The sequence below is a fragment of the Balaenoptera physalus genome, assembly GCF_965194825.1.
Source record: "Balaenoptera physalus genome assembly, chromosome: 13".
In the NCBI taxonomy this organism is placed as follows: domain Eukaryota; kingdom Metazoa; phylum Chordata; class Mammalia; order Artiodactyla; family Balaenopteridae; genus Balaenoptera; species Balaenoptera physalus.
In genome coordinates this window covers 7,517,354-7,754,092 of record NC_138892.1, presented here as the reverse complement: position 1 = coordinate 7,754,092, position 236,739 = coordinate 7,517,354, and the positions used below count along the sequence as shown (strand labels likewise).

The following is a 236,739-nucleotide window of genomic DNA, read 5'->3' as shown; positions in this document are numbered from 1 at the left end:
ACCTGGACTCCTCTGGGCCTGAGGGAGATCCAAGTCACATGGGCCCAGCTTCCTCCTCCTTAAAAGAGAGCATATTAGATCAGGGATTTTCAATCAGGGACACTTGTATCTGCTAGAGACACTTTTTTTTTTTTTTGGCCGCGTGACATGCGGGATCTTAGTTCCCTAACCAAGGATTGAACCCGCGCCCCCTGTTGTGGAAGCCCAGAGTCTTAACCACTGGACCACCAGGGAAGTCCCTGGAGGCACCTTTTCAAATCTCTTGGATTGTGCGTGGTTACAGTGATGGAGGGGGTCCTGATGGGAGGGGCTGCACACGTTTAAGAGTAAGCTCTTGCCAGACAACTTCAAACTACAGTATGCAGCGACCCCAGGAACAGAGGTCCAAGGCCTGTGAATTCTCTCAGGACAAGGGAATCATTTGGGCCGGCTACTCAGTAGGGGCTCAAATACTTGATAAATGACCAGATGAGTAACAGGAGCAGCCGACTTGATGGAGCACCTTCTGCGCGCCAGGCATGATGGACGCAGCAAGTCTGTCTCCATAGCAACCTGTACATTTGACGTCCACATCTTGGCCCACAGAGGTTCAGTGAAGGTTCCAAGGACCCTCAGAAAGGAGACCAAAAAAGATCAAGAACCACTGGGAACTGGATGATCGGCAAGGTCCCTTCAGCGCTGACATTCCAGGGTTCTCAGCAACCCTGGCTTCACTATGAAAAACCAGAGGGGCATGGCAAGGCCCAGCTCCCAGAAGAAAATGCAGACCCATCCTCAGGCTGAAGAGATTGTAAACCTGCATCAGGACCTCCCTTAAACTTCGAAAATGAAAGAAAAAGATAAGCAGTACTTCAGTGAACCTAGTGGACTAAATTCTTAAATTCTCATAAATTCCCCTAAATTCTCTTCTAGTTCTCTTTCAGCTCAGGTTGGTAAGCACTAACTGAGCACTTGCCCCATCTCAGATCCTAGGGATACAAGATTACAGACAAAACGTGGCCTTCCTTGAATCCAGTCTGCCAGGGGAGATGGCTCTGCATGGAAGAGTGTAGGATGATGTGACAGGTACAGTGGTGGGAGATGCCAGGTGCCACGGAAGGCAGCTCATCCAAGCTGGGGAGCTGGGGAGGGCTTCCTGGAGGAGGTGAACCTGGATTTGAGCCTTAAAAAGATTGCTGGATCATTGTAATTGACGTGTACTTACTGTTCTGCACCTTTCCTTTTCTCTCAAGTGTATTTCACACGTGCATCTCCACGCCCCGATGTATCCTAGATATTTACGGTCGATGGCTTCATTCATCAAGGTGCCAGGTTGGCTTGAGCAGCCCGCAGTTATTGAATGTAGGCCCGTTTCTGGTCTTTGGTCCTGTGATTAGGGGCTGCCATGAGCCCCACCACTCCTGTGGCGCCGCAGCTCCTCCTCCCTGCCTCTGAGGAAGCTGCTTCTGACAGGTGGGGTGACAGGCAGAGGTGGAGATGGGGGCAGCTCTGCATCTCTCTAGAGAAAGCCCCAGAGGCCTCTGCCGGAAACTGCATCCGCATATAGCCCCCACCAGGGGAGCCATCTACAGCAGACATTAGACCTCTGAGGCAGGAAACCCAAGGAGTATAGGCAATCCCAACATGCCTGCCATGCGGGCCCCTCCGGATGTCTCCAGGCTTGTTTGTGGCCGCCCCTCTCCCTATCTCTGCCCTCCCCAGCTGCTTGACCCAGCATCCTGCTGATGTGGCCCCTGTGTGAGCCATAGGTGATGCTGCCAGCTGGACACCCCAGCTGCAGAGTGGGGGGTGCCACGTGGACTGACTTTCAGTGGCATGAAAATTCCCTAAGGCGAGGGACTTGCCTGGCCAGGTCTGTTTTTTAGCTTTGAATTCCTTACAAGGTCTAGGCTGGTGCCAGGTATGCAGTGAGCAATCAGTCACAGTCTTAGAGCCTTCGTACATTCATACATTGGAAGGGGTCTGACAGGAACAAATCTCTGAGAATGAAATGTCATGCGGCAGGTGGGTGTATTTGAGACATGTTGGGGACCTCCTGTTGCCTCTGAAATCATGCTCTGTGGGCACCTACCCACTCCACCTTTGGGGTAAGCCAGTCTTGAACACAAAAGTGTCTTGGGGCCAAGGAAGGGTTAATGCACCGGCCCAGCCTCAGCCCCAGCCTGCGAGCCACAGGTCAACTTAAGACAGCCTGCGCGCCAGGTCCTCTGCACCTTTCGCCGTCCCCCACTGCCAGCGCCCCCGGTTTCACAGAGGCAAAGGGCACTGGAAGGATAAATAAGAAATTAAATCTGTTATGAGGAAGGGGAACGGGGAGGAGGGACACGGATAGAAATGACATTTCTAAAGTATACCTTTATCAGGGACTTCCCTGGTGGTGCAGTGGTTAGGAATCCGCCTGCCAATGCAGGGGACAGGGGTTCGAGCCCTGGTCTGGGAAGATCCCACATGCCGCGGAGCAGCTAAGCCCGTGTGCCACAACTACTGAGCCTGCGTGCTAGAGCCTGCGCGCTAGGGCCCGCGAACCACAGCTACTGAGCCCTCGTGCCGCAACTACTGAAGCCCCCGTGCCTAGAGCCTGTGCTCCGCAACAAGAGAAGCCACCACAATGAGAAGCCCGCGCACCGCAACGAAGAGTAGCCCCCACTCGCTGCAACTAGAGAAAGCCTGCAAGCAGCAACAGAAAAAAAACCCAATGCAGCCAAAAATAAATAAAAAGTATACCTTTATCAAAAGTTTTGAGCTTTGAGCCATATACTGTTTTTTGTATTCAAAACTTGAAATTAATTTTTAATTAATTTGGGAAAAGAACGTGGTTTGGGGAGGACTATTAGGGTGGAAAAGAGGGTAATTGGAGGATAAGCTGGGGCTGTTGGGAAGAGGAGAGGCTAGAAGGCGTCCTGTAGTATTTGCTGTTTGTGCAAAATGGAATTTTAGAAAGCAGGGAAAGACTACATAGAAATCAGCTGTGGTGCAGGGAACCAAATGCTTACTGCATCCAACCTGGAGCGTCAGAGACAGAACCAGAGCTGAAAGGAACCTTGGAGGTCACAACATTCAGTGGTTTTGGAACTGAGACCCAGAAGAGCAGCGCAGCTTGTTCTAGATGCCACATCAGTGCGTGGAGAGGTGGAGCCAATGCCCCCTCCCCCACCCCACCCCCAGCCCCAGCCGGCCAAGGCAGGTGTTGGTCTTTGTGGAGGGCGACATACAGAACTTTGGCTTCAACCACACGTTCAAGGAAGTGGCCTGCGGACCTCAGAGGCCAGTGTCCTGGTGAGAGGGCCAGGGAGGGGACTACAGCAAACAGCCAATTGCCGCCAAGTTCCCCAGGCTGGGACACAGGCTGGGAAGCAGGACATCGTCCAGGACGAGCCTGAGCCTGGTTGACAGAGCTGCCCCCCTTCAGTGGTGCCTGCTCTGCCTGCCCTCCAGCACCTGTCCGCTAGGCACCTGCCTCTTCTCCCCGTCCCCGAAGACCAAAGGAACCCCGGCTGCAGGTTTGTCACTCCCCTTAGAAGAGCAGGCTTCAGGCTCTGCAGATGGTGTAAAGCCCCAATTATGCATGCCACATGCACACCGTATGCCTGGGAGGGCACGTGTGCATGCATAGCATATGGACCAGCATCAAAACATGCCAACAACCCCTCGAGACTCACAAGCCCACAGGTAGGTGCGTGACGCCCACTCACGCGCCTGTGCGTGCCAACACAGTACAGCCTCGTGCTGAGCTGCCTGCTGCCGGGGTCTCGGGGCCCAGCCCGGGCTGGTTTCCTCGGCAGGCCCTGCTCTCCGCGGGGCCCAGCCTCCAGGGCTGCTCTGCCCAGTGGGCCGGAGTGTGTAGTGCATGCTCACTGTGGGCGGGGAGCCAGCTCACTGTTCTCACCTGGCAGGCCCGGTTCTGGCTCCCAGCCTGGGGGAGAACTTCCCTTTGCAAAGTTAGATAACACTGGGCTCTCTGTCAGAGGATTGGTGCTGTGTCTCCACGTGCTGAGGCTGGCGCAGGGCCAGGCCCGCCCTGCCAGGCAGCAGGAAGGGAAGGCCTGGCTGCAGCCGGAGCTGGCAGGTGGCCGAGCCGGGGGTGGACGGGCGGGCTGGGGCCTGTGCTGCCCATTGGCTGCCTCGGGCTCCTGCCCCGCCTGCCTCCAGAGCCTGTGGCTCCCCAGCCAGCTCCTGCCTCTCCAGCTGCTTCTAAACTCCCCCAGCAAGCAGCCCCTGCCGGGCCATGTCGAGCTGCGACAGGATTGGAGTGGCCCCTGCCATGGACATGCCTGAGGTCCTCAAGTCCCTGCTGGAGCACTCTTTGCCTTGGCCAGAGAAGAGGACAGGTAGGAGAGGAGGTGGTCTGTGATGGCTGGCTGCCCAGGTGCCCAGGGGGTGGAGGCCGCCGTAGGCACATTGGCTGGACAGGCATCTCCAAGCAAGGGAGGGTTCCCAGCAGCGGTCTGCCCTTGGCCTCTTCCTGGGCGAGGAAGGGCTGGGGTACAGAGAGGGACACGGTAGGGAGTGGCACTGTCACGCAGGGACTGCCCCCAGGGCCTGCTAGCTTTGGGAAGCCGTGGCCAGCGTGTGGCCACTGACAGGTGCCGTGCTCCCGCGGGACAAGGACAGGACCAGAGGGCCCTGCTGAGAGTACGCACTGGATGCTGACTGCTTATTAAGTTCCCTCCCTCTGCATGTTGGGGCGGCAGGGCACTGGCAGAGACTGTAGATTCGGGCAGCCTCCCGTGTCTGGAGAAGAGGCTTTCCTTTGGGCGCCTGCTTCGGCTCCCGCTCGCTGGAGGGCTGAACCCGTGGATGGGATGGAAGCTGTTATGTAACAGGACCACAGGCTGGAAGCCCCTGTTCCTAGGATACCACAGGCAAACACGGGGCGAGGGAGCCGGCGGAGGAGGGTGTGGACCGAGGGGCAGAGCTGGCAGCCAGCACCAGGTGTCTCCCGAGTCCTGCCTGAGAGACCCAGGACCACGCAAACTTTGGGCGCCAGCCTGCTCTGCGTGCTCCCTCTTGCCAGATATTTCTCCAGATCTCTTCTGTTCTAAGACGTCAGGTCCTCATGGCTCAAACTCCACAGGCGCCTTGAAAGGAGCCCAGCTGCCCTCGGCTGCCAGAGTCTGACTTAGGAGTCCCAGGTGTCCCCTCTAGGGACCTTTCTCAGGCCTCTCCCTCACCTGCTGTGCTGGCACCTGATACATCTCATCACCAGGCAGCCCTGGCTGTCCCCACAGGACTTCCTTCCCCGGGACCCTTAGCCCACTCCCAAACTGGAGGCCAAGGACACACACCACAGCCCCTGCCCTGACACACCTCGGGGAGCCAGGCTCAGGAAAGGAGGGTGGCAAGCTCCCTTCATGGAGACACTGCCCGAGGGAAGAAGGCGGATCCCAGAGCTAGGGGCAGGGTCCCCCGTGGGCTCTCTCATCTAGCTCCAGGCCCGCCTCAGGCCTCACCTGTGGGCAGTCTGTGCCCTCCTGGCACTCAGGACCCCAGCTGCTCACCAGGAGAAGCCCATCACCTCGAAACTCTCAACTCAGCCTGGCCGAGGAGCCACAGCTGACTTTTTCTTGCCATCTCTGACACCCCGTGTGGTTAGGTGAGGCTGGAAGTCCTTCCAAAAGCTGGAGGAATAGGGCTCCCTTCTTGGTCCGGGCATCCGAGGAAGGTAGGGTGGCCCAGGTGGCCCAGTGCGGGCACAGGGAGCAGCTGGGCTGCCGGCGGGTCTGCAGGGTCAGCTCCCGGCTGGGCAGGGAAGGGGTCTTGGGGGCAACTCAGGGCGCTGCTCCTCGGACCTGAAGAACAAGGTCTATGAAGAGCAGCGGCAGCTGCTGGTCGCCGGCTCCCAGCTGGTCCCCAGAGCCCCGCGACAACTGCAAAGTCCCCACTGCACACCGTGGACGGCAAAGTCGGGGCCCAGCACTGAGGGCACTCGCCCAGGGTCTCAGGGAGAGCTCTGCCGAGAACTGGCAACCTCACAGAGGATGGTTGGTTTGGTACAGCTGGGTTGGTCCACGGGGGATGGACCAGAGTCTCAGGCCACCTCCTAGCACTTCTCTACGTGGTATCTCCCTGAGAGTCAGAAGCATGAGACCCGGACAGACTGACAGATGCCAATGGGTGGATGAAATAAGGGGACAAGGGTCGAAGAGTCAAGGGGGTCAGTGTAACCCACAAAGACCTCGCTCTTATTACTGCCCCTAACCTGCCATTGCCACTTTCCAAAGCTCCCAGACTCTCCAAATCTTTCATAAAAATAAAAGTATCCGCCTGAAGGCAATATACCTTGGCGAAGAGAGTACACACACCATCAGAACTAGGATTTCCAGTGGGCACGTAGCAAGCATAGTTGACCCTTGAACAGCACAGGGGTCAGGGGCCCAACCCCCCTCACAGTTGAAAATCTGCGTATAACTTTATAGTCACCCCGTGGGTACATGTTTCCACATCCTTGGATTCAACCAACCACAGATCAGATAGTACTGTACGTAGTTAGTGAACAAATCCACGTGTAAGTGGACCCGCGCGGTTCAAACCCGTGTCGTTCAAGGGCTTCTCCCCCGCGTGCATCCCTCACTCTGGCTTCGGACCCCCGGGAGGAGGGCAACAGAGGCGCTGGTTGCCCCCCAGGATTGCTCACCTGGTGCTTTGGTGTGAGCGGCGCAGGTTTCCCCGTGGTGGGGGACGGAGACCTCTTTACAAAGTCCCCACTCTCCCCAGCCCGGTGACTGTGCTTCAGCTCACACGGGGGTCACATGCAGAGCACACCTTGGGTCCAGCGGGAGGGGACATCAGAGGAGAGCCGTGCGGAGGGTGAGAATGTGCCCTCACAAGACTCTGCTCTCCTGCAGCCTCTCCATTTTCTAACTCAAGGACGCTCCCTGAGCCCCGACCTTGGGGCCTCTCCCTCTTGCTGCCCTGGGCCTCCCACCCCAGCCTGTGTAGACTCCCCGCTTTCCTGGTTAAGCAGACGTCCTCCAACAGTGCTGACCAGGCTCGAGACTCCTCGGCTTCAGGCTACAACCACCACCCAGTGGCCCCTCGCTCTGGGCCACCCGTTCAACCAACTTTCTTGTGGGCAGAGAAATCTACGTCCAGCCAGAGAGTGGGTCGGTGCCCCAAGCTCTGACTCAGTTTCCCCTCTGCCTCTGGGCCCTGATCCCTAAGGACTGTTCTTCCTGTTTCCGCACCTGCCTTTTCTCCCAAGGATCCTCTTCCAAGAGGCCATTCTGTTCCAGATTGCTCACTCTCACACTTCCTTCTCCAGATTCTGGGAAGACCCGGCTTCTCTAAACCACACTGTTAGCTCTTTACACCCTATCCTTCCCTCATTCCTTGGCTGTGCTCAGAGGCCGCCCCTCATCTTTCTGCCAACTTTGGTCACTCAGGCCTCCTTTCAGGGAACCATGTAGCGTGAAAGCATACCAGAGGTTGAACAAGGCCATCACTTTGAGCTGGGCAGGCAGGTTCCCCGTGTCAGGAGCTCCTAACCAGAATCGCTGTGGGCCACCCAGCAGGGTATCCTCGACATGCCTCTCTCCATCCCCAATCTGTGAAAAGAATACTTGCTTCACAGGCTTATGGCCAGGATTAAATGAGCTATCCCATGTGAAAGCGTTTGCAAACTGTAAAGTGCCACACTGTTTTCTCTGTGAAAGGCAAACAGCAGCTGGGCCTGGCATTATGCTCCTTCCACGGACATCACATTTGCAATCCGACCTTCACTCCCTCATTTCCACCCTCCTTTCCATGGATAGTCTCCTTGAAAGAAGGGGACGTTGCAAGTTTGTGGGAGCATACTCAGGGCTGTCTCCTTGGAAACACGTGCTGAGGCTCCTGGGGGCATGGTGCCAACAGCCCTGCACCAAACAGGACAGCCCAGCTGAGCTGGCCAGAGAAAGGGCTGAGTGATCACAGGCCAGATCTCAGTGGGACTCGCTGGGGCAGAGGCAGGGGTCTGGGTAGCCTCCTCTTGGGGGATTGAGGTGAACAGGCGAGAGAGTGGACTCAGTGCAGCCTGGGCTGTCCTGGGCTTGGCGTCAGTAAGGTCCATGTGGTCGCCTCCACTCCCAGTCTTGGGGAACCAGAGCAAACCCGAGAAATCATGAAGTTTGCTTCCAGGGAAGAAGTGGGGGAAGGGACCTTCTTTGTACTGGATGTGTTAGTTCTAATCCTCACTACCACCTCCTACATGGCAAGGAAACAACGCTCAGAGGAACTGGCTACCGTCGGGCCCAGTATGCAGGCCAGCCTCTTCTTCACCCCGGCGTCAGGGACGCATCCTTCTTCTCTACCTTTCCCCCGACCCCGTCCCATCCCCATCACCAATCAGGGAAACGTGAGAAACTCATTCTCACTGAGTGCCAAAAACTGACAGCAGTGGCCAGCAGTCCAGATGGCTTTTACATCTTAATGGGCCTGTCCCAAGGCTAGGTTGCTACAGGAATGAAGCCTGGTTCCAATGGCCCCTGTTTCCCAGCTGTGTCCTGGGAACCGTGCTCAGCGCTTTTACATCCCCATCTGTGAAATGGCTTTGCAAGGGAGTTGTGATGAGCCATTCTACAGATGAGGAGGCTTCCCATCCATTCAGCGATGGGAAGGCCACACAGTTGTCCAGGGGCTCCAACCCAGCTTGGCCGGCTTCCAGGCTCCTCCCTACCCACAGGATTCCCCGGGGTCTCTGGAACCAGGTCTCAGGGCAGTACCTCTCCAGTCATCCAAACATTCATCATGTTGAGTCCTTGCTACACTTGTGGCACAGGGGCAAGTGAGACAAACACCGCCCCTGTTCGCCTGCTGTTTGCATTCCAGCGGGGAGACAGAGAGTCAGCAATCGGGAAGGTCAGGGCCAGCCTCTCTGAGGGGGTGACATTTGAGCCAAGGCCTGGAGGGTGAGGAAGAGCCAGGTACGTCAAGAACTTTCAGGCTGAGGGAACAGCACCTGCAAAGGCCCTGTCCTGGGGCAAGAAAGACACATGTGTCTGAGGAATGAAAGGCCACTGTGGCTTCAGGAGGTGTTTTATGAAGTGGGAAGGAAGGAAGAGGTGAGGTTGGAGAGACCCGCAAGGGGGAGAACCTGCAGGGCCTTGAAGGTCATAAAGAAGAGTGAGGCCATCACCTCCCTGCCTGCAAGGTCCGCCCCCCCCCCCCACACACACACTATTCTTGGGGAAGTGGTAGCTTAGGAGGAACAGGGTGTTTCCAGGACAATCCAACATGAAATTGTGGTAAGTGATAAACTCAGTTGAGCACTTGCTATGCTCCAAGTGCTAGTCTCAGCAGTGCACCTGAATTGACTCCTTTACTTCTCAGGCTCAGAGGTTAAGTAACTTGCCCAAGGTCACACAGGAAGTAGTCAAAGCAGGAATCAGACCTAGATGTTCCAGCTCCAGAGCCCACACCCTACCACTGCACCAACACGGCCTCCACTGGAGAGCCCTTGGCTGTCAGGAAGTGGCTGTTGAGACGTGGCAGAGCCTGGAGGTGAGGGCTTCCCTCTGGAAATGGCACTCTTGGGGCATTCCCTTCTACAATCCGAACCTGGGCAGTGGACAAAATGCAAGCCGAACAGGAAACTAGTACTCCTGAGAGTATTGAAGAGATGGGCAAGAGTTAGCGAAGGGCCTCCACCCGCCACTTCTCCCCCAGGACACACTGCGACCGAGGTACAAACCACAGCCCAGAACCACGCGGCCACAGGTATGTGGGCTCAAAAGGAGGCAGCTGTTGGCAAGGCCAGAGTCAGGGGACTTGCCATAAAGATGGCTCATGTTTGTTATTCCAGGTTTGATTGTGAATCAAACACAATGACTGTTATTTAATGTTAATAACGTTCCAGATGTATATGATTTGGCTCTGAAAGGTTTTGTTAACCCTCCTACCAGCACCAACAACAAAGCGAGCCAACAAATACTTACTGAGTTACTACCCTGAACAAAGCTTTGTGCTCTCCTGCATTTGGTATCACAAAGCACACAGATAACTGGGCTTTGTTAGAGCTCAATGGAAGCCTTCTCACCGTCCTGCTCTTACAGACGCCAGGCTCATGTCACATTGTGCAGTAAGTCAGAAGACGGAGTCGTACTGTCCTGTTAGATGCTGACTTATGTGGCCAAAGAGATCATTATGGGGTATCTGGTCAAAGGCTCCCATGCTGGAGTTTTAGCTCCTCTGAACTTCAAATTTAAATAATCCAAATTGGTATAGCGGCTTAATGAAAGGCACCTGTTCTGCATATGCTCAACTGAATTAAATTTTTAACTTGGGTTGGTTAGCAAGTTTCTGGAACACTAAAGAGTAGAATTTAAAGCCAGTCCAGCTCTGGAAAATGGACATTTCACATCCCTCCTCTGCAGTAGCTTAGACTGTAGAACCCACCCACAGCCTTGTCCCCTCACCCAAAATAATCCTACTCCTCACCCGACACAACCTGAATGAAGGGGAAGGGTGGAGGCCCACGCACTCCATGCCATACACTCTTCAGGCTGGCACTTGACATGGCTTCCCACACATAATCCTCATAACCACTCTATGAGGTAAGCACATCCATTTCTGTTTCCAAGAGAAAAATAACTGAGACTTAGGCAGCAGAAGTCCCTTGCTCAAGGACAAGTGGCTGGACAGCGCTGTGGAGAGACTCTACCCAGGTCTGCATCCCATCCCCACAAAGTCACTGCTGCCCCAGGACCACACTTCCCTCAGGAAGTTGCTGCATTGAAACCCTATTACTATAAAATACTAAGGTATCACTTCATAGCTTTAAAGTCTTAACCATGTAATAACATGTTCTTTTTATAGAGTTTCTTTCTTTGTTGGGCTCACAAACACTATGGAAATTAGCTAATTACTTCTCACACCATTTATTCCTCCACTAAGAGAAGGGGCAAGGCTGCGCTGTTATTCCCACTTTACTGACAGGAGGCAGAGGTAGAGACAGGATGCTGTGGCTCTTCTCCGACCAGCCGGAGAATGAAGACAAGAACATAATGGCTCCCGCCTCCAGGATGGTGCTGTTGAGTGCTGCCGGTCGGCGGTGTAGCTCACCTCCCAGCTTGCAAGTAAGCACGAGAGAGAACATGTTTATAATGTTCCTGCCGCGGTGTTTGTGACACACCATTTACCCTGCGGTTGTCCAGGGGAAAAAAACCCTCTTTGGGGAGTGTCGGTGCATGAACAGAGGACCAAATCAAAACTAAGTTTTAAGGCCCTAAGCTGCTTACTGAGCTTCTCACCAGTGCCACTCGCCTGTTAAATCAGTTGCTCCAGGATGGGTGATAAGCAGAGTAGCATTATCCCTTTTGGACAACTGCAGCTTTAAAAAAAAATCTAAATCTTTACTCCCTCTTACTACATACCACCTTTGTCATAAAACGAATGTTATAACCTTCCACTGTTATGTTACTACAAATCCTCCTCTAGTACCTTGAGAATTTTTTTCTCTTCAATAATGTCACATTAGCCATGAAAATATACATTTAACTCTAATCCAGCAAGCTGCTCTGCGGCCAAACTAGCCATTTTTTAAAAAAACTTCATACATTGTTTTAATCAATTTCCTCAGACGGTCCTTTGAAATTTGTTTCTAAAAACCTCTAGGTCAGTTTATCCTAAAGATATATTAGTTTAGCCACATACAGAATACCACTAACAACAACTCTGCAACACAACAGATGTTCTGTACACAATTTAGCACTTTCACTAAATAGTGACATGGGCACCATACCTGCCTCTAGGATAATGGATACACCAAGCAATGGATTTGTACCCATCAGTGGTAGTAAAGCTATGAAAACTACTGTTTGTGGCAGGGTTGCAATTGTACATTTTATACGAACTGGCTTAGGAAGCCTCACAAGGTCAATCCTGCCCTATCGCCATCTGACATATAAGGAAAGGTGGCCTGGAGACATGAAGCAATTGGCTGGAGGTATCAGAGTCAGAAAGTGACTGAAGTCTAATTAGTGTGGCCATAAGAACTTGAATTTTGGAGTCAAGCTCCATCCCGGGGCCTCGACCACCACCCAGATTTTCTTCAAACCTCTTGATTTCCAAGCTTGCTCAGGGGCCCAGCCTCTTCTTCCCCCTCAACTCCCAGTTCTAATTGTATCAGCCTGCCAACGTTCATCTAGCTGGGCGTCGCGGTCACGCACCTACCCTATGAACCAGGGACTAGGCCCTGCCATTCCCCCAGCCCCGCTCGTGGAAGGCGGGGGTCACTGGCCGATACAGGACAAATAAGCCGAAGTCCCTGCCCTCTCAGGGAGGGAGAGTCTAGTTTTGTTTGGCTTCAAGGCAGGGTACGATCTGTGCCGTAAAGAGGTACGAAGTTCTGGGTGCCACTTAGGAGCAGCTTCCTAGAAGGCCTCCACACTTGTGTACCCCCTCACGTTTCGTATTTTTAGGCGTTTCCTGAGGAACTCCCAGGGAATATTTGTAAATATTTTGAGAAGAGGTAGTTGTCCCACAAAATGTGCAACTGGTACCCTGTGTAAAGGAATTTTGTTTTATTTTTTTCCCTAGGAAAAAGAAGGGAAGGTCCTAGAGAGGAACAGAATTTCAGAGCTGTTTAGGGCTTTAGAGATTATCTAGCCCAACCCCTAAATTTTATGGACGAAGAAACAGGCTCAAGTGAAGGAACTGGACTTTCCCAAGGTCACAAGCTAGTAAGTGCGAGGACGGAAGCGTGTACTCTGGCTCTGGCTCTGGCTCAGGGCCGGGCTCTCTGTCTCTCCACCCGCGGCCTCAAGAATGCTCCCTCCACGCTAGTGTTTATCTGGCCGCCACGCCTGCACCAGAAACCCGGGATCAGTGAGGAACCTGACACCCCCTTCAGCGGCGGCCAAGCCTGCTCCGGCCGTCCCTACAGGAACAGGTCGCCGTCCCCGGCCCTGCCCTCAGCCAACCTCTAGATCGCGGGGGAGGTAGGGCGAGGGCTAGCCTCTGCGTCCCTGTCCCACGACCCTGGGCAGAGTCCCCGGAATAGAAAGCCCCGCTGCGCCCCGCCCCGCCGCAGCCCCGCACGTGCTGCGCCTCGTGCACCGCCCCGGGCCCCGCCCCCGCCCTCCATTGGCTGTTCCGCGCCTTCCTTCTTCCCCCTCCCCACGCGACTGGACTCGGCTGCATCTCCACGTGACCCGCAAGGGGGGGGTGGAAATCCCGGCCGCGCGGCCCCGGGGTTGTGGGGGGACTCTCTGAGAGGCTTCCTCCGCCGGCATGGCTGCTCCCAGCCCCGCCTCCCTTCAGCGCGTCCAGAAGGTGGTGAGATTGGGATGCGAGGGAAGGGACAGCGGTTACCGTGGTCCGAAAGAAGGGCAGGGGTTACGAAGAAGGAGGCGAAGGTGAAACCGCTGGTAGAGGGGAAGGGGCTGTCGCCGAAAAGGGCCTACGGCCCAGACGCCAGCAGGCACCAATCAGGTGACAGAGAGGCGGACGGGGCGGGGCCTTCGGCCCTGCTCCTCACCTGGCCCCGCACGTGTCTCGTTTACCCGGGCGGCCTAACCAATTACGGCCCGGAAGGCTGAGCCTGCCCCTCTCGCGGGGCGGGCCAATCTAAGGCTGCCATCCGGGGAAGCTGGCCTGGCCTTATGAATAATTAATATGACAGAGCCTGTCCCCAGGCGGGGTAGGGATGGAGGGAGGCGGGGGTGCTGCTGGGCGCCTGCGCAGTAGCTGCCCGTGTCGGCAGCTGCGGCGGGTCGCACGGCTCCGTCCCATCTCGGGGGGCGGGCGGGGGAGGCGAGGCGCGCGAGCAGAGCGCGGGGCACGATGTCCGACGCGGGCGGCGGAAAGAAGCCGCCTGTAGAGCCGCAGGCGGGGCCGGGCCCGGGGCCGGGGCGCGCAGCCGGGGAAAGGGGCCTGCCGGGCTCCTTCCCTCTGGTCCTGAAGAAGCTGATGGAGAACCCCCCGCGCGAGGCGCGCCTAGGTGAGGGGAGGGGGGTCCGCGCGCGCCTGGGGGCGGGGTTTCTGCAGGGGCGGGGCCTTGTGAGGGCGGGGCCTCGGAGGTCGGAGGTTGGGGTGAAGTGGTCCAGCGGAGGGGGATGGGGCCAGGGATGATGAGGGGCCCGGAGGGCGAGGCAAAGGGGGTGGGAAGAGAAGGTCGGGGACGAGTTGAGAGAGGTTGGGTCAGGTGGGGGTTGGCGGGGAAGGGTCAGGACGGAGATGGTAGAGTGGGGGTCGCAGTGAGGAGGTTCATCGGGGCGGCCGGGAGCGCGCGCGCGACGTGTAAGGTTTACTGAGGAGGCTGATGGGGGTCGCAGCAGCCCCTTAAACGAGGCTCCAGGGCGCCTTCTCTGGGGACGCCTGCATCAGAATCACTTGGGATGCTTGTTTAAAATGCCGATTTCTGGGCCCCACCCTTTACCCACCGACTCTGCGGCTCCTGGGACAGGAATCTGCATTTTAAGGAGCGCCCCACCCCACCTCCGTGATTCCAAAGTCCACTAAAGTTTGAGATGCCCTGATAGCGAATTGTCTTCGTATATGGCCGTCCCCCCTCCTGAGAGGAGGACCTGTCTTCATCCCTGCGTGTGAGTATCCCCAGGTACTAGGTACTCACTGGAGATTTTCTGGAAATGAGTTTCAGGGCTGCTGCTGAGGTGGGGGAGGGGTGTCAGGAGAAGGAATGGGAGGCGCCTTCTGAGGGGGAGGTTGGGATGAGACAGGTAGAGGGATGAGCGTTAGAACGAGGCCACTGAGGCCCTTCACCTGGTTGTTTGGGGCTGACCCTAGTCTTTGGGGCCACAGTGGCAGGGCTGGGCTTTGTCTTGTTTCCTAGGCCACAAGGGTCCCTGGGGCTTATGTGGAAAGCAGGTTTGGCCTTGTTTTTTGGCCTGGGAACATGAGGTTCAGGGAGCAGCAGGAGTGCCACCTACAGTGGAGTTTTAGGTGCAGTGAGGTATGATTTCAATCTGAGAGATTTGAATTTCCAAGAACCACTGGTGTAGTTCAGGGATTTGGGAAGGAATGGGCCTTTTGGGAATTACCTGTCTGGGGGGATTAATTTTATTTTTTAAAATGCCATTTCTCTTCCTTTCCTGGGTGTGTTCTCAGGCTCCCATCCCTATGGGTTGGGTTACCAATGGCTTCCGCACATCAGGTGAGGCCAGGCTCTCTTCTCCTGCTTCAGGACCTCGTATGCACAGACCCTTTTGTTTGTTTTTAAGGCAATGCTTTGTTCCAAATCTGGGGCTGAGTTAAGCTGCCTCAGGACAGGTGTGCACATCTGTCAGGTTCTGTCAGATTACCGAATCATAACCATCCATCACAATAATTCTACCTTACATTTGCAGAATGCTCACAAAGCACTTTGGCATAATCTTTATTTGGTCTTCCACAGCCATCCAGTAGGGTATTACCCCACTTCTCAGATGAAGAAAGCTGAGACTCAGGGAGGTGAGGATGCTTCCTCAGGGTCACGTAGCTAGCCCTTACGTGCTCTTTAGTGTATCGCTGGCAACCACTGATGATGTCAGTCCCTCTGACCTGAGTGAGGGGCCTAGTCCTGTATCATCTCTTACAATTAAACCTCCATCTTATAAAAACACTGATTAAAAATATGCTTAATTGCTTAGGCCAGACAAAACCTGGAACTTAGTGTTACTCGTCCTTTTAGTAGGACTGTTTTTCTGTCTCCTCCCTTCTCCTGCTTCCTTTGATCCCCATGACCCCGCCCAACATGGATCTCAGTCATTTCTGAACAGAATGTAGAGTCAGTATCCCAAGGAAGGAGACCAGGGAGGCCATCTGGCCCACCCAGCCCACCAAAGCTTGGCTTTCTTACTTCCCGTTTGGTTTTAAACCAAAGCCTGGTACAGAAGGCAGTTGCTAGAATTCGAGTTAATTTGTATTAGAAGCCATGACCAAATTCTGTTTGTCAAAACCTCCACCTTCTTAACTCACTGGGTGTGTCCATTTTTATTGGACCAACAGGCTGCTTTTTGGCTGTCTGTGGTCTAGGAGTCCGTGCATGACTGGTTCACTTCCAACATAATCATATTTGATTTCTCTTTTTCATTTCAGAACCCAGAATACAAAGTTGTCTCCCTCAATTTGAAAACCCATTATGAACTTGTCATGATTTTATCTCCCACTTCCCTGATTAGCCTCCCTGTCACTTTGATTTCCTTCCAACCTTGTCACATTTTTCTATTGTCTTTTTTTCTTAATTTACCCTTTCTTGGATATCCAATCCACGTGTATAACTTTTGGGCTGAAACAATTAGGTGGGATCCCGTCCCCACTGATTGAGTAGTTTTGCTTTGAATGGGAGCAAGCTTTCTTCTACAGCTCCGCCCCTCTCTTCCCTCCCAGAAAACCTGCCTTAAGTCTTCTCTGCTTATTCAGGGATAGAAGTCTCTTGAAATGGTTGCTCTGAAAAAGGTCCTGAAAAGACAGCTCCAGGCCCTCTCTTTTTAAGAAACCCGAAGGGAGTCTGTTTACAAACCCAGCCTTCTTCATTCATTATACACATCTTCCTATGGCTCACTGCCTGCCTGCTCCTGTATTGGTCCCTGAGATCTAGAAATGAATCAGACACAATCCCTGCCCTGAACAAGCTCAGGGTAATAATGGATGCCTGCTATGTGCCAGGAGCTCTACAAGATGCTTTCAGATGTTACCTCTGATCTTCACCAAAGAGGCAGCTTTATCCTTATTTACAGTGGAGGACACTGAGGCTGGGAGAGGTTGAGTAACGTGGCTAAAGTCACACATCACTGCAGTGGGTGGCAGAGGTGGGATTCAAGCCCCGGGCTGGGTTGCTGTGGAGACGCGCAGCTGGAGGGGACAGGACAGGAGAACACAGAAGTTCTTGGCCTGAGGAATCAGCCCTTTCCTAAGATATCAGGAAGGGTCAGAAACTCCATTTCCTCCCTGTAGCCTCTCTCCGGCAGATGCTAATCCCACAGCCCATTCTGAATTAACCCTGGGGATACATCAGGCCTCAGAGCTTATGGAGAGCATCCTAGGAAACCCAGGCATGGATGAGGGTCTGCTGCCACCTCTAAAGGAGACCAGTGCTCCTGGTTCAAGCACCAGGTTATAACTGGAGAATAGAGTGGGCTCTTGAAATCGATGGATGGATCAGGACTCCAAGAGAGGTGGGTCCACCCTGTGAGGCTCACTGCTCGCCTCCTGGGATTGAGTTACCCTCTTGAGTGATGTCTCATCACAGATTTTGTGTCTGCAGATAAGGAAAAGGGGAAGGAAAAGCTGGAGGAAGACGAGGCTGCAGCAGCCAGCACCATGGCCGTCTCTGCCTCCCTCATGCCACCCATCTGGGACAAGACCATCCCATATGATGGAGAGTCTTTCCACCTGGAGTACATGGACCTGGATGAGTTCCTGTTGGAGAATGGCATCCCTGCCAGCCCCACTCACCTGGCCCAGAACCTGCTGCTGCCTGTGGCTGAGCTGGAAGGGAAGGAGTCGGCCAGCTCCTCCACAGCGTCCCCGCCATCCTCCTCCACCGCTGTCTTTCAGCCCTCGGAAACCGTGTCTAGCACAGGTTGGTGATGGGCCTTTGGGCAGGGCCACCTGCCACATCCGAGGAAATCTGCTTCCCACTGAGGGCTGCTTGTGTCCACGTACCTAGTGAGCCCCTCCTCTCAGGGGAGGTCCCAGTGGGCCTACAGGGGCAGAAACTCTCTGCTCCTCACCCTTCAGCACAGTCCCCCGAGGCTGGACATGAAAACAGCAGCCCCCTCGGCAGCAGCCGGAGCCTTTCTGTTGGTTGTTTGCCACAGGTGGTCAGCCCGGTGGAGCGAGCCCTGCCAGCCAGAGGCTTCGCGGGATAGAAAGCCATTCTGCCTTTCCTCAGAGCTGCTCTTTACCCGCACGCGCACCTTGCCACAGATGATTAGGAAGCTCAGGCGACAGTAATAATAACAACAACAACAGCTAACATTTGTAATGTTTAGCACTTACTCTGTGCCAGGCATTAACACATAGTCCTCACAAAAACCTCCTTATGAGATTGATACTATTATCCTTATGTTATAGGTGAGGAGACTGAGAAGTTAAGTAACTTGCTCAAGGTAACACAGCTGGTAGGAAGTGGAGGCAACACTGAACCCAGGATGTTTGGCTGTTTAGCCAGGTACTGCTCAGGCACTGGCATGAAGAAGGCATTTCTGCTGCCAGGACAGATGCCGTCTTTGGGATTCCTCCCTCATCCTCTCGTCCTTTTTCTGTTTTACCTCTGGAGATCAATTGGTTGGTTTTCATGCCCCTGGGTCACGAACCCACCAGAGGAGGCATGGCCCCTGTTTCAGGGGCTCTGCAAAGCTTTCTGCAGGCTCAGTTTGAGGCATATAGGCTGATGTCTCCCAGGAAAGATCCCAGGAACTGGTGTGGAACCCAGGGAACCTGCACCCAAGGAATTGTCATGCTCAATTTTTTTTTCTTTTTATTTTGGAAAAACGTCAAATACAAAAGTAAAGGGCTGCTATAATGAACCTCCAGTAACCATCACTCAGCTTCTATAATAATTAACTCGTAATCTACCTTGTTTTCTATAACCTCTTCCATTCCCTTAACCTGATTATTTTCATTCAAATCCTAGGTATTATATCATTTCATCGATGAATATTTCAATATATATATAAACTCTAAGAGCTCTTTTAAAAAACAGAACAAAAATACCAATTTAACATCTGAAATTGACAATAAATCCATCAGCATTCAAATTTCCAAAATGTCTCATAAATGTTATTGCTTTACAGTTCATTTGAATCAGGAGCCAAACAAGACCCACATGTTTCAGTTAGTTATGTTTCTTAAATCTCTTGTAATCTATGGGATCCTCTCTCCTTTTTATTTCTTTGCAATTTATTTGAAGAAGCTGAATTGTTTGTCCTGTAAAGTATTGCACATGCTAGATTTTTCTGACTATATCCCTGTACTGCCTTTTAACATGTTCCTCTGCCCCTCATTTCTTTCCTGTAAACTGTTCAGCTTGAGAGGCTTCAGCTGATTCCAGGCCAAATTTTTGTTTGAAGGCAGGGCATTTTTTAAAAAATTTATTTATTTTATTATTTTTTTTAATTTTTGGCTGCATTGGGTCTTTGCACATGGGCTTTCTCTAGTTGGCAGAGAGCAGGGGCTTCTCTTGTTGCGGAGCACGGGCTCTAGGTGCACAGGCTTCAGTAGTTGCAGCACGCAAGCGCAGTAGTTGTGGCTTGCGGGCTCTCGAGCACAGGCTCAGTAGTTGTGGCGCAAGGGCTTAGTTGCTTCGCGGTATATGCGATCTTCCCAGACCAGGGATCGAACCTGTGTCCCCTGCATTGGCAGGTGCATTCTTAACCACTGCGCCACCAGGGAGGTCCCTAAAGGCAGCTCATTTTTGTGCTGGTCAGGTTGTCCTGCAAGGCCGGTTCCATGTGTGGGTAGGGGACAGAGCTGGAAATGAGCCCTCTTCTTACACCTTAGACTACCTAGGTGGCATTTGCCTTTGATTTTGTTTTTAAGTAAACCTTCTTGATGAAGTATGGCATCCAGAAGCGCCAGTATCATAAGTATACCACTCAGTGAATCTTCACAGAGTGAACCCACCTGTGTAACTACCACCCAGATCAGGATAGAGAACACTGTTGGAATCCCCAAAGTGGCTTGGGACCCCTCTCGATCCTTACTCCCCAGAGGTAATCACTATCCTTATTTCCATCACCAAAGATTCATTTTGCTTATAGTCGAATGTTCTACAAATGGAACTGTATATTATGTTCTCTTCTTTTTTTAAACAATCATAAGTTAATTACATTTATACTCTCACATTTATAGCTTCCTATAACTAGCCTTATAGTAACATATAAATCATGTGGGCATCAGTAACTAACAAAATAGATTTACAGAACATACTTATGGAAAATTCCTGTGACAGAGAGGAAAGCCACAATACAGATGAAGTAAGAGTTGTACACATGGTAGAAATGAAAGAGTTAGTTTTTCAGTTCCTTCTGTAGAAAAGACATAAGTAGTATGTATTCTTTTGTGTCTAGCTTCTTTCCTCAACTCCGTTTGTGAAAATCATCCGTGTTGTTGCCTGTAGCAGAACTTTGTTCATTTTCATTGGTGAATGGTATTCCATTGTTGTATTGTATGACTACACCACAGTTTATCCACTCTTCAGCTGATGGGCACATGAGGTGTTTCTAGTTTGGGATTGTGCATAGCACTGTCATGAACATTTGCGTGTGAGTCTTTGGTAAATACCTGTATGCATTTCTGTTGGGCATTTACCAAGGAATAGAGCAGCTGGGTCATCAGACATGTACCCGATCAGCATTTGTAGATGTTGCCAAATAGTGTACAAAATGGCTGTAGCCATTTATACTTCCACCAGCAGGACAGGGGAGGTCTAGTTGCCAGCCTTGGGCGCCTTGACTGTTTGTTGTTTATTCCTATAGTTCCCGCATTGGTCCCTGGTCATTCACTCCTCTGACACTCAGCCTTGTTTGTAATTAACCCCTTTGATAGGATACAGTTAGTTTATATGCATGATCCAGTTAAAACCTAAGTCTGATCGTGTCACACCTCTGCTCAGAACCCTCCAATGACTTCTTTCAACTCAGGGTGAAAGTCAAAATCAGTGGCCCTATTGACATTTGGACCAGATAATTTTTTTGTTGGGGTTGGGGAGGGACCGTCCTGTGCACTATGGGATGTTTAGCAGCATCCTTGGCTTCTACCCACTAGATGCCAGTAGAACATACCCCCCCATCCTAACATGGCCACATATCCCATGCAGAACAAAATCGTCCCCTATTGAGAACCACTGCTTTATTGGGATTAAAGGCCCCATGTTTTCTGTCCCAGGCCTTTCCGGTTACTCCTGCCTCTCATTCACTCACTGCAGCCACATTGGTCTCCTTTGCTCTTCCTTGACTATCCCAGTGCTTGCCTGTGCACAGACCATGCACCTGGTGTTCACTCTTTCTGAAATGTTCTCCTCCCAAATATCCACGTGGCATCTAACAGTTTTATATAGATATTTGTAATTTATCTTGTGTAATGTTGGCCTTCCCCACTAGAATAACATTCCATGAAGGCAAGGATTTTTACTTGTTTTGTTCACTGCTTTGTCTTTGGCAGGACAGTTCCTGGCATATAGTAGGTGTTCAGTAAGTGTCTGTAGACTGAATAATTATTTCGTATACTCCTATCAGTAGCATTGAACAAGTAGGCCAAAGGTGTAGATTTTTTAAGTAAATTATCTGTAATAACACATAACCTTTGAACAGGTTGTTTTGTGTGTTTGTTTTGGCCGCTCTGCACAGCTTGTGGGATCTTAGTTCCCCGACCAGGGATCGAACCCACGCCCCATGCAGTGGAAGCGCGGAGTCCCAACCACTGGACCGCCAGGGGATTCTCCCTAACACATAACCTTTGAATTCTGAAAGTTCCTTAAATCCAATGTCCACTATAAAGCCACAGCCAGGTAGGGCGGAGAACAAGGATTCAGAGTCAGCCAGACCCAGACTTAAATTTTAGTTCAGTCATTTACCATCCATGTGATCCTGGGAAAACCATGTCATTTCTTTGAGCCTTAGTTTCCTCATCTGTAAAATAAGGTTAACACCCATCTCCCTTTCAGAGTTGTTACAAGACTAAATGAGCACAGCCACTGATTCGTCTGAGTGGATTCAGAAATGGAAGCCATTTCGTTACTCAGTTTGTGTCCCTAACCCTTTACAGTTCCTGGTGAGATTCAGCTGTTTCTCATTACTTGAGAACTTGAAACCACAGGAAGTTAAGGGGGTATGATGATTTAATGTTTTGCTTAACATTTCTGGGGGGAAAATAACAATCGGAAAATTTTGTCTTTTTCGAGGGCCTCTGTTTCCTTTTGAGCATTTTGTTCCTAAAGGGAAGAATTCTTTCCATGTTTGTGTTGTTGAATTGAATCACATATGCCAATCTGGCTTGGGGGCTGGTGCTGTTGTAGTTTTTCTTCCCTCCAAGCGGCAATGGCTTGTGCAACCTTGAGATTCAAGCAGGTGTCTGGGTGTGTGACGTGAGTCTTGGCTGTCCAGTGAGTCTAGACTGTTTCAGGACCACCTGCCTCTGTGTCTTTCAGAATCCTCCCTGGAAAAGGAGAGGGAGACACCCAGTCCCATCGACCCCAACTGCGTGGAGGTGGATGTGAACTTCAATCCCGACCCTGCCGACCTGGTCCTCTCCAGTGTGCCGGGCGGGGAGCTGTTCAACCCTCGGAAGCACAAGTTTGCAGAGGAGGACCTGAAGCCCCAGCCCATGATCAAAAAGGCCAAGAAGGTCTTTGTCCCCGATGAACAGAAGGTAACCTGGTATATCCACTATAGTGAAGGTACAGTGTTGGTTCAGGAGCCAAGGGGCTGTGCTTCTTCACATTCGATTTCATCTAGAGGACCCTCCCTCCTTGTGGACGTGTTTAGAAAGGCATGAGTTCAGAGCTTAGAGCCACATCCTGCAGCAGTTGAGAGAAAGAAAGGGAGTTGGGTGGCATTTGGCCCCAGCATGACTCCCTGCAGCAATTGAGAGAAAGAAAGGGAGTTGGGTGGCATTTGGCCCCAGCATGACTCCCTGCAGCTTCTCTCTTTCCTTTCTGGCAGCCAGCTGTGCTGATGCTCTCACTTCCCTGGCTTCAACCCAGCCTTCGGGCAAGAGCTCACTAGGCCACAGAAACTGGGGTTGAACAAGCCCTCACTTTGAAGGACAGAGGATAGTTGTATATTGCCATCCCAGGGATTAGCAAGCAGCCTTCAAGCTGGTGGTTTTGTAGGAACTGGGAGGGGGGAGAGAGAGGAGGATTTTGCAGTTTTTCTGTTCCCTCTGATGAAAAACTCGTAAGAAGGACTTTTCTTATAAGCTTTGGAGTCAGGCAGACCTCAGGTTCCTCACCTGTAAGATAGGAATAACCATATCTGCCTCTTGAGATGTTTCTGAGGCTTAATAATAATAACAATAAATATGGTAAACCTTTATGTGGTCCTTACTGTAAGCCAAGCACCTTGTACATATTAACTCATTTTATCCTCAAGCAACTCTATGAGGTAATTACTGTAATTATCCCCTGTTGTAAAGATGAGGGGCACGAGACATTGAGAGTTTAAGGAACTCGCACGGTTCCACTGCTAGAAAGTGGCAGAACCAAGATGTGAACTCAGGGGACTGCACTCAGAGTGCCCACCCTTAGCCACAGCCAGAGTGCCTAAGTGAGGCGAGAGTATAGGCAGTGCTTTATGTTGGAGCAGCACAGAGCAGGCCACCAGTAGGTGGAGCGCCCTTCCTTCTGCCACGGATCCCACCAAAGGCTTGCATTCTCATCCCGCCTCCCTGGGGAAGTGCGGGGCCCCTCGGTGTCCCGGGCACATGCAGCTCCTTCCCCGGGGTCCCAGCTCTCATTCTGGCTGGACCACATGGGTTATAAGAGGAATCAGGTGTGTGAAGTGCTGGCAGGAGGGGAAGGTTGGGTTCCCTCATGGGAAAGAGGAGAGACCCACAGAGGACCCTTCCCGACAGGACGAAAAGTACTGGACGAGACGCAAGAAGAACAACGTGGCGGCCAAGCGGTCCCGGGACGCCCGGCGCCTGAAGGAGAACCAGATCACCATCAGGGCGGCCTTCCTGGAGAAGGAGAACACAGCCCTGCGGACGGAGGTGGCGGAGCTGCGCAAGGAGGTGGGCAAGTGCAAGACCATCGTGTCCAAGTACGAGACCAAGTACGGGCCCTTGTAACCTGTGCCCCCGCCCGGGCACGCTGCCTCACCTCAGACCTCTGCCTGGGACCCCTGAAACCCACCCCTGCGTGGAGACTTATGACTCGTCGTGGGCGCATGGCGGTGCACCTGCCCCAGGAGCCTTCACGTTCAAGCTTCATTATCACATGGCCAGCACGGCGACTTCCCTGGGGGCCAGCCTCCTCCCTGGCGGGATGCGAGAGAATCTACGAGGTGGTGAATCAGCCTTAGTCTCTGTTCTTGGCTGTCTCAGTTGGACCGGAAGGGGACCTCTGGAGCATGGGCTCTTCTTTTCCAGGGTACCCAGGCTTCCCTGACTCTCCCTGCTTCTCCAGCCTGGGCCGTCCAGGCCTGTCTCTGCAGAATGAGTCATGATGGCTGTCGCCCTTACATCTTCTCAGGTAGCAGGGCGCATTTCCAGGCAGGGAGGGTCTGTTGTCCTCCCCAGAAAGTCTTAGAGAAAAACATCCGTTCCCATCTTCCTCAAAGGTAAAAAGACATGCCAGCTCCTCTGTAGTGTCCACGTGGGTGCCAGGCTGCAGCAGCTGGGTGTCTGCATAGCCTGGGACGGGCTTTGCGTCTGGGCCTGCAACAGAAGTGCACCCAACCATTCGTGGCTCCCTCACCCCTTTTCTCTGTGGCTCCGAGGCCTGGAAGGAGGAGGCCCTGGGGAGGGGTTCCCTCTGCGTTCCATCTGCCGTTGGGGAGAGACTCCCAGGGTGGTGGTCTCTGAGCTTTGGTCGCCGTGCATATCTCCTCTTCTCCAGGTCACTTGTGGAGGCCGCCTGAGTCAAATTTGTCCCACCAGACTGGGCTTCTGGGCCTGCTGTTTCTTGTCATCCAGTGACCAAGCTCAGATCTTGGATTTAAAAGAAAGAGCCTCCTCGTCTAGGAAGCTTAACTTCCTGGAGCTGGGATGCACCTTCTGCGTGGTGTTCAGAAAACCGGTCTCCACAGCCCCTCACGCTGTAGGCGGGGAGCTGGGGCATGTTTCTCGTGAAGCTCCCGCTCGTTCTTGCTCTGCTTTCCCATGCGGGCCAGGCCCGAGTCCGCTGTCTCTGAAAAGCAGAAGAGGGCTTCCGAGTTCTGGCTTCAGGATCCACCCCGTGCGAGCGGCCTGGAGGGCGTCACCAGGCAGGACACCTGGTCACCTGGTCGCAGCACAACTCTTTTGGAACAGCGGGCTCTGGGGACATTTACATAGGCTAGAGTCCCCTCGATCTGGGTCCCAGGAGACAGCCACCCATGCAAGCCTGGCTGTGGTGTGGTGCGGAGGGGCCCACCTTCCAGCTGCTCCTTTCTCTTGTGTCCAGCTGGACTCGTCCTTTGGCTCTGCCCGAAAGATTAATTAAGGAGATCCATGGAAGCGTCTGCTCGCTGCGGTCAGCTGGGGCACCCAGAGATGGGTGTATTTATTTGCTCAGGGCAGGCAGCCTGTGGTAAGGAGGGGTCAGAGGTGACGGGCACACTTTGTCACATTCACCACTGGCTTTATTTAAAGTGGTGGCTCGGAGTCCTGGGCCTTGACCCCTAAAGACTTTCCATAACAGATGTTAAGAGCAGGGGAAGCCATCCACTGGCCGTGGACCACACCCCAGGGGAACGCCATGGCCCTCCAGGGACCTGCACACCCGTCTCTCCAGGGGACTTGACAAGGGTCCCTGAGGCCAAGGGATGTCAGCGCCCTCCCTGCAGGCCCCTGACTTTTACTTTGTGGTTTTATGAAAACCATGTTCACACTTTTCACTCTATTGTAACCACAACAGGGCAGTTGCATCCGGCATGTCAGTGTCCTGCCCTGGGCAGCTCGCCCGCCCGGGCACTCTCCCTCTGGTCTGGCCACCCACCAAGAGGGCACTTCTCATTTTGTTATTGGTAGAAGAGCCACCAGCTTAGAAGCTCTTCATTTTCTTTGGCCAGAAGTGTATGGTTTGTGTTTCTTTCAGTTTTTTCCCCTAAGGGATGGACATTTAGTCTCCGGGTGGCGTCCACTTTCCGACCCCAGCGGGTGAGATGACGGCCTGATGTCTCTTCTCTTTGTCCCGCCTTCTGCCTGTGTAGTGCCCTCTCCTTCTACCCCTCCCCCCCCCACCCCCGCCAGCCAGTGGGTGTCTGGTTCTCTCCTTACTTGGGAAGAGTGTGGTGCTGGCTTCTTTTAGAAGGGCCCCTTTGAGCCAGGAGCCTGGCAGGGACAGGGAGGAGATGTCCGTGGAGGTTGACATTTTGGGGAAAAGAGTGCTCAGGTAAGCATGTCTTCTTCCCAGGCTTAAGGATCAAGTCCTTGCAGGAGGAGAGGGTGGTGCCTACTCAGTTTCCATTGTGGAGTTGGGAGTCCCCTTGACTCCCCGCTGGACCCTCTCTGTCTTGGGGCTGACAGCCAAAGACTGAGGCGCCTATGCTCAGATCTTTGACATCCTCTAAAAAGCACTGGAGACTAGAGACACCAATGTAAATGGCTTTCTGTGGGCTTGCAGTGGGCTGGGAAGCGCCATCCCTACCTAAACACCCTGTCTTCAGCCTCATTGCAACCTCAGAACAGACAAATCATGAATGAATCAGCTAGAATGTTGCAAGAATATGCATAAAATAAATGTATATCTAGATAGAGAAATATATATATTTAGAGAGAGAGAGAGCTTTCACAATGGCCAGCAGCCTTGTGGAGGACCTGGGTCACTCTTACCCTTGGCCAAAGGAAAGGGTTTGCCTGTCTGGGTCCTGAGGTTGCGGAAGGCACATAGTAGTGAACCTTGACTGGGTAAGCATCACCCTGATGAGGGGACCTGCTGTGGCCCTGGCAGGCAGCTCCTGCTTGAGGTGGGGTGGCAGGCATGGGGGCTGGCAGAAAAGGGCCCCTTCATGCTGTGCAGCTCTCCATCCAGGGCCCTGGGAGCAAAGGGCTGAAAGCCCCTGGTTTTCATGGCAAAGCCCCACCCCAGAGCTCCTTTAACATCTGTTAATTAAGTGCAATAAATTTTTCTAGAAAATGGCAAAGATGACTTCCAGGTGGATATTGCTGTTTTACAGTGTTGGGGATGCCAGAACACCACTTGGTTTTATTTTTCTAAGTGCATGTGACGTGACAGAGTGTGTGGGGCTCTGCGTCCTCCCCTGGGAGCTGGCATTCCAGCAGGCCTCTCTCCTTTACCTTTGCTGGGGAAGGAGGCAAGGCGCAAACCCTTCTTCCCAGCCGGTGAGGGCAGAGGCAGAGCGTAGCCCACTGGCCTTATGTGCGTGTGTGCGTGCGAGTGTGCCGCTGCCGGTGGGCCGGAGTGATGTGGCGGGAGGGAAGCGGGGAATGTATCCTTTTCAAACGAAATTAAATATTTTGAGATGAGAATTGTGGGGCTGTCTTTTCTGTCCTCCTCCCCACTTCAAGGCCAAGTCACCTAACCCCGCTGTGCCTCAGTTTCCTCATCTGTCAGCTAGAAGTAATTTCTGCCCCCTAACCTCACAGTTTACTCAGGAAGGACAAGTATCGGGCCCCAAGCAGTTAGAACAAATAAAAGTGCTGCACAGCTGGTAGAAATACAGGGAACTGCTCATGAAAAGTGTCCCGAAACAGGGAACCCTCAGTGGTAACGTGGAAAAGGGGCTGGTGGTGGGATTCTAGAGGTTTTCCTTTTGCCAAATTTTGTCTACAGCCATGAGACCATCACAATTAAGACAAGGTTACGGGGCTTTCCTGGTGGCACAGTGGTTAAGAATCCGCCTGCCAATGCAGGGGACACGGGTTCGAGCCCTGGTCCAGGAAGATCCCACGTGCCGCAGAGCAGCTAAGCCTGTGCACCACAACTACTGAGCCTGTGCTCTGGAGCCCGCGAGCCACAACTACTGAGCCCACGTGCCGCAACTACTGAAGCCCACGTGCCTAGAGGCCATGCTCTGCAACAAGAGAAGCCACTGCAGTGAGAAGCCCGTGCACCACAATGAAGAATAGCCCCTGCTCGCCAAAACTAGAGAGAGCCTGCACGCAGCAACGAAGACCCCACGCAGCCAAAACTAAATAAATAAAATAAATTTATATATATATAAAAAAAGACAAGTTTATGGACTTCCCTGGCAGTCCAGTGGTTAAGACTCCATGCTCCCGCTGCAGGGGGTGTGTGTTCGATCCCTGGGATCCCTGGTCAGGGAAGTTTAGACAAGGTTATACACAAGGGTGCAGCTATTTGCTCAGCATTGGCATCCCCAAGACCCCTACTCAGGACAGGCCCAGGCTCCTGGGGTGGGCACAGAATAGGGTGTCCCACCCTTGGCAGAGCCTGCTGCAAATTCCACCGCCTTGCCGCGTCTCCACCCACTCTTCACGCTGCTTCCGCTCGCTCTGTGTGTGCATGCGCGGAGCTGGTGCTGCCTGCTTCCTCAGTGAGGCCCGGAGCTGCCTGTGGACAACCGTGGCTGTTCTCTTCTGCTTCCCGTGCTGCATGTTGTTAATGCTCAGGGTTCCTGTGGTTTGAGGGACCAGGAACTATTTTGTTTCTAAGGGGAAAAACATGCATTTGGAGTTTGGAGATGGGCTGGCAAGGTGGACTTTTTATTTTTTATTTTTCTTTGGCTGTGTTTGGTCTTCGTTGCTACGCTCAGGCTTTCTCTAGTTGCAGATTCTTATTGCTGTGGCTTTTCTTGTGAAGCACGGGCTCTAGGCACGCGGGCTTCAGTAGTTTCAGCACGGGCTCAGTAGTTGTGGCTCGCGGGCTCTAGAGTGCAGGTCAGTAGTTGTGGCACATGGGCTTAGTTGCTTCACGGCATGTGGGATCTTCCCAGACCAGGGCTCAAACCCGTGTCCCCTGCATTGGCAGGTGGATTCTTAACCACTGCGCCACCAGGGAAGTCCCAAGGTGGACTTTTTAAAATGGCCATTTTACAATAAACATTGAAGCTCAGAAAAGCAAAGTGATATGCCCCAAACCAAAGCAGCAGGGCTAAAATTCAAACCCAGGGTGGGTTTCAACTTTTCAAATTCAAATTCCTAGACGGTTCTTGACCTTGGGCTCAGGGCAGTGTCACACACTCCATCTTTTCACCAACTGCACCCTTGGATCTTTCCATTCCTGACAGCTTACAGAGCCTTCCAGCTCAGCCTCCCCCTCATCCCTGCTCCCAGCATCGTGGGCACCTACCACATTCCTAGGCCTGGGTTGGGTGCTTTGAGGCACTATCTTGTTTGAACTTCACAGGGGGATGTTGTTACCCCCTTGTACAGATGGAGAAACCAAAGGTTAGAGAAACTTCATTCAGCAAATATTTATTAAATGTCTATTTTGTGTCAGCCCTGCCTCCAGACTTCACAATCTGCTTGGAAAGACAAACGTTACACGGATAAAAATAGGAGAATGACGGATTGTGGTAAGTGATGTGGCTGAGAAGATTGGGGATCTGGGAGAGAACGTTTATGTTGGAGGGGTCAGGGAAGACCTCTCTGTGGGTGGCATTTAAGCTGAGACCAGAGGATGAATGGATGTGACTTGCCCCCAAGGCTCCCACACAAGTTGGGCACAGAGTCAAGTCATCAGGCAGCTGTTTTTTGTTTTTTTTTTTTAAAGATTTGTTTATTTATTTATGGCTGCGTCGGGTCTTAGTTGAAGCACGCAGGATCTTCGTTGAGGCATGCGGGCTCTTCGTTGTGGTGTGCGGGCTCCTCTCTAGTTGTGGCGCGTGGGTTTTCTCTTCTCTAGTTGTGGCACACGGGTTCCAGAGCGCACGGGCTCTGTAGTTTGCGGCATGTGGGCTCTAGTTGAGGCGCTCGAGCTCAGTAGTTGTGGCACGTGGGCTTAGTTGCCCTGCAGCATGTGGGATCTCAGTTCCCCACCCAGAGATCAAACCCATGTCCCCTGCATTGTAAGGCGGATTCTTTACCACTGGACCACCAGGGAAGTCCCCTCAGGCAGCTTCTGACCTCCATCCATACACCTCAGTTTCCCAGGCAGACGTGGCCAGACCAGCTGGCCAGAAATGAATGGGCACAGGAAAGCAGTTACGAGAGGACACAGGGTGCATGGAACCCTGATACCCCAGCCTCCTGTTACTGAGGTTGGGAATAAGATGCCAAGAAGCCTGGGGAGGCAGATGTAACTCAAACAGAACCTTTGTCCCAGGGGTCAAATCTTTAGGCAAAGGCCTTGTGCAGGCCCTGCCCCACCCCTGAGCCACCTTGTGGTCTCCAGGGGCTGCTACATGGTTAGCTGACCCTAGCCCTGGGCACAGTTGATTGGTCAAAGAGTGAACATGTGACCCAACTGGGCCTATGAGGCCCTTCTCTGAGATTTGTGAACTTGAGGTTTCTCTCTGGAGATGAACTGTTGTAACCCACTGTGTTTTCTGCTCTGCATACAAATGCTCTCACTCACAGCAGAGATTTGTGCGGCCACGGGAAGCACAGGGGCTGTGGGCTTGGACTATGTCAAAGCTGGGAGATCTCTGCCGAGCATGTAGCAGGTAAGAGCGCAGGCTTGGAATTAGTCCTGGGATCAGATCTGCCTCCATCACCAATTTGGGGTGTGATCTTGGGCGAGTCACTTCCCCTGTCTGGGTTTCTGGTTTTTTATCTGTAGAATGGGCACCAGCCTCACAGGCACCTGGCACAGGGTGGGTGCTCCCCACATGGCAGCTGCTGTTGTGGCAATGCTGCAGAGGGTAGTGAGCTGCACAGAGATGAGCCCTCGAGGCCTGGCAGCTGCCAGCCATGGCAAGGGGTACGGGGGTGTCCACCGGATGGTGTGGGATGCAGCCAGGGTTGGAGCAGCTCTGTGGCCCCAGGCAAGTGGCTCCACCTCCCTGAGCTATTTCCCTCTCTGTACAGCAAGGACGTGCTACACAGATAACGTGCGAGTGCCTGCCACAGTGCAGCTCCTCTGACACAGTGCTCCCTCCCACCCGCCTCCCTGGAGGACAAATCTCCAAAGCTGGACACATGCCCCCTTCCCTGACTGTACCCAGCTACCACACAGCCCCATACACCCCCCGCAGCTGTGCCACACTGGCCCAGCTGGCAGCTCCTGACGTCAGCACCTAATCCGGGAAAGCTGCCAGCCAGACATAGGGCTGAGCAGCAGAGGAAATCAGAGACAGGTTTGAAGGTGGGTGCCCCCAGCCCCCAGCCAGCGCTCCCTGCGCTCTCATCAGCTTCTCACTTCAGCAAACCCTCCCAACCAAGCAGGCTGATGCCTGGACCCCGTGGAGCGGGAGCCTTTTATTGTGAGCAGGAGCAGGGGCTGCACGGCGCTCAGGCTCTGTCAGCTCCCAGGCTGCAGGTGTCCCCAAGCTGGGCAGGGGGCATCCACTCCCACCTAGATTCCAGGCTGACTCCAAGTCCCTGTAGGGCAGGGGGTTGGGGATCGTGGGGAGCGGAAGGGGCTGGAAGTCAGCAGGGCCAGGTCACTCAGGGCTGTAGAGCATGGCTGTTTTCCTGGGGTATGAGTCCAGAACTGCTTTGACCCAGGTCTGTGGCAAGGCTGGGCCATGCCCCCGACCCCAGGCCTCTGAGAAGCTGCTAGACCGAGCTCAAATCGCCCTAAGAGCCTACCCTAGAGGCTTGCCAAGGCTGCAAGGGTGTGACTAGAGCAAGTGGAGGTGCCAAAAGCTGGGGCCGGAGTCCTGAGCCAGGAGCCAGTGCCCAACCCACCAGACTTGCTGGGCTTCTCCTTGCTCTGGGCCTCAATTTCCCCATCTGCCCAAGAGCCCTGGACTTGTGGATCTCAGTACTGAGGTTCAGACTCAGGAACACCTCAGGCATGGGCAAGCCCAGCCTTCCCTTCAGTCTCTTCTCTGCCTCACAAACTCCTAGTCATCCCTCTAGGCCCCGGTCAGCTGTCACCTCCACAAGGAAGGCTTCACCAACACTCTTGGGAACCAGCTGCTCCTCCTGCATGGTCCCACACCTTCTTCTACCTTCTAGACCCTGGCTGCCTCCAGGGTCTACAGGCCCCCCAGCCAGGCCCCCTCCCTCCCTCACACTAGAGGTGAAGATCCAATGAGTTAAAACTTGTGAAATGCTTAGAATAGTGCCTGACATGGAGCAAGCAGCCGTAGATGCCAGCTATTACTCTTATCACCACCTGTATTTTACAGGTGAGGAAGCTGAGGCTCAGAAAAAAGGAATGACTTTTTTTTTTTTTTTTTTTTTTGCCACACTGCACAGCATGTGGGATCCTAGTTCCCCAACCAGGGATCGAACCCGAGCCCCCTGCATTGGAAGCATGGAGTCTTAACCACTGGACCACCAGGGGAGTCCCAGGAATGACTTGTTCTAATCCCACATCTTGTCAGTGGTTGAGCCAGGATTTGGACCCAGGCAGCCCAACTCCAGCGCCCTTCCTCTCAACCTTCCTGCCTGTTACTAGGGATGAAGTGTCCTGTCCTCAGTAACCCAGTCCCTTCCCAAGGGCACCCATCCCATCCCCACTTGCCTGGGAAAGGACATTGCCCCTGAGATTCTCTCTCCCGTGTCATCAGTCCCTCCCTCTCCACAAGATCATTCCATCAGCCCAAAACATGTTCTAAAATCTTCCATCCTAAAAATGAAATAACCTGAGCCCCCATTGCCCTCCGGCTACCACCATTCTTCTGCTCCCTTTACCGTGAGACTCCACAGGAGTGAGGCCTACATTCACAGCCCCCCTCAGACTTCCACCCTCCACTGAAGCCACCTTCTCAAGGTCACACTGATGACCACCTTGGTGTTGCCACATCAACCTGGGTCGATCTCAAGCTCATCTTTCTCTGCTTCTGAGCAGCGTTTGGCCCAGTTGCTCACTCCTGCCTTCTTGAAACCCTCTCTCCCCGGCTCCAGATTCACCTCCCTCCATGGCTGCTCCTCCTGTCTCCCCGAACTCTAAATGTCAGAGGACCCAGGGTCAGCAGGTGCCCTGCTCCCCGGGTCATTCGCTCTGTTCAAGGCCTGGAGCGCCATCCGTGCCCCGGCAACTCCCACAGGCGTCTACAGCCCCATCCTCTCCCCTGGGCTCCAGACTCGTGCCTCCACCTGCTCCCTTGCCAGCTCCACCTTGACCCGCCCAAAGGCTCCTGGTCTCCCCACAGCTGCTCCTCCTCAGTTTTCCCTTCAAAGTGAAGGGCCCCACCATTCCTCAGGTGCTCAGAAGAAAGCCTTGGGATCATCCTTGATCACCTGCTTTATCTCACAGCCCCATCCAATCCGTCCACAATTCCTGTCAGTTCTAGAGTCCAGCCATTTCCTCCCACCCCCAAGGCCACCCCGTGGTGTCCGAGCCACCATATGTCCTGCCTGGGTTATGGCAGCCTCCTCCTGATTTCCTGTTCTCACCCTGCAGTCTGTCCTCCTCACAGCTGCCTCAATTTCCCTCAATTTCCCTCATATCCCGTGGCTCCCAACACACTCAGAAACAAATCCAAACTTGTCACCGCAGCCTAAAAAGCCCTTTGAGACCTGGCTGTCTACCTGGTCCACTTCCCCTCCCTCTCCACCCCTGGCACTTTGACCCTTTTGCTCCACCTGGGTCACGCCCAACTCCTTCCCATCTCAGAGCCTTTGCACTTGCCGTTCCATCTGCCTGGAGTGCTGTCCCCCAGATCTTCTCAGCCCAGCCCCATTCTCAGTGCCTGGCCTGCCTGGTGCTTGGCACTGCCTGCCAAACCCACAAGGACAGGATGACAGGACCGGGGCTGGTGTGGCAGGAGCGCCACTGTCACCACCAGGTGGCGCTGCAGACACATCCCTGGGCGGTGACCTCTGGTCCAGCCTCCAGATTTGTCTTCTCAGCAAAGCCTCGCGGGGCCTCCCGTGCCAGTCGGTGCTGTGAGGCACCAGCTGCCTCGGCCCCTCCCCGCCTGCCCTCCAGCGGCTGCTGGCAGACACTGTCTAGAGGTATCCAAGGAGCCTGGAAGAAGGGAAGGCTGGCTGCCTCCCAGGGCCTGTACTTCTAGGCTCTTTCTGGGGAGGGAGTAGACGTGTAAGCCTGAGAGGGACGTGTGGGGAGAACGGGGGCTCAGCCAGAGCAAGGTGTCTGGAATGAGGAGTTCTGGGGAGGCCTTGGACTCAGAGTCTGTCCATCATGCCTGGGTTTGCATCCCACCTCCTTCTGTCCTCTGTACGTCAGCCCTTGCCCAGCCTCCCCGAGCAGCGGTGAGGAGTCAAGGCTCAAGTCATTTTCAAATGGATTTTTCCAACAGAACCTCGTTTTTCAGCCACAGTCTTCTCCAGAAGGCCAGCATATGACACTGATAAAAGGGGTGTTGATCAACATAAGTTTCCAAGCTCAGGGTGCTGACAGGTCCTTAGTCTAAAGTCACTTGAGAGGGTAAGTTTGTGACAACCGTGATGGACACACCCTACCCAGGGTGTTGGTGAGGGCCGTGGTCCCACTGGGAGCTGCCCCAGCACTCCGTTTATTTCTGCAGCTGGTCTGAGCTGCACGGCATCAAGAAAGCCTTGAGGCCCGCAGGCAAAAAGCTGTTTTTAAAAATAAATTCAAGAGTGGGTATATGTATACGTATGACTGATTCACTTTGCTGTACAGCAAGAAACTAACACAATCTTGTAAAGCAACTATACTCCAATAAAAATTAATTTTAAAAAATGAATTCAAATCAAGACTTGGTGACAACCCCAAGGCCCAGTCACGGATTCCAGGTGTCTACAGTGCCTGTCTGATGACCCCCAGCCCTGGCTGTGGGACCCTGGCAAGTCCTTTGCCCTCTCTGGACTTCAGGAGGCACAGGAGACCACGGTCTACCTACAGGGGCCCATCTGTTTACCTTGGCAGGTCTGGCTTTGGTGATCAGAGACATTTGGCCAATGGCCTGGCTCCGCATGGCCCTCAGAAGCCTGGTGGATGCAGTCAGGTAAGCAGAGCATGTGTGAAGACAACCTTCAAGGAGGGGCCTGGGGGCGTGGGCTGTGGGAGACAGGGTAGGCAGGGTTGGGTGGGGTGGGGAGGGGGCAAGGAGCTGACCAAGCCCTGAGAGTTTAAAACTAAACCCTGCCTGGGGCTTCCCTGCTGGCACAGTGGTTAAGAATCCGCCTGCCAATGCAGGGGACACGAGTTCGAGCCCTGGTCCCGGAAAATCCCACGTGCCACGGAGCAACTAAGCCTGTGCGCCACAACTACTGAGCCCGCGTGCCACACTACTGAAGCCCGCTCTCCTAAAGCCCGTGCTCCGCAACAAGAGAAGCCACTGCAATGAGAAGCCCGCACACCACAACGAAGAGTAGTGCCCACTCGCCGCAACTAGAGAAAGCCCGCACACAGCAGTGAAGACCCAACGCAGCCAAAAATAAAATAAATAATAAAATACGAATAAATAAATAAACCCTGCCTGAGTGCTGTCAGCTACAGCCAGCCATGGCTCCCAGGGCCTGGTGACATCATCAGGGCACAGGATGTCCCTGGCAGTGACTGGAGGTGGCAGAGGGGACATGGTAGGACAGAGGGGGTCCTCATCTGCACTTCCTGCATCTGGGAGTTGTTTGTGTTTGGGGAGAGCCAGCCTGGGTTGTCACCATCCAGATGGGCTGCTAGGGGTCCCTCCTCCCCCAACACTTGGGAGCATTTCATTTTGCATCTGAGAAAAATGAGGCCCAGAGAGACTGTGACTTGCCTGAGGCCCCTACTTTGAGAGATCTGACAGCTCCAGAACTGGAAGCCAGCAGTGCTGGCTCTCAAGTAGTGATTCTTGAAGTCTGGTGGGCATGGGGAGGGGGACCATTTGGGGAGAAGGCTCACTTGGACAAGGGCAGGGGGGAGGCACCAACTGAGCAAGTGCCTAGGTCTGTGCTCAACATTGTTCAGAACAAGCAAGCTCCTCCTGCCTATCCATTTCCTCTGCTCCTCACTCTGATCCCAAGGAGGGACTGGCAGGGATTAGTGCTGCCCCCATTTTATAAATTTATTTATTTATTTTTGGCTGCGTTGGTCTTCGTTGCTGTTCGCGGGCTTTCTCTAGTTGAGGCGAGTAGGGGCTACTCTTCGTTGTGGTGTGCGGGCTTCTCATTTCTCATTGCGATGGCTTCTCTTATTGCAGAGCACAGGCTCTAGACACACGGGCTTCAGTAGTTGTGGCACGTGGGCTCAGCAGTTGTGGCTCGCAGGCTCTAGAGCACAGGCTCAGTAGTTGTGGCACACAGGCTCAGTTGCTCCACAGCATGTGGGATCTTCCCCAACCAGGGTTCGAACCCGTGCCCCCTGCATTGGCAGGCCAATTCTCAACCACTGTGCCACCAGGGAAGTGCCCCCATTTTATAGATGAGGAAACTGAGACCCAGGAGCACAAAAATCCCCTACTCCAGGCCTCACAGCACATCACACCCAGCTGGGATGGGGTCCAGTCTCCCCTGGCAGTCTCCAGCTTGAGCTTCTAGAGCCAGAGTGGGTGTAGGGGGCTGCCATGGGGATACAGGGAAGGGGTGGGAGGGAGGCCCTGCCACCTCTGCTGTGGCGGTGTCCTGTGTTTAGCTTCCCTCCCATTCCTCCTCTTCCTCATCCCTCCTCCATGGGCTCCAAGCCCCCATGCACTCAGGACCAAGTCTGGCCTCCTCGCCTGGCCAAGGCTCGCTCTGCACATCCAGCTTCATCTCTCACCATGTTCCTGACACGCAGCCTCACCAAACTGCTCATAGATTCCTACAGAGATTGCTATTTCAGGCCTCTGAGCACTTGAACAAGATGTTCCTGCTGCCTGGAATGCCCCCTCCTGTATCCTATCTTCCTGGGGAATTCCTATTCATCCTTCGCAATTCCGCTCTGAGCTTTCATTGCTCCATCGAATCACAGTTATGATTGCGATTGTAATTGCTCTATGTTTGCTGCCCGCCTCTCTTCCTGGAATGGCAACTCTTGGGGGCAGCAACAGTATGGTACTCCGCTCTCCAAGCCCAGTGTCTAGCTAGGCGCTTGGATGAAGGGATTAAACTGAGCCTTGTAAGGCGGGGCCAAGGCCCACTTTGCAGGAGAACGGTGGGGTCTGTCCCTTAGTTGGCGTTAAAGGGCTTTACTGGTGGGGGTGGGGTGTTGCTCAGAGTTCACAATTCATTCTCCGGCCAAGTCTCCCAGGCTACCCTCCCCACAGGCCGTCAATCGCTCTGCCCTAACCTCTCTCCCCTGCGGGGTCTCTCCATCCTGCTCCATCAAATCAAAGCAGGGGCAGTCCCAATCTGCCACCCTCCTGCTGTTTGCTTTCTCCCTCTCCCAAAAGCAACCACAGCAGAGACCGCTCTCAAATCTTAGAAAGGCTCAGCATTCTCCTAGGGAGCCTGTTGCAAATGCAGAGTCACAGGCCTCATTCCCGGGAGGCCCACTCAGAGGGACCTGGTGCGGAACCCTGGAATCAGCATTGTTAAGCAGCCTCCCAGTGGCCCCGATGATCCTACTTTAGGAGCTTCCTGGGATGCAACACGGAGTCCCAAGATAATGCCCTGACGAGGGGAAGGGAGGGAGAGCCAGTGCCGTCAAGGTGGGACTCGGGGCTGGGGACGACCTCCGGTGGCAGTTGCCAGGCCTTAGGCACAGGGCTTTCTCAGTCTACCGGCCAAAGGTGGGCCCAGCGGCGAGCGGCATTTGCCGCACCAGGTGTGCCGGCAGGCCTCAGCGCCGGGCCTGCTGCCGCCTCCCTTCTGTGCTGGGGAGACAGACGCGGATATAAATAACAGCGAGGCCGGGCCGGATGAAGTAAGTGCGAGCAGGGAGGCAGGAACGGCCGCCGGGGAGCGGGGGAGGCAGAGGCGCTCCAGCGGGAACGGGGCGGCGCGCGGCTGACGCGGGCCGGGAGCTCCCTCGGGTCCCGGGTGACCTTCGGGCGGGGGGTGGGGGTGCGGCCTCCAGGCCTCAAGGCGGGTCCGCGGCGCTGCTGAGCTCCCAGCCAGGCCCGAGACGGAGGTGTGACAAGGCCTGGCTAGGGGCTGGGGAGGAGGCTGCGGGGCGCCGAGGCCGGGCACTGGGGAGCCAGCGAGTGGCTCTGAGCAGGGGACTCCCCCCGGTGAGCGGCCTCGGCCACTCCGCACGCCCAGCCCGGGACTCGGCGAGTTCGCCGCGCCCGCTCTGGGCCTCGGTCTCTCCAGCTGTAGGCCCGCCGCGTTCCCCAGCACTCTCGGGCAAGAGCGGGGAAGGGACCGCGGAGGGGGCTGCCCTAGTGTGGAGAAGAAGGAACAGCCTGGCTCTTCCCGGGAGAGGGCGCCCGCAGCGCCTCCCTTCCCCTTACCCGGGGCCGGCGCTGACGCCCGCCCAACCCCACCTCGCCCCGCCCCGCGCCCGTTACGTAATCCCTCCCCCTCCCCCTCCCCTCCACATCCCCTCCCTTCCCTCCCCCTCCTCTCCCCCTCCCCCTCGTGCGCCGCTGTGATGTGGGGCTGGGAAAGGAGAGGCCAGGGCCGCCTCCCTCGGGCGCTGCCTTGCCTGGCCCGGCATCCTCCCCTTCTGCTTAGTGCCCGAGGGGAAACTGAGGCAGCTGTCCAGCAGGGCACAGCGAGTGGGGGTGCACGCGGGGATGGGGTAACCGCCCTCGCTAGGATCCTTGGGCCCCCAGGGGAGCCCAGACTGCGGTGAGAGCCCCAGCTCCGGCTGGGGCCACGACTTCCTCCTCTGAACAAAAGTTCCCTCCCTGACCCTGACGTTGGGGGCTCTGGAGGTCCCCTGCTGAGGAGTCTTCCGCAGCTGCTTTTCCCATCCCACTGTGTGTGGGCCACCAGTATCTTGAATTCTAAAGTCAGGCAGTGAACCCAGTGGTGACTGGTACCTTAGCCTACCCTCTGGGTGACCTTGGGTAAACTGCCTCTCTGGATCTCACTGTCCCCACCTATAAAATGGGGCTGCTCGCAGGCCCTCCTTCTAAGGTCTTAGGGAAGAACCCCGCATTTCAGCACCTGCTGAGTACTTAGCAAGGTAACTGTGAACTGTCCTTATCCTCCACTCACCCCTCCCAGGGCCTGGCAAAGTGCAGGACCTGGGCCTGGCCCTGGGCTGGTAGGCGGTGCCCCACTGGGCCAGTCAGCTCCCAGTGGACCCTGGCTTTTGCCCAGGGAGCACGTGGTCCAGGTCTGCCCTGTGGCCTGGCCGGCAGCTGCAGGTGAGGCTGTTCCTGAAGGGCCCGCTGGTGCAGCACAGCAGGCCCTGCCCGGCTGCCCTCGCACAAGACCCCTGGGAGCACCTGGGGATCCCCTGCAGTGCCACCCATGGTCTCACTCTCTGAGGTAGCCCACCCAACACGTTTTGAGCACCTTCTAAGAACAGGCTTCGGGATGAAGGAGGTATCTGCCCAGACCTCTGTGCTGCTCAGACACAATGGGAGCCTCAGTCTCTTCATCTGCAAAATGGGGATAATCGCACCTCCCTTCCTCCCCTCTTGCTTGGCCTCTGCCAGGATGAGATGAAATGCCTGTAACCCTGCTCACCTTCATCGGGCCTGGAGTGTGAGTCCAGAGCTACATGTTCATTTTACCTTCAAACAGCAACTTGAGGTGAGAATTGGTGTCCTTTTACAGTTGAGGAAACCAAGAGGTGGAGTAACTCCTCCAGGTAGGGTGATCAAAAGTCCTGGTTTGCCCAGGGACAAACACACTTTCAGTGGGAAAGCTGGGAGTCACCAGGCCGCACAGCTCGCTAGTGACAGTGTCTGAGTCCAAAGTGGCAGTCCGACTCCAGAGGCCACGTGCAGCAACACCAGGCTGTATTTCCCTCCATCGGTATTTGCTGAATGTACGAATGCATCTCTTCCTGCACCTGCCTCCAACCCTTGCTGACTACCGTGGCTCGTATATCAGGATCTAGGAGAGTCCTATGGGAAGCAACTGAGGTCTCTGGGTTCTGCTGCTGAGTTCCTAGCACCTCCTTGGCCCCTCCCTGGTTCAGCTCTGCCATGAGGAACCCCCCAGGGTCCACCCATCAGGCCCTAATCCTTTTGCCCACAGGGGAGGCTGGGTTCCTACTGGGGGAGCCACTGCCCCCTGATATCAGCTGTGTCACTTTGGAGCTCAGTTCCCTCACCTGTAAAATGAGGGTGATAAAGCTGCTTTCCGGTTGCTGCTGGAGATTCAAGGCAATGTAAGTAAAGCTCCTGGCACCCAGGAGGCCCTCAACATATGAACATTGTTATTGTTGCTATAATGTGGTAATTATAGCAAACTATTCCATCAAGGGCTTCCTCTGTGAGGGTAACTATCCTAAATGCTTTCCAAGCATTGAAGCCCGAAGAAGTAGACACCATTTTTCAGGTGGAGTTCTGTGTCTCAGGGAGGTTGTGACCTGCCTAAGGCCACAACAGCGAGCAGCAGGACTGCCATTTGCAGGGTTCTGTACTCTTGGAGAACTTAGCTCAAGTTACGGCAGCTGCTGGTGATGTGGAGCAACTAGGGCACAGGGTAGGGAGGGACTGCTGAGGTCCCCACAGGGCGCCAGGCCCCCTGCCTGCCTCCCGGACAAACTGGTCCTCTACTTGCCCAAGGTGGCAGGACAGGTTGTAAGAACCAGCCCTTTGCTCAGGCCCAGCCGCTCCCCCCGGCCGCCCCCCCGCCATTCGGCCAGCTCCCCGAACCCTCTGCCAGTCACCGTTCCCTGTCTGCCAGCCAAGCTCTGGAGCAGTCCAGGACATTGTGTCCAGAGAGAGGGCCAAGTGGGCCCCTCGCCCATGGCCGATGACCTCCTGCCCCGCCCCTCTGGGCCTCAGGCCAACCTGGCCTGTCCCCGGGCCTGGCACGCCTCCGCTCCTCCTGCCTCTCTGCATGCCCTGCTGAGGACAGGTGCCCGCTGCTCCAAACCTTCCTCTCCCCAGAAGGCGACCCTGAGTCCTGAGGGACAGGCTCCCTGGGGTGCCTTTCAGAGGAAGGCAGCTGGGCTCTTGAGAAGCCTATTTTCCTGCCCCTGGTATTTTTGCTCTCCCGTCCCCAAATCCAGCCAGACCAGGTGGGAGGCCCCCTTGGGCAGAGAACCGACTGCGGGGCCCTGTGCCGACGCCGAGACGTGAGAGGGCACAGCCTTGTCTCCCCCGACCCCTGCTCCCCATGGCTGAGGAAGCTGAGCTGCAGAGCAGTTTGTGCAAAGCCCCACAGCGGCTGAGAGTTAAGAGTTCACCATGGGGAGCAGGAAGGGGGCCGCCCCAGGGAGTGAGGGGCGCAGAGACAGGAGGAACTGCACCTGCTCGGAGGCACCCTCCTCACCACCCCCTCTGCCGCGTTCTCACCATGTGGCGCCCTTTTGTTTCCCTGAGGGTATTTTTCTCATTTGTTTATGAGGTTTGCTATTTATCTTGCCCACTAGAACATGAAGCTGGTGAGGGAAGGGACTTTGTCTTGTCCAACAGCTTTATCGAGGAATAATTGATAAACTATAAGCTGCACATACTTAAAGATTATAATTTGATAAGTTTTGACATATACCGTGAAACCATCACCACAATCAAGATAATGAATATATCCATCACCCCCCAAAATTCCCTTGTTCCCCACTTTAATCCTTCCCTCCAGTCCCTTCCCCTCCTCCTCTCCTGTCCCCAAGTAACCACTAATCTGTTTTCTCTTGCTACATGATTAGTTTACATTTTCTAGAATTTTCTATAAATGGATTGAAACAGTATGTGTGGTTTTTGTTGGTTTTTTTTTTTGCTAGGGCTTTCATTCAGCATTAATATTTTGAGCTTCATTCATGTATCAGTAGTTCATTTCTTTGGTTTTTTTTGTCTTTATTTTATTTATTTAATTTTTATTTTTTATTTTTTTGTCCGTGCCACGCAGCATGTGGGATCTTAGTGCCCTCACCAGGGATCCAACCCCAGGCCCCCTGCAGTGGAAGCGCAGAGTCTTAACCACTGGACCGCCAGGGAAGTCCCAGTAGTTCATTTCTTTTTATTGCTAAGTAGTATTCCATAGTGTGGGTGTACTGGAGTTTGTTCAGCCATTCACCCCATGAACGACATTGGGTTGTTTACAGTTTAGCGCTAACACATAAAGCTGCTATGAACATTTATGTACTAGTCTTTGTATGGACAGTTATCTCCTTTTCTTATGGGTGAATAGGAATGGGATGGCTGGATCACATTGTAGGTAGATGTTTAACTTTTTTAAAAATTAAATGTCCATTTTTAAATTTTTATTATTTATTTATTTATTTTTGGCTGCGTCGGGTCTTAGTTGTGGCACGCAGGATCTTCATTGAGGCATGCGGGATCTTTCGTTGCGGTGCTCAGGCTTCTCTCTAGTTGTGGCATGCGGGTTTTCTCTTCTCTAGTTGTGGCATGCAGGCTCCAGGGCGTGTGGGCTCTGTAGTTTTGTGGCACGTGGGCTCTAGTTGAGGTGCGAGCTCAGTAGTTGTGGCACTCGGGCTTGGTTGCCCTGCGGCGTGTGGGATCTTAGTTCCCTGACCAGGGATTGAACCTGTGTCCCCTGCATTGTAAGGCAGTTTTTTACCACTGCGCCACCAGGGAAGCCCCAGAAGTTTAACTTTTAAAGAAGCTTCTAAATTATTTGCAAAGTGGTTGTACCATTTTACATTCCCACCAGCAGTGTATAAAAGTTACTAATTCCTCCACATCTTCGGTAACACGTGGTATGGCCTGTCTTTTTAATTTTAGCTATTTTTAAAATCATTTATTTTTTTTCCCAAATGTTCAATTTGATTTAACTTAAAAAAAAAAAAGTTTATTTATTTATTTGGCTGCGGCAGGTCTTAGTTGCGGCATATGGACTCTTAGTTGCAGCATGCAGGCAGGATCTAGTTCCCTGACCAGGGATTGAAACCAGGCCCCCTGCATTGGGAGCACGGAATCTTACCCACCGGACCACCAAGGAAGTCCCTTAATTTTAGCTATTTTAATAGGTGTGCTCATTGTGGCTTTAGTTTGCATTTTCCTAATGACTAATGATGTTGAACATCTTTTTATGTGCTTATTTGCCATCGATATATCTTCTTTTGATATAGTCAAATCTTTTCCCAATTTTGTACTGGGTTGTTTGTTTTCTTTCTTTCTTTCTTTCTTTTTGGCTGTGTTGGGTCTTTGTTGCTGCACGCAGGCTTTCTCTAGTTGCGGTGAGCGGGGGCTACTCTTCGTTGCGGTGCGCGGGCTTCTCATTGTGGTGGCTTCTCTTGTTGTGGAGCACGGGCTCTAGGTGCGCGGGCTTCAGTAGTTGTGGCACATGGGCTCAGTAGTTGTGGCTCACGGGCTCTAGAGCGCAGGCTCAGTAGATGTGGCGCACGGGCTTAGTTGCTCTGCGGCATGTGGGATCTTCCCGGGCCAGGGCTCGAACCCATGTCCCTTGCATTGGCAGGCAGATTCTTAACCACTGCGCCACCAGGGAAGCCCTGTTTGTTTTCTTATAATTGAGGACTTAAAAAAATTGAGATATAACTGACTTTTTTTTTTTAAGATTTATTTATTTATTTTATTTATTTTTGGCTGCATCGGGGCTTAGTTGCAGCACACAGGATCTTTGTTGAGCATGCGGGATCTTTCGTTGTGGTGCGCGGGCTTCTCTCTAGTTGTGGTGTTTGAGTTTTCTCTTCTCTAATTGTGGCACGCAGGCCCCAGGGCGCGTGGGCTCTGTAGTTGTGGTGCACAGGTTCCAGAGCATGTGGACTCGGTAGTTTGCCGCACACAGGCTCTCCAGTTGAGGCATGAGAGCTCAGTAGTTGTAGCACGTGGGCTTAGTTGCCCCGGGACATGTAGGATCTTAGTTCCCTGACCAGGGATTGAACCTACATTGTAAGGCAGATTCTTTACCACTGGACCACAAGGGAAGTCCCGAGATATAACTGACTTTCAAAATTATGTTAATTTCAGGTGTACAGTGTAGTGATTTGATATTTGTATATACTGTAAAATGGTATAATTGAGTTTTGAAAGTTCTTCATAGATTCTCTATAAAAGCTCTTTTACAAAGACTGTATTTTGCAAACATTTTCTCCCAGTCTATAGCTTGTCTTTTTATTCTCTTAACAGTATCTAAGGGAAGTTTTTAATTGTGATGAAGTCCAATTTATCAGTCTTTTCTTTTATGGATCATTCTTTTGGAGTCATATCTAAGAAATCTTTGCATAACTTAAGATCACAAAGATTTTCTCTTGTTTTTTTTTTTTCTTCTTCTATTTTTTGGCTGTGCAGCATGCAGGATTTTAGTTCCCAGACCAAGGATCAAACCCGCACCCCCTGCAGTGGGAGCGCTGCATCTTAACCACGGGACCACCAGGGAAGTCCCTCTTTTGTTTTCTTTTAAACATTTTATAGTTTTAGTTTTACATTTCTGCCCTCTGGATATCTCTGTGGCTCCGTGAAGGGGGTCATCTGCACTTGCTGTTTCCATGGCTTTATGCCCTCGCTCCTCCGCTCAGGAGTCTTGTTTCTTTTCCCATCTCCCTGCCCACCGGCTGGAGCCCCTCAATGTAGAGTCCAGGTGCCATCGTACCAGCCCAGCCTGAAGTACTTGGCATGTGTGCTGGGCCATAGCTCCTCCCCCATGAGCTTCTATCAACCCTCTGAAGAGCCTTCCGGGGCTGGATAGGGGCCTCCTCCGGCTCACTGACTTTCCTTCTGCCGTGGATCTGATCAAGGTGTTGAAGTCATAATGACCTGGGTCTGTCTTCCACTCCACTTTTCTACCACTAGAAGTCTCCCTGTCCTCCAGCAGGCCCTTGCCCAGGGCCCAGGTCAGGACCTCGCACAGAGGAGGGGCTCTGGGGAGGTTTGCTGATTGAATGTGTGAGAGAACTCTCACTATCTCTGCTCCTAGCCACAGATGCGGCAACCTGGGCATGAGAGACTTAACTCTCACATTGGAGGTTAGATCCCAGCTCGCCATCTGGGCTATGGGGCCCATGATGTGGCCTTGAGGACTTCTTCGACCTCATCTTGTGCTGCTTGCCTGTCTCTTGTTTACTGCTGGCCTTTTCATTCCCTGAGCACACCATACTCTTTTCTACCTCGCCCTTGCGAGTGGCTGACCTCTCTTCTGCTCTCCCTGCCAATTCTCTTGTAATTCAGATCGCAGGCTGAAAGCCCCCTCCTTGGGAAGGTCCGCCTTCCCCCGACTGCCCAATCTCAAGGGGCCACTTGCTCACTAGCTACCATCACCAGTTTTGATTGTCTTAGTGGAACATCCTCACCATCTGACAAATTCTTCACTTATTATTTGTTTGTGGTTCCTAGAACATCACTTCAGGAAGATGCCTGGAACAGTGTCCAGCACTTAGGGGGTCTCCATGTTGAATGTTGAATGATTTACTGGAGTCAGTTAGGGCAGAGCCAGCCTCAGGACCCGGATGTCCAGGTGGCTGGACCAGGCCTCTTCTCCTGCTTGGCCTCACCAACCCTGCCACAGGCCAACAGTATTCTGATCAGGTCCTCATGCCTGCGGGGGTCTCGGCTGGTAGCGCTATGGTCCCACCCAGGGATCAGCCCATCACTCTTCTCTCCCCTCCCTGGGGAAGGTGTCACAGCACAGGGTCCTCCAGGGCCCTCACCAGGGCTCAGGATCCAGTGGGGCAGGAAGAGGTGCTGACGTAGGGACCAGCCCAAATGGCCTAGCTGGACAGGCGCCTAGCCTCACTCCCTCTTGTACAAATGGGACAGATGTCAAGAGGGGAGAGAGATATTTGAGGTTACACAGAGTCGGCAGCTGTGAGGACCCACTTCTCTTGCTGGCAGTGAAATTCCCCAAATTAAAACCCAGAAAATCAGCAGGTTCCTGTCGCCCAGGGCCTTGGAGACTTCCTGGCTGGTCCCAGCCTGTCCTTAGGCCCTGCCCACTCAGGACTTGGCTGAAGTGGCCAGACCCAGGGAAAGGAGGAGGGAGGGCAAGAGTGTGCCCCTCCACCCCATGACTCACTTGGGGGAAGTGGCAGTGAGGGGACCAGACAGTGGCATCCCCTTGGCCCAAGGGCGGGCGCTGACTCAGGCAAGCAGTGACGAATGGAGAAGGGTTCTCCGGCCACCATGACTCACCCCTACCCACCCATCTGTTCTCCAGGAGAAGCTATTTTGAGGGTGATCAGTATACGTCCCAGGACGCTGCCTTGCTGGGGGACGAGCAGCTTCCCGCTCTTGCAGAGGGCAGACTGGGGGCCGGCCTAGTGTCTGCTCTGAGAATGGAGTTTCCTTTTCCGCCCCAGCCTGATCCCGCTGTTGGCAGGGTTGGGTTTCGACCTGTTTGCTGATTCAAGGAAGCATCCTGGACTGGGTTGGCTGCTGGTGTTTGAGGATGAATGATTATGGCCCTGATGATGAAATGGTACTTGTCATTTATTCTGGGCCAGCTACGGTGCTCAGCATTTTCCACTCACTGTTTCATTTAATCTTCACGAGTAGGTGTAATTATTATACCCATTTTAGAGGTGAGGGAACTGAGACGCCTGAGTAGGTGGAGTGGGTGCTTGACGTCCCCCAGCTCAGGAGCGGCAGGGCTGGGATTAGAATCCTTGTTTTCTCAGGGAGCAGAGTCTAGACTCTTCCCTGATGGACGCCCTCCTGACACGTTCCCTGGGGAGGGGACTTGGTCTTGCTTTTCTCCTTCCTGGCTCTTCTTCGCCTCCTGATCCCTGGGCTCCCAGGCCCCCTGTGTACACCTCTCCTGTAACTGCTGTCCACCTGTGCTCCCAGGGCAGGCAGTGGGTGCTCAGGGAGTGTTTGTGAATAAATGAGCCTTTTTTCCAAGGAACTCTGAGTCTACCAGAATGTTCTTTCTCCCCTTACCCCCAGGTCTCCCGCTGCACCGCTTCAGAGCCAGCAATTGGTGAATAAATGGAGGCAAGAACGTATGAATGAATCATTTCTGTGCCTGAGCCATGGAGAATTTGGAGGTTTGTTCAAACCTGGACTCTCTGTTCTTTCAGCTGGAGGGGCTGGCCGGGAAGGTGATCTCGGCACCTGAGCTGGGCCTCCCCCAGGCCTGTCGGTTCCCTCGCACGTGCACAGGGAGTGGGTATGGGTGAGTGGGTATGGGGGAGTGGGAGTGGCTATGGGCCCCTACTCTGGTAGAACCTGTGCGAGGTGTTTTATTTATATTAACATAAATAGGAATGAGTATGTGAGGGGACCTGGGGCCCACAGGCAATGGGCAACCTGTGCACAGGGACACTGAGACAGGCTGGGCTTCTCCCTGCCAGGGCAGAGGAAAGGGAGACCTCTGTCAGGGCCTGGGCATCCTGGACTGGGGCCTCTCTCTCCTCGACAGGCTCTGTTGGAGGAAGCGGCCCATGGAGGGGCCAGACATCAAGGGCTCCTGGGACCTTGTGCAGATGTGGGATGTCTGGCCTGAGAGCTTCTAGGCTCAGTTCACACACTTGGGTGGGGGGGGATCGGTGTTGGCCTGTTTGGGGGGTGAGGGGCCTGAGGAAACGCCGGTCCTTTTGATGCCCCAGAAGAGCTGCTTGCCCCCTGCCCCAGCCTGGATGGAGGTGGCATCCCCCAGGCCTGTCACCTCTCCCACACCCAGTGGCAGCCCTCCCCCACCGCCCCCACAGTGGCACTCTTCCATAGCAGTTACCGTAGTTTTATACATGAAAAGGTCACACATGGGTCAAAATCTCAGCTTCCCCACTTACTAGTTTTATGAATATTGCAGGTAATCTAACCTGGAGCCCATTTCTCAGTTGTACCATGGAGATAATACCTGTTATCACCAGGTTGTTGTGAGGGTAAAATAAGATTCAACAAATACCTAGCTGACATCTTCAACCCATGGGCCTTGCGAGGCTGATGTGCATCACTGCTGGGGAGGGGGCACCAGGTACCAAGGAAGAGGGAGGAGACGCTGATTTCCTCCCTAGCCCTGGGCTCAGGCAGGCCATGTCACCCCTGAAACAGCTCCGGAATTGCCCAGCCAAGAGAAGGGTCGAGAATCTAAGCACCAGGTTTTTGGACAGAACCTGACCTAGGTAGGCTCTTCTCATCTTTGCCCACTCCTAAGGGTCTAGTGGTCTCTGATGGCCAAATACTAGACGGAGAGCAGGCTGGAGGCTGATCCCTCCCTTGGCTGCGGCTGCGATTCCATGAAGAGGTGTGTCCTGTTCTCACCACCTGTCAGCAGAGGGAGCGGGGGCAGTTCCCAACCTCATGGAACCTGCTTCCAGTGTGGAAAAGGCCCTGTGGGAGTGGGCACCCTGAAGTGTCCTGTGTTGAGGGGAGAGGTGGTAAAAGGGGGCCTGTGACACTCTGCCTACCCAGGGGTCAGGTGAGGATGACCAATCGTTTCGTGAAGTTAACAGGGGCTGGGTCACTCCAACTCTCCCTATCCCAAAAGGGGCCCCAGAAACAAAACAAGCAGGGAGCAAGCAGAAGGTTATTATATATCATGCTTTTAATACAAACTTAAAAAAATCTGGAACAATATAAACTGTACAGATTTGATCAATCTTTTTGTTTTGTTTTTAAACTAAATCTCTAAACACACCAATGTTCCATTCCAAAATATTGCACAACATTCTGAATACAAAACGCTTGATTGTATTCCTCCTTCACTAAAGAAAACAAATTCATTACCCTGCTCCCCCCGAGCTCCTCTCCATGTTGCCTCAGTGCCCCCCTTCCCATCCCCAGGGGTCAAACTAGAGAATCTACAGCGCACTGCATTGAGAAAAAGACATCATTCTGGACTAAAAGTTTACTTTCTTTACAAGACGATCCACCTTTTGACTTGTTCCTGGGAAAGAGGGGTAGAGAGAGAGAGGATGGGGAAAGGGGAGAAATAGGTTTTATTCTTTTTTATTTTAAAGTTTGTTTTTCCTGAAAAAATATCTTTCTCTCCTCTTAAGAAAAAATCTTGAAAAGAAAAAAATTACTTTTACGTTAGAAATATACATATATTATATATACCTCTTACATTTTACAAATGTAGCAAATTATTCAATACAAACGGACACCAAAAAATGTAAAAAATAAAAAAAAAAGTTTTCCTACGAAACCAGGTAAATTAGTGCAGATTTTTGTTTTGTTTTCTTAAAAAAAAAATAAAATTGAAGCAAAAATGCCTAGATTTGAGACAGACAGACTGAAGTGGGCGCAAGAGCCCAGCACAGGAGTCATGTTCCTGATCACACATTTTTCTTCGTATTTCAAAAGACACTAAGGGGTTGGTCTCCCCCTCCCTGGATGTGGTGAGGAACAAGCCGCCCAGGGTGTGGTGGGTGCCTGTGTGCATGAGTGGAGGAAGAGGGGCTGGAAGGGGGCATAAGGCGGCATCCAACCTTTCCCAGAGAGCAGCCTGGGCCTGTCACCTGTGCGGGAGCTGAGGGCAGGGAGAGGGTGGCCCAGACTGGGCCGGCCCCTGAGAAGTCTAGGGGGGACAGACGGTGCCGGGCCGAGGAGCCAGGGCATCGCCCCGTGCGGGGAGGTAGAGCTGGTGCCCACTGCAGGGAGAGGAGGCTGGCAGTGTCCGTCTGGGCCGGATCCGCTGCCACAGCAGTTGCCCACTTGGGGTCGCTGGGGAGGAGAGGGTGGGGTGCCAAAGGCTTTGGTACTTTCTGGTGATGGGGGCCCTGATGCTACGTGCCCACTTGCCAAAGCGTCATGGCGTGGAAGCTAGCCCACGAGGGTTGGGTCAAGGTAACTTCTCTCCAGCAGAGGTGGGGAGGGCTCTTCAAGAATCCAGACACGCCCCCTGCCCTGGCCAAGCGCCTGTCCAACCCAGCCTGCTCGAGATCATTCCTCACAGCATCGGGCCCAGTTGGGCCCATCGGGCCTGGGTCGGGCAGTGAGGGGATGGCAAGAGGTACCAAAAGTTTCTCAAGCAGGCAGGGGAAGAAATGTATTAAAGCAACATCTACAGCCAAAAGACCAAAGTCCCAATTCAAGGCTTTGGACTACCCACTACAGGCACTCACCCAAAACTCCCACCCCCCAGGGCGCTCAGGTGAGCGTTTCCCACCCTGGGCTAAGGTCACACAATAGGAGGGTCCGAATCCAGGGACTTCTCTTAGGTATCAGAGGCTGGGTATGCCCTCAGCCCCTCACTGCTAACCTTTTTTTTTTTTTGGTCAAAAACAAACAAAAGTGCAGATCCCTCCGCAGTCTGGAAACCAGTTCCTTGTGCAGTGCTTTCCTCTGGGAGCGTCAGGCTCAGCCACAGTCTCGCGCCGCCACGTGAAGCACCCCGCAAAAGGACTGACAACCCACCCCCAGTGCGTTCCCCACCCTCACACATAAATAAACACTTGCTGCAACCCGGAACCACATCCAGAGGGGAAGTTTCACATGGCTCGGAATCCTTTAAAACAGGAGAGCAAATCACGCACGCACGCATGCACTCACCCCACCTCCCTACCCACGAACTCAGGCCCAGGAAAGGAGGGGCTACATGAGAGAGGCCACATGTGCCAATGGCTGGGTCTCCAGGGCCTCGGTGATGGTCTGGGCCAGGTGGGAATGGTGGCATGGGGCCACAGGACAGAGATGAAAGGGACACCAGACAGAGTGCTAACCTCCCTGGAGTCACAGACTTCAGCTCTAGGGGGAGGGTGGCAAGTGGCCAGCTGGCAGCTCCCTAGGGCCCAGGCCTGAGAGGAAGCGGGGGCTGGAGTCAGACCTATCTGGGTGGCAGGGCCCGAGAAGGCCTGCTGAGGTTGGATGGCTTTGAGTGAGAGGACAGCTGGGTGATGACGGCAGTGACACGGGGCAGTCTCTCCCTATTCTGAGGAGGGCCAGGCCCCAGCCGCGGTTCTTCCTTCCCTGTGAGCTGGGACACACCAACCCTAAACCAGGCGTGTGAAGGAGGGAGGGAGCAGGGAGCAGCAATTCACATCTGGACCATTCTTAGCACAGGAAGCCACTAATTAAAGATGTTATATAGAAAACTACATGTAAAAAAGAAAAAAAGAAAAAGAAATATAAAACCCAAACCAACCAGATAAATCAGAGGCAGGCAGGAGAACAGCAGGGGGGCTGAGCTAAACACGGTTCGGTGCTTCAGGAGCCCCCTCCCACTCCATGCCTGGGCTGGATCTTGTTTCTAGAAGTTAAGAGTGAGCAGATTGGAAATCTTTTTGTGTATTTTTCTTTTCCTCTTTTTTTTGGCCTTTCCTTTCCTTTCTCTTTTCTGTGGTCTTGGGTGCTCCTGGCCCCACGGGCAGGTGGGCGGTCAGTTGGCCAGCACGACGGGCTGAAACGGCTGGCTGGGATACTGCATGGTGTTCAGGTTGTAGCTGAGGCCTTCCACGAAGGGCGTCTTCTCCAAGAAGAGGCTGTTGGCGCCCCCTCCAAATACCTGGGCCATGTCGAAGCTGCTGCTGTTGCAGGTGCCAGCCCCACTGCCCCCGAAGGGGGCCGGGGTGCCACTGCCCTGGCCATCGGCCCCATCACAGAAGAGGCTGGGAGAGCCACCGTCGTTGTACACGAATTCCTTGGCATTGGGTGAGAGCTGGGACTGAGGGGCTGGGTTGGTGGCGATGAAGTTCAGTGAATGCAGAGACAGAGAAAGGCTCTTCTGCTTCAGCAGGCTGTTGGTGGGAGAGCGGGCCATGCGGGGCTGCTGCGGGGGGATCTGCTGGCCACTTGCCCCGCCCCCGGCCCCCCCACCCCCACCCGCTGCCCCGCCCCCCTTCTTCATCTTGGTGGAGCCAAACTTGGTGGCTGCAAAGGAGGCGGTGGTGAAAGTGATGGGCTGAGTGGAGCGGGGCATGAAGGTGGGGCTGGGCGACTGGCCAAAGGACGGTGACGGGGAGTTGGACAGGGAGCTGTCCTGGCTGCCGATGGGCACAAACACCTGGGCATCGGGATTGAAGCTGCTCTTGATCTCCTTGTCCAGCTCTGGGGCAACACAGCCCTCGCTGTCATCCAGGTAGAGCACTTTCACAGCCCCCTTCTCACCAATCTGGTAGGACACCTCGAAAGGGTCGATCCAGACGCTCAGCTCCTCGGGCACGTTGGCCCGCACATCCTCCACCGCCAGCCCACTCCGCTTGGCGGCCAGCTCCACCACGGGGTCCACTATCTCCCCGATGTGGACACAGCGGAAGCCAGAGCCCTTCAGTGGCTTGTCAGGGTACCAGTGGCCTTCATATTTCTTTTTCAAGAGTCGCTCTAGCTCCTCACCAAACAGGTCTGCCCGGCGCCGGGGCAGCTTGTTGTACAGGTAGGAGATGATGAAGTTCAGGGCCACTTTGATCTCCAGCTGCATCGTCCTTTCCTAGGCAGAGATCAGCACAGGCACGTGCACAAGCCAAGGACAGTGGTAGGAAATGTAAGGTGGGCAGCCTTGGGCTCCAGACAACGCTGAAAAATGAGAAAGAAAGGCTTCATGAGTAGATATGCAGAAAGCCAGGGGGGATCAGACAGAAAAGCACCAACTTTGGATCACATAGCCCCAGGGTCCCATTTCTGCTCCACTAGTGACAGGTTTATATGTGTGACTGTGGGCAAGTCACTTTTTTCTGAGCCTTAGTTTCATCAGTAACATGAAATTTTAGTCGGCACTTGATAAATATTTTTAAGTACTTCTAAAGAAATAGGGGTACTGTGGTTTCCACTATTTTGAGAATTCAGGTCACTTTATGAGTGACACCAAAAAAATCGAGCTCCTAAATCAGATGGAGAAGGGAAGGCTCTTGCTAACTTGTCTCCGCAATATCTCGGTGAATTCCCACTCCCAAACTGTCACAGGCCAAGACAGGAGTTTAAAATCTTTAGTTTCAACCCCTTAAATGGAAAGGGATACAGGTCACTGAACAGGAAGCAGCACTGCCAACTTTTCACGGGAGGCTGGGACTCCAATCACATCCAATTTGTCATCCTGAACTCCCTGGGTGTGCATGTGCTCTGGCTCACTCTGGGTTTGCAGAGCTGATTCTTTTGCAGAACAGTGTAACCAAGGCGAGCATTTCCACCCAGACAGCCTCCAAGAATGGAGACTGGGGCATGATCCCCAGGAAAAAGTCAAGACCTATCACAATCAGAGGCATGGACCAACAAGGAAACTACTGACTAGGGGCTGCCCTAGGGAAGCAGAGGAAAGGAGAGGGAAACGGGCCCTGTAGGCCAACAAAGCCTTAAGAGCAGTACTGGTGTGGCCTGAGGGAAATCTCTATAGTTTCTGGCTAGAGTGTAGGTGATGAGGCGGGCAGAGAGAAGAAATTTTCCATCACCCTACAGCCTCCAGCTGGGGACCCATCATCACTCAGTCTCCCAGGGACTGTCTGACCACCTGTCCTTGGTACCAGACCAGATTTATCACGTGTTTGGAGATCCCTGGAGAGAAGGCAGCCCAACATAAACACTCAGCTTGTTATTTTGGGATTCTCTCACAGCCAGATCCACAGAGGTCAAAAAGGCTTATTCCTGAGGTCTGCGCCAGCCTCATTTCTCAGGAAGATGATCTGTGAGGTCCTGAGAGCCAGTGATCCTAATTGCCTCACTTTCTCCAAAAGGACAGATCCAGGCTCATGACATGGGAGAACTGAACTGAAAAGGGCCATCTTTGAGGGCCGACAGAGCCAGAACATGTTCCTAACCAGACCTCTGGGTGAGAATGTGCTGCTGAGCTCAGCACAGAGACAAGACTGATCCACGATCCGTCAAGGCCACCTTTTGTCCCTGGAGCTGGATTTTGATTAAAATCCCTTCTGGGTCCAGCACACAGTATCCAGGTGCTAATTCTAGGCTTGAGGATCTTGAGCTTTCTGAACACCTGACCCAACTTGCTACACTGTAACTCTAAGGCCTGGGACCATGGCTCCCCAGGGCGTTTCAAGGATGGAATCCTCAGGCAAAGCTCTCCGGGGTGAATATCAGAGAAAACGCACTGGGTTAATGTGGAGTATCTGATGACACTGGCCATGTCTAGCCCCACCCTCACTTCAGGTCTGAGTAGACAAAGGGTCACGTGGGGCATCAAAAGTAGTGCCACGAGCATGGCCTCTCCTGAGCCCGCCACAGGGAGGCTCAGGATTCAGGTGACTCTTTTCTCCCCATCTATCCCAGCCTCCAATACAGACAATCTCCACGTGTCTTCAGATGTCTATTCCTGGTCGCCAAAGATCAATTCCAGGGTCCTTCTAGGTTTAAAGAGAAGAAGAATGATAAAGATAAGGAGCTTTCTGTTTATGAGGATTGGATTCATCACCAGATGCAAAGATAGCCACCAGGACCATGGGCCTCCCCTGAAGAACGAAGGTCTGTAAGGGCCACAGTGGCCCACTAGAAGTGTTCAACACACAGGAGACTAAAAAGTTGTAAAGAAAGTTGGCACTGGTTCCCAAGAACGGGCCTGGAGTTAAAGACAGTGTCTTCAAAGTATTTTTGAAAAGTAAAACTTGAACATGACATATGACCCTTCTCCCAAGGCACCACATGGCCTCTTGGCATGCCACACGGTCCAAAGGGCTCCTGCACCCTGCTATGCCTTCTCAAACTCTGCTGCGTAACTGCCTTCTAAATCACCTTCCCTGAACAGTTCAGCCTCAGAATGGGAGCATTTTAAATGCAGGCCAAAGTCATTGGGAAATAAGCCTCCCACCCCAAAATACAATAGAATCACTGTCATCAGCCCTGCCTAGCTAACCATTTTCTGCAGCATTAGCAACTAAAGCTGCACGCCAGGGGCTTCCCTGGTGGCGCAGTGGTTAAGAATCCACCTGCCAATGCACGGAATATGGGTTCGAGCCCTGGTCTGGGAAGATCCCACATGCTGCAGAGCAACTAAGCCCGTGCGCCACAACTACTGAGCCTGCGCTCTAGAGCCCACGAGCCATAGATACTGAGCCCGCGTGCCACAACTACTGAAGACCGTGAGCCTAGAGGCCGAGCTCCACAACGAGAGAAGCCACCGCAATGAGAAGCCCGCGCACTGCAATGAAGAGTAGCCCCCGCTCGCTGCAACTAGAGAAAGCCTGCGCGCAGCAGCAAAGACCCAACGCAGCCAAAAATAAATAAATAATAAATAAATAAATTTATTAAAAAAAAAAAAAAGCAGCACACCAATTTATACCTCAGTGATGCTGCTGCACAAATCAGAAGTAGATAATGCCACCTTCGCTTCTTCAGCTGGAGAACAGGCCAGGCCAGATGGCTGTGGGGTGGAACCTTACAAAAACGCCAGACAACCAGAATGAGATTTTCTGCTCTAGCAGCTCAGGCTCTAATTTTGACTTCAAGAAGCTTACGTACGGAACAGAGGATTAAAGCACTGGTGCTGTCTTTAACTAAAGATAGGAGTGACCACTCACATCAGTTTCTTCATTTTTTTAAGGCTACTGGACAAATTCTAGAGCTTATATATTAAATATTCATACAATGTGGTAAAATTAGATAGCTTAAAAATAACCACCCTTCAATAAAAGGAACAAGTAGATTCAAGTTAAGCCGCAGGAGAGGACTCAAAGACTTTCTCCAACCCTGACTCAGGCACAAAAGGCCAGAAATGTGGCAAAAAGAAAAAAAAAGGCTAAGTGCTTAACAACAGCAAAATCTGCCTTTTGTCAATATATTAAAAAGTTGCAAATATGAGAGTAAAATTCTGTCCCCTTTTATTTAGAATCTTATCCTCCTTCATTTGCTTTACTTCCAGCAACAAGGTTCATCCTGGATTCAGATCCCTGTGTTGAGTTTTAAAGGAGTAAGTGCTCAAGAGAATGTCAAAAAAGGGGGAAGAAAGAAGCTGGAAGGAGGCTGCAAGTCAACGATATGGTAAATGGAGACGCCACAGAACTGCTGACAAAAACTTAAAGGACGGTTTTTAGGAAGAAAAAGTTGTTTTAAAGGGGAAAAGGAAGGATAGTGAGGGAACCCCCTGGGCCCCCAAACCCTGAGCACCTGTAAAATATTCAGGCACCTCAAGCCTTAACATCCAAATCATAGGACAATCAAGCACTACCAGATTCAAATGAGTGTGAAAAGAGGACTCAGGGTCCTCAATTTTGACAAGGCCAGTAGGTGTCACAGACCGGGTGCTGGGCAGTGGGAGCCCGGCTCTGGCGGGACAGGGGGTGGCCCCACCACACTGGTCCCGGAGGCAGACGGGTGGGTGTGGTTGAAAGGCTACCAGGACTTGTGCCAACTGACTGCACCACCCCGCCCAGTGTCCCACACCATCTCCCCGAAACATGGACTGTGCAAGCCCAAGTCTGACTACAAGACTCCCTGCGACTAAGAGGGCCCTTTTGGGAATTCCCTGGAGGTCCAGTGGTTAGGACTCCATGCTGACTGCCGACGGCCTGGGTTCCATCCCCGGTCGGGAACTAAGATCCCACACAACCCCGCTGGGCGGCCAAAAAAAAAAAGGCCCTTTCTAGGGCTCTCCAGCTTCCTCTTAAGCCAGGAAGACTTGACTGAACCCCAACATACACGGGGAGGCCGGAGGCAAAGGTGCACTCTGCGCTCTGGGAATTGTAGTCTTCAGAAACCTCACGCTCGGGTCGGAGCAAACGACCTACTTTCTCTGCACACTACACTTCCCTGCGTACTTTGCGAAGACTCAGCCGGGGAACTACGCATGCCCGGTAAGGGGACCTGGCGGAGGGTGGGAGAACCGAGGAAAAGTTTCCGATGCACATGCGCGCTGTGGCAGACTGACGCCCCCCCCCCCTCCCCCGCCCACCGCCTAATACATTTTATATAAATTCTACCCATAAGGCCTACTCCCCGTATTGTGTCGCCCACCATATCCAGGTCTCGGCTTCCCGGAAAAACTGAACTTTTTTTTCTTCCTCTCTCTTCACTGCCTCGCAAGACCGTTGAATTAACGAACAGCTTCTAATGAGTTTTTCTGGGTGAAGGCGGTAGGCTGGGATAGATAGGAGTCACATCCCTCCCCCTCCCCAACCCCCTGCCACTTAATCTGTATTCCTTGGGCTGGGTGGTTTCCCTTTGGAGTTGCTGTAGGGACGGTGGATTCAAAGAGAAAAGAGCCTTTTCACTTAACGCCCAGCGGGCTCCGCTGTAGCACCTCACAACCAGGAATGGAACGGCAGGAATAAACCCAGTTCTCCCGTCCTCTCGGCCAAAGGAATTCCCAGTTTTAAGCTGCGGGGAGGCGCTGGGCCGACAATCAGAAGGCCCGACGCCAGCAGGGCCCAAGCCTCACCCCTCTTCTAATCCAAGTCCGAGTAACCAGACCCGACTAGGTAATGGGAAAGAGTTCCCGGACAGGGAAGGAAAAACTGTACATCTGACAACATTTTCTAATACTTAAAATTGTTTGTGAGTCTCCTCGCACTGCAAGGCCTGCTCTATTGACTAGACTTACCAGATCCTCGGCAAAGCTCCCCTGCAGGGTGTTAAACCTCCCTAATCCTTCCTCCCACACAAGCTTCTCTCCCCCTCCGCTTAAGAGGGGGATGGGGGCAGGCACCCAAGAAAGCAATAGGGGTGTTTTTCTGCTGTTAAATCAAAGATGAGGGACCCACTCCCAGGGTAGCGTGGGTAGGAAGAAGAAAAAAAAGGTTAGATACTGAGCAGACACCCGGGACCCCCCTCGGCTAGCCCACGAGTTGACGCCTACTGTGTGGGGTTCTGGTTCCTCTAGGGGGTGGGAAAGGGCTGCCAGCTGCCCCTCCTCTCTCTGTTCCCTCCTCCTCCCCCTCCCTTTCTGGTCAAGGGCACAGTCCATCCTCTGGACAGGAGCTTAGGAGTAAGGCTCTTCCTCCCAGGCACCTCACTCACCAGGGTCAACCAGAATCCACTCACTGATACTGCTGTAAGGGTACTTTTTTCCGCCCAGTTTTCCCATAAAACACTAATGAGGATAAAGAGCTCAAGCCAAATGGTAAATTCTGGCTCGGCGGCCAGAGGACAGTCACCACTGACCGGTCCAAAAGGGGGGGTGTCCACCCTCCATCCCTCAGGCTCCACAGGGCCAAAAATAAACCCTATTAATTATTACCACTCTCCTTCTCCGCACACGGGAAAAGCAGAAAAACAAGGCCTGGATCCCCTTCCTTCTTCTGATTTTATTTAATGGTGGTGGGAGTTATGTTTTCGCGGGGAACGAGGAAAATCTAGCGACTCTCTAGGATATGAAGAACGGAGGGAAAAGGGAGGAAATGCACCGCACCCAGGAGGTGGCCACACTTGGAACAGGAAAGAAAGGGGCTCTGGGATACCCCAGGATGAGAGCACACGTGAGGAAAAGAAGAGCACGGGGAAAAGGTGGGGTCCAGTGGAGAGGTGGAAGGGGAAAGGAAAATGTTGGCCAGGTGTAAAGGGGGGGGGGGCGACAGCAACGTGGAGCGTCCACCAAAGCGGAGAGCGGGAGTGGGGCGGGGGTGGGGGAAGGCGTCGGGCCTGTTGGGTCTCGGGGGGGGGCCCCCGCCCGCACGCCCCTCACTCACTCACTCGGGTCTCCGCGGCGGCGGGGCGGTGTGCCGGTCGCGGGGCGGCTTCTTCCTCCAGGGTGGTCCTGGGCGCGGGGCGGAGGTCGCTCTCCCTTCTCGGGAGCCGATGTGTCCTTTTCTTCGTTGAGGATGGGGGAGCGAGTGAGGTGGGTATGGGCTATGACTCTCAATAATAATTTTTTCAGCTTTTTGGAGGTCGAGCTCAGCGGCGGGGGACAGAAGGCGCGCGGGCCGGCCGGCGGCGACGGCACGGAGATGGAGGACCGGAGGGTGGCTCGTGTCGCGGGGCGGAAGACGGTCCCGGCTGTGGCCAGCGGACGGTCTTGCCCTTCTGGCCCCGCGTCGCCCGAGCCACTCGCTTCTCTCCGCCGACGACCTGCACCTTCCCGCGCCCCGGCCCGAAGTGAGCAAAGTCAATGAAAAGTTTCACCCTTAGCAACCCTGCGCACGGATCCGGCTTCCCCACCCCTGCGTGATGCGTCCCTCCGCCCTGCAGGGGCGGGGCCGAGCGCCGGGCCGGGACTACTTCCCAGCCGGCGGACTGCTTAACCCCTCAGGGCTCGCGGCGCGCGGCTCCGAATGGAATCCGTGGGTGCCCGGCCACCGCCCTCGTCCCACCCTCGGGCGGCCGCCCTGTTTGTCTCATCACTTAGATCCCGGCTCAAACGTTTGCTGCTTCTGGCCGGCCTGTGTAACGCGGTCCGCCTTCCCTCCCCATCACGACGCTGCTTCGCAGTTATTTTTTTCATGTCCCAAGCCACTCAAATCGTGCTCATCGTGTTAGGTGTTTCCCTAGGTAGACAGCGAGCTCGGGAGGGCAGGGGCCTGGCCTGGGACTCAGTTGCTCACTTTAGGTGTGTTGGCTGAATGGATGTCGCGGGGAAGGGAGTTTCCCCGCTGTATCTTCGGCCCTGCACCTGCCCCGGCGCCGACGGTTCGTATGCTCGTCCGAACCGTCCCCGCAGGCCACCTCGGCGAGTCGCTCCAGCTTTGGAACTCTGACCGTCCGACCTTCCCCGTGGCGCTCGCACCGCCCCAGATACGGTCTCTTCGCGGTTGGGGGAGCTGAGGGGACGACTCGAACTCTGTAAAGGTTTCGGACCTTTATCAACGCGGCTTAGCCCGAATCTTCCGAGCTCCTCGTGCCTCGTCGGGGGACGCGTAACGTCGAGGGAAGGGCGAGGGGGAAACCTGGGCCCGGGCAGAGCGGGAGGAAGAGGGGGCGAGGAGAGGCCGAACGGCCAGGAAAAGGAGCTGAGCGACACATGAACCTTCCGCTTGCCGCCTCTGGCGCCCGTTAACCTCGCGGCGCGGAGAGGGCCAGCGCCGGTTCCACTCAGGCGCGCGAGCCCGTCCCCTGCCCGCTCCGGGCGGGGCTCAGCCCCTCTGCGGACGCACCCGTAGTTTCTCCCAGGTCGGCGACCCCCAATAAGGGCCACCAGAGCCACATTTCTTCTAGTAACAGCCCCCGCCGGCGGGGGTGGCGCCTGCCCGTGCTAGAGGCGCCGCGCTTGCGCACCCGACGATCCCTCGGGCGGCTGACCCAGGTTCGCCGAACCCGGCACCCTCGCGCGCTCGGCGCCCCCCGCCCGGGCTATGGCCACGCGGGCCACTCGGCTACTTTGTGACTGTGCGGGGCGCGGAGTTGGGGGTAGGGAGGCCTGTGCCCAGTGAGGTCATAGGCGGACTGGACTGCCAGGTGGTAAAGCCCGGGGCCGCTGGGAGCTTGCGCCTGGTCTTCCCATCCCTTCTTCAATCGCCCATTCCCCAACTCTCCCCACCCCCGGCCTTTATTTTCATTCCAGACGGTTCCAGCCCAACAGCCGCCAAACCCACGTGGGATAGCGAGATGCGAAAGTTTCCAGCTACGAACGGTTTGCAGTTTTTTTTTTTTTTTTCCTTGATCACTTTTTTTGGCAAGGGCAGAGAGCAACGGTAGCGTGCGGGTTTAAATGCGCTTTCTTTGCTGTAGAGAAACGCTGGACTGGAGGGCAAACTCCAAGGGGACAGAAAAGGGGAGGGAGCCTGAGCCCGAGAGCTCCCATCCCCCACACTCTGAGCGCTTCAGCCCCTGGGGCACCTCAAGGGACTACTTGCTTGTGCGTCAGCGAGTGCCAGAGCGTCACACACACGCCCCCTCCCCCTAGCCCCACTCCGCCCCTCCCCTTCTTTTTCCTCCTTCACCTCGTTCCCCTCCCCTTCCCTTCTCCTCCCCTCCCCTCCCCTCCCCTCCCCCCCTCCCCCCCTCCCCTCCCCTCCCCTCCCCTCCCCTCCCCCCCTTCCCCTCCCCTCCCCTCCCCCCCTTCCCCTCCCCTCCCCTCCCCCCCTCCCCTCGCGTCGCGAGTTCCAACGGGGCAGCGAGACCCGGCCGACTCAGGGTGCCAGAGTACTGGAGAGCTAAAAATATAACCAGTACGTTAGCAACAGCCTTCCCATTGGTGGGGAAGAGGGAGCGGCAGCATCTGATTGGGTGTTCGATCCAACCTCTAGGACGGGGAAGTGGGGGCCGAGAGCCAAGGAGCCTGGGCTTTAGGGAGAGTGCGTTTGCGCATTGGGGCATTGCAAGGGATGCTGGTACTTGTAGTCATTTATTAGAGGCAGCTGTGGAAATAGGTGGGTTTGAATCCCAGTTCCGCCACCAACTGTTTTATCTTGATTTAATGGCAACAAATCTCTTTACATCATCAAACCTGTTTTCTAATCCTTAAAATGGAGATCGTGCGGGGATTAAATATGATACTGTATGTAAAGCCTGTCTCAAATAGGTACTATTCTTGATTAAAAGTCACCGTTCTGGCCAAATTGCATTCTACATGTGCTGTGCTCAGTTCATTGTGTATTTCCCAATAGGAAACCTTACAAGACAGGATGAGAATGGTGAGGGTGAGTTGAAACGAATTCTAGGGTATCACAGTAAGGAGGGATGGAGTCCATATAAGTAGATAAAGGGTATACATTTCCTACCGTTCACTGCAGGCTGTGGGAGAGCGGAGTGAATCCCTGGAAGGAAGGTGTTGAATTTTTGCGCGTTCCTATATTTATTCGAATCTCCCCTGCAGTGCTGAAAACACACCCGCCTTGAGCAATATCACTGAAACAAAACTGAGAAATCCAGCTTCCTTGGTAAATGGGATCCCTGGGTAAAGGGTTAGCATATAAATAGGAAAAAATAAAATAGAGGGGAAAAAGGTAATCATTCTTAACTGCTGATGTCTCCATTTATCATGTGGTGAGGAGGACGTTTTTTCTCTCCCCAACGTGTGATTTCATCTTGCCAGGGCTTAATTGTGAGCTGAATTCCTACTCAAGCATTCCAGAGTCCCCTCCCATTTGGAATAATCATACGTTGAAAGGCATACGCTTTGTTTTCAAAATGGTGAGCTTCAGGAGTAAGCGTGTGCTTGGGGAGAGGGTGGAGGCAGCTCCCCTGTCTGAGAGTAAGCAAGTTATGCCAGATGTTTTGTTGTGACAAGTCAGGCTAGTCATAATTAGCCCCAATTAACTCTCAGGGGTGAGTCACTCTCTCATATACACATGTTGGGGTGAGAAATTTTGTAGTTTCTTTTAAGTTATCCAAGAAAATAGTTCCTCAGTTTGATTCTTCACATCCACTCCTCCAACTGGGCAGGAGCAAAGACAGCCACAACAGAAATTAGCTTTGGAGACGAGTGATTGGATGGATGCCAAGGGCAAACGATTTGCTATGTATTGACCTGATGTGAGTGAATTCTAGTAAACAAGGTAAGTGAACAAACCTGTCTTTGGCTAAGGCACTAAAACTACCGTGTTCAAAGAAAGTATCATTGTAGCCTTGGTGGTGGCAGAGAGGCCACTTGGGGATAGAGTTGATAAGGAACTGAATAACTGGGGAAAGATGGGAACTGGAGACTTTTTTTTTTTTTTTTTTTTAAAGGCAGGAAAATTCCAACCAAGGCAAAGAATCTTTCACCTTTATGTCCTTGCTTCAAACTATAAAGAGCTACAGGTCAAAATATAGTGACATACAATCTCTTTGAAATTTAGTCAGTTGAATTTGATTCCCTGGGAAGTTAATTTTCTTAATTTAGAAGCTGCTAATTGGCAGGCTAAGGTCCACATCTGGTGGATGTATTGCCTTGGCATATACTGACACATTAAAATTTCAAAAATGAGTTGACAGGGACTTCCCTGGTGGTCCAGTGGTTAAGACTTCACATTTCAATGCAGGGGGGGGGGGTGTGTGTTTGATCCCTGGTGGGGGAGCTAAGATCCCACAAGCCTCGGGGCCAAAAAACCAAAACATAAAAAAAAAAAGCAGAAGCAATATTGTAACAAGTTCAATAAAGACTTTAAAAATGGTCCCCATCCAAAAAAAAAAAAAAAAAATGAGTTGGCAACACTTAAAACTTGGGAGATTGCACAAAAATATCTTAATTTGCCACTTGTCCTAAATTCAAAAGATCTGTTAACACTGGGTATTCAAGCTGGCAATTGTCTGGACTTGAACAGCAACTGTCTTCTCTAGACAGGGCCTGTGCTGTCTTGGTCCAAGGTCCCTACCACTCCCTATTGTCCCCCAGACACTGAGGCCCAGTGCCACATACCGTTGATCATCACGCTTTTTTTTTTTTCTTGGCGGCAACGCTCGGCATGCGGGATCTTAGTTCCCTAACTGGGGGTGGAACCCGTGACCCCTGCAATGGAAGGGCAGAGTCTTAACCACTGGGCTGTCAGGGAAGTCCCACCCCTCCCTTTTAATCGCTTATATTATTCACCCAGACTCCTGAATTTGTGACCCCTTTTTCTAATAAGTGTTTTTTTCTTTTTTAGAACAGAATAAATTGAAAATACTGTACACACAGTAAATGTTTCATGAAATTTTTGTTATACGTATGTACTAGGCATGAGAGATTGTTGTGGGGTATGGTGCATCTGGAAGCATTCATGAGATGTTAGGAGCTTAGAAGGAGAAGGTACAGACTTGGCTGGATGATGTGACGGTGGTGGAATGGTATTTCAAACAAAGGAAATAGAGAGCCAAGAAGATGGGCTGTGTGTGAGGAATTCCCTTCAGCTGCCTAATGAACAGCAGAGAATGAATAGAGGAAAACCTGAGGGGTAGGGAAGAGAGGGAACCACATGGAGGATCTTCAATGCTAGAACTTAAATGTTTATCTATGAAGTAAAGGCCCATTGTAAAAGAGCTACCATTTATGATGTGAAGCCTTCCCAGTAAGGGTCAGGCACTTACGAGGTCACATTTAATCCTTACAACCCAAAGAGGGAGGCATTAATATCCTTATTTAATAGATAAGAAAAAAAAACACCGAAAACCTCACTAAAGGTCAATAGCAGATTAGAATTCAAATACAGGACCGATTATAAAGCCCACACATTTCTCTTTATACTTTTTTTTCTTTGGAGCAAGAGCACATGTAAAGTGCAATGTTTAAAGGAGATTAAATTACCATATGTGTACAGAGTATATCTGAGAAGCTGGAAGACACCCATCCTTTTTAGATCCTAGAAATGAATGTATCAAACACTGAATACTTAATAGTAATAATCATAAACCCAGGAAATGGAACCACTTTCTTAGACTGACTATGATGAGTTCAGTTATTTCAACTAGACCTGTGTAGGTAGTGCTTATTTCAACAATGGAGAAAAGCAATAATTTTTAAGCCCATTCTGATTTTTTGTGGCCATACAGTTGGCTGAGATCATTACTCTAATTCTTTTCACAGAACTATATACTATTAGAGGTTAAAATTCAGCTTGTAAGCAATGTTTTCCCAATAGAGAATTTAGTATTATCATTATTCTAATTTTTAAAACTGAAAAGGACTTACTCTAAAGTCCAAGGTAGACGATAACTAAGGATTTGAACTTGAACGCTGTTTATCTAAGGTGTTTTTAACTTATTCATTGTATTGTATCATTCTTTTGGCCTCAGAGAGCAAACAAATGAGAATGGGATTATAAAATTAGGTGACAGAGGAACAGAGTTCAGCAGAATTCACCGGACTGAGGTTGAACTTGTCCTGTTGCTTATCAGTGTGGAAATCCTACCGCGCATTAAATTTTAAGCTCCCTTGCAAGAACTTTTAGAGGCATACACACTAAGACTCACAGAGCACAGTTAAGGTGGTGTTTTGCTGAAAGTAAGGAGTAGCTTTTCAAACATCTGGAGATGCAAGATGTTATGTGTACCAAGGTGGTTAATAAATGTTTTTTTTGGCGGGGGGACCATACCACGTGGCATGTGGGATCTTAGTTCTCCCACCAGGGATTGAACCTGTGCCCCCTGCATTGGAAGCAGAGTCTGAACCACTGCCAGGGAAGTCCCAATAAACAAATTTTAGAAATTGATTTGTTTAGCAAAACAAAACATTTTGACTTATATTACACATTAAAACTAAAGTTACTATAGAATCAAATGATTCTAGTTATAATCTGAAAATTATCTGGTTTCTGCAACTCATTTGATACACCATAACCCTCACCTGATGCGTTAGAACTGCTCAGAGCTCCCCAAACACATCACCCCATTCAAACTGTTTCCCCCACACAAATATCTTTATCTGCAGACCCTACCCCCTTTGCCTGTAGGTTCCAACATGGCCTTCAAAGCCCAGTTTATTATCTGGTTTCTATGACTTCAGTTATTCATTCAATACTGAGCACCTGCTACCTGCTGGGCAGAACAGACTTGCTTCCTGCCATCATGGAACACAGCCTAGTAGATGACAGTCAATATTACCAAATGCTATAAACAAAATGCTTATGGTGCTATGTGGGAGTATAACAAGAGGAACTTAGATTGGGGGTTGGATGAGGCATCTTTTAGGAAATACTTAGCTAAGGTCTGAAGGATGAGTAGGAGTTAGCTGAGCAGAAGGGAAGCACAGCTTTAGAGGTAAAAAACAGGTAAAAAGCACTGCAGCAGGAAGGAAAACGGCAGTTTGAGGAACTGAAAGGAGCCCTCATGGCAGCCCTATGGCTGTGGCCTTCCCCTAGCCTTCCCGAGGTACCCCATGCGAGGCCCAGAACCCTTCCTTTGTGCATCCCCTGTGTTACACTGAGCTATTTCTGGCAAGCTCAGTTATTAAATTCCTTAAAGGCAGAGGTTATCTTAATTCTATTTTGGACACTCAATACATTACAAATAACCAAGTTTTATTGATCCAAGATAAAACACTGATAGGAAGTCAGAAAGCTCTCATCTCAACTTGGATCTGCCACTGAGTTGCAGTGTAACATTGAGCCAGGCCCCTGGATTCTACAGGACTCACAACCTTTTTCAAATTCATGGTGTCAAAGACCTACTTGACTGGAAGTCTCCAATTATGAATGTGGCTCCTCAGGATAACTTGCTTATTGCCTCCAGCAGACAAAAAGTACAGGTAGTTGAGTTAGGGTAAAGGATGCGTCTGAATTTGAATTTACTTAAACAAACCTCCCGTATCCTTTTTTTTTTTTCTGGTGGAGGGGTTGCACTGAGAGGCATGTGGGATCTTAGTTCCCTGACCAGGGGCTGAACCCATGCCCCCTGCATTGGAAGTGCGTAGTCTTAACCACTGCACCACTGGGGAAATCCCTCCCCTCATATCCTTAATGTGAGTATATATGCTCTTTGTGAAACAAATCAACCAAGTTCAGCTCTCCTAACTCATTCGAGTACATTTTGTCTCATTCCCTTCACCATTACTGGAAGCCATCTCTTCAGTTCAAAATTCAAGTCGGACAGGAAGGGGAAACAGCAAAGTTTCTAAAAATAACTTTGGTTTACCTATCATAAAAGGCATGGGTGGTTTTGAATTCCAGTAGTAATAAGAGAACAAGGTGCTTAATGAATCCCAATACCTTTATTTTGAATCACAAATTCCTGGGTGACTAAAATTCCTAGAGTTAAAATTAAATTGGGAAGGGGCTGACTACCAGAAAATAAACACCTACTTTATGAATACAATAGCAACAGAAAGGGTTTCCAATTTTTAGAAGAAAAATTACATGAAGCAGCACCACCTGGTGGGTGTTACAAGATGAAATGCCCACACTGACTGTTCTGAGAGCCCCCACCGCACTGCAGATGTTTCATCAAGGACAGCTGCCATCAGAGCTGCTGCAAGGCCATGCTTCTCACTGCAGCCAGCCTCACAGCCAGCTCCTCAAACAGAAGACTGAAATGATATATCATTCCTGTTTTAGAAGCTTTTGGTGTACAGAACTTCTTGATGTGGATTAACACAGACTTGCTTCTTGAATTTAAGGAATGCCATGAATCAATCTATTAATTTGTCTGTGGTACAGTCTGCCAGAGTGCTCTGCGAAGAATCTTTTTTTCCATTCCTACCATGGCTGGGTGAGAGGAGAGGAAAGGGTGGAAAGGTGCCAGTGTACTAATAGGCAATTCAGGTGATGCTGTGTGCTCCATTTCCTTTCTGTAGGCATTTCTCTTGGCAGCTGCAGCAGCTTGACGGGGGGAGGAAGAGGCAGCCCACCAATCACCTCTTCTTGAAGCCATATTTTTTGCGTTCATAAAAGAGATCTGTCTTAGAGCTCCCCAAATTGACAATCTTTGGGCAACCATCTCTCTGGAAAACAGAATAGATAAGTTGTTAAAAGTCTCTGAGCTTGAACTGAGAGGGATTTAAGATAAAAATAACTTTTGGATTAATGGTTTAGCCATTCATCTTACCAGTTCAATTGTCCTATTTGATCAATCAAGTATTTACTAAACACCTAGAATGTGCCCAGGGCCTGTCCACCGTTTATCCAGTGGCCTGCACTTATAATGCTGGATTCTTAGCCCACTTCTGTTACTAATATGATATAGTGGAGGTAGACTCTAAAACTCTCTAAGGTGTTCAAAGGATTTTCTCCAAGTGAGAGGTAAGAAATGGTAATAATCATCTACAGATCAAGCTTCCTAGCTCTCTTTCACTATCCCAAGAAAGGAGAAAATACCAAGGGAAAAAAATCTAAAGACTTGAGGAAATAGTACCTTACATTTTAAACATCATAAGAGAATACTGAGTTTGATGTGTCCATATTAATTCACTTAACCGGACACATGGTCTTGGGGGAAGAGTGCTCCTGTGCCAGAGACTGCTGTTGACGGCTCATACTCTGATGTGTAGTGACACACTCCCCTGGCCGTTTTGTGAGCTTGAGTGGTTTCAGTGAAGCCCTTGGGAAGCTGTGTTTTGCAGGAATGATGACTCCATCAGTTGATGTGGGATGATGGGAGGAAAATTGGGGAATTGCTACTGGAATAAACCTTCTTAGATCTCATGATTTTATTAAACACCCATGTCAAAGGTAGCTGTTTCCTGTGACACTGGGCTATAGAATGAATGAATGAATCAAGTCCTTAGGCATCTCATTTCTAATTCAGCTGATTTCTCTTTTTGGGGACTGATATCAACACTGTACAAGAATCTCTGAAACCACACAAAGCCAACACTAACATTTCATTATTTTCTAGAAAACACGTACCATGTATTACACTGAGAATTACCATCTGTGGAGTTTGGTGTGCTAAGCAAGCCAGGTTGTGGGCCCAGCCCCACCAATGGCTTGCTAGGTGAACTCAAGTAAGCCATGTAATCTGTACTGAAAGTCCTGGTACAAATGTGGGAAGAGCTGCCTCTCCTGGCCTCAGGTAGCCTGCTATTAAACACAACAGTGCTTTAAACCCTTTAGGGATGCTTTGAAATTTTATGGTATGATGATAGCCTGTTCAGGCTTACTCTGCCTCACTGACTTGTGTGACTGTGGGCAAACCTCTTCTGTCTGGATTTGTATCCAACTATAAAATAAGATGACTGGATCAGGTCAATGTATATGAACTGTATTTATAGAGCCCTAGAGAGTCCTGAGAGGGGCCAGGTGACAGTAGGACTCATCCCCCAATCTGTGCAGCTGTGTTCTCACTCATATTAAGATGGTAGGGACTTCCCTGGTGGCGCAGTGGTTAAGAATCCACCTGCCAATGCAGGGGACATGGGTTCAAGCCCTGGTCTGGGAAGATCCCACATGCCTCAGAGCAACTAAGCCCGTGCGCCACAACTACTGAGCCCGCGCACCTAGAGCCTGTGCTCTGCAACGGGAAGCCACTGCGATGAGAAGCCTGCGCACCGCAACGAAGAGTAGCCCCTGCTCGCCGCAACTAGAGAAAGCCTGCGCACAGCAACGAAGACCCAACGTAGCCAAAAAAACAAAAAAAACAACAAAAAAAAAGGTTGTAGGCTCTGGAGATAGGTCACCTGAATTTTGAGAAGTTATCTACCTCCTTGTGTCTCTTTTTAGTCACATATTAAATTACTACAATGGTAGAACCGACCTTACAGAATTAAGAATCAATATACTTAGAACAATGCCTAGCATATAGCCAGCCCTTAATAAATTATAAGAAATTGCCAAAAATAAATATCAGCAATTTCATGATCGTTCAACCTAACACACAGACACACACATACACACGTGGCTTCTGTGTAAGACACTTTTTGAAGATGGGACTCTACATGTTAAAAAGTTGAAAAAAAATCGGAAAACCAATGCATTGGATTATTAGCTCTTTGGCTTTTATGGCATTTTCTCTCACTGACTTATAAGTTTCCTGCTTTCTTGCCTAAACTCCTGTTTTTTATTTTCTACACATCTCCCGTGGGCCTCGTGGTTGTTCCCAAATTCCACCAATGCTGTGAAGAGGTGAGGATGTGTGCATTGGAACTGGCTGGCTTTTGTGAATACACCTGTGAATGGAAAGCATGAAAAGGAAGATGGAAGGACTGTTAAGAAACCTCGAAGGGCAGTACAGACAGTATTTGTGAGTTGAGCTAGGGAGTACATAAAAAACAACCTGCAAATGTCTGCCTGATGGTAGTAGCTCTTTTAGCAACTGTATGCCTGAATACAGATTTCATCCTTTCTCAGTCCTCCCAGAGTATGACAGATTTTCCCATTCTGAGCACAGGGAGCTTTTATTTTAGGCAGCTATGGCTTGAATTGAATGTCCATGTTTAATGGCCACTTCATTTCTAAAATTTCACAAAAAAAGTAGACACTAGACTGCCAAGTGCTTGTTTTCATTATACTAAACATGTCCATTAAAACATCCCCAGGAGAAGCCTAAGACAGGCTCCTGTAGCAACCACCAAGGAGAACTCAATGCCTATGGATTTCCTTTCTGAGGAGGGCTGTATGTCAGGTCTGTTTCTATGTCACAAAAGCAAGCTACAAAAATTATCCTGGACCTGGGCCTGGTGAAAATCCAGGACTTTCAAGTAATACTTAAAAACCAACGCTAGGGACTTCCCTGGTGGCACAGTGGCTAAGAATCCACCTACCAATGCAGGGCACACAGGTTCAAGCCTTGGTCCGGGAAGATCCCACATGCCGCGGAGCAACTATGTGGGATCTTCCCAGAGCAGGGCTTGAGCCTGTGTCCCCTGCTTTGCCAGGCGGATTCTTAACCACTGTGCCACCAGGGAAGCCCAAAGCTTCACTTTAGATAGGACAAAGTATTTCTTTCAAAAAAAAAAGGGACTTCCCTGGTGACGAAGTGGTTGGGAGTCCGCCTGCCAATGCAGGAGACACTGGTTCAAGCCCTGGTCTGGGGGGATCCTGCATGCTGCAGAGCAGCTAAGCCCGAGAGCCACAATTACTGAAGCCCACGTGCCTAGAGCCCGTGCTCCGCAGCAACAGAAGCCACCACAATGAGAGGCCTGCACACCGCAATGAAGAGTAGCAGCCAAAAACAAATTAATTAATTAATTTATTAAAAAAAAAAGCAAAGAAACAAATTTGTCCTCTGGCAGCAATGCCCACAGATATTGTCCCCAAATCCTGAGTATTCTTGAAGCTTTGAAAAACTATGGAGAACACCCAGCTTAGTTTATTGGTCTAATTTCCTTATAAATTATGGAAGTTGCAGGAAGAGAACAATAACAGGGGTTGCTTTGGTTGCAGGAAGATTTCTGCATAGGAAAGTCTTAGGCACTTAATCTACATGATGACCTGTAAGGCTGAGAGGCTGGATCATATCACTGGACTGTTTTGTGTTCCTTGGAAACTATTGCTGAGTAAATGTGAGGTAGATACCATCTCAAATATCCTCAGAACATTCCTGTACACGTGAAGTAGAGGAAGTGGTGACATCTAGAATAATTCTCAGGGGCAGAATGAGGCACAAGGATCCAGAGAGATCAGGTCACATTCCGCATGCAGAGGAATCAGACAGCAATTAACATTTATTAAGCACTCTCTGGTTGCCAAGCATATGCCAGATAAGAACTCTAGCTGCAAAAAAACAAAACAAAACAAAACCTCTAGCTACAACCATGGAAAAGTTCAAGAAAATGTTGTCCTTAATGGACTCTTTAGCTAGTTTTAGCTAGTTTAAGAATTGTTTGTACTTTCTCTTCACTGATATTGTCTCACCGTGGTATACAGGCTATAAATAATTACCAAACACCTACTATATACCAGACACTCTGTAGGGGGAACCCTATGGATGATTTATAGAGGTAGCAACAAAAATGTGGACCATACTTACAGTACATGCCAGGGACTGTACCAAGAACTAGGGAAAAGGGGAGACAAATACACAAACCAAGGTCCTTTCTATAAGGGGAGTGTCACCTAGCTGGTGGATCAGATCAAGCAGGGTATGATTTGACGGTCAAAGGTAAATGCAAATCAGAGTTTAGGACAAGAGGATGTTCAAATCACCAACTGAAATTATGTTTCTGGTACTTTATCTATGACCTTTCTCATCTCCCTAAATAACAGAAGAATTAATGATGTTAAGAAAGTTTTATCTGGTCTGATATATCCCACTTATTAGAGGTAGACAGGATCCAAATGCAAAGATTGCTGAGGTGGCTGAACTGTTTCTCCTCAACACGGGCAGATCCCATTAAAAAGACTTATGAAAGGGGACCTCCCTGGTGGCGCAGTGGTTAAGAATCCACCTGCCAATGCAGGGGACACAGGTTCGAGCCCTGATCCGGGAAGATCCCACATGCCGCGGAGCAACTAAGCCTGTGCGCCACAACCACTGAGCCTGTGCTCTAGAACCCGCGAGCCACAACTACTGAGCCCACGTGCTGCAACTACTGAAGCCCGCGTGCCTAGAGCCCGTGCTCCGCAACAAGAGAAGCCACCGCGATGAGAAGCCCGCGCACTGCAATTAAGAGTAGCCCCTGCTTGCCGCAACTAGAGAAAGCCTGAACACAGCAACGAAGACCCAACAAAACCAAAAATAAATAAATAAATAATAAATTGGGTTAAAGAAAAAAAAAAAAGGACTTATGAAAGGACACTGCTAGGTTTAGTCAGACAGCTTGGACTTGCCACTTATTAGCTGGGTGAGGGGCTGTAAATGGAGATAATAATAATCCCTATTTAACAAAGCTATTGTGAAGAAAGAGAGAGATTGTGTGTGTGTGTGTGTGTGTGTGTGTGTGTGTGTATATAAATACCTACTCTTTGCATAAGGAAATATTAAGAATTATTTATCTTTTGGGAATTCCCTGGTGGTCCAGTGGTTAGGACTGTGTGCTTCCATTGTAGGGGGCCTGGGTTTCATCTCTGGTCTGGGAACTAAGATTCCACAGCCAGGCAACGCAGACCAAAAAAAAAAAAAAATTATTTTTTTATTTTTAAAGATTTTATTTATTTATCTATCTATTTATTTATTTGGTTGCATTGGGTCTTAGTTGCCGCACACAGGATCTTTGTTGCCATCTGCTGGATCTTCATTGGGGCGTGCAGCATCTTTTAGTTGCAGGCTCTTTTATTTTTTTATTTTTATTTTTTTTAGAACTTTTTTTTTTTTTAAAGGAATTCCTTTATTTTTATTATTTATTTATTTATTTATTTATTTATTTTTGGCTGTGTTGGGTCTTTGTTGCTGTGCAAGGGCTTTCTCTAGTTGCGGCAAGCGGTGGCCACTCTTCATCGCGGTGCACGGGCCTCTCACTATCGCGGCCTCCCTTGTTGCGGAGCACAAGCTCCAGACGCGCAGGCTCAGTAGTTGTGGCTCACGGGCCCAGTTGCTCCGCAGCACGTGGGATTCTCCCAGACCAGGGCCCGAACCCATGTCCCCTGCATTGGCAGGCAGACTCCCAACCACTGTGCCACCAGGGAAGCCCTGCAGGCTCTTTTAATTGCAGCATGCAAACTCTTGGTTGCAGCATGTGGGATCTAGTGCCCTGAGCAGGGATCAAACCCGGGTCCCCTGCATTAGGAGTGCAGAGTCTTAGCCACTGGACCACCAGGGAAGTCCTAAGAATTATTTATCTTTTGCCTTACGCCTTATCCTAGATTAGGTAACCAGATACCTTATATTAGACTATTGGCAGTGGATCACACTTCCTTTCATTGTGTCATAAGAAGAATAAAAGCTGAATCATGGGTTTCCCACCCCTCTCCCCAAGAAGCCTACTTTTGGTATAGACCTACAGCCCTCTACCCTGGCATCTGGCTCAAGAAGTTGAATAACTACCCACTGCCACCACACAATGTCAAGGGGCAAAAATGTCATAAGAAGAATTGCAATCAATTCTGCAAAATCAAACCAAAAGCATTCTCTAGCCACTTAGAACTGAAATCAACTTGAATTGTCCCAAGTTCAGAAGTCACTACATCCACCCAAATAGTCCTTAATGATAGTTAAGAGAATTACTGAGTGGCTATTACACACCATGCACTGTGCTAGGACTTAAAAATGCAGGATATTGGGAATTCCCTGGTGGCCTAGTGGTTAGGATTCTGGGCTTTCACTGCCGTGGCCTGGGTTCAATCCCTGGTTGGGGAACTAAGATCCCACAAGCTATGGGGGGGGGGGGTGGCCAAAAAGAAAAAAAAAGGATATTATTTCTGAATAAAAATAATGAGAGAAAAAAAAATAATAAGAGAGAGAGACATCAAAGGAAGAGAGGGCTTTCCAAATTGCTAGTGTTGACAAACATTTGCTTCTCATGCATTTTTGTCCTTGATGCAAAATAAGTGCGTTTTGTTGGACTACATCCAGTATGGCTCACAGACCTTGAAGAAATTATAACCTAGATGACTAGATGAACATAGTAATCTACAGACCATAGGAGTGGATGGCAAAGTGTTACTAAATAAAAGGAAGGATCAGATGAAAAGCTTAGTATATACTCACATCTTTCTCCTGGATGGTGCACTCCTTACAATAATAGGCATCCGAAACCCCGGGGCCTCCACAGATCACACAGCGTCCCTGGTAAGAGCCGTAGTTACATTCATCACATATGCGCACCAGGGTGCAGGGACGCACATAGGAGTCACAGATCACACACTTGCCATCACCTGTGAGTTAAAGAGAATGGAGTTATGCCCACTTGCAAGTACTTCAAGTCCTTTGCCCTCCTCCTGCTAATGGGGAAATACACTGGTCTTCTGATGGTGACTTTAGGGCCTGCTTCTTTGGCATCACAAAACTGGGCTTACCTAGTGTCCAGCTCAATCTCCACAACACACAGGAAAAGTCAATCAACTAATGGGTAAAGAGCTTAGAATAGCACCTGGCAGATAAGTCTGTATGATTAACTGGCAGAACGCTGTGTGTGTTGGGGACGGGGTCATGCTACTTCTGGTCCACAGCTAGAGATTTTTCTCAAATTAGTGTCTAAAATGTGCAAGTTGGAGTGGGGTGGTGGCCTTTAGTTGCAGCCTGGCATTGTGTTAACATGCTTCCAGTCACATCTACTCAAAGCCCTCTTAGTGGCACCGCTGGAAATGCCCGTTGGCTGGCTCCACAGAAACTGAGTGGGACGGGTGGGCTGTCTGGGGAGGCGTGTTCCACTCACATTTTTCACACAGTCTTCCAATGGCTGCAAGATGAAAGACGGTAAAGAGTACAATTAGGATTAAGGTTTTGACGAAAAGGGGACAAACATCCTCGAGCTTGAGGTGGGGACAGGAGCAGGGACTGCAGTGAGCCCTGAGGGAGTCTTTCCATCCTATCCTCATAAACTTCAATCCGAACCAAATCCACACCCTCCCGAAGCCCCTCCCAGGTCCTGGGCAAACTGAGAATTTCTCCGGACCCCATCCCGGCAGCCCGCCTCCGGCTCCTAGCACACACGCCCCGCCCTCTTTTCATCAGAGACCACAAACCCACGCGCTCCTACACTACCGACCGTGAGGCGGGAAAAGTGGCGCCCCCGAGGCAAGACCCTAAGGAAGTGATGGGAACCCCGAACTCCTCAGGTTCTAATACCATCCCCACCGAGACAGTCGGGGGCAGGAGGCCGTCTCACCAACACCAGCCTGCTTGCGGCAAAAGATCAAGTCCGGGTGATGTTTAGCCATAGCTCCCTCTATGCCACCGGAAACTTAGGGAACTTCCGGCCGACCTTTAACCTCTATTGTTCCTGCCTCCTGATCGCCGTGATTGGTTCTCTAGGCTTCCATCAGCGTTTACAATCGTTGCACCAAGGCCCGGTCGTTCTCGCGCGATCACATTTCAAAGACAAGTTTCCGTCCTGGGGAGTCAGGTCCTGGCAGGTGCATGAAAGTCATCAAAAAAAAAAAAAAAAAAAACCTTTAGAGATCTGAATGGAAGATACAAATTGCAAAGTGCAAAGATGAAGCTTGCACTTCGATAAGACATCTTCGTTCCCGGTATTTACTTCCGCAAGTGTTTTTATGCAGCTTTGTCCTCTCCCCTGTAGGTTCCTCACACGGGAGCTCCGCCCAAGGCGCTCACACGACTCGGCGCCTCTGCGGAGGCCCAGCCTTCACGGTGTTGCGTTTCTCTTCAGGCCGCGCCCCCTACCCGAAGGCTTTAAGTACGCCGTGTGCACGTCATTTTCAAGCGACCTCATCTTTGTCAGTGCACAAAATGGCGCCTTACAGCCTACTGGTGACCCGGCTGCAGGTGAGAGCGAACTGAGGGCCCTCTGGGTTCACGGGGGCGGGGTGCCTCCTCCTGTGCTTGCGGCTGTGGGCGAGGCAAGGCGAGGCGGGCCCGACCTCCGGCCGGCTTTTCGTGTACCTGTCCCTGCCGCGGGCCCGGCGCCCGAGGTCAAGGCGTCCCCGGCTCAGTCAGCTCTCCCAGCCTTGTCTCCGCCCCGCTGCAAGCGTGGGTCTCAGAAGCGGCGGCCAGGTGAAGAGTGAAGGCACCTATTTTGAGGGCCGCACTTTCTCCCATGTAGGATTTTTTCCTTTTTCTTTTGCCGTTCCTCAAGGTGAGGACAAGGTGACTGGGGGCCGCGGTGGTTGTGGAGCCCGCTAGGTCCAGAGCCCGAAGGCCTCGCTTCTCACCTCTCAGCAGCAGACCCTTGCTAGCCAGGTGCATCCGTGGTTGCCAAACCTGAAGTTTGGAGGAAAAAAACTATTACCTGTTCCATCTTGTGGGGATCCTGCGGAACATATAGCCAGGAGTTCGAGGGGGCCTTCCGTGCCCAGACGTAGTAATTAGTAACGATAACACTAGTCTCTCACCTTTGCACAAGATTGCAAGACTTAATTCCTCATCATATCATTTGGTTCATATAATCATTTGGTGAGATGACTCTTCTCATTTGATAGATGATGAAACTGCTAGAAAGTAGGTGAAAGTTCCTGCTCTCTCTGAGTGTTACCGAAGTGCTGTGGCCTGAGCATCTGCCCTACTACCCCTCTGTTCTCTGTTCTTGTTCATGTCAGCCTGCCCTCAGAACTTTCTGAGCCCGAGTGTGATCCTGGAGCTGACATTTGTATTTGTGAGAGTACCCATAATGGAGTATTTTGAGCTCATAATTGGTTGCTTTTCAATTACTAGATGGGAGGGTAAAAGAGATTCAACAGTTTGACCTTGATTGTCCTGTTATGAACCATCTAGAAAATTGACCGACTGCCAGATGTTTTTTCACTCCTAACTTGACAATCCTAGTAAGGTGTTATACTCAGATTCAATGTCAGGCATGTATTTCATTAATAAAAATAAAGTGAGCAAGCATTTATAGATATTTTCTGATAACCTTTTACATTTAACTTTGTGATTCTACTTTGGATCAAGTAGCACAACTCTGATTGCAGAATTGAAAAAGAAGTTTTATACTGTACTCTCAAAAAGTATTGTGTTACCAGAAGTTTTTTTTTTAAAGTCACATTGCTTAAATTTAAACCATATGGTTTAAAGCAAAATCATCATTTATTTTATGATCTGTAAATTCTGGGCAAAAAAAGGGATTTGCTAATTATCTCTTTAGATCTTTTGATTCTCCAGGTTAACAAAGTGGAAATAGTGTTTCTTTCTGATCCTCCTGACCCATGATGTAGTGAAGTTAGGCAAGATTATTTGATAAGATAAATTATTACAGATTCATTGAGCCTGGACGAGAGGACTGATATCACAAAGGATCTTGGAATGCATGAGTGTTAGACCTGTGTAGGAAGAGATCTGGACTATAGTTCATATTCTACCCAGTGCAAGTGACCTTGAACTTGAGAACTGAATCCCAGTTTCCTCATCTGTCAGTTGGGGATTATGTTCATTGACAAACATTTATTGAGTTTTTGGTGGTCGGCTTCCATTCATATTGTTATGATGATTGTTATAAAGTGATGAGAAAGTAGAATATATTTGTTTATGATTATCATGTTGTCCAACTTCCTCTTTTACAGATAGACAATCCAAGACCTTGAGAACCTGGGTCTCCTTGTTTGTTCATTTAGCTAAGATGAATGAACAGCATTATACCACACTGTCTCCTAATAGCCAGGCTGTCTTAAGTAACGGCCAGCTACCACTGTGCTCTGAAAACCTTGTAAATTTACCTCTTTTGTGTTTAGCTACATTTGAGAAGTGATGGTATTACTTTAGTTGTCGCGTCTACAGAACCCTGTCTGTGCATTCAATTTATTACTACCTTATTCACCACATATTTACTGAGTACCCACTGCTTCCTCTGGATACAGTGAAGCAAAAAAAGCAGACAATTTTTGTTCTCGTGAAACTTCAGTATATTCTAATGTATTCTACTGCAGAGGACCTTGGCGATCTTTCTCAGCTAAAGTATTTTGGGCAGAAGGCCAAAGGTCTTGGTTGGACCTTGGCTGGACCAAAGGTGAAGGTAGATGATAGAATGATGGCAATTACTACTACCACTAAGAGCAGCTAACATTTACCTTAGTGTGCCGGTAGTCTCACATGATCCTGTGAGATACGGCAGATTTATTAGCCCTGTCTTATAGATGAAGAAACAGGATTAGAGCAGAAACATAGTATAATGGCTAAGAGCATGGATTCTGGCATCACACTGTCTTATTTGAATGCTGACTCTAATACTCACTCGCTGTGACTTTGGGCAAGTTACTTCACCTCTCTATGCCTGTTTCTTCACCTGTAAGATACGGATAATAGTATATCTGACTTATCTAATAATCATAGTTGCAAAGTATTTAGAACCCTGCTGGCATCTAGTAAGTGCTATATAATTGTTTGTTAATTAAATTAAAGTAGACTTGTCTAGGACCTTATCACTAGTTGTTAGCAGATGTGATTTGAATCTGCTCCTTTCTGACTCCCAAGGCTGAGGTCCCAGCACCTGCACTATAGTACTGCTTCCCTTTGGCATCAAGACTCAGCCTGTCAACCAGGGTACCATTAATGGTCCATAACCAGAAAACAGTGCTCTTTAAAGTGTTCTATTGTTTGATAGTACCTGCTACCAGGTAGGAAGATAGAAACAGAGTGAAGAAAATGGAGGTGAAATTTTTGAAAAGCCACATTTACTCTCTGGTTTTTTAAATTAACTTTTGTGTAAATGACCACGGATGGTAAATAAAAGTGGTTGGGCACTTCCAGATACATTTTAGATTTTGGTTTTGCCTTGAGGTACTGGGATGCTGAGTTCTCATCCTGTGACCTTAGGGAAGTCACGTAACCCCTTGCATGTAAATCTGAAACAGCAGTTAACTACAAAGAAGTCTGATGCATTTGCAGAAGTTATAAGTTCCTGTATAAAGTGCCATGTTTAAAAAAAAAAATCTTGCTTTGAATTGGGAAACAGGTCATCCCTATTCACTGTGGTATCTTCTCAGGTGTCCTATAGTCAGCTGTTGATTTGAACTGAATGAATGAATGATTGAATGGATGAGTAAACAAACTTCCAATCTTAAATTTGGGCAGAGGAAGAGGGGAGCACACCATTGCCTTTTTAAAAATAATTAATTAATTTATTTACTTTTGGCTGTGTTGGGTCTTCACTGCTGCGCGCAGGCTTTCTCTAGTTGCCGTGAGCGGGGGCTGCTCTTCGTTGTGGCGTGCGGGCTTCTCATTGCGGTGGCTTCTCTTGTTGTGGAGCATGGGCTCTAGGCGCACGGACTTCAGTAGTTGTGGCACGTGGGCTTAGTAATTGTGGCACACGGGTTCTAGAGCGCAGGCTCAGTAGTTGTGGCGCATGGGCTTTGTTGGTCTGCGGCATGTGGGATCTTCCCGGACCAGGGATCGAACCCGTGTCCCTGCATTGGCAGGCGGATTCTTAGCCACTGCGCCACCAGAGAAGTCCCACCATTGCCTTTTGAACCAACCGTTCCTAAAATGTTTATTGAAAGCTTGCTATGTGCCTAGCACTGTTCTACACACTGAGAGTGTAATAATGAACAGGAGTAGTGGAGCTTGTATTGTAGTTCTGGGGAGACAGAATAAACAAGTAGACAAGAAAATTCTAGCTATGAAGTGGGACAAGGAAGATAAAACAAGATAGTGTGGTAGAGAGAATAGGGGTGAGGGTGTGGCATGGCTTTAACTGGAGTGGTTGGGGAAGGCCTCTCAGAAGAGGTGACTTTAAATGATAAGAAGGTGGCCCTTCAGCATTTTGGGAGGGGAGACTTGAAGTAGAAGGAGCAGGATGTGCAAAGCACCTGAGATAGGTCTGAGGGTAAGAAGTAAGGCCAGTGTGGCTGAGGTGATGAGAGGAAGGTCTGAGCAAGAGGTAGGAGCCAGGGTCATGTCGGCTCTGGTAAGGAAATAGGGTTTTACTCCAAGTGTAATGAAAATCCACTGGACGGTTTTAAACTGTGAAGTGACAGGATCTGATTTATGATTGAGAAGAATCATTCAGGCTGCTGCGTGGATGATGGACCACAGAGGGGCGAAAGAGGAGGCAGGGAGACCAATGGGGCCTGTTGGAATCATCCAAGGAGTGGTGCAGGTGTCTGGGACTAGGGTTCTGGTAGTGAAGATATTTTGGAGGCAGGTGGGTTGGATGTGGAGTGTGAAGGAACAGTTAAGGATGACTTTTAGGTTTGGGACCTGAGTGACCGAAGGATGGGTGAACTTGAATTCAGTAGTCATGTGTTCGCATAGTACTTGCAAAACTTAGTCAGGAGCCGAAGCTCCTTTATAAATTCAACAAGTATCTGTATTTCACAGGTGAGGAAGCTGGATGGGGTCAAGTGTCTTGCCGCAGGGTCCCTCACTTGAGTATGAGCTTCATGTCTGAAGTGAGCCCTGTTCATCTTGGGCATTATTCTGCTACCTGGTGTCTCCAAGAGGGTCATCTGGGAAGTATTTAGAATGAGGATTGGGGCTTGAGCCGTCTGTCTTCATTGGCTCAGTGTTCTTTGACACACCTTGTTTTCCCAGCAGGTGGTTTGGAAGGCAGTGGTAGGCTCTGGGCTTCTCAGCATAAAGGAGGGGAGGGACTGCAGGGGGGCTGCTTTGTGGGGTGGGGAGGACTTGGATGAAGTTTGTCAAAAAGTACAATCTTCTGGTTATAAGATAGTTAAGTACTAGGGATGTAATGTACAACATGATAAATATAATTAACACTGCTGTATGTTATATATGAAAATTGTTAAGAGAGTAAATCCTAAGGGTTCTCATCACAAGGGAAAAAATATTTTTCTATTTATTTGATTTTGTATCTATATGAGATGATGGATGTTCACTAAACTTATTGTGGTAATTATTTCATGATGTAGGTGAAATCATTATGCTGTACACTTTAAAACTTACACAGCTATGTCAATTATATCTCAGTAAAACAGGAAGAAAAAAAATTTTTAATAAAAATAAACCAAAAAAAAAAAAAATAGGCAACACATAGAATATCAGGAACTTTGGGAGACTTCCTCTACCACATACTTACCATGTGGCTTCGAGCAAGGTCTCTACCCTCTGTGGCTCTCAGGTTACACTTCTGCAAAATGGGACAACTCATAGCTACCCTCCAATTAAGAAGGGTCCTGAAGGCCTAATAATATTTGGAAAGTTCTTTTTTTTTAATATTTATTTTATATTTTTATTTTGGCTGCCCCAGGTCTTAGTTGTGGCACGTGGGATCTTTAGTTGCGGCATGTGGGCTTCTTAGTTGCGGCATTTGGACTTCTTAGTTGCGCATGCATTCGGGATCTAGTTCCCCCGCCAGGGATCGAACTCGGGCCCCCTGCATTGGGAGCGTGGAGTCTTACCCACTGGACCACCAGGGAAGTCCCTGGAAAGTTCTTTGAACTCTAATACACTATAAAAATTTGTGAATAGTTTCTAATGTTATTTTAGGAATAGGCCTTTTCTAATACTGAGACAAAGGACAGACTTTTTCCTTGGATTGTTCCAGAATGAACCTGTAGAAGCCCTTCTTTATTTAGGGGATCCTAAAAGGCATGGAGAATGATTTTCTTGGATTCATTCTGCAAAGCTTGGGCCAAAGGAAAGGGCACCAGCTTTGCTGTGTGGCCCTGGGCAAAATAGTTACGTTCCAGAACCTCAGTATCCTCACCTGTAAAATGGACACAGTATCTTCTGCCTCTGAGTATTAAATGGGACTGTGTATATAAAGTACTTGGGGGAAATCTGACGCAGGGTATGGGCACTTGGTGAAAATATGGGCACTGTGTCTTCAGTCCTGGAGGTGGTCTACAGCCTCCCTTGCCACAGCATTTATCCTCAAGACTGGTTCTTGGGATTTCCCTGGCGGTCCAGTGGTTAAGACTCGGCGCTTTCACTGCTGTGGGCCCAGGTTCGATCCCTGGTCAGGGAACTAAGATCCTGCAGGCCGTGAAGTGCAGCCAAAAAATAAATAAATAAAAATAAATAAAAAATAAAAAAGACTGACTCTGGGGAAATTGCTTGCTCCTCCCGTGCTGTCCATGGATATCGGGTATGTAGTAGTTGTGCAGGAAAATCTTTTGGGTACTGTCCTAAGAGAGCTGGGAGAAGAGGCACAAATGAATCCACTGGCTTCCTGTTTTCTAATTCTCTAAGTTGAAGGGCAGCATTGAGAAGATGCGCTCTAGAATTACATTTGCAGTATCACCGTCATTAAATATGAAGCTCCTTGGGGAATTTAGGCCCAGTTAGGAGGATTTCTGCCTTCACCCTGCAGAGGGCAAGGCAGTTTCCGAGTGGGAGCTTCAATCCTGTGTGTGGCCAGTTGTGGGGGTCTGCAGAGAGGCCTCGGGGATTCCTGTAACTGCCACACTTCAGTGCTGCGTAGCTGGGCTCCTTCACCTTCAGCTGGACGTGTGTGTTGTTACTGTTTTGTTGTTGCTGCTCACGGCTTAGCAACTATAATACACTGGGCTGACGCCAGAAAAGGAGGGGGCGTGCTGGGTGGAGCTAAATTCAGGCCAGACCATCCAGGAACTTGCATGTGTGGTGGCATGTTTAGTCTGCCCCGCGGCACCGTTGGCATTAGAGATACTGATAATGAGCTGTCAGGCCCGCTGTGCCAGTCACTGAACTAGGTCTTGGACAAACACTGCTTCACTTGACCTTCACAACAACACTAAGATGTGGGTGTCATTAGCCTGTTTTCACCATGATGAAATAGACCCCCATTGGTTAAACGGCTTGCCCGAGGTCACAACCAGTATGCAGCGGAGCCAGATTTTGAATGCAGGTTTGTTTGACTGCAGAACTCAGGCTTTTTACCACTCAAGCTGTTTCCCCAGAGAACTCCCCTGGGCATAGAGAGTAGAAACTAGATCTCTGCAGAGTAGGCTGGATAGAGGGGACACAGTTCGGTTGGCTCCGTGCCCTGTTTGCATATGGATCTATTTGAGGCCGTGATTGCCTCCTGCCCCAAATACCAGCAGAGCTTGAGAGGGAGAGGCCAGAGCTGTGGGTCAGCCTCACAGGCTGCCTATTGAGCTTACAGAGGATGCCCTTTGTAAGTATTCAAAGGGCTGCTGCCCCGGGGGGCCAGAGCAGGGTTTGGGATTTGTATGCGGTTCACGGTGTGCCTAGAGTCTCTGCTCCAGACAGCAGCAAAGGAGAATTAGGCAGATGAGTGAATCTATCAACTCATTTCTTAAAGGAACCCCCTACTGCCTTGGAGCCCATTTAGAGGCTGTGTCTTGGAGAGACATGGTCACAACTTGAATTTGAAAGCAAGATGAAGAGACTAGTGTTCAAATCATGGTTCTTCCTTCAGTGTCCTAGGCTCTTGAGTATATAGTGGTGATCAGATTAGACAAGTTTTCTGCCTTCATAGAGCTTACATTTTAGTGCAATTATTTACCTTCTTATCTGTTTGAGTCTCCATTTTCTCATTAAAACAGAAGACAGAATGACCTGTAACAATCCCACTTGGCACAGTTGTTGAGAAGATGACATAAGATAACCTTTGTGGGGCTTCCCTGGTGGCGCAGTGGTTGAGAATCTGCCTGCTAATGCAGGGGACACGGGCTCGAGCCCTGGTCTGGGAATATCCCACATGCCGCGGAGCAACTAGGCCCGTGAGCCACAACTACTGAGCCTGCGCGTCTGGAGCCTGTGCTCCGCAACAAGAGAGGCCGCGATAGTGAGAGGCCCGCGCACCGCGATGAAGAGTGGCCCCCGCTTGCCACAACTAGAGAAAGCCCTCGCACAGAAACAAAAGACCCAACACAGCCAAAAATAATAAATAAATAAATTAAAAAAAGAAAAAACCTTTGTGATCTTGCTTGGCACAGTTTTGTTTCTTTTCATATTATTTCTTACCAGACTCCCTGGTCGGTCCACTTTGGTTGTATTCCCTCCTTCAGAGCTTGTTCTGTGTCAGTAAATGCAGGGTCAGGAGAGCCTCCCTAACTCCTTGGGAGCCCTAGAGATCTGTATCCCATCCAGCAAGGGAGGGGGCACTATCGAACCAAGAAGCCGGATTCCACCAGAGGCGTTGAACAGTTGGGACTGAGCCCCCATGGAGCACTGAGCCCACCTGGCTGCTGGGCCTGCGGAGGTTGGGAGACACTGTCTGTAGCATAGTGAGAAGGGCATGGGCTCAGCAGGTTCCCAGCTGTGTGACCTTGGGCAGGCCACTTCCTGTCTCTGAGCCTCTCCATTTTCAGGGCAGTTAGGGAGGCTGAGCTCTGTCCAGCAGGGTTTATAAGAGTGGCTGGCATGGAGCAGTGTGTTAGCTACTGTGATTTACTCCAAAACAGATCTGAGGGCACCTGGCTGCTGGTCACCCTGATGGGAGACTCCCACCCAAGTAGAGGGAGTTTTGTAGCGAGGAAGTACTATAGGAATGCTTAGAATGGAGAAGACACGATTATGGTTTTCGGTGATTTGAAGGGCTGAAGTGTGGAGGAGTGATTAAGCTCATTTGATCTGGTTCCAGAGGACGCGGCTAGGAAGCGTGTCAGCGACTGGGCTGAGTACTTTCACATAGGTACTCTCCTTTAATCCTCACTACAGCCTGTGAAGGTGTTATTCCCACTCACAGATGAAAAAAGCTGTGTTTAGAGGGCTTAAATAAAAACACACAAGTTTACACAGCTTGTTGCGGGTAGAGCTGGGATTTGAGCCCACATTTCCATTGCTAGAATCTGTGCCTGATTTAATGGAGGTGTGTTTCAGTTCAGAAGCATTTGTTGTTGTTGTAAAGTATTAGAATTGTCTAGTAGTGGAACAGACTTTCTGGAAGAAAATGAGCTTCCTGGATTAATCATGTTGAATCAGGGGCTTGTAGGGCTTAGTGGAAGTATCTGTTCTAGATAAGGGCCTGGTATTTACTCATGAGAATTTCACAAGCCCCGAGACTTGGGCTCCAAGCATGGGGGAAAATTTTCCCATTTTCTAGTTGTTGTGACATCTGTGTGGATGGCCTATGGATGATCTCTGGAATGTCTCTGGGCCCTGGGGCCAGGTGGAACCAAACATTGAGTATGTTTTACTTTGGGACTTAGGAAATAAAAACAAAACCCCAATAAGTTATTTTTTAAAAAATACCCCCAAGTCATCATTCTTCTTTAAATAATACTGATGTGGACTACGCATACTCCAACCACGGTGGTCAGATATTATAAGACTCAGGAATATCTATTTTTAAGGTAAAATTAATTTCTTACTTTTTTTCTTATTTGTAAAGGTACCCCTTGTAGGAAACTTGGAAAATATAGAAGTATAAAGAATACCATAAAAATTACCTATAATTATTTGTAATACCCAGAGATAACCCACCCCCACCCAGAGATAACTACCATTAACACTGTAGTATACTTCCATCTAGTATTTTTAAAATGTTATAATCCAAATTAAAAATATGTTTAATAATACATGTATTTATATTTCTTTAAATTTTTTTCTGATTCTAAAAGTTCAAATTAAATACATATTAAAAGTAAAAAATTGTCCATAATTTCACCCTCCAGGGATAGCTACTGTTAACAGTTTGGCATCTATTCCATTTTGATTTTATCTGATTTCTTTAATTCATTTGTATCCAAATCAATACTTAGAATTGCCAGAGTTCACTTGGCGCTTGGAAGGCTCAGTGTTTAGGCTTAGAGCCAGGCTGTCTTTAAATGCTGGTGTATCTGTGAGACCTTGGGTGAGTTACTATGCTTCTCCTGCCCTCAATTTCCTCATCTGTTAAATGGAGCTCATATACAGTAGGGCTGTTCATCCATGTAAAGTGCTTATAACTTGGCACTCAATAGAAAGTATTAAGTATCACTATTACTACTACTACTAGTAATTATTATTATTATCATTGTCTTTGCTTAGAAACCTCAGCCCTACCACCTGTTCAGTTTGGGTTCAGTAGGTATCCTGGTGCCAGGGACTATGGGGAGGTGTAGATTCAGCACAGACTGGTGTTTAGTGCCTCTCTTGGAGTCACTGTTACCACAGGGTACCTGGCATCAGGCCAGGGGGTCTGGTGGAGGCGTCTTAGGGTAAGTACTCCTGGATGGGCTCTGGGGAGTTGTAAAATTGTGTTGTTTTATGTGTTGTCTAAATTTTCGCCATGAAACCTGTCCTACTTCTTTTTTTTTTTTTTTTTTAAGACAATCAGATGTTATTTATTTATTTATTTATGGCTGTGTTGGGTCTTCGTTTCTGTGCGAGGGCTTTCTCTAGTTGTGGCAAGTGGGGGCCACTCTTCATGGCGGTGCGAGGGCCTCTCACTATCGCGGCCTCTCCCGCTGCGGAGCACAGGCTCCAGACGCGCAGGCTCAGTAGTTGTGGCTCACGGGCCCAGTTGCTCCGCGGCATGTGGGATCCTCCCAGACCAGGGGTCGAACCCGTGTCCCCTGCATTGGCAGGCGGATTCTCAACCACTGCGCCACGAGGAAAGCCCTGTCCTACTTCTTTAAATGGGAGGAAAAACCCTAGTAAAGGCTATTTAAAAAACAAAAAACAATCTGCTTTGTAGCATTTTACATAATAATTGCTATTATTTGGGAGCTCATTCACATAATTTCAGACCTCACATAATACTGTGGGTATTCCCTTTTTCCAAGTGAAGAAACTGGGTTCATATATAAAATAGATAACTAATAAGGACCTACTGTATAGCACAGGGAAGTCTACTCAATACTCTCTAATGGCCTATGTGGGAAGAGAATCTAAAAAGAGTGGAGGTATGTATATGTATAACTGAGTCACTTTGCTGTACACCTGAAACTAACATAACATTGTAAATCAACTGTACTCCAATAAAAATTAAAAAAAAAAAAAAAAGAAACTGGGTTCAAAGGTGAAACCTGCTTGACACCACACAACTAATAAATGGTAGAGCTGGGCCTTTGAGCTATATCTAAGTTCTTTTCGCTGTGTAAATAAACCACAGGTCATAATTCAGCCTCCTGAATCAAACCTGCTGGGTTTCTGGCCTGACCTTCCACCATTTCCTGCTTTGTCTTTTACCTCGCACCATTTTGAGTGACTTGTAGCTCCTGCACACTTCACTTGATGATTCTGTATCTTTTTATGTACTATCTGTCCTCTGAGTGCCTTGCAAACCCTTATTTATCCTCCACAGCCCTGGTCAGTGAAGTCTTCCCTGGGCATCCCAAGCAGAGCTAATTGTTCTCTCTCCTGTACTCCTGCCCCTTGTGTGTGTTTCTTTCCTCAAGCAGGTCACAGTGGGTTACATTTACTGCTGATTGTGGCCAGACTAAGGTATATAAGCGTAGGGACTGTCTTATTCTTCTTGGTATCTGTGTCCTATTGCTTGGCACAGAATAGGTGTTCAAGTGTTAAAATACAAATGTGCTTATAGGAAATAGGTTACATGATAAGCCACCCTCAACCTATTCCATTGAATACTTTTACCCCTCTTGAATGCATTATCTACATGGCAGCCACAGTGACTTTTTTTTTTTAACGCAGATATAATCCTGCTTCAGTGGCTTCCCATTGTTTTTATTTTTTAAAAATTTATTTATTTATTTATTTATTTTTGGCTGCATTGGGTCTTCGTTGCTGCACGCGGGCTTTCTCTAGTTGCGGCGAGCAGGGCTACTCTTCGTTGCGGTGCGCGGGCTTCTCATTGTGGTGGCTTCTCTTGTTGTGGAGCATGGGCTCTAGGCGCGTGGGCTTCAGTAGTTGTGGCACGTGGGCTCAGTAGTTGTGGCTCGCGGGCTCTAGAGCGCAGGCTCAGTAGCTGTGGCGCACGGGCTTAGTTGCTCCGTAGCATGTGGATCATCCCGGACCAGGGATTGAACCCATGTCCCTTGCACCGGCAGGTGGATTCTTAACCACTGTGCCACCAGGGAAGTCCTTCCCACTGCTTTTAGAATCAAGTTAAACATTTAACATGTCCTACTGTAAAGTTCATACTTATACGAAAAGATCAAAGCCTGACCAATTGATTGGTAAAGGTACAATGAACCACTTTCATATTCTGACAGTTCATTACTTATATACAGACTGAGAAGAGTAAGCCGAAGTTGCTAGCTCCTTGGGTCCTAGCTGCACACACCGAAAAGGGCGGCACCAAAACAAAAGGAGCTGATGACTGCACTGAAAGTTGTGGCAGCCCTGATGCCACTAAGCGGGTTTATATCCTGCAGCTCTAGTCTGAAGAGTCCAGGGCAGAAAGCTCCATACCTCATCAGATCCAGGGAGGCGAGGAGAAACTGTCTCATGTCTGCCTCCCAGGGAGATAAGGAGCAAGTGGGAGATGGTCTCACAACTCCTTTAGAGGCCTACCGCCTGGTGTTCTGAGGTATTGTGCCAAGACTCAGATAAACTGTAGTTCAAGGTTGCTATGGTGCTTTTCTCATACACCTGCAAGGTCCGTCACGATACCTGGCTCCATTTTACCTCTTAGCCTTACTTTCTGCTGTTTCCACTGCCCTTTGCTCACTTTGCTCTAGCCAAGCTGGCTTTCTCTTTCTTCTTTCAACTACAGGTGCTTCCCTGCCACAGGGCCTTTGCACATGCTGTTCTCTCCACCTGCCAGGTTCCCTGGATTCCTTTTCCTAAACTGCACTTTCTTTGCCTGGCTAACTCCTAGTCAGGTTTCAGTTCTCAGATTAAATATCACTTTCTTGGAAAAGCCCTTCCCCTAGTCTAGATTAGGTTCTCCAGCTTTATACTGTTATAGCGTTATAGCTGCTTAACCTTTCTTTCATAGCACTTCTCATATCGTTGCTGCCATAGTCTCTTGAGCGATTACTTGATATCTGTCTTCTTCACCAGATTGTAAGTTCAGCAATGGGAGGAACTGTGTCCGTCTTGCTTATCTCACTAATTCAGGCACCACAGCACAAAGTCTGGGGCTGGATAAATATTTGTTTAATGAATCAGTACTACTTCAGTTTTTTTTAAAAAAAAGAGTAACTTTATTTATTTTTAATATTTATTTATTTATTTGGTTGCATGGGGTCTTAGCTGCAGCAGGCAGGCTCCTTAGTTGAGGCTCGCCAGCTTCTTAGTTGTGCCACACAGGCTCCTTAGTTGTGCATGTGAACTCTTAGCTGCAGCATGCCTGTGGGATCTACTTCCCTGACCAGGGATCGAACACGGGCTGCCTACATTGGGAGCGTGGGGTTTTATCCACTGTGCCACCAGGGAAGTCCCTGCTTCAGTTTTAATTAGGGAAGTAGTGTGGTGGAAAAAGTGTTGACTTGAGAATTAAGTGACTTGAGTTCTGCTCCAAACTGCTGTTAACGAGGTATGTGACCTGGGGCACTCTTCATCTGTCACGTGAATAAAAGATATCTGGTGATCTGGGGTCACTTTGGGTTTTGATAATCTGTGATTCCAGATGAACCATTTAATTAGCCAAGTTCTAGAGGGATGGGACTTAGGATGAGACTCCAACTGCCTACTTGACATCTCCACTTGAGTGTCAGACAGAAAAACTCCCGATCTCACCCCCAAGCCTGCTCTTCCTGTTACCTTTCCCATTTCAGTTTATAGCGACTCCATTCTTCCAGTTACTCAGGCCCAAAACCTCAGTGGTATTCTTGACTTTCCTCTCATGCCTCTTGGCCAGTTTGTTAGCAAATCCTACTGTTAGTAGTTTCAGAGTATATCCAGACTCCAACCCCTTCTCACCACCTCCACCATTACGACTCTGGTCCAAATCACCACCATCTTTGACTGGGGTATTGTGTTGGCCTCCTATCTGGCTTCCCTGCTTCCTTCTATTCTATGTCCAGCAGCCAGAATGATCCTTGTAAACAAGTCGGACCATGTAATTCTTATTCAGAATTCTCTATTAGCTTCTCTTCTCACTCAGAGTAAAGTCCAGAATCTTTACTGTATTCTACAAGGTCCTATGCAATCTTTTCTATTTTTAAAGATTTGTTTATTATTTATTTGTTTTATTTATTTTTGGCTGCGTCAGATCTTAGCTGTGGCACGTGGGTCTTCGCTGAGGCATGCAGGATCTTTCATTGTGGCGCGTGGGCTTCTCTCTAGTTGTGGCGTGCAGATTTTCTCTTCTCTCATTGTGGCGTGTAGACTGGGCGGGTGGGCTCTGTAGTTTGCGGCACGCAGGCTCTGTAGTTGAGGTGCACGAGCTCAGTAGTTGTGGTGCGTGGGCTTAGTTGCCCCGCGGCATGTGGGATCTTAGTTCCCTGAGCAGGGATCGAACCCGTGTCCTCTGCATTACAAGGTGGATTCTTTGCCACTGGACCACCAGGGAAGTCCCTAGGTCCTGTGCAATCTTGATCTTCCCTCTTACTGTACTCCTCCTTGTTTATTCTGCTCTGACCATACTGGCTTCCTTGCTGTTCTTTTTTTCTCCCCCCTATATATTTTTTACTTTTAAAAATTTACCATTTTAAGAATTTTAAGTGTACAGTTCAGTAGCATCAAGTACATTCACATTGTTGCACAACTATCACCACCAGCCATCTCCAGAACTTTTTCATCTTCCCAAACTGAGACTGTACCCATTAGACACTAACTCCCCATTTCCCCCTCCCCCCAACCCCTGGCACCCACTATTCTGCTTTCTGTCTCTATGAACTTATTAATTACTCCAGGTACCTCGTATAATCACACAGTATTTGTCCTTTTGTGACTGGCTTATTTCACTTAGCATAATGTCTTCAAGGTTCATCTGTGTTGTAGCATGTGTCAGATTATTTTTTAGGCTTTTACAAATCCTTTGTTAAGTCTAACTAATATTCCATTGTATGTACCACATTCTGTTTCTCCATCATCCATCAGTGGACACTTGGGTGGGTTGCTTCCACTTTTTGGCTATTGCAAATAATGCTGCTATCAACGTGGGTATCCAGATATCTCTCTTTGTTGTTCTTTGAACACAACAGGCACTACCTCACTTTGGAGGATCCTTACACTTTCTGTCTAGAATACTCTTCCTTCAGATACCTGTAGGTTGACCTTTTGTCAGGTCGTTGTTCAATGTCACCTTCTCACTGAAGCCCTTCCCAACTATCCTACTTTAAATTGCACCTCCCCCTACTTCCCTGGCTCCCTCTCCCATTGCTCCTGCTTCATTCTCTCATGACACTTACCGACATCTGACTGAGGTTTTACTTGTTTCTCTGTCTCTACTTGTCTGTCCCCTCCCCGCCCTTAACCTCCCGGAATGTCAGTCCCAAGAGGGCAGGGAGTATTGGACCATTTTGTTCATTGCTGTATCCTCAGTGCCTCGAACAGTAGTCTGGCACCCGTAGTCACTCAGTAACTAGTTGATAGATGGACAGACGAATGAGTAAACAAATGGGTAAGGTTTGGTGGTAGGAGGAAGGGGAGACAGAATGACAGTGAAGATAGATGTTTTTCACCAGTCAGCCCTGCTTATCATTTCTCATATTTCTGGCTGCTACTGAGATTGTAAAGGTAATATTAAAACCTAGCTTTTCCTTCATCCTTGTATCTTACTTCTCCAGTGACTGCTGCTGTCCCCCAAAGACAGTCTTGTTCTGGGAAAGTTGCATGATAGAGGGCACCAAAGTGTACACACAGAATTGAGAGGATCAGTGTGAGGTTGCAGGTTTTAAAGTTTTTGAAGTAAGGACACCAGAACAACAACAACCAAAACCAAAACCAAAAAACCACTAAATCATTCTCTATTATCACCATTATTTCTTCAAAGGGCCTTTTTAACATCAAAGGTATAGGAATAGGAAGGAAAGACTCAGAACAAAGAACATTTTTTTTTTTCCTTTTAAATTTTATCTATTTATTTTTGGCTGTGTTGGGTCTTCGTTTCTGTGCGTGGGCTTTCTCTAGTTGCGGCAAGCGAGGGCCACTCTTCATCGCGGTGCGCGGGCCTGTCACTGTCGCGGCCTCTTGTTGCGGGGCACAGGCTCCAGACGCGCAGGCTCAGTAGTTGTGGCGCACGGGCCTAGTTGCTCCGCGGCATGTGGGATCTTCCCAGACCAGGGCTCGAACCCGTGTCCCCTGCATTGGCAGGCAGATTCTCAACCACTGCGCCACCAGGGAAGCCCAAGAACATGTTTTAAATGTAATAAATTTGACTTTTTAAAAAAACTTGCTACATTGTCTTTATTTTCCCCATTTTCCTCGTGGATAGTTGTGTGCAGGCAGGCATCAAATGGGTGGGCTGAGGTTTGGGGGCCTCTGGTACAGTAGGTGGAATGCTGCAGAGAGCCTGGTGATGCTCTGCAAACGCCTCCGGTGACTGTCATTCGTTGTCGCTGTTTGCCTTTGATGCTTGTAAGTAATTTTTTTCAAATTGAGTTATAATTGACATACAACATTGTATTAGTTTCAGGTACACAGCATAATGATTATATATTTGTACGTATTGCAAAGTGATCACCACAATAAGACTAGTTAACGTCCATCACCATACATTTTATGTAACTAATATTTTTAATTGGAAGTTCTCTAAGATAGTGTTTTCAGACTGCCTATGTTGACCTGTTATTGGATCATGAAATTAATGGGGTGCAAGTGGCTTTCAAAAAAAGATAATATATCAATACAAAAAATAATAATAAAATAAATAAAAAAAGATAATATAGAATGCTAAATGAAAAAAGCCAGACACAGAAGGCCACCTATTGTATGATTGCATTTACATGAAACATCTAGTATAGACAAATCCATAGAAACAGAACGCAGATCAGTGATTGCCAGCAGCTGGGACAGGGAGGGTGAAAAGAAAAAGGAGCAGCTGCTCGGTGTGTCCGGGGCTTGCTTTGGGTGATGGAGAGGTTCTGGAACTAGATAGTGGTGATGGTTGCACAGCATTGTGAATGTACTGAATTGTACATTTAATAGTTACAATGGTAGATTTTACCTATGTGTATTTTACCACAATGAAAATAATAATAGAGAATAAAAAGTATCAGTGTACATTGCACATGTCAGGTATTGTTTAGTGAAACTTCGTGTGAATTACACACACTCTCAGTACCTGCTGCTGGGTCACAACATAAAATGTGTTTTGTGCCTGTGTGTTTTCAGTCAAAATTTGAAAGTCCTCTCTCAAAGGCTCCTTTTAGCTCGGAACATCCTGTGGCCAGTATATGGATGTTGCTAGGATACAGTGGACTTTGAATGACTTCCTCCTTCCCTGATGACTCTCCACAAATGCTATGTGATTTTGAGCAGATCACTCATTCTCTCTGGTTTTTGCATCTGTAGCCAGTGTTTTTGATTTGAACCCAAACGTGATCTTGTTTGAGCCCTGAGGAGGCCTTAGCCTCTTTTTCACTCAACCACTCATATTTCCCTGCCTTTACTGACCCCTGTACCTAACGCATACAATAGCCACTCTAACACACTACCACACCTTCTGTTTTCATGTTTGTCTTATCCCACCATACTGTGGTCTTGAGGGCAGGGAGAGTGTGGTGGTGTTCTAGAGTCTAGTGTGGTACAGCTAAGCTTTCCCCAGGTGTGCTGTAGCAAATAACATACAGGTGTGCAGAGATAATGACCCTCCCCCACCCCCATCCCCCAGCAACTAAGGCTGCTAGTTGCCTTCCAGCAGCAACCTGGTCTGTTTACCAACAAGAATTATTTTGTTCGTGGGCCTTAACTTGAAAAAGTTTGGGAGCCATGTGGAAACAATTTCTGGCATTATTTGTTAAATGACAGGGATTATTCTCCGTATTTTATAAGTATTTTAAAATAGAGTAAACAGTTTGACCATGCAGGGAGCCAATAATAAATGGGTAGCGTTCTGAATCTGGTGTGCTTTCTGTGACACCACGCTGGGTTGCATTTGATGTGTGCATATATGCATACCTTTACATCCACATCTGTGTGTAAATGAAGGCGAAGGCTGTGGCTACTCCAGAAAGACCTGAGCTCTGGGGGTTTTCTTCCTTGGTACAGATTAATTTGTTCTGACATTGCTATGCTTTCCCCTAGGCCTTTCGGAATAAGTGGGTTTATCTGATGCCTGCTTACTGGGGAGGAATATTTATAGAATCTCTGAGCTGGAAGGAACTTTGGAGAACATCTAGTCCGGTGGTTCCCAGATATGGCTGTATCAGAGTAACCTGTAATCTTTATTGCTGCTTAAGGCTCCACCTCAGGTGATTCTGATTGAGAGGTCTGGGAGCCCTTAGGGCCTAGAAGCTGTTTCAGTGAAACCTCCCAGGTGATTTTGATGCAGCCAGAATGATCCGCTTCTCCCATTTTATAGAAATGGAGGGAATTCCCTGGTGATTCAGTGGCTAAGACTCCTCGCTGCCAATGCAGGGGGCCCAGGTTCAATCCCTGGTCAGGGAACTAGATCCCACATGCTGCAACTAAGAGTTTGCATGCCGCAACTAAAGATCCCACATGCTGCAACTAAAGATTCTGCACGCGGCAACGAAGATCCCACGAGCTGCAACTAAGACCTGGCACAGCCAAAAAAATAAATAAATATTTTTTTTAAAAAAGAAAGAAATGAAAAAGAAGGCACAGAAAGGCTAGATTATTTGTACAAGGGTGCATTGTGACTGAACTCGGAGGCCAGATCTCTGGACTCCCAACCCCTGAATGTTCCTTCTTGGCCCCCACCACTTCTGTCACAGGGGACTCTCACTGTCCACCATACTGCACACAGGGAAATGACCCATGGCTGCGGGCACTCTGAGCTTGATACCTTCACCCGAATGTTGGATTTCAAAATTGGGGTTCAAGGAGAAACCTATAGTGGTGATACTAGGGAACTTTGGTTCTCTCTACACCAGCTAAAAACAGCTTGCTGTCAGTCTCTTTCCATCCACACAGTATCACCTTAATACAGATTTGGGGAATTATAGGAGAAAATAATTTTCTGTCTTAACCCAAACCATATTTTATAATGTTCATTTCCTTTACATATTTAGAGTTATTTCTTGAAGATAGAGTCTCAGATATGGAATTACTGAGTTAAAAGTATGGATGTTCCTGTGGATGTCTTATTGACAAGCTGCTTTATGAAAAGATTGAATTATTTTGCTTTTAGTCCACAGCAAGCAGTCTGCAAGGATATTTATCTTTGGTTCCGAGCATTTAATTTTTAATTAAAAACTAATGTTGGTTACATTCTTTCTAATTATAAGAAGTATTATAATGATTCCTTTGTAGAAAATTTGGAAAATTTAGAAAAAATCAAGAAGGAAATTTAAGCCATTATGTCTAGCGCATGGATTTAACCATACTTGATGCCTTACTTAAGAGATTTTTTGTCATTAATTTTTACACATAAGGAAAAGTAGAAAGTAGTACAAAGAACACCTATATACCTACCATCTAGAGTCAACAGTTACCAACATTTTGCCTTATTTGCTTCATCTATATATATATATTTTTAAATTTTTAATGGAGTATAGTTGCTTTACAATATTGTGTTAGTTTCTACTGTAGAGCAAAGTGAATCAGCTTATACGTTTATATATATATATATCTCTTTTTTGGATTTCCTTCCCATTTAGGTCCCCACAGAGCATTGAGTACAGTTCCCTGTGCTATACAATAGGTTCTTATTAGTTATCTATTTTATACATAGTATCGATAGTGTATGTATGTCAATCCCAGTCTCACAATTCATCCCACCTCCCCATCTATATATTTTTTATTATTTTTTTTTCTGGACCATTTCAGAAGAAATTAAAGGCATTGTGACACCTCATTCCTAAAAGCTTCAACATTCATCTCTTAAAAATAAGTCAATTAGCTATATTACTACAGTATCATTTTCTTAACTTCCCCACTTCTCCCAAAAATATCTTTGATAGCTATCTCTTTTCAAAACAAGACCTAATAAAAAATTTGCATGCTGCATTGATTCTACTTTTTTAGTCTCTTAATCTAGAACAGCACCTCCCCACTCCCACCCCGTCACACACACACCGTTTTCCCCCATGACATTGACTTGGAAGGGACTAGGCCAGATTCTCGTAGACTGTTCGCATTCTGGATGTAATTGATTATTCTTTTATTCCTTGCATTTCCCTTAAACTGGAAGTAAGGTCCCAAAGCTTTCTTAGATTCAGGTTAAACATTTTTTGACAAGAATTCTTCGTAGGTGACGCTGTCCCATCGGGAGGCACGAATTGTAAGGTAGTCTTGCTGTTGGTGTTGCTGTTTGATCCCTGGGTTGAGGTGGTGGTAACCAGATTCCTCTAGTGTGAAGGTACATTTTTTTCCTTTTACTTAGTCGTGATAAATTCCTGTAAGTTAACTTGCTGAAACAAAGGGTTTGCACATTTTTAAAAACCAGAACACTTGATTATTGTCTAAGTGCTCCTGACTGATCCTGCTGTGTACGCTACACTACAGTCAGCATGCTTTTCTGCACCAATTTGTCTTGTTCGTTCTTTTTTTCTTCCCCTGATTACAAAAGAAACTCACATATATCATGCAGCATTTAAAAGTTACAGAAATACTTAGCCTAGAACATAAAAGTGCCCATAATTCTAATCTCTAGAGATAATTGCTGTGAACAGTTTAGGCATATCATTTCAATTTTTTTCTAAACATATTTACATTTGTTAATTACTGTTATTATACAGAAATGGGCCCATACCATGGCACTATTTTGCTATTTCTTATTTTCATTGAATGTGTCATGAAATTTTTTTCCTGCCAGTAAAGGTAGATCTACTTCTTTTTAAATTTTTTTAATTATTATTTTAGTTTTAAAATATTCTTTTTTTAAAAAAATATTTATGTATTTATTTGGTTGCACCGGGTCTTAGTTGTGGCAGGTGGGCTCCTTCGTTGCGGCATGCGAACTCTTAGTTGCGGCATGCATGTGGGATCTAGTTCCCTGACCAGGGATCGAACCAGGGCCCCCTGCATTGGGAGCTCAGAGTCTTATCCACTGTGCCACAAGGGAAGTCCCCTCTACTTCTTTTCTTAAATCATGGTAAAATACATATAACATAAAGTTTGACATTTTAACCATTTTTAACTGTTCACTTCAGTGACGTTAACTACATTCACAGTGTTGTTAGACCACCACCATCATCTTATTCTTGAATATTTAAACAGCTGTAGAATGGCATTCCTTCGTGGATGAACCAGAATTTATTCAATCAGTGCCCTATTTTTGGACAGTTGTGTTCTTTTAAAAACAGTGATGGGGACTTCCCTGGTGGCACAGTAGTTAAGAATCCACCTGCCAGTGCAGGGGACACGGGTTCGAACCCTGGTCTGGGAAGATCCCACGTGCCACGGAAATAAGCCCGTGCGCCGCAACTGCTGAGCCTGCCCTCTAGAGCCCGCGAGCCACAACTACTGAAGCCTGCGCGCCTAGAGCCTGTGCTCCGCAACAAGAGAAACCACCGCAATGAGAAGCCCGCACACCGCAACAAAGAGCAGCCCCGCTCGCCGCAGCTAGAGAAAGCCCGCACGTGGCAACGAAGACCATCAATCCAAATGTGAAGCTAGATAAAGAAAAGTTGTCTAAATAAATAAATAAATAAATAAAAACAGTGATGTAGAGAGCGTCTTTGCCAGTCTCTACGCTCATTTGAGTATTTTTATAAGATAGCTTCCTGGAAGAGGGAAAGCTAGTCAAAAGGTACAAACGTTTTACATTTTAATAGGTATTGCCTAATTGTCTTTCAAAAATGTTCAACCTGTTTACAGTCTAACCACAAGCATCTGAGCCTGGCAAATTATTGATTTGTCCTGTTAACTATTTGCTCTCACAAGGTTAACCAAACTTGCTCTGTATTTAACCTTGCTCAATAAGGAAGAACTGGTTGGTAAAGTAAAAGCAACATTCATTGGTTTAATTAACTGGTATTTATGTAGCACCTTCTGTGTATCAGACCTGGTGTTCAGGCATGGGGAATTTTATTATGAATGAACAGACACAATCCCTCCCTTAGTGGATCTTACAGGCTGGTGGAGACAGATACCTCACAAATGAACGTCAGGAAGTAGTAAATGGGCATAGATGATAGGAGGCTCTGCTTGGGCTGAGAGTTCAAGAAGTTTCCCTAAGAAAGTGAAATTAATTTGGAACTTGAAGGATCAATGGGAATTACCTACACAAAGGGTAGATTGAGAAGGGGGTGGGCAGAGAACATTCTAAGCAGAAGAAACGGCATGTGCAAAGGCCCAGTGGCAGATCCCTTTAGACTTTGTACTGGCTACGGAAGTTCAGCATGTTTGGTGCCCTGGAGGAAAGCAAGTTTCTGAATTATTCAGAGACCAAATAGATGAGGTCTCACTGCCAGGATCCCATAAGCAGAAGGGGTTTCAGAGGGATGGGAGGTTTTCCAAGGCAAATTCTAACAAATTGCAAGTAGTCTGAAGGAGAGACAGAAGAGATGCCCCTACAGACCTCAGCTTAAATTTTTAGAATGTCTTAGCCAAAGTTGGAAGGAGGGCAAGTAACTAAGGAGAAACACTGTGGCAGCTGGAATACATCAGAAAGGGGTCAAGAATGTCAAAGGCCCAGATGAGCTAAGGCTTCTGAAAAATGCTGATCAGCCAAAAGCTGTGTTTGCAGTAAGGAAAATAAGAGGCATACCCCTTCTGCCAGAATCCAGAAAAGGAGCACAACTTCATCACATCTAATTGTGTGTCTGTCTCCTCCATGAAAATAATACAATATAACATACACTGAGGGCTTCCCTGGAGGCGCAAGTGGTTAAGAGTCCGGCTGCCGATGCAGGGGACATGGGTTCGATCCCTGGCCCGGGAAGATCCCACATGCCGCGGAGCAACTAAGCCTGTGCGCCAGAACTACTGAAGCCCATGCACCTAGAGCCTGTGCTCCGCAACAAGAGAAGCCACGACAATGGGAAGCCTGTGCACCACAGTGAAGAGTAGCCCCCCTCGCTGCAACTAGAGAAAGCCTGTGCACAGCAGCGAAGACCCAACACAGCCAAAAATAAAAACAAATAAATTAATTTAAAAATAAAAACATACATTGAGCACATATGAACCCACTCTGTGCCAAGCACTTAAAGTAGACTATTTCATTTACTATTAACACTGATGTTTATCTCCATTTTCTCTGTGGGGAAGCTAAGGCTTGGCGAGGCTAAATAACTTCTCTAGGGCCACAGCGGGTTAGTGTTGCTGCTGGGTTGGGCAATCTGACTACAGGTCTTCAATCTGAACCATCACACCATGCTACCTTCCAATGGGAAAGGATAGGCTGTGTGGGGTTAGGGGGTAGCAGAATCCAGGGGAATTGGCTCATCCTAGAAAGAGACAGGTCTGCACTTGCATCCTGGATTCACTGTTTGTCACATGTAAGACTTCTGACTTAACCTCTCTGATCTTCAGTTTCCAAATCTGTAAGATGGGAATCACAATTACCTTGTACCACTATGGAATTCAAAATTAGGCACAGAAAATGCTTGGCATGGAGCAGGTACTTAATAAGTAAGGCTGTTTTTATTTTTGTTCTAAGACTACCCATAGCCTAGTCTTCATTTTATGTGTGAGATATATGTGGTCCTGAATGAATGATACAGGGTATCCTTGCCCTTGAAGTCAGTCTTCGGGGTAAGCATATTAGTATGATCAGCCTCTTCAGAGTTATACATGACTTCTCAAACACTTTAAACCTCTCACAGTTCGGCTCTGAAGCAGGGAACAAGGCTGAGATTTCACCCTTTACAGGTGTGAAAAACTCAGGCCTGGAGGAACAAAGTGAATTGCTTAAGGTCTCATAGCCAGGCTAACATCTTCGTACTTTTTCGTTGCGATTAGTAGATTAGTGAAACAGGGAGTGTGAGTGTTGACTTCTGTAGGGCAACTGACGGGTCAGTCAGGCTGTCCCTAGTCACGAAACAGAAGCGATGGCTTCGTGACATTTCAGTCAGGTGGTTACTGTTGTGGGTTGAAGACCTGGACCTGGGGATTGTCACTAAATAGATCACTGTTGGCTTGACCAAACGTCCACCCTGGGGAGCCTGGCCTGGAATGGGTCACATTTGTACTGAGACTTGGATGAACAGCGTGAGAGTTGTGCTTACTGCGTGTGTGGCTGACATGCACTGGGAAGGCCAGCCTGTCAGGATCTGGGGCGACTGACCCGGACTCCTGTAGACCACAGAGGGCTGGAGGTAGACAGAAACTGGTGCTGAAATTAAACCAAGATTAAGGTAGAGCTCTGCACAGAAAACCAAGTCCATAGTACAGTGTGGCTTGAGCGGTCAGTGAGGAAGGTGGCTATTGAGGTGTTAGGAGGAAGGGAGTGATGCGTGTGTCAGCAGTGAGGTGGACGGCCACAAGCTTAGCAAAGGAGGTGACTGTCCCTTTGCCCTCAGCACAGGGCATGGTTGGGCTATTGCAGAATTTAGAAACATGCCACGTAAAGGAAAAGTTGAAAAACTCAGGGCTACCCTTGGCCTAGAGAAGAGGGGGTTTAGAGAGGACGGTAAGTCCTGTCTTCAGATAGTTGAGGGACCCCCGCCCTCAGCTGAGTTGTTGACCTGGGTAAGGTTTAGGGTTATGTTGTTGTTTTGGGCCATATCTCGTGGCTTGCGGGACCTTAGTTCCCCGACCAGGGATTGAACCCAGGCCCATGCAGTGAGGGTGCTGAGTCCTAACCACTGGACCGCCAGGGAAGTCTCAGGATGGTGTATTTTTAACAGACTCAGGAGAGTCTGTTGCACCTCAGGTCTGGGAAGCAACATCCTGAGGAAGATGGTTGCGTTTATTTCATACCGTCCAGAGGGCAGACCCCACCCCCGCCACCTGAAAAAGCAGACTGTGCAAGGAAACAGAGGGAGGGAGAATATTTTGAAATTTTTCAGAAATGGATTGGTGGTCGTGTGGGATGATGAACTCCTGGCATGGAAAGGGGTCCAAATAGCTTTTTAGAAAAATTGACTTGATGAACATTCAGGTTGTTCAGGCTTCCTAAAAACTCTTTCCATCCTTATTAATGTATAAACCTGAGCCGTCCCATGTGGCAACTTAACTTTAATTAAAATTGAGTAACATTAAAAATTCCACTCCTCAGTCACCTCGGCACACTTCAGGTGCCCTGCAGCCACGCGTGGTGGGTGGCTACTGTATTGAACAGTGAGGATCTAGGACGTGTCCGTCATGGCAGGAAGTCCTCTTGGGCAGCACTAGCTGTTGTGCACAGACGTTTGCACATAGTTGGTAAGCAGAGCAGTATCATGGTTAAGGATTGAGCATGTAGCTGATTGATTTGTTATTAACACTACGGAGTTTATCTCCATTTTAGGGGCAAAGCTTAGGGTGAGGGCCTGGGGCAGTAGCAGAAAGTGGGCCAGTCAGGCTGGATTGGGTCCTGGCTGCTGCTCTGTGGCCTTGGTCACTCCATGAGGGCCTCAGTTGCCTCACTTGGAAAATAGGCTAATCGTAGGCGCCGCTTCGCTGGGTGGCTGTGAGGATTAGATACTTAGCACGGTGCTCATCTCACACTAGGCACTAATAAATATTCTTTTTTTATCCCAAAGTTGTATTCTGTATGAACATATTATTTTGTCCTTATTTTTCCAATCAGCGTTATTACTTAAATCTATTTTTAAGTATTGATATATACTATGTGTCCATAGATTGCTTAATTGTCCCCTTACTGTTAGGAATTTGCTACTTTACCTTTTCTCTACACTATAATTATGATTACAGTTATTTGTTTTGCTTACTGGGCCAGACACTAGGTATAGTTTTACTCGTTTTTATTTCTAAGGAAACTGAAGTTAAGGGCAGTTATTTACAAAAGAGAGTGATAGATCTGTGTATAAACATTGGAAATATTTCAAAGATAGGTTGATAAATGAAAAAAGCAAGTTGCAGAACAACTTGTATAGCTTCTCATTTGTGTGAAAAACACAGAGGAGGCTGAATGTATGCTAATAAATGCACAGGGGTAATAATAGAAACTGTGCCAAGTACTTTCTGTTGTCTCCTAGCCCTCACAATAGCACTGTGTGGAAATGAGTACTTAGGGTAGATTGTCCTAGATGGCTCAGGTAGTAAATGGCGTGCCAGGTTGAAGTCCAGGTCCCCCCGACTGCTGCTGTGCACTGGGCCCCCCGCCGTCATGGCAGCGGCAGGCAGCAGCGGCCATACCTGCAGCTGCAGTGTCCCACATTCCTCCTCTGCACAGGCTGTTGAAGGTTCTTTGGGACTTACCTGGCGGTCCAGTGGTTAAGACTCCACGCTTCCACTGCAGGGGGCACGGGTTTGGTCCCTGGTCGGGGAACTAAGATCCCACATGTGTGAGGCCAAAAAAAAAAAAAAAAAAAGCAAAGTCCTTTGATTGGTGAGTTCTTCACCCCTACCCAGTAGGGCAGAGAGTGAGGGTCCCCTGGTGGATTTTGAGCTGGAGGGCAGGTGGATCTGCAGTCTGCATTGGGAGGCCACTCCTGCTGTGGCGGGTCGGGGGGTGGCGGTTGGGGTGCTGTTTCCTGATGGGGTCTGCCCTCCTCGCTGGCCACCTGAACAGCGAGTGACAGCTGTGCATTTGTATTGGTTCAGATGCTGAGGTCGGCAGGGTTTGGATTTAAATGTCCTGGTGACATGTAGAAGGGAGCCTGTGGCAGTGGCTTGAGCTTTGCCTCTTTCCTTGCCCAAGGGTATGACCTCCGACGGGGAACACCACTGTTCTTTCCCTCTGTCACTTCTTTGGGTTCATCTGTTCCTCATTGGTCAAAATGGACCCTGTGAAGTTTGTCATCCACAGTTTAAAATGAACTAATACAGACCCCTTCATAACAGTTGCTTATCTGTTGCTGCATAACAAGTCGTTGTTCCCAAACTTAGAGGATTAAAACAACAATACACATTTCTCGCTCACAGTTCCTGTGGGCCCGGAATTTGGGAGCGTCTTGGCTGGTGGTTCTGGCTCAGAGTCGCTCAAGAGCTTGCAGTCCAGGTTGTCGGCCAGGGCCCTGGTGATCTGAGGGCTTAGGCTGCGGCTGGAGCACTGGCTTGCAAGATGGCGTGCGTACACGCCTAGCAAGGTGGTGCTGGTTTTTGGCAAGAGGCCTCAGTTCCTCTCTAGGTGGGCCTCTCTCAGGACTGCTGAAATGTTTTAACAGCGGTGGTGACTGTCTTCCGCCAGAGCCATCAAAGAAAGAGAGAGCCAGGCAGAAGCGATCCTTTTTGTGACCTAGCCTCAGAGGTCCCCTAGTATCACTGTGCCACATTCTACCCAGTCAGTCGGTGAGTCTGCTGCACATTCCAGGGGAGCAGGATTAGGCACCACCTTTTCAAGGGATGAGGAAACATCCAAAGCTCATGCATAGGTTTTCCTCACTAATTTTTCCATCTATTCAACCATTAGTTATTAAATCTCTAATATGTGCCAGGTAGTCCAGATACAGATGAATAAGACAAACAAAACTTGATCCCAAGCCTCAAGGAACTTATAGGGCAGGCAGGATAGCAGCTACCGTTTGGGTGGTGCTTTAGAGCTTAATGAGAACGTCCACATATTTTCTCCTTCAACCTTCCCAGTAACTATATGATCGCTACAGCTGGTTGTATCCCCATTGCCCAACTTTTCTGGCCCTCAGATGATGGAGGATTTTCTTAAGTGGACAGAATTTGACTTTGATCCAGAAATTCTGACTATAAATCCCTTGCACTTTCTGCTACCACAGGCTGTGTTCCTTGTGGCTGCTGTCTCATCCCTGTGCCTCAGGTGAGGAAAGTGAGGCTGCAGTCACTGAATAGCTCTTGACACTTGAATTCTTTGCTTTTTTCACCATGCTGCGCTGTCTCTCAGGGGTGGACCGCCCTAAATACTCCACTGACAGTCGCTGCTGTCCTTCTTCTTGCAGAAAGCCCTGGGTGTGCGGCAGTACCATGTGGCCTCGGTCCTGTGCCAGCGGGCCGAGGTGGCCATGAGCCACTTTGAGCCCAGTGAGTACATCCGCTATGACCTGCTCGAGAAGAACATTAACGTCGTCCGCAAACGGTAAGGCTGCAGGGCGAGCTGCGGAGACTGCGAGAGGGTGTCGGTGCTTCTGGTGCCGCCTGCCCCTTTCGGGCAGCGCAGGAGGTGCTTGGTGAAGGATGGCTGGTCGTGGTGGTGGCAGGATCGAGGCGTTTAGGGTACAGCGGTCCCTGCTGAGGAAGGGTGTTCCAGATCAGTGGTGGACCTTCTGTCCTCTCTGCCAAGGAAAAGTCTGTTAGCAAGAAGCCTGGAGATGTGGGCCCTAGGGAGGGTCTCAGGCACTCTTCGGTGCTGTGGCCAGAACCTTCCACCCACCCTTTCCAGGACAGACCACTAGCCCTGGGCCATTTCTCTGGGATCTGCCGGGCCCAGTGACTTCAGAAATACATATATTTCCTCTTCAGTGCATAAGCCCAGGGGAGAGCTCAGCCTTGAGACTCAGAAGGAAGCTCAGGTGGGATCTTGAGCATATCTTTTTTCTGGACCTCTCTTTGCTCACTTGGTAAAATGGCAGCTGTCTTTGCACTGCTGTTCTGTGTGCCAGGTTCTGGGCTAGATGCTGGCACAGGAGGGATGACTAAGATACCACAAGAGGATGAGGAGTGGGGGCTGGTAGTGCCAACCAGCCCTGCTCCTGAAACTTGAATGACTGCAGACAGAGCTGCGCGCTTGCCTATCTGGTGACATGGCCCTGGGATTACGAGAGAACCAGCATGAGTACACAGTGTCCCCATCCCCATTAACAGCTGACGAAGGGGTCAGGTGGACAAAGCCACACTGTGAGTGAGTGATGGGACCTGGTCTCCAGGCTCTCGTCCAGTGCTCTGGCCACTGTCCCACACTTGCTCTCTGTTGCCACTTTGCTTCCTCGTTACTGGTATCCTCACTTCAGTTTTACAGGTAAGGGACTATCTTAGTCTTTATCTCCAGTAGCCCGCAACGTGGCCTCACCTAATTATAGGAAAGACCTCTTAATGTACATCACGGGTGTTCGTCTGATTCAGGTGGTGTGGGCCTTGCTGCTCAAAACGCGGCCCGTGTGTCAGCAGCATCGGCATCAACAAGCAGCACTGGGAGCTCGTTAGCAACGCAGAACCTCAGGCCTCACCCCAGACCCGCTGAGTCAGAATCTGCAGTTTTAACAGGAGCCCCAGGTGACTGGAGTGCACATCCAAATGTGAGAGGCGCTGGCCGGTTTCCCAGCCGGTTCTAATGTGTAGTCAGGGTTGAAACCACTATCCTCATCCCTGTGTGACCTTATACAAATACTTTTTCCCCAGAAAACACTATTTATTCTTAGAGCTCTCAGATCACAGCTCAATGGAAAAATAATAGATTTTGCTTTAGTCTGCAAAACACTTCCCCCCCCCCCTTTGTCATGCTTAGAAGGAGAGTTAACATAGAAGCTTGCTTTGAGATAACTTGACAAAAAAGTGTTCACCATTTTGTCTTTGCTTTAAAAAAATTAATCAAAAAACTGCCCTTTGGTTTTAATTTTTATCAGCAAAATTAACCCTCCCCCTAAAATTTTTCCTTTGCCTTCTTATTCCAACTCTGCACTAACCAGAAAAGTCCAATCGATAACTTTTAGCATTTTCCAGATTAGTACAGGCAAGAGATGTTCCATTTTCATTGTTGCCATAGAAGAGTGGTTCTCGCTGGAGGTGGGGTGAGGGGTCGATTTTGTCCCCTAGGGGAATTTAGCAATGTCTAGAGACATTGTAGGTTGTCATAACGTGGGGTGGGGTGGGGTTTACTGTTACCTAGTGGGTAGAGGCCAAGAAAACTGTCACACATCCTACAGTGCAGAAGACAGCCTCCACGCTAAAGAATCATCTGGCCCAAACTGTCAGTCGTGCCATAGTTGAGAAACCCTTCCATAGAGAAAGAAGGCAGAAGTGAGGCTGTTCTAAAAAGATGCTAGTGGATTAAAGTAGATGTAAGAGTGTTTTAGAGGGCCAGGGGATTTGCAGGGGGACGATTCCTCCACCCTGTGACAGAGGGGCCTGATTCTGTTCCTGGGAACTGGGTCTCTGTCATCCAGTGAAGTGGGGGGACAGACGGACATAGAGGACCCATTTTGCCATCCTCAGTTAATCAATCCTCAAGGAAATGTGATGATGAACTTGTCCTTAGGCTTTTGTCATTGTCAGGCTTTTTTATACAACTTCAGGCATTTGCTGTCAAGGTCTTTGGTTTTAAAGCTCATGTGCTATTTTTCACCTCCCCTGGACGCAGAAGGAGGGGCTGTGCAGTGAGTCACTGCCTGTACACCAGCCTTGGAGATGCTGCCACAAAAAGGGGGCAGGCTGTACTTCAGGCCAGTGCTATTTTTATTCAAGGTTCTCATGACGGCAGAACTGAGAGATTTTTAGAACTGCCAGTTGCTCTGCTGTTGCCCACAGAGCCAGCACCCTGGGAAACTCTTGCTCTCAAGGGGTTAGGTCAACTTGGGAGTGAGGGGCTAGAATCCAGACTAGCAGAAGGACGTTTCTCTGCTTTCCCAGCAGGGTCGTATTGGTAATAGCAGTAGCAATAATGATAGTAATTGAACACTTAACTACAGGCCGGGCCCTGTTCTGAGCTTCCAGATGTTACTGAGAGACAGTATAAAGCCACAGTGGCTCCTTGCATTCTAGCTCTTCCACTCACTGACTAGCTCGTGACCAGGGAGGGTCAAGTTACTTCACCTCACTGTGCTTCAGTTTGCTCGTCTGTGTTGTGAGGATAAAGTGAGTTATATACATCAGAGTGCTCTGGGCTAAAAGTAAGTGCTAGGATAAAACTATAATGACAGAAAGCAGATCAGTGGTTGCTTGGGGATGGGGGCAGGAGGGAGGGATTATAAAAGGGGACAAGGAGACTTTTGGGTGGTGGATGTGTTCATTATCTTGACTGAGCTGATGATTTCACAGGTGTATTCATATGTCAAAACTTACCAGTTGTATACTTTCAATATGTGCAGTTAATTACACACCAATTATATCTCAATAAAGCTGTTTAAAAACAAGTATGTGCTATGTAAGTGCTATCTGTTCTCTCTTTCCAATACGAGCCCTGGACTTTAGAGACGGACTGGGAGCTCCCTGGGAGGGGCAGTGGCTTATCTGGTTACACGGTGGGTTTAGTACTAGGGTCAGGTCTAAACCCAGAGCCTCTGACTCCTCGTCCCATATATTTTTTTGTGTGGCTCATTGGGTGTGAGTGGAACTGTGCCCCTCCCGAGGAGGCTTCAGGTTTGGCCTAAGCTTTGAGAACGGCGGAAGGCAGAGTGTGAGGTCCAGGCACGTGGGGTGGCAGCTGTGCTGCAGCGGTGAGCGGCAGCAGGGAGCCTCAAGGTGCGGGGGGAGAGTTGGCCCGCGCCCAGCTCGGTCCGCGCGGGGCAGGCTGTGCCGAGGAGGCAGCTGAGTCCTGGGGGGGGCGCACCTCCCCGGGGGCTCTGACGAGGAAACAGGGTCTAGGAAGAGGTGCTCGTGAGAGGCCAGAGGCAGCTTCTGTTCTTGAGAGCTGACAGCCACACCTGTCTTCGCGGGGTGAGAGCGAGTGGAACCAGAAGGAAAGGCTTTAGCGTAATAGGGTGACAAGGCCTCCAGCACCTGAGGCGGAGGGTTGTGGGCGGAGCGTGAGGCGGGTTGGGTGAGGGGTGCTGGTGCGGAGTCTCTGTGTCTCAGTGGGGCTGAGTGCATGGGGGAGATGGCCGTGGACAGAGAGAAGTAGAGCATCCAAGGTGAGACTCTGGCTGCGAACTTGAGCTTCGAACATCACTCTGCTGGGTCTCTGTTACCTCTTGGTCGTTTTACTAAATGGCAAGGATACAGTAAGGATTAAAAGATGAGACATACACGGAACAGGTGCCCGTCAGATAATAGCAATTAATATGCTGGAAAAGCAAATATAGTTCAGAGAAAAAAAAAACCCTGCCTTCTCTTGTGATGTTGTCATTCATCAAGTGGTTTTGGACCTAGTGAGTGCCAGGCACTGTGCCGTGTGCTGGAGCTACCACAGTGAGCAGCACCGATTCGTCTCCACCCTCGTGGGGTGCAGGGTCCCCTCTCCCTGCCCGCTGTGTGTGCGGAGAGGGAATGGCTGTGGCGGACAGGGGATCGTGCAGCTGGTCCCAGGCCATCCCTCCCTTCTCCCGCCAGGTTGAACCGGCCTCTGACCCTCTCAGAGAAGATCGTGTATGGACACCTGGATGACCCGGCCCACCAGGAGATCGAGCGAGGCAAGACCTACCTGCGGCTGCGGCCTGACCGTGTGGCCATGCAGGATGCCACGGCCCAGATGGCCATGTTGCAATTCATCAGCAGTGGACTGCCCAAGGTGGCTGTGCCGTCCACCATCCACTGTGACCATCTGATCGAGGCCCAGCTCGGGGGTGAGAAAGACCTGCGTCGGGCCAAGGTGAGCTGAAGGTGGCGTGGGAGGGGCGTGGAGGGGACCAGTGGGTGTGACATGGGATAAGAGACAAAACCCTTGAACTAGGGCGTTACCCCCAAATTCTAATGGACTCTTTGGTTTAGTCTTTTTTTTTTTTAATTTATTTTTGCTCTCTTCTACTTTGAAAAATACCATTTGCCCTTTGTGAAGCTGTTAGAAAATACTGAGAAAACCTAAAGAAAACAAAAATCATCCTTAATCTTACCATACTAAAGGTATTCTTTTCAGGTCCTTTTTCTGTAATAAAACAGAACACTTTATAAGAAAAATGATGCAGATGTGGGGTTCTGATACCTATCGCCACTTGCTCTGGAGAAGGGACTTTAAAGTTCCCTTGCTGCCACCCTCACATGGGATCACTCGTGCTCTCGCCTGGCCCCTGGGGACCTTGTCAGGGAGGTAGGCGAGTAGTGTCGCTGTTGGTAAATTTGAGGCGGCCAAGGCGCGTGCATCAAGTCCCACAACTGCATGGGGGCGAGGTTAGGACCAGACCCTTATCCCATCTCCCACTTAGGGCCCTCTCTTACTGATCGACCCCCTTTGTGGGCTTTCTTCTGTGAGTTTCACTTAACAAGGTAGAAGGGGCTGGATGCCACACTGAAGAGTTTTCCGCTTGGATTCCTCTCACTCTTATGAAACCAAATTTGTGCTCCTTCCTCCAGGCTCTGCTGTGGTGCCTTTGTGTGTGGCTACTCTTGGCAATAGCAGGTCTCTCCCAGCTCTGGGCCTCCACCCTCTCCACCCCCCTCTCTGCCCCTTGCAATGGAAGTGGGCACTGCTCTTGGGGGGCCATTGGCAGGAGCTGAATGCTGGCAGGGCTGCAGCCCGGCTGGGCACAGAGCAGAGCACGCAATTGAAAGTGCTTCGGCTCCCAGGGTCAGCACGGCTCAGAGAGCCTCTCAGACCCATGGGAAACGCTCAGGGCAGCTTTCCCATTCAAGCCCCTTCTTCCTACCTTGGCCTGCTCGTTTGTGTCCTGGTGGCACAGCGGCTCCACTCAGCTGAAAGAGCCCAGCCTTCTGGCTCGTGGTTTCCATGTTAGCAGCAGCGGTGGTGGTAACTGGTAACATTACAGGGGACCCTTCAGTGCTGGGAACTGGGTCCTCTTTAGCCCTAGGGGCGAATGACTGCCCACAGCAGGGCCACCATCTTCAGGGTCTGGCCCTTCCCTTACTTTATAGTTTTAAAATCTGCCTTCTGGAGATGAGATTCACAGAATCATAGGATTTCAGGACCCATTCCCTCATTTATTTAACAAATGTTCATTGAACATTAATTATGTGCCAGGCACTGTGCTAGGTACTGGGACTCAGTGTGAACATGACAGACAGGGGCTCTGCCTTCTGCCCTCATGGATCTTAGAGTCCAGTAGGGAGACAGAAGCTAAACAATCACACAAATTGGGAACTGCCAATTTGGGAGAGTGTGGAACTCTGAAAGTATAAGAAAGATGTCTAATTTAGACTTTGGCGGGGGAAGGACAGCCTCTTTTGAGGATGTAACATGTAAGCTGAGACGTGAACAGATAAGCAAGAATGTTCTAGACAGAACAGACGACCTAAAGACCTTGAGGAGGAAGAAACCTGGTACTTTTGTGGAGTTGGAAGGGGGCCTGTGGGCCTGGAGCTCTGAGGTGGGTGGGGGCAGGTGCAGGCAGGGCCTTGAGGACTGTGGGCGCCCTCCTAGGAGTCGCTGAGGGGTTTACTCAGGAGAGGGATATGGTCAGATTTACATGTATTTGTAAAGGGTCCCTCTGGTTGGAGTTCAGAGAGGCAGAGTGACCTGTCCAGGGTCACACAGACCACCGGAGAAGTATCTAGGCTGAGTTCTGGTCGAGACTCTGCCACACCACTCTGGCCGCCCCGCTGCCTCTTCTCCCACACGCAGACACACGAGCAAATGCAGCCACACAACCAGCTGCCTCCTGCCCTTGGTACCGATTTTACAAGTGACTGATTTATAAACGAAAAACCCAATATATTAATTATTAATCAGAAAGAGACTGCTGTGGGGACCTAAGTTCTTTGTCTGCCATTCTTTCACTTGGGGGAACTACACGGGCCCTCAGAAGGATGCATGGTCGGTCTGGAGTTTAAATGAAGGGGGCTGCACGGTATTGAGAGTGTTTCATGGAGGGTCCAGCGGAGCCCACAGTGAGTCCCTCCTCTGCCTTGGAGCGCGGCTCTCCCACACCCAGAGGCTAGCAGGTCTCTATTCCTACTTCCTCCTTTGCAGCTCTGTGCTGTCCGCTATGGTCCCATCCCTTTAGTCCCTGGGATCTCACCTATCCAGGGACATGCCATGTCTTCCAGATAAAGTCTGGCCTCACATCCATGTGGTGGGAAGCCTTCCCTTCCCCCCGAGGAAGTTGTCTCTGAATTACAGGTATAGTGGGTACCATCCTGTTTTTTGTTTTGTTTGTTCAGAACATGGTCCATTTGACGGTCTTTCATTTGGGGCCCATCAAACATATTACCAAGTGTTGAGCGCCTACCACATGCCTGACAGTGGCCTAGGTGTTCTGAGATGTAGTCTCTGTAAGGGAGGTAGCCTTATTTCTATTACAACGTAGCGCTCAGCTCTGTGGTTGGACAGGCCTGGGTTCAAACACTGGCTCCTCTGTTTAACCCTGGGATCTCCTGCAAGTTATTTCACCTCTGAGTTTCTGTTTTTGCATCTGTAAAATGGGCTTGGTGACAATACTTCCCCTGGGTTGTGAGGATGTTTAGCGTGGTGCCATTTCCGTAGTGGGCATTCAGTAAATGTCAGCCAGGATTACAGATGAGGCATCCGAGGCTCCAGTGGAGAAACAACACCCAACATGAGGCGTGGTGGGACCGGGCTGTCCACTCTGTCCCACTGCTTCCCTTTGATAGTTCCCCTCCCCCACACCATGTCGCAGTTAGTCCTGTAGTCCCATGCTTCCCCCTCACTGCTGGCCTTGGCTGAGGACTTGAGTGCCAGAGGGACCCTTCTACAAATAAGGAAACTGAGACCCAGGGCAGGGAAGGGATTTGTTTTGGACCCACTCCCTGGCCAGGTGTCACAGAACTGGGCTTTGTCTCTGTTCCCTGGTCTCTCTCCTGGGCCTGCCAGCTGAGACTATGGGCCAGCATCCAAGCCCTTTTGGAATTATTTGTAGACGGCCTCCAGGAGAGGGCCTGTCTTCACAGTGCCAGCTTTTCAGAGTCAGAGGGGAGGGGAGGGGGAGGGGGGAAGGCATGAGCAAACTGTGTTACTAATGCCCTGGTTATTGATTTGTCTCAATAGGACATAAACCAGGAAGTGTATAATTTCCTGGCAACTGCAGGTGCCAAGTACGGCGTGGGCTTCTGGAGGCCTGGCTCTGGAATCATTCACCAGGTAAAGCAGGGCCTGGCCTGCGTTTGTGGGTGGGCAGGGGAGCAGGCTGCCCTTAGGGAACCAGGGAGCTGGTTCCCACAGGCCTGTGGGAGCCCGGGGCTCAGGCGGGCAATTGGATGACATTTTCATCAGCCCTTAGACTCCTCTGCTTTCATTTTAAATTTAATTTTCTTTTTTCAGAATTAATTAATTAATTATTTTTTGGCCGAGTTGGGTCTTCATTGATGCGCACAGGCTTTCTCTAGTTGTGGTGAGCGGGGCTACTCTTCATTGCAGTGCGTGGGCTTCTCATTGCGGTGGCTTCTCTTGTTGCGGAGCACAGGCTCTAGGCATGCGGGCTTCAATAGTTGTGGCATGCGGGCTCAGTAGTTGTGGCTCGCAGGCTCTAGAGCGCAGGCTCAGTAGCTGTGGCACACGGGCTTAGTTGGTCCGCGGCATGTGGGATCTTCCCAGACCAGGGCTCAAACCCATGTCCCCTGCATTGGCAGGCGGATTCTTGACCACTGCGCCAACAGGGAAGTCCCTGAAATTAATTTTCACTGTGTCAAGTTATACATTCTCACTCTCTGTGTGAGAAATTAAAATAGTCCCTTCTGACCAGCCTTTTAAGGTTGACATGTTTTGTGCTACACCTTCTTCTAAGCATTACGGTATTGTATTATTTTTTGTTTTGCTTTTTTCCCACAAGCGTTATACCTTGTTGCGTGGATAGCTAACACTTGATGAGCACATTCCGTGTGCCAGGCACTCTGCAGATAGTAACTTACTCGGTGCTCGCCATGACCCTATGAGATTGGTGGTTTTATTGTCCACAGCTTACAGATGAGGAAACTGAGGCACAGAGAAGTTAATCTCCTTGCCCAGGGGCACCCGGTTGGCCGATTGTGGAGCCAGGCTTTGCACCCAGGCAGCCTGGCCCTGGAGCCAGTGCTCCACACGGCTGTGCTGCCTTACGGTCTCCCATCACACCGGAGCTCTTCCCCTCCCAGCGCACAGGGTGCTCCTCGGAGCCTTTTGGCCCGTTGCTGGTGTCCTGGAGGATGGAGGGGCCAAAGGTCACATGGCCACATCAGTCAGGAGTTCTCCTTGGGTCTCGCCAAGGATGGATTTTCTCTTGATAGGCAGTTCTGTCTATCAAGTGTGTGTGTGTGTGTGTGTGTGTGTGTTTCTGGGGAGATAGGTGATTAGCTTTCATCAAAGGTGTCTTTTCAGGGCTTCTGACTGGTTTGTGGGGTGTGTGCTGCTTTGTGTCCATTTGCCATCCATCCTGTATGTGAAACCTGCCTCTTTGTACCTTCTCAAGGTGACCTTTCTCGCCACCTCCATCCCAGGGCTCACTGCCAGGCCTTCCTTCAAGATGAGCTGAGTCAGGCTGTAATCCGACCCTGCGTGGGTTCCCAGCACTGCCCCACTCTGAAACCAGAGCCACAGATCACTGCTCTGCCCTTTCAAACCATTGCCCTTGCCAGGAAGGGGCTCCCCGGGTATGGCATGTCACATTGGTCTGCAGGGGCCAGAAAGCCTCTCTCAGCAGCAGGGCGAGGGAGTCAGGTGGACCCAACCTTGGCCTTTTGTCGTCAAGGGGACCCCAATCCAAGTGTCCTCCATTCCACCTTAGTACAAATGCCGAGGCCATTTTGGCAGCTTCTGGGCCAAAGTTTGGGGTCGTGAGTGATGGCAGCTTACACCTGCCACTGGCCACCAGCTAAGTGTACAGCCTGATATATTTCTTTAAAAAGAAAATTCCCAGGAATCGTGTGATCTCTGTGCAGCTTTTCTTTCCTCTCCCCCTTGACAGTAGGCAGCTTTAATCTGCCATGTCCAGATTAAACCTTAATCCCTTTCCCTCTGCCTTGAGTCCCCTGGCAGACCCTTCCTCCTCCACAGTTCTGCTTTCTGGTCACCTCTGTGAAGTCCTGGCCCTCCGGTGCCCAGCATTGGGGATCTTGTGATCCTGTGGGGGACCCTTCACATTATGGCCACAGTGTGTGCTGAGTGTGCCCTGTGGGGACAGGGTCTATGGCTTATTTATTCCTCTCTAGCTCTGGGCCTGGCGCCAGGTCAGTATAGAATAGGTCCTCAGTGTACGTGTGTCATGCAGATAGATGGCTGAATTTCTAGTTTTATGTTCTAGATGTTAGTCCAGCCTGAAAATACACTTCTCCACCACATCCCCGTCTGCCTAACCGTATGCAGCCGACCACTGAGGTCACTGTCACAACCAGCTTCTTTGTGATGCGTTCTGCAGTCCTCGGGTCTGCACTGACCACTCCCTTCTGGACGTGGACCACACTGACAGTCTACATGGTGTGACCACACTGAATTCTGTGTGTCTGCTCTTCATGGATCAGACTTTTACAACCTTGAGGAGCTTTAGAGATTAACTAGTTTTAAATCTTTGTATGTGGCTGAGGAAAGGAGGGCTGGAGAAATGAAGCAGTTAAACGGCGTTCTCTCCAACAGTTGTTTTTTGTTAGGGATTTCTTTTGTGTTGGCCTCTTCTCCCAGCCAGCTGCCTCGTTTCTGGAGAAGGAACCAAGTCTTCTAACTTTCTGTGTTCCCAAGAGGCGAGACCCCTCGACCCTTGCTGAGTGTGCTGAGCAGATGCCTAGCCTGAGGCGGAGGCCCTGGGGTTTCTGTAATATTCTGGGGAGACTACCCACCATTCCGTCAGTCCTGACAGTTCATAGAGCTTTTCGCATCTCTGATCTCATTTATCCTCCCCAACATCCCTGTGTGTGTGTTGGGCCGTAATTGCTTCTGACAGTGAGCAACAGAACCTCAGGTGAAGGATCTTGCTGCAAAATAATACATAAAAATAATGCCTCTCTCCGGCATTATTACAGCTTGACGGACATGTTCCTATCGGGTGCTCACAGTGATCCCGTGAGGGGGGCACTGTTATCAGCTACTCTTTACAGATGGGAAACTGAGGCTTGGAGGGGTGAAGTGACTACTGGGAGGTGGTGGGGCCAGACCACAGACCCAGGCGTGGCCCTTTGGCCGCAGTTTCCCCAAGCAGCCCCGCTGCAGCCTCAGCGTGTCCAGCACCTCAGCTGTCAGGATGGTGGGCGGGGCTGCACTGGGGTAGCTGCCCCCGTAGCTCCTTTAAATATCCTGGGGGGAAATGCTCACCGCCAGCTCCTAGCTCCCAGCTAGGAGGAGTGCCTCGACGAAGGCAACGCTGAACTCGGAGAGGTAACGCGGCAGGTCATCCTCTTCCTTAAGCAAGTCGCTGCTGCTCTCAGAGCCACCTCCAGGCCACTGAGGCTAGGGAGGCGTTGTCTATACTTCTTTTTAGTTCAGTGGTGGAAAAACGCCTGGCCTGCGCTCCCGTAGGGTGCCCGGTACTTCCTCGCGGGTGCTGGAGCCAGGCCATGAGATTGTCCGCCCCGTTGAGAAGCCAGATAAGCACGCTCCACGTGTCCACCACGTGAGGCAGGGGTGTTGTAGGGGAGCGCCTTTCAGGGCTCAGCACTTGTCCTCAGGCCTGTCACATGACACACTCTTGTACCCAGTTCATCTGGTTCTCGCCGCAATCCTGGGGTCAAGGTGGTGTGGCCGTTCTTAACAAATGAGGAAACTGAGGTGCAGAGAGGCACTGACAAGCCCAAGTCATACAGTCAGGAACTGTCAGAGCAGTTTGTGAGCCCAGGCCACCGGTCTCCCAGGTCTCTGGCTCGTCCAGGCCACACTGGAGAGGCCCCATCCTGGAGGGGTGCCTGGGAATGGCCCAGTGGCCCAGTGTCGGTAGGGGGCAGTTTTGCAGACCCCTTTGGAGCCCTACCTCCATTCTCGCCTGAGGGCTTTTAAGCTTAAGATCTTGGATTCTTTTTCAGATCATTCTGGAAAACTATGCATACCCTGGGGTTCTTCTGATTGGCACTGATTCCCACACCCCCAATGGTGGTGGCCTGGGGGGCATCTGCATTGGAGTTGGGGGCGCTGATGCAGTGGACGTCATGGCTGGGATCCCCTGGGAGCTGAAGTGCCCCAAGGTGAGGGGTAGGGAAGGGCTCATCTCGGGGGGACAGCAGAGGGGTGGTTGGTGGGGGTGAATGGGAGATGTGGGACCCGAAAGGGATGAGAGAATAGGTCAGGCTCAGATCTCTTTGGGAAGGAGGCAGGGATAAATAAGCTGAATTCCAGCAGGTAGATTCCTGGCTGGAACATGGCACATGATACACAGGCCTGTAACTGCTTTCTTGCCCCACCTATTCAGGTGATTGGTGTGAAGCTGACAGGCTCGCTCTCCGGTTGGACCTCACCCAAAGATGTGATCCTAAAGGTGGCGGGTATCCTTACAGTAAAAGGTGGCACGGGCGCAATTGTGGAGTACCACGGGCCTGGCGTAGACTCCGTCTCCTGCACTGGTGAGGAAGGCGGCCATGTGACATGGCTCTCCGCCTGTGCTGGGCCCACTGGGGCCTGTAGTTGAGCCATAGAAGCAGTGAATGGCCTTCCCCTGGGGATCTGTCCAGTCAATTTGGGGACTTGGGATGGACACTTAGAGGTCGAGGGGAGACCTCATTGTCTAGTCCAGGTCCCTCATTAAACGGGAGACTGGGGCCCCTCAAGGACGGCAGGTAACTTCCCTGTGGCCACACAGAGTTAGGGGCTGAGCCAACTTGGCTGTGGCCCTGGGCTGCCTTGGGTGATCCAGAAGAACCTACAGAGGGTGGAGGTGGTGGTGGGAAGGGGAATCAGAGCCAGGGCTTCTGTCTCAAATCAGCCGCATTCTCACATCTTCCCTTGGCTGGAGTTGGAACCTCACTCTCTTCCTTTGGATTAGAGACCGTCACCTGCTAGTCTCCAAGACCAGGTGGGAGCCAGCCCCTTCCTACTCATCACTCCTGGTGATCTGGCCCCAGTGCCTGGGCCCTCGGAAATCCAGGTGGACTTGGATGAACCTTAGAGATGGTTCAGTCCAGACTTCCCTAGGGGCCTGCCTCGGCTCCACAGCAGCCCCACAGAGCTACCGTTCAGCTGGCCCTTGTGTCCCTCCTGTGATGCGGGGCTCACTCTTCTAAGTAGCCCTTACTGCTGTTGGACAGCTCAGTGAGGAAGTTGGCATCAAGCCCAGACCCATGGCCCAGCAACCCCATGAGGCTGGAGTCCTGATAGCAGTCAGGGCATCTGTAGCCTCTCCAGTTCTGTGGGCGGTCTGTGGTCCAGGCAGTGGACGTCATTCCAGTCTTATTGCTGGAAAACCGCGGACCCAGAAACATTTCCACCGTGTTGTAGCTGAAAGAGTGCAGGCCTGCACACCGGGCAGTCAGACCGAGACCTGCAGGCCACGCCGCATTTGCTCTGTGGCATGACCTTGGGCCTCTCTGAGCCAGTTCCCTCACCTGCAAATGGACACAGCAACAACTGGGTGGTCTGGCCAGGTCAGCGTTCATTCCATGGGGGCTGTCTAGTCTGCTGAGCGGGACAGCCAGGCCCAGAGCTGGAACTTGGCTTGTATGAGCTGAATCCTGTGTCCCCTTCACTCTACCCAGCCGCCACCCTGAGAGCCAGGACACAGCTCTGGCCCCGTGGCCTCTCTTCACTGGGCCTCATTTTAACCCTGGGCCACAGGGGCAGTGAGAGCGAGGGAAGAAATGATGCCAGCTCCCCAGTGTGAAGATGTGTGTGCACCTCTAGCAGGTGTGGGGGACCCTTGCCTAGCTGCACAGCCAGCCCTGCGGGCTCTGTTTCTCTACAGGCATGGCGACAATCTGCAACATGGGTGCAGAAATTGGGGCCACCACTTCGGTGTTTCCTTACAACCACAGGATGAAGAAGTACCTGAGCAAGACAGGCCGGGCAGGTGAGCCAGCGGGCATCCTAAGTCCTAAGCCTGGTGTCTCCGGACTGGCTTCAGAGGCTCTGAGAAGCCCCTGACGGTCTGTGAGAGGTTATGTGTGTTACTGTTCCTGAGTGGGGTGTCTGTAGCTCTCATCAGCTTCTCAGTGGGTCTGGCATCTAAGTGTGAGATATCCCTGCCTCAGGATTGGAATTTAGTTTCCCCTGAAAGGGTGTCTGAATTCCGGTTCTTCTTGGCCTGGTCCTTGGTGCCCTCTGTGGGAGGCTCTGGAAATGACATGGATCTGCTTCTGTTTGTAATTCCTGCCCTAGCAGGGGGAGGAGGAAAAACGTCTGGAACAAGAACCACTTTGTAGGCCTCCCTCAGCAACTTCCCTGAGGTTCTAGCTTGGCTTCTTTGAAACCCAGAGTTGGAAATGGGTCCTGGGGGAGGAATTGTTGGAGCCTCTGAAGGGAGGTGAGCGAGGGTGATTGGTGGAGCCAGAGGCCAAGGGCCTTGGGGGGAGTTTGTCACTTTGCTCCCAAGCTCTCCGCACACAGAGTCCTACCTGAAAGGCCCTTCCCTCGCTTTTATTATCAAGTAACTTCTCCTTCTTTAAAAACTCAGTGCTTCTCATCTCCAGGAAGCCTTCCCTGCCTCTGAGCCTCAGTCACTACATCTCCCCTGTGTCCCCGTGTTCCTGCATGCCTCTGTTGTATTATGTCGTGACTTCCGGCTCACTGATAGCTCCTTCGCTAGACGTGAGCTCCTCGAGGGCGGGAACTGTGTCCTGTGCTATTTGTTTTGTTCCTTTGTTTGCCCAGTCAGTGTCCAGGGCCCGGTGTTTGACAGGTGCCTGGTAACTGTGGTTCACACGGATGGATGGATGGATGGATGTTTGACAGGCGCCTGGTAACTGTGGTTCACACGGATGGATGGATGGATGGATGTTTGACAGGCGCCTGGTAACTGTGGTTCATACGGATGGATGGATGGATGGATGTTTGACAGGTGCCTGGTAACTGTGGTTCATACGGATGGATGGATGGATGGATGTTTGACACAGGTGCCTGGTAACTGTGGTTCAGATGGATGGATGGATGCATGGATGGGTGGGTGGGTGGATGGATGGATGCATGGATGGATGGATAGATGGGCAGGTGGATGGATGGATGGATGCATGGATGGATGGATAGATGGGCAGGTGGATGGATGGATGGATGGAGTCTCATGGCCAATTTCTGTTTTACATGCTTCAGTCTCCCTCGTTGATTTCAGACATTGCCAACCTTGCTGATGAATTCAAGGATCACTTGGTACCTGACCCTGGCTGCCATTATGACCAACTGATTGAAATTAACCTCAGCGAGGTGAGGAAGGGAGTTGGTTCCAGGAGTTTCTGAGGGTGGGGGATTCAGGCCCCGTCTGGGGACTTCTGGTGGGCCCTGGGGAGAGCCAGAGCAGGTCCCTGGCTGCACACCCAGCAGGGCTCTTGGACTTTTGGTTCCCCAGTGTCACTGCAAACTGCTGACTGAATCAGTGGGGTGGGAGGGGCAGCAGGAAGGCTGTATGGCCAAGGGGAGAGTGGAGGTGGCTATGGCTGGTGATTCAGAAACGTTCAGTTGGCCCCCACCTCAGCTTTAGGAGAAGCCAGGATTTTGCCCTAGAGTTGTGAGAGTTCAGAGGGCAAAGCCCAAGATTCCCAAGCCTGAGCCTGGCACCCTGAGACCTGCAGGCCAGGGTGGCCTTTGGAAGGCCAGAGAAAGGGCGGTCTGGAGGAGGAGAAGCAGCAGAGCACAGCGGCCGAGGGTTTAGGCCCTGAAGCCAACCTGTATGAGTTCACATCTTGACTCTGCCGCTTAAGCCTGTGACCTTGGGCAAGTTGCTCAAGCACTGTGGGCCTCACTTCATGGTGTGTGAAACCCGAGGCAGTCATGGGAACTGAATGAGCTAATCCATGTAATAACAGTTGCTGACATTTATTGAGTGCTTACTATGTGCCAGGCACTTCGTTAAGTGCTTCACGTTGATTGATAAGTATCGTCACATGTAAAGCATCTGGCCTTAAAATTCCAGAAGCACTGTAGTATGGGAGGTAACGGGCTTAGGAAGCTGGCAGCCTTGATTCATCCCATGCCTCTGCTGTCGCCGAGCTATGTGACCTTGGGCAAGGCAGGCGCTCTGCCGTCTGCAGGCTGGAGATGACGAGCCTTGCGGGGTTGGAGAGATCTCAGGAGCTGGGGCACGTATGGTGCCTGTTGCTCGGGCGTTTCCTGGGTTGAGGTTTGAGCCGTGAGAACAGTAGTTGGCCTCCCAGGCCCACCGTAACTTGGTGAGCGGGAGCGAGGCCGCCTCTGAAGAAAGGCTGTCCACGCGCCAAGCTGGGTTCCCTCCCCGTGCCTTTTCTTCCTCAGCTGAAGCCGCACATCAATGGGCCCTTCACCCCTGACCTGGCTCACCCTGTGGCAGAAGTGGGCAGTGTGGCAGAGAAGGAGGGGTGGCCCCTGGACATCCGAGTAGGTGAGCCACCCCCGCCCCCCGCCTCAGGGCCAGCGGTCCACCCAGGGCTGTGGGCTGTCGCCTGTGCTTACCGCGGGGCCCTTCCTGAATGGACCAGGCACTTTCTGAAGTAGTTGTTTTTTTTCTTATGGCTTTTTAAAGAAATTACTTTTTCTTGGTATAAAAGAAATAGAGGGATTTCCTGGTGGTCCAGTGGTTAAGACTTCACCTTCCAGTGCAGAGGGTGCGGGTTCGATCCCTGGTTGGGGAGCTAAGATCCCACAAGTCTCGCGGCCAAAAAAACCCAAAACATAAAACAGAAGCAATATTGTAACAAATTCAGTAAAGACTTCAAAAATGGTCCACATGAAGAAAATCTTCATAGAGTCTGTCATACAGAGTGAAGTAAGTCAGAAAGAGAAAAACAAATACCGTATGCTAACACATATATATGGAACCTAAAAAAAAAAAAAATAGAAAAAAAGAAAATCTTCAAAAAAAAAAAGAAAAGAAATATATATCAGTGTAGAGAATATTGACAAATAAGAATTTTAAAACACCCCTAATCTCCACCCTCAGCCAGAACCAGCTCTAAAAGCTCTTTGACAGGAATACTGTATTTCTGTGTACATGCACATACTGATGTGTGTAATTTTCTGTTTTACAAACACTTCCTCTTACCAACCATGACGACTGATTTTACTTTACATGCTTCACATATACGGACACACTGGCATGGTATCACTGTTGTCACAGTTTAGTGTGGCTGTGAAGCACATGAACCCAGGTGGCCTGGGTATGAATCTGACTCTGCCACTTCACAGCTGGGTGACTGTGAGCAAATCACTTCACCTCCTGTGCCTCGGTTCCCCAGGTGTAAAACGAGGGTGCTACTGTACTTACCCGTTAAAATTGCTGGGAAGTGGGATGAGTTAATGTGTGGCAAGAGCTTTCGATGGTGCCTGGCATGAAGTGCTGTACAGTGTGTTCAGCCTTATGAGTTGAAGTAAATAAAAACAAATCTTTGGTAGCTTAAAATTAGAAAATAAATTGCTGAGCTGGTGAGAGAGACTGTCTCTGTCTGTAGACAGTGTGATGTCATCCAGTCTTTATTGACTTCTTGAATAACTGTGATAGACTTTCTTTTTTCTAATTTATTTATTTAATTAATTTACTTATTTGACTGTATTGGGTCTTTGTTGCTGCGTGTGGGCTTTCTCTAGTTGCGGCGAGCAGGAGCTACTCTTCGTTGCGGTGCGTGGGCTTCTCATTGCAGTGGCTTCTCTTATTGCAGAGCACGGGCTCTAGGCACGCAGGCCTTAGTAGTTGTGGTATGTGGGCTTCAGTAGTTGTGGCTCACGGGCTCTAGAGCAAAGGCTCAGTAGTTGTGGCGCATGGGCTTAGTTGCTTCGCGGCATATGGAATCTTCCCGGACCAGGGTTCGAACCCGTGTCCCCTGCATTGGCAGGCGGATTCTTAACCACTGTGCTACTAAGGAAGCCCACTATGATAGACTTTTTAAAAAGAATTCTTTTTCCTCTGATTATAAACCAACTAGAAAGCCAGAGAATACTACAAAGTACAAGAGAAGAAAATTGGCCTATAGGCCCTCCCCCAGCAGCAGTCATGTAAGTGTTTCAGTGTGGGCCTGCTGACGTGCATACACATGCAGACTGTATTACTGTGAGAGTGGCTCGTACTGCTTCCACGCGTGTTCAGTGTCGTGTTCACTGGCCACATCTTCTTCCCTTAAATGGCTGGGTCAAGAGGAGCTTATCCTTTACTCTTAGACAGCTAGGTAGTTTGCTTCCAACATGTCTCTGTTGGAAGCAGAGTTGGTGAACTCTTGACCAGACCTGGATAGTTTGCGGTCAGGTGGAGAGCTCTGGTCACTCTCTCCTCCTGACTCCCGGCCTCACCACCCATGATGCACCAGGTCTGATCGGCAGCTGTACCAACTCCAGCTACGAGGACATGGGGCGCTCAGCTGCTGTGGCCAAGCAGGCGCTGGCTCATGGACTCAAGTGCAAGTCCCAGTTCACCATCACTCCAGGCTCTGAGCAGATCCGTGCCACCATTGAGCGGGACGGCTACGTGAGTGCCCACGCATCCCGCCCCTGGCTCCCCCACCCCACTGCTGAGTAATGTGGCTTCAGGGCAGAACAAACCGCAGCCTTGCAGGCAGGGGCTGGTACAGGTCCCAGGGTCTGCCCCAGGGTTCCCATCAGCTCTTCATCCCTCAGGCTGCTGAACTACCCTTTCCCATCAGCTGCCAGCCTGCCCCTGACAACTCCCTGTCCTCTGTCCCTGCTGCAGGCACAGATCCTGAGGGACGTGGGTGGCATCGTCCTGGCCAATGCCTGTGGTCCCTGCATTGGCCAGTGGGACAGGTGAGAAGCACGATTTTGATAGGATGGCCCTTTATGTCCTGGGGTGCAGAGCCCCAGAGGTTGAGGGGAGATGTCACTGAAGTGAAAACTCTTAGCCCAAGGCCTCTAGCTTTGGGGCTGTTGCACATTAGAAGACTTTTCCAGGAAGGACTGGAAAGTTGGGCTGGAAGTAAAGAGGAAGAGCCCCCAGCAGCACTGAGTGGCCACCTGGACGGGGCCTGCGGTGGCAGGAAGAAGCCAGGGGGGCCTCATCGTCACGCACACAGTGGTGACCTCTGATGCAGCCTCTTGAAAGGAAGCAGTGCCCGGGTCAGGAAACTCTGGCCTTGGTCTGGCCTCTGTCTTACGTGTGGTCTCAAGCAAACCTCAGTGATGCCTGAGGTTCCCTCTTGCTCTGTGTGTGTGAGTTCTGGGAGGAGGTGACCCTTTCAGGGTCTTTCCAGTTCCCCCTCCTCTGCCATGAGCTAGGCAGGATGGGCCAGGTGACAAGGCCAGACATCCCTAACTTTGTCCCCTCTGACCTGGCAGAAAGGACATCAAGAAGGGGGAGAAGAACACCATCGTCACCTCCTACAACAGGAACTTCACGGGCCGCAATGATGCGAACCCCGAGACCCATGCCTTCGTCACATCCCCTGAGGTGAGACTTTGCCAGGCCCGGCCCTAACCTGGGATGGCCTCTCAGGGCCCTGCTGCTGGCCAGTCAGGGGAGTAGGGGCACTGGGGAAGGCCGTCTGACCCCGCAGGGCTGCTGAGGGAGGCTTGGCATCGCAGGGCAAGGGACTGTCAGGGCAGAAACCAAGAGCCACAAACGTTGCCGGCCCCAGGCATCAAGCTCCCTTGCTGCCCCCTGCCTGGCTCCCCTCAGTCCCAGGAGTCTGAGGTCTCATGTAGCACAGTCGCGATCGCGAGCAGGAGCTTTAGAATCACCACCGGGGACAGAAGGCAGCCCTACCTCCACCCAGCCACGTGGGCTTGACCTGTCACTCCCCTGCTCTGTGCCCCAGGGTCCTGTGGGCGGCCCCAGAGCCGCGCAGGAGGTGCTCGCACTGTCTCTGAGCCGGGAGGGAGGCCGCGCTGTCACGATGAACGGCCACTGAGCCGCGTGCTCCAGGCACTTAGTGGTTGTCCGCACTTGGCCAGTCTTTCGTAACTTGGTTTTTTAAATGAGTGTTCCAGAAATACTTTTGTGAAGAAATGGCCCTTTCCATGTTTTCAATGCCCATTAAGGAACATTTTCATTGCAGCCGCATTTCCGGCCTCTCTGGGTCCAGCGCTGACCCTGGCCGAGGGGGCTCTGAGGTCAGGCCCCAGTGGGGGTGGTAGAGGCCAGATTACCCTTGGGTTCATGAGTCCCCTGCGGGCCCAACGGCCCTGGTCCCAGGGAGATTCCTGCAGCTTCTGCCTCTGAAGGGAAGAGTGGTCTGTGGAGAATCTGGAAATTTCCTGGGCTCCATCTCAGTTTTGGTCTCTGCTGAGGTGGAGGAACGGGAGTGGAATTTGGTGCTAACTGACAAACTGGCCGCCTCCATTTCAGATTGTCACAGCCCTGGCCATTGCTGGCACCCTCAAGTTCAACCCAGATACTGACTTCTTGACGGGCAAGGATGGCAAGAAGTTCAAGCTGGAGGCTCCAGACGCAGATGAGCTTCCCCGAGCGGTGAGCAGGCACCTCCACTGCCACCTGTCCTGCACGCCCGCCCCGGCCTGGGCCTCAGGGCCGCTGTGCGGCTGAGACACTTCCTGCCCAGGAGGGACACTCACTGTTTGTGAGAGTGAAGCGGCCGTGTTCACTGGGAGAGAGCGGCTTGGCGCTCGAGGGAGCTTGCCTTCCGTGAGAGCCTTTCCGAACGGGGGCTGAGGGGCTGACACCTAACGCGCCCTGTCCCCTGCTGCAGGATTTCGATCCCGGACAGGACACCTACCAGCACCCCCCCAAGGACAGCAGCGGGCAGCGGGTGGACGTGAGCCCCACCAGCCAGCGTCTGCAGCTCCTGGAGCCTTTTGACAAGTGGGACGGCAAAGACCTGGAGGACCTGCAAATCCTCATCAAGGTCAGCGGCGTGGGGACAGGGAGGGCACCCTCCCTTGATTGGTAGGAAGGGCCGTGAAACCACGCATTCTCCCATGGACCCTGGTGGAGGACACGGTCAAGATTAGGGTGGGGGCAGGAAGGGAGGTTTGGCTGCAGAGGAGTGAGGGCATCTGTGTCCCCTCTTCCACTGCCCCGTGCCGGGCAGAACTGGGTCTGGCCAGCTGCTGTCTGAGGCCCTCAGCAATCCTGCTCCAGCTGGTGAGGGCCACCTCCAGTGGGTGTGGGTAGTGAATGCAGCACAGGGAGGGCAAGATGGGCACATGTGACCCTGCACAGCCAGGTCTCCACACGTCTGGCTTGACCAGACAAGCTCCGGAAGATGTCATTTCCTCTGTTCCCACAGTTGAGCATCAGGGGGTATGGCCTGTGTTTGGGAGCTGAGCAGACAAGCTCTTGTGGTACAGCCAGAGGCCTCAGACCCATGTCACACGTGCATTATGCTGTTAACTATGGGGTGGGTCTTCAGGCAGTGTCACAGCCAATATTAGGCCCATGTGGTAGATGAAACTGATCAGTCACTAGCCAGAACCCAGACACATCCCTAGGCTCCTCTCTGTGTCTGGCATGAGATCTGTAGCTGGTCTTCCAGCCTGGGCATCTCCTACCTGGGGGCCTAGGTCTAAAGGGCGAGTGAGCAGACATACGTGTCCTCCGTGTCCAGCCTCCTTTACCCCCTCTGAGGGGTGGGTGACAGCCTTGCCTGAGCCCTCTTGGCCAGAGTGGTGACGCCAAAACTGTAGACCCTGTGTCACAGCCTGACATCCTTCTCGTGTCCCCATCCCCGGGTCCCACTGCCTGCCTCTAGAGGGCCTCTCCCTTCATCCGCCACTCAGAGGCCCTGCCACGACCTCTGTTCTCTCTGCTCACCCACCCCAGGTCAAAGGGAAGTGTACCACTGACCACATCTCGGCTGCCGGCCCCTGGCTCAAGTTCCGTGGGCACCTGGACAACATCTCCAATAATCTGCTCATCGGTGCCGTCAACATCGAAAATGGCAAGGCCAACTCCGTGCGCAATGCCGTCACCCAGGAGTTTGGTCCCGTCCCTGACACCGCCCGCTGCTACAAGGTGGGTTGGTTGGGGGTAGGGATGGGGGTCCTCTGGCACCTCCTGGTGGCTGCGTGGGGCGGATGGGTGGTTCAGGGACAGGGGGAGTCCATACCAGTAGCTCTGTAGTCGAATAGTGTCCCAGTGCCACGGAGGCAGTCCCATGTCTGTCACCCCCACTGCCCTGGGCTCTCCCCAACACTGTGCCCCCCACTCACGCCTGCCTCCAGGCTGAGCACTGATTGGGGCGGGGGTCGCACCTTCCCAGGCCCACCGCGGACAGCCAGGGCCCGTGTCTCATCACATGTCTTCCCAGGGCCTGGTTTGGGCTGGATTCACCTCTTAACTTCACCTGTCCTTGGGGAGCAGGTGAGGAGGGGACTCTCTAGCTCCTTGACCTGTAAGCCTTAGGAAGCCCAATGACTGTGCAGGAGGTGGGCCAGTGCCCTCCTGTCCCTCATAAACTCGCTCCTTACTTTCCTGACAGGCACATGGCATCCAGTGGGTGGTGATCGGAGATGAGAACTACGGCGAGGGCTCGAGCCGGGAGCACGCGGCACTGGAGCCTCGTCACCTCGGGGGCCGGGCCATCATCACCAAGAGCTTCGCCAGGATCCACGGTGAGCTGGAGCCCCATCCCAGCCCCATCCACCTCCCCTCGCTGGCAGCCCAAGGTCACCCAACCTGCCAGTGGCCCAGTGGGGCCTGGAGCCACGTGCCTCGTTCCTAGGGCATGTCGGCAGCTCGTTTTTCCACCATCACCAGCCTCCAGCCTTTGCCCCTTCAGATTTGTGTGGATTCTAACACCCACAGCTTCCCATCTCCAGCATGTACTGGTCTTGCTTCCAAACTTGTAGCAGTTGAAATCCAGGGCACGTGGTCAAAGGATTGTCTCTGATTGTCAGAGGCCTCAGGAAACACAGGCACCAAAGCACACTTGCATAGGGCCCCACGTCACTGGGAGTGCAGCCAACTTGGTCCTCGTAGTCGATGCCCCAGGTTTGTCCCCATGTGGCAGGACTAGGGGTGTCTCTCCCAGAGCCTTAACTAGACTTGGTTGGTGAGGTTCCTCACAAAAGGAACCTGCCGCGTATGGACTGAGTGTGCCCTCTGCCTTCTAGAAACCAACCTGAAGAAGCAGGGTCTGCTGCCCCTCACCTTCGCTGACCCAGCCGACTACAACAAGATTCACCCTGTGGACAAGCTGACCATCCAGGGCCTGAAGGACTTTGCCCCTGGCAAGGTAGGGGACCAGGGAAGGAGGGGGACCAGCCAGCGCGTTTCCCCCAGGGCCCTCCTAAGAGGGGAGGGGAATGGAGGGGGCAGCCACCTTGGTTCCCTCCTTCTACACCTGGCCCCACCTGCACCTCCTCCCATGAACCTCTGTTCCAGCTTCTTAGAAGGGCCCCTAAATTATCCAGGTGACCCCCCCCCTAGAGAGGGAAGGAAATGCCTTTCCAGAGATGAGGGTAGAGCCAGCTCAGGCCCTCCTACTGTCCACTCACTAGCCCAGGCTTGGCACTCAGAGGCCAACAGCCCACGCCCGGCAGGACCCTCTTGGCCCCAGGAGTTAAGCCATCTAGGTCTTACCATGGCCACCGAGGCCCAGACCTGGCGTAGGATTTGGTTCACCTTGCTGGCCCCAAGGCCCCAGAGCAGTGGCCCACTCTCCTGACCCTCTACCAGAACCGAGGGCCATGTTCCCAAGAGCCAGTCCACCCACACCTGCCTCCCTCCTCCTCCTCCTCCTCACAGCCCCTGAAATGCATCATCAAGCACCCCAATGGGACCCAGGAGACCATCCTCCTGAACCACACCTTCAACGAGACCCAGATCGAGTGGTTCCGCGCCGGCAGTGCTCTGAACAGAATGAAGGAGCTGCAGCAGAAGTAAGGCCCTGCTCTGCCACCAGCGCCCGCCCGTCCTGCTCCTCGGACCCAGCTCCGGTGTCACGAGTGCAGTTTTGCGTCACCAGAACCGGATCTGATCCGATCCAGCTGTGGCTTCGCTTACCACCGAGATGGTGCGGCCAGGCCTCCTGCCCTCTCTTCCCTCCGCCCATGGAGTGACCCACAGGTGGGGGTGGGGAGGTTCTTAAAACAACGAACGTATCAACCCCCCACCTTCCTGTTTTTAGTTTGATTCACATCTTGAGCAGCTTTGTGCAACTGTATTTATTTTTAATGACTGACAGACGCCCATCTAAAGTTTTTCTCCTGCATGATCATTTCACTGGTGGCTGAAGGGTTTGAAAGATCCTTTTGCTCTTCTAAGGAAAATAAGAATCCGGATTGAGTGAGTGTTCCTTTGTGAGTGGTGGTGTCTGTGCTGTTACCAACTCCAGCCTGTGGGGCGGGGGGTCCTTCACAGCCAGAGTCAGTGGGCGCTGACAACCACGCCACAGCCAGACCCGTCACTAGACTTCCCACTTTCCTTCCCGCCCCGCTTCTGCCTGCAGCCTCCCCTCCCCACGCCCAGACATTCCCCAATGTAGTTTCCCCGATGGGCCGGGGCGGGGTGGGGTTGGCCCAAGATGCAGCCCCCACTTCCCCTGGGCATCAAGTTGCCTTTCAAATGCCCAGAGAGTGTCTGTTTTACAGACAGACCACCATGTCCAAGGTCACAGCTAGTCCATACGTGTACTGCTCCCTATTTTTTAGTACAGGGCGGCCGCAGGCACTGCTCTGCAGCTGCTCCTCTCCCTGGAGCACCGTCCACTGGCACTACCCATGCCTCCACGGCCCTGTGTCCACGTGAGCAGAAAGGCCAGGGCAGGAGGCAGGCTCCACGGAGATTCCTTCATCAGGACAAGACTTGCCTGACAGAAACATGGCGTCGGGTGGGTGCTACAAAACGATGTCCTGGTCCCGGCAAAAATTCCTGGCAGAAATGAGTGAAGGGACACAAGGACTCTGGCAAAGCCATTCTGCTGAGTAAATGATGATGGGGTGCTTGCCCTGGTGCCAGGATCTCGCATCACAAGCAGACAGACCCCCAGGGTGTTTGTTCCTGGCGTGGCCGAGGTTGGAAAGTGACTGCTGGCCCGAGGCTTCCTGCTGTGCTGCTGGTGGGGGAATAGCAACAGCAGGTCAGCAGCTCTCAGCCCTTTGGGCCAGCAAGATCCACAGCAGCCACGTGGCCGGCGGAGCTGGTCCGCTGAGTCCAGGCCACCCCACCTTCCACGTGCTGGTGGGAAGAAGATGGTTTTTCCCTTAAAGGTCAGACTCTGATCAGCAACTGGCAGCTGCCCCAGGCCAGCCTCTTGCTCTCTGTGTTACTTTATGGAGCCACCAAGCTCAGCTGGCTCAGAGCATAGCCTGAGGCAGCCTGGATCTCTCAAACCCCAAGTCCTGCCATTGAGTCATCTCCAGAAGTGATCTGGGGTGAGGAACTGTCCCAGCTGTGGCAACTCGGTAACCTTAGAACACTGAGACAAGGGTGGCTCTCCCAACCGATGCGGCCATCATTTATTAAATATCTTTGTTGTCACTGACAGGCGAAGTCCATGTGGACGGTGGGACTTAGCGGGGTAGGTCTGGGAGGAGGAGGGGAGGGGACAACCTGGCAGGGCACCGGCTGCTCCTCGGCGTCTGCAGAACCACCTTCCTGAGGGCTGGGCAGGGTCCAGCGTACAGCCCCAGTGCTAGCTGCTGGTCCACCAGGAGAGAAGGCCCAGTCCCGGCTCACTGATGGAGCCCTGCCAGGGGTAGAGAGAGAACAGGCATGTTTCATCTACCTTTGGAGCTGGAGCCAACCTGGACAGGAGGCAAAGGAGGCCCTTCCTTTTAGGTGCCCAGCACAGGCCAAAGGGAGGGTGGGGCACACCCCAGCCAGGAGGCTCTGGGGACATCCAGGAGCTGCACCAGTACTCCCAGCTGGTCCAGACTCCCCTCTCCTGCCCGAGCCTCTCCTGAGGCGTGTAAGGAAAGTGCTGGTTTACCGAGGGTACAGCCCCTCACCCCTCGCCCCCAGGCCTGGCCCACACAGGCACCAGCAGACCAGTCCTGGGCCTGGCTTCGGAGCCACTCGTGGTCTAGTTCTGCCAGAAAGGCCTAGTAACCTTGAGCCCCAGCCTCCAAACACACGCAGAGGGGAAGCCTTGGGCCACCCACAATCCTGACAAAGACACAGCTGCCCTAAAAGTGAACAACCTGGGGCCCACGTTATACCAGAAAACCCTACCAGCAGGCCCCTGAAATCCCACTTTTGTCATGTGTCGCTCACTGTCTGGCTTCATGAGGGTAAAAGACAGAAGGGACCCAAGTCAGATCTGGCAGGTCGCAGCTTCCCTGTCACCTCAGGCCGTGTGGGTTTGTAGTGGGAGCAGCCCTGGGGGTCACCACCCCTCCCTTGGTTTCTTCCTCTCTCAGCCCCTTGACCCACAGCCTTGTTGTGCTGCTGGTGTCATCCCTCTCGTGGGCAGGGGTCTGACTCCCCCGCCCTCCCCAGCAGCCATGGCAGCTTTACGACCTCGCTGCAAGAATTACCGCTGCCCTGGGCTTCCCTGGAGGCGCAGTGGTTAAGAATCCGCCTGCCAATGCAGGGAACACGGGTTCGAGCCCTGGTCCGGGAAGATCCCACATGCCGCGGAGCAACTAAGCCCGGGCGCCACAACTACTGAGCCTGCGTTCTAGAGCCCACAAGCCACAACTACTGAGCCCGTGTACCACAACTACTGAAGCCCGCGTGCCTAGAGCCCATGCTCTGCAACAGGAGAAGCCACCACACCACAACCAAGAGTAGCCCCCGCTCGCTGCAACTAGAGAAAGCCCGCGCACAGCAACAAAGACCCGACGCAGCCAATAAATAAATAAATAAATTTATAAGGAAAAAAAAAAGAATTACCGCTGCCCTGGCCTGCAGAAATGGGGCTCCCCAGGGAGAAGGGACCGCCCAAGACCCCACAACAGGGACCTGCACCCTGACCTGCTGGGTCCTCCCGCCCCGCGGTTCCCCGCAGTCTCATCAGGACAGCTCACCACAAGCGTGTACGGAGCCTCCTTCTTTGGCAGCTCCTCGCTGGAAGAGGCGGCATCGGCCGAGCTGGGCCCGGTGGGGGACGTGTCCACAAAGCTCTCGTCCACCACCCGGAAGCGGATCTCCTCGCCGGTGTCCATGTACAGGTCGTGCGCTCCTTCCTCCGTCTCGTACTCCCACACCCACACCTGCTCCGCCTCGTCACTGGGCAGGGCGCAGGGTCAAGGCAAAAACCAGGCCACAGGGGAGTCCCGAGTGTTGGGGGGTCCTCCCACGGCACACCCCAGGAAAATCCAATCCCAGGCTGAGATGCTTTGGGAAGTCACAGGAAAAGCAGGCCCAGCGCCGTGTGCGAGAGGCAAGGTCGGGCCGGCCCAGTGAGTGGCTGGATCTCCTGGGCACCAGGACCCAGGCTGGGAACACGGACCCCGGGCAGGCACCATGGGACATCAGAGCAGGAAGGAGGCTCCAGAGCACAGCACGAGCTCCGCCTCAACATGGAATGACCACAGCCCCTCGGCGCCTGGGGTCTGACTCTGCCCGTGTGTCCTCTCAGAGGCAGACTGCCAAGTGCAAACCTCAGCTCCACCACCCACCAGGGGCCAGGCCCAAGCTCTCAGTGCCTCAGGGTCCCCATCTGTAAAACAGATTACAGTAAGGCCTGCGCCCCAGGGCTGCGGTGGGGAGGCAATAAAACAGCACACGTGGAAAGTGCTTTCCACAGGACCCTCGGGTCGGCCCGAGTGCTCGCTGAAGCTGGCCAGTGTTCTCCGCATAGTGCAATTCCACATCCCTCTCCGTGCCTCAGGACACTCTTGACAGCAGGCAGCCCAAGGACTTGCCCAGTTTCCAAGAGGACACGACAGGATGGGAGGTCACCAGGCTGAGGGACAGGCCAGCCTGGGCCAGGTTTTCTGACAAGTTCCAGAGCCACACACAGACCCTGCCCCCTGCCCTGCGCACGCACGCACACACACACACACACACACACACACACACACACACACACACACACACACACACACACACACACACACACACACACACACACACACACACACACACACACACACACACACACACCCTGGCTCCCTACTGCCGGCTCTGCTGGATGGCCCCCCTCCAATCAGCAGAGCCCACACCGAAGAGACATGCTGCCCTCTAGTGGCAGCCCCACAGATGGGTCCTGCCCCTCTGCGCCAGGTCCCATGCTGGGCATTGCGGGTACAGTCGGGACAAGATGGGGTCCCTCCTGGTGAGCGGTCTCGGCGAGCAGCCACAGAAACAGCAACCCCAGTGCAGCAGGCAAGGGCCGGGACAGGGACAATGGGGGAGCCAGCAAAGGGAATCTTCAACCAGCCTAGGGCCCACAGAGCCAAGCCCTCAAATGTTAGCTGAGGGGGGGAGGTGGGCCAGTCAGGCGGGCCTCTAGAGGGAGGTGACCTTTGAGATGACTCCTGGAGGGACAACCTAAGCGAAGTCAGCTGGAACCAGGCCTGACAGGCCAGATGGAGGCGCAGGAGTGCCGACGCCACGGTCAGTGTGAGAAGCACAGGCAGGTCAGTGCTTCTAGAGCAAAATGCAAGCTGGAGGGGTGGGCAGAGGCCAGCAGCATCAGGTCACAGGACCCAAGGCCACCTCGAAGAGTGAGGACCTTCCTTTGGAGAGGCCCGAGCTCCTCCATGACCCACTCTAACCTTGGGAGGATACAACTTGGCCGGCTGCTGCAGCGACTCTGGAGGAATGAGAATATCATCGAAGAACCCTAGAGAGACTGGAAGACACGCAGGTGACAGCATGAGACGGGGCTCAGAATGGATAAGCAAGCCCTTACCCTGTGCTGCCCATGGAACCCTGGGCCCCGTCCCCACCCCGGAGCCCCACGCCTCTGCCACAGCCTGAGCAGCCACCCAAACCCGAGGTGGACACTGCACAACAGGGACCGGCGGATGCCGAGGGCCCCGAGTCACCTCTGCCAGCTCCAGCGCCTGCCCTGAGGTCCTGACTCACGGCCTCCCAGTGAAGGCCCCCAGCTGGCCGAGGTCCTCACAGTTACAGCATGGGGGGCTGAGTATCCCCCTTGCGCACAAGCTGCTCGGACAGCTCAGGAAGGTTCTCTTTCCCTATGTGACCCCTCCCCTGACCACGCGGCCCAGCACAGAAGCTAAAGGGAGGAGGGCTAGCTCCGCCATCTGCCCCCAGCGTGCTCCCGGGTCTCATGCGAGGACTCAGGGCCAACATTACCGTGCACTCCCTCCGGGCTGCAGCCTTTGATCTTTCCAATCAGAATCTCGTCCAGGAACGGATGGAACACCACATAGCGAAAGTGAACTGGAAATGAAGAAAGCGCGTCGGTGATGAGCAGGCCACGAGGAAGGGCTGCTCCAACTGGGGTGGCCCGTGCTTTCCAGTGTCCACACTCACTCACTGGCATGCTGACCCCGTGGCGGCACCAGGAAGCCACACAGCAGCCCACGCCAGGCGTCCGTGGGCCTAGACCTGTTAGCTAAGCCGGAGGGACCCTCAGTCCCGTCCCCGGCGAGGCCACAACTTGGCCCCCGTAAGAGGCCGGCAGCACTGGCCCTGGAACTGAGGCTCAGTTCCCAAATCCATCAGTCACACCTGAGCTCAGATTCTGGGCCAGCAATGACTCCAAAGTCAATTCCAGCCTTCCTCCAGGCTCTCTCCTTTACTTATTTATTTATTTTTACAATTACCGGGCTGCTGTTCTTTTTTTTCTTTTTTTAAAAAATTTGTTTATTTTTATTTTTGGCTGCGTTGGGTTCTCGTTGCTGCTCGCGGGCTTTCTCCAGTTGCGGTGAGCGGGGGCTACTCTTCATTGCGGTGTGCAGGCTTCTCACTGTGGTGGCTTCTCTTGTTGTGGAGTGCGGGCTTCAACAGTTGTGGCTCGTGGGCTCAGTAGTTGTGGCTTGTGGGCTCTAGAGCACAGGCTCAGTAGTTGTGGCGCATGGGCTTAGTTGCTCCGCGGCACGTGGGATCTTCCCGGACCAGGGCTCGAACCCGTGTCCCCTGCGTTGGCAGGCGGATTCATAACCACTGTGCCACCAGGGAAGCCCAGGCTCTCTCCTTTAAATTCTAACAAGGGCGAAGCAACTGGCAAAGAGAACCAGGTTTGGAAACAAGTTCCCCCATCTCTCGCTGATTGGCAAAGTCTGCCCCAGGCATAGCTCTGACCTGGAACAGGATGCTAAAAATGCTCTGGAATCGGGGGTGGGGGAGGAGCCGATAAACCAGCAAAAATGCCTCTGTGGGCTCTCAGGTCCTGTCCTACGTGGTCCCTACTCACCTGACCCCAAGAAAAGTGTCAGGTAAGGTCTGTGCCCACATCACAGACTCTGACTCCACAGCCTGGCAGAAGCCGTCACTCCATCACTGCTGCCCCTTGCTGAGCGCCCCAAAGGGGGTGTCCACCGAGCCCCAAAGGTGGTGTCTAGGGCCTGAATTCCGCCAGGGCTAGTAAATAACCATAAGGCTGCCCCCTGGCAGTCGCCCAGTGCCCATCACAATCCACCTGTGTCAGATGTCATGCTTCCCCGGTGTGAGCATGAGCAAGTGGCTCAGAGAGGCTGAGTTACCTGCTCACAGTCACACAGCTGTTCTGCCAAGGGGAGACCCCAAGTCTTTCTGAACCATGAGACAGGACCACTGGGTTGCATCTGCCTTCCTCGGAAAGGTTTAATCCCCAAACAGGCTTCTGCTACCAGTGCCCTCAGCTGCCTGGTCTGGCAGCCTCACCCCAAGGACAGCAGGGTCCACCTGGCCCCCAGCGCCCCACCAGGCTGCTTCCCCATGGCTCCACCAGGCAGGAAAGCGTGGGAAAAGGAGAGGAGGCAGCTGGTGCCCCCTCCCTCCCTGGGAGGAGACAAACACAAGCCGTCTGAGCCTTCTCAAGATGGGAGAGCCGCATGCTGACCTCGGAGAGAGCAGATGAGGGCAGATGTCACTTACGCACAGTATGGAAAAATCCTGTCCCCTGTATGACCCAACGTCAGTTCATTTTAATAAATCCCCATGGAGCCTCTGCCAGGTCTGTGCCAGGCCCGATTTGGGCACTGGGCTTGCAGGGGCAGGACGACACATGATCCTGTGCCCAGGGAGCTCAAGGCTGGAACAATTACATCCAGAAGCAAATGGTGAGCCACCCAGGTGTCTGACAACAGATGAATGTATAAACAAAATGTGATATATACATACAATGGAAGATTATTCAGCCTCAGAAAGGAACAAAGTACTGACACATGCAACAACTTGGAAGAACCTTGAGGATATTATGCTACATGAAATAAGCCAATCACAAAAGGCCACGTATTTTATGATTCTATTCATATGAAACATCCAGAATAGGCAAATCCAGAGACAGAAAGTAGATTAATGGTTGTCAGGGGCTGGCGGAGCGGGGAGTAACTGCTAATGAGTATGGTGTTTCTTCTGGGGGTGATGAAAATGTTCTGGAATTAGACAGTGGTGATAGTCACACAGCCTGGTGAATATACTAAAAGCCACTGTACTGTATGCTTTAAAAGGGTGAATTTCATAGTATGTGAATTATATCTCAATTAAAAAACAAAAAGGAAGGAACTTCCCTGGCAGTCCAGTGGTTAAGACTCCGTGCTTCCACTGCAGGGGGCACACGTTCGATCTCTGGCCGGGGAACTAAGATCCCACATGCCACATGGCCAAAAAAATTAATAAGTAAAATAAAATAGGGCTTCCCTGGTGGCGCAGCGGTTGAGAATCTGCCTGCCAATGCAGGGGACACGGGTTCGAGCCCTGGTCTGGGAAGATTCCACATGCCGCAGAGCAACTAGGCCCGTGAGCCACAACTACTGAGCCTGTGTGTCTGGAGCTTGTGCTCCGCAACAAGAGAGGCCGCGACAGTGAGAGGCCCACGCGCCGCGATGAAGAGTGGCCCCCGCTTGCCGCAACTAGAGAAAGCCCTCGCACAGAAACGAAGACTCAACACAGCCAAAAATAAAAAAATATAAATAAATTAATTAAATTAAAAAAAAATTTATTAAAAAAAAAAAATAGGAGGCCACAGACCAGCTGGAGGGTCAGCTGGGATGGTGCTATGTTGCGGGCCACCTCCCAAGACCCCCATCTGAAGTTCTAGGGATGTTTAGCCTGCAGGTGGGAAGACTGGAAAGTCAAAAAGGATGGGTCTGAAGGACCAGTAAGAAGAGGAAGACCCGTTCTTAGCTGTAGGCTCGAGGAAACCTTGTCCCAGGATAAGTAGGGCTGCCTCAGGATATGGTGAGTTTCAGCAAAGGACAAATACCATGATTCCACTCACATGAGGTTCGTGGAGTAGTCAAATTCATAGAGACAGAAAGTAGAATGGTGGTGGACAGGGGCTGGGGGGTGGGGGATGGGGAACTGTTGTTTAGTGGAGACAGAGATTCAGTTTCAGAAGACAACAAAGGGACTTCCCTGGTGGCACAGTGGTTAAGAATCTGCCTGCCAGTGTAGGGCATACGGGTTCGAGTCCTGGTCCGGGAAGATCCCACATGCCGCGGAGCAACTAAGCCCGTGCACCACAGCTACTGAGCCTGCGCTCTAGAGCCCGCAAGCCACAACTACTGAGCCTGTGTGCTGCAGCTACTGAGCCTGTGCTTTAGAGCCCACGTGCCACAACTACTGAAGCCCACGCGCCTAGAGCCCATGATCCACAACAAGAGAAGCCACTGCAATGAAAAGCCCGCACACGGCAACAAAGAGTAGCCCCTGCTCACCGCAGCTAGAGGAAGCCCGCACGCAGCAACGAAGACCCAACGCAGCCAAAAATAAATAAATAAAAAATAAATAAATAAAATAAAATTTTAAAAAATATTAAGTTTTAAAAAAAAGAAGACAATAAAGTTCTGGAGATGGATGGTGGTGATGGCCACACAACAATGTAAATGCACTGAATGCCACCGAACTATACACTAAAAATGGTAAATTTTATGTTATATGTGTTTTATCACAACTTAAAAAACAAGGGAAAAGAGCAAAGCAAATGGTGGGCACAAAAACAGGCTGCTCCAGAGCCCAGAGCGGGGCCCCAGTTCAGCCAGAGGCGGGGGCAGGAGGCAGGTCCAGCCAGCCTGGCGGGCATGGAGAACACAGGGCTGGTGCCAAGGAAAGGTACCCTAAGTGACAAGGGATAAGGCTGGCCAGTTGGGGCCAGTGTTACCAGTCACAAAGGCTAACATGTCGTGAGCGCCTGCTATGTGCCAGGCACCGGACCAAAGGCCTCCCGTGGTTTTTCTCGTTTATTCCTCGCAAGGGCTGTGTGAGGCGGGTACTATTATCATTACACCATTTTTCCAGAAGTGAGTCTCAGAGAGACAGGTAAAGTAATCTGGCCTGGGTAGAAGGAGAAATAGAAAGAAGTAGAAGGCAACTGGCAAATGAATAATCCTCTAAGCGAAGGCAGAGGCCCGGTGCGGAGCCCCGCTCGGCACACCCTTGGCCACAGCCCTGGCGAGGCAGTGGCGGGAGGAGGGGCCTGGGCTCGTGCTCAGCCTCGAAGCCTGGCCACCGATCCCCACCACAGACCAACGACTCGCCCTGCGCGATGCTCGATGGGCCCTGAGGGGCCTTGTAGCCGCGAGTGTTAACCCCATTTTACAGACGAGGAAAGTGTGGCTGAGGAAGGTAGTCACCGGCCTGAGGTCCCCACGCAGGGGGGCCAGAGCCAGGGTTCAACTCCGGGTCTGTGTGACAGGCCTAACCCTGGGCTCTACTCCTGTACCTCGTTCCCAAGAACGCAGGAGACCCAGGGTGAAGCGGGGTGGATAAGAAAACCAGCAGTGAAGTCCTACACCAAGCAGCAGACACAACCAAATGAATGGACAGAATTTCCTCATATTTAACTTTTTTCTCTGAGTTTTTCTTGAAGTTCTGGCCCCCTGACTGCTTGTCTCCTGGACAGCAAGGCCCCTGTCCCACGACAGAGACTGGCCTCAGAGCCCTCATGGCCCTGTGTCCACATCACCCGCTGGTCTTCCTGCTAACGAAACCGTCCTGGTCCCCACACGCAGCTCTCCAGAGCTCGACGGCATCCGTGAGAACTAATTAAGTCTCTGGATTCCTGGACATACACACCAGGCAGCCTCACGGCACATTCTGGAAAGCTCGGACATCTCTGTGCCGAGGCTGACCCCCCCAGTACGGGCCGGGGCAGGGCTCCTGAAACGCGGCCTCGTGTGAGAATCCCTGCAGGCCCCTCCCCAGAGATTCTGACTCAGAGGGTCTGGGGCAGGCGGGCGAGCGCCCAGCGTACGGCGAGAGGCATGCCTACACCCTGACTAGCCCCGAACCACCTCAGTGGCGCCCCTGCCCTCTGCTTCTGATCTGGTTTGTCCAGGCAAGGGAGAGAAGAACACCCGGCTTCCTCCCTGAGCCCTCTCCTCAAGGTGACCCGCCCTCTACTCCTCCCTCCCATCCGGGGTGCACATCCCTTGCCAATGTGACCTCAGCGCCTCCCATCCAGAGGAAGCCCTTCTCCATCCCTTGACTCTGGCCTCGGCCATGTGACCTGCTCTGGCCAATGGGATATAAGCAGAGGCCTGAAAAGCACCTGTGCTTTGGTGCCCAGTCTACCTACTGAAAGAGGACACCACACCGAGCAGAGATGTGAAACCCAGCCGAAGCCCCCCATCCAACCAGTCTGCCAACCACCAGACACACGAGACCACTCTATACCATCCAGCCCTGGCCAAGCCAGCCCAGAAGACCACCACCGAGCTGACCCACAGAATCGGAGAAACAATTCAAATCGATGAGCCGTCAAGCACTCGCTCTGTGCCAAGGTCCTGTCCTGAGAGCTTTGCACATATTAACTTAGTAATTCTCACAACAATAAAGTCTACTGTTAAAAAATAAAAAAATAAAGTCTGTTAACTGCATTTTACTGAAGAGGAAACAGAGGCACAGAGAAGTTACATGTTCCGCTCAGGAGACACAGCAAATAAGTAGCAGAGTTGGGATTTAAACCTAGAGGCCATACTTTTAACCATTATGTCTTGGTGTCCCTCAAAGTCTCCCACCCCCCACCAGCCACCTCCCCAAGAGAGGCAGCTGCGCTCCCCTCCGCTCTCCCCACTTTTAAGCTAGCAATGCCTACTCCAATTGTCTTCCACTATCTGTCCACCCCCCCTACCTGAGCAGCCTGAGAGCCAGGCAGAGCAGGGCTCATATAACACACAAGACCAAAGGGGACACAGACACAGAGCCACAATCTCAGAGCTGGAGAAGCCTTGAGAATCACCTTGTCTACCTCCCCTTCTTATAGACAGGAAACCGAGGCCCAGAAAGGGGAAGATTCTGCCCATGATCACCCAGTAAATTCCTGGCAGAGTCAGGACTAGGCCCCAGGTCTCCCAACACCCTGACCAGGACTCCCCCTACAGAAAACTGAGCCCCAAGAAACCGAATGCCCAGAAGGAGGGCACCCACCTTTGGTGTGTGATGCGCCGTCCCCCGGGAACACATAGGCGTCCTCCAGCTTGGTGATGTCAAACAGACAGATGCAGAGTCCCACGTTGTACACGACCTGTGGGCATCCGTGTACACAGCCAGTGACCTCGAGGCCCAGCTCCCTGCGCAGTCTCTCCTGAGATCCACCCCCCGCCCCCCCCACGCCCTCCCACCGGGCAGGTATGATTATCCCCGTTTTACAGCTGGAAATGCATTGGGGCACTGCCTGAGGAAAGGAACTCGGGGAGGATGCTGAGCTCTGGAAGGAACAAGGTCTTTGGTGACATGACAGATGCAGGTTACAATGCCAGCTCCACCACTCCCTGTGTGACCTCCAAGGTCACTTCTCTGAGCCTCAGTTTCCCCATCTGCAAAAATGGACATACCAGGCTGTGGGGTTGTTAAATCAAGAGAACAGCTGCGAAGCACCTAGCTCAGTAGCCGGCTCACCTGCTAGAAATAACAATCACCAATCAAGGATCACTATCATTACTAATAAGCATCAGTGGTGGGGAACCCCTGGTTAAACCTACACTTTCAAAGGCCCCAGTTCCATACTAGAGCTCACAGTTTAAAGTGTCAGACCACAGCTAATTGCTGTTCTGCTCACAAAGTCTCGGACACACAGACGTGGCCACAGGGACTGAGGCTGGCAGAGTGACACATGGGAGGCCCTGAAACTGGGCAGAGAACAGGCAGAGGACATCCCATGACCCATCTCCACTCCATGAGCTGCAAAGGACTAGCCGCTTGGTGTCTGTTTATCTGACACCAGCGTCATCACCTCCCAATTAGAGACCTTGCAGGACTGTTCAAGGATTTGCAAGAAGCTCAGAGAATTCAGAGTCCTGGCCAGACCTCAGGGCAATGAGGCAGAGTCGGCTGGCTTTGGAAGCACAAGGAGATGTGTACCCTTGGCTGGACCTTGGACCTCTTCTGTGTGGCCTCCTCTCAAATGACTCAACGATTCAAATACAGAAATACTTGTCTGGGAATTCCCTGGCAGTCCAGCTCTTTCACTGCTGAGGGCCCGGGTTCGATCCCTGGTCAGGGAACTAAAATCCTGCAACCCTCGCAGCGTGGCCAAAAAAAAAAAAGAAATACTTGTCTGAACAGGTCAGAGAAGGACCTGCATCACAAAAGGACTACATTCCCTTCTTGTAATTTTCACACCTTTTCTCTTTGTCCTTTAGAGGCCCCTTCTCCCTTTACCTCACAAAGTAATCAGACACCATCCACTAAGGACTCCATGAGTTCTCTCCACCAACAACAACTCCCCAGGTCTGTACACTCCACCTTCTGTGATTTCAGCCTCTATGGAAGGGACCTGCCTCCTGCCTACAGCCAGCCAATCTTCCTCTGGCTCTCTCCTTCTCAGCCTACCACCTCCAGCTGTTATACAGATGAAGACCATTATTCGATGAAGTCCTGCAGGCCCTGTATGACCTGGCTCCCACCACTTTCCAGCCTGACCTCTCCTCTCTCCGTCTGCCCAGGCCACACCAGCCCCTCCATGCCATGATAGGTGCAATATTCCCTCCTGCCACAGGGCCTTTGCACATGCTGTTTCTGCTTCCTGCACAGCTCTACTCTCTGCCCAGAACCTCCCCCCTCAAAAAAAACAAATCCCCTATGTTAGTTCTTCCTCACCACCAGATCTCAGCTCAAGCACCACCTCCCTAGCAAACCCTCTTGTCTCCCTCATTGTAGGTGAAGTTCCTTCATTCCACCGGCTTGTGAACACCTGTTCTCATAACATTTACCTCAACTTCTCATCACACACTCAACTGTGGGAGTCTCTCATCCATATCAGCTTTCCCCACCACACTACAGAGCAGAAACTTGTCTGTTTTATTCATTTAATAAACAATTATGGAACATCTACTCTGTGCCAGACTCTGGCTAAATATGGGAGCTACCGTGGGGAAGAAGACAACAGTCACTTGCCCTCATGGAGAGGGAAAGAGAAAAACAGTAACCAAGTAAACAAATAAGAAAAGAGTGGTTAAGTGCTAAGAAGGAAAGAGTGATATGGCACAGAATAACTGCAGAGGCAGGGCTGCTTCAGAAAAGGCCATGGGAAGGCCTCTGAGGACCCAGCACTAAGGCATGCTAGCCTGGCACATAAAAGGTGCACAAACATTTTTTTGCAGGAATGAATGGATACACCTCCTTACAGCTAAACTACCATCCATCTTCACAGAAGCAATGCATGGTTGGACAGCAATTATTATTTCCATTTTACAAATGGAAACTGAGGCCCAGAGGGGGTAAAGGACTCGCCCTAGATTGCAAAGTAATTTGGAAGTGGGGACGCCAGCAATTCCCAGTTACAAGGCCTTTTTCAAACCCAGTTTTTCTTTTGATTCCTGCCAACATCCTAGTGGGTTAAGGATTACCCCCATCCCATGCACAGGCTTAGAAACCGAATTCTGAGGCGTTAAGCTATTTGCCCAACTCCAAGGCTCGGCATGGCCAGGCCGGCAGCGGGCGGGTAGGCAGTGCTAGGCCCTCCCGTGCCAAGGCCTGCCCGCGACCCCGTGGGCCCAGTACCTTGTTGGCCAACTTCTTGTTCAACTCCTCGGCAATGGAGTCGTTGAGCTTCCTCTCAAACTGCCACGGGGGGATCCGCACGGTGTCTACCATCTCCACCAGGACGAACATCCCGGCCTGCGAGGGGGGCTCTGGGAACGGGTGGGCCAGTCACGCACCGGGGCCTGGGGGGGTGGGGATCCCCGAGCCCGCTCCGTCCCGTCCCAATAGCTGCGACCCGCCCCCAGGCCAGCAATGGGGCTGCACCGTAGGGGTGCCCCGTGCGGGGCGTGCTCCGCTACTACAAAGAGAGGAAAATGAGGCTCAGCCGCAGGGTCTCGGGGTCGAGCGGGAGGGGTGCGCGGCCAACCACACACAGCCCTCGCCAAGCGCCACGCACCGCAAACCCACACGCAGCCGGCGCCGGCAAGACTTTGGGCGAGATTCCGAATCCGGTAGCTTCCGGAGGACCGACCAATAAGAATCCTCGGCCCGCCCCCCGACGCGGGGCGGAGCTGCCTACCGGCTCATGCGCGGGGCGGGGCGGGGCGGCGCGGGGCGGGGGCGGGGCCTGGGTGGGGTGGGGTGGGGTGGGGCCTTCCCTGCCGCAGGCGCAGCTGTCAACCCTCGGACAACGCTCTCAGGTTGCTAGGCGACCTCGGTGCAATCCAGTCATCTCTCGCCCAGCCGGTAAGTACTCTCCTTGCTGGCCTCGGGCCGTCCTGTGCGCTGCAGCCAGAGTGATCAAAAGCAAACACAATACGCTTAGACCCTACAGTACTCTGGAAACGGAGAGAATTGACTGGTGGGACCTTTCTCGGATGATAGAAATGTTCTGTATCTTCTTTTAGCGACTGGTTACAGAGATGTATATAATTGTATATATTTGTATATAATTGTCAAAACCCATCCAGCTCAACACTTAAGATCTTTGCATTTAATTGTAGGCAGATTACATCTCAACTGAAAAGTGATAATATATTGGGACAAACAAAACAAAGCAAAAACCTCAGTGACGGGACTTCCCTGGTGGCGCAGTGGTTAAGAATCCACCTGCCAAAGCACGGCACACAGGTTCGAGCCCTTGTCCACATGCCGCGGAGCAACTAAGCCCGTGTGCCACAACTACTGAGCCTGCACTCTGGAGCCCGCGTGCCACAACTACTGAAGCCCGCGCGCCTAGAGCCCGTGCTCCGCAACAAGAGAAGCCGCCGCAATGAGAAGCCCGTGCACCACAACGAAGAGTAGCCCCGGCTCTCCGCAACTAGAGAAAGCCCACACGCAGCAACGAAGACCCAATGCAGCCAAAAATAAATAAATAAATAAATAAAATTTTAAAAAGTGTTTAGGAGATCATTATTTCTTCCTCTCAAATATCTCTCAAATTTTCCTTCTTCGTTCCATTCCCACAGCTACTGCCCTGAGGCCTTTTCATTGCTGCTCTGGAGCTTAGCCACCACACATCCCAGCTCCTGCCCTCAAGTCCTTCCTGCAACTGACCCCCACACGGTCACAAAAGCCTTCCCTTCATGAATATCTTTTGTCCACACATAAATTCTGGACTAAACCCAGCCTTCCCCTCCAGCCTCACCTCCCTTCTGTCCTCCTGGCACTGGGAGTTTCCAGCCCGAACGATGGAGCAAGCCCTTTTATATAGCCCAACCTTGAACACTTCTTTACCTGAAAAACTCCTACTCATCCATTGGAACCCAAATGCAATACCTTTCTCATTCATTCATCCAACACACTATGTTATAGCTGTTAGAGATCCAGTGGGGAAGAAGAACTGGTTCCCAGGCCCAGCTTCAGCTCAGAGGGGTTGCAGGGAAGAGAGGGAGGGCGGGGCCGGAGGATTTGATGCTCTCTCAGGGATCCAAAAGTTTATAGGGGAGATGAAAACTGGTGAGACTGGAGACCTAGACAGGGTCCAGGTCACAAGGGCCTTATTATTATAATATCCATTAACTTTTAATCCTCACGACAGCTGTATAAGGTAGGAGCTATTACCACTGTTATCTAATTTATCTCATTATCATTTATCTCATCTCATTTTGCCTCACCTAAGGCAAAGAGGGGTTAAGTGGGTCGTTCAAGGTCACACAGTTAATAAGTAGCGGAGCTGGGATTCAGGCTCCAGAGCCCATGATCATCCTAACCACTGGGCTATGCCGCCACCACATTAGCCCAAGGGCAGCACCTTCTAGGTCAGAACGGGGAAATGACATAGTGACACATCAGCTGGAGGGACAGTGGATGGGAAGGGGCTGGTGTGGAGACAAGAATACCAGGTAGGAAATTACTGGGTGGCCCCTGAAAGAGAAGGCCCAAGCAAGCTGGTAGTCATGGAGAGCAAAGTTGGGCCGAGTCCAGAGGTCTTCAGGCGGTGCTCTCAGAGATAGGGTGGAGGACCTGTGGACGGAAGTGGGAGGAGCCAACGCCTAAGGCCTTTCACTGAGATGGGAAACTGGAGGAGGGCCAGGCTCAGGGGATGAGGCCAGAATTGCAGAGTTCCCAGACTTTTTTTATGGTATTCAGCTCTCAGGATTGCAACAGTGATTTGTTGGCATGACTGCTTTCCTCATTAGTTAAAACAAGGACCAGGCTTCCTTATTAATTCTCTGCGTCCTTCCACAGAAGCTTTGAGATAGCTTACAAAAACACACAAAGACTTAGTCTGCAAGCTCCTCGACAGCAGAGGACTTCTCTCTGTCCTGTCCCTCCGCATCCTCAGGGCCTAGCCCTGTGCATGGCACAAGGTCAGTGCTTGTAAATATGTGCTATTTGAATGAACAAAACGATAGCAAAACAATTGCTAAGAGTGTAGGAGTGAAGGAGAAATAGGGTTGGAAACTAATCCAGTAGGAGGAGGAGAGAGCAGTGGTGGTTAAGGGCATGGAGTTCCCACGCCGCAGCACACTAGCTAGCAATGGTGGAGCCGGTGAACCTCTCAGCGCCTCCTTGCCTCTCTGTAAAATGGAGGTAACGATAGAACCCATCTCAAATGATTGTCCATCAGTGGAAGACTGGATGAAAAAATATACACGGTGTACCATAGAGGGAAATAATGCAAAGCCATAAGAAAGGATGCGAATGCTCTCTGTCTTGAGATAGAATGATATTCAGAATATATTGTTAAAAAATGCAAGGCACAGAGCGGTCTATATGGGATGTTACTATTCATATACAAAGGAGAAAAATAATACTGTGTGTGTGTGCACGCGTGCACGAGTGTGTGCTCTGGGACTAATTACGCTGGCTGTCTCCAGGGCAAGGAACTGAATGCCTGAGGGGTGTGGGAGAGTGACAGCGGTAGGAAGGAGATTTTTTTTTTCAAATGCCCTTCAGAATCTTTGATGTTTGGGATCACAGGAACATATTACCTATTCAAATTCAAAACTGAATAAAATTCAAATTTAAAAAAGCAAGTAGGGCTTCCCTGGTGGCGCAGTGGTTGAGAATCTGTCTGCTAATGCAGGGAACACGGGTTCGAGCCCTGGTCTGGGAAGATCCCACATGCCGCAGAGCAACTAGGCCCGTGAGCCACAACTACTGAGCCTGAGCGTCTGGAGCCTGTGCTCCGCAACGAAAGGCCACGATAGTGAGGCCCGCGCACCGCGATGAAGAGTGGCCCCCACTTGCGGCAGCTAGAGGAAGCCCTCGCACAGAAACGAAGACCCAACACAGCCAAAAATAAATAAATAAATAAATAAATAAATAAATAAATAATTAAAAAAAGAAAAAAACTTTAAAAAAAAAAAAAAAGCAAGTAAGATTTTTTTCACTTCTTAAAAAAAACCCCTCTCGGCCCCCTTTCCCTCCAGCTACAGCCCCATTTTCTGCTCCCTTTAACCAGCAAAACCCCTTGAAGGAGTCATCTGCATTTGCTGTTTCCAAATCCTCTCTTCTTGTCCTCTCTTCAACCTGCTCCCGTCAGGTTTTTGGCCCTACCTCTCAACCCAAGCTGTTTTTTCAAGGTCAACAATGGCCTCCACTTTGGCAAATCCAGTGGTAATTCTCAGTCCTCAAGGGCAGCGTTGATCCCAGCTGATCACTCCCTCCTCCTTCACACACCCGGACCCTCTTCCCACCTCCCAGGTTCCTCTACCCACCTCTAAACTGGTGGGCTCTCTTGCGCAGTCTACAAACCTACCTGCTCACATGCCCATTTGGCAACTCAAGCTTAACCTGGGCCAAAATGGCGCTCCTGGTCGTCTCTCCCCCGCAAATCTGCTCCTATCCGACTTCCCATCTTCAAAAAGGACTTTGTTCTTGGGCTTCCCTGGTGGCGCAGTGGTTAAGAATCCGCTTGCCAATGCAGGGGACACAGGTTCGAGCCCTGGTCCAGGAAGATCCCACATGCCACGGAGCAACTAAGCCCGTGCACTACAACTACTGAGCCTGCGCTCTAGAGCCCGCGAGCCACAACTACTGAAGCCCGCGCGCCTAGAGCCCATGCTCTGCAACAAGAGAAGCCACTGCAATGAGAAGCCTGCACACCGCAACAAAGAGTAGCCCCTGCTCTCTGCAACTAGAGACAGCCCGCGTGCAGCAACGAAGACCCAATTCAGCCAACAATAAATAAATAAATAAATAAATTTATTAAAAAATAAATAAATAAATATGTTAAAAAAAATAAATAAATATGTTAAAAAAAAAACGCCCTCCATGGAGGCAGAGGCATAGCTAAGGACCACCGGGAACGGTGATTCTAGAAGGGACCTAAACAAAGCATCCCAGGACATTGCTCTCTGTTCTGGTTTGAGCCAGAAGCAAAGTATAGAAAGTCAATAGATATTTGTTAGGGCTGCTGTGCATGAGGCTCCGGGGGCTTGTGCTCCAGCGAGGGGGACCAACAGGAACCGGGGAAACAGATACAGATCACCTCAGGCACTGCTGTTGAGAAAGGTCACATGCATAATGTGATAGCAAGTGAGTGAGAACTGCTCCTCTGGCCAAGGCGGTCTGGGACAGCCTGGCTCAGAAGGTGAGAGCGGAGGTGAGCGCTAAGGGTTGAGAAGGCTGGGGGCCCAAGGTCCAGGAGCGCACATCTGTGGACAGATGGCTGATAGAGGCCTGGCTTACGGCCCATCCCAGACCGAGGTCAGCTGGGGGCCAGCCTGGCTGCTCCAGCCCCAGGTCCTCAGGGAAGGGTGCAGGGGAGGCCAGCTGTGGGCCAGAGACCCCCTCACCCCATCACAGAGAGCTTCTCCTAGTGACTTGAGAGGATCCTAGCAGCTACAGCAGGAGACCCTCACCCACCAACCTAAGGGCAGGCTCCAGGTTAGGGGCAAGACCAGGAGAGCCTCCCATACCTCTATCCTCCTGCCTGCCCTGACCATTACCCTGGATGAGGCTGCGAGGCTGCCAGCGACACTGTCTCATTTCAGATGAGGAGCGGGCCTCTTGCCAGGTCCCCCAAACCCTACACAATGTGGCCTCTGCTCCAGCCACATTGCTGACCTTAAGTTCCTTGAACATGCAGAGTCCTTTCCTGCCTCTGGGAGTTCTCCCTTGCTGTTCTCTCTTTGGGAAACACTCTTCCCTGCTTTTGACAAGGCTGGCTCCTTCTCACGCCTTGGGCTCAGCTTACGGGGCCCCTTCTCAGCCCTCTGTCTCAGCAGGTAGACTTGGCCCTATTAGTCTCCTTCGTCTCACCCTGCTTGTTTGTTGTCTTCATAGTTTGTGATTATACATTTATTTGCTTGTGCACCTTGTGCAAAGTCTCTTCCTAGATGAAACAGGAGCTTTGTAAATTCAAGGCATATACCTGTCTCGTTCATTGCAGTCTTCCAGCCTGGACCATCTGGCACATAGTAAGTAGTCAGTAAATATTTGTCGAATGAATGAGTGAATGAACAAATGATGTTGTCAGAACTGCAGGAAAAGATCTTCTCTGGCAGAAGGGCAGTAGTTGAATTAGAGAAGATGACTGGGGCATAGCCAGAGAGGAGGGAAGGATCACTCTGATTTACTGGGTAAAATCGTTAGTAGAGGCTGGAGATGAGTCTCACAGTGGAGGAGAAGGGCATCCAGGGAACTGAAGACATCGCAAAGGCACTGTGGTGTAGCAGAAAGAACAAGAATGTAATGAAGTCAGAATTCCTGCGTTTTAATTCCAGCTCTATCACCAGCTGTGTGGTGCTGGGTAAGTTTCTTAACCTCTCTGTGCCTAAGTTTCAGCATCTGTCAAGCGGCACCAACACCTTAGGAGTGTGTGTACCTTAAAGGGTTATGTGGATTCAAGGCCACGTAAGCCCAGAACTGGCCCCCACTTGTGGGCTGACAGTCAACACCAAAATGGGGATTATAATTCGATTGGAATCAATAAGACTAAGAGGCTGCTCTGCCTTGACCCACCTCTACAGTCTCTACAAGGCAAGGGAGGCTTTCGAGGAGATGAGCTTTTGAATTCTTGGTTTCCACAGAAATAGCCTCCAAGGCGGAGCCCCTGGTTTTCAGCAGATGATTTCTTTGTAACTCAGCTGCTGGTGGGTAGGTGGGTGGTGCCACGGGCTGCTCTTTTCCTGAATGAACAGCTGTGCCCTCTCGTCTTTGTCGAGAATAATCATAACACTATTTCAAACCTCAGCCCAGCCTCCTTCATTCATGGCTCCCCGGCTGCCTGGCAGCCGCAGCACATGTTCGCCAGCTGGCGGGGCGGGGAGGGCCTCAGAGGCCGGAGGCTGGATGTGAAGGGACAGGTCAGGCCCTTGGCCCTTGCCTTGGCCTTGTCCGCAGCAGACCAAGCCGCAGCTTCCTCAGAACTGGCCTTTGAGGCCCTGCCTCCCAGCCTGCAGGCTCATACCCTACCTCTCCCTTCCCTCACCCCTTCCAGCCACACCAGCCTCCTTCCCAGTCCTCTGTCACGCCAAAGCTCACTCCCACCTGAGGGCCTTCTAACACACCGTCCCCTCTTCCCACAGTTCTCTCTCGATGGTGGCAAGGCCAGATACTTCTTGTCACTTGGGGCCCAGCTTAAGCGTCATCTCCTCAGAGAGGTCCTCCCTGGCCACTCCCTTCCACTGGCTGGCTCGTAATCCGCCGCCCAGCGACCAACAGCCCAAGGCTGAAACTCTACCAACTCAGGAGCCGCGGGAGAAGAGCCTGCCGGGCATTCCAGCCCAAGGCCTGACTCTGGTTCTGATTGGCCCGTCCTGGGCCAGGCGTCCTGTGGACCAAGACAGGGGAGAGAGGAGTCCCCAGGTGAAAGCAGGGAGGCATTTCCCCCCAGAAGGGACAGCGGGTGGTGGGCAGGGAAAATCACAGGTGTCCACCCTGGCCCCAGCCCTTCTCCAGAAGAACAAGTGGGTGAGTATGAAAATCATGGGTCCAGAGCCTGGGGCCCAGGCCCCTGGCCCATCTCTCTGTCACTTCTGAGCCAGGTGACACAATCTGTCCAGCCTGTTTCCTCACCCAGGTAAACCTCCCAGAGTTGTTATAGGAAACAGGTGGGATGACGCCTGGGCGGGCACTTTGGAAACTATTATTATCTTTGGAAGAGATGGAGGCAGAGAGGAAGAGGAGGAGTTAAAGGGGGGATGGGGTCCTCTGCGCAGGGGCCTCAGGTAACAACAGCTGACGTGTATCACCATCTCTCTTGCAGAATCAGAAATCTGATTGTTCGGGGACGTACTGGAAGGGCAAGGATAAGTGGTCACATTGGTTCAGATACCCCTCTAACCAGATGAGGAATGCAGGCAAGTCACTCATCCTACCCGAGCCACTCTTTCCTCAGCAGCAAAATCCAGATGATGATAATACATTGCTGGATTGTCCTGAGCTTTAAATGAGGGCAAAGCAGGTTGCCTGACAGGTGGGGTGCCCTCAATGCCTCTTACTAGCTATTTTTATTAGGTATTTATATCTTTCTTAATTGTCTCCTTTAAAACTCCCCACTCCTTTTTTTTTAATAAGGCTTCTTTTGAAAATGCCATGCTGTGTCAGCAGTACTAAAGATATGTGAGGGACAGACTTCCTTCTTTCCAAGCCGAGGCTGAGGAGAAGGGACGGGAAGAGTGAAGAGGAACCAGTTTGTAGGGGCCTCTTGCAGCCAGGCCGGGGCTTGTACAGGGGCTGCACTGGGGCCTCCTGCCGCCAGGCCGGGGCTTGTACAGGGGCTGCACTGGGGCCTCCTGCCGCCAGGCCCGGGCTTGTACAGGGGCTGCACTGGGGCCTCCTGCCGCCAGGCCCGGGCTTGTACAGGGGCTGCACTGGGGCCTCCAACAGCCCCCTCAGAAAGGGCCTCCTTCCTTACTTTACACAGTGTGTGGAGGACCAGAGTCACAAGAGACTTGCCCAAGGTCACCCAGCTTGGAAGCACTGGGGCTGAGACTCACATCCAGGGCATCTGGAGAGCTTCCCAGGCTGTGGTGCTTGTGTGCGTGTGTGTGTGTGTGTGTGTGTGTGTGTGTGTGTGTGTGTGTGTGTGTGTGTGTGTGTGTGTGTGTGTGAAGCAAACGTTCACTCTTCAATTCAGTTCAATTCACTAGAAATAGCTCAAGGGCCTGCTGTGGGCCAGATGGAGGAAGAGATGGGTTCCTGCGACCTACCCACGTGGGTTCACTCACGAGGATCTCAGAGCCAAGTGAGGGACAGACCAGTGGAGGGCAGGAGACGCGAGAGGGTACAGAGGGGAGAGGGAGGTCTGAGAGTCCCTGGGACCCTGCTGTGGCCTCCATTCTCCCAGACTCACCCCCCCCCGCGCCCCCCCCCCCCACGCACACTCACTCACCACCCCACTTGCTCCCTCACTGCCAGGAATGCAGGCTGTCCCTGGCTCTTCCTCCTCTGCATTCCTCAGCAATGGCTCCCACCTGGCAGGGCAAATTATACCCTGGCCTGGCAATAAAAGCCACTTTCCAGAAAAAGAAGCTTTAGGGCCCTGAGAGACGCAGCTAACTCTCTCGCACTGCCTGCGTCTGACTCAGGAGGTGGCGCCGGGGCCAGAGGAGACGGGGCCCTGTGTCCCTTTAAGCAGGGAGTACAAATTCCCATCCCGGTCCCTCCCTCCTGCTCTTCCTGACGTCAGGAGGAAGGCGTGTGTGAGTGAGTGAGGGGCCCGAGGTGCCGCATGCTCTCACACACACACACACACACACACACACACACACACACACACACACACACGGAGTCACACACACAGCACATCTTTCAGACCCATCCCCTGCTCATCAGCTCCAAGCGCGCGAGAGAGGCCGAGTCTGAAGCCGGCTGCAGGAGGCAGTGCCAGGACCTCAGCTGCCAGGGAGAGGTAAGGGGCTAGACCGTGCGGGCACACCGAGGGCACACTGGAAGCTGGCTCTGGCAGGGGCGAAGGAGGGAGGCGCGACTTGGGGGCTCTGGGAAGGTGGGCACCTCCCCTGGGGCTGGTTCAGCCCCGTTCAGTTTACAGAAGAGGGGCAGGCGGCTGAGCACATGAGCCCACCGGGCCATCCCGCCGCCTGCCCTCCCTCTCCCTGGCCCCCAGGGGAAGCTGAGGCTGTGTGGCTCCCTGTGAGAGGGTGTGTGTGTGTGTGTGTGTGTGTGTGTGTGTGTGTGTCTGGGACTTGTGTCTGGCTCAAGAAACAGAGAGCAACAGACACCTGCCAAGCCGCAGCCTCCTGTCTGGGAACCAGGGGGAGAGAAATGACTGGAGAAATCATTGTGCTCCTACCAGACACTGAAAAGAGAGTGCAGCAGGGAGCAAAACAGGTCTTTCCCCTTGGAATCTGGGGCTGGGGGTCGGGAGGGACCGTCTGGGGCAGGCAGACAGTTGGACCTGGAGCAGCTGTCTCATCCTGACTCTATTTCTTCCCCGATGTGATGGGGGATAATTGTGTTAATTGGCTTGGAGAGGTGGCTCCATGTTATTATCTTCCCCTTTGCCTCAGAGCCAACCCCACCAGGAACTCTTGCCTCTCCTAAGGCCACTCCTCTCCCTTGCCCACTGGTCTGGCTCTAACCTCCACCCTTGCCAGGACGCAGCCCCTGGAGGGCAGGGGTGATAAGCCAGGGGCTGCTGGGTCCCCTGCCGTGGGATTCAGGGACTCAGGCAGCCTTGGTTAGTGCCAAGTCCCTCAGTGGCTTGACCCTGGCACAAGGAGTCCAGGCGGAGATAAGGGGTGATGCTGGCACCCAGAAGGGAGACAGCAGGTTCCTGCCAATCTGCCAGCCTGCAGACTCTTCCCAGGCAGAGGGGAGGGAGACGCGGAGCGAGAACAATAATAAATACAGAGTGTGAACTGCTGCATCCGCTGGGGCTGGGGGAGGGGAAGAGGAAGTGTGCCCGGGTGGAGGGTGGGCAACCTCTCTGAGAGCCTGGCATTGTGCCCGCCTGGATGTGCTCCAGTGGAGACCTCTCCCTGGGAAGGGGCTGTCTCCAGCCCCCTGGGGGTTGGGGAGCCAGTTCCCCAAAACTGACTCCATCCCGGAGGCCTCTGGGTCCTCCAAATTCTGGATATTTCCTCCTCCCAGCCTCCTACCCCACCTCCCCCCACCATTTCTTTTCAGTCTTTTCCAAAAACATCTATTTCCCCGTATCTGCCCCGCCCCTCTGGCTCTGTCTGACCCTCCTCCAAAAAAGAAAACAAAGACAGGTGTAAGCAGGAACCGGCCCACAGGGGCCTGGGAGAGGTCAGGGGACAATCTTGGCCACAGAGGTTTCTCCCAGGCCTGGAGAGAGATGGATGGGCAATGTTCACAGAAGTCCACTGGCCATGGAGGGGGCCTCCCTAGGGGGGACTGGGGGGTCCCACACAGCTGGCTGGTGGGGAGGGGACACCTGCAGGCTGGTCTAGAGTGGCACCAGCAGAGGGAGCTCAGGGCTTAGCTGAGCTGGTCACATCCACTGGTAACAACCAGCAAAACCACGACCCAGAGCCTGGTGGGAAGAGGGCTTGGGGCAATTCAGACCTTTGTCCATGCAGAGCATTAAGATGGGAGGCAAAAAGCAATGGGAGCGGGGAGCTCTTCCCCTGCCCCAAAGCCAGTGAAATGATGGTCACCAGGATGACTGGCACGGCACGCTGGAAAGCTCATGGGCTTTGGGGTTATATTGATTTGAATGCAAGCTCGGCCAGTCTAAATGTGACTTTGACCAGTCCATACCTCTTCCTAGGGGGACTCAGGATGGGGAAGCAACTTGCCCAGGGTCACACAGCCCGGCGGAGCTGGGATGTGAGCATGGATCTCGTGGTGCCCATCCTGGCATCCCTACCCCCACTAATGCCCAGGAAGCCCAAAGGGCTTAATCATAGCAGCCCCCCAGGGCAGCTTGGGGACATGACAAGGAGGAGAGTTAAAGGGTCTCAATTAAGCTCAAGTATTGGCCGGGGCAGCGGCACCCCCCCCCCCTCAATACACACACACACACACACACACACACACACACACACACACACACACGCAAACACGCTGTGGGAGAGGGAAAGAACCAGGTTTAATTAGGTCACCTCCAGCTGCTAGAGCAGCTTTGGCACTGATGTATTTTAAGGAGTGTCTGGGAGGCTGGGAGATGGGGAGGGGCCGGGGAAGTGCCAGCTTCCCTCTGGTGGTTCTGAGGCTGTTTCCTCACCCTCCTCTGGCCCATCACAGACAAGACCTCAAAGTTCAGAAAGCCCTTCCACCATCACCCTGTGTTCCCTGTCCTTCCCCTTTCTAAGCCACCATACCCATTCCTCCCCCTCTCTGTTCCTCCACAATGGGGCCTTGGGCTGGGATCTTTTTATTGAGGGAGTTGCTTTTAAGCTTGCTGTAGTTGACAAGTGACTCACCCAAGGTCATGGTCTGAGTCAGCACAAAGCCAGAAATAGAACCCCAAGCCCTGCTCTTCCTTCTCCAGGGGAGGCAGGAGCTTTCAGGGACCTGCTGCTCCTCCCTCCCCACCTCCCACCCGAGGCCTTTCTGCACCGCCCCCCAAAACATCTCCAGGGTGCAGAAGTGCTGGCCCACAGGCTGCGTGACCCCAGCAAGACTCTTCACCTCTCTGGGCCTCAGTTTACTCCTCTGAAGAACAGGGTTAATAACAGGAATTATCATGTAGGTTTGTTGTGAGGAACAAATGAGGAAACAGGGCAAAGGGTTTGGCATACCACTTGGCACACGGTTAATAATCAATCGATGGTGGCTGTGATCTTTTTCTTTTTTAAACTCACTACTTGAAATTTGTTTTGTTTTCTTTTTTTTTAAAATAAATTTATATATTTATTTATTTTTGGCTGTGTTGGGTCTTCATGGTTGTGCACGGGCTTTCTCTAGTTGAGGTGAGCAGGGGCTACTCTTTGTTGCAGCGCACAGGCTTCTCATTGCGGTGGCTTCTCTTGTTGCGGAGCACAGGCTCTAGGCGCGCGGGCTTCAGTAGTTGCAGCACGCGGGCTCAGTAGCTGTGGCTCATGGGCTCCAGAGCATAGACTCAGTAGTTGTGGAGCATGGGCTCAGTTGCTCCGCGGCATGTGGGATCTTCCCGGACCAGGGATCAAATCCATGTCCCCTGCATTGGCAGGCGTATTCTTAACCACAGCGCTACCAGGGAAGTCCCCGTGGCTGTGATCTTGTCGTATCAGGACTAACCACCCTATGTTCTACTTGTGTATCTGCTACCCCCAGTGGACTGGGGCCCTCTAAGGGCAGGGTTGGCTCCTCTCCTGTTTGTTGTCCCAGAGCCTGGCAATCATATTCAGTGACGTGTGTGCTTCTGACAACCTCAGAGGAGAGTTGGAGTGACCCTCATGAGTCATCTGGGCCAACGAAGATTCATGTAGCTGAGGAGAAAATTGAGGCCCAGAGAAGGGCAGGTGCTTGCCCCAGGTCACACAGTTCTGGGTGGTTGAGCCAGCTTGCTTTCCCTGATCTGCCCAGAAGGAGAGGGATTCGCTTGGTCAACAGAGGACTCTGAGGGCCATCTCCTGCCCCGTTCTTTGTGGGGGAGCTGATAATTGGAGGAGCCCCAACACCAGGTTGATGGCCACCTGCTGTCAGGGCTGAGTCACCATTCACAGCCCCGTGAAGCTGTATCACAACCTTGCCTAGGGTTATCTCTGAACGGCCCTGATGTTTTGTTTTCAGCTCCCCTGGCCCTTTTGTCTGTGGAACTGCTGGGGTTTGATCTTCTTGCAGGGAAATGAAGAGGATCTTGGCTGGCAGGGTCAGAACCAAAACACTCACAGGTGGACCACTGACACAGCTCCTCAGCTCCCCTCATAACCTGGACAGGGTGCTACGATTTGCCCTATTGGACAGATGGGGAAACTGAGGCTCAGAGAGGGAGGGTCACTCAGCTAGAACACTGTAGAGCCAGGATTCAATCCTGGGCCCTCTGGGTCCTGAGCTGTCCTCTTGCCCTCCAACTGATAGTTCTGAAGGGCATTATTCCAGGCCAGAGATGCCCCCAGATGGGCACACCGAATTCCTCGGGAGCTAGGGTTTAGCTCTGTTTGAGTTGAAACACATGTTCTACAGACACATCTATTTCTCTGCTTTTGGAGTTTACTTCCCCTTTCTCAGGGAAAGTTCTTTTGGGAAAACTTCAGCCTTGCCTTGGCTGAACCAGGAACAGAATTTATCCTCGCAGGAAAAGCACCATTTGCTTTCAGACAAATCTGGCCTCTGTCACTTACCTGCTGTGTGACTTTGGGCAAGTCACTTAACCTCTCTGATCTTCAGCTTCCTCGTATGTAAAATGGAAACAATTGTAATTTCAACCTTTGAGGGCAACTGGGAAATTTAAAAATGGAAAATAATTTCTGTAAAGACTTTTTAAAAAAAATTTATTTTATTTATTTATTTTTGGATCTGTTGGGTCTTCGTTGCTGTGTGCAGGCTTCTCATTGCAGTGGCTTCTCTTGTTGCAGAGCACAGGCTCTAGGCGCACGGGCTCAGTAGTTGCAGCATGCAGTCTCAGTAGTTGTAGTCCACAGGCTTAGCTGCTCTGCAGCATGTGGGATCTTCCTGGACTAGGGCTCGAACCCATGTCCCCTGCATTGGCAGGCTGATTCTTAACCACTGCGCCACCAGGGAAGTCCTGTAAAGACTTTGTGTAAACACTGTGTATAGCATTCAGACAATAAAAGCCCTGCCTTCACTTGCCCCCTTCTGTGGCAATATTCTGGAGAAAGGGTTTGAACTGGAGGCTTACTCTGCACCCCCTTGTTCCGTTCTCCCTAGTCTCCCAGGCTGCCCTGCACTGTGCAGTTCCTTCAAGTCCAGGGCTCTGGCAGGGACCAGAGAGCGTAAGACTCTGTCCAAGGTCACACAGCAAGTCAGTAGCAATGCAGGGGCTGAACCCAGGACTCTTGACTTCCCACTCCAAGGCTCCAGAGTCAGATTCCCCTGGTTCAAGTCCTGGCTCAGACATTAATTGCTGTGTGGCCTTAAGTGAGTGACAGCCTCTCTGAGCCTCAGTTTCCTCATCTGCAAAATGGGGTCATAATAGCACCAGCCTTAAAGGACTATTGCAGGAACTAAATGAAAGGAGAAGCTATGAGGGGCAGCGCAGGGACCTAGTGTGTGGGTGAGTCCTTGGGGAAACAGGGAAGATGGGCATAAAGGGTGGCTTTGGCTGGCGGGTCTCTCCTTCCGCCCACTCCCTCTCCCCTCCATGCCCAACTTAGCCACACTGTCCGGAAGGAGCAACCTCTTACCCAGCACCCACCCAGCGCTTCCCCCATTCCATCCCATGTCATCCTCACTGAAGCTCTCGGAGGAGGGATTCTTGTAATCCCCATTTTCCAGAAGAGGAAGGAGAGAGGGGAGATCGCAGAGCAGCGCTCTTGGCACTTGTGGGGGCTACTTCGTCTGCCCCTCCAGCCCCAACTCCTGCCCGAAGGTCAACTCCTCGCCTTCTCCCTGGGAGCCCCTCTGGGTAGGTGGGGTTGTGGGCTGGGAGCTAGAGGGGATGAATGTCTGTTGTTGCTGTTATTCCATCCCCTTCTCCTCCCCCTCTGCTGCCTGGCCCATTTGGGGGAAGGGAAGGAGGGGGGCTGCCCTCAACCCTAGCCCTGGAAAATCAGTGCCTCTTTCCCCTTCCCCACTGCCGGCTTTGCATGAGACCTGGGAGCCACGCTCACTCAGTCTTGGGTCTGGAGGCCTGGCTGGCCAGAGCAGGGCCCAGCTCAGCTGCATCTCCCTGGTAACCACCGTGGGCTGCCTCTGCCCCTCCCCCACCTCCTTCCCTCCCCTCCACCCGCCATGACCTCCCAGCACAGGCTGTCACCGCCAAGCACAATACCAGGCCTGGGAAAACTGTGCAGTGGGCAGGCCGCGCCGCCCTGCTTTCTGGAGAAAGGGAGGCCGAGCTTCTCTCCCTGCCACCGGCCACCCTCACCCAGTTAGGGAAGCAGGCACCCAGGGCTGTGATGCAGGGCCCGTCATCTCCTGCTTTCCTGGCTGTGTCATCTTGGGTAGCTTTGTTGCCTGTCTTCCTTTTTGGTAACAGCTTTATTGGATATCATTCCCACACCATATAATTCATCCGCTTAAGATGGACAAGTCAACGGCTTTTAGTATATTTACAGAGTTGTGCAACATCACTGTAGTCAATTTTAGGACATTTTCATCACCCCCAAAAGAAACCCTGTACCCATTAGCAGTCACTACTCATTCTCCTTCCCCCTCCCCAAAACCTGGAACCACTAATCTACTTCCTGTCTCTATGGGTCTGCCTATTCTGGACGTTTCACACGCATGGAATCACGAAATACGTGGTCTTTTGTGACTGGCTTCTTCCACTTAGCATCATGATTTCAAGGTTCACGGTTTCAAGGCTCAGCTGTAATGTAACACGTATCGGTACTTCATTTCTTCTTATGGCTGAATAATACTCTACTTTATGGTTAACCACATTTTGTTTATCCATTTATCTGTTGTTGGACCCTTGGGTGGTTTCCACTTTGAGGCTTTTATGAATAATGCTGCCATGGACATTCATGTGCAAGCTTTTCTGTGACTGCTTCAGTTTTCTTCTTTCTAAAATGGGGACATGGGAATTCCCTGGCAGTCCAGTGGTTAGGACTCCATGCTTTCACTGCCAAGGGCCCGGGTTCGATCCCTGGTTGGGGAACTAAGATCCCACAAGCCGCGGGGCGGCGCAGCCAATAAATATATAAATAAATAAATAAAATAAAATGGGGATAAAAATGCTAAACCTGGCCCATCCCTGCCTCCTCAAGTGGGCTCAGAGAGAAAAACTGCACGTCAGCATGAGGGGCTGTGAGGGGCCATTCTCACCCCACCCCCGGCAGTTCTCCCGGCTGGAGGGGATGTGTGGGGGGCTTGCTGGGGAGGAGGGAGGCTGCATCTCCACCCCCAGGGATGGCAGAGCCAGCTCGTCACCTTGACCCAGAAAAGTCCCACTTGCTATGTGACCTTGAACAGTGGCCAGGAGACCTGCTCCAATGAGGGGGGTTGAATGGGGTGACCCCTCGGCTCTTCTAGTCCATGCAGGGCTCTGGAGTCCTAAACTCTTCCCTGGGGGGCGGGGCAGGGCGGAGATGGAGGCCAGAAAGAGACTTAGTTCAGGGATTCACCTCTGGCCCCAAGGCCTTTGGGTGAAGTGGGGGGGGAGTGAAGGAATGGGGGTGAGGAGGTGGAGAACTCGTCACCCTCACTCTTATATGACCATGGACAATGGGCACTTCTTTGTATCCCCCCCCCTTAGCCAAGCCTCACCTTAGCCTGTGAGGCAGGGCTTATCAGCTCCATTATACAGATGAGGAAGCTGAGGCCAGTGGAAGTGCTACCCAAGTCCACGGCTAACACGCAGCGGAGCTGGAGCTCTCCTGGTCCAGGCGTCCTGCCTGGCCCCACTGTGGCAGGCCGCCCGCCCCAGGCTCAATCAACAGCTAGCGTCTCTTGGAGCCCAAGACTTTCCAACCCCTGGGGAGGGGGAGGGAGGGGTGAGTGCATGGGTGGGGGAACTACATTCTCTTCCTCTGCAGAGAAAAATATAGGATGAATTTTTTTAAGGTCATCCAGGCACTGAGCTGTTGACTGGGGAATTTCTATTGATTAGCACTGATAATAGCAATTTATTGGGTACCTACAAGATGCCAGATGCCGTCACACACACTAAATCATTGAATCCTCAGCAACCAGGGGAATTCCCTGGTGGTCCAGTGATTAGGACACGGGTTTTCACTACCGTGGACCTGGGTTCAATCCCTGGTCCGGGAACTAAGATCCCACAAGCTGTGTGGTGTGACCAAAAAACAAAAACCTCAGCAGCCTTGCATGGTAAGCATTCTCAACCTCATTTTAGAGAGGGGGAACCTGGGGCTCAGGAAAAATCTCCAACATTCCTAAGAGCTCACCATGCCCTGGTCCTGTTCTAAGCATGTAGAAAGTCATTTAATCCTCACAGCAACCTCTCTGAGAAATAAGAACCAACATTATCCCCATTTTACAGAGCAGGAAACCAAGTCAAAGTTATGAGTGTTGACCAAGGCTGCGCAGCTGGTAGGTAGAGGAGCCAGGATTCAAACCCAGACCTTTTGGGTCCACATTCGCCCACATTCCCACCTGCCATGTTGGAACTGTTGAGTGGCTTGCTTGAGGTCACCAAGTTACAGGTGACAAAGCTGAGATTCAGATCCAGGTCTGTGGATTTGAAACTGCTAGCAGTTGTGCCACACTGTGTCCCGGATCAATGGTCACTTTACCCATCCCACCTCTTAGGGCCCCAAGTTAAAGAATTGAACTTCAAGCTGGAAGGAAGCTTTTTGGTTAGTCTCGGTCAGCTTGGATCACCATTAACAAAATACCCCAGACTGGGGGCTTAAACAAGACATTTACTTCTTACAGCTCTGGAGACTAAAAGTCCAAGATCAGTGTGCCAGCATGGTCTGGCTCTGTCTGGGGAGAGCTCTCGTCCTAACTTGTAGACCACCCCCTTCTGGCTGTGTCCTCACAAGGCAGGGAGAAAGGAGGCAAGCTCTGGGTGGGGGGATGTCTGTTTTTCTAAGGACACTAATCCCATCATGGGGGCCCCACCCTCCTGACCTCATCTAAACCTAGTTACCTCCCAAATGCCCCATCTCCAAATACTATCACATTGGAGGGGTTAGGATTTCAACATGTGAATTTTAGGGGAACACAGTTCAGCCCACAGCAAGGTTCTATGACCATTTTGTTTTTCTGGGGAGGATATTGAGTGCAGGTGCTGAGTGGCCTGAACTCACTCTGTCAGGAGTAGCAGGCAGGCCCAGCCCTCCAGACTTGTGTCCAGAAGCTGCACATCCTGGACCACACTCACCTGTACCTCTTTCTCCCCCTTCCAGACGGAGCCTGTGGCTGGTGAGGCCGCCGAGCAGGGCCAGGCCGGGCCCTGCCCGCAAGGACGCCCAAGCCCTTCACCGGCCCCTGCTCCTGGGAGCCCACCAGGCTCTCCCCCTGGCTCTGCCATGACTTCGGAGCCCACACCACCCCCAGTCGTGCCCCCGCTCCACTCCCCCAAGTCCCCTGTCTGGCCCACCTTCCCGTTCCACCGGGAGGGCAGCAGGGTCTGGGAGCGAGGCTGTGTCTCATCTCGGGACCTGCCCAGTCCCCTGCCCACCAAACGGACCAGGACGTATTCAGCGTGAGTACCTGCCCCTCGTCCAGGCTCTGGTGGTCCTTCCCCAGGACAGCGCTCCAGTCGGGGCTGCCCAGCTCCCCTCCTCCTCCATCCCCTGTTGTCCTCACCCGAGGACAGGGCAGCTGTGTAAGGACCTTCCAGTAACTGCTAGCATTCATTCATTCCACAAAGCTGTACTGAGCTCCCGACCAGGGGATCCAGTGATGAATAAGGCAGTCTCAGCCTGCAAGGTGCTTACAATCCAGAGGGAATTTGTCCACCATTCACTACACCTGGCCGGGTTGGGCGTGAGGACCCAATGTTGGGCATCAGGGAAGATGTCCTAGCTGGGTTGGGAAGATGTATCAGGTGAAGAAGGAAGCTGGGTGCTCCCGGTGGATGAAACAGCCTGGGCAAAAGCAGAGGCATGGGGTGGACCTTTGGAGAGAGGCGGGCAGGCTGGACAGAGACCAGTCCCGGGTCTTCGGGGTAGGTCACGGGGTGGAGTCAAACTGGGGAAGGGTTTTGTGGGAGCCACAGGGAGGCTGACATGGTTTGGTCAAAGGAGGGGTTTTTGATGGCAAGTGCTGATTGTCCCATGTCCAACCCAAGACCAGGCACAGAGCAGATGCTTAATAAATGATGAATGAATGGGTGAATGACAAATAAGTGAACAGGATGGATACTGCTGCTTCAGGAGGTAGTGAGCTCCTCGTTCTGGGAGTTATTCAAGCCTAGGCTGTACATTCTTCACTTCGAAATCTTACAACAGGAATCCATGTAACCTCAGGAGGGGAGGGTCTTGTACAGAGAGAGGGGCACTGGCTGGGAGTCAGGAGACCCGCTTGCTGTGCACCCTGAGAGAGCCAGTTCCCCTCTCTGGGCCTCAGTCTCCTTATTGTCCAATGGGATGATGAGAGGACTGAACTAGTCTCTATGGGTGTTTTCTGGCCTGGGGAGGGTTCTCCACAGCGCTGAGGCAGGCCCCGCAGACGGGGCCCGGGAGAGCTGTGGGGGTCCAGGGAGGGGGTCCCCAGCCCACAGTTCCAATACCCCTACCCTATCTTCAGGACAGCCCGTGCCTCGGCTGGCCCCGTGTTCAAGGGCGTCTGTAAGCAGTTCTCACGCTCACAGGGCCACGGCTTCATCACCCCGGAGAACGGGTCAGAGGACATCTTCGTGCATGTGTCTGAGTGAGTCCCTCCCCCTTCCCTGTTGTTGGCTGGGCCCCTGCTGCAGTTTCCTAGCAGTGCCTCCAGAATGCTCCCTAGGCCTCTCCCCTCACTGGCTGAAGTCTGTGTTCCTGGCACCTTTCTCCTCTCATAGGGCCTCCAGGGGCATGGGTGGAGGAGGGCTGGGGCCAGATGGAGAGGGGGCACTCAGACCCCAGAAGCCCTGGGAACCACTGCCTGAGTCCTGGGATCCTGTTCCCGCATCACGGGGGCTGAGAGGGCTGGGTCTTTCAGCCTGGAGGGAAGCTAGGAGGTGGGAGGTGGTCTAGGCCTGGCCCCCAGCCCTAATGCCAGGCGTGACCTGTGGAGTCACTGAGCCCTAAGCCTTGGGAACCCCCCTGAGCCCTTTTGCATCTCACTTCGTAGCATGGCGAGGGGCTGTTTATGATTCCCATTTTACAGATTAGAAAACTGAGGCTCTGAGAAGGGAGGCTGGCTCAGACTCCCTGGCCTAACTAGGCCCAGGGCTAGGCTGCCCTCAGGCCAGACCACAGGGGGCATCCAGGGAGGGGGCCTGCTCCTGGGCTGACACCCCCTCCCCCCCACCAGCATCGAGGGGGAGTACGTGCCAGTGGAAGGCGACGAGGTGACCTACAAGATGTGCCCTATCCCGCCCAAGAACCAGAAGTTCCAAGCCGTGGAGGTGGTGCTCACCCAGCTGGCTCCACACACTCCCCACGAGACGTGGTCCGGCCAGGTCGTGGGCTCCTAGGCTGGCTGGCCCCCGTGCTAGCCGCCAGGCGGGGCGGGGGGAGCCACACAGGGTAGATGGGCTGCAGCCAGCTCCACGCCCCACGGCACTGGCTGAGCCAGTCCCCCAGGGGCCCTCGGTGTGCACGTCTGTCTGTCTGTGCTTGTGGACGTGAGTGCGTGCCTCCATCCACCCCGTGACTGTTGTGTGAGTTGGACCGGGTGGGAGGCCACCAGACCTGCCTTCCCTGCTTTTCACTCTCTCTCCTTCCTCCCCTCCCTGCCACATACGCACAGGACCCTCTTGCCCTCCTAACACCCATCTGCGTGTCCACTGAGCCTCTGAGGGCCTGCGTCAGGCCTGGGCTGGGAGTCGGGGCAGCAGTGGGCCCTGCCCCCCGTACCAGCTGGCTCCCCTTGCCTCTGCTCCAGGCCTGGCCCCGGGGGCCAGACTCTGCTTGTGCTACTCACACACCCCACCTCCCCCGGGGCTGGGGTCTCCCACTGTGACCTGATCCCTCCCCTCAGAAGCCAGGCCACTGAGTGCTTTGGGGGGGCCTCCCGGCCTCTTGCCGGGGAAGAGGGTGAAACCTGGGGGCAGAAAGGCCACCCCCTCGCGCCCCCCATGGCCAAGGCCCGGCCTTCCCTCCTTCCTGCTCTCTCTCAGCACACTTGAGGCAGGAAAGACGGGCCTGGGGGCAGAAGGCAGTTTTGGGGGCTCCTGTTTTGCTGGCCAGCCCCTCCTCCTCAGCCTGGCAGTGGCTCTGGGAACCCCAAACTGAGGCTGTGTCCACTTCCCTGGGCCTCGCTGAGCCGTGCTGCCTCCCCTCCCCCCTGGGGAGGCAAAGGTCTGCAGAGGGGTGGGGGCACGGCTCCCCCGGCTTGGATGGAGCCATCCCCTTCGCCCTGACTCACAAACCCCACTGATGCTCCGCCCGTGCCCAGCCATCATGGCCGCTGAGGACCCAGCGATGACGAACACACATCCCCTCAGGCGCGCCAGCCGCAAGAATAGCTCTCAGCCTGGGAGACCACCAGCCTGCAGCCCCCCTTGCTGGACCCTCTTCCCAAAGCCGTGGGATAGTGGCTCCCACTGGCCACCAACAGGCCAGTGGCTGAGGTGTGGTCCCTGTCTTGTCCGTCCCTTAAGATGTGTGGTACCCCTCTTCCTTTTGGGCCAGGATGTGTTTGTGTGCATTCACTCCTGGGCAGGGGGTTGGCCTGGCCTGGGAGGTCAGGAAGGAGGGGCTCTACCTCCATCCCACCCCCCCTTCCCACCACACTCCCCTCCAGAGAGCACATCACCTGATGGGGGAAGAAATGGGGTTCAAGGGAGGACCTGCCAGGGAGTGATCCTCATGAAACCCAGTCTGAGTAAAACAGATGCCAAGGATGTGGGGGTCAGTGACTGTCTAGGAGGAGCCTCAGCCCTGTAGGTGCCCCAAGGCCCCAGGGGAGACACCAGCTGAGGTCTGTGTATCTCACCCCCGTCCCCAGCACAGAGGCTGGAAGACCAGAGCTGCTAAGATGCGGTGGCCAGCCCCCTAAAACTCAGAATGGCCCAGCCTGACCCCCACGTTGAGCTGGGGCTACTCTAGCAAGGCCTGAGGCCTTTCCCCTGAGGAACAAGGCTCCCTGGCTTCCTTGGCAGAAGGTTAACTCTTGGGAGCCCCCAAGACACCCTCGCCTCACACACACCGGGAGTAGCCCCCCGCTTTCGGCACCAACCAGGAAGCAGGCTGTGGTAACGTCAGCCCTGGGGCCGCCCCACAGTGTCCAGTCAGACCTCCTGAGACCCCCGGCCACCTGGACTCCCCCATCCTTCCTCACACTGGCAATAAACCCTCAACTGTGACTCAACCTGGCCCACAGCTGCCTGTCTGTCCGGGTCCCAGGGGAAGGGGCTGGGGGAGGACACCCCACCCAAACGGCCCTTGTCTGGGGCTTCAGTGGCCCACCCTCCTCGACTGCATCAGATTCCCTGTGACCCGGGGCAAGTCCCTGCCATCTGTGCCTGTCTCCTCATCTGCAAAGGCGGGGCTGTAACAGCGTCTGTGACTGGGGCCAAATAGCCATTCAGACTCCACACCGCGTTCCACGAAGTTTAGTGTACGTGAGATCAAGTTCTCACAAGTATGCACCTTCCCCACTGCTCTGCGCCCCATCTAGGGCAGGGAAGCAGCGCGCGCTCTATCTCGTACCGACACTTGCACACGCTTCCCGTGTAGACAGAAACCTGTCCTGTCCAGAAGTACGAGCAGCAGCCGCAGCCAGGGCCATCGGGGTGGAGGACGGGAGCCAGGCCCGCCAAGAGCTGACCAGCTGGGGGTGGCTGTCCGCACAGACCCTGGGCCCACTGAGGTGGGCCTTCAGCAGGTAACGTGAGGCAGGTGTCCTGGGCCAGAGGAGGGGCCCTGGCGCCCCCCAGCACCAGGGCCAGGGGCTCTCTTAGGCCCGGGCAGAGCTCTCTGGAAGTCCCAAGGGGCAGGTGTGGGCCCTGGTCACGCCTCATGTGCTGTCTCTGGGAAAAAGATCTCACGGCATCGCTGCACCGTGTCCTGCGGGGACACCACACTGTGGCCAACAGTCCGGGGGTCTGTGTAGATCTCAAAGTCGTTCCCACCCTGTACACAGAGGAAGGGCAGTGAAGGCATATGTACGCACGTGGTGCCTGGAGGAGGTGCCCAGGTTTGGGGCCCAACACCCACTCCGGCATGGGGTCCCCTCCCCACACCAGCTCCTACACAGCTGCCCCTCCTCCTGCTGCCTCAGAACCGCCAGGAGGCCCACCTCCTTCATCAGATCTGCCCTGACTTGCTGTGTGACATGGGGCAAGTGTCCAGCCAGCTCTGGGCCCCAGCCTTCCAATCTGTGTAATGGGGCTGGTGAGCAGCGGCTGTTCTCTGGGAGTTTCCCAGGAGGTCTGTTCTGTCACCCCGTGTCCTGGCCTCGATCTGGAGGTGACTTGGGGTGGGGGGACCTCGGCTGAGCCTGAGCCACACTTACGGGGCTGGTCTCGTTCCCAAAGAAGTGGATGGTGTCGAAGCAGTCCTGGTCCAGGCTGTCCAGGCAGTAGCGCTTGTCCCAGCCCTCAGGGAAGACGTCAAAACTGATCATGCCTCCTGTGGGGGTGGGAGTGAGGGTGGCAGACGAGGCTAGCAGAGGGGCGGCTCACGGGGACCTTGGGCAAGGCCCTTCGTTCATTCATTCATTCATTCAACAACCCCAGGGTGCCTACTGAGCACCAGGCACAGGGCATGGACAGACTCAGGATCCTCACGGGAGTTACGACCCAGGTGGGAGAAATGGGTGGTAAGTGACCAGACCACCTTTCAGATCATGTAAGTCAATGAAGGGGGCAGGGCGTGGGGGAGGGACGCTCCCCAGACGGTGTGATCAGGGGAGAGCTCTCCAAGGAGGTGACATTGAGCTGGACCTGAGCCAGAGTGGCAGTTGCCAGGGAATGATACAATCCCCAAGGCAGGAAAGGGCGTGGAGTGTCCCAGTGACACAGAAAGCTGGGAAAGGGCAGCGGCACAGGCATGCGGGCCCTGGGGTGCAGGGAGGGGGCCTGGGTTTCATGAGGAGTGAGAAGAAGCCTCTGAAGGGCTCTAAGCAGGGGTATGACAGGGTCTGTTTTTCCGTAAGGATCCCTCTGGCCACTGTAGGGGGTGGACTGTAGGGGGAGGTGGTGGTGGGAGACGCTTTGGTTTTTGACCTGAGCAACTGGGTGGGAGGTGTGGGTTGCCTGGGTTTAGGTGGGGAAGCCTCGGGGGGCTGGAGTTCCTGCTTGTTTTGGCTCAGTTTGCCCTTGCTGTGCCCGGAGGGCTGGGAGGGGTTTCTAAAGATGCTGGGGGGTGCAGCCTGGCCTTGGGAGTGAGGCCCTGGGGTGGGCTCATGTACCAGACCTTTCAGGCCCTCCAAGGGGTTGACGTACCTCGGGAGAACCTCAGTCCTTTGCCGGCAAACTCTGTTTTCAGGGCTTCCACAAACTTCTCCCGGATCTTCTCCTTCTGCAGAAGGGGAGAGAGCAGACTGAGGTTCTGTGGGCTGCTGTGGGCCAGGCCCTGGGCTGAGCACACAATGCATGTGAGCTCACTGAGTCTTCCAGGTGGATATCATGGCTCCCCCCACCCCCACTTTACAGATGAGGAAACTGAGGCTCAGAGAGGAGCTATGCCTTGTTCAAGGTCACCCAGCCTCAGTGGCAGAGCCAGGGCCTGAATCCCAAAGGCCTGTAACTGAACTCAGTGCCAGATCCTGCCAGTGGGGTACGGGCGGGGTATCCTGAAGGAGGCCTTGGAGCAGAGGCTCGAGGAGGAAGGTTAAAGGGATGGGACAGTCTGAGTCCCAGGTCACAGTGTCCACCTCAGGGCAGGGCTCAGCCCTGTCAGCTTCGCCCAGTCCGTAGGGCTGAAGGAGAGTAAAGCATTTATATTAGATCTGCACTGGTGAAGGGTACACAGGAGATCAGAAGGTTCACGTCCCTCTCCAGTATCAGAAGAGGGCAAAACAAGACCCAAAAGACAAGAGAAGACCCTGGGGGTTGTGGGAAGAGTCAGCGTGTCCTGTCTCATTACAGCTCATGAGATGGGAACTGTGATTATCCCCACTTTACGGATGAGAAAACAGAGGCACATAGTAGTGAAGCCACTTTTCCAGGTAACTGGGCAAGTAGGAGGTGGAACTGGGTTTAGAAACCTGGGTGGCCTGAGAAAGGGCCACCTCTCAATATGTGCATGGGAGGAGGTTCTCAGCCAGTGGTCCATCTTAACCACTCCACAAGAAAAGTCTCCATGCCTGCGGGCACTGCCTACCCGAAGCCTTGGGGCACAGGGTGGGAATGGGGATGAGCTAGGACATCATTGCAAGTCCCACCCAGCCTCAGGGAAACATCAGAGGGCAGCAGGCGGAGGCCCAAGTTCAAATCTTTGGGCTGCAACTAATTCCCTATGTGACCTTGGGTAAGCCACTTCCTCTCTCTGAGCCTCAGTTTCCTCATTCATAACATGGGTATAATATCATCTATTTCATTCATTCAGAAAGTATTTCTCAAGCACTTGTGTCAGGCATGTGCTGGGCCCGGTGGATCCAGCAGTGAACAGCCACAGAAACCCCAGCCCTTAGGGAGCTTACAGCTTCAGTTGGGGAGACAGAAAATAACCAAGATTTAAAAATAGGTGATACAGTGGATTAGAGGGTGGTGATGCCTGCTTGGGAAGAAATAAAACAGAGGAGAAGATCAGCAGGTACAAGGGGGTGCAATGTGTCGTGTAATGCTCGGGGAAGGTGACACTGAGAAGGTGACACCTGAGCAGATGTGAAGGAGGTGAGAAGGCACAGCCCTGAAGTAGGAAACTGTCTGCTATCTCTAGAATCAGCAAGGAGGACATGGCCGGAGCAGAGAGAGCAGGGGGAGAGCAGAAGGGCAGGTCAGCGGGAAGGACAGAGATGGGCTGGCGTGAAAAGGCTTGGTGGACTGGCTCCATCCCTGAAAGGGAGGGGGTACATGGTGGGGATGATGAGCAAAACGCAAGTCAAGGTTCAGCGGGGGTAGCACATCCAAAGGCGACAGGGACCTTGGTGTGTTCCAAGAACAGAGGCACAGGGAGAAGGCTGAAGAGGGAGCCCTGAGCCAGGCAGACCCCTCAGGGCTCAGGACACCACGGGAGGCAGCTGGGACATTGTCCCGTTGGCAAGCTGACCCATGGAAGGACTGTAAGCAGGGAGTGGATGGGGGCAGATAGATGTGCTTCAGAAGCTTCTCAGTGGCACTGCTGGAGAACTGACTGGCAGGGCTTTATGGCAGGGGGTGGAGGCACACACAGAGGCGAAGGGATCTGAGACCAACTCTGGAGGCTGAAACCCTAGACGTTACTTCTAGACTTGATGGGGGTGGGCAGGTGGAAATGATGCCCTAGGTGTTGCTCAGGTAAGTAGGTGGCTGGTGGTGCTGGTCACCAAGGGAGGGAAGCCAGCAGTGCTGGAAAGACGCAGAGGTGCCTACAACCATGGCGCATGGTAGGTATCCAAAAGGGAACTGGTTGAATCAGAACACCCACCCCCACCCCCCAATCCTTTTCAATGATGAGAAAATAAAGGCTCAGAGAGGCTGAGTGACTGAGGTCCTATAGCCTAAGGTTGCACAGTTGGTGGCACCTTGTCCAGTTCGGAGAACTCGATTCGCTCCTCCAGGGTGCAGCTCCGGCCAATGGGCGAGATGTTCAGCATGCCGTTCCGGAACTCGATGAAGGTTCCACTGGTGGGGAGGGGGCGGGTGGGAGGGCGGAGAGCCAGAGAGAAGGAGAAGGGCCCTGAATTCAAATCCAGCCCCACCTGGACATCAGGGGGCACAAGAAGCCACCCACAGGCAAGTCAGGGCCCATCTGAGAGACCTGCCCCTTTCCTCGCTCAGGCCCAGGAGGAGCAGGACACAGGCTGGGTGGGACCTCACCGCTTCTTGGGCAGTCTGAGCAGGGCCATGTAGCGGAGGCAGAAGTTGATCAAGTCCTGCAGGAGTTCCTCCCCCAGGTGGTTCTGGATGGTCTGGGCAAGGGACACAGGGCTCTGAGTGTGGTGGGCACAGCGCTGCTCCCCCCCGCCCAGGACAGAAGCCACCAAGGGACTGTTCCACTGTGGAAAAGGGTCCTAAGGCCCTAGGGAAGGGGGGCACTGACCTGCTTGGAGAGCAGTCGTCCATGCTTATACTGCACCGTCCCGTTCTCAGCAAACACATAATCAAACTTCTCAATGACTTCAGGGCCATGTAGAGGCCAGGGGGGAAAGAAAGAGAGTGAGACCAGGTACCCAGAGCCAAGCAGAGAGATGAAACCCACACCCCTTGGTCTGGCATTCAAAGCACACTTGTTCCATCCAGAACCTGCTTTTCCAGCCTCCTCGCCTTCTGCAGCTTGGTTTTTTCCGAACAAGCACACAAGCCAGTGTGCTTCGCTCTGGGCCTTTGCTCATGCAGCTCCTTCTGCCTGGGATGCCCTCCCCCTTCACTTCTTCTCCAAGATCCAGCTCCCTCCTCTGGAAGCCCTCCAGGACTTCCCGGCAGTGGACGTCATTTCTGCTTTGCGCTCTCACAGCCCCTCTGTATGGGGACTTCCCTTTCGTTTTACAACTTCCATCACTGTGCTATCAAGGCTGGCTGCAAGGGGAGTTTTTGGCTCTGACTGCCACAAGAAGTGGCTGGAGCACAGCCAGGAGGCTGCTGCAGGGTCAGGTGGGAGGTGACCACCTGCACTATGGTGGGGCCATGGAGATGGAGACATGGACACAGGGAGACATTTTGGACTTGCTGATGGAATAAACGAGGAGGAGGGGAAAAGGGAAAAGTCAAGGAAGTCTCTGGTTTGAGGAACTGGAGGCATTTGCCTCAACTGAGCTGAAACCGGGAACTCAGCTGAGAAAGGGGCTCTGGGTCCACACAACTTCCTGGGTGACTTCAGAATCCTCCTCTGTTAAATGGGGTAATCATACCCACCTTAAAGCGCGGTTGTGAGGATTAAATGAAAAGAAGTTAACACAAGGTCATTTTCAACAAATGGTAGCCATTACTGATTAGGCCCATTTTAAAGATGAGGAAATCAAGACTCAGCAGGGAGAACTGAGAACATAAACTATGTAAGGTCAGGATTCTGTCTGCTTTGTTCCCTGCTGTTTCTCCAAAGCCCAGCACAGTGCCGGGCACATAGTAGGTGCTCACCAAATGTTTGTTGAATCACTGAAGGAAACACCTGGCTGTTCACTTTGCTTCCTTTGCCCCACAGAAGCAGAACTGGGTCTTTGAAGGCACATTGCTCCAGGGATCTCACGAACTCCCCCCTCCTTCCACCCCCACCCCAAATGTGGAACTGGCTCTGGTTGCTCCTCTTACCTTCGTCTCCCTCTCCCAGCTGCTCAGCAATCTTAGAGTAGTCAGAGCCGCCCACCACACCGATCTGCACCCTTCTTCGCAGCTTCTGCAGGAAGGCAGCCACCTCAGGGTCGATTTTCTGCAGGCGGGCAGGGAAGCACAGCATTCTGTCCGCACGTCTGGGACCTCCACTTAGACGTTACTCAGTGCTCAGAATCTTGGGAGCCCATGTTCCACCCAGATCTGAGGCAGGTCAAGGTTTAGAACCCAGATCTCCAAATTAGATGCACTTGGGTTCAAACTCTGGCTCAAGTCCCTCAATACCAGGATGACCTGAGCAAATGGCTCTGCCTTTCTTTGCCTTAGTTGTCCCATCTATAAAATGGGGATCATAATAACAACCATGTGGAGTAGCAACCACGTCACTGTTAAGGATTAAATGAGATAGTGCTTGGAAATGAATGAACAGTTAACTAGTGACTAATCACTTGAAAAGATTCCCCACCAAGGAAATGTAAACTCATGAGTTATAATCCATGTTTTCAAACATTCAGCTATTCAAAGCTGACAATATCTAGGGTGGACATAGGGGAAACAGGCACTCTCATATGTTGCTGGTGAGAGTGTAAATTGGTGCAGTCACTTTGGAGGGTAATTTGGCAAAATCTATTAAAACTTTAAATGCAAATACCCTGTCACACAGAATTGCCCAGGTGTATATGGATGTTCATTGGGATGGTTTATAACAGTGAAAAACTGCAAATAAGCTAGTCAGTCGGAGAATGGCACACACCTGCTCTGAAATTCTATACTGTGGTTACACAGAATAAAGCAGGGCTGTGCTTCCAACATGAGAGAGCCCCAAGACATGCTGTTAATTGTCAAAAGCAAGTTGCAGAAAGGCACACACAGTATGATGCCACTTACTAAAAACAAACGCACACAAAAAACCTTAGAACTTTGGGGATGGGGCTGGGCCTGGGATCCTGACTAGTCAGAGGGGACTTTACCCTCCTCTGTTATGTTTCCATCCTTTACAAGAGAATGTCTTCGTAAATACGTGTACAATTAAAAATTAACTTTTTAAAAGTGCTAAGGACAGATCCAGGTGGGCGGACAGCATTGACACTCTGTTCTTGTTTAGGCTATTAGGTTAGGGGAGCTAAGGGTCAGAGGGAGGTGTAGGGGCTGTTCCTAGACTCTGCTACCCTCCCTCCACTGTCTTCTTCCTCCCAGCCCTGAGGACCCTGGGAGCTGCTGGAAGGCCAGGTGGCCTGATTGCTTCCTGTGCCCCCAGGGCCCTCACATAGGGGAGGGGAGGCCAAGACCTGGGTTCCTATCAGCCTCTGCCCTGCAACCTAGACCTGCTGGCTCCCTGCTCTAGGAGATCCCTCAGTAGGTCCTGGTGGACCCAGACTGGAGGGCAAGAAAGAGGCCTGCTTATCCATGCACCCAGATGGTGAGGGTGGGTCTGGGGGTTCATCCTGAGTGAGATCCAGAGGGAGAAAAACAGTGTGTGGAGCAGAGGTTGGAGCATCAACAACCCAGTGAGATGTTTTTAGAAGGAAAACTGCACTCCCACCCATCCTGTACCACAATATCCCCATGGGACCAGACTAGCCACCGCCCCAATCTCCAGGTGGAAGGAGCCCCAAAACAGCCTAAATGGTACAGAAGCCCGCCATCCTTCCCTCGGAGAGGAGGCGGATGGGGATGGAAGGGGGGAGAGGAGGGGAGGGGTTTGAGAAACTAAACGCAGGCCCAATCTTGCAAAGGTCAGGTGGGATGGCTCCGAGACCCCCTTGTCCCCCACCGATGGGGACCTAACGCTTGGGTGCGCTGAGTCTTGTATGGAACCCTGGGTTCAGACGCCAGCTTCGCGCTACCGGTGCGTCCTAGGGCTGAAATGGGGTGGGAGCCACGGCTGGGGAGGCGGGGGCGCCCCGGAGCCAGGCCTGGTGGGGTGGGGAGGGGACTAGGCCCCTGCTCGCAGCTTCCTCCCTCCAGAATCCGACCCACCAGCTCGCTCCCGGGCAGAACGTGGGCGCGGACGCTCGCGGGCTCTGACGTGGGGAACCGGGTTCCCATCACTCCCAGCAGAAGGCCCGGGGGTGTCAGGGGCCGGGTGTTGCCGCATCCCACACATGGTCCCGGGGGGCCTGGGGTCACGCCGCTGCAGGCCACACATTCGGCCTCCGGGTGTGCGCGTCACACTCCCGACGGGAGCTTCTGAACTTCGGGGCCCTACCTGGCGAGCCGGCGTGAGGGTGCCGTCCACGTCAAACAGGCAGAGGACGCGCTCCTTCCTGCGGGCGCCCTCAGCGGTGACCGCCATAGTTGCAACTCCTGGCGCCCAGCTGAGTCGAAGGATGCGGCCGCCGGAGCGGCTTTGGGAAGAGTCTAGACGGGGCGGGGCCTGGGAGGGGCGGGACCAGCAGGCCAGCCCGACCTCGCCAAACGAAGAAGGGGCGTGGTCAGGGCTTGATCTCGGAGGCAGGGGGTGGCACGGACGGGGCAGGGGCGGGGCCTGAGCTGACTCGGGAGGATAATTCTGAATGCACCAGACGGAGAAGGGGCGTGGCATAGGGAGGAGCAGAGCCCAGCAGGTTCCGTCGGATTGTTCCAAACCAGACGGAGGCGGGGCGTGGGCCTGGGACCGGAAGTGAGGGATAGAACCCGGAAGGGAGGGGCGGGGCCAGAATTGGCCCTTGGCGGGATGAGTCCGATTGCTGCTGACCGAGAAGTGGTTGGACTGGGGCGGGGTCTCGAGCTCGCAGTGCCAAGTCCCTGGGGGGAGGGCGGGACAGCGTCCACAACTGTCTCAGCGGCCATCAATCGCTCTAGGACTCACCGCCTCCCTGCTAATGCCTTTGACCTACAAATCTTGAGCTTTAAGAAATCTCCTAAAAAAAAAAAAAAAAAAAATCTCCTGATGGCCTTTTCTCAAGGCTCTGGACTTTGCCAGACGGCCTGCCCCGACCCTTACTCCTCCCGCTGTCATTCTGTCCACCACATAAAGCGCAGCTAACGGTTTACTTCCTTTAAGAAACCTTCCTGGGACTTCCCTGGCGGTGCAGTGATTAAGAATACTCTTGCCAAAAAAAAAAAAAAAGAATCCACCTGCCAATGCAGAGGATATGGGTTAGAGCCCTGGTCCAGGAAGATCCCACAAGCTGCGGAGCAGCTAAGCCGGTGCGCCACAAATACTGAGCCCTTGCGCCACAACTACTGAAGCCCATGCGCCTAGAGCCCGTGCTCTGCAAGAAGAGAAGCCACCGCAATGAGAAGCCCGCGCACTGCAAGGAAGAGTAGCCCCCTCTCGCCCCAACTGGAGAAAGCCCGCGCACAGCAAGGAAGACCCAACGCAGCCAAAAATAAATAAATAAATAAACAAATTCATAAAAAAAAGAAGCTTTCCTGAACACCTCTCTATTCACAACAATTTAACCATCACGTTGACTTTGGAGTCAGTTCTAGGTGTCTTCCCAGCTTCACCAACCATGTGACTTTGGACAAGGCACTTCACCTCTCTGAGGCTTTGTGTCCCCATCTGTAAAATGGGAAGAACACCACATACTTTGTAGGGTTGCTTTACACATGAAAAGAAATAATAAATATAAAAAAGCCCACATAGCAGGCCCTCTCCAAAGAAGAATTTGTATAGATGTGCTTGATTCTGTTACTAATTAAACGGCTATTTCATGTCAACAGCCTTAAAAATGTGCAGACCCTTTGAGCCAGCAATTCAACTTTTAAAAAAATTAATTTGTCTGCGTTGGGTCTTCGTTGCTGCGCGCGGGCTTTCTCTAGTTGTGGCAAGCAGGGGCTACTCTTCATTGCAGTGCGCGGGCTTCTCATTGCGGTGGCTTCTCTTGTTGTGGAGCATGGGCCCTAGGCGCACGGGCTTCAGTAGTTGTGGCGCACGGGCTTCAGTAGTTTTGGCGCACGGGCTTCAGTAGTTTTGGCTCACGGGCTCAGTAGTTGTGCCCCACGGGCTCTAGAACGCAGGCTCAGTAGTTGTGGTGCACGGGCTTAGTTGCTCCGCGGCATGTGGGATCTTCCCAGACCAGGGCTCGAACCCGTGTGCCCTACATTGGCAGGCGGATTCTTAACCACTGTGCCACCAGGGAAGTCCTCATCTTTTAGAAAATAAGAAAAGGAAAAAAATTGGGGATTGGTTAAATTAATTATGATCAATCCATCAGTAAGATGAATTGCTGTGAAGCCTTGAAAATCTGTGTTGTAGAATATTTAACATGGAAAAAGCATAATCCCATTTTTCTAATGGAAAAGTAGCAGACTGTCTCTGGATGTTGGTATTATGGCAAATTTCAAAGTCCTTTACCCCCTTGGAAATGCATTAGCCGCAGCTTCGTCGTCTCTAAGATTCTCTATTTCTTCCTCCAGAAGCCAGAGCCAAAGGCCCACCTCCACTCCCCTCTGTACTCCTGTGGGTTGCCCTCCAGCTTGCCAGCGTGCCTGGGTAGGCAGGCGTTTTTGCTACATCCACCATCTTTGCCCTGATGCCTGTGATCAACTCTGGCAGTTTTGGTCATACACACACTCCACGCATCTATGAGTGGCACTGATGTGCACAATACTTTTGATAGGCCTGTTTGTTTGTCTGTCTTGGTAGCTGCGGTACCCTGAGGAGATAACTGGAGGCAAAGTCAGGAGAACCACAGTGAGGCCCCTGATAACCATAGGGACTTGCACAGGTCACCTTCCTTTGCTGGGCCTCAGTTTCTTTATCTATACAAATGGGGATGTAATCTCCACCTGCAGACAGTGACTGTTGCCTGCCATTCCAGTAAACGAAGAATGTTGACTGCCATTTCAGTTCTAGAAAGATCAAGCCGTCAGCCACTGCAGACGCCCCCACGCCTCACACCATGGTGGGCCCTGAGGGGAATTCAGGGATGGAGGAAAACAGGAAGCATTATGTACTTTGGAGACTGGCCCTAGATAATAAAGATGCGTATCTAGGGAATAATTTCAATGAGCCCAGACTCTTGCATCTTCCCATATACAGAAAAGCAGTAAAATAATTGAGATGTCTGTTTTTTTGTGATTAGCAATAATCTTTTGATGTTTTTTCCAGCAAACAACTCCTGTATATCCTGGCTCCTCCCTTACTTCTTTGGAGCAGGTCCTCAGAGCTTTCTGAGAGGCTGTCTCCCCATCTATAGTCCTCAGTAAGTTCCCCAAATAAAACATAACTCGCAGCTTTTAGGTTGTGTGTTTTTCTTTAGTTGACATAGTAATAACTGATATTTATTGATCCCTTACTATGTGCCAGCCCCCATACTGGACACTTGATCACATACCTTCATTCACTCTGACAGCATCTCTAGGAGATGTTACTGTCTTCACTTGGTGCAGAAAAAGGAAAGGGATGCACTGCACGTAGCACCTGCGTGAGGTACTTTCTGCAGGCACAACATTTAAGAGGGCACCAAAAAGCTCAGTAACCAAAACAAATAGCATTTAAAAAAAAAATTACTGAAGTACAGTTGATTTACAACAAATAGCATTTTAATGTAATTTTTTTTAATCAAAATTAGATGATGAACAAAATATCAAGAAAAATATTTTAAGGACAGGATGAATAACTGTGTCCAGCTGAGGAGCCATGCTGGAGAGGCAAAGAAAAATCTGTCTTTCTTTCCAGGCCCTGTGACAGAGTTTGGTTCAGTCATTGAACGACTGTTGTGCCAGACACTGTGTTCTGGGTCCCAGGAACACTGTAGGGAACAAAACAAGAACCCTGCCCTCAAGAAGCTTTTGTTTTCTGTAGGATGCACATAGCAAATGGAACCATCTCTATGGGAGGGAAGACGGAACTCTTTTTTCTGCACCTCTTGTTCCATCTAGATCTGGCTTCTATGACTCTGGGTGCTCGCAGGTCCCAAGACCCCTCCCAGGGTCCACCTAGTCTACAGCCTGTTGGTGGGGCTGGAACTGCCTCGATTAATCTCTGATATCTCACAGTCAATACCTGTTCCTTTGCTTAAGAATTCCTAGGGAACTGGGTAAATGCAGATACCTGGGTCCCACCCCTGGTTCTGGGATCTGGAAGCTGTAGGGTGGGGCCCACAGGGCAGGGCAGGTTTTTTCCTCCTAGGGTTCGATCCACCTTTCCAAAGACAAACAAAGATAAGCTCCCTGACAGTAGCATGCCAGTGCCTTAGATCTGTAGTGAACTAGTTTCCTTACAAGTACCTTTCACAGTCTCACCCTGGATTTTCACCACAATCCATTTCACAGATGAGGCCTCTGAAACTCAGAGGGGGACGAGTGAATTGCCCTGAGGCACAGATTCAGGAAGACCAGGTGGGGTAGCCCTTATGGCCATCAGAGTGTCCCTTTAAGAGGGAAGCTCATCCCTGGCAGCTGGTGCTCAGGGAGGCCCCAGGGAGAGGGAGGAGCAGGACTGGGGAACTGGGGCTGGGAGGTCTGGCCAGAAGGATGTTTCCAGAGTACCAAAGGAAGCCAGGCCTGAAAGCAGGGGGCCTGAGACCCCAGCCTGGCAGAATCCTGATCAGAAAGGAAGACTCTTGGCTCCTCTGGGCCAGACAGTGGCTGAGGTTTGGAGGTTAGTGACTTCTGTGTTTGCTTTGGGCAGTGTAGCTCTTCCCTTGCGCGTTTCACTTACTTTTGTTAAGAACCCTCTGAGGTGAGTACCCTTGCACTGTATAGTTTCCAGAGGTAGGTACTGACACCAGAGATGTGAAGTGGTTCTCCCAGAGTCACAGCAGAGCCAGGATTCTCATTCAGTTCTGTTTCCCCAAAGCCCACACTTTTCCCTGACCCTGGCTGTTGGTAGAAGGCCAAGTGTCCACATGTTGCTGAGTGAATGAATATAGGAGGTGTTGACCCGCTTTTTCCCTACCTGGAGTGTGGCCTTCTGAGGGTAGGCAGTCCCAGCCCCAGGGGCAGCCTTGGTATAGTGGGGGTAGAGTCAGACCGACAGTTCCTAGGGCTGCCGCTCCACAGCCAGGTGACCTTGGACAAGTGCCTCCCACTCGGAGCCTGTTTCACATTTATAAATGGGGCCACCACTGCCAGCCTCTCTGAGCTGTCAGGAAGACGAGGGGTGCAGGGAAGGAGAAGTGCTTAAAGAGGCTCTGCAAAGAACAGGTCAGGGCTGGTTGCTGGTTTTAATTCCATCTCGGTTCAGGGGCAGTGGGAAGTTGGAGAGACTGTGGATGTGAGCTGTCTTTTTCTCCACTTTTCAAAATGCCAGCAGTGCTTACATTGTTTTCACAATAAATAAGTCCATTGAACTTAAGCTGAAGGGCGCATGCTCAAAGGTGGTGTTTGTGGAGGGGTGGAGGCTGGTGCTGGGTTGTCATAGGCCCCCTTGGGGCTCCCTTAGCCAAAGACAGTGGGGACAGGGATGGTACTGCCCCACCTGGGGCTGGGGGGCAGGGGCAGCAGCCCCCCAAAACCTGGTGTTAGTGACATCTGCAGATCAGAACTCAGCCCCAGGACTGTGAGAACTTGGGCAAGTCACTCCTCACCTTTCAAACTTCACTTGGGGGATGAGGCTGGTGGGACAGGGTGCGGCGGGGGCGAGTCTCCCTGGAAGGGGCCTTCGAGGCTATCTGATCCAGAAACTACCAGATGCAGAAACAGGCCCAGAGAAGGGATGGCTTTGATCAAGGTCTCTGAGGCAGAGGCTCCATCCAGGTTGGTCTGTGTCCAAGTTCAGGGTTTTTACGATCTGCCCTCCCCTGAAATGTCAGCCCTACCAGGACTGAACTGGTGGATTGAGTCACTCCGAGAAGCCTGCTCTGTGCCGGGCACTCAGGTAATCAGAGCCAGGCCCCGCCCTTGGAGAGCCCCAGCTGCGGAGAGTGCGCTGGAAGGCATCTACGGCGGGGGAGAGGTCGACCCTGGGTTAGGGAGAGGTCAGGAAGGTTCTGTAGAGGAAACGCTGGTGCTGCTTTAGCGCTAAGGGGGTTGCTCTGAGGACAGGTGAGGTAAACCAAGGCTGGAGGTGGAAACTGGTGATAGGCACCCACATATGTAGCAGGGGGTGCGGGTTGGAGAGGTCTGGGGACAAGTTTGAGGAGAGCCTTGATCCATGAGTACAAGGAGCTTGGCTGTTGCCCCGTGGACTCTAGGGGGCGTCACGGAGAAGTTGAGATGTGTGGGGAACAGGGCACGCTCAGGTGACCTGGGATACCCAAGACATGCCGAGTTTGGCGGTGGGCTGGGCCGCCTGGGTCCACAGCGCCACCTGGTGTCCATCTCCCTCACTGCAGCTTGACTTCGCTGGGCTCTCTAGCTGGGGAAAAGGTAGGACAGAGATCTCTGCAGGGGACTCTGGGCTCCCAGGCAAACTTGTGGACCAGGACCAGTCCCGGAACCTCTGTCCCCTTCCAAAACAGCCAGGCTTTATGGTCAAGAGCTCACATTCAGGGATGTGCCAGACCCCTACTAGATTCTTTGCCTGCCCTCTCAGGCCAGGGTCCCCATGAGAGCGTGAGGAGACATGGGTCTCATGGTCCAACCTGCCAGCCTGGGCAGGAATCCTCTTACACTATCATCCCACCCCAGAGCAGGGCCCACCTCCAAGCACACATCTGTGATGAGCATCTTACTCCTATCTGAAGCTCCCTCAGGCTTTGGGGAACTTTGCTGGAATAACTTCTCCTTAGGACTTCCTCTGTCCATCCCGTCAGCCCCCCCACCCCCTCCTCCATGGTTCTCCTCCACCTTGCTGGGGCCGTACAGATCTTTACCACGTGTCAAGGGATCAAAGCCAGGTACAACACGGCATGTCTAGCACGCGTGCCTTTGAACCCACAGATACGTCTGCAAGGATGTTCACAAAATGTTAACATATCTTAGGATGATGGAATTTTAGGCGACTTTTTTCTCTCATCTTTGTACTTTTATTGGTTGCTTACATCTTCTAAATCTGTATTATCTTTATACTCACATAACCCCAAAGTTTTCATTTTGGAAAAAACAAATTAAGAAATCTAAGCACATCCCAGATGAAGCTGGAATAGTGCAGTACAAGTGAGTGGCTGACGGTGGCTCTGCAGTCCCGTAGCTCTTGCCTTTGCATGTTTCACAGGGGCTGTTCCATTTTTCCTGGCACTCTAAGCTCCTGGGGGGCAGGGACCAAACCAATTTCCAGAGCTTCTTCACAGCTCTGGGCACAGAGCAGATGCACAATACACCTCACCTCTTCCCTGACAACTGCGCTACCCTCCTCTCTGGTTTTCTGCTGTCCCTCTTGCCACCCCATCTCCCCCCACCCCCAGTCTGTTCTCAACAGTGCAAATCAATCACATCATTCTTTGACCTACAAGGCCCTGCACTGTTTGGCCCACCGGCCCCTCCAGCCTCAACACCTCCCACCAACCCCTCTGCTCATGCGCCAACTGCTCTGGCCCCCCGTTCAGTCCCTCCAACATTCTTTCACTTGCTGCTCCCTCTGCCTGGAATGCTCTTCCCTCAGATCTGGGCTTTGTCATTTAGGTCTCAGATCAAACATCACCTCGTCACACAAGGCTTCCCCAACCTCCTAAAACATCCCCCTGTCCCCCCGGACTCCCACCACACACTATGCTGCCACCTGGTTTTATTTCTTCCCTAGCACAACTGCCACCTGAGATTGCCGAACTTGTCTACCCTATGTCTCCCCAAGTCTCCCCCAGCTTCCCCAGAATTTAACCCCTGCCCGGGCAGGGGCCTTATCAGTCTTGCTCACCACTGTACCCCAGCAAAGAGCCCAGTGCCGCTTGACACACGGTAGGCTCCCAGGGAAGTTTGTGGGGTTGAATGAACGAACCCCGGAGTGACTTGTCATGAGTCACAAAGTCTAAGGGTAAAGTATCTGTTTTCTGCCATTCCCCCCACCCGACACAGACAGTGCAAGTCTGCAGTACCTTGTCTTGTCAACCGTCCTCAGCACAGAGGATTGGCCGGGGCCTCGGCACGGAGCTGGCTGGCAGGAGTCCTCAGTCAGTGGCTGTTGAATGGATTCCATCCTCGGCCTGACATTCATCGATCATTTAATCTGTGCCAGGCACTGGGCAAAATGCATTCCATTTACTCTCTTCAAAACCACCCTGTGAAGTAGGTACCAGTTCCCCCATTTTACAGATAAGGAGATAAACAGACTGGCCCATAAGTGGCAAAGTTAGGACTTCAGCCCAGGCTGTGTGATCTCAGACCAGGTGCACATTTTTGGCTGTGCCACGTGGCTTGCGGGATCTCAGTTCCCCGACCAGGGATTGAACCCGGACCACGGCAGTGAAAACACCAAATCCTAACCACTAGACAAACCACGGAACTCCCCCAGACCAGGTGTTCTTAAAGGACTCCTGCTTCTGAAAATGTCAGCTCTTGGGAAGCAAATATGTCAGCCAAAGCCACCTGCCCTCTGTGTCCTCTGGAAAGACAGAATCTCTTGTTTTATTTTTAAGCTAGCGTGTTGGAAAGATACAGTGCTTCAATGATGAGGTCTCAGCTGGGTGGTGGTGAGAACACAGCGTGGATTCAAGAGCTCAGCCACTTGCCACATGGATAACTTAGTTTCTCTGCACCTGTTTCCCCATCTATCAAATGGGACCACTGACCACTTCTCACGTCCATTGTGAGTGGAAGGTCCTCGCTCAAAGTGGCCTGACTGAACCTGCAGACACCAGCAGCCAAGCTGAAGAGCCTGGTAGTACCAGGGGGCAATCAGAGAGCTGTCCACCCACCCCAACACTCGTTCAGTGAGGTGATAGTAACAAGGTGGGGAGAGATCCCTGGGGCCACAGACCCAGCCTACAGCCAAACTGAAGCCGGAAGTGAACACTTCTTGGTGAGGCCAGACGTCCTCTGAGATCTCAGAAGTTGGGGCCAGCAGATCAGGCTTTTGAGTCTTACTCCACCCCCAGTCACGAGGTGACCCTGGGCAAGTCGGATTCTCTCTGGGCCCTTTCCCCATCTTTATAATCCAATGGTGAAAGTCATACATTCTTCTCTGCTATTGACACTCCTTATCCACAAGGCGTACAACCAAGCAAAGGCGGCATAGCCAGACTCAGCAAACTTAGGCTCAGAGGGAGACAGAAGAAGCAGCGGCCTGGAGTTGCTCCATGTTGGATGCATACCCAGACCTTCAAGCGCTACCCAGATGCCGCAGGCAGAAATGAGTTTATTGCATTAGAAAAAATACCAAAGAAAAACAGCAAACACCTCCGTACTAGACACAATTATTAGTTTGACTTCAAGGGCGAAAAGGAATCTCAAAGGTACAAACTTTATTTCTGGGAGGGGGTGACAGTCTCATCCCTCCTCCTCCTTCCCTGTCCCTTTAAACCAACGGACCTCGATAGAGGTGTCCACCCGTGTGATACAATCACACACATCTTCCTTCTTGCTCTGCTTGCCTGCGCACGCCCGTGTGGAGCTAGCTGGTCACAGCGAGCAGGCTCCTGAGGCTCTGGGATAGACAGAGAACCGTGAGGATGGGGTCGGGGTTCCTAGCCTGAGACCAGGTTTCCAGCTAGTGATGGTGGGACTAGGGTCAGGGAGGGAGGGCTTGCCTTCCTGCAGAGCTGAGAAGACGGCTTATTGATCCCTCCTTCTCCCCCCACAAACCCTAAGGCACAGGCATTGGCACAAGTGGCTGTTGCACGTGAAGGGTGGCTTTCAATGAACCAAGTGACTCAAAGCCTCTCAGGGGAGCCACTCAGGCTAACTTCGTGGTACAGCCCTGGGTCTGGAGGTGACTACTGGAAGGAGAGAAATCAGCGGAGCCTGGATGTGAGAGGAGAGAGAAGAGAAGGAGTTTGTGGTGCCCATCATGCTCTGGCCAGGGCTGAGTGCCCTGGGCAGAGAGGTCTGGAGCAGGAGCCTGGAAGAGAGAGAGGGCTGGGCAAGGCAAGCTGAGAAAGGAGAGAAACCCAGCAGCTGAGAAGCAGAGCAATGGCCTTGATCCACATGCTGCCCTCCCAGGAGAAAGCCAGCCTGAAACCCATTCTCCATGGCCCACTTCTGCCAGTCGGTCAACATTAAATAACAGCCCCTGATAGTTTCTGCTCTAATGTATTATTACCATGCACACTGGCAAATCAGTGGGTCTTGAGAAGAATTAAAGTGCTCACTGGTTTGGCTTCCAATCTTAACAGTTCCAAAATGTCACTTGACATCACAGCTAGTCATCATGGACGTGCCCTGGTCAGGTCACAGGCAAACACTAAGGCAGAATAACATCTTGTCCTCTAGCTGAGACCCTGATGAGGCCAACTGCCATGGCTAATGGCAGAGATGGGAGGAGATGAGACCAGAGGTGAGTAGCAGCTTTTTGGTGAGGAAAGGCACCTGCTGCAGGCCAGACGCCAGGAAAGAGAACATAATTCAAGTCTGAGAAGTGGCAGGAGCCATGGCATGAGGGGCCCGAGGATGCCAGGGCTGGGACTCAGGTACCACGCAGCTCTGAGTTCTTCTCCACATTCACTCTCCCAAGTTAAAGGAGGTTCACATGAAGAAAGAGAATATGAAAGCCTCTCCAGATTAGAAACTTTCAGATTATTCTTTGCCTATAAGCTCCTAGCAGCAGCTCTTTATGAAAATGCCCACTCATGCCCTCAACCTTGCTTCTTTAAAGTCAGAATGACACCAGAAATAACACATGCCTTCAAAACACATTTAGGATAAGGTAAAAACCCCTATCAGAAATAACTCTAAATTTTCTTGCCACCTTGATTCTGCATCATTATTCTTTCTACATCAGGGATATTTTCCAAGAGCAGGGAATCATTCCCCCTTGGTCCCTAGCTGAACACTGCATATCGGTCTGGGTGGGGTGGGTACAGTGACTGCAAATACCCTACATAATTACTTGCAGACAAAAGGTCTCTGCTGCTCCAGACCTTCATTAACTATGACAGGTCAGCTATGCTGAGGAAATGCAGCCTGTAGACAGCAAAGCAGGTTCTCCAAGATTGATGTCAGAGGGCTGGCAATCAGTCTAGGTAGAGGGAGGAATGGCTTTATCCTGTTTCCTCTGGCCTGACACTTGCTGTTACTCCCCCTCCATCTTGAGCCCGCCCCATGGCCTTGCTTGGGGGAGGAGAGGGAAGGTGAGAGAGATCATGGCTAAAGAGTTCACTTAGGTTGGGTTAGTCATCCTGAAACTGGCCCCATGTGCACCAAATCCTTTGGTTCATTTAATGGTGGAGAGTAACCGCTTCCAGGTCATGGATAATGTAAAACTCACCTGGGTCCCACAGGTGGTGGCAACCTGGGTAGAGCGTGGGCATTCTCTGGAAAGAGGTTCTGGGCTGGGGCTCCCCTAGACTGTGTCTCGTGCTTTCTGCTTAAACAAATCCCCTCTGTTTCTCCAGTGTGGAGGACGCTTAGGAAGCAGCGTCAAAAGTGAACTCACAGACAAGACAGCCTTAATAAATTAGTATAATACTATTAGAAGGGATGGCATTTTCTGTTTCTTAGCAGCATTGTCCTACACGCAGCCTGATGATCTCCTTCCCTGGGAAATTTAAAAAGCCGTTCCCTGGTTGTTAGCTCCGATGTAAAATTATAAAATAGAAATCTGGTAGGGTTTGTTTTGTTTAAAAAGGAAAAGCCCTGTTGAGGCAGGGCGGTCCCATGCAGTCCTGTTAGCTCTGGCCGTTGGGTCGGCCCACTGTGCTCCCTCCGGGAGGCTGGATCTGGATGGAGTCCAGGAGGGGCCTCAGGGCCTGTCCAAAGGGCCTGCAGAGAGAACAGACGCGGGAGCTGGAGCGGGCTCTCGGACGCAGACTGACACAGCCGGCCGGCGCCCAGCTCTGCCCACACGTGCAGCAGCACTGCCACGCCAGGAAAAAGCTCGCTATAGTCCATTTGATTTTCTCACCTACCTCATACGTCCTTTTCCATAGACGGGATCTCTACATAGCTGCTCTGCAGTTTTACTCCTGGTGTCCCCTCCTTAGTAAATGCTACCATCGTACTACCTTTGCCTCCTGGTTAGCTGTGGTTTGAAAAGGTTGGTCACATACTGGGAACTAGAGCTTTCTGTACTTTCTGTACTTGTATTTTTAATTCTCATGGTACAAGAAGATAAAGTTTAAGTGAGGAAGCTGAGGTAAAAGAAAAAGGATATGAAAAAGAAAAAAGAAGTGAGGATGGCACATAATTGGACTCCTCAGGGAACTGAGGTCTTCTAGGGAGTACAGGGAATACTCAGGAAAAATGACAGGTGCAGGAGGTCAGAAGGTGTTAATGCCACTGTATAAAGGGCTCCCAGTTCGCTCTCAGAGTAGCTTAGCTGGACAAAAGACCACAAATACTGTAGTCTTAGAGACTTTCCAAGATTACTGCAACCTTAAATCCGGTTGCCCACAACACATCTCAGTTACTGGCTTTCTTTTTCTTCGGTGATACTGCCATTTTTGAAAACCATCCCCAAATTCAAAGGAAATGAAATTTTCTAAAGCATAAACTGATGAAACGAAGAAATACTAACCCCAATTCCAACAAGTCCAGGAACCCCACCCATCAAATAATAACAGCAAGAACATTCCAGCTACTCGGGTTTGCTCAGGGCCCAATAACCTAGATCCTTCAGCAATGCTGTGGTGTTTAACACACCCACCAAGGAACAGGAAGGCAGGGCCAGGACTGGGACATGGGACTCTCCTCACCAGCTTGACACAGACAGTAGCCTTTTTTCCTGTGTGAGTTTGTCCTGAGGGGCTCCTACCAGGGCGCGAAGAACAGCTCACCTTGCTGAGTCTGCTAAACCTGACAGGATCCCTGCTGAACAGGTCCCCAGTTCAGGAGAAACTGGGTCAGAGTCAGCAAATGGACCTGGTCCTAGAGTGGGCAGAGGCTGCCTGAACGCAATCAACAGCAAAGGGAGGGAGGGGTGTGATGGCATTGGGGTGCCCGGATGATGGCCCACAAAGCTTGGACCACATCAGGGAGGGGCTACACCGTGTTTTTGAAGAAAACATCTACCGAGGGCTGACTGTGCGCTACGAGGTACGAGGGCGAGTAGGAGGTTGTCTTTGAAGGTGTCAAAGAACTCAAGGTGCGGGGGAAGAAGGACGAACAACAGTTTCAAAACAAGTCACCCTACTAATTCTCTGACCTACTCTCGGCTCGTCTCTGACTTAAAAGGCAGTGGGCACGTCTGGGGAGTGGCGTGCTTCATGTGCAATGGGAAAGACAGATGCCAGGACTCTGTACAAACACTGGGGCCAGTGTCAACTGGGTTTCTAAGTTCTGCAGTTGCACTCAGGTCAGGGTAGAGTTGGTCCAACTCCAAGGAGGGTGAAGGTAACACAGGTGAGCATCCGAGAGTAGAAAGAATGGTGGCCTTCTATGTCAGAAGCTGCCATCATGACACCCCACCCAGCTTGGGAGGATTCTGCTGAGAACAGTGGGGGCAGATGTGGGCCAGAGGAGAGGCCCTGTCCGTGAATGGGGATTTCAAAGGCAGAGACAGAGACAGAGGCCACTTACGTGGAGAGAACTTCAGAGGGAAGGTCGGTGATGTAAGAAGGGATCTTCCGCCCGGTCAGGAACTGTGCCACTTCGTTGCTGAAGGTGTTACAGTTGTGTTCAAAGAGGTTGTAGGCTTCACCTCTGTACACCGTGAGAAAGGTTTGGGAAACAGATATGAAAGTCAGCAGCCATGTATGGGAAACCATTCAAACCAGGTAACAGAACGGTGAGCACAGCTGAATTGGGGACGGTGATTTCCCCTCGCTTACACTCCAAAAGGAGTGCTTGATTTGCCACTCTGGGCATTTTAAGGGAAGGATGAAATAAAAACATTTGGCTCCTCCACAGTTTCAGGAGAATCTTTATATTCACAAAAGCAGAGCTACAGGGTTAGAGTTTAACACTTCAAATTGACTAAAGCTTCTTTAAGAGAAAATATGCTCAGTTTGTATTTTATCCCAACCTCTCTACAAACCCCGTTTTTGCTTTTCAGGATAAAACACTGCTGTGGAGAGCAGCATGTGCTGAAATAGCAGCAGCTGACTTTAATCAGAAGGAATAAACAGCCCTTCCTTTCCTCAAAAGTTTCAGCAGTACATATGCTGGGATGGAACGGTGGCCTTGGAGGCAATGCTGAGCTCTTTTTGTGTCATGATTAACTGCTTTCCCTTCATATTTATTCAGCAAATACCGGGTCAGACCTTGCGCTGAGTGTTCTGGGGGAAATGACCTGGTGGCTGCCCTCTGGCGGCCAATCATCTAGCGGGGGAGACAGACACAACTAACCACCACCCCCGTCTCCACTCACCGGAACAGAGACTCCCCCAGGGAGGACAGGTACTCCAGGAAGATTTCTTCTGTGACTTCTGTGCTCCCCACATCAACCACAGAATCTGGGGGCCCAAGCAACGTCCCTCCCTAAAAAAGCCAACCCAAAGAAAGTCAGTAAATCACTCTCTCCACCGAATTTTTTCATGTGGCTTCCCATGGAAGACCACAAATGCTCTGTTCCAACAACTTTTAACTCTCAGAGCACCCAGGGCAGATGAAGAGTTATTATTATTTTTTAAATTTATTTACTTTTTAAATTTATTTTTGGCTGCATTGGGTCTTCGTTGCTGCGCTCCGGCTTTTCTCTAGTTGCGGTGAGCCGGGGCTACTCTTCATTGTGATGGGCAGGCTTCTCATTGCGGTGGCTTCTCTTGTTGCGCAGCACAGGCTCTAGGTGCGCGGGCTTCAGTAGTCGTGGCACGCAGGCTCAGTAGTTGTGGCTCGCGGGCTCTAGAGCGCAAGCGCAGTAGTTATGGTGCATGGGCTTAGTAGCTCCGTGGCATGTGGGATCTTCCTAGACCAGGGCTCGAACCCGTGTCCCCTGCATTGGCAGGCGGATTCTTAACCACTGAGCCACAGGGAAGCCCAAGAGTTAGTTCCTATTTGTGTCAAGGTTATAATGGCTTAGAGCTCCCTGGAGACTTTCCATCGCCATGTGCTGGCAACATGGCTAAGAAGTCAGGTGTCCTGTTTCTGGCGGGTCCCTGGGAAGCTTAGTCTCCTGCAGGTCAGACTCCTGACACTGTCCATTCATTCAGTTGATAAAAGGATAGAAACCCGGAATCTGAAGTCTCCCTTTGGCCCCAACATGCCTACTCACGAGGGCAGAACAGGACGACTAGAAATGGCTCACACTTGACAGGCCATCTTTCCAGGCCTATATTCATAATGTATACAGCCAGTTTTTTTTTGTGACACACTTGATATCCCTTGTAACACTGGGAAAATGTGAAGAACTGTGAGGAAGCTGGCAGGCTGGCAAATATTTCCACAATTCAGTTCCTTTTTTATCTGTGAGGCTAATTTAATGAGGTGATAGGGTTCCCCTGGCAAGGGAGTTAACGGTCCCTGAAAGGCCTACAGAAAAGTCTCAGCCATGGGTTAACAGACTGCCATAGCAGACTCAAGGAGAGACCGAGGTCCTGGGGGAAACCAGCCAAGGGGAAAGCAACAGGGTCACTGAAGAGGAGAGAGCTGGGAATGGGCTGAGGAGTAAGGGAGAGTACTCCAGAGCAGAGCTCCCTGAAAAGATCGTAAATTCACACAATAGCAGCTATTGAGCACCTACTATGTGCCTGACATTGTTCTAGGCACTGGGGAAAACATGGTGAGCAGGATAATTATTGTAGTCAGAGTTGCAAGAAACTAAAAGGTCATTATTCAACCCCCTATTATTCACTCATATGACAAATATGTATTGAGAACTTACTATGTGCCAGGCCTTAATGCTAGGCATTGGACAAAACAAATGAGATTCTTGCCCTCATGGAGCTTACAGTCTACCAAGGAAGGCAAACAAAAAAATCCCATAAACCATGTATAATTACGAGCTGCGATAGGGTCTTGTTGGAAAAAGTACTGCCGTCAGTACTTAAGACAGGGGACCTTCCTAGTCCGAAGGGTCAGAGAAGACTTGGCTGAGAAAGTGACGTTGAGTTCATCTGGAGAATGGAGAGGCATAACCACATGAAGGATGAGGGAGGTAGACTGAAGTCAGAGGACAGGTTTAAATGTCCAAGGTGTGTTCAAGGAATGAGAAGAGGCAGGTGGGGAAGGGCACAACCTGCAAAGAGGCCACCCAGAGAGAGAGAGACCGAGACCAGATCAGATGGGGCCTTGTAGGCTACGCTGAGCTTTCTTGTTTTTATTCCAAGAGCAACGGGCAGAGTACTGACTTAAGCAGGGGAATGCCATGGTCAGATTTTCACTCTGAAACGATCACTTTGCTGCCTGTACGGAGAACTGACTGAGAAGGAAGAGCAGATGAATTGCTGTGGTCCAGGCTAGAAATGAGGGTGGCCTGGATTAAGGTGAAAGCTCTGGAAAAATGAGATGAGATGAAGAGAATTAGACTGGTTTAAGGTACACTTACAAGGTAGAACAGACTTGGGCTTAACGAAGGACTTGTTATAGGAGGTGGTGGGGGCAGTGGGAGGAAGAGATAAAAAAAATGACTTCTCATTTATAAGTATCAAAATGCATGGTTTGGACTTCCCTGGTGGCACAGTGGTTAAGAATCCGCCTGCCAATGCAGGGGACACGGGTTCGAGCCCCAGTCCAGGAAGATCCCACATGCCACAGAGCAACTAAGCCCGTGCGCCACAACTACGGAGCCTGCGTTCTAGAGCCCACATGCCACAACTACTGAAGCCCGCGTGCCTCGAGTCCGTGCTCCACAACAAGAGAAGCCACCGCAATGAGAAGTCCACGCACCTCAACAAAGAGTAGCCCCTGCTTGCTGCAACTAGAGAAAGCCTGCACGCAGCAACAAAGACCCAACGCAGCCAAATAAATAAATTAAAAAAAAAAAGAATGGTTTTTTGGTCTTTGCTTGAGTACCTCCTGTGATGACCCTTAGACAGCTCCGACAGAAATTTTCTGGAAAAGGGCATGGGCTTTGGAGTCAGAGAGACCTGAGTGTTAGTACTGGTGCAGTAATTGGCCATGTAACTTTGGGCAATTCACTTTACCTCTCAGAGCCCTCATAGTTCACAATGACTGAGCTTCACATTGACTGAGTTCATACCATGCACAAGGCACTGAGCTGGTGATGGTGATCGAAGAATGAGACAGTCTCAGCTTACAAGGAGCTTACACAGGGCTCCCCCTGGAGACTCAGGAACAGCCCATTTCACCACAACATGCTCAGTGTGACACAGAGGGACCACAAGTACCATGGGAGCAGAGAGAAGGGTAGCTAGCTGGAAGATCTGGGAAGGGTATTCTTGAGCTGAGTCTTAAGGTCACCATGAGGAACTATGCCACAGGCCTGTATACACTGGGCTAGAAGCCAGAACTATAGAGGAGAACAAAGTTCCTGGTCTGTGGGAACCCGAGACTGCAGACAGGGTGGGGGAAGACACTCACCGGTGGACAGCTGGAGATACCGCCACTGCCGAAGAAGAACTCATCCTTGTGTACAACTATGGAGGTGTGCCTGCAACGCAGAGAAGAGGCAGAATAAGCCAGAAAGCTTAAAACTGGTCCGAGAAAAAGCAAACACCACACTGCAATGAGAGTGATTTCTGCCTAAGGATATGACTTATAAGGTCAACATCTTTATAAAACTAACCAAACAAAGGTAAGATAAATACCACAGGCCAGAGTTTCTCAACTTTGGCACTACTGACATTTGGGGCTGGCTAATCCTTTGTTGTGGGGACTGTCCTGTGCATTCTAGAATGTTCAGCAGATCCTGGCCTTCACCCACTAGATGGCACTAGCATTACCTGCCTCCGCTGTGACGACAAACATGTCTCCAGACATCGCCAAAGGTCTCCTGGGGGCAGAACTGTCCCTTGTTGAGAACCACCGCTGTAGATCGTGTAAGCAGAGAGGAGTCCTTACAGATTCACCCCAGTATTAACAAATCAATTACTGAAATAAATCTCTGCAGACCAAGGTGTGTTCCCAGACTTTTTAAACTAACAGGAGCAGTTAACCTGGACCATGTTGAGAGAAAGACCAGATGATAAGTGTGAAACTATTTCAGGTGAAGGTGCTCATATTGCTTCTTGGTTTGAGTCAAACAAAGCAAAGGGTCATTCTGGTCAACCAATATGTCAGCAGGCTCTAGGATCCAGACAGAATGCTGACCTAAGGTTTTCTCAGAAATAGAACTGAGCCCAGCCACCACCTTGTGTTTGACAGGGATGGGTCTGAGAGACCAAAGTAGAATGTGTTCTAAGACAGACATGTGGGATACTCGTGACTTCCATAGTTAGAAAGCTTGGTCAGGGGTGTGCATGACATCATTCCGCCTTTCCTTAGGACAGGCTTTCTCAACCTCTGCACCACTGACATTTCTGGTTGGAAAATTCTTCATTGTGGAGGGGTGTCCTGTACATTGTAGGATGTTTATAGCAGTATCCCTAGCTTTCACCCATCCACCCCAAAAGTCTCGAGACACTGATAACTCCTGGCTGGGAACCACTGCTTTAGAACTTGAAGATTTGTGACTTGAGAGAGCTAGGTTTCAAACTGGAAGCCACAGATTGGAACCTGAAATGCATGGGTGCTATTTGCTTTCATAAACCAGCCAATGTAAGGAGTCCCACCCAACTTACCAGATGCCTTCCAGCTGTTTCCCTGTGGAGAAAAAAAGAAGAGATTTAACCACTTGGGACTAGACTAACTGGCCCCCCAGCCGGAGTAAATTCAGAACATCAGTCAAACCCAGAGTAACCCATTATAAACCTCCTGGGGGACTTTCTAGGAATGCAATTCTCCTCCAATAAGGTCCTTAGGTCGTGACATGGTATGTTGTGTTAAATAAGCTGAAAAAATAATCAGAATCCTTAAGCAGAATGCAAGATGGAACACTGGTATAGAGGTACCCAATTTAATGTCTGCTTTTCTTTCCCCTTTAGGGTCAACTCAACTCTGCCTTTTTAATTTCTTTGTCTCATCTACAGAGATAAAGCAAAACGATAGTATGGAGGACTTCCCTGGTGGTCCAGTGGTTAAGACTTCGCCTTCCCATGCAGGGGGTGTGGGTTCAATCCCTAGTTGGGGAGCTAAGATCCCACATGCCTCGTGGCCAAAAAACCAAAACATAAAAAAACAGAAGCAATATTGTAACAAATTCAATGAAGACTTTAAAAATGGTCCACAGCAAAAAAAAAAAAAGAAAAAAGAAAAAAAAAATCTTAAAAATAGTATAGAAAAACTATTGTCCACTTCTTCATGGAGCATATGTGAGGTGAAATCCTTTAGAAAATGAGAGAGCAAACTGCAGATGCCATCCATTTGAAGAGTCAATGCACATGTATTCTACACCTCTATATGCCAGAAACGATGTGAGGTATGGAGATGCAAATATGAACAGATTACTGTCCTGCCTTCAAGGAGCCCGAAGTCAAATGGAAAGAGAGAGACACACATAACTAACTAAGACACAATGTTGATAGGCTCCATAATAGTGGTAAACATAATAAAGAATTACCTTCACGAGCTGCAATTCAACAGTGAACAAACGGGGGAGGGATGGACATTTGTGCCAGCGGGAATAGTATGTGCAAATGCATAGTTGTGAAAAAGACTAAGGTCTTGCAGGGTAGAGCAGAGGGTGCAGTGATGGTGGTAATAGGACGAGTGGCAGGCAAGGGTGTGAGCAAAGTAGAGCAAACCTGGACTGAAGGCTGCCCTACACTGTGGGGCATTGAAGGTTTTTAGGCAGTAGAGTGCCCTGATCAGATCCATGTTTTTAAATGACAACTGTATCTTCTAAGAGATAACTATAGGAATAGAAGATGAATTGGAGGGCAGAGAGTAGAGAGAGCAGACGAGAGTGAGGAGGCCTTTGCAGTAGTCCACGGGAGACTCAACAGTGCTAAGGATGAAGAGGAAGGGCAGTGAAAGACATGAGAACATTATCAAACGTCACTCATTCAACCCTTGGTAATAATTTCATGGTAACTGTTTATTGATTGCTGAATTGAATACTTTCAATGCTTCAGTGTTTGCCCTGTGACTTTCTAAAGGATGAAACTCTAGGCACTGTGTGGAAGGAGAGGTGATATGATTACACTTCTCCCTTTGCATAAGTTGCACTATTTTGCCCCTGTAAGAAAGCTTTTAAAATAAGATAACAGTAGCCTAATTTTCTTTTTTTTGGAAGAGACAGAAGAAACCATGGGTCCTGCATGACAACCTATTGATGGCTCAGCATAGTGTCATCAGAGGCACTTAAGAATATGGCATAGGTTCAGAGCTGAGCTTTTTCCCTTTGCTAGCGGTGGATCTTGGGCAAGTTTACTCAACTTGAGCCACAGTTCCCTCAATACAAAGTTGTTGTAACCAGTAATGATAATCTGTATAAAGCATCACAGTGTGTGGTACACAGAAGTTTGATAAATGGAGATATTACATATGATAGCCTCCTTAGGGAAAAAGGTAAAGACTTTCAAAAGATAAAGGAAGGGGCTTCCCTGGTGGTGCAGTGGTTAAGAATCCGCCTGCCAGTGCAGGGGACATGGGTTCGAGCCCTGGTCCGGGAATATCCCACATGCTGCGGAGCAACTAAGTCCGTGCACCACAAATACTGAGCCTGCGCTCTAGAGCCCGTGAGCCACAACTACTGAAGCCCACATGCCTAGAGCCTGTGCTCCGCGACAAGAGAAGCCACCGCAATGAGAAGCCCGCGCACCGCAACGAAGAGTAACCCCCGCTCGCCGCAACAAGAGAAAGCCTGCGTGCAGCAACGAAGACCCAACGCAGCCAAAAATAAATAAATAAAATGCAACGTTAGGGACTTCCCTGGCAGGCGGATTCTTAACCACTGCGCCACCAGGGAAGCCCTAACATTGCATTTTAAATAGAGCTGATGTGCTCTTCTGGACTGCCACTTATAAAACAGCTTGCTGTCTAAATGGCAGCAATTTGTTGTTCATTTCCTTGGAGACATGCAATGATGCATGAAACTAGACATATAAGGGATATTGCTTTCTCTTGACTGTTCCTGCTCTCATTTACTTTGGGAAAAACACTATACTTGTATGAGAAGAAGTACAGTGTAGTAAACAAGAACACAGGTTCTAGTGTGGAACTGAATCCAGTCTGAGGCCAGGTCTGAATCCAATCAGTTCAGTCAGTGAACTAATGCTTATGAAGTGACTATTATACTTCAGGCAATATTCTTGTTTACATCAGTAAACACAGGAGATGAAAAAAAAACTCCTTCATTGTATTTACAGGGTGGGGAGATAGGACAGTCAATACATACTAATAATAAACATAATAAATCATAGTAGGTTAACAATAATGAGTGATAAAGAAAAATAAGAGCAGGGTAAGGGACACTGGGAGTTTCAGGGATGGCCAGGGTGGGCCTCTTTGAGAAAGTGTCATTTGAGCAAAGGCCTGAAGGAGGCAAGGGAGGGAGCCATGCAGAGGCAGGACATGCTAGGTGTATCTGAGGGACCTTAAGGAGGCCAGTGTGGCTAGACTGGGTGAGTGGCTAGACTGGGTGAGAAAAGTAGGAGACGAGCAGAGGTAATCGAGGCCCAGATTATATAGATGAACTTGTAGAAGTTGCGAACTTTTCTAAGCCTGAGCTGTCCAGTATGGTAGTCACTGACCACATGTGGCTATTAAAATTAAAAGAACAAATTCAGTTCCTCAGTTGACTACTGCATTTCAAGTACTCAGTAGCCACATGTGGCTAGCAGTTAGAGATGGGACAGTGCAGATCTAGAACATTTCCATCATTGCAGGACGTTTTTCTGGATGGCATTGTTTAAACCTTAGTTTCCTGTTCTGTCAGGAAAAAAAAAAAAAGCATAGTAATAGTGTCTACCTCATAACATTTCCAAGGTTAAAAGAGATGACACACAAAATAGGCCCAGCACAGTGCCTGGCACATAATATATGCCCCCCACAAACTAACTCTTCTGCGACTTCCCTGGTGGTCCAATGGTTAAGAATCCGCCTTCCAATGCAGGGGACTGGGTTCGATCCCTGTTCGGGGAACTAAAATCCCATATGCCACGGGGCAACTAAGCCTGCGGGCTCTAGAGCCCCCGTGCCGCAACTACTGAGCCTGCGCGCCGTAACTAGAAGAAAGCCCATGTGCTGCAACAGAAGATCCCACGTGCCGCAACGAAGATCCTGCAACTAAGACCCGATGCAGCCAAATAAAAACAAACAAACAAAAACTACCTCTTCTTTTAGGCTTCATGATTTGAAAGTGTTAAGGCTGCTTTCATAGTACCTTGGTATAGAAACTACCTATTTACATGTCTTTTTCCCTCATTAGACTATAATTGTCTCTAGGACAAGGGCAGTTTCTTATGCATCTTTGCAATTCTAGCGCCTAGCAAAGAGCCTGGAACAGAGATGCTACACGCACAGCTGTTGTGGTTGACACACAGTGCTAATGAGGCCAAAGTTCTTAACCCCAATCTTGGCTGCCCTGGCTTGTTACTCAAATGACTTTGCAACCCTGGCATATTGCACCCTGAGTCTGCTACTGCCTTCTCAGATGCCCATGTTCAATGACCCAGGTGTACAGGTGGCAGGTACAGATGCACCGGTTCAAACCCAGCCCTACTAAAATAATGGGTTTTTGGAGAGAGCCCTCAGAGACCATCCTGCCACTTATTTTACACCTGAAAAACAATTCAAAAGTTGTGGGATACAAACCCTACTTTATTCTGCTTGATATTCTCTGTATTGATCACTAAATTTTTCTGTAAGCTGGACATTATACTTCCTCCTTATTCAACTACATCAAGGTATGCTTAAGATCTCATCCATCCATAGAATGGTGATAGAAACTATAGAAAAAAGATCCTCTTATTTATTCATTCTTTCATTTATTAATCCATCTACCAAACACTTGGAGCCAACAACATTTAAAATGGATTGAGTGGATTTACATCCTTTCTTAATTTAAAATGCTTCATAGTTATCCTTATTCTCACAACATCTTTACATGATAGAGTGGAACAAATATTTATTAACATCATTTCAAACAGGTAAATAAAGATGCATGGTTTGTCCAGTGTAAAGACAAGAAAAAAAAAGGATATAACCATGTACTTGTTGGAGCAGCTCAGGTAGAAACGTAAGGTTGGCTGCCCCGTGGCCTGCTCTCATGAGGACAAGAACGAGGGTCATGGCCTCCTCTGGGGGTGACAGGCATTGTAAAGTGGGACTGAATTGATTTAAAAAATTTTTTCAGCCAGACTGAGGTACAGTAGGTCAGTAGATGGTGGGGGTTTGAGATTGAATTGGGGCACAAGGCCATTTTGGGATGTGAATTAGGCTCAGTGGATATTAGCACACTATAGAAGCAGATTGTTCTCCCACTAGGATTTCCTCAGCAAGCTGAAGAGCGGGTGGGTCAGATGGCTGCATGTGTCTAAGCTTGCTGGCACGTCCATTGCGTTGATTTTGAAGCCTATGAGGTATGCACATGAAAACAAATGGAAGGGCTTCCCTGGTGGCACAGTGGTTAAGAATCTGCCTGCCAATGCAGGGGACACGGGTTTGAGCCCTGGTCTGGGAAGATCTCACATGCCGCGGAGCAACTAAGCCCGTGCACTGCAACTACTGAGCCTGCACTCTAGAGCCCGTGAGCCACAACTATTGAGCCTCGTGCCACAACTACTGAAGCCCATGCACCTAGAGCCCGTGCTCTGCAACCAAAAGCCACCACAATAAGAAGCCCGTGCACTGCAACAAAGAGTAGCCCCCACTCGATGCAACTAGAGAAAGCCCGCACGCAGCAATGAAGATCCAACACAGTCAAAAATAAAAACAAATAAAAAAATAAATTTATAAAAAAAAAAAAAAAGAATCCACCTGCCAATGTAGGGGACACGGGTTCGAGCCCTGGTCCGGGAAGATCCCACATGCTGCGAAGCAACTAAGCCTGTGTGCCACAACTACTGAGCTTGTGCTCTAGAGCCTGCAAGCCACAACTACTTAGCCTGCATGCTGCAACTACTGAAGCCCACGCACCTAGAGCCCGTGCTCTGCAACAAGAGAAACCACTGCAATGTGAAGCCCGCGCACTGCAACGAAGAGTAGCCCCTGCTCGCCGCAACCAGAGAAAGCCCGCGTGCAGCAACAAAGACCCAACGCAGCCAAAAAGAAAAAAGAAAACAAAAAAGAAAACAAATGGAAGACATGGATATTAGCCCTGTTTTGCATCATGAACAATAACGAATGTAGAGTGAGGTCCACACTAGTCAGCCGTCCACTGATTGTAAGAGTAAAGTCAGTACATAAAAGCCAAGGAGAAAATACTCCATCTACCTCCTCATCAATTAAGGTAATGGAGCATGTGCATATAGACATTCCTGCTGGTTATGGGTTGTGCTCAAGATCAGCACCTGCTATACTGGTGCTGGTGCTAAATAAATGTCTATTAATAAGCATAAAGTGGGTGATGTTGCTGGGACTCCAGGGGCAGGCAGTATTAGCTCATTAGTATAAATCAAAAGTAGCCCTAGCTCACCTCCTAGATTTCACCCCACAGTGACAAAGTGTTCTTTTTATTTATTTATTTATCTGGCTGTGTTGGGTCTCTGTTGCTGTGCGCAGGCTTTCTCTAGTTGCAGAGAGCGGGGGCTACTCGTCGTTGCGGCACGAGGGCTTCTCACTGCGGTGGCTTATCTTGTTGCGGAGCACGGGCTCTAGGCATGCTGGCTTCAGTAGTTGTGGCATGTGGGCTTCAGCAGTTGTGGCTCGCAGGCTCTAGAGTGCAGGCTCAGTAGTTGTGGCGCATGGGCCACAACTCTGCGGCATGTGGGATCTTCCCGGACCAGGGCTCGAACCTCTGTCCCCTGCACTGGCAGGTGAATTCTTAACCATTGCGCCACCAGGGAAGTCCCTAGGGCTCGAACCTCTGTCCCCTGCACTGGCAGGTGAATTCTTAACCACTGCGCCACCAGGGAAGTCCCTGACAAAGTGTTCTTAATTGGTAGTGTTTTAATCTGACTTGCCAGATTACCAGCAATGTGAAGGGGTTAACTCATAAAATCAGCTTATTCTTCTCTGGAACTACTAGGTAAATGTCGAATCTATGTGGGAAAAGGTAAAAGGATACATTTCTATAACATAAGTGGACCTCTGTGCATATAGGCTAAAAAAAATGCCTATTGGCAGTTGCCCCTCCTTTAGGTAGAGAGGTTATCACAAAATCAAAATACAAAACATTGCTAAAAACTAAGAGGGTATTTTAATCCTCAAAAAAGGGTAGATTTAAAACTACTTAATACTCTAGCACTAGGATTTCTTGGAGCCAGTACAGGATTCTTTCTCAGAACAAAAATAACTAATTTGTGAAAATTGATTTGTATATTCTTTGCCTCTGAGTCCTTGTGGGATTTTTCTTTTTGAATTCAAACAAAGTCACAAAAATTATAATCATCCTCATCAGTTCACTCAGTCCCATGTAATTAATTTTTTTTTTTCATCTATACAAATCAATTTTCACTGCAAAGTAAAGGAGCTGTTACAGTGGAGGATTACTGGACTGAATGTCAATATTATGACATAGTATGAGTGTGTTTCATGTTTGGTAATTGCAATCATTGTTGCTTTTGTTGTGGTCATCCATTTACAATGCTTGGTATCGGTCTATTTATCTCTTGTAAAAATAAAATACAGTGTGTGTGTGTGTGTGAAAAAAAAAAGAATAAAAAAAAAGACTTGAAGAGAAAAACAAATACAGTATGCTAACACATATATATGGAATCTAAGGAAAAAAAAAAAAAGTTCATGAAGAACCTAGTGGCAAGACGGGAATAAAGACACAGACCTACTAGAGAATGGACTTGAGGATATGGGGAGGGGGAGGGGTGAGATGTGACAGGGTGAGAGAGTGTCATGGACATATATACACTACCAAATGTAAAATAGATAGCTAGTGGGAAGCAGCTGCATAGCACAGGGAGATCAGCTCGGTGCTTTGTGACCACCTAGAGGGGTGGGATAGGGAGGGTGTAGGGAGGGTGGGAGGGAGGGAGATGCAAGAGGGAAGAGATATGCGAACATATGTATATGTATAACTGATTCACTTTGTTATAAAGCAGAAACTAACATACCATTGTAAAGCAATTATACTCCAATAAAGATGTTTAAAAAAAAAAAGACTTAAAAGAAGAAAAAAAAATAACTAATTTGTGAGTTCTTTATTTCAGTACTCAGAAGGTTCCCTCTTAATCACTGCTTGTTGTTATTAGTCAGGCCTTGTAGCAATGCTTTGAGGTAGGTCTGCAACATCTTGTCACTTACTCAGTTTCCATTTACTGAATGCCAGTAACTGTGCTAAACTCGGGATACACTCAAGAGTTCTTGCCCCCATTGGAGCTTAGAGTCTAGTTGGGGCTGGGGGAGTGGACACAGATGAGAAGACATGCAATTTAAAAATAGAATGATAAATGCTATTAAAGGAGATTACAGGATGTTATCAGCACATTATAGAGACACATGACCAAGATTTGGGAGGTGGGGGACAGGGAAAGTTTCCTGTAGGAAGTAACATTTCAGTTGAAACCTCAAGGATAAGCAGAAGTTATTCAGGCTAAGAGATGGGGAGAGAAAGTATTCCTGGCAGAGGGCACAGCCTTTGAAAAGTCTAGAGGTAAAAAAGAACTGAACGGGTTCAGTCCTGTTACCGTGTGAAACAGTCCTTCTCCACTGGGGTTCTGCAAGAGAATTAAGCCGTTATGCCCTGAGGAATCTATTGGGAGAATGAGAAAATAGCCACTCAGATCATTTTTCCTAGTGCTTAATTCTCTTGTGGAACCCAGCTGAGAAAGGCTCATGTAGAGTGTGTTCAGTATGTGGAGACAGGTGAGGGTGGAGAGAAAAGCAGGAGAAGGATCACGAAGGGCTTGGTGTTTTTTCATTTTGCCAGAAAGAAACTGCATGATTACTAAACTAATTCACTGGACGGATGTAAAACAGTGCACACAATGAACAAAAAAATCTAAAACAAAGCACAATAGATGGCATTAAAACGTTAAAAAAAATCCTCAGATTCAAATAAATTCTACTTAATCTTTAAGCTTGAGTTCAAGTCTCAGTCATTCCTATAATCAATATTTACTGACCACTAGCTCTGAAAGGCCACCGGGGACACACAGGGGAGTCAGAGTTCCTGCCTTCCAGGAGCTCAAGGTTCTTGCTTAAGTCTTTCTGACACATCCAGCCCACCATGGCCTGTCCCATCTTTCAAGGCCTAAAATAATTGTTTCACCACTCACCCCTTTTTGGCATCTAATCATAATTTCTCTCTTTTTTTAATTCACTTTTTATTTTTTTAAAATTTACTTTATTTATTTATTTGGCTGCGTTGGGTCTTCGCTGCTGCACGTGGGGTTTCTCTAGCTGCGGCGAGCAGGGGCTACTCTTTGTTGCAGTGCACGGGCTTCTCATTGCGGTGGCTTCTGTTGTTGCAGAGCATGGGCTCTAGAGCACAGGCTCAGTAGTTGTGGCACAGGGGCTCAGTTACTCTGTGGCGTGTGGGATCTTCCCGGACCAGGGCTTGAACCCATGTCCCCTGCATTGGCAGGTGGATTCTTAACCACTGCATCACTAGGGAAGTCCTAATCATAATCTCTTTTGTGCTGTTATCTAATGTTGCATACGCACAACATTACTTTTAACTAATTAAACTCCTCGAGGACAGAGTCCATGTCTTTTATTTCATTACTATTTGTACTACAGAATTAAGCAAGGAACTGAGCAGTGTAAAATCTCAAATATTCATTTGATTGCATTCTGCCAAGAAATGCATACACACACACACACACACACACACACACACACACACACATTCCATATGCCTAGTCTTTAAACCTGACAACAATTTTGAGATAGGCTTGTAAAGAAAAATAAATGTGATCTTGGAACACGTACATGCACACAAACTTCAGATCGGAAAACAATCAACAAATAGAAAGTATCCCTTACCACGATTAAACAAATAAACAAACCTCCACCATAATCTTTATGTACTTTAGCAGAAAAAGAGGTCAAGAAATTTAAAGAGCAGCCAAAATTATTAAAAGGACAAACTGAAGGACAATTATAATAGCTAATTATCTTAGGCAAATAGTAACTATGAAAAAAAAAGCACAATCAGGCTGTCTGCTCGATTAGAGCGATAAGGGTAATTCCAGGACTGTCTTCATTATAAGCGAAAGACTGTGGAGCAGGAATACCTTCATGGGAAGCAATTCTAGAAGACTGAAAACTGGACAGGGTAAAACTGTGGAGTCTACATTGTTTCAGGGGAGAAAGGAATTACATTGGGCTTTATCTAGTGTAATCAGGACTGTAATGATGACATGCATCATGGTCTTACAGTGAGGAGGTCTTACAATGAGGAGCTGTCATAATAAGAGGCTACTATAACTAGCTAAAGAGCCAGGCCACTCCACCCATGAAGTTCCCCCTTTAAAAAAAAAAAAAAAAGAATAAGATGGCACTGCTGATGAGGTCACACTAGTTCAGGACAATGAAGGCTAGGAGGGATGATCATAAAACTATGATTATGAATGGCACATACACATTGAATCCAGCTATTTTCCTCATCCAAATTTGAAACACTTGGCCAGAGATGCCTTTATAAACTTGAACTAGGTACCTACTTTACATCAATTATAAAGGAACACATTACACAGGAAAGGTGGTATAGCAAAATACCTGAGAACATGAGCTCTGGAAGTCAGACTGCCTGTATTCATAACCCAGCTCTGCCACTTACCAGCTGTGTGACCTGGGGGTCAAATTTCTTAATGTCCTATATCTTGGGTTCCTCAAATGAAAAATGGAGATAATAACAGGACCTATCTCACAAATTTGTGGTGAAGAATATAACACATGAACATACTCAGGAAAAAAAGGGTCTGGCACATGGTAAGCACTCAGTAAATCTAGCTATTAATATGCTTCTAGAATTCATTGCAAAAATCAGGAAGCAAATTGATTTTTTAAAGGTTCAAATATACTTAGGAATGGGAAATTAATAGATAGCTCCTAACAGAACTGGGACATACCCAACTTTAAGGTTAGTGATGTCTGGATAGGATGAACCTGTAAGGCAATGCACATTTTCCATAAGTTTTTAACTCTAGAAAGTAATGATTACCAGCTTTGATAACCCTTTATTCATTAGTTTTGAAAAAGGCATAAAAGCAATATGAGAAAATGGGATAGAGAAGAGAGAATCAGATTTGCAGGCAAGGTGATGTTCTCAGAAATACCACTGGAATCAGATGTGGCAAACTGATGACGTTGGCTGAGGTCTTCTAGGATTTCACATCTATTAAAAAAGGTTTGGGGGGGCGGGAGGGAGTCCCAGTACTCCACCTTCAGTTATGGCACCTTCCTCTTCACCCACTAAACTCCACAAAGGCCAGGCCACTTCTAGACCAGGCCAGGCTCTTTTTTGCCTGAGGGCCTTGGCAGGTTAATCCCCCTTCTGTTTGGAACATTATAACTCCCTCACCACCCACCTTGTGACTACTTCTTCCTCATCCTTTAATTCCCAACTTAAAAGTCACTACTTCTGATCCCCTTATTTAAAGTAGGTCTCTCTTCTTATTTTCTGTCTCAGCACCTAGTTGGCTTCCTGCACAACCTAGTACTTATCACGATTTGTAATTACTTCATTTGTTTATTTATTTTTAATGTCTTCCCCACTAAATAGCTCCATGATGACAGAGAACATCTTTATTTATCACATCATTTTCAGTTAAGCTTAACACTGGGACTAGCACGTAGTAGACACTCAATGTCTGCTGAATGAATCATGAACCAATGACCCTAAGGCCCCCTTTAGCTAAAATCAATAACTAGTATATAATAGAACAAAAAAATATCCAGTGTAAAGGTGGAGGCTTTTATTTATGGGTCTAGGAAATACCTAAGTAACTCCTCACTATGACCAAGCTAACTAAATGGCTCCATTCCAAGAAGTTTAGTCAGAACTTGACTGATGTAATGTACTAGTGACTAGCACCTTCCTCAAACAGTGACTCTGTTAGTTTGCTTTCAGATTTGCCTTATTCACTTTAACAATTGGAGATCTAGGCCCAAGCTTCTAATAATGGATTGGCTACATAAGAATTACCTGAGGAGCTTATTAACAATACAGATTTCTGGATCAAAACTCCAAAAGATTCTTATTAAGTACTTGTGTAATAAGACTCTAGAATCCATATGTATAAAACTTTGCAGAAATTCCCTGGAGGTCCAGTGGTTAGGACTCCACGCTTTCACTGCCAAGGGTGAGGGTTCAATCCCTAGTTGGGGAACTAAGATCCCGCAAGCTGCGCGGCATGGCCAAAAAAACTTTGCTTATTTTGAATAGAAAATATATGTATGTCCCCAGCGTCAAGTTCCTCTTTTCTTTTCTTTTTCTTTCACTGTGCAGCATGTAGTTTCCCCAACCAGGGATCGAACCTGTGCCCCCTGCAGTGGAAGCATGGAGTCCTAACCACTGGACCGCCAGGGAATTCCCTAAGTTCCTCTTTTCATAAGCTACCACTGTTAGCAATTTTCTTATGTATCTTCCAGATAATTATTTGCCTAAACAACCATGTATCCTTTGCTTTAAACACACAACTGCATATTTAAAGAACTGTTCCAACTTCATTTTTTCTATTCCCATTTAACAGTATATGTTGGGGGCTTCCCTGGTGGCACACTGGCTAAGAATCTGCCTGCCAATGCAGGGGACACGGGTTCGAGCCCTGGTCCGGGATTCGAGCCCTGGTCCGGGATTCGAGCCCTGGTCCGGGATTCGAGCCCTGGTCCGAGCCCTGGTCCGGGATTCGAGCCCTGGTCCGGGATTCGAGCCCTGGTCCGAGCCCTGGTCCGGGATTCGAGCCCTGGTCCGGGATTCGAGCCCTGGTCCAGGAAGATCCCACATGCCGTGCTCCGCAACAAGAGAAGCCACCACAATGAGAAGCCCGCGCACCGCAACGAAGAGTAGCCCCTGCTCACCGCAACTAGAGAAAAGTCCGTGCACAGCAACAAAGACCCAACACAGCCAAAAATAAAATAAATAAAATAAATTTTAAAAAAATAAACAAAAAACGATATATGTTGGAAATGAAGGTATCTGTATTTTTAACAAGCACCCTAGGTGATTCTGAAGCCAAATATAGGAATCACTCATTGCCCCAGGGTTAAGAGATTAAGTTCAACCCTCTAAGACACATTAGAAACTCAAGGACACTGAAACTCAAAAGCAGCCTTGCTTACTTGATCTCTGCCCTCTTGTCTCACAGACATGACATGAACTAAAACATTCTCTAATGTCTCCATAGAAGCCAGGAAATACTAGCCATTCAAATGGATGTTGCCAAAGCTGTTCAATTTTCAAATCCCAGAATCCTTTCCTGCCCAACATCATCTGAAATCACAAACCTGACAATTCCTGTTACACAAGACATTTTGGTATTTGGGTTATAAAGAGGTTTGATCTATGCTGAGCTAGGGCTGATTTTCTCTCCTGGCAGTTAAGTAGTTTAATGGAGCACAACCGAAATACTTCCCTTACTAATCCTTACTGACACAACAGCATCCAATCCTCCCCCAGAATTGCTTTCTTACCACCTGGGCAAAAGCAATTAACTTAGAAGCTGTTGAGAAGAGCGCACTGTCAGGCGGAACTTGGTGAATTCTTGAGTTCGGGCTCCAGTAGACCTGACTTTACTTCTACCTGGGGGCAACGGCTGGGCCCCTGTGCAGCTCTAGCTTTCTCTCTCCACCTACCCCAGAGACTGCACAAAGAGTTTCATTTTGGCACGGAGGGAAGGCTCTCCTCCGCAGTGTCCCTTTCACCACGAGGGGCACCGCGCGGCAGGCATCTTCACCTCCCCTCCACAGCGCCGAGGAAGGAGTGTAGGGGGCTCCCCAAGCGAGTCAGGAAACCCACGGGGACCCAGCGCCGGCTTCCTCCACCTCCCAGCTGAAGTGGCTCTGAAAGTCTAGGGGAGAGCGTGACTCCTTTATCCCCTCTCCCTGGATTCAAACGTGATGAGGGCCAAGAGGGGCTTCGGGGGCCCAAACCTCAGACCCACACCTTCTCTACTGGGGCTCTTCTCCATCCTCTGGGCCTTCCCCTGAGCCATGGCCCAGGCCTCCCCACCTCGGCCGGCCGTCTCGGCACCCTCCGGCCCGGCTCCCGCCCTCCTTCCCGCCCGCCCCCAGCCCCTCACCCAGCATGATGGGGCTGAGCCGCCGGGCCAGGCCCTTGGACAGGTCGTACACGTAGAGCTTCACGGGATAGAGATTCGGCGGCTCCATCGGGACCCGTGGCGGCTGCAGCCACTAAGTCCCTCAGGCACCCGGCAGCTGCTTGGCCCTTCCCGTACCCAACGAGGGAGGGGAGCGGAGGGAGCGGGGAGACCGAGCCCAGGCCCGGCCTGAGGGGCGGGGGAGAGGCCGTCCTGCGCTGCTCGCGCCCCCTCACCCACCACCGGCAACGACTACTGTGAAGTGACAGAGCGGGGACCGGCCGGCTTCGCGCGGAAGACTGGGCGGGGGCGGGGGCGGGGACGCATTCTCGCGCATGTGCGTACCGTCCTGACGGGAGGCGAGGGGCGGGGTTTCCCAGGAGGGGGCGGGGCTTCGAGGACGGGGTGGTGTTAGTTCGGGACGGGTGTGGGAAGCGCCTTGCGGGAGTGGGCGTGTCAGCTGGACGCGAAAGGTGCGCACTATGCGTGATGACGTAAGGGGCGTTGATTGGGAGCGGGAACCGGAGCTATCGCGTGTGCGGCGCCCCGCCTTCTGCCCAAATTGATCTCTTCATTTCGCTCAAGGTAGGTAGGAAGGGGGCTGAGTTTTGTGTTTGTTGCTCTCTGCCAGGGCTGGCTTCATTTTACTTTGCCCACTCAGTCTTGCGCGTCCCCGTAGCCTCATCGTGGGGCAGCGTCAGGCAGAAGAGTGCGGACCCGAGGGGTGGAGACAGCCTCTGATCCCCGTTCCTTCCTCCGAGGGGAGACGCACCCGGCCTTGGAGGCCCGCCTGCGTTTGAGACCCCACTGGGCATAGCTGGCTGAGGAGTTGGGGGAGATTTGGGGGCGGGATGAGGACAAGTGGGTCTGCTAAAGGACGCAGTACACTGGACCGGGAATCTCTCAAGTCCAGATGATGCCGGAGCTCTTTCGCTCAGTCAGGCCCGTGGCGCAGGCAGGATGGGCAAGTGTCGCGGTCTTCGTACTGCCAGGAAGCTCCGTAGCCGCCGACGAGACCAGAAGTGACATGATAAACAGTACAAAAAAGCCCATTTGGGCACAGCCCTGAAGGCCAACCCTTTTGGAGGTGCTTCTCATCCCAAGGGAATTGTGCTTGAAAAAGTAGGGGCCAAACAGCCAAATTCTGCCATCAGGAAGTGTGTCAGGGTTCAGCTAATCAAGAATGGCAAAAAAATCACAGCCTTTGTACCCAATGATGGTTGTTTGAATTTTATTGAGGAAAATGATGAAGTTCTGGTTTCTGGATTTGGTCGCAAAGGTCATGCTGTTGGTGACGTTCCTGGAGTCTGCTTTAAGGTTGTCAGAGTAGCCAGTGTCTCTCTTTTGGCCTTATACAGAGGCAAGAAGGAAAGACCAAGATCATGAGTTTTGATGATGAAAGCACGATAGTAATAAATTTTCATATGCCAGATGATGCCGGAGGCGGGACTGGACCTCCAGGTCAGGCTGCCCCAGCACACCCGTCAGAGAGGTCATTCCGGGCCACTGGCCCTGAATTGTCCTTAAGGGATAGCTAAGGTGAGGCTATTTCAGGAATGATCCCCATGCCCCTTTACCTTGCATCTCAATTACCAAGCTCTCCAGGCAGCAGGATCCAGCATCCACGTTCCTCAGGAGTAACATGTAGCTTTTAGGACAGAACTCAAAGAAGCCTAGGGGTCGATAACTTTTAGATTTAAATTTGGTTGTTACTGATCTCCACTTTCTTTCATCTTGTGAGCAGTAACCAACATGTCAGGGTGGGAGTCTTATTACAAAAATCAGGGTGATGAGGAAGAAGAAGATCAAGAGGAGGGCCTTGAAGCAGGTGGTAAGTGACTTTCATTAACATGTACCCTTGTGTGTGTGGAAGAAAGACTTTCCCTACCTATCTCTGCTGGGTGATCTTTGCTGTCTTGTGGCCCACGCTTCTCTCCCCAGAGAATCTCCAATACTTTTCTCCCTTTGAACTTTGCAGAGCTACCCTAGGCTCTTTTATTCAGGTCCTACTCTAGTCTATGGAACATTCCTAGCCTTAAACTTTTGCTAGGCACTGGTAGATTGATCTCCAATAAATGACCCTGAACATTGGTATCCTTTGTCACCTTAGGTGGCTCAGGTAGGACCCTTCCTCACCCAGGAAAGTAGTTTTCCTCATTCTCGGACCTCAGTGTAAAAATGCTTTCACCCTTCAATAACTGCAGCAACCAAAGAGTATACATTAGCAACACAGTTACAAGAGTCATTCCCTCACCTAGCCTGCAGGTTTGGGAGTATATGTTCAGACAACACAGTAACACATAGGACAAAGGAAGAGAAATAAGGGGTGCCTGTACTCTACATACTGGTTAATTTAAGTTCTGGGTAGAAATTTTTAAAGTGTTTTTATTTATTAGAAGTGAGAAATACAGGAAATATAAAAAATAAAGCAGAATTCTGTAATCCATGTAATCTACCACCCTAACACAACCACTACTAGCATTTTGGCATTTTGCATGTTTCCTTCATATATCTTTCATTCTTTATATTTCGTAACTATATATAGTTTGTTTTTGTTTGTATCTGATTTTTTATATGGTTGTAATCATAGTGCATATTTTTTTCCATTTTAATTTACATTTTCAAAATTTACATCTTCTTCAAAAAGAATTTTAAACATATATACATAGTTTTGTGTTCTGCCTTTTTTCCTTATTGTATTATAGATATATCTTTCCATCTAACTGCAAATATAGCCTCTATAAATCATTTTAAATATGCTATAATTTGTTCAGTCTACCTTCTGTTGGACATTTTAGTTTTCAGTTTCTTACTTTAATAAACAACATTGTGGAAATTTTTGCATAGGGTTTTTCCATATTTTATTTTCTTTTTTTTTTTTTTTTTTAAATAAAGACTCCTCTTGTGAATTTTTTTTTCTCTTAATTTTGTGTCATGCTTTTATTTATTTATTTTATTTATTTATTTATGGCTGTGTTGGGTCTTCGTTTCCGTGCGAGGGCTTTCTCTAGTTGTGGCAAGCGGGGGCCACTCTTCATCGCGGTGCGCGGGCCTCTCACTATCATGGCCTCTCTTGTTGAGGAGCACAGGCTCCAGACGCACAGGCTCCAGACGCGCAGGCTCAGCAATTGTGGCTCACAGGCCCAGCCGCTCCGCGTCATGTGGGATCTTCCCAGACCAGGGCTTGAACCCGTGTCCCCTGCATTGGCAGGCAGGTTCTCAACCACTGCGCCACCAGGGAAGCCCCATATTTTATTTTCTTAAGATAGATTCCTAAGAAGTAGAATTCACTGGCTCAAGGTAGAATTTTTGTTTAAGGCTCTTGACACGTACTGCTGTATTGCTTCAGAAAAGATGAGTAATTAAATTTATTGCATTAGGAAGCAGCATCGTCAAAAAGGGAGACAACCAGACATTATATGCCTTTTTATGAAAAACTCAACATCACCTATAATGTAATCATGCCAGGAAAAAAAAAAACAAACCGAAATCCGATGAAGCCTCTCTAGGTCCTTAGTAGAAAAGACAGAGGACTATGTTAATCTACACCAAAAGAATGCAGTCAGCAAAATCCAGAAGGTGGAAAACTTACGAGACAAAAGACAGAGGGGGTATCTACAGATTATAAGAGGCTTTAAAACTTTTTTTTTTTTAAAGTCAAAGCCAGTGTTTAGGAATGTTGGCTTGGATGATTATAAAGAAAAAAATGAAGTGATTACCAAAAGTCAAGATGGTGGTTACTCTTGGGAGGAAGGTGGGTGTTAAAATTGGGAGGCGACCTGGAGAGGGCTTCTGGGGTGACTGGCAAGATTCAATTGCCTGATGTGCATGGTGGTTTTAAGGGTGTTCACTTTTTTTCTTTTTTTTTTGGCTGCACTGCACAGCTTGTGGCTTGCGGGATCTTAGTTCCCTGACCAGTGATTGAACCCGTGCCCTTGGCAGTGAAAGCGTGGAGTCCTAACCACTGGCCCACCAAGGATTTCCCTAAGGGTGTTCACCTTAGGGAATTCCTCAGATTATAATTTTGCTTAATGGGCTTTTCTCTATTTGTTTTATTTTATTTTATTTGTTTTATTTTATTTTATTTTAATTCTATTTCTTAGAAGTTTTGGGTTTTTTTTTTTGATATGTTTATGACGGAAGATTTATTAAATTAAATTAATTAATTAATTAATTTTGGTTGTCCCGGGTCTTAGTTGCAGCAGGCAGACTCCTTAGTTGCGGTTCACCAGCTCCTTAGTTGTGGCATGTGAACTCTTGGTTGCGGCATGCATGTGGGATCTGGTTCCCTGACCAGAGGTCAAACCCTAGCCCCCTGCATTGGGAGTGCGAGTCTTAACCACTGCACCACCAGGGAAGTCCCTCTGTTTGTTTTATATGAATAATAAACATGATAAATATGAAACAAGGGCAAATATTTCCTTCTGTTTTTTTCCCCATAGGAGATTATAAATATTCAGGAAGAGATAGTTTGATTTTTTTGATTGATGCTTCCGAGGCCATGTTTGAAACTCAGGATGAAGATGAGTTGACTCCTTTTGACATGAGCATCCAGGTAAGACTACCTTTCATTTAATTAAACAAACAAACAAACAACAAAAAGTATCAACACCACTTTAAAAAATATGGGGATTTCCCTGGTGGCGCAGTGGTTAAGAATCCGCCTGCCAATGCAGGGGACACGGGTTCAATCCCTGGTCCAGGAAGATCCCACATGCCACGGAGCAACTAGGCCCGTGCGCCACAGCTACTGAGCCTGTGCTTTAGAGCCCACGAGCCACAGCTGCTGAGCCCGCGTGCCACAACTACTGAAGCCTGTGTGCCTAGAGCCCGTGCTCTGCAACAAGAGAAGCCACTGCAATGAGAAGCCCGTGCACCGCAAAGAAGAGTAGCCCCCGCTTGCTGCAATTAGAGAAAGCTCACACGCAGCAACAAAGACCCAACACAGCCATAAATAAACAAACAAACAAACAAACTTTAAAAAAAAAAAAAGAGTAGCAGTGTTGGAGAACAGGCCCATTTTATTTTGGGTTTGAACTTCCGACCCTGGGACTACGTTGCTCCCACCTTCTGTGTTAGCCCTGGTAGCAGAAGTGGGCTCCTCTTTCTATAGGGTTGTCAGTATAAAGGAAGGAAAGAAGTTCCAGCTATTATGGTGTGGAGATGAGTCCTTTTGTAAGTGATTATTTGGAAGTTGAGTATTACCTGTGGTTGAAAAAGATTATTACAACAAAAAGACAACCCAATTTAAAAATGGGCACAAGACTTGAATATACATTTCTCTAAAGATGTACAAATGGCCAAAAGCACATGAAAAGCTGCTCAATATCTTTAGGTATTAGAGAAATGCAAATCAGAACCACAATGAGGTATCATACCCACCCACTAGAACTGCTGTAATTTAAAAAAAAAAAAAAAAAGGGGACAATAAGAAGGGTTGGCAAGGATGTAGAGAAATTGGAACCCTCATACATTGTCGGTGGGAATGTGAAATGGATCAGCTGCTGTGGAAAACAGTTTGGCAGTTCCTCAAAGAGTTAAACGTAGACTTATTATATGAGCCAGCAGTTCCCCTCCTAGGTGTTTACCCAATTAAATAAAAAACAGCTACTCAAATCTTGATTCTGCCACTTACAAACTGTATGATATTGGAAAAGTTGCTGAAGCTCTTGATATGTTTTCTCATCTGTAAAATGGAGATAATAATAGTACCTACTTTGGTCTTCCCTTGTGGCACAGTGGTTAAGAATCCACCTGCCAATGCAGGGGACACAGGTTCGAGCCCTGGTCCGGGAAGATCCCACATGCCGCGGAGCAACTAAGCCCGTGTGCCACAACTACTGAGCCTGCATTCTAGAGCCCACGAGCCACAACTACTGAAGCCTGTATGCCACAACTACTGACGCTCGCGCACCTAGAGCCCGTGCTGCGCAACAGGAGAAGCCACCGCAGTGAGAAGCCTGTACACCGCAACGAAGAGTAGCCCCGGCTTGCTGCAACTAGAGAAAGCCCGCATGCAGCAATGAAGACCCAGTGCAGCCAAAAATAAATAAATGAATAAATAAATTTATTAAAAATAAAAAATAAAATAATAGTACCTACTTTGCCAAATTGTTATGTGGATTAAATATTTTTATTTTTTAAATTGGGGTGTAATTCACATAACATAAAATTAACTATTTTAAAGTATACAGTTTTAAGATATTTAGTCATTCACGTCATGCAATAATCACCACCCCATCTCATTCTAAAACTTTTTGAGTAGGTATACAAAATGTTTATATATACAGTAGAATATTAGTCATAAAAAGGAATGAAGTAGTGATACGTGCTACAAGGTGAACCTTGAAAACATTACATTAAGTGAAAGAAGCCAGGCAAAAGGTCACATGCTGTATGATTACATTTATATGAAGTATAGAATAGATAATCCATAGAGAATGCAGATTGGTGGTTACCAGGGGCTGCAGGGGAGGGAGCAACTGCTTAGTTGGTATGAGGTTTGCTTTTGGGATGATAAAAATGTTTGGGAACTAGATAGAAGTGGTGGTTGCACAACATTGTGAGTGTACTAAATTGAACACTGAATTGTTCACTTTAAATGGTTAATTTTGTTAATTGAATTTCACCTCAATTAAAAAGATTACTATTTCTTCATAGAGAAGAATTTTTGTTTTTGTTTTTTTAAATTATTTATTTATTATTTTAATTTTTGGCTGTGTTGGGTCTTCGTTTCTGTGCGAGGGCTTTCTCCAGTTGCGGCAAGTGGGGGCCACTCTTCATCGCGGCATGCGGGCCTCTCACTATCGCGGCCTCTCTTGTTGCGGAGCAGAGGCTCCAGACGCTCAGGCTCAGTAGTTGTGGCTCATGGGCCCAGTTGCTCCGCGGCATGTGGGATCTTCCCAGACCAGGGCTCGAACCCATGTCCCCTGCATTGGCAGGCAGATTCTCAACCACTGCGCCACCAGGGAAGCCTAGAGAAGAATTTTTAAGGATTTATTGTACATCTCATTTCTCATATTTTTGGAGTTTGGAACCAAACAGAAGCTTCTCATGTCCTAATTTGTACACAAACAGTTCTTGCAATTGACAAGTCAGAATATCTTGCATCTAAAAAAAGAATTAATAAAACAATTCTTAATTTTAAAGCAGTGGTTTGCAAACTTTAACCTACATCAGAATCACCTGCAGGGCTGTTGACACAGATTGCAGGGCCTTACCCTGCAGTCAGAATTTCTGATTCTATAGGTCTAGAGGAGGGACCAAGAATTTGCATTTCCAATAGAGCTCCCAGGTGACGCTGATGTTGTTTGGAGATCACTCTTTGAGGAGCACTGCTTTAACCTTTTTTGGATCATGGACCTCTTTGAAGATGTGATGAAGGCTATGTACCCTCTCCCCAAAAAAGATACAGTTCTGCATGTAATTTGAAAGGGTTCATGAAATGCTAACGCCTAGAGAACCCAGAAGCAACTGTAGTATTTATTATGTAGTGAATAAGTGAAACATTCACTGATGAACATAATGTATTTGATAAGGAGCAATGAAAAAACATTTTCTAAAATTCTATTTTAGTTTGTGTGTGTGGGGGGGGGTGGGGGGCGGTTAATAGTAGAACCTAAAGAAGCCCTCACTGGGACTTCCCTGGCAGTCCAGTGGTTAAGACTTCCACTGCAGGGGGCATGGGTTTGATCCCTGGTCAGGGAACTAGATCCTGCATGCTACAACTAAGATCTCACATGCCGCAACTAAAGATCCCGCCAGGCGTAGCCAAATGAATAAATAAATATGAAAAATAAATACATAAATAAAAAGAAATGATTACTTGCCATGAAGATAACTGTCAATGACTAGACATACCGTAAGTTCTGCATTTAAGGAGAGAATTGCTATGGAGGAAGGCCAGGTAGAGTCTCAAGCAGGATATGGAGGGGGGTCACCATGGTTGGTTTATTCCTCAGCTTTGCAGAATCAGAAACTTAATTTTGTCAGTACCCCCAGAATTATAGGCCACCAGGACTGACCACTTATGAGATACTGATTTACTGGATATGGCTTTAGTTTATATTTCCTGGAATACTGATGTCTTTAATTGTGTAATTAGGCAAATTTTATTTCAAAAGTTGCTTTTAGTAGGTATAGATTTATTTTCCATTATTTATTAATGACACATATACTAACATTCACTTAAACCTTTTATATATGTAATTATTTTATATATGTAAATTTTGTTTCTTGGTATCAAACTACTTGAGGAAAAGAGACTTCCCTGGCGGTCCAGTGGTTAAGACTTTGCCTTCCAATGCAGGGGGAGCGGGTTTGATCCCTGGTCAGAGAGCTAAGATCTCACATGCTTTGGGGCCAAAAAACCAAAACATAAACAGAAGTAATATTGTAAAAAATTCAATAAAGACTTTAAAAATGGTCCACATTAAAAAAAAAAAAGCTACTTGAGGAATGATCAGATGGCCTGTTCAAACTCAGCCAATTAAGTAAGTGACATCATTGGGACTCAAATCCAAGTTTTCCGATTCTAGTGCTGGGCTTTTATTTATTTTTATTTCCCTATAGCAGAGTTTCCTTCCTGAGTATATACATGTTTTGAATTCTCTGATTTCTTATGGTAGGGACTGCTTATATGTCTGCTGTATACTTAACCACACTTTGCTTTGTGTTACACATAATATAAATGACCATCACCCTCACTGGATTATGAGTTTCCTGAAGGTAGGGGTCACACCTTACTCTAATGCCATGTACAAATTCAGCAAATATATATTGAGTGCCCTACTATGTGTCAGGCACCTGTGGAGCTTAAGTTTAGTGGTACGTAGTTAAATATTAATTGAAATTTTATGTTTATTTTTTCAGTGTATCCGGAATGTATACACCAGTAAGATCATAAGCAGTGATCGAGATCTCTTGGCAGTGGTGTTCTATGGTACCAAGAAGGACAAAAATTCAGTGAATTTCAAAAATATTTACGTCTTGCAGGAATTGGATAATCCAGGTCAGTAGTATTCTAAGATCAGCTTTTCCCTTACATGAGAAGGTCACTAACGTGCACAAAGAGGGATGTGGAGAAGGAAGCAGATAACATCTTGACTAGGAGTATGCTTTCCTGCACAAGGGGGTTCTTACTGGGGTGTAGACTTTTGTTATGTGGGTTAAACAGCTCTGGGTGAGAAAGAGCTTCTGTTAGTCTTGTAAAACACTGACGCTGTTCCGACTTTTCTGCCCATTTGACTCCCTGTCTCTGATCAGGTGCTAAACGAGTGCTAGAGCTTGACCACTTTAAGGGACAGGAGGGGAAGAAACATTTCCAAGACCTAATTGGCCATGGATCTGACTACTCCCTAAGTGAAGTACTGTGGGTCTGTGCCAACCTCTTTAGCGATGTCCAGTTCAAGATGAGCCATAAGAGGATCATGCTTTTCACCAATGAAGATGACCCCCACGGCAATGACAGTGCCAAAGCCAGCAGGGCCAGGACCAAAGCTGGGGATCTCCGTGACACAGGTCGGCATTCCCCTGTTCTTTTATTTTATTTCTTTGGCCGCATTGTGTGGCTTGTGGGATCTTAGTTCCCCGACCAGGGATTGGACCCGTGCCCCCTGCAATGGAATCGAGGAGTCTTAACCACTGGACCTCCAGGGAAGTACCCCCCTGTTCTTTTTTATAAATTTATTTATTTATTTATTTTATGGCTGTGTTGGGTCTTTGTTGCTGTGCACGGGCTTCTCATTGTCGTGGCTTCTCTTGTTGCAGAGCATGGGCTTCAGGCGCGCAGTCTTCAGTAGTTGTGGCACGTGGGCTCAGTAGTTGTAGCTTGTGGGCTGTAGAGCGCAGGCTCAGTAGTTGTGGCACACGGGCTTAGTTGCTCCGTGGCATGTGGGTTCTTCCCGGACCAGGGCTTGAACCCGTGTCCCCTGCATTGGCAGGCGGATTCTTAACCACTGCACCACCAGGGAAGCCACCCCCGCCCCTGTTCTTTTAACTTGGCACTTAATTTTTTTTGCTTCTTTACAGCTGATGTCAGATAGTTGCTTTTCACCCTTCAGAGTAAAATGAAACAATAAAGTGAAGCTGGGGAAGACCCCTATGTAATATTCCTAGTGAAAATGACCAGGCCATTAGTTGTCTGAAGGGCTCTACCAGAGGGAGCTTTTCTTGACTTTAACACCACCACAAATGGTGGTTATTTGAATAAGTTGTCTGAAGTCATTAGAGCAGCCGATCCCCTTAACCACTTTCTCTAAGTCCTGAAAATATTTATAATCAATCTAGTTCTTTGGGAGCTTTTAACAGCATATTTAAACTTAACTGAAAAAAATTCTCCCTTGCTGGAAATTGTTTCCCCTCACTTTTGTCTATCCTCTCTCCAGGTATCTTCCTTGACTTGTTGCACCTAAAGAAATGTGGGGGCTTTGACATATCCTTGTTCTACAGAGATATTATCAGCATAGCAGAGGATGAGGACATAGGGGTTCACTTTGAGGAGTCGAGCAAGCTCGAAGACCTGTTGAGGAAGGTTCGTGCTAAGGAGACCAGGAAGCGCGTGCTCCACAGGTAGGCACTAAGCCTGGGTCAGCTGCCCACAAGGCCCCTAACTGATCATAAGCCGTGCATGGCTTTGACCTCCCTGGCTCCTTAACTCTGGGCTGTACCACTGCCTCACTGTTCGTCTAAAAAACTTGCTTTATTTCAGGATAGCACAAGCTATTTGCTTCTCTTTCTCTAGAAAGAGCTGGTATGCTGTTTCTCCAAAATAAAACAGCTCTCCACTCCTTTGGGGTAAACAGTTGTGGCCTAACGGTATCCTCAGTTGCACTCACTAGGACATTGTCTGTTTTCTTCTCCTCTGTAAATTGGGGATAATGACAGTACCTGGTATAGAGCAAAAACTCAATAAATGTTAGTTATTATCATTGTTGTTAAAATTGTGTTATTCTAATTTCTTATAAACTTGAGACCAATAAGAACCAGGTAGTTGGATTATCTTCCTTTAGAGACCTTTGACATTAGAATCCTAAGGCCGCCTCAGTGTTTCTTCCTAAAGAGCATCAGACTTTCATTTTAGACTAGTTTCCTCAGTATAGAGCAATAAGACCATTGGTAGTTTTTGAGCTGTTTTCAAGAGATTACTGACAATTCTACTGGAAAACCCATGAAATTAAATATTTTAAGGAAACCATGAAGCAGCTCATTGCTACAGTTATAGTTTTGTCATTATTCTCCTTTTCCTCCCAGGAACTATTTCTCTTTCCTCAAACAATCACCCTGTCACCTTTTGTCCTTCCTGAAATAGTGGAATATTGTTACTGCTACAACTTGGAAATCTACACATATTGGTGGGAGTGGCAGGGGGGATAAAATGGTGGTTAAAAGTAGGTTCTAGAGTCAGATTGGCTTGGATTCTAGTCCTCTGCTGTGTGACCTGAGGTAAATCATGTAACTTCTCTGAGCCTCAGTAAAATGGGAGCAAAAATGGTCCCTCATTATAGGGCTGCTGTGATGATTAAATGGAATAACATAGTAATTGTAAGCGTTAGCTATTCTTACTATTTTGTGAAAGAGTCATTATAGGATACTTGGTAGTAATAATAATAAATTGGAGCTGTTTGAGAATTAATTGTCTAAGGCTTAGAAAATTATTACACTTATTCTTGCTATAATAAAATAATAGAATTATTTTATTGCATAATTATTGTGTGCCAGGCACTGTCCTAAGTTCTTTTTTTCTTTTTCTTTTGAATTTTAGAATTCTATTTATTTTTTATACTGCAGGTTCTTATTAGTTATCCATTTTATACATATTAGTGTATATATGTCAATTCCAATCTCCCAATTCATCACACCACCACTCCCACCCCTGCCACTTCCCCCCTTGGTGTCCATATGTTTGTTCTCTACACCTGTGTCTCTATTTCTTTCTTTTTTTTTTTTATAAATTTATTTATTTATTTTTGGCTGCATTGGATCTTTCTTGCTGCGCGCGGGGCGTTGCGGTGTGTGGGCTTCTCGTTGAGGTGGCTTCTCTTGTTGCAGAGCACGGGCTCTAGGGTGGGCAGGCTTCAGTAGTTGCAGCACGTGGGCCCAGTAGTTGTGGCTCGCAGGTTCTAGAGCGCAGGCCCAGTAGCTGTGGCACACGGGCTTAGTTGCTCCGCGGCCTGTGGGATCTTCCCGGACCAGGGCTTGAACCCGTGTCCCCTGCACTGGCAGGCGGATTCTTAACCACTGTGCCACCAGGGAAGCCCTGTGTCTCTATTTCTGCCCTGCAAACTGGTTCATCTGTATGTCCTAAGTTCTTTGTTAACATAATTACCTCATTTAATCTGTAAAAACAGTGCTTTGAGTTGGATTGAAACCTACCCATTAGTAACATTTATTAACCTTAAATCATTTCAGATGACGTTAAACATAAGCAGCTTGTTTTGTGCTGTGGGCTTTCACATTTTCCTTTCCTTGGTATGACATAAACCACATGATGTTATACTATAACTCTGTTTTAACTTAGAATTATGACATTTTCAAGGTCGAAAGGTACCTTAGTTTATAAATGTGAACATTTAATATGGGGTGGGGGGACTAACTGATTTGCTCTTTTGGTTCAGAAATAGAACCAAGGTCTCTTGAAACCTGAGGCCAGAGTAGACCACATTGACCAGTGCTTTTTCCCAGGATACTAAAATTTAGAGGGCACAACAATTTTTAAAAATTACTTTTGCAGATTGTGCAGTTTTTAAATTGGTTACATTTATTGTCAGCTCTCTTTCAGCAGCCTTTAGACAACTGTGTTTAACACCTAGTAAGCCAGAATAATTTAAAGTAGGAAGCCATCAAATGGGTGGTGTTATTACTAATGCCCATCTGTTACTAATACTCATCTCTGGGGCACATCATACATTACCAAATTGTACCATACCTACCAGGTGCTTGCTCCAGGAACCTAAAATTTCTAGTCAGGGCTCTGTCCCAAACCAATGTTCTTTCTACTGTGTGAACCAATATACCTTTGAACTAGCTATAACTTGTTTAAACATGTTCTCTTCTTTAAAGTAAATACTGCTAAACATTGCACAACAGTGAAGATTGGGTTATTAATTTAAGACTTTTCTTCTTTTAGGATAAAGGTGTTTAAAGCTATAAATTTCCCTCTGAGCACTGATTTAGCTGCATCCTATACCTTTTGATATGTTCTGTTTTCACTTTCATTCAGTTCAAAATCATTTTAAATTTCCCTTGTGATTTCTCCTTTGACCTCCTGGGTTATTTAGAATTGTATTGTTTACTTTCCAAATATTTGAGGTTTTCCCAGATTTCTCTCTGTTGTGGATCTCTAACTTAGTTCCATTTTGGGTAAAGAACATATTTTGTATGATAGAAAAACTTTTTTTCTTTTTTTTTTTTGGCTGTCCTGCACAGCATGTGAGATCTTAGTTCCCTGACCAGGGATTGACCTGTGTCCCCTGCAGTGGAAGCGCAGAGTCCTAACCACTGGACCACCAGGGAATTTCCAATTTCAGTTTTTTTAGATGCATTTAGACTTGTCTTGTGTCTCAGTATATGGTCTGTCCTAGAGAATGTTCCGTGTGTGCTTGAAGAGAATGTGTAGCACAGGTTATTTTTCTGTTCTGCCTTTTTTCCCCACAGTATTGTATTGTAAATATTTTTGCATGTTGTCTTTATTATAGAACACATTTTCAAGAGGTCCTATTGCTGCTTAAGATGTTGATATAAATACTCTGGAGCAATATGTTATAATGGAAAAGTACCTGAGCTTTGAATCAGACATACGTGAATTTGAATACCAGTTTTCATTAGTTGTATGTCTTTGGGCAAGTTAGATAACATCCCTGAGCTTCAGTGTTTACATCTGTAAAAATGACAACAACAAGGTTATTGGGTAGCAAGTAACAGAAACTGACCCTTGACTAATTTCAGCATATTAAAACAAAATCCTGAACAGGGTGGGTAGTATAGGAACCAGGGTGGCACCAGGAATCTAGAAAATAAGAATTATTGACAGTGTCTTTGGGGTACCACTGTCAGCAAGCATCCCCTCCAACCGTGTCCTTTCTTGGTCACTGTTTAAGACCCAGACTCTCAGGAGAATAAGTCTGATGGCTTGAGCCTGGGCCAGATGTGCCCATCTCTTGGTCAGGGTAAAGCACAGCACCTGGATGAACATTTTCCCAAAACTGCAGTGGGGGAAGGGTGGTTCCCTAAGAAAAATTAGGGTTTCATTGTTAAAATAAGAGGGAAGGTATGCTAGACAAGCAGAAGCAGCAGATAATATAGTACTTATAGGATTATTATAATGATTAAATGAGAGAATAACTGTAAAGTGATTTGATAAATTGCTAGGCTCAATTTAAAAAATCATTATTTTTATTACGGTACATCCTTTATCATTATTTTAAGGAGTTAACAATACATTCTGAGACTAATTTTTTGCAATGTAGACCCTGAGATGTATTACAGCAAACTCCATTGTATTATTAAAAAGCTTTATATTTGTATTCGAAAAGCTTAGGTTATTGGAGAGAATAAAACAAATCAGGGCTTGGGTGCCCTGAATGAATTTTAGATAGGAAAATATACTCTTTCTGTCCAAATTAAAAAAATTTTCTCTCCTTCAGGTTGAAGCTTAAGCTCGACAAAGATGTAGCGCTCACTGTTGGCATTTATAATATGGTCCAGAAGGCTCTCAAACCTTCTCCAGTGAGGCTTTATCGGGAAACAAATGAACCAGTGAAAACCAAGACCCGGACATTTAATGTAAATACAGGCAGTTTGCTTTTGCCAAGCGACACCAAGAGGTCCCAGGTAGGTCTCTGCCTTCTTACTGAATTTTGTCCTGTTGAAGAGTTAACAGGGAGGGGGAGACATGATCAGCCTAACTAGTTAAATAACTTTCATGTACGCATCTTTCTAGCCAAGCTGTTGTCATTACCCTTTGGAATATGGCACCTGGATCAGTAATACCTTGGGAGCTAGAAAGTTAGAGCCAGTATTTGGAAGAGGTGTCAGTGAAAACTTCAGCCCTCGATCAGCCAGCATATGCTACTCTGAGTCTTAATAGTCTAATTCCAGTACAATGGCAGAAATTGTTTTATAGTTAACTAGGGAGATGAGCCAGGGAAAGAAAGTGCGTTAGGTATGAAGTGCCCTCATTTTAGGGAGAGAGTTTTTTTTTTTCTTGCCAAACTAACTAGTTTTTCCTGTGCCTTGAAATGATACCCTCATGCCTTTCTTAATCTGAAAGACAGACTAAGGATGCAGAACATTATCTCTCCTCATCCTCTCACCTTTGTTCAATCTATAGAAGGATTTTTTTTAATTGAAGTACAGTTGATTTACAAAGTTCTGTTAATTTCTGCTGTACAGCAAAGTGATTCTGTTATACATATATATACATTTAAAAATATTCTTTTCCATATGGTTTATCTCAGGATATTGAATGTAGTTCCCTATAGAAGGATTTGATATCTGAAATTAAAATCAAGTGAGTCATCCTTCCTTTTTAGTTATGCAAAACGTGGGAGAGTGATTTTGCCTAAGTTCAGGACCTAGAAGGATCAACTAAGTGACTAAAATTAAATATTATTTTGATTCAACCCTTGAGATGTCTTTTGGAGCACAAATTTCAGGCCAGAGTGTCTTGCCCTACTTTTCAGGAGGAGAAGACGACAAGAAATTTCTCCTTCCATTTTGGAAGTAGCTAGTTTTCCATGTTGGTTTATTCATAGGCAGTAGCTCTTCCGGTTACTAAGTTTCTTTCTTGATTAACTGTGCCTACAAAAAGCCTTAAGGGCTCTGTTTTTGTTTATAAAACCCAAATTTGACCTTTACTAAGTTCTGTTACTAATCACATATTTAGGATCAAAATGCAAATGTTAAAGTTTAGAAGTAGTATGTGTGTATGTGTGTGTGTGTGTGAGCCTCCTACACTGAGACCTAGCACAATACCTGACGTAGGTCCTCTCAATAAGTAGGTAAGGTTTGAGCATCCTTTGTGTGTCAGGGATGATGCTGAGGGTTTAGTACACATTAAATGAGGGAAGGAACAAACGCCTGAAGAGCATGGCCTTTAGCACCAGACAGATGTGGTACAGTTCAAAGCCCAATTCGGTTGTATACTCTGGAGCAAGTTACTAACTATAGAGCCTCAGTTCACTCATCTGTAAAACAGAGTTTTTAACATTTACCACCTAGGATTGTTACAGATGATAAACTGGGTGGCAAAAGTAGAGTGCCTGGCTGGCACTCAATAAATGTCAATTGCTGTTGATAGGAGGAAGATGCCTCTGATGAGCCCTCTTCCTGCTCCTTAGAAGAAAGCTGATTTTAACTTGCTAGTGTCATATGGCAACTGTTTCGCATCTCTGTGTAGCCTCGCTATGTGGCCCTCGTTGTTCCCCTTCTGTAGACCTATGGGAGTCGTCAGATTGTATTAGAGAAAGAGGAGACAGAAGAGCTTAAACGGTTTGATGAACCAGGTTTGATTCTCATCGGTTTCAAGCCCTTGATAATGCTGAAGAAGCACCATTACCTGAGGCCCTCCCTGTTCGTGTACCCCGACGAGTCCCTGATAAATGGTAAGGGGCCTAAACCAAGGATAAACGAATAAGTAACGCAGAAGGCAATTTACTGAGCAGCATTCCTAAATGGCTGCTGCTGGAAACTATATAGGATGTGTTAATGGGTATTTTGAAAGTGTCTCATGCTCAAATAAATTTTGGAAACGTGGGACTAAACAAAGTTAAAGAGATTTCTTTAGGAACTATAATATACTGATAGCATTGTGAATATCCAGGAGGGGATATGGAATTAGCATATTTAAAACTTAGTTGCTATGAAATTCTTTCTTTGAGGCATTAGATAAAGAGTTCGGGAAAAACAAAAAACAAACCTGGCTTCTTCCCTAGTGTTGCAATTAAAGATGATATGAACTTGGCCACTGGGTTTATTTGTGCTGTCCAGACCTATATTCCTCTGTGCTATAGCTAATGAACCTCCCGGATCTGACATGACTGGTTTTCATTAGCAACTAGGGCTTATGTCATTAGCCTAATGATAGTAAAAGTGAACTGACAGTAATAATTCACACCCCTAAATGGAGTATTTGAGGTGCCCTTTCCTTTCTCTTCCTTTCTATGCCTCTGCTACCCTCACTTTACCCTCACCTCTGGGTCCATCACCCCTGACCTATCGAAGTATCATAAACACTTTTAAGAAAATGGAAGAGAAACTGTAGGTTTATAACATGGGCTAAGAAAGGAGGAGACATCTTTAGGATATAGACCCCTGGGATGTTTGTTTTCCAGGGAGCTCAACCCTATTCAGCGCTCTACTCACCAAGTGTCTGGAGAAGGAGGTCATGGCAGTGTGCAGATACACACCCCGCCAGAATATCCCCCCTTGTTTTGTGGCCTTGATGCCACAGGAAGAGGAGCTGGATGACCAGAAAATTCAGGTGACTCCCCCAGGTATGTGAAAGAGATAATTTCAGTGCTTCTGAACATTGCTTAGGCTTTGGAGTCATTCCTGGGATACCAACTCAGACCTGCTGAACCAGAGTCTCCAGGAGTGGGACCTGGGAAATGTATATTTATAAGATTGCACAGGTGAATTTGATGAACAGCCAGGTAAGGCTGTCAAATATGGTTGTGCAGTGCACAGCATGTACAACTGTACAAGGGAGCTCTGCAGCCAGGGTTGAGAATTGACTTCATAGGGGCTGTTTGCAGGTTACTGGCATAAGTTCATGGGGTCTCACTGCTGACACATTCTTTACTAAAAACCATTGTTTGGTACCCTTGTAATATTTAATGGTTGGTTTATCTCTTGTGTACACCAAAGCAGTGAGGTATCATGGAATGACTGTGGGGTTTTTTGTTTTTGTTTTTTTTAATATTTATTTATTTATTCGGTTGCACCAAGTCTTAGTTGCGGCAGGCGGGCTCCTTTGTTGTGGCTCTAGGGCTCCTTAGTTGCGGCTCCAGGGCTCCTTAGTTGCGGCTTCAGGGCGCCTTAGTTGCGCCTCACCTGCTCCTTAGTTGCGGCATGTGAACTCTTAGTTGCGGCATGCATGTGGGATCTAGTTCCCTGACCAGAGATGGAACCGAGGCCCCCTGCATTGGGAGCACGGAGTCCTATCCACTGCGATGCCAGGGAAGTCCCATGACCATGGGTTTTGAAGTCACACTTGACTTTGTCTTATACTTATGTGTCTGACAGCTCATTTTCTTTTGTTTTAGACCCTTCTCTTCCACCTGTTAGCTGGCCAACTTGGGCAAATAATTTAACCTTTCTGTTTATGTTCCTTATCTGCAAAGATGAGAATTCTGGAACACCTTTCTCTCAAGGTCACTTCACATTTGAAATAAGTTAATAAACATATAAGTGCCTAGCACAAAGCAGCCAATAGATGACTACCATCAGCCAACAGATGACTACTATTCATCCTTCTTTTTAAAAAATATATACTTATTTATGGCTGTGTTGGGTGTTTGTTGCTGCACATGGGCTTTCTCTAGTTGCAGTGAGCGGGGGCTACTCTTCGTTGCGGTACATGGGCTTCTCACTGTGGTGGCTTCTCTTGTTGCAGAGCACGGGTCTAGGCACGCGGGCTTCAGTAGTTGTGGCGCGTGGGCTCTAGAGCGCAGGCTCAGTAGTTGTGGTGCACGGGCTTAGTTGCTCCGCGGCCTGTGGGATCTTCCCGGACCAGGGCTCGAACCCGTGCCCCCTGCATTGGCGGGCTGATTCTTAACCACTGCGCCACCAGGGAGTCCCATCCTTACTCTTTAGCCATGCTAATAAAAATTATAAAGTAAGTCTTTGAATGTGTTACATTTCCAACCCTGGTCATCTGAATGCTCAGGAACACCTTTTATGTCAGTTCTTAGGCTTTGTCTCTCAGCTCTGTGCTGGTGAAGCAGCGGCTCTCCAAGCCCCATTTCTCCTTTGCCAGTGGGCTCTCGGTGAGGCTCTGTCAGTAGTGGGCGCTAGAGGGAGACATTAGGGCCGCAGAGAGCTAAGAGACTTCCTCTTGCTCAGTGCTGTTGGCATTGCCAGCCAGGGCTCTTCACCTGGCAGCAGCAGTGGGTTCCAGTCTCTAGATTTTTCAGTCTTTCTAGAAGCCGTCAGCAACTGGACAGGGTCAGGCTGGTAACCCTTACCTCTTCCCTTCTAGCACATGGTGGGGGCTGGGGAGCAAAGGGGAGAGGTTGAAGCTCGGAGGAGGGGCCGGCAGAGTTGGATGTAGCCCTCCAGGGAGGGGCACTGTCCACCTGGTTCTGGGTGTATGGAAAAAGCTGGCGGCTGGAAGCTGGCTGGGGCGCCACTGGCAGGAACAGGAAGTACCTGAGGAGGAGCACTCCTTTCAGGTCCCCCTCTGGAGACTCCAAAGGGAGTCTGCTAGGCAGATGCTAACGGGAATCAGCTGGTAAAGGAGAAATGGGATTTGCAGGGTCCCAGCTCCAGCAGCACAGCACGCAGAAGGGTGCATTGGAGCTGAGAAAAAAACGACAGCTCAGGAGACTTCCCTGGTGGTGCAGTGGTTAAGAATCCGCCTGCCAATGCAGGGGACACCGGTTCGAGCCCTGGTCCGGGAAGATCCCACATCCCGCAGAGCAACTGAGCCCGTGTGCCACAACTACTGAGCCCATGCGCCGCAATGAGAGAGAAGCCCACTGCGCTGCAACAAAGATCCTACTTGTCTCAACTAAGACCCAACGCAGCCAAAAGTAAAATTAATTAATTAAAAAAAAAAAGGAAGAAAAACGATAGCTCAGTGACTGAAACCTTTTGTTGAGTCACATCTCCGAAAACGTATCTTTCTTTCTTTCTTATTCAGGCTTCCAGCTCATCTTCTTGCCCTATGCTGATGACAAACGGAAGGTGCCCTTTACTGAAAAAGTCATGGCAAACCCAGAGCAGGTAGACAAGATGAAGGCTATTGTTCAGAAGCTCCACTTCAAGTACAGGTGAGTGATGGGTCATTCACAGGCTTTCTTCTGGAACTGCCTCCTGTGTTGAAGGTTGTACTGGAGATTTGAGTTAAGCATAAACCAAGAGAATGTGATTTTATTCTTTTCCATTAACTGATAGATAATTAGTCTTTAGAAGCTATAGGGAGAGTGGAAGTTCTTTTATTGAAGGCTCTGGAATTGTGCTGTTTACAGCTGGTTGACCTGCTGTGTTGTGCTTAGAAAGACAGGTTAGTTAGTTGAACAAGCTCCGCAAAGCAGCAGTAAGGAGAAGATTCTTGGTTGGCCTTCTCCTTGATTGTTTGTTGTCACACGGTGAGTAAAAGCAAGTAAATCCAGTGTAAATTGTCATGGGGTTGAAAAAATGATTATATAATGCACATAGACCATCTCCCAGAACCTGCATAAGGTGACACCAAACATAATTTTTTTCACATTTCATCTTTTGTCTCTGGGCTACTTCCCTAACTCTGCCTACCTGTGGGCAAAATGATCTTCCTTCTCCAAAGGAAACCTCCTGGTGTAGTCCTTTGTTGGGCAAATGGAAGCATTGTTAAGGTTCTACCATGTGCTGCGCACTGTTCTAGATACAATTCCAACAGTATCTCATTTATTCTTCATGAGAACCCTGAAAGTTTTGGTGCCCATTTTACAGGTAAAGAAACTGAGGCTTAGAGGAGTGAGGCAGCTTGCCCAGACTCACCCAGCTAGAAGGAACTGGAGCCAGGATTCAAGTCTAGGACTGTATGCCTCTAGATTCTTTCTGTCTTTACTTTCATGTTGCTATCGAGTATGGGAAGAAAGAATACTCAGGTTCGTTATCTCCCCACCTCCCACCATCCCTCTGTTGTGTTTTCTCTGTACTTACCTCCTCTGGCCCTGCCTCCTCTGTTTCTGTCTCTGTCCACAGCTTCCAGTGACAGACAGGTGGGCAGGTATTGTTTTGCTTTAAAATTTGCTTTTGGATCCCTAGCATCGGACAATAAACTGAAAATTGGAAAGAGAGAAGTTGATTCAAGAGATAAGATTCCCAACTGTTTTACCTGGGGTGTATTTCTCAGCTGACCTTGGGCCTGCACTGCCTCAGTTGGGTTTTTAACTTTATTATTTTATTTTTAAAATGTTTAAATTTTTATTTTTTAATTTATTCATGTCACTGTTAATGCTTTAACAGAAGTGACAGCTTTGAGAACCCGGTGCTGCAGCAGCACTTCAGGAACATGGAGGCCCTGGCGTTGGATTTGATGGAGCCTGAACAAGCCATGGACCTGACACGTAAGGAGGCCGTGACTGAGTTGAGAACTTCTTTTCATGGGAGGCTTTCGTGTCGATTTTACTCTGGACCAGTAATATGGATGCATTTCCTAGCACCCTCTAAGTACACAAGCTTGTGGTCCAGATCATCTCTGCCTGAGAGATTTCCTAGACCAGCTTAGATTGCCTGGGAACGGGTTTGGCCGATTCTGCAGTAAGAGGAGGAGAAAGTGCCAGGCTTCTGAGACCTGCCTCTGAAGTAGACCATCCATGACTACATGTTGGTAAAAGTTAAAAACAACAATCTGCAACATTTACGGAGTGCTTACTGTGTGCCAGGCCTTGTTGTCCTGTGTGTTGACTCATTTATTCTGCATGACTATGAGGTAGGTTCTGTTACTGTCCCTGGTTTGCAGAGAAGGGAGTGATTTGCCCAAGGCACTAAGTAGTAAGTGGTGGCTGTCAGCACAGAATCCAGTGAGTCTGGCCCAGAGCCCTTGCTCTGAACCACTATGCTTACCTTACTGCTGCTCCGTCAGGCGGCGTGCTCTGCCCTGGGAAAATGGACCTCGTTACCCAGCATGGAGGACATTTGCCTGGCCTCCCAGGCTGAGGTGCTCTGAGCTCCCTTCTGGTCCCTTTCTGGATTGTGGTTCTCTCATGTACTTCGTAAGAGGATGCATGAAGTTTAGCGATGTAAGTGAATACCCCCTGGAAAACAGATTGGATTTAATGAAGACTCTTGACAGAGGTTGAAAAGATCAGAACAGTTAGTTCGGCCTGCTTAGCTTCCCAGTTATTATTGATCTCTTTCATGTAGCGCCAGCATTAAAAGCATAAGAGTTATTGGACGTGTCATGGTGGTGACTGTCAGCTGGGCCTGGCAGAAGAAGAACCCTTGAGTGAGGCAGCCCATCTCTTCCTTTATGGCCTTTAGGCAGATCAGGAAGTAAATTGCCTAGTCTCTAGCAAGATGGCTAGGGACACAGACTTTGGAAACACCCGATGTAGGTAGATTTGAATCCCAACTCTCTGGCACTTATTAAATTGTGTGGCCTTGGAACAATACTTAATCTCACTGAAGCCCAGTTTCCTTATTGGTAAAATGGGGATAATGATCTGTCCTTACAAGGTGTTAACAAAATATAGGCCCTGACACTCGGGAAGGTGCTCAGAACACAGTTGTTCTCCTTTATTCCACAGCCGTGTGCTCTACTTCCTCGCTAGCGCCTCAGCCTCTTGCATTCTCTCTTCTGGCCCTATACTTTTTGGGAGAAAGTCTTGTTTTCTGTTTCTACTTCTATTTTTCAAAAACAATTTTGGCTGCTGTAGTGCTTCCTATAAGCTAAATGTCTCAGGTTCCTGTCTTTAGCCCTTTCTTCTCTCCTTTCTGTTGGTTATGTTATCCACTCTCATAGCCTCAAGTATGACCTCATGTCCACAACCCCCAAACCTGTATCTCCAGCCCTGTCCTTTCCTCTAAGCTCTGGCCAAAGCTTCCAGCTGCCCAGGTGACATCTACTGAAGGCCCTGGGTATCCTAATGCTCAAACATGTGACCCCTTTGACTCTTTGTTCTTTCACATCCCTCGCTCACTTCTTTTTTTTTAAATAAATTTATTTGTTTATTTATTTATTTTTGGCTGCGTTGGGTCTTTGTTGCTGCATGAGGGCTTCCTCTAGTTGTGGGGAGCGTGGGCTACTCTTCGTTGCGGTGCGGTGGCTTCTCATTGTGGAGCATGGGCTCTAGGGCGCACAGGCTTCAGCAGTTGTGGCACACGGGATCAGTAGTTGTGGCTCGCGGGCTCTAGAGTGCAGGCTCAGTAGTTGTGGCGCACGGGTTTAGTTGCTCCGCGGCATGTGGGATCTTCCCGGACCAGGGCTCGAACCTGTGTCCCTCGCATTGGCAGGCGGATTCTTAACCACCGCGCTACCAGGGAAGTCCCCCTCGCTCACTTTTGATCAAACGTGTCTGCTTCTCTGTGACACAATGATAAGGCTTTCTTTTAATAAATAACTTATCAAAGACTCAAAATTGTTTTCTTACTTTCTTCTTTTGGCTTTGTTACACCATACTGTTTTTTTCTCCTATGCCTGTGGAGACCCTAAGACTTCTTTGCTGGGCCTGCTTCCCTTTTTCCTCCTCTAACATGGAAGTGTGCTGGGTGATCCTGGGTGCCATCTTTCTCTGTCCTCTCACTTCTCCCTGCGTGGCCTTATCAGGCTACATCAGTGGCTCTAAGTGTGGTCCCTGGTCCAGCAGCACTGGCATCTCCTGGGAACTTGTCAGAAATGCACATTTTGAGCCCTACCCCAGGCTGACTGAATCTGAAACTCAGGTCGAGGCCCAGCAATGTGTGTTTTATTTTATTGTATTTGGCCATGCCGCGTGGCATGTGAGATCTTAATTCCCCGACCAGGGGTCGAACCCGTGCCCCCTGTATTGGAAGCTCAGAGTCTTAACCACTGGACCGCCAGGGAAGTCCCCAGCAACATGTGTTTTAACAAGCCTTCCCGGTGATTCTGAGACATGCCACTGCCTCTAGCATATTGGTTCTCAACTTTGGCTATACAGCAGAATCATCTGGGGGACTTAAAAAGAAAATCTGGCTCTTTAGGCCTCACCCCAGACCAATTAAATCAGAATCTCCTGGGCATCAGTACTCTTTAAAAGTCCCCAGGTTGAGAACCAAAGCTCTAGTAGAGATTCCTGTAACCTGGAACATGGGGCTTCTGACACGGCGGGAGCGCAGTTTGACGGTGACGTTCTGCCGTCTTGTAGGTGCATACACCACAGGGCAGGAGCTCCCCTGTGTACTTTGCAAACGTGGTCACATGAGATGAGACATTCATCTCATCACCCTTGCCCTTGATATGACCCAGCTCTCAGCAAAAGCTCTACAAGCTATATAGTTGTAAGAAAGGAAATAAAAATATTATCTTTCCCCCAGAGATTCCTTTGCCTATTGCATTTGCCTTGGGGAATGCTCCTGCCATCCCAACCACTCACCTCCTCCCCCGCCCACCCCCACACCTCTTATTCCATCAGTAAGACCTGCCAGTGCTGTCACTTCTCAAGATACAGTCCCATTGCCACCCCCCAGCCCCCCGCCGCCCCACTCACACACACTGCTTCAGCCTTCTGTCTCACCTTCCGTCAATTCATACTCTACACAGCTGGCAGGCAGGGTGATCTAAGACGTCCATCTGATCACGTCGCTCCCCTGCTCATAGACCTTCAACGTTTCCCCGCTGCTTTTAGGATAAGGCCTAATTCCTGGCCAGGCATTCGAGGCTTCCATGACCTCGCCATGCTTGTCTTTCTAGCCTCCTTGCTGGTCCTGCCCATCTCACGCCCTGCCTGCAAGCTGTGTGTCACTGGCTGTCTCTCACCCCTGTGCCTTCTGCTTAGACTAGTATCTGCCTGAGGAGGGACACTCGGCTTGCGAGACTGCGCTGCACAGAGTCCTTCCTGACCCCTCCTGGGTTCCAGCGTGCCCTGTACGGTCCCTTTCTTCATGGCACTGTGCAGCTCTATTGCATTGGTGTTTTTACCACCTCCTTATGCCACGTGGACTGTAAGCCCTGAGGGTACAGACTCTTGTTTGAATCCACAGGGTCTAGCCCGGTTCTCAACTCTACCGCTTCCCAGCTGTTTGACTTCAGGAAAGTCATATAACGTCTCTGATTTCCACCTCTGTAAAACGGGAAGGCAGGTTTACCTACCCCAGAGATTGTTAGGAGGATTAAATAAAAATAATAAGTTTAAAGCATTTAGGAGAGTGCCTGGTTGTCAAAAGTGCTCGTTAAGTACAATTGTTAAAAACTACTTGGTAAATGTTAGACTTTTAGCAAATGTATTCATGGCCAGCTCAGCTGCCTTGTGGACCCTCCCCCATCTCAGCAATTAAGTATTTTCTCCTCTGGTCCCAGTAGAGTTGGACTGGATAGGAAGGCAGGGCTTGTGACTTGACAGGCCACTCTTCTTGTGTTTTTATTTTCTAGTGCCCAAGGTTGAAGTAATGGACAAAAGACTGGGCTCCCTGGTGGATGAGTTTAAGGAGCTTGTCTACCCACCAGATTACAATCCTGAGGAAAAAGTTCCCAAGCGAAAACAAGGTAAGGAGCTCGGTGTGGATGTTCAGTGGGTTTTTGGGGGGTTTTTTTGGTTTTGTTTTGCTTTGTTTGTTGTTTTTTTTGGCCACGCATGCGGCTTGCAGGATCTTAGTTCACTGACCAGGGATTGAACCCGGGCCCTCAGCAGTGAACTCGTGGAGTCCTAACCACTGGACCGCCAGGGAATTCCCAGTGGGTTATTTTTTGGACCACCAGGGAATTCCCAGTGGGTTATTTTTTAAAGTTGCCTTTATAGTCCTATCACAGAGGATAATGTCCTTTCAGAAATTGCTATACAAACCTACATATTTACAAATACAACATATTTCAGCACAAATGAAACAATATTCACATTATTTTCTAGTTTATTTTGTTACTCAGCTATATATGTTGGACAGGTATTTATATCTACACTCACATATCTACCTAATTAAAAAAACATAAGGCTACAGAGTACTTCATTGGATAGATATACACAATTTATCCAACCAGACCTTTACTGATGGATAGATATACTGCAGTGAACAGGAACCACCATTGCATACTGGTGTGAGCAGTTACACAGCATAAATTCTTAGCAGTGGAATTGCTGGGTCAAGGTGTAGACATTTAAATTCTGATAAGAATTGCCAGTTTGCCTCGGAAAAAGTGATGCAATTTATACCCTGTCCAAGAAGGGATGGGTTTGTTTCCCTACACTCTCACCAATTGTAGACTTTATATACTTTAAAAATTATATATTCACAAAAAAATAATAGAGGGAAAATGTATCCTGTTTTGATTTGCAGTTCTTCAGTTATGAGTAAGATGTAGTTTTACTGGACTGTTTTTTTTTTCCTGTGAACTCCCCAGTTTGGGGCTTTAACCATTTTTCCTACTAGACTGTCCTTTTTCTTACTGCTGGACCCAAAATATCTTTACCGCGACTCTCACATTTTTCAGGACAGCACGTTGTGAATTCGTCAGCATTCAGGAATAATTCTTAGGTTGTAATCCTTTTGGCTATCTTTGCTCAAGTAAAGCCAAATTTGGGCCTTGCTTGCCCCCGAGACCCATGAGGAAGTGGAGCTATGAGAGGTTAGGTTTGTGGTCATCGCGCTTTCTCCCTTTTGCATCAGAAGTGATTCCTCCAGTGCCCTGTGTGCTGTCATAACTTTTCACACCTGCGTAAGTGTGATTTATGTATTTGTTTATCTCACTCAGCCTGCATGTTCTTATCACCTAGCATGGTGCCTTGGTACTGACAAGGTGCTCTGTAAATGCTTTTTGTTTTGTTTTGTTTCCAGTTTTATTGATATGTAGTTGACATACACCATTGTATAAGTTTAAGGTGTACAACATAATGGTTTTCTTAAAAATAAATTTATTTATTTATTTTTTAAATTTTTGGCTGCATTGGGTCTTCGTTGCTGTGCAGGCTTTCTCTAGTTGCGGCGAGCAGGGGCTAGTCTTCATTGCTGTGCACGGGCTTCTCATTGCAGTGGATTCTCTTGTTGCGGAGCACGGACTCTAGGCGCGTGGGCTTCAGTAGTTGTGGCATGTGGGCTCAATAGTTGTGGCGCATGGGCTTAGTTGCTCCGCGGCATGTGGGATCTTCCTGGACCAGGGATCGAACCCATGTCCCCTGCATTGGCAGGCGGATTCTTAACCACTGCACCACCGGGGAAGTCCCTACAACATAATGATTTGACTCACATATATCATGAAAAGATGACCACAGTAGGTTTAGTGAACATCCAGCATCTCATGTAGATACAACATTAAAGAAATAGAAAAAAATTTTTTTTTCCTTGTGATGAGAACTCTTAGGATTTACTCTCCTAACAATTTTCATATGTAACATACAGCAGTTTTCATTATCTTTATCACGTTGTACATTCCATCCCTAGTACTTCTTTATTCTATAAGTGGAAGTTTGTACCTTTTGACTGCCTTCATCCAGTTCCCCTTGCCCCTACTCCCCACGTCTGGTAACCACAAATCTGATCTCTTTTTCTATGAGTTTGTTTGTTTGTTTGTGAAGTATTATTGACCTCCAACACAATGTTAGTTTCTGGTACATAGCATAGTGATTCAATATTGCTATACATTTCAAAATGATCACTACAATAAGTCTAGTTGTCATGTGTCACCATACAAAGATGTTACATAATTATTAACTATATTCCCCACAGTTTACATTTCATTCCTGTGACTCATTTATTTTGTAACCGAAAAAAGCTTATACTTCTTAATCTCCCTCACCTATTTCTCTCCTCCCCCCAGCCCGCCCTGGCACCCACCTGTTTGTTCTCTGTATCTATGACTCTGTTTCTGTTTGGTTATGTTTTTTCATTTGTTTTGTTTTGTAGATTCCACATATAAGTGAAATCATATAGTTTTTGCCATTCTCTGTCTGACTTATTTCACTTAGTATAATGCACTCTAGGTCCATCCGTGTTGTCACAAATAGCGAGATTTCATTCTTTCTTATGGTTAATATTCCATTGCATATATGTGTACCACATTTTCTTTATCCATTCATCTATTTATGGGCATTTAGGTTGCATCCATATCTTGGCTGTTGCAAATAATGCTGCAGTGAACATAGGGGTGCATGTATCATTTTTATTAGTGTTTTGTATTTCTTCAAATAAATATCCAGAAGTGGAATTGCTGGCTTGTATGATAGTTTTGTTTTTAATTTTTGAGGAATCTCCATACTATTTTCCATTAACCAATTTACATTACCACCAATGGTACATGAGGGTTCCCTTTTCTCCACTCTTGTTATTTGTTGTCTTTTTGATAATAGCCATTCTGACAGGTGTAAGGATATCTCACTGTGGTTTTGATTTGCATTTCCCTGATGATTAGTGATGTTGAGCATCTTTTCATGTGCCTGTTGGCCATCTGTATTGTCTTCTTTGGAAAAATAGCCTTTCAGGTCCTCTTCCCATTTTCAATTGGGTTGTTTGTTTTTTTGATGTTGAGTTGTATGAGTTCTTTGCATGTTTCAGATATTAACCTCTTGTCTGGTATATCATTTGCAAATATCTTCTTCCATTCAGTAGGCAACCTTTTTGTTTTGTTGATAGTTTCCTTTGCTGTGTGAAAGCATTTTAGTTTGATATAGTCCCATTTGTTTATTTTTGCTTTTGTTTCCCTTGCCTGAGGAGACATATCCAAAAAAATATTGATAAGACTAGTGTCAAAGTGCATACTGCCTGTGTTTTCGTCTAGAAGTTTTATGGTTTCAGGTCTTACATTTAATCTTTAATCTATTTTTTAATCTTTAAAAAAATCTTTAATCTATTTTGAGTTTTTTTAAAAATATGGTCTGAGAAAGTTTGATTCTTTTGCACGTAGCTGTCCAGTTTTCCCAACACCATTTATTGAAGAGGCTGTCTTTTCCCCATTGTATATTCTTGCTTCCTTTGTCATAGATCTATTACCCATATAAGTGTGGGTTCATTTCTGGGCTCTCCATCTGTTTCATTGACCTATGTGTCTTGTTTTGGGGCCAATATCATACTATTTTGATCACTGTAGCTTTGTAGTATAGTTTGAAAGTATAAATGCTTTTCCAATGAAGAAAGGAAGGAAGGAATGACTTGCTCACCCAGAGTGATCAGCAGTTTTGGGTAAACTGATAGGACTCACTACTTTTAACTCCCTCCTAGACGTGATACATTTTTTTGTGTTTAACTGAAGATGCCTTATCAAGACACCTGTCTTCCCCATGGTGTTCTAGGTCGGCATCACAGCTTTATGGAAGATGGTTAACTGCAGCCCAGATCATATGAGGGCCCCCGTGCAGTATAGCTGGGATCCCACTGGTAGCATTTCCAATCACTCCCACCTGACCTGTTTCCCCAGGTGATGAAAATTCTGGAAGCAAAAGACCCAAGGTGGAGTTATCTGAAGAGGAGCTGAAGGCCCACGTCAGCAGGGGCACACTGGGTAAGCTCACTGTGCCCACACTGAAGGAAGCCTGCAGGGTGTACGGGCTGAAGAGCGGGACGAAGAAGCAGGAGCTGCTGGATGCGCTCACCAAGCGCTTCCAGAAGGCCTGACCAGAGACCATACAGCCAGTTACCCTTCCACATTGCAGCCAGGCTGCCTGGTTTTGTTTTTATCAAGTTAAAACATGTTTCTCCTGAGCCAGGAAGAGTGTGCCTGACAGAAGCCAAGGACTTTGTTTATGAGACTTTCTCTTGTCATGGAGATAGCGTTGCCATCTCACTTTGCTGTGCCTTACTCTACTGTCTGAATAAAGAGCCCTAACTTTGTACTATATATTGTTCTGTAGTATAAAAGAGAAAGATGTGTCTGCCTTGCATCCAAAGATGCCATTGGCTGTTAGCTTAATTTTCTCTCCCGCTGGGAACGCATTTCATCACAATGGAAACAAAATAAATATCAATGAGGGTAGGGAAGAGTGTGACAATTAAGGACAGGTGAACATAGTTTAGGAATGACAAGCCCTAGTAAGGTTATATTCTCCTGATCCTCTGTCCTCCCACCTGTTTTCCTTTAAATGTGTCATATGAAGATCTAAAGATCAGATTTCAGAATAACGAGGCAACATTTCTAATTCTGGTACCACTTGCTTCATGAGTAAATAGCAACCCCCCCTCATGTTGTATTTTCTTAATGTGACGTTCAAGTATATGAAGAAGAGATACACATTTTCTGTTGCTCTGAGAGTTTGGGTTGCAGTGTAAGTGAAATGAGTTATTCCTGTTATTTTCAGGGGTGCTGTAGGAAGTTCAAGAAGATACGGAGAGGTTCTGTGGGAGAAGGGAAAAAGGAAGGGTCCTAATGTCAGGAAAAGGGGAAGAGGAGGGCAGTGTCTCTCTTTGTTTTCTTCCCCTTCCCATCCCTCTATCCTCCCTGCCCCTTTCCTGCTCTTTCTGCAGCTATTGCTTTTGAAGAATAAGCCTGAGAGAAGGAAGGAGATGGAAGGGTTTTTATCCTCTGAGGATGGCTTGTAGGTCCTGTGTCTTTCAAAACTAGAATGAGCATTTCATGAGGTGAGTGTTGGAGGGGTCAGATTACTCTTGGAAGAGATTTTTCAGTTTTGGATTCTTTGCTCTGATTTTTATAAGGTTTTTTTTTTTTTAACTTCTTTTTGCTTGTTTTTGTTTGGAAAGGAGATGTTATATTCTTGTTTGGATTTCTTTCCTTATCTGGGAGAGAGTGAAAATAATTCTCCAATTAGAAGAGATGCCTTTGAGGATACAGCAAAATAATGCAAAACCATTTAATATAGTACGTATTCATTCTTGTTGAGAAATAAGACCATCCCCGTTAAGTGAAGCATGCTTGGAAACTCTGGGTTCTAGAGAGGGTTACTAATACCACAAAGGTAGATTAGAATCAGGCTAGTCACCATAAGTAGGAGGGTAAGAATGAGTAACCACTGCTGGGCCTTTGTTTTCAAGCCTGGATTTCTTGGCTAGTGAGGAGGAAACCTAGTGAGTCCCAGGCTTTTCTGTGCACTCCTGCAGGACCTTACCCAAGTCTAGGCTCCTTCTCCTCTGTTCTCCTATTTACAAAATGGAGAGAAGAAAAGAGTTCAAGGGTCCAACAAAACACCAGTAATGTGAATGATGTTAGAAAAATAACCACCGAGGTCTGTGATAAAGAGCAACTGTGTGATCTCAGTTTCTCTGTAAATTAATGATGCTTGCCTTCTCTGCTCTTGAGCTCCCCAGGAGAGAAACATCATGTCCAGACATAATCTGGTTGGGCTTTTGTAAGCTCACAAGTCAGATTTAGTAAATTTGCATCTTGGCTCCATCACATACGTACAAGTGACCACCGGCAATTTACCTGGCATTTTCAAGCCTCAGTTTCATCATATTTATAATAAGAATAATAACGTGGAATGGGGAAAATAAATGAGAAAACATGTAAATGGGCACGGTGCTCAATACGCACTAACTCTTAACTTCTCCGGCTGCGAACATGCTTCGCTCCTGCAGGTGCTGGTGACGCGCGGCCAATGATTGGACGAAACGGCCTGCGCATGCGTGCCGCAGACCTGGCAGCTAGGAGCAGCGCGGGTAGGGAAGGACAGGGAGGTGCATCCGCCTCCGAGCGGCCGGGCCGGGGGGAGCGGGGGGTGGGGTGGGGGCCGGGGTGGGGGGGCAAGAGCTGGAGAGCACGGACGGATGTTTGGCCAAAACTGCACCAAACAAGCATATGTGCATAGGTGCATATGCCTCCGGTCTGAGTGCAGAGGGAACATCTCCTGTAATTTTTTTTTTTAGTATTTATTTGGTTGCGCTGGGTCTTAGTTGCAGCTTGGGGGCTCCTTAGTTGCAGCTCACCGGCTCCTTAGTTGTGGCATGTGAACTCTTAGTTGCGACATGCATGTGGGATCTAGTTCCCTGACCAGGGATCGAACCCCAGTCCCCTGCACTGGGAGCACAGAGTCTTAACCACTGTGCCACCAGGGGTGTCCCTGTAATGTTTAGTTGTTTTTGTTTTGTTTTTTAAATTTTTATTTTTTGGCTGCATTGGGTCTTCCTTACTGCACGCAGGCTTTCTCTAGTTGCAGCAAGCAGGGTCTACTCTTCACTGTGGTGTGCAGGCTTCTCATTGCAGTGGCTTCTCGTTGTGGAGGACGGGCTCTGGGCACGCGGGCTTCAATAGTTGCGGCACGCAGGCTCAGTAGTTGTGGCACTCAGTAGTTGTGGCTCGTGGGCTCAGTAGTTGTGGTTCGCGGGCTCTAGAGCGCAGGCTCAGTAGTTGTGGCGCACGGGCTTCGTTGCTCTGCAGCATGTGGGATCTTCCCAGACCAGGGCTCGAACCCATGTTCCCTGCATTGGCAGGCGGATTCTTAACTACTGTGCCACCAGGGAAGTCCTGTAATGTTTAGATTTAGTGTCTTATTAAAAAATTAGAAGAAAAGTAAAGCAGGACCATGAAATCTGGGAGAGATTAGTCATCCACTTCCTCTCCCTCCCCCTCAAACAGAAATTCCAACCTCAAATGCGTTTTGGAGGGAAAGCACACACCTGTTATTCTCGAGCAGGAGCTATGATGACTATCCAGCCTTTCTGGTTTGAGCCCAAACTATCCCTGAATGTGTAATCTTCACTGTAACTAACTGCCTCATATATGAAAGCCAGTCCTCCCCAGAGTTTACTTCTGGGCACTCAAGCAGCTGGGACCCTCTCACCTGTGGGCCCTGCTAGCACTTCCGGCATTCTCTGTCACCAGAGCAATTTTGACATGGTCATATTTATTGCTGCTGTTTTGACAAGACCTCCTCACCTTTTCATCATCTGCCTCCCAACCTTAGTTGTCTATTGCTGTGTAACAAATTACCCGCAAAACTATTGGCTTGAAAACAACAATGACCACATACTATCTCTCACCATTTTTGTAGATAAGGAATTTGGGAAAGAAGAGGCTGGGTGGTTCTGACTTGAAGTCAATCATGAGGCTACATTCAAGATGTTGCCCAGGGCTGCTGTCATCTGAAAGCTTGACTGAGGCTGGAGGATCCACTTGCAGGGAGGCTGTATTAAACACGTTTTTAATTTTCTGTATCTTATGTTTTGACATAAGCTGGGGGGCCTTACAAACGGATGGAGAGACTGCTCCTCCCAGGGCTAGCTAGTTACTAAAGACAGTTAACAACTTACTTGGGAGCATACCTCTCATGCAAGCCAAGCACCTCCTTTATCTACGTCACACACCAAGCCAGTATTGCCCTTGCCTTAAATTATCAGGGCAGGGTACCAGGCAACTAGAGACCACCCTTATAGCCCAAAGCCCACCAGAATTGTTCAAACTAGCCAATCCTAAGCTGTTTACTCTGCCCTGCCTTGCCTTTGCCAAAGAAACCCCAATACAGGCTGTGGCCTAAGCTTTCCCCTTGCTCCTGCTTCTGCTGCCTGACCAAAAGCTGGTGTTTTCCCTGTGGTCCTGCATGGCACACCAGCACCCTTCTCTTGGGAAAAGTAATAAATTCTTCTTTCAGTAGTACCAACTTCTCCATGTCATCACTCAGTCACCTCTATAAATTAAAATCCCTCAAGTACAAATGAGATAGACTCACTTCCTACAGCTGGCAGTTGGTGCTGACTTTTGGCTAGAGGCCTCAAGGCACTTTCCACAGGCTGCTTAGAAGTCTTTATAACATGGCATGATTTCTGTCATAGTCAGTGATCCAAAGACATGAAGGCAGAAGCTGCAATGTCTTTTATAGAAACTTGAAAGTCGCATGTCATTCCATAATACTTGGTCCTGCAGCTAGACCAGCTCTGAGTTGGTGTAGGCTGGTCTCAGAGCATTCACACAGAAAGGCATGAATTCTGCAGGGTGGCTGTGTGTGTCACTGGGGACCATTTTGGAGGCTGGCTGCCACAGGGTATCA

General features: G+C 50.0%; 9 protein-coding genes, 2 long non-coding RNA genes and 1 pseudogene across 30 annotated transcripts; 7 read left to right on the top strand and 5 right to left on the bottom strand.

The window, feature by feature from the left end:
* Nucleotides 1–4,094: 4,094 nt before the first annotated feature.
* Nucleotides 4,095–144,900, top strand: TEF (TEF transcription factor, PAR bZIP family member). Of its 12 annotated transcripts, none has more exons than XM_082420669.1 (9): nt 10,910–11,051; nt 12,514–13,248; nt 14,381–14,519; nt 17,180–17,497; nt 22,067–22,287; nt 28,982–29,057; nt 34,451–34,529; nt 46,356–46,456; nt 46,831–49,747. In XM_082420669.1, exons 4-9 carry the CDS (start codon nt 17,236–17,238, stop codon nt 47,007–47,009), a joined length of 918 nt encoding a protein of 305 aa, XP_082276795.1. In that variant the 5' UTR covers nt 10,910–11,051; nt 12,514–13,248; nt 14,381–14,519; nt 17,180–17,235; the 3' UTR covers nt 47,010–49,747. The 12 variants fall into 12 exon arrangements, with proteins under 12 accessions (XP_082276789.1, XP_082276785.1, XP_082276795.1 ...); XM_082420662.1 differs by lacking the exons at nt 10,910–11,051; nt 12,514–13,248 and adding exons at nt 13,779–13,915; nt 15,329–15,384; XM_082420663.1 differs by lacking the exons at nt 10,910–11,051; nt 12,514–13,248; nt 14,381–14,519 and adding an exon at nt 4,095–4,328.
* On the bottom strand, nt 47,938–60,112 carry TOB2 (transducer of ERBB2, 2). 4 transcript variants are annotated; one of them, XM_082420685.1, is made up of 3 exons: nt 57,914–60,112; nt 54,574–54,668; nt 47,938–51,863 (listed from the first exon to the last, which is right to left on the bottom strand). In XM_082420685.1, exon 3 carries the CDS (start codon nt 51,766–51,768, stop codon nt 50,731–50,733), a length of 1,038 nt encoding a protein of 345 aa, XP_082276811.1. In that variant the 5' UTR covers nt 51,769–51,863; nt 54,574–54,668; nt 57,914–60,112; the 3' UTR covers nt 47,938–50,730. The 4 variants fall into 4 exon arrangements, with proteins under 4 accessions (XP_082276811.1, XP_082276810.1, XP_082276809.1 ...); XM_082420684.1 differs by having other exon boundaries at nt 57,918–60,112; XM_082420683.1 differs by lacking the exon at nt 54,574–54,668.
* Nucleotides 65,744–74,578, bottom strand: PHF5A (PHD finger protein 5A). Of its 2 annotated transcripts, none has more exons than XM_082420749.1 (4): nt 74,194–74,542; nt 73,741–73,764; nt 73,074–73,240; nt 65,744–66,492 (listed from the first exon to the last, which is right to left on the bottom strand). In XM_082420749.1, exons 1-4 carry the CDS (start codon nt 74,243–74,245, stop codon nt 66,403–66,405), a joined length of 333 nt encoding a protein of 110 aa, XP_082276875.1. In that variant the 5' UTR covers nt 74,246–74,542; the 3' UTR covers nt 65,744–66,402. The 2 variants fall into 2 exon arrangements, with proteins under 2 accessions (XP_082276875.1, XP_082276874.1); XM_082420748.1 differs by lacking the exon at nt 65,744–66,492 and adding an exon at nt 68,404–68,655 and having other exon boundaries at nt 74,194–74,578.
* On the top strand, nt 74,686–126,788 carry ACO2 (aconitase 2). Its single transcript, XM_082420600.1, has 18 exons — nt 74,686–74,813; nt 102,746–102,882; nt 107,007–107,265; nt 110,572–110,664; nt 114,504–114,662; nt 114,887–115,037; nt 116,372–116,476; nt 117,731–117,822; nt 118,867–118,972; nt 120,888–121,045; nt 121,268–121,341; nt 121,870–121,981; nt 122,879–123,001; nt 123,240–123,395; nt 124,313–124,504; nt 124,971–125,103; nt 125,605–125,726; nt 126,239–126,788. Exons 1-18 carry the CDS (start codon nt 74,778–74,780, stop codon nt 126,374–126,376), a joined length of 2,346 nt encoding a protein of 781 aa, XP_082276726.1. The 5' UTR covers nt 74,686–74,777; the 3' UTR covers nt 126,377–126,788.
* LOC309641092 lies at nt 74,820–84,575 on the top strand. The gene is made up of 2 exons (XR_014252522.1): nt 74,820–82,035; nt 82,427–84,575. It is a non-coding gene; the product is annotated as an uncharacterized lncRNA (long non-coding RNA).
* POLR3H (RNA polymerase III subunit H) lies at nt 127,923–140,946 on the bottom strand. Its single transcript, XM_082420717.1, has 7 exons — nt 140,877–140,946; nt 140,498–140,628; nt 137,924–138,020; nt 131,705–131,791; nt 131,171–131,234; nt 129,463–129,664; nt 127,923–128,180 (listed from the first exon to the last, which is right to left on the bottom strand). The coding sequence occupies exons 2-7, from the start codon at nt 140,606–140,608 to the stop codon at nt 128,127–128,129; spliced, it is 615 nt and encodes a 204-aa protein (XP_082276843.1). The 5' UTR covers nt 140,609–140,628; nt 140,877–140,946; the 3' UTR covers nt 127,923–128,126.
* Nucleotides 141,072–141,820, top strand: LOC309641087. The gene is made up of 2 exons (XR_014252517.1): nt 141,072–141,166; nt 141,424–141,820. It is a non-coding gene; the product is annotated as an uncharacterized lncRNA (long non-coding RNA).
* Nucleotides 144,901–149,427: 4,527 nt separating the features above from the next.
* CSDC2 (cold shock domain containing C2) lies at nt 149,428–162,781 on the top strand. Its single transcript, XM_082420706.1, has 4 exons — nt 149,428–149,726; nt 158,725–159,023; nt 160,070–160,192; nt 160,781–162,781. The coding sequence occupies exons 1-4, from the start codon at nt 149,547–149,549 to the stop codon at nt 160,941–160,943; spliced, it is 765 nt and encodes a 254-aa protein (XP_082276832.1). The 5' UTR covers nt 149,428–149,546; the 3' UTR covers nt 160,944–162,781.
* Nucleotides 154,202–171,231, bottom strand: PMM1 (phosphomannomutase 1). Of its 3 annotated transcripts, none has more exons than XM_082420680.1 (8): nt 171,031–171,231; nt 168,804–168,921; nt 167,599–167,675; nt 167,376–167,467; nt 167,081–167,180; nt 164,859–164,934; nt 163,928–164,043; nt 154,202–154,481 (listed from the first exon to the last, which is right to left on the bottom strand). In XM_082420680.1, exons 1-8 carry the CDS (start codon nt 171,115–171,117, stop codon nt 154,371–154,373), a joined length of 777 nt encoding a protein of 258 aa, XP_082276806.1. In that variant the 5' UTR covers nt 171,118–171,231; the 3' UTR covers nt 154,202–154,370. The 3 variants fall into 3 exon arrangements, with proteins under 3 accessions (XP_082276806.1, XP_082276807.1, XP_082276805.1); XM_082420681.1 differs by having other exon boundaries at nt 154,202–154,472; nt 171,031–171,226; XM_082420679.1 differs by lacking the exon at nt 154,202–154,481 and adding an exon at nt 163,013–163,545 and having other exon boundaries at nt 171,031–171,222.
* Nucleotides 171,232–179,931: 8,700 nt separating this feature from the next.
* On the bottom strand, nt 179,932–203,310 carry DESI1 (desumoylating isopeptidase 1). Of its 2 annotated transcripts, none has more exons than XM_082420736.1 (6): nt 202,985–203,310; nt 189,365–189,386; nt 188,166–188,235; nt 185,056–185,165; nt 184,266–184,388; nt 179,932–182,510 (listed from the first exon to the last, which is right to left on the bottom strand). In XM_082420736.1, the coding sequence occupies exons 1-6, from the start codon at nt 203,070–203,072 to the stop codon at nt 182,417–182,419; spliced, it is 507 nt and encodes a 168-aa protein (XP_082276862.1). In that variant the 5' UTR covers nt 203,073–203,310; the 3' UTR covers nt 179,932–182,416. The 2 variants fall into 2 exon arrangements, with proteins under 2 accessions (XP_082276862.1, XP_082276863.1); XM_082420737.1 differs by having other exon boundaries at nt 179,932–180,554.
* Nucleotides 203,311–203,465: 155 nt separating this feature from the next.
* On the top strand, nt 203,466–232,643 carry XRCC6 (X-ray repair cross complementing 6). Its single transcript, XM_082420608.1, has 13 exons — nt 203,466–203,587; nt 204,747–204,833; nt 207,445–207,557; nt 211,874–212,012; nt 212,267–212,521; nt 213,388–213,571; nt 217,645–217,831; nt 219,435–219,603; nt 220,333–220,494; nt 222,864–222,993; nt 224,171–224,271; nt 228,255–228,368; nt 232,224–232,643. The coding sequence occupies exons 2-13, from the start codon at nt 204,755–204,757 to the stop codon at nt 232,418–232,420; spliced, it is 1,830 nt and encodes a 609-aa protein (XP_082276734.1). The 5' UTR covers nt 203,466–203,587; nt 204,747–204,754; the 3' UTR covers nt 232,421–232,643.
* On the top strand, nt 203,594–204,432 carry LOC309641061 (small ribosomal subunit protein uS12 pseudogene; annotated as a pseudogene). The gene has a single exon. The product of its transcript is annotated as a small ribosomal subunit protein uS12 pseudogene (transcript).
* Nucleotides 232,644–236,739: the final 4,096 nt, after the last annotated feature.

Excerpts from the sequence above, each read along its gene's own strand:
- CSDC2 (XM_082420706.1), top strand. The coding sequence starts at position 149,547 with ATGCTCTCACACACACACACACACACACACACACACACACACACACAC. Across the intron at positions 149,727-158,724 it reads ACCTCAGCTGCCAGGGAGAG|ACGGAGCCTGTGGCTGGTGA; the intron begins GTAAGGGGCTAG and ends TCCCCCTTCCAG. Across the intron at positions 159,024-160,069 it reads CGGACCAGGACGTATTCAGC|GACAGCCCGTGCCTCGGCTG; the intron begins GTGAGTACCTGC and ends CCCTATCTTCAG.
- TOB2 (XM_082420685.1), bottom strand. The coding sequence starts at position 51,768 with ATGCAGCTGGAGATCAAAGTGGCCCTGAACTTCATCATCTCCTACCTG.
- PHF5A (XM_082420748.1), bottom strand. The coding sequence starts at position 74,245 with ATGGCTAAACATCACCCGGACTTGATCTTTTGCCGCAAGCAGGCTGGT. Across the intron at positions 73,765-74,193 it reads CCGCAAGCAGGCTGGTGTTG|CCATTGGAAGACTGTGTGAA; the intron begins GTGAGACGGCCT and ends TTCATCTTGCAG. Across the intron at positions 73,241-73,740 it reads TGGAAGACTGTGTGAAAAAT|GTGATGGCAAGTGTGTGATC; the intron begins GTGAGTGGAACA and ends TTTAACTCACAG.
- PMM1 (XM_082420679.1), bottom strand. The coding sequence starts at position 171,117 with ATGGCGGTCACCGCTGAGGGCGCCCGCAGGAAGGAGCGCGTCCTCTGC. Across the intron at positions 164,935-167,080 it reads AGTTCTCCGAACTGGACAAG|AAGGAGAAGATCCGGGAGAA; the intron begins GTGCCACCAACT and ends CCCCTTCTGCAG. Across the intron at positions 164,044-164,858 it reads AGGACTGAGGTTCTCCCGAG|GAGGCATGATCAGTTTTGAC; the intron begins GTACGTCAACCC and ends CCACCCCCACAG.
- ACO2 (XM_082420600.1), top strand. The coding sequence starts at position 74,778 with ATGGCGCCTTACAGCCTACTGGTGACCCGGCTGCAG. Across the intron at positions 116,477-117,730 it reads GAGCAAGACAGGCCGGGCAG|ACATTGCCAACCTTGCTGAT; the intron begins GTGAGCCAGCGG and ends CGTTGATTTCAG. Across the intron at positions 121,982-122,878 it reads CCTTCGTCACATCCCCTGAG|ATTGTCACAGCCCTGGCCAT; the intron begins GTGAGACTTTGC and ends CCTCCATTTCAG.
- DESI1 (XM_082420736.1), bottom strand. The coding sequence starts at position 203,072 with ATGGAGCCGCCGAATCTCTATCCCGTGAAGCTCTACGTGTACGACCTG. Across the intron at positions 185,166-188,165 it reads GTATCTCCAGCTGTCCACCG|GGAGGGACGTTGCTTGGGCC; the intron begins GTGAGTGTCTTC and ends TGGCTTTTTTAG. Across the intron at positions 182,511-184,265 it reads CCCTCTGAAGTTCTCTCCAC|GCCCTTTGGACAGGCCCTGA; the intron begins GTAAGTGGCCTC and ends TTCTCTCTGCAG.
- XRCC6 (XM_082420608.1), top strand. The coding sequence starts at position 204,755 with ATGTCAGGGTGGGAGTCTTATTACAAAAATCAGGGTGATGAGGAAGAA. Across the intron at positions 224,272-228,254 it reads ACAAGCCATGGACCTGACAC|TGCCCAAGGTTGAAGTAATG; the intron begins GTAAGGAGGCCG and ends TTTATTTTCTAG. Across the intron at positions 228,369-232,223 it reads AGTTCCCAAGCGAAAACAAG|GTGATGAAAATTCTGGAAGC; the intron begins GTAAGGAGCTCG and ends CTGTTTCCCCAG.
- TEF (XM_082420658.1), top strand. The coding sequence starts at position 13,759 with ATGTCCGACGCGGGCGGCGGAAAGAAGCCGCCTGTAGAGCCGCAGGCG. Across the intron at positions 34,530-46,355 it reads AGCCTGGTGGATGCAGTCAG|GTCTCCCGCTGCACCGCTTC; the intron begins GTAAGCAGAGCA and ends CCTTACCCCCAG. Across the intron at positions 46,457-46,830 it reads GAGCCATGGAGAATTTGGAG|GCTCTGTTGGAGGAAGCGGC; the intron begins GTTTGTTCAAAC and ends TCTCCTCGACAG.
- POLR3H (XM_082420717.1), bottom strand. The coding sequence starts at position 140,608 with ATGTTCGTCCTGGTGGAGATGGTAGACACCGTGCGGATCCCCCCGTGG. Across the intron at positions 131,235-131,704 it reads CAGCCCGGAGGGAGTGCACG|TCTCTCTAGGGTTCTTCGAT; the intron begins GTAATGTTGGCC and ends CGTGTCTTCCAG. Across the intron at positions 129,665-131,170 it reads CTGCAGCAGCCGGCCAAGTT|TGACGAGGCGGAGCAGGTGT; the intron begins GTATCCTCCCAA and ends CGCCCTGCCCAG.